The sequence below is a fragment of the Scardinius erythrophthalmus genome (genome assembly GCF_964197995.2).
Source record: "Scardinius erythrophthalmus genome assembly, chromosome: 14".
NCBI lineage: Eukaryota > Metazoa > Chordata > Actinopteri > Cypriniformes > Leuciscidae > Scardinius > Scardinius erythrophthalmus.
In genome coordinates, this window is record NC_138234.1 from 30,637,501 (window position 1) to 30,925,858 (window position 288,358).

The window sequence follows — 288,358 nt, forward strand, 5'->3', positions numbered from 1 at the left end:
GCACTAAGGAACACTGCCATCCACCAAATTTCAACTTAAATGACATTAAAATGTCTTAAATTCAGTAAATAAGTGAATCTTGAAAGTTGAATAAGTGAATCTTGAAAAACAGTTGAAAATTGCTTAACTTATTTTGATGCATTAAAGCAATGTGAACATATGTTGTCATAACTTATTGATCATATAATTTTATTTACAGTATAGTAAGAGTAGTATACTAGTATGCAGTTCTGAATCCAGCAATACATTACATGAGTTTATAGAGCTCCGCAATGTTTACATCGCCTCATTTTGAATAAGAATAAAACATCAGGTCATGCATAGACTATCTCGTCTCTTTAAATTTAAATCTAGATTTATTGACATTAATTGGCCCATGAAAACCTCTGTGGACAGAAATAGTGTGGGGGACAAATTTAAGTTTTATTAAAAGTTTCCCCCAAATCTTCCACGCCCATTGAAACCTCTCTTAAGAAGTTCTTGTGCATATTGTTGTACATTCATTCGGGTCTTTGCAGTGTTGATTGTAACTGAAAATGTCACAGTGCCATAATGAATGTGTTAGGAACGGTTCTGTTATCTTACAGTAATTTTATCAGTCGTAATGAGGCTTTTCTCTTTTCAGTTGACTTTGAGGAGCTTTCGCCTTTATTCTAATCTGCAGTCTCCGCATTTTTTAATCTTATTACTGTGTAATTTAATTATTCCTATAAGGAAAATGGCAGATAAAAATGCTTTGCAATGTCACGCTTCATTCTAGATCTATATATATATATAGATTCTAGATTCTATATATATATATATATTATAAGATTATTTCAAAATATTTCCAATGTGTTCTAAAGATAAACCATGTGTTTTCTTGCACTGCGCAGGATTTGTGTTCTTTTTTGTTCACAGTCTCAGCTGTACATTTTAGTTCTTCAGGTCAGTGATCCTGTGAATTCAGGCAGCAAAGAAAACAATATGAGACCAGAATCTCTTGGGATGCCAGAGGCCGATATGACACGAATCCAGTGTTGCCTTTGACCTATGATGTTTTCGAGTGTGTGCGTCTGTGTGGTCTCGTTCCTTGGTAATGCATGTAATGCACCTCACACTGTATCCTGAATATTTTATGAGCACTTCACATCGAGAAACGACAACATTCCTCCTGTCGTCTGCTTTTCGAATATGTCATCAGATCCATCTCACAGAACATCCACATTCTGAAAAAATAAATAAAAAATGATGCATGAATTCTGATGCATCATGGGAATGGCGAAGGCGTCTGAAAGATTTGTGGGAAGAAATCAGAACAAATTTGATTTCAAAGCAAATGTAGAATGATGAATGCTAGCTGCAATTTGGAGCTGCAGGAAATAAGTGATCCTGTTTTATATAGCTGTGCTGTATTATAATATTATATTATATTATATTTGATCTATCTCACAGGTAAGGAGCCTTTGATCAGGTTTAAGATGAGGCAAGAAGTTTCTTTATTGCTCTTTCATACCTCAGGAGACTTTGACTTTTCGGTTATTGAAATATCAACTTTAACTCAGAACTTTCAGCTAAAATTCCTGTCTAGGAGAAGTTAAAATAGGACATAAATATACAAAATGTCTCATTGTAGACTTTGGAATCTGAGTACACTTTGAGACATTATTGAGATCTCTTGTTGAGAAGCCAGAGGAATTTGTGTCCAAAATGGAGCAAAAAAAAAAAAAAGGTAGATAAATATGAAAAGAATGTGTCATCTCTTACCAACCGTGAATTCAGCTTCATTTGCAAGTACTTGACTTAATTCAATCCTAACCAGTCATATCCAGCTTGTGTCGAGTGAAATTAGGTCAGAGTACATGTTTTTTTTTTCCACTGTTCTTTTCTCTCTAGCTTTGATTCACTCATTTGAACAATTATTTTGTATATCTGTGGCCTTGAGTTCCTCGTTTTATGGAGCGAACGCATCAGCTGGTAGATTAAATCCATGGAAGTACAATAATGTAATGGCATATTCATCTTATTTAATTGAGTTACTTTTGAATATTCATAGCTTGCAGAATTATTCTTTTCCCTGCACTTTTCATGTTGCTTGTCCATGGAATTATGAAAATTAGAAACCAGTGGACATTTTGTCTTTTTAGATGTTAGTTTTTAAGTCATCTACAGTATATGCCTCTATTGGAAAATTATTGCTTGAAAGTAATTGATTATTTATATAAAAATATATATATTTGTCAGAGTCATGACCTTATTGTGGGCAGCGCTCCAACACACAGCGCAGCAGCGCCTCAGACAACCCAAGTTCAAATCCAAACTCGTCTATACAATCAAAAAAAGCATAAAAGGCCAAAAATGTAACTTAACATAAATATAAATAAACAAAATATTTAGCCACTTATACAGTATTTCTAGTTGATAGACACTCGTCTGTGTTTGCGTGTTTGTAGACAGTCTGTGCTTTAGTGATAGGGATTTTATTGACTCTTTCTGCAATGTACATATTTACACCAACAGGTGGCGCCAAGCAACTGTCTTTATTAGTGAATCATTCTCTCAACCAATTTGTTCAAAAACAGATTCGTTCAGGAGTTAAAGAGGTGACTGCATTTATGAGTGATTCATTGAATCATTCACTCAACTGATTCATTCAAAACACTGATTCATTCAGGAATTAAGCAAGTAAGCAAGTGACTGTGGCTGCGTTGGAAATTGCATACTTCCCTACTATAAAGTAGACAAAAAAACAAAGTCAGAAAAGATGTATGTCTGAATTCACAGTACTTGAGACTTAAAGGGATAGTTCACTTTGAAATAAAATTTTGGTATGTTTTAGCTTACCTCAAGGGCATCCAAGATGTAGGTGTCTTTTTATCCGCAGTAGTTTCAATTTTGATATTTTTAGGTCAAAACGTTCTTGTCTGTCAGTCGTATAATGCAGGTCTATGGTCACCCCCTCAAAGAGCATGCACAGAGTCCAAATTAAAACAATTCCCCATCATCCAAATTAAACAATTCCCCATCATAAGTACACATTGATGGCCTAAGACACGAAACGAGTGGTTTGTGTGAGAAAACGAACAGTATTTATATCGTTTTTACCTCTTATACACAGCCACGTCCAAGTGATCTGAGGGCGCCCGCGCATCCTGGTGTGTGACGTGTGCGCAGACTGGTGCGTAGATATACACTAGATGTCCATAGCCTATATACCAGGATGCGCGCACGCCCTCAGATCACTTTGACGTGGCTGTGTTACAAGAGGTATAAACGATATAAATACTGTTCGTTTTCTCACACAAACCGCTCGTTTTGTGTTTTAGGCCATCAATGTGTACTTACGATGGGGAATTGTTTAATTTGGACTCTGTGCATGCTCTTTGAGACAGTGACCATAGACCTGCATTATATTACTGACAGACAAGAACGGTTTGACCTAAAAATATAAAAATTGAAACTACTGCGGAAAAAAAGACACCTACATCTTGGATGCCCTTGAGGTAAGCTAAAACATACCAAAATTTAATTTCAAAGTGAACTATCCCTTTAAAGATGACTTACTTCTTCAGGTGAGATTCTGGAGAGTGCATACAATGGACACTTTACTATCCCATGAGGCCACAGGAGAGGATTTATGAATGGCAGTGAAGTGACAAAACTGATGCTAGTTGGTCACATCACTTGTTTATGACAACATGGAGATTGTAGTACATCTGAATTACATTCATACTACACACATGCATACTGTATAGAACAAACTTTTTTTTAGCACTCGCAAAGCCAAGTCAAGTCACCTTTATTTATATATCGCTTTACAAAACAGATTGTTTCAAAGCAGCTTTACAGTGATAACAGGAAATTAATGCAACAAAGATTGTATTGGCTGTACAGCAGCTTTAGAAGAGAGTCATTGTCAAGTTGTAAGTTCAGTGATGGCTCATTTTTGTTGTAAAAAAGTTAATAAAAAAGATTAATTTAGTATATATATATATATAGCCGCTCTGATGAAAACAGTGATGTTATCGTTCAGCTCAGTTCAGTTCTCATATAACGGTGTCAATGCAGGCAGGTCAATAATATTGTTGAATATTAAGTGTCCCTAACTAAGTAAGCCAAAAGCCAAAGGCGAGTAAGAGTACACTAGTATGTGGTTCTGAATTCAGCAACTGATTTATTCATGAATTTCACAAGTGACTACGTTAATGAGTGATTAAAGGGGTGGTATAATGCTCTTTTCACAAGATGTAAAATGTGTCTTTGATGTCCCTAGAATGTGTATGTGAAGTTTTAGCTCAAAATACCCCACAGATATATAGCATGTTAAAGTTGTCACTTTTTGAGGGTGAGCAAAAACGCACCGTTTTGTCTGTTCCTTTAAATGCAAATGAGCTGCTGCTCCCGGCACAGAGGGCGGAGCTACAACGGCTTGTGTCAATGATGGAAAGACTCAAGAAGAAGTGACAACATGTAGAAGCAACAGGACATTTCTGAATGGTTAGTTGATGAATTTATGTAGTCTTCTAGTCATTGATTAGCATATTCTGTCTTGATAATCTATAAATCTTGTTCCGGGGTTTATGTAAATTCTAGGGTTGGTGATGTCACTAACCTGAGAGGAATGTTGTAGTCCTTAAAAAGCAATTTCTTTAAAAGCAAATATCCCCCTTTGCTTTGAACTTTGAGCGTCGTAACTTTGCAGATGTTGTTTATGCTCAAACAGCAACATTACACACTAACTAAAGTTAGAAAAGTGAAATCATAATCAACCACCCCTTTAATTGAACCATCCACTCAACCGATTCGTTCAAATCACTGTTTCATTCAGGAATTATACAAGTGACTGCATTTACAAGTGATTTATTGAAACTCTAATTAATTCAAAACATTGATGTATTAAGGAATGAAACATACAGTATGTGACTGTCTTTATGATTGATTTATTGAATAATTCATTAGGGATGCCATTACTTGACCATGACTTTGTTCAGAAATAGTAACATTGGTGCAGCAAAAGTAACAATTTATGAAACCATATGCGGTCTGAAGTTGCTTTACATTGGTCCTTATGTTTACATAAGGAACCCTAATGTTTCACTTTATAAAATGATGACCATTTAAGATATAATATTGAAATGCATGAAATTATTGGATATTTAGACCTACTGTATCTACAAGTTGTCAACATTAAAACGCTTTTATTCATTAGTTGGCTAATTTTTGACAGAATTAAGTGATAAAAACAAGCTTTTTTGACAACCTTTTTTAACTAATCTGAATATCTGCACAGTTGCTACTTTTTAAAGTGTGCTGGAGGGACACGGTGGCTTGGTTCCTCCACTCACAGCTTGTTCCCTGAGCGATAAGTGTGAGCCGTGGGAAGCGCGAGATGACATACTGTTGACAGGATTACAGGATCCTGATAGTAAAAGAAACCTCCTGTCATCTCTTCTTTCATTCCTGTATGAAATGGCACAAAGCTGCAAGGACTCGATGAAAAGGCAGCTTGAGAAGCTTGGAAATCCAATGTCCTTTTTCATTTGGCATGTTGCGTAGAAGTTCTTTTTAATTACTTTTGATATATATTTTTTTTTGGTTTTGAGACCTTGAAAAGAACGTTTTCAATGTGCATTTGGCAACTATGTGACCTTACTTGTCTCACGCACTCCAATACAAAAAGATCAGCACTTTAAATCTTGAGTTCACCGCCTTTATGTCCAGAGATAAAACTTCTGAAGCGATATTAAAAGAGTTATCATATCTGAAATGAACTCTCTTCGTGTCTCATGGCTCATTTCCAGCAGACTTGAGTGTTGTGACTTTAATATCAGATTACCTTTTTTTGAATTTCTCTTTTTGAATTTAATGTCATTTTGATTATAGTGCATTTTTATAGTGCGGCTTGAAAATGCTTCATTTTGAATCACAAGTTGGTTTTAACTGATTCAACTTTTATGTTCTAAGAATTGATTATTAAAACAACAAAATTTCAAATTATTATTATTATTATTATATGAAGACTGTATGAAAATTTGGAAAGTTCTTAGTATGCGTTCATAATTAAATATTTGTTGTGTGTTAAGTTTTGTTTTGGGCAAGTTTGTATTGATTTGAATTTTGACTAAGAAGCTTAACCGCATATGTTCTCATAAAGGCTTTTTGTATCATTCCATGTAAGAGAAGAGCTGTTGATAAGCTTGACTAATGCAGATGTATTCTGTTCTCATCTGAACCTTGAAAATCCCTCAAGTGATCATTCCCCTTTCTGAGGTTTCTTTCACAAGTTTCCATATTCCCACAAATGACAATTTGATGACCTTAATACGTCCAATTCTTGGTTTAATGTAACTTCCATTTCCTAATAATTGCACATTTGCACTAAAAGTGGAGACTCTACTAACTTTACATTTCTCGGTTTCTCTTCGTTCCCCCCAGTTTTCCAGATAAAAACCTACTTTAAAAAAAAAAAATGGTTTGGAGAAACCGAATGATGCAATGCTATTTAAGGTCACATTGTTGATGGTGTTTGAAAGTCTGATTTATTCTAGTGAATCAGTTCGTCCTAAATGGCTTTCTCCTATGCTGGAAAGTTTGATTCAAAGTTTTGGTTTGCCTGTTGGTTTGTTTGGATAGTTAAGATGGACATGAGAACGAGGGAGAAAAAACACAATGAAACATAACCATGACACTTTTAGCTTGAGTATAGTTTAACTGACATCTTTATCTATACCTACATGAATGAATTTTCTCTCAATTTGATATTAGCAGTTACACAATACACCCGTCAGCCTCTAAAATGCACCTAAGAAGATGAAGCTGCAACTTGAGTGTCTAGTTGTCGACTTCATAGTGATTCAAGACTCAAAGTGTTGTTTTTATAAAATACGTTCTGACACTTTCAAAGCTTCAAAGTATTCATCACCATAGCTTTGTTGCACAGTCTTTTTTGTATCCACAGTTTCTCATAATCATTTCTGCCATAAATATTGTAGCATATTGGCACTCTGTTGGACGGGCAGACATTTGACTTCATTCCCCATTCTTTCTTTTATCATTTTCTTCTCGATCTTATGTATTCTCTTCTGTCTTCCTAGCAAAAGGATCACTTTCAAAGAAGCGCCTGTACAAAACACTGGGATCTTCCCCGAGGCTCCAGGTCTCAGTTTGTCTTTCTGTGGTATGAACTACAGAATCCCACAAGTCTCTTTTGTCGTGGCGGCAGGGAGCGAGTAGCCTGAAGCTCGGATCAAAGAGCTGCGATTCACCCACCGTGAGAGCAATCCAGCTCTTGTACATGACTGATCTCCACTCTGATGTTCAACCTTTGTCAAGGGAATTCAATAAACCAGCTGACAGCATGAACAAACAGTCTGAATGGGCAGCGACGTGATTGACCAGCGGCGGTTGTCGAGGTCTTGCTTTTCCGTAGGATTCCTCACGTCCAAAGTTGTTAACGAGCATATCAATAATTCTCGATTTCCAGAATGTGTTGGATAGAAGCAACAGATCGGTGTCTAACTGCTGTTTCACGCAGTTGCGTCAGAGAATGAGGTCTTTAGCTCAGGGATAAGTTGAGATGGGAATATGAAGGAATGAGAGGAGAACCTGAATGTGAATTAAGTGAAGAGAAGAATGAAGTTTCCTGAATGATGCACTTTATTTGCACACACATACACTATAAATCTACAGGACTGTATAGGGAACATAGAACAAAATACAAATTTGACAACAAATTGAATGGAAAAAGTTACACAATTTCTGAATTCAGTTCACATTTCAATGTATTTGTATTTGTTTGAATTTAATTTTAAACTAAGATACTTTTACCTTTTTTTTTTTACAACTGGTAAATTTTGAGATTTGGCATTTCATAACGTGTTACTTCAGACTAGTGAAAAGGAAACAACCACAATACACTTTTTAAGTGTTTATTTTATTTTTGCCCTCTTTCCATCTTTAAATGCATTTTTTTTTTCATATACCAAACTTTACCATTTTATTTAAATCTATCTACTGTATATTCTGAAAGTTTGTAATGAGGAATTTGTTTATATACAATTTGCTTGATTTTTTTTTTTTTTTCTTAAAAAGATTGTGATTTTTATTTCTCTGGCTGTTGACAGTATTTTCTAGGGAAGCTTGTTTCCGCCTTGGACCGTCAGTCAGGTTTTAGAGCACAACATAGAACTGAATCAGCACTTTTAAAAGTTTATAATGATATTTTATTAAGCGTTGATTCAGGAGCTTCTGCAATCTTGGTATTATTAGATTTTAGAGCATAATAGTATCTAGGTTTCTCGTCTGGAGCACTGTGCTGGTCTTCGAGGAGTTGCCCTTCAGTGGATTAAGTACTATTTATCTAACAGAAGTTTTGCAGCTAATCTTGGCGAATTTGTATTCCACTAACTTTTAGGGTTCCACAAGGGTTCATTCTTGCTCCTGTTTTGTTTTCATTGTATGTGCTTCCTTTGGGATCTATTTTAAAGAAGTATGGAGTTTCTTGTCATTAATGCTAACGATACGCAGATTTACATAATAACAAGAGTGCCCTAACTCCTCTTTTAGCTTGTCTAAATGACATGAAAAGCTGGATGTCCTTAAATGTTTTCAAACTTAATGACAATGAAACAGAGGTCATTATATTTTGGCCATCTGATAATTATGTGCCTCCTAATCTCAATTTTGGTCCTGTATAGTAAAGCAGTTGTGATGAATCTGGGTGTTTTATTTGACAAAGCTTTTAAATCTGATAAGCAAATAAATGCTGTTGTCAAATCCTGCTTTTTTAATCTGAGACTACTGGCTAAAGTAAAGCTTTCCATTGACGATTTTGAGAAAGTCATTCATGCCTTCATTATTCTCGGCTATATTGTAACTCTTTCTATATAGGAGTTGGCCAGACAGCACTGCGGTTGAAGGCTGTCCAGAATGTGGGCGCTAGACTGTTGACAAGTTCTTGCAAATATGAGCATAGTACACCAATTTTTATCTTCACTTAAGTGGTTGCCGGTGCGTTTCAGAATCGAATATAAACTTTTATTATTTGCTTTTAAATCATTAAATGGCTTGGCGCCACCATACATTGCTGGCCTACTAAAACGGCACACATCTGCTAGATCTCTTAGGTCCTCTGATCAATCTATTCCCAGATCCAGACTGAAACTTAGGGGCTTTTTCTGTCGCTGCACCTAAACTGTGGAACATATTACCATTGCATATCAGAAAGGCTCCAACAATATCCATTTTTAAAACTTGGTTAAAATCTCATTTGCTATCCCAGGCTTTTAATCTCGATAGGTGCGGATGCATGTTTTACTTTTCATTTGTATCTATTTATTTGTATGTATGTTATTGTTGTACTATTTGTTCTTTGTATGATTGGTATTTTATTTAAGTTCTTTGTACAGCACTTTGGGCAACTGTTGTTGTATTAAATTGTGCTTTATAAATTAATAAAGAAAGAAAGATGGAATTAAACAATACAAAACAAATAATTGCGACTTTTTATCTCACAATTCTGACTTTATTACTCGCATTTGAGAGATTATACAACCCGATCTCACGGGGAAAAGTACAAATTCTACGAGGTGGCTAATTCGTACGAATTCATACGACCTCACTCGTATGAATTAGTACGATTTTTGCTAAATCGTACATATTTTACGAATTGCCCAATTCGTATGAATTCATACGAATGACCTACCCCTGACCCCGCCCCTAAACCTACCCATCACATGGGTTTAGACAAATCGTACAAATTCGTACGAGTGAGGTCGTACGAATTCGTACGAATTAGCCATCTTTTTATCATTCGTACGAATTCGTACGAATTGGTCGTGAGATAGTGTTAGATTATATCACGTAATTCTAAGAAAACAGTCAGAATTGCAAGATGTAAACTCGCAATTGCGAGAAAAAAGTCAGAATTGAAATGAAAAGTCGCAATTACTTTTTTTATTTTATTTTTTGGTGACGGAAATAAGCTTCCACGATTTTCAGATTTCTAAAGATATATCCAAAATTGTTCTTCTGGAGATTTATACAAATTTAACTCCAAATATACTTATTTAATTAGTTTTTGCCTCATTTGCATATTTAAATGTAGCATTGCAGAAAACTTGTAATATAAAAAATTTACAAAGCAATCAATCAACTGGGAAAGTATGGTGATATTTATACCCTATTTATCACCTTTAGATTTAATTTTTAATTGTAATTTAATTAAATTGTTAACTATTATTTCACACAATATTTAATCAGTTAATTAAAATACATAGCTATTTTTTATATAATATGTATAGCCTATTTTAGACATAATTAAACTGGTCATTTATGACTAGACTTAAAAAAAGCTTTTTCCCACTAAACTTCTACACACAATCTCCCCCAAAAATCAGCTACGGCCAATCATAGATCGATATCAGGGAGCCGCCATGTGACATTCACCTTGGCTCCTCCATATCATTACCGAACAGACTTTCTCCATTAAGTCTGATAGCGGATAGTCTCAGCGTTGAAGCCCTACCACTGCGTCCTCACTGCGGAGACGTGGGCCGAACCGCCGTCCTCATTAGAGAAATGATGCAGCATCTCTTTCAGGACCTGGAGTGAACTTTTGCTTTTTTGTGTTCTTATTGCGAACTGTGTACAATGTGACAGTTTCATCTTAGTATACAACACAATGTCTCATGAGAAGAGAGGAAGAGATCAAGCAAGAGGAAAGGAAACAGAAAGATGCATAATGTGGCAGGCAACATTGTGAATATTGCTTTTGGCCATTAAATGACTTGATCTTTTCTTGTCTGACAGTGCACAAGTATAAGAGCATTAGGATGAAGATATTTTAATAGCACCATTTCAACTTAAGTAACACATGAAAGTTGGTCATTTTAAATGATTTCTGTGAATCTGTTCAGAATGTCCATTTAACAGAACCTCAATGATTCATTTGCATCATCACCCCGAATTGTTTACTGCACATGCCACATTAAATGTTTGGATATGTTTAATTAACATGGTTATAAATTTAGTTATTAACTGGATTTTTTTTAAATATATATTTAAATAAGTTTTCAATATACTTTAAGTGACTGTGTCTATGTCTTTTAGCACTAATTCATAGACAGAGAGTCATATAACAGGAAAGCATACGCATGCTTTATTAATGGCTGAATAATTTTCTATTTGGCAACTTTATTATGTAGCACAGAATAGGCCTGATTGCTGCTATTTTGGAAATGGCCTAGTTTTTGGTCTGTTTTTTTTCGGGGTGGGCGGCAAACATGCATTTTAATCAGAATTTATGAGTAAATTGCACAGCAAGCCCAGAGATCAAAATGCAGCTTTATTTTCTTCGCATTGCTTTGAGTAAAAAGAAGGAGGGAAAAAGACAAATCTTTCGATTTTAGAGGCAATACGGTTACCTGAAAATCTGTGAAGCAACTTATATTGTGAAATGTTCATGAATCTTTCTTGTGGAACCAAAGCCTTACAAGTTTTATCTAGACGGGAGAAAAAAATCTGTAGCATGGAAAAGTTGAGATGCTTTTTAGAACAAAAAAACTAAAACAAAGCCTTTCATCACCTTATTAGCAGCACATGAGCTCTAGCGGATGGAAATGTGATTCATTACCGTATAGTGAAAACAAAAACACAATTATTCATGTATCGGCTTCTGTAAAGTACATCTTTTTGGAGTAATTATGAAAAGAATTTCATACAAATGATTCATTTACTTTTGTTTCATTTCTATTGTTTGTCGAGTGTTGCACTCAGGGGAAGAGGTATAATTCATTATGAGCTGAAGATGAAACAGGGCCATCACTTTTATAAAAGAATGAGAGAAGTAGGCGTACTGACAGCAGAATCTATCAAAGACATTTTGCTTTCATAACTGACGTATAACACTGTTTTCTTCATTCAGTTCGTTTATCTGTTTCAGGATTCGTATGCTGTAACCTGCCTTAAGTTCACAGTGGGGGTTTGCTATTGTGAATTGTTGCTCTACAAGGTTTTATTTTATATATTATTTTGTTTGGTCATTTGAGATCTCATTTGGGTCACTTGTCCAGCTCTGAGGGAATGATAATGCCTGAATATGCTCTGCGTATACATTTACGTAATCATTTACGTACTTTTGTGAAGTACTGTATGATTATGTATGGCCTAAGTGTTTCAATCGATTGAAGATGCATCAAAGACAATGTTTTTAACTCTTTGCAGCATCTAGATGAAGCAGATCTGGTGTGCTTTGATAATGAGGCATGACAGAAGCCTTAAAGGGTTAGTTCACCCAAAAATGACAATTCTGTCAGTAATTACTCACCCTAATGTTGTTCCAACCCCGTAAGACCTTCGTTCATCTTCGGAACACAAATTAAGATATTTTTGATGAAATCTGAGTGCTGATCACTCCTCCACAGGCTTATGGACATTATAAAAGTTATTAAAGAGATCGTTAATATAGTCCAAGTGACTCCAGTGGCTCAATCTTAAGTTTATAAAGCGACGAGAATACTTTTTTGTGCGCAAAAACAAAAAAAAATAATGACTTTATTCCATTTTCATTTCCTTCTCTCTGGGCCTCAAGTCTTTTCACGTAGTGTTTTTGCGCAGCGCGTTTGTGTTTCACGTCACCACGCATCACACACATGACCAGCATCGCCCAATAGTGAGCCTACGTGGTGATGTGCAACAGACGCGCTGCGCAAAAACACTATATAAACTAACTCAAGGCACAGAGAGAGAATGAAATGAATAAAGTCGTTATTTTTGTTTGTTTTTGCGCACAACAAGTATTCTCGTCGCTTTATAAACTTAAGATTGAGCCACTGGAGTCACTTGGGCTATATTAACGATGTCTTTAATACATTTTCTGGGCCAGCAAGTTAACGTGTTCATAAGCCTGTGGAGGAGTGAGTCAGCACTCGGATTTAATCAAAAATATCTTAATTTGTCTTCCGAAGATGAACGAAGGTCTTACAGGGTTGGAACAACATGAGGGTGAGTAATTACTGACAGAATTTTCATTTTTGGGTGAACTAACCCTTTAATGTCTCGAATGGTAATGGCTGTGGTTTTTTAAGAACTTCGTAGATTCACATTGCAAAAAATGGCCGAGGTCAAGTTAATCGATCAGCCAATAACGTAACTGTGGACAGTTATTTTTGTGGCTATGCATTTGAAGGAGTTTCCCTTTCAGACGCTAAATGTATGGGAGGAGAGTATTTAAATGAATAGTCATTAGAAATGATCCGGCTGTGTCTGAGTTCTTTAATTTGTGCGTCATCAGTAGATCACGAGCAGAACTTTCCTCTCCCATCGCACTTTTATGGGATTGCGCTCTCACACTAATTTGCCCTGTTTAGTAAATCTGGCCTTATATGTCTTTTTTAGTCAATGAAATGTAATAGTTGAGAAAGTTCATCTCTGAGGAACTGTGTTAGCCTTTTGATGAGCATAACAGAATTGGTTGAGTGTGCTCTCTTCTTAAGATGAAAGAAAATATCTACTGACATTTCTCATTTCTCAGTTTAATGCATGATGTAGATTTAAACCAATATTACAGTATATTACAAGGCAATTGTTAGAATGTAACATTTAAAATTAATGAATGAGCTTAAAGCAACAGAATATCCGTTCATCTTTATATTTAGTGTTTCGTGACTTTATTGTTTTTCATTATGCATGTGAATGAATTTGAAATGGATATGATATGTTGCATGAAAAGATGTCTCTGGACTTTCAGGTGAATATGGGACACCATAGGCAGCTCATTAATGTTTTAGTAAAAAGCTCCAGTCATTTACATATCTTCATTAATTATGAAGAACTATGTGATGTGTTTTATGTGTAGGTGTCTTAGAATGATGAAAAATTAAAGAAGGCTGGAAACTTTAGTTTATGCGTCAGTATCACGTTATGCCTTTAGTTTGTGTTAACGCGACAACGAATACACTATGCTACATGAAGTCATGTTTTATTACTTTATCTTGTCAATTTATCTTGATGTTTATTGCCTTTAATAAATTTGAAGTTCATCCTATGTGAAATCTATGTCAATCCCAAAGCATACAATCAATGCTTCAGAGTTTAATTGGGCCAAGTACAGAGCCCAGGGGAACTCCTTGAATCATGATTAAAAGTCATGCCTCTCTAGGTAGCTTTTTATTTTAGAAACAATTATTATGCAAAAGTATCACACTACTAATGAAGGGAGATTCCTAAGCTATTTTGATTTACAACAATTGTAAGTTAGTACAATGCAAGCAAGCACACTTTCGCATCCACAAAGTGCAGTTGCATTCATCCCTACCCCTGCTTCACTTATTAGGAGTGTTATTGTTATGTAAGTTGATGCATTGTGTGGAGTATTGCTATCATCCCTTAACCACCGCTGTATTACATGGAGCGATCAACTCGGCGCTGCTGTGATTAATTGTAGCAGAATTCCAATGTGGGAAAAGAGAGGAGTAATTCTATTCAATTCCCAAAGGCTTTTCAGTGTTACCGGTTGTGCGTGTGATCTAGAAAGAGAAAATGATAGAGACAGAAAAAAAGTGATCAAGAGTGCAAAAAAAGACAAAGGGCAAGTGGCGCACTGGAGGATTTGAGAAGAAAAAAAAGAAGAATACTGCAAAAGGAGGGAGCGATGTCAGAAAAGATAAGGAGTTATAAATATTGATTACCGTTCTTGTACCGATCCAAAGACATGACAAGGAAGCACTCAGATGCCGAGATGTTCTTTGGCAGGAGCTCGAACAACTCGTTTGTTCCCAGGATCTTTTTTTTTTTTTTACTCCCTCACTCGCTCTGTCATTCTGACAGATGCTGCCTTGCCTGAGAGCGCCACAACTTTCCTCAGCTAGGATGGGTATGTAACGTGTAGAGAGGTAGAGAATGAGAAATTGTCTTTTCTTGTTTTGTCTCCCTGCCTTTGTGGAGTGGCGGACTGCTCCTGAGAGTGCCATGTGACTCCTACCACAGTGCTTTGGAGCTATTCTCCCCTCTCCCTCTCTTTTTTTTTTCTTCCAACGATGAGTCGCTGAAGAGGAGAGGAGGCGGTAAGAGGAGGATATGTTTTCCGTTTCGCTCAAGTGCCGGATGGGGGTCATCAGACGCAGGATCAAGGGTATTGTGCAATGCACCACTTTAACACAAGCTTTTGGGATGGGGGTCCGAAACCTTTCTGAGTGTTGAGTTTCAGGATTATTGGGTAATTAGGGAGTGTGATTAACTGTCTGTTTTGGGTGTATGCAATCTTGCCTTGTCTAATGATTTTTGAAACTTGATATAAGAAAAGTCAATTTTTTTTCTTTTCAAGTACCAAGAAAGCCAATCAAAAAGCTTTTTTTAAGAGTCTGTTGTGAACATCCTTTTAAAATCCAAGGACGGTGATACTTATGGTGTGCTTGTGAGTGCTTGAGTTGTGTTTGCCGTATTCCTAAACCTCTTCTGGTATTTTTCTTTCTTAATTGAGTGGCTTATTTATAATTTATTCTTAGCATCAAGAGTCCTTCAATGTTTATAATTTCTTTTCATTAACGTTTCATTACAGCGAGTGGTATTTTTAGTCTAGAATTAAAAGGCCTTCACACTTTATAGTGTCGTTTGAGGCACAGTTTTGCAGGGTGTGATTAGCTGCATGTTTTTGAATACAAAACTTAAAAGCATCTCAGTGTTGTGCTGAAATCTTCTCTCTTTTTGTTTTTTTTTGTTTTGTTGCCACTTTATTTTGCCAGCATGGCAACAAATACAGATTATTCATTTGCAGTTATCCATCTAACTGTGTACAGATCACTTATAGTACTCTTAAATGCATAAACCGCTCTTGGCTGTGATCTTAAATGTAACAGGCCTGTGCAGATATCAAGCTGATAAGTTTGACACTTCTTCTGATCCATCCGTTTAGAAGAGCTCGTTTTTATGCATCTCGGGATCTCTAGCCTTAAGCTACTATGCAAGAAATCAATAAAAGCAATGCCTACAAAAGTTCAAGACTGTAGAAGCAACACCAGCTGTTGAAGGCAAGCTTGTGTGTGGGGGTGCAGATAGTTTCAGTGTTCTGGTCCTTGGCGGAAGTTCAAGTTTACATGTTCATGTATCAATGGTGGGTGATACACTCTGGGGTTCTTACTTTTTCCTTGTGCCTTTTCCATTTTCTGGTTTGCATAATCCATTTTTTCTTCAGAAACATGTATCTTAGAGACATTTTATTCCCAAGTTTTCTAATTTTTTTTTATGGTCGTTCCTCAAACTGACACATCATATTTACAGACAAAAGAAGCTGTTGGCCACACACAATGAATCCCAGTTGGCCATATTGAGGAAAATAGATTTGGGCAGCTGGGAACAATGCTAAGAACACGTTGAATACACAATCATAAAGTGATTAATGATGCAATGGCCACAGATTGGGTGGGGAAAGTCTTTAGATTGAACCAATAAAACCAGTCTGTTTCCAATGTCCAAGTGAACGAATGATTGATGAAGGGAATTTCATGGATTGGGCCTGTGGTCCTCATGTGATTTTTTTTTTTTTTTTTTTTTTTTGCAATAACATTTCATTCCTAGTCTACATGCTTTATCCAAGCTCTAGGAAATCTTAAAAATCTGCAGTTGAATGTTTTTTATGTCAATGAATATGTGCTAGCTTCATGAAGACTCAATCTAGTGAAGACTCGAAATTTAATCTGAGAGGCTTGATCAGCCACGGCAGTTTCATTGAATATATATATATATATTGAGAGGTGGGGTCGGGACAAGCTTGATAAAAATTCTGAGACTAGACTGACTACACTTGAGATATCAAGCTGAAAATCAACTTCTCACTCAATTTAACTATGCAGCCAAGATACTAACTGAAAGCAGCAGGCTGTAAAATTGCAATTATATTAGAGTGGCTTTTATTTTTGCTTTGTGTAACTTGATATCCTATTCACATTCTTTGAGAAGATACACATCACATTGATTGAATTATGGCAACATTTTTCTCCAGGGATATAGAAACCATTGTTGAATGATTGTAGACAGTTGTGTAAATCCTACAACTTTGACAGCACAAACCTACCTTGCCTTTCAGGAAATCAGCTTGGACTACTGGGCGAACTGCTTATTTTCTTTATTTTTTTGTATTTTCCATAAAAAATGTGTAATCGTCTTAGGGGCCAATCACACAGAATGCGTTTTTTTCCCATTGTTTTTCAATGTAAACACGCAGTAGTTGGCTGTGTTTGATCGTTCCGCTCACATCTTGCGTCTCGCGCATAACGCGGTGTTTTTAAAAATGCGGTACTAAAGTTAAAATAAGTTCAACTCATTTGCGTCTCTAGACCTTGCATTTTTCCGCTCCACTGACCTGCGCCTTTCGTTTGCATGGCCCCTTAAAAATAAAAAATAAATGACTTCAGAAGCAAATTTATGTACGAAGATTTGCTTCTGTGAAGCAAAGAACAGATCAAAGAAAAGTATGATTGTGAGAAAGATGAAGATAGTCTCCATCCCGACTGACTGACCTCTTGTCCCAATAATATGAGTATGGATGATGAAAGTACGTTTAAGGATTGAAAACGTTGTTAACGCCAGAATTCTGAACAGCAACTGATTGAAGAAGGTGGAATAAGAGGCAGATTAAAGCGAGGAGATGAAAGATGGAAGTGACTTTGTCTAGATCTTCATTTCCAAGTGGCTCGTAAGAGACCTTGCACAGTACATCTATTCCTTGTTTTTTCAACGAAAGGACATACGTGTTGAGGGTGTTTGCATGGTGCGGCGCTTTTTCGAGAAAATGAAAGCTACAAGGCCCTTGCTAATGAGTACAAACAAAAGCTCTTTCTTTTGATCCATGTCACAAGTTGCTAGCATAGAGGATGTTGCCAGATGGGGGTGATTTATTGCTTTCTCGCACATGTATTATTTGACTACCTGGGAATGCTTTTGGGGCCTTGCTCTGCACACGTTCATTTACTCGCCGTTGTGCAAGTTTTTCTGCTTAGGGAATGTATGCAAGGCAAAAAGATTGCATATGAAGATATTGTTGTTTACGTTCACCTCAAGGTGCATTTGCCTTTGAAATTGGTTTATTGTGTCTAGCTAAAGTTTGTGGATGGGAAAGTTTGAAACAAAGTCTTGCACTGGGAGAGAGAGTTCAAAAGATGTGCGCTTTGTGTTTTGTCTCTGGTGTAAGTCGTTAGCGTAACAAATCCTTTGACTCAAAGGTTAATTGTTTGTAGTCACAAAGAGTCAATATTCAAAGGACCTTTTGTAGTTTTCAAGTCTAAGTTAATCTGAAAACATTTCAGTAAATTAAACCATGATCAGTCAAGAGTAAGATGGTGTTTTCATTAAATTGCAAAATATGTTTTCCTAATGGCTAGAAGCCAACAACTGTGCTCTTTTATGTGTTTATCAAAGTAAATGAAAAGGTATTTAGCACAGAGAAAAACTGTTTGCTGTAACAATTATTTTTTAATGATATTGTTGTCAGTGTGGCGATGGTGTTGGCCCGAGGCAAGGCTTAACAAGAGAAAGGAAACCGCTATTTTTGGTTGCAAATGTTTCACTGCACACACGGCATGTTTTGATCATTTTTATACAGTATAAAAATCTCACATATTTGAAGGCTTTTGCAGAGTAATTCTTTGGCTGTTTTGTATTTTTAAGCACATAAAATGGTAACGAGATAAAATGTGTGATGTGATATATATTGTAGATCACTTTATTGGGAATAAATAAGTGATCAATTAAGTGACGTCAACATCCCTTTAACATTTACTGTATATTCCCTTGTGAAAAAGAAGCGTGACATTTTACAATACAAGTGCATACTTTAATTAATCATTAAAGTATGCACCTGTATTGTATATGCTTCAATATATGCTCCAATTCATAATGCACATGTAACCACGTTAATGTATGACTCATGAAGAACTAAACCATTAATTAATGATAACTGCATCAGCAACTACTAAAGAGTCTATATGATTAATTTATTAAGTCATATGCATTGCTATTAATTAAATGTGTAAATAATACGATGCAAATCATTAGCTAATGATTAATTAAAGTAGACAACTGGAAGTTGAAATACATAGCTTCGACCCATTGTGTTAATTAACACATTAATTCACAAAATTGGTTAAGTTATTAAGGAATTATACATGATGACACATTTAATTAATAACAATTCATACATTACTTAATAATCATATAGAATCTTTAACAGTTGTTGATGCAGTAATCATTAATAAATTATTTAGTTCATGAGTCATTAACGTGATCATATTGATTATATAATACTTGATTATGATTTTAACTGTAGTGTTATGCATTATTACATTTAAATTGCTACTTTATCATTAAACGTATAATTACAGTATACATGTTTCAACAGAAATTATATTAAAGTTTATTTACATATAAAATTATTTAGATTTATATGAAATAACATATACACATGTCCTTCTTGAGTTCTAATTACAAATTCTAATTACATTTTACATTGAATTAAGTGTCTGAAGACATTTCTGTACATTCAGAAAGTGTAAGACTTTCTTCTGAAGACATTTCTGTACATTCAGTTTCCACTTAAAGGACTTCTGTGATCATTCGTTCACCCTCACGTCGTTCGAAACGTGTAAGATAACCCATAAATGTTGGTAACCCAATTGTTTTGGTTTCCATTAACTTTCTTTGTGTAAAAATAATAATAATAAAAAAAATAAAAAAATAAGAAATAAATAAGAAGAAAGAATGTCATTAATGACATGAATTTTCATTGCAAACTTTTGTATATTTTCATTGCAAACTTTTTGTATATTTGTCAAGTATATTCTGCTATTTGTTCGTTTAGTTTCATTATCATGGACTTTTAGTTAGTTCACAGTCAGTTTCCTGTTTCCTTTGTCTTAGTTTCTCGACATTAATCTGTTACGATGGACACTCATTTAACGATCACACCTACTTGACATTTAAGAGTTTGTTATCTTATGTATTAATGGTCTCTGTTTTCAGTTCCTCATTGTCCGGTATTGTTTGTGCACAGCACACTGTTTCGTGGAGTTTGTTTGTTCTTTGAATCACCTGTGTTGTATTATTTAATAAGCCTGGTTATATTTTCATCCTTTTGGCATTCCTCTTCATCGTCATCTGGACCTTAACGTTACAATTATAGTATCTCTAAATACCCGGTTATGTGTAAATGTGGCCTCAGTTGATCCGGTTCACAACCTGAGCCGATTCTCAAGATCCAATCCCTGACCCGGTTATTTGTTTACAGCACTGTCATCCGAATATCTTCTTTTGTGTTTGTGTTTGTGTTTTACATTGTTCATACAGGTCTGCAACGACACAAGGGCGAGCAAATGATGCCAGAATTTACATTCCTGCCTTAGTCCTAATCTTAAGTCTTTGATTTTTGACCTGAGAGGACAAGGTTGGCAGTCATTAAAGAATCAAGACTTTTTAATTAGGAATATTAATTGGTTTTTAATGGAGATAATGAAATCGTCTTCCTTATATCATCATAATTCATTCCACGGTGGCCCACATTACTAACAACCTGAGCTAACGTTGCCCCTCTCGCCTTTTAAATTATGCTGCTACTTGGCAGCCTTCCAGACAAGTCTCCTCTCAACCCATTTCACTTCCCCTATTTTAAAGAGACCCCTTCATGCAATCAATTCCTTCATGCTTATTTTCTACATCCATCCCCTGTTCTGGTGCGGCCCACTTGTCCATTCTCAAGAGGCCGTGATGGTGCATTGAGTTAATCAGGCACTGTGTCTGGGCTGCTCGCTGGCGCTGAATACTGAGAGGATGGTGGCATGTGTCCCGTGTGCTGATATGAGCTCCAGCGTTCGAGAGCCATATCTCAGTGTGCTGTGATGGCTATCAGACCTCCTCCTCACTGAAGGGGTTTGTTCGAAGCTCTGCGGAGTCCACGATTGGCATCCTGAGGCGTATCTGTATTGATCTAGCTTTGTTTGGCTCCATTTGAGAGGCAGGAAAGCGAATGAGGTTTGGCAGAGAAGCCGAGTCTGCCGATCTGATAGACTGTGAGGAAACTGGTGAGGTTTGCAAATTGCAGGAACTAGGGGCAGGGTTGCAAACCCTTACCATGTTTTAGGGTGTTTCGCAGACGTTCTTTCGCATTTGGAAACTCTTCAGTCAGCCTAGACCCAGCTGTTACTAAAAGCAACGTGCCTTGGGGTCTCGATTCCACCTCCGACAGATTGAGAAACTTGATTACAAAATGGATTGTTGTGGACTGTAGGCTATATCAGCTTATGTTAAATGACATGGAAATAAACAATATCTTGACTCCTGAAGCCATTTTAATGGCTGTATGTCTTTTAAATTCTTTACTTGCCTTAGAAATTGATATGTACAAATACTTGTAGTTAATTATATTTGTTATCAGCAAATAATCTAATTTAATACTTGGTCGGTCTTTGTTGGATTTTTGTTTAGTGATGCACCGAAATTTCGGCAACAGAAAATATGGCCAAAATAGTTACATTGCCACTTTTCCAATGACACATTTTGACTGTTTCAGACTCTATTTCATGCACACAATGTCGATAAGCTACAATGGGTAAACATGTCAGCAGTGTGTTATGCTGTAAAATTTGTTTGGCTGAAATATCGAGAGCCGGCTCTTTTCTGAAGAACTTTACTACAGCTGGTTTAATTTATCACCTGAGAAGTAAAAACCCTGAAAGTCAGATCAAGTTGCCCAGATATCCAGATTTAATTACAGATTTAGCTTTTTTTTTTTTTTTGGCTTAAAGGTGAACTAAGTAACTTTTTTTTACCTTAACTGAACAGCTTCGGAGTCATTTGAATGGTTATATTACTTATTTCGGGTTGAATGGTGGTCGTTTCGCACCCCCCTGGTGCCCGTGAGCGGAAAATACGCACTTGCAACTTTGAGCCGGCGGGCCGCCGCGTCAGGAAGTATCGCGTGATATCAGGTCTCGCGATGTAAACAATTGCTTTACGGCCAAATGAAATCTGCTAAAATGCTGTCATTATTGCGTTCCCTCACGCTGTCCGAACCCGAATGAAGAAGACGTTTTAAAGAATGTCCCATCTGCTTTGATGTCGTTGATCTATAGCCTCTGGTGTCTGAGAATCACCAACGAGTTTTTACAACAGTGTTGTCAAATATCTATTCCGAAGCTGTGGGGGGAGCTCTAGAGAGAAACCTGCGAGCAAAAAGCGAGAATACAGCGAAGAAATCCCGAAGCTACTGAGTGCTGCTTTAATGAAAACCTTAAATATCTTTGTTTTGTTATAAAAAATTATTGGTACATCACTACTTTAATTGGGATCTTTCTTTGTTTGGCGCTCATGGTTTTGCAGTATCACTGGATTTGGTTGAAGTCTTTGCGAGACATGGATCTAATAAACTTGGGTACGACATGTATGTAGACTACGATGATGACACTTATTGAATCGTAGGCTATGACGCAAGTTAGTATAGAAGAATAAAACGTCATTGGCATGTGCTAGTGGTAAATTTGTGGTTTTTACGTGCGCCTGAAAAGAAGAGGCGAAAGTGCAGAACATGGCTAGAGAAAAGAGGCCAACTTGCCATGCCAAGTGCAAATGGAGCTTGAGGTATAGTTTTATTTTTTAGCGCCATGTCACATTGAACAATACGCCATTTCATGTTGCATTTTTATTGGCTAGTCAGTAGATATAGCAGCAAACACACTGTGAGATGATCATGCTAAATTTCTGACACTGTCAGAAAATTATTGCATGCTATCTTTGGTCGCAAAACCGTGACAACTGCCGAACCTCATTCACTATACGATGTAGGACCACCGTTTAGGAGCCACGACCACAGAAATCTCCACGATTGGTCATCTTTCGTCTGGGACAGCTCAAAATCGTACAATGTGTACCTGGCAACTTACTTAACTATGTCTTTTAGTAGTGAGAGTAGATCAGCTGTTTTTCCAACAAGTGATAACACCATTTTTGTGCCTTGTTATATTGCAAAGGTAACTTTACGGCCAAGCAAGCTCTATTTTGTTTCATTTTTTGAACAATTTAGCTTTAAAGGGGTGGTATAATGCCCATTTCACAAGATGTAAAATAAGTCACTGATGTCCCCAGAGTGTGTATGTGAAGTTTTAGCTCAAAATACCCCACAGATATTTTTATACAGCATGTTAAAATTGTCAATTTTTGAGGGTGAGCAAAAATGCACTGTTTTTGTGTCTGTTCCTTTAAACGCAAATGAGCTGATTCTCCCGACGCAGGGGGCGGAGCTTCAAGAGCTCATGTCCTTTTACCTCACACAGACATGCAATGAAAATTTCAAAAACTTTTAGACTTTTATGTTCAAACTGGATTCAGACAAACAAAGATGGAGAGACTCAAGAAGAAGTGACAACATGTAGAAGCAACAGGACATTCCTGAATGGTTAGTAGATGAATTTATGTAGCTGATGTGTAGATATCTTCTAGTGTAGATATCTTCTCTGCCAGCAACCTATCACTCTGTAGCCCAAGACTGGTTGTCCACTAAAGCTAAACAGGGCTGAGCCTAGTCAGTACCTGGATGGGAGACTCCTGAGAAAACCAGGTTGCTGCAGGAAGAGGTGTTAGTGAGGCCAGCAGGGGGTGCTCACCCTGTGGTCTGTGTGGGTCCTAACGCCCCAGTGTAGTGATGGGGACACTATACTGTCAAAAAGCACCGTCCTTCGGATGAGACGTAAAACCGAGGTCCTGACTCTCTGTGGTCATTAAAAATCCCATTGCATTTCTCGTAAAGAGTAGGGGTGTAACCCCGGTGTCCTGGCCACATTCCACACATTGGCCCTTACCAATCATGGCCTCCTAATAATCCCCATCCTCTGAATTGGCTCTATCACTCTCTCTCCTCTCTCCACCTATAGCTGGTGTGTGGTGAGCGCACTGGCGCCGTTGTTCTGTGGCTGCCGTCACATCATCCAAGTGGATGCTCACACTGGTGGTGGATTGAGGAGAGATCCCCTGACATGATTGTAAAGAGCTTTGGGTGTATGGTAGTACATATGAAAGCGCTATATAAATGCCTCATTCTATTCTATTCTATTCTAGTCATTGATTAGCATATTCTGTGTTGATAATCTATAAATCATGTTCCCGGGGCGGGGTTTATGTAAATTTTAGGGTTGGTGATGTCACTAACCCGGGAGGAATGTCGTGTAGTCCCTACCAGCCATTTGTTGTAGTCCTTAAAAAGTGATTTCTTATTTTTAAATTATATCCCTTTGCTCTGAACTTTGAGCGTTGTAACTTTACAGATGTTGTTTATGGTCAAACATAGTGGTGCAACGGATCATCATTGATCCGTGATCCGTTCGGATCAATATCTTCGGTTCGGCACACACGTGATCCGCGGATTGATTTATGAAAAAAAAGTTGTGCGCATGTTCAGTCCACACACAGCGTGGTCATGGCGAGCGCTATGAACCGCAGAGAGCGTGACGCCTCATTCGCGCCGCAAGACCTCCAGACGCGCGTAAACGCGTCTTTACATTGACTTAACATTGAAATCACTCGCGCCAGACACTCTATTCGCGTTTGGTGTGAACGCAACATGGGTAACGGCGAGAGAGAGAGAGAAAGAGTGCCTGCGAGTGCGAGCGAGCGAGAGTGAGGTCTGCGGTCTTGGCCATTAGTTGATTTACTTGTTTTTGTGTAGGTAATACGTTGTCAAATATGTTTAAACTTAAATAAACTACCCATACAAGTAGTTATGTCTCTTTGTATTAATTTGTCATGTTATTGACGTAATGCGCGTCATTTACAAAATGCGCAACCAGATGTTCGAATAATTCGAATAGGATATGTGTTTTTTAGAGGGAATATTCGAACGTCATTTTTGAGTAATTTTGACAGCCCTATATGACAGTGGAAACACATCAAGCATTGGTCCATGTTTAAAGGAAGGAGATGCCTTTTTATGTTGCACTTAAGTTGTTTTTCATTAATTATGTTAAAAAGAAGATATTATGCCTTGTGCATTTTAAGTTGATTTTATATATTTTAATTTAATAATTTAAAAGTGTTAATAAATTTAAAAAAAAATTTTTTTTTGCTGATCCGAAAAATGATCCGATCCGTGACTCTGATCCGAGAAACGATCCGAACCGTGAGTTTTTTTGATCCGTTGCACCCCTAGTCAAACAGCAACATTACACACTAACTAAAGTTAAAAAAGTGAAATCATAATCAACCACCCCTTTAAAAACAGCAGATTATCACAGTTTTGACTTAGTTAGGATGCCTTCTAATTGTTTTTAGTCTAAATGTATATGTTCCCAATCCCATTTAATACTGTCACACTATTAGTCAAGGCGATAATTTTGTAGGCCACACCAGAAGTCTAACTGGTGATTGCTAATGGATTTTTACAATAATAGTTTGCTATTTATGAGTAAAAAAGCTTCCACAGGGCTTTGAGTTTACATGCTTGACAAATTCGACAACAGTTAGCAACTCCTTATGTAACAACTTGTTTCCAGCTTAAAGGCATAGAAGTTTCAAAATTCAGTATAGTTTATGTTGTAGAACAAAATGAGAAAGTTTCTTCAAGTAATGCTAGCTTCAGACCTGCATTTACTCTTAAATCCAAAAAAACTTTTCTAGAAAAATGCAAGAAATCCCAGAGGCAACCCATAGCTAAAATGCTAATTAGCTTCCAGGTTGTAGGTCAATCGAAATCCTCATTGTTTTAGTGCTTCATAAATACTGCTGATATTTATATATTTACAAAAACATTGCACCTGTACATACAAAGATTCAATGTAGTTGGCTACTTTTTGTTTGTAGCTTGTAATGTAGCTAATATTGACTACTTCATGTCACTCTCAACTCTCAGTTGAATGTGTTTATTAATGTTTAATGTGGTGGAACTGTATGCTCTGGATAAAAGGTATTTGGCCTTACTTCTCCCTGTGGCTTTTCCCTGCACATGCAGTCCTTCATCTGAATGGATTGGCATTCAAATTATCCCAGCTTATTTTAAAGACAGGTTTATGCCTTTTCATTATGGCCATGATTATCATTTTAAATATATGGCCGGAGTAAAATCAACCCCTCATTTTAGGGATGGCACCCTACTCACCTCAAATGTCTCATTATCATTATTCATAATCCAGCGAATGCAGTTGGGTTTCTTCTGACATGTGTGCACCCTTACTGCCCTCTACTGATTAATACCTGTCATACAATATTTATGTCCCATCCTCAAAGACTCAATTCACTTATTTCTTGGGAAGACGGCATCTAATTTAGATCAAAATAGTCTCAAAATGAATATATTAACAAAATATGACTCACAAGTGCAAAGCAGCATTCATAAATACACATTTGTGGATCATCTTGATGTTGATTAGACTTTTCTGACAGGTTTTTCTGACATAATTTGAATGTGGATAGCATAACTAGGAAAATTTGATCAGCTGAAATCTCCAATTTATTGTTGTCTAAAATTGAGATGTTGAATATCTCATGTGCAATGTTTTATGGGTTAGGATGGTGCAACTGCTTAGTTATTCAGAGAGCATAAATAGGGATGGTCCTCCTGCGCTATTTAGAGGGTAAATGAAAGTTCTGTTTAATGGTTTTTGAACCGCAAACATGTCAATGACAGACGCAAGAGGTTAAGTGTGTCTCGGTTCGGTGAGCAAACAATTTTATAGCGGTGAAGTTCAAGGCAAACTGAGAGTGAATTAAAATGGCTCATAAAAACACTGTGCTGTCAAAGATCCAAAATATATCATTGTTTATGACTGTCCTCTCCTCTAACTGAAGCACCAATGGCATCACACAAGGCTGATGCTAATAAATACCAGAACATTATTGCGGCTTCCAGGTCCAGATGCGCAAAGAGGCTGTTGATGCGCCTGCTAGACCTCAGTCTGCTTGCTCTTGCAGTGCCATACTGTAAGTCATTACCACAGGTTCTCTTACGAGAGATACTCTCGTACTGCGTAGAATACGCTAGGGGAAAATCCTTTTCCACGAGAATACTGAAGCCAACAAAATTATCCTTTAATTTTGCATTAATGTAAAACGCGTTGCGGCAGCATACAGACATAGGCGAGGCAGCTCGCGCGCCTATTGGCTGGTCTGCTGGCAACTGCTTAAGCCTATCGAGCGAGACCTAGAGTGACGTCAGACCCAATGAGGGCGCTTCGCGCCCTCTGCGTCACGTCCCGCCGAAACGGGCGTGGCTTAGGTCTATAAATACCGCTCGCAGGCATTAATTCTCTGATTTTTCATCCTTCAGCGAAGCAACTCACATCGCTGGATCCGAGAAGAAGCCGCGCTGTCGAAGGAGCACCTCAGCGGGACGAGTCGAGAAGCTGCTGGCCGCGCCGCCTTCATCGCCTTCCTGCTGCGCTATCCAGCGCCCATATCCTTTTTCTTACTCTGTGTGTGTGTGTTCGCCGGCGCGACTCACACTATCTAAAAGAGCTGCGTCTTTTTCAAGATGCCTGCTTGTGGCTCGTGCAGAGCCCCACTCAGCGACGGGGACCGCCATGTCATCTGCGCTTCCTGCCTGGGTCAAGAACACGCAGCTCTCGCGCTCGCTGATGGCGGCTGCCATCACTGCGAGCTGTTGCCTTTAGCGACTCTGAGGACTCGCTTGGCACTGTTCACCGAGACTGCGCCCACACCTGCTGTTGTGCCGCGCCGTAAAAAGCGCCGCGCTCAGCGGATCCCGGAGCCCTCTCTCAGCCGTCAAAGCTCGCCGGTGCGCCCGCCTGCTTCTCCGGTTTCATCAGCTTCGCTCACGGATGGACAGCGGCCGCGGTCTGCCGCCGCTTCTGTCGGTGACGCTGATGAGATCGATGCGCTGCTTCGAGAGGAGGATTCCTGCTCTCTCATAGCATCAGGCAGTGAGGATTGGGCGGGCTCTGAGGACCCCACCCCTCCTGCCCGTGCTTCTACGGGAAAGAGAGCGAGCATTGAGGCGGAGCTCATGCGCGTGCTCACTCAGGCCACGGCGAGCCTCGGCCTCGAGTGGACCACGCCTGAGCAGCCTGCTCATAACCGGCTGGACGGCTTCTTCCTGCCTGGGGAGCGCGTTTCACCTGCATCCAAGCCAGCGCCCTTTCTTCCTGAGCTTCATGAAGAAGTCGCTAAATCTTGGAACTCCCCTTTTTCAACCAGGACTCGGTCCTCTGTCTCTTTGGCGTTCTCCGCTGTCGATGACGCAAAGAACAGAGGCTACCACTCCCTGCCGCCGGTTGAAGAGGCTATCGCAGCGCACTTATGCCCGCCCTCCGCTGGACGGCGTGCTAAGATGGCGCTGCCCTCAAAAGCCTGCCGCACGACGTCGACTCTGCTCCGCCGCGCTTTCTCCGCCGCCGGGCAGGCCGCGTCAGCGTTGCACACCATGGCCACGCTTCAGATATACCAGGCCGATCTCCTCCGCCAGATGGACGAGAAAGGACCTGACGCAATCTGTGTGCCGGACTTGAGGAGCGCTACAGACCTCGCTCTTCGCGCCACCAAGTCAGCAGCACAGGCCATCGGACGGAGCATGGCCTCGCTCACCGTGTCTGAGAGACATCTGTGGCTTACGCTCTCTGACATGTCTGAGTCGGAGCGCACCGCGTTCCTCGACGCGCCGCTTTCCCCTGCCGGCCTCTTCGGAACCTCGGTCAAAGATTTCGCCGATAGGTTCGCTGAGGTGCAGAAAGCGACCCAGGCCATGAAGCACTTCCTCCCGAAGCGCTCCAGTTCTGCAGCAGGCCGTGCGAAACCGTCTGCTCAGAGCTCACAGCCTAAGCCTCCGCCCGCCGCCTCCTCTTCTCAACACCGCCAAGCCCAGAGCTCGAGACCGCGCTCTCGCTCATCCGGCCGCCGCCCCGCCCCGCGTGGCCCGCGGCAGAAGGTTGTGTTGAAGCCAGAGGCCCCGAAATCATCCTAGCACGCCTAGGAAAGCGACGGTGTCCAAGTCCCGCTGCGGCCGGACTTCCACCAAAGCTTGCCGCTCGTCCAGTTCCAGGAAATGTGACTGGTCCAGCGTATTTAGCAGCCAACAAGCCGGTTCCATTACCCGCTTGCCTGCACACAAAAGCCGTTTTTACGGCTACCCAGATAAATCCCTTAAAGAGTGTATTTTCTGGTGTCCCGGCCACGGCCGACGGTGTTTCATGTGTAGAAAAAATGCCCGCTACTCAGCGCCCATTCCTACACACAAGCACAGCCCTTCACACAGGGCGCGCGCACATAAAATCAACTCAGATCGATTGCGCTTCAAATGTAGCAAAAGTGCCCACTACCCAGTGCCCACTAACGCTACTTCCCACATGTCTCACGGTCCCTGTGAATACAGGACCCGTATGCATATGCTCTGCTCACGCGAGCAATGCTGCAAAGGTGGTGTACGTGCCCGCCGCTCCGCGCCCACGCCCACACACAGACATGAAACTAGCCCAGCCCTCCTCCTCTCAGCTAAACACTGCGGAGGAGTCGAGCGCGGGCATTCTGCCCGCTGTTATCAGCGCGCCCCCTGCCTCAGACGTCATGAGCGCGACGCTTATGTCACAGCACACAAAAGCCGCTGCATCGCGAGCCGATCAGAGCGCGCTTCGCATCCGGCCCCTAGCTACTCGCGCACCTGCGTGGGAAAAGCTTCCCGGGGTTTCGAGATGGGTGCTGAACGTCATAAAAGGAGGCTATTCGCTGCAGTTTCGCCGACGCCCCCGCCGCTTCACGGCGCGCGTCGAGACCACGGTAGAATCGAAAGTAGCCCATCTACTTCGAACCGAGATTTTGAAACTGTTGAGCAAAGGGGCTATAGAACCCCTATCTCAAGCTCAAAGCGAAGGGGGGTTGTACAGCAGATACTTCCTGGTGCCCAAGAAAGACGGGGGTCTCAGACCCATACTAGATCTGCGGCAGTTGAACAGAGCGCTTATGAAGCGCCAGTTCAGGATGCTCACAACCAGAAAAATCCTCGCGCACGTCCGCCAGGGGGACTGGTTTGTGTCAATAGATCTAAAAGACGCGTATTTTCAAATACAGATAGCGTCACGTCACAGGCGATTTTTGAGATTCGCCTTCGAGGGCCAGGCATATCAGTACACAGTCCTGCCTTTCGGCTTGTCCCTGGCACCCCGTACATTTACGAAGTGCATGGATGCAGCGCTCGCACCCCTCAGATTACGGGGCATACGAGTGCTGAACTATCTGGACGACTGGCTGATTCTAGCCCAATCTCGCTCAGAGCTCGTAGAGCACAGGACCATTTTACTCGATCACCTCGAGAATCTCGGTCTCACAGTGAATTGGGAGAAGAGCTCACTTTTCCCCAGACAGATTATATCTTTTCTGGGAATAGAGCTGAACTCGCTGCTAATGACAGCACGCCTGTCATCTCAGCGCACACTAGACATTCGTCGCGCAGCCGGCGCGTTCCGCTGCGGCGCGATAGTCCCTCTCAGAGCTTTTCAAAGGATGCTCGGCCTGATGGCCTCAGCATCTTCAGTTCTCCAGTTGGGCCTTCTGCGCATGCGCCCACTGCAGTTCTGGCTCAGAAAGAGAGTACCACGCTCAGCGTGGGCCTCCGGTCGGCTTCGCGTCAAGGTCAATCGAGCATGCATTGCAGCTTTGAAACCTTGGGTGGCAAAAGACTGGTACCAATCAGGTGTAAGCCTGGGGACTTCCTCGAGAGTGATGGTGGTGTCCACGGACGCATCCACCTCGGGATGGGGAGCGCTGCTCGAGGGCAGACCGTTTTTTGGCCTATGGTCAAAGCGGGAGAAGCTCTTACATATCAACTGCCTCGAAATGTTGGCAGTGAGCAAAGCGCTCACGCGCTTTTGTCCCCTCATACAGGGACACCACGTGCTAATACGTTCAGACAACGTCTCAGTGGTGTCCTACATAAATCGCCAGGGCGGCCTCAGGTCCCTGACTCTGTACAGGCTAACCAAGCGCCTCCTGATATGGGCCCGCAGCAACCTGCTCTCGCTGAGAGCAGCGCACGTGCCAGGGCTCCTAAACATAGGACCAGACAGACTGTCCAGGAACCAAGTTCCGACAGGGGAATGGTCTTTGCACCCACAGACAGTCCAGCTGCTGTGGAAGAAATTCGGCAGAGCGGAAGTAGACCTGTTCGCGTCTCAGGAAAACGCTCACTGTCCAGAATTTTTCTCGAAGAGCAAGGACGCGCTGACCCACAAGTGGCCTCGCCGTCCTCTCTACGCTTTTCCCCCCGTCTCCCTCCTGACTCAGGTGATAGAACGGGTCAGGGAAGAAGGATGCTCAGTGCTGCTTGTAGCCCCACTTTGGATGAGCCAACCTTGGTTCCCAATCGTGATGCAGTTAGCAAGCACCGCCCCGTGGCCAGTGCCTCTGAGGAGGGATCTCCTCTCTCAAGCCAACGGCTCGATTTGGCATCCTCACCCAGAGCTGTGGTCCCTCCATGTGTGGGCCATCAACGGGTACCCGCTGACCTCCCACAGGGAGTGCTAAACACTATCACACAGGCCAGAGCTCCGTCTACGCGACGTCTCTATGCCTCAAAATGGTCAGTGTTCTCTAGCTGGTGCACAGCTCGTGGTGTGTCACCCCTGCATTGCGGTGTGACGGAGGTTCTTTCCTTCCTACAGGAGCTGTTGGATAAGGGCAGGTCCCCTTCCACGCTCAAAGTCTATGTAGCGGCCATAGCAGTGTTCTCTTCGACCACGCTCGGCCAGTCTATTGGAAGGAATGATTTAGTTATTCGCTTCCTTCGTGGAGCTAAGAGACTGAATCCTCCCAGACCTCCCACAGTCCCTATATGGGACCTTTCTACGGTACTGGAAGCCATGAAAGGTCATCCATTTGAGCCCTTGCAGGAGATTGATCTTAAACACCTGTCTTTCAAGACGGCGTTTCTTCTGGCTCTCGCTTCAGTGAAGCGCATAGGGGACTTACACGCGCTCTCAGTAAGCGCGACGTGCATGGAATTTGGGCCGAATGACTCTAGAGTTATACTCAAACCTAAGCACGGTTATGTTCCTAAATCCCTCAATACACCGTTCAGAGCACAGGTCATTTCCCTGTCTGCCCTGCCGGTCACTGAAGGAAATATGGATGAAAGCTCCCTTTGCCCAGTCAGGGCGTTAAGAGCTTATGTGTCTCGCTCGTCTGTTTTCAGACAGACGGAGCAGCTATTTGTTTCGTTCAGCGGACGTTCTAAGGGACAAGCCGCTTCGAAACAGACCCTATCCAGATGGGTAGTGGACGCGATAGCGCTAGCTTACACAACCAAGGGCATGCAGTGCCCGCTGGGTGTCAAAGCGCACTCCACGAGAAGCATGGCTTCATCGTGGGCATGGTCAAGTGGGATTGCCTTGCAAGATATTTGTATGGCGGCAGGCTGGGCCTCTCCGTCTACATTTATAAGGTTTTACAACCTAGAGGTTCCCGCACTACAGGCCAGACTACTGTCGGTCTAGTATGGCCAAAATCTCATAGCTGGCGTTGCCAGTTATGCAGCTATTGAGTACTGCAATCCTTGCTCTATGCTGCTATAAGGAAGATAGTGGCTAACCCCCCTTTTTTCTTCCAGGACTCCCTGTGGGTCCCCTGGGTGATTATGTACTGTATGAACTCCGGGCTGTCGCCCTTGAGTCTATGGTATCAGATCCCAGCACGCACGGCGTTTTACATTAGGTTCCCCTAGCGTATTCTACGCAGTACGAGAGTATCTCTCGTAAGAGAACGTACTCGGTTACTAACGTAACCTCGGTTCTCTCTAGAGAGAGGAACGAGTACTGCGTATCCTGCCGTGCCTGCACGCTCTCTGGTTGCTTCGACTATGAAAAACCAGAGAATTAATGCCTGCGAGCGGTATTTATAGACCTAAGCCACGCCCGTTTCGGCGGGACGTGACGCAGAGGGCGCGAAGCGCCCTCATTGGGTCTGACGTCACTCTAGGTCTCGCTCGATAGGCTTAAGCAGTTGCCAGCAGACCAGCCAATAGGCGCGCGAGCTGCCTCGCCTATGTCTGTATGCTGCCGCAACGCGTTTTACATTAATGCAAAATTAAAGGATAATTTTGTTGGCTTCAGTATTCTCGTGGAAAAGGATTTTCCCCTAGCGTATTCTACGCAGTACTCGTTCCTCTCTCTAGAGAGAACCGAGGTTACGTTAGTAACCGAGTACGTTTTACCCTTCCTTTGGTGCTTGTACAAAAGAGCTGGTCACCAGTAGCATCTTTCTTCTAAAGAAACATCATAAGTATCTTTCATAGAGAAGGCGATCCCTGAATGCTTTGTGCTTGGGTCAGTGAAACAAATTCATCCAGGATATTGACTGTAAATATATACTAGATTTAATTTAATACTGAAATGCATTGATACTAATAGTTTTATTAAACTTTTTTGAATTTATTTTAACAAAACTTTTTGAGTCTTCTGTGCACTTTGCATTCTTAGGTTATAGCAACATGCTAACATTAAACTATTAAAATAACTTTTAAGTTGAGTTTTCTTCATTTTACATAGTTAGCAATGTCAAACTTTACTGAAATCAAAAGTCTCCAGTGTTTTTTCTGTTTGTTAACTGCTGACTTTTTTAATCACTTTTGAATTGTGCGAACAAATTTTATATAGATGCAGCCATTTATAGATGCACGTTTGTGCATTGAATTTGTGTATGATTGTATATTTTGAGATTTTTTTTCAGGAGAAGATAGATAGCATATCTCAGTATTCAACTTTATTGAAATTTCTTTTGTATTGTGTCTACGCCTGGAACACTTTGTTAGGTTAGCAACATGCTAACAAACCTTAATCACTTTTGAATTAAGTGTGCACTTAGCATAACGTTAACATTCAATTTTAGCATGTAAAGTTCTAGTATTAAGCTTTATTGAAATCACCTTTGAGCTGTCTTCTGTGCAGCTCATGTTATAGGCTTGATAACATGTAATCAGACTTGTTTAAACACTTTTGGATCAAGTCCTCTGTGTTCTTTGCGTTGTTAGCAAAATGCTAGCATCAAACTTAAATTACTTGCGTCTTTTGTTTTTTCTGAATCAAGTTTTGTCAATTTTAGTTGATAGATTAGCAACATGCTAACATTAAATTTTATTAATCACATTTGAATCTAGTCTGTGCATTTTGCATTGTTAGCTTAGCATCATGCTAACCGTTTTCTGTGCAGTTTGCATTATTTATTTCTGTGCAGTTTGCACTTGCAATTGCAAGTTATATAGTTCATTTCTAAGGAAATATTAATTCTATAGTTTAAATCTCACAATTCCTACTTTATAACACGTAATTGCAACTTTATATCACGCAATTCTGACTTTATAACTCCCAACTGATTCTTTTATATCACTCAATTCTGAGATAAAAAGCCAGAATTGGGAGATAAAAAGTTGCAATGACCTTTTTATTTAGAATTTTGTGGCGGAAACAAGCTTCCATAGGAAGCTGTGACATTTTGTGACTCACTTACTCCGACCATTTGTTTAGTTCCCTCCAGTCTAGGCCTATTATATTGAGAGCCAGTGCATTATTTGTTAAATAAACAAAGGACAACATAGGACCCTGTCATGTGTTGAAAGTGCCATATAAATCTGGGGAACGTAGGATAACATAGGACCCTGGGAACTTAGGAATTACCTATTAATGGGAATTAGCATGTAGACAGTAAGTCAGCTCAGTTGAATTTAAAACACAGCCTGTCCACATCTCATCTTATTCAGACCAACCTTGTTAAATAGACCAGCTTTGACTGCAGTACGGGTTTGTGCTTTGGCATCCCAACCAGGTTTCTTTCTAGCAAACCTCCTGTGGTGCCTTTGAAGTAAGTTGAATCACAAACCTTGCAAAATTTGGAAAATCCAGCAATGCATTCTTATTGTAGCAGACTACAGATTATATATGACTGTGCACAGTGACTTACAAAAATTCAGGCCAATCCTCTTTAAGAAAGCCCTTGCCACTTTTGTGTGCTCTATGCATCAGGTGGTCCGCCAACGGTCCTTGGGCGGCGTGCCAAGCTGGGGTTGAAGCAGCGACTACATTAGATCTAACAAGACTTGAAACTTTTCGTTCCATTCCTTCTTGTTGCAGGGAAGGTGACACAAAACAAGAGATAATTCCACCTTGAGCGTGTGGCCATGTGATGTGTGGAGCTCAACGCAGCCCAGGTTTTTCTCTCTGTGAAAGCGATATGCTTGAGTCCCGGTGGATGGGAGCAATCAGGATGTTGCAGGAACAAGGGGAGCGCTCCAGAGAGGAGCTGATCAAAGCCGCTTCTCTTTCCCCGCCGCCGTCTTGTTGACTTGCGATGACACAAGCACAGACTGATGAATATTTGATCCCATCCGGGGTTGCACTTGACACAACTAGCGCAAACCCAAAGAGCAGAAGCTCAACAATTTGGAACAGCATGTGAAAATATCTGCTCACGTCTGGCGCCCACCATATTCTTTTTTTCTTTGTTAAAAGAAGGACACGCCGAGGGAATGCGAGGGGAATACGTAAATGTCCTATTTGTTTATTAATGTTATCTGCACCAATTTCAGACGTTTCAAAAGGAGATGGCTCTATTTTAGAGACACAATGTTGTGTGCTAACAATGATGCATTAGTAAAACATGAAAGTCAGATTGTGGCCTTATTTCTGAAAACAAAAAAGGCAGAATAAAATGTTTTTTTTGTTGTTGTTATTGTTTTTTGCAGTGTAGCATGTTATGAAAAAGAGCTTTGGTGTTGTATCTGGGCAATGCAATTTTGAATTCAGATCACATTTTATGATACAGAGCTGTCCACACAAAACTAGATATCACGGCCTCAAATTAAGAATAGTTTCCACAGCTTATTTATTATTTCCCTCGTTTTAGGTAAATTATGTTGCTTTGTACTAATTTGTTCCCTCGTTTTAGTAAATTATAGCATGTAACGAAAGTAAAATGAGGGAGCAAATTTGTATATTGTGGCAACAATTTACCTAAAAGGAGAGATGAAATTTACATTTACACATTTGGTAGACGCTTTTATCCAAAGCGACTTACATTCCATTTCAAGGTACACATTTCACATTCTTATCAGTTCTTGCTTTCCCAGGGATTTGAACCCATAGCATGTAACGAAAGTAAAATGAGGGAGCAAATTTGTATATTGTGGCAACAATTTACCTAAAAGGAGAGATGAAATTTACATTTACACATTTGGTAGACGCTTTTATCCAAAGCGACTTACATTCCATTTCAAGGTACACATTTCACATTCTTATCAGTTCTTGCTTTCCCAGGGATTTGAACCCATAGCATGTAACGAAAGTAAAATGAGGGAGCAAATTTGTATATTGTGGCAACAATTTACCTAAAAGGAGAGATGAAATTTACATTTACGCATTTGGCAGACGCTTTTATCCAAAGCGACTTACATTCCATTTCAAGGTACACATTTCTCAGTTCTTGCTTTCCCAGGGATTTGAACCCATGACCTTGGTGTTGCAAGCGTTAGTTTATCCAAAAATTAGAATATTGTCATCCGTTTTGGCAATGGCAATTTATTTATATAGCACTATTAAATACAACCCAAATTGTCCAATGTGCTCTACAATAACTAAAAACACAAAAACTAACAACAATACAACACAGTACAAATAAAAATGTAAATAAAATACCATAAAAAAGCGCTTCAACATGTTAAAATAACAATAAAGTACAATGGAAGGGTGTTCAACATGTATTAAAGCTCCAATATGTAGGAATTTTGTAATGAAATTTCCGAAAATAACTTGCACAGTGTGATATATTTCCTCCAGTTGTGTACTTACAATATTTCAAAAGTCTCCAAAGATTTTTTTATTTCAGAGAAATTCCGATTTTAAATAATTGTCCGTCCCGAAAAAAAACGTTGCCTCTCAGTGACGCAATGTCCGCTCTATCCTTGTTTTCCGGTGTGGACCATGTGATCGGATATTCCACCACACCGGATTATTATTTTTTTTTACAACAACTTTATTGAGTTTTTTTTTCTTATCACAATAAACAATAACAACGTCTGACAAAGAAGAAAAATAAATAAAATAAAAAATATGACCCACCACACATGGTCAAATGCGGAAGTGGTGGTTAAAGCGTTATAGCCATAGACTGTATGGTTATAGCTGTTATGGATCACGATTACTCTTTGGCGAGTATTGAAGTGCCATCAAAACGAAAGCGTCCATATTCTGATACACGCAGACTGTGTGACAAACGAAGGAATAAAACCTGGATAAATATCGGCCAGGCGTTTGACAGAGATCTGCTCTCGCGAGTGTATTGAGACAGGTAAGACATGCAACTGTCAATAATAGCACTTATAAACAAAGTTATATTGCTCTTTGTACTTCGGTAAGGCTTTTTATCACGTGTGGTGACTGAGATTATGGCAGTACAATTAAATACAATCGGATATGTGTTGTTAAAAAAATATATTTAGACATTACTTGCAAATGTTCGTTCAAATTTACTTTTAGATATTGGTTTGAACACGTTAAACAACACGGCATTAACCATAAAAACGTAAAACTGCACAACATTAACCCAACAAATCATTTGACAAATAGCTGTAAGTTGTAACGGGATAATATAGCATAACATTTCACGTTCCTTGCAGTTCATTAATTATGATGACATAAAATAATACGATCAGACATACATGTAATACAAAAACGAATAAATTACCTCATCCATGATCATGATTCATTAATTCCATGTAGATACATCGCTAGATGGTGAAAACGCATTAAAAACGACATCTCCCATCGTCACCTCCTTCATAGCGTCATCAAGCTTCGCCTTTGTTATTGTTGGAAACTGCGCCCTCTTGTGGTAAAAAAAAAAAATCACATACTGGAGCTTTAAATGCTTTATCAAACAAATTTTTTTTTTTTAACTTAGATTTAAAAACAGATAAAGATGAGGCCAGTCTAATCGAAATGGGCAAGTCATTCCAGAGTCTGGGGGCAACTACAAAAAAGGCACGGTCACCCCTACACTTCAATCTTGACTTAGGGATAGACAGGAGTCTCTGATTGGTTGTCCGGAGTGATCTAATTGGATGGTGCAGGTAGGGTGGAGCCATACCATTTAAAGATTTGTACACGACAAGTAAAAGTTTCAAATCCACTCTGTAGCGCACTGGCAACCAGTGTAAGGAACGTAAGTTAGAAGTGATATGATCCCATTTTTGTGCACCCGTCAGAAGTCTAGCTGCCGCATTTTGCACTAATTGTAATCGTGACATAGCTGAAAGACTAATCTCAACGTAAAGAAAATTACTGTAATCCAGCCTTGAAGAAATAAATGCATGGATTACTTTTTCAAAATTTTTAAAAGAAAGAAATGTCTTTACTTTTGATAGCAGTCGGAGCTGGAAACCCTTTGTGGATTCCAAACCTGCAAGGAGCATTTCAGAAGCATTTCAACTGGATTCGCGAGAAAGGCCCTTTTGGAGCGCTTCTGAACCGTACCGCGGCGTGGCTGGTGTATAAACACAAGCATTGATTAGAGTGGCCGTGATCAGCTCCGGTGGCCGTGTCAGAGCCGTAATGCACTGAAGACGTGTGCATTGTAAATTAGGCGTAAGACTTTCATTCATCTTCGAAACACAAATGAAGATATTTTTAATGAAATCTGGGAGATTTCTGTCCCTCCACCTCAGGAAGGGATAGAAATCTCTCCAAATCTCAAACTCAAGCTTCGGGATTTCTTCGCTGTATTCTTGCTTTTTGCTTGCAGGTTTTTCTCTAGAGCTCCCCCCACAGCTTCGGAATAGATATTTGACAACACTGTTGTAAAAACTCGTTGGTGATTCTCAGACACCAGAGACTAGTAGATCATCGACTACATCAAAGCAGATGGGACATTCTTTAAAACGTCTTCTTCATTCGGGTTCGGACAGCGTGAGGGAGCGCAATATTGACAGCATTTTAGCAGATTTATTTTGGCCATAAAGCAATTGTTTACATCGCGCGACCTGATATCACGCGAGACTTCCTGACGCGGAGGCCGGCGGCCCGCCGGCTCAAAGTTGCAAGTGCATATTTTCCGCTCACGGGCACCAGGGGGGTGCGAAACGACCACCATTCAACCCGAAATAAGTAATATAACCATTCCAATGACTCCGAAGCTGTTCAGTTAAGGTAAAAAAAGTTACTTAGTTCACCTTTAACATGAGAATGAACCTCATTGGCTCTTGCAGAAGCTCAAATGTGCTGCCTAACATGAGAATGAACCTCATTGGCTCTTGCTGATGCTCAAACATTCTGTGTAACATGAGAATGAACCTCATTGGTTCTTGCAGAAGGTCATATATATATATATATATATATATATATATATATATATATATATATATATATATATATATATATATATATAAATGTTTCCATCTGTTACTAATTTAATTAATGAGAAAAATAACCATGTCTTTTTTGTGAGGTAATAGTTGCCAGTCATAAGCAAGTTATCAATCACATGACTTGAGGCAAAGTGATCATTTTAAATGGGATTGAGTTTGAATAGTTGTATATGCCTGATGAAGGTCGTGAGACCGAAACTTTGCTAATAAAATTTTGATACTCATTTGCAAGTATTGTTAGTGTGCGGGAGTTCCTTGTTTTTTATATAATATCCCAAAATTTGTGCTTAATACATATGGAAACCACTGTGAATGGTATAACCGTTTGCCATTGATTTACAATTTTACAGTGCATCCATTTATAGTAGAAAGACAATAGCCCTTCAATAGACCTCCATCACTCACAAATATTAGCCACCTCATTTCAGTCTCCCAGCAATCTCCTCTTCTCAGCAGTTATTGCCTCTAGTGATCAGCATCCTCAGGGCGGATCAGACAAATTGCATTCCCTCTTACTGTTCCCATGAGGAAGCTTTCGGCTCAGGCCAGAGGAAGACCAATAAACCACAGGAGGTAATGTCGGGTAGAATGGACAGAGCTGTTGAAAAGCAAGTACAAAATGCGCTGTAAGTATGAGCAGAAGTTACAGTGATATTCACTTTAGCTCTAATAACAGTGATCTGATCTTCTAGGGGTCTTCGCTACGATATCATTTCCTGTTTTATTTATATATGCTTGTTAATCGCACAATGTGACTTTATTGCACTTTTTTATGAATCAAAATGTATTTTAATTCATCTTTTTGTTCATCTTAAAAGAGGGGTATTTCAGTCATTAATGTATGAATTGCATTTTTTGAATCACATTCACCCAAATCTCATTGCCATATACACTGACCTGCATTAAAAGATATTTCTTGACGTTGAAAGACTTGACCTGCCCGCTTCAGTTCTTTGCACATCAATTCAACAGGGGTTAAGATCTGGACTTAACTCGGCTTTTCCACAACCCTCCATTTCTTGAGTCATTATCTTATTTCAAGGTTGACTTAAGGCTCAACCATCATAGCAGATGGAATTCAAGTTGGCCAGGCCTTGACGCTGAAAAACAACCCCAAAATTGGGAAAAATCCCAAAGATTTACAATGAAGGAAGAGTTTTGATGCAACCCCTTATATTTCCCTCAGAAAATGTAAATATCCGGTTTTCTGAACTTGAAGATGTTTTGACACCAATATGTCTAGAATTGGGGGAAACACATTACAAGTAACGTGAGTCATGTAATCAGATTACTTTTCAAGTAACTAGTAAAGTAACACATTACTTTTAAATTTATAACTAAATATCCGAGTTACTTTTTCAAATAAGTCATTTTGATTTCCAGTATCCAGTATCCAGTCAGTATTGACTGACACCTCTCCTGTCCCTATGTTGAGACAAATCGGCAGTAAGTGCAGAGGCGTTGTGTGCGCTGTGTGTGAACATGATGCTTATTGTAGTTCTAGACTAAATGTGAGCATTTACTCATCTCACTTGTACAAAACAGATTCAGTATTCCTCAAAATGAATAAAAACAGTGAAATGCAAACTCAGAATATTATGCAAACCTGCAAAATACGTTAAATAACAAATAGGTTACACTTTATTTTAAGGTGTCATTGTTACAGTGTAATTATATATGTACTGGAATATTAATTAACTACATGTACTTACTATAGGGTTAGAGTAGGATTAGGATTTGGTTGAGGGTTAGCATGCATAATTTACTGTTATTACTATGGTAAGTACATGTAACATATGTAACAAGAACACTAAAACAAAGTGTTACCTAAATATACTTTATGTATTTAATCTCACTTTATTAACCAACTCCTTTGCTGCTGACCTTTGATGATCAAATTCAACCATACTAATAAGCAAAATGACTTTAGATGAAGATAACATTTGTGTTTCTTTCTTCTTTTTTTGTATTGCTGAAGAAAGAGTGTTGAGGCTTATTAATTTCACTTTTGGCGTTAAAGGGCTTTACATTTGCCAAAAAATAGACCTATTTTTTCTTTAGAATAGATTTTTTTTTATTTATTTTTTTTTATTAAAAAACAAACAAGCAAGACCAGGCCAGGTCAGAAAAAGTAACTTAATACATTACTTTCCATAAAAAGTAACTAAGTAACGCAATTAGTTACTTTTTTTAAGGAGTAAAAGTAACTTTCCCCAACACTGCTAATGTCATTACGATCCTAACTGGATTTGGAAGCAGGTTGAGCCAGATCTAGTGAGAGACAGTGTGTTGCGTGATGAACAGATGCAGTAATGCTGTAATTCTCAAACATCTCCACCCCGTGGCTTCTCTCTTTCGGCTGAGAGCTGAATTAATAGTTGTCGTCACATAATAGCTCGCTGACGATCACACACACACGCTGCTCCCCACATGCTCCAGGAGTCCCGAGGCTTTGAAATGACGCTGTGCTGTATACGGTCATTTAAAGTCAGTGTATGAAGTCTCTGTATCACACTGACACTTTGATGCCTTTTAAATATCTCTCACTACATCTTTCCCACTGGAAATCCTTCTGGATGTGATGCATGTGGACTTTCTGCGTTTAATACCAGCTTTTATTTCTTGTCTTCGAATTATTTACCACCATCTGTTTGAGAATAGTGGAATAACATAGAAATTTTTTTCTTTTATAACAACACACATCTGATATTGCCTGCGAAATATTGGAATGCTTAACGTAAGACATGAATAAAAAGTTATTGTTATCGTTATATTTCACATTACAGTACATTTAGAGCCAGATTACATCACATTAAATTAACTGTAAACTCAAATGCACAGCTTTTTAAATATTTGCTGTGTGTGTCCCAGTTAATAAAACAGTGTTAAACAAATCAGACAGCGTTTGCCTAGCTCTCTCCAGAGGTTTGCAGATGCACTCACACTGTGTCACACGAGCTGGGAGTTTTAATATCTGCAGCTAATATATGTTTTAATAACTGGGAAACATGAACTTTTACATGCGTTCAGTCCTTGTACGGCTCAACTCAAATGCATATTGAAAGAAATGAAATAACGGCTGTGAGAATTGCACTCGCTCTCCTTCCCAGTGAAACATTTCCTCAACTTAAAGCTGTTTCTCAAACCACTTCTGAATCACATTTGGACTATTGATGGAATTGAAGTCATTACATCAGAGACTATAGCTTGGGGTGTAAAAGCCACAGTATACCCATGATCCTCTTGTTCCTGGTGCCTGGTGTGATAAAGAGAGCAGTGCTGCATGTTAAAACGCTGACACCGTATTCTTGGCTTCTCTGGGAATAACTGTCTCTGCACTGGAGCTGAACTACAGGAGCCGATTCAGGGGAAATTACAAGTCTATTGTATTTAAAACATTATATTATAGTAATAATTCTAATCTAAATTGTTCGTTACTGATCCATGAATAAGAAGAAGAAAAAGGAGGAGATGGATAAGGATTTATATATATATATATATATATATATATATATATATATATATATATATATATATATATATATATATATATATATATATATATATATATATATATATATATATAATAACAGGAAATTATTATTATTAATAATAAAAATTGTAAAATATATGTACATATTTTTCAAAACTTATGTTAATAATATTATATTATAATTATTATTTCAAAAGTAATATAAATATGCAAAATGTGTCTATTTTTATAACAACAACAAACAACTATTATTAATAAAAAATGAAAAAAAATATATGTACATTTTAAATAACATGATATAAGAATGATATATGATTAATATGTTGTTGATGATGATGATAATAATTATAATAATAGTAATATAAATTGTATGCATATATTTATTTTCAACAACAATATCAATGATAGTAATAATAATTATTATTATTACAGACATTAATCATATTATTATGATTAAAATAATATTATATTAATAATAATGATATGTAATATGCATATAATATGTAATAATAATGTCATATAATAAAATATAGATTTTATAAATAATTTTAATATTATATTAGCTCGTTATTTGTAACAATACAAATAATTATTATTACAATTATTAATAAATTCAATACATTTATTAAAAGTAAATGAGCAAAATGTTTATTTTTTAATAACAGCAGATATTATTTTTTACAAAATATTTAAATGTTTTTAAAAAAATAATAAGATAATGAGATAAGAATGAAATTATATGATATTTGTTAATATGTCTGTAATAATAATAATAATAATTAACTATTATTTTAATATATTTATTATTTTAAGTTAAATATTTGTGTTTTTATATATTTGTAACTATAAATAAAAATAAATATGCTAATATACTTATATACTAATATAATATTTTTATAATAATTCTAATTATATATATATATTCTTATTAATGGATAACAGTAAACAGTTTGGATTTGAAAAGCATCCCTTATAGTGCACAGCATCCACTGCTGTTATTTCTCACAAGGGTTGTGTGTGTGTGATTCATTAAACTGCTGAGGTGGTTTCTCTAGGGTCCTTGTGCTTGGATTGGATTGTTCACAGAACGGGACAGTTTTACCATTTCATAAGAGCAGAAATCCCCTCCAGGGCCTGAATTCAGCACACTTTCTGCAGTGAGATCACAACATCAGAGTAACACCTGTACATCGACACACACACATCAGGGTAACACCTGTACATCGACACACACACATCAGAGTAACACCTGTACATCGACACACACACATCAGAGTAACACCTGTACAGCGACACACACACATCAGAGTAACACCTGTACATCGACACACACACATCAGAGTAACACCTGTACATCGACACACACACACAACAGGCCACGGCTGTTAGTCACGCTAGAATCTGAAATATGTCTTTCGCTGGATTACTGGCTGAGCTTTATAAAAGTTACAAGACTAACTTAAGGTCATATTTTGATAATTGTAATGCTGACATGTCCTGAGCTCTCTGGCTTTTCAGTCATGGTCTTGTACTACACATTTTTTCCCCCACCTATTTTATAAATATGACATAAGTCAATCGACTCATCGCATTAGGATGCTGTGATTTAATTTGCACATTTACTGTCACAACTAGCAGATGATTCCAATAAGTTTATGACTTAAATGTCGTTTTGTTGTCGATAATTTAATTTAGACCTTTTTTTGTGATATGAATTATGGAAGTCTATGGAGTGCCACTTAAAATTTAATAAATCAATTACTGATTTATTAATTCAAAAATAAAATAAGTGGTAAATGTAAATTAAATAAATAAATGTAAAATATATCAATCAAGTATACAAAAATATAAACATCTAAATGAATAAGTAACCCTTAAAAGTGTCAAATAAATAGACATGTAAAAAACAAAACAAAAAATAACAGTAAAAAATGACACCTCCAGTCCTTCATACTTGGGGGATTACTGATTTTTGTTTTACATACTAGGGGGATTACTATTATTACATGATTTTATGATAATGTAATGAGGTGCTACAGATGCCCATCTCTCTCTATCAAAATCTTTTGATTCCATTTTTTTTACTTTTCTAAAAACTTTTTGGGTCTATTGCATATGATCAAAGAAAATAAACCATTGATCTGCAAAAGATGGCAAGTGGCCAGAGGAGTCAGTTGGTGGGGTTCATTAAATACCGCATAAACACACACACACACACACACACACACACACACACACACACAGAAACATGCACTTACACATACAGGCACACGCACACACACGCACGCTAATACTCTCTCTCTCTCTCTCTCTCTCTCTCTCTCTCTCACACACACACACACACACACGTACACACACTATATAGTCAAAATGATGTGTATACTGTAGGCCTACAAACTGTATATGATATAATACCTGAAGCAAACACACACACTCACACACATCCACAAAGAAATCATTAAAACACCCTAAAAACTTAACCACATAATTCAATTTAGCATCTTTCAAGGATTTAAAAAAAACTTTCGTTTTTTTTTTTTTTTTAAGATTAGCCAGTATCAGTATCACAACCTTACACGAATCAGATTGTGCTAATGGTGTGTGTTTAGCTGTGTTAAGATTAACACACAGATCAGCACGGACGCAACAGAGATCGAACAACCCATCAGACAGTTGCAGACTGTTATTGTGTAGTGTAGGTGCTTAAACACGGAAACTTACACTTGTGTATAAACCCTTATCTTCAAGTTTATTCAGGAAGGCAGCCGTTTGAGGGCAGAGAGGAAAAAAGGCAGAAAAAACTAGGGCATCAAAAGTCCCGAAGGCTTTGAGCATACATTTTGCATTTATTAATCACAGCGCGCGCGTGGAGGAGAGAGAGAGAGATAGAGAGAGAGAAAGAGAGATAGTGACTTCGCATATAATCACGGTTAATAACGACTAATGATAACGGCTCAGATGAGTCATTTAAAGAGACAAAGGGTGAAACTTCTCTCGGTATCATTGCGCCCTGGTGATGGATACAGTGTTGTTTTTTATCCCAAATCTTTGATTTTGACGTTGACTGACAGAAAAAAAGTAGCTCGCTGGATCAGACGTGGCTGGGAATCGTAGGGAAGATCGTACTAGATACGGAGCAAAGCAGGAGTCAGGGAATATTTGCCCAGCCGAAGGAGAAGGAGAAGGACTATGCTCTTCCTACAGGCTATCCTAAGGAAAAGGATCCTCAAAGGTACTCAAAAGTGTTCATTGTGATCAAAGACTTTCTTTCATCACCATCTAATGTTCAATTTAGGCATTGCACTGTGACTGAACTGGAGTAGCCTTCTCCAAATAATGCGATTTACGCCGCGAAGTTTTCGGTCATTTTAATACTTGTACGCTCAGGTCATCGTGTTTGTTGTTGGGTAAATGTGATTATGAACTTATGATTTAATCTGGCAATGGCAAATAAGGCCTATCCCTGCTGTGGAGGGCTGGGGTTTCTGATGGACACTGGCTGCACCTTGGATTAGGATCATTTGAGATGAGTTTACATACACTCAGTTCAGATCCTGAAATATTATTTGTATATAGCCTAACGTTACTCGTGTATGCAAGTGCAAATGTTTGTATTCTATTAGACAAGGAGAATGTGCGTTCAGTTGATTATTTGCTTTTCTGGGTAGGTTTGTCTTTCTTCTTAGTCACTTCTTTGTCGCATCCGCGCTTGTGTTAGTCTCACGGGTGAAATATGCTCAGATGTTTATGGGACGCTGATCAGTTTCGAAATGTCCATGAGCGGAGGAATCTGACACCTGTTGTGCCGCAATCAAAGGGACACTTTATTGAGCTTGAAGAAGTTTTTCCTTTTGTTCTGTTTTATTTATTTATTTATTTATTTATTTATTTATTTTTGTGTGTTTATTTTTTGTGTTGTTTTGGGTTTTAATTTGTGTTGGTTTGGGTTTTATTTTATGTTTTTTTTTTGTGTGTGTGTGTGTTTATTTTTGTGTGTTATTTTGGGTTTTACTTTGTGTTGTTTTGTTTTATTTTATGTTTTTTTTTATGTGTGTGTGTTTTGCTTTGTGTTGTTTTTGTTTTATTATGTTGGGTTTTTTGTGTTTATTTTATGTGCTGTTTTGAGTTTTATTTTATGATGATTTGTTTTATGTTTTGGTTGTTGATTTGTTTTCTTTTGCAATTGTAAAACCAAACAAACTTGCTTTTGTAAAAGGCTGCTGTTTTGTTGTTGTTGTTGTTTTTTAATGGCACTTGGTTTTGTATATTGTATTCGTTCGTTTGGTCAGTATACAGTACGATTGGTATATACATGTAGCCTATATACATATTGTAACGACACCTAAATGGAAACTCTTTACATAAAATATTCAGTAAAATATGGCACATTTTCAGTGAAATATTTAGCAATTAGTGCTTTGTTGCTTTTTGTGTTTTTTTTTTTTTGGTGTGTTTTGTGTTATTATTGCGTATTGTTTTGTGTTTTGTTTTGTAATTGTAAAACCAAACAAAGAAACTTATCTTTGTAAAATGTTTATTTTATTTCATTTTTATTGGCACTTATATGTGTGTGTGTGTCTGTGTGTGTGTGTGTGTGTGTGTGTGTGTGTGTGTGTGTGTGTGTGTGTGTGTGTCTGTGTGCGTGTACACATGTGTATGTGTGTGTGTGTCTGAGTAAGTGTGTGTGTGTGTGTGTGTGTCTGTGAGTGTAGTGTATACATGTGTGTGTGTGTCTGTGTGCACGTGCATGTGTGTACGTGTGTGTGAGTGAGTGAGTGAGTGTGTCCACGTGTGAGTGTGTGTGTCTGTGAGTGTATACACGTATGTGTGTCTGTGTGTGTGTGTGTGTGTGTGTGTGTGTGTGTGTGTGCGAGAATGTGTGTGTGTGTGTGTGTGTGTGTGTGTGTGTGTGTGTGTGTGTGTGTGTGTGTGTGTGTGTGTGTGTGTGTGTGTGTGTGTGTGTGTGTGTGTGTGTTCACACGTGTGTGTGCGTGTGTGTGTAATACATAGTTAATGTTAGACGGCACCTAAATGAAAAGCCTTTCAGTAAAATTTTCAGTAAAATAGTTTGCTGTTATTGCCTCCTCATTATGATCACCTGTGTTCAGGCAGTTGAAGATGACAACCAGTGTCATAATCCTAAAATTACTTTGACCTGTTTAAGTAGACCCTGGGCCCTATCTTGCACCCAGCGCAATTGACTTTGTACAGCGACGCATGTATCATTCGTATTTTGCACCCGCGCACAGCGGACTTTTCCCTCCACAGACGCACGTCGGTAAGTTAGGAAATGAACTTGCGCTTCCGGGGGCGGTTCAGCGCAAAGAGGCGTGTTCCGGCGCAAACGTTCCCCGGTGCTATTTTGCAGTTCCAGAAAACAGTTCCGCCACTGACCAGGAAAAACCTAGTCTAAAGTCAGTGGCGCGTTTAGTCTAAAGCGTTGCGCATGTTATTCATATGCTATTTTAAGGGCGCATGCTTGGCCATAATCAATGTAGCGTGTGCACAACGCGCATACACTTTGCTTCTGTCATCTACACACAGACGCAACAGTTCTCATTTTTAGAAAACCATACATTATTACAAGGAAAAATATTAGGCATAAATCTAGCTTACACATTTACCCAAATTTTTATACGCCTGTTTAACCGAAGCTAATTTGTGTGGGTTTCTCCATCCCCAATGTTACTTCTCTGTCTTTTACGGCCGTGACGAGAGCGTTGCTCTCCTCGGATGTGAACCGCTCCTGGCGCGCGCCTGGCAAATCCGCCGTTATAATAGCAATCCGCCATGGAACAAGTGCGCCTGCTCTTAAAGGGAATGTGAGATGTCGCTCTGGTTTATTTCACGTTACGCCCAAACCACACCTATGAATAATGAAGCTACTTCAGACCAACCCATTTTAGATTTGCGTCGGCCGCAAGAGTCATTTATCCCGCCGGTAAAATAGCAACAGCGCCAAGACCCGCCCACACAGTTACTTGCGTTTCGCATTTGATACTTGCGTTTCAGACCGTTAAAATAGGGCCCAGTGTCTGTCATGATTAGTATTGTTTTACTAATAACGTTATCACTAATTAGTACCACTTGAATAGCACAATACAGAGCAACCATTTTCTGCATTTTGTTTGCACATGTACATGTAGGCTATGCTTTCATTGTGAAGATTCAGTGGACACTTGTGTTTTAGAGAGAAATTGCATCTGGGCTCAGTCTGTGTGTGTGTGTGTGTTTCACTATAAAATATAGGAAGGGAGAAAGATACGCTCTGCTTTTATCTTCCACATTCACAAACTACAGATGTCTCACATTCTCCACACACACTTGCTGTGTGTTATGGTGCGTCTGCGACTGCATTCTGCTTTAGTTTGCACAGATATGTGACGGCACCTGCTATTGTCACGTATTTGCGAGCGGTCAGCGTATGCGCTCCATGTTGTTCACCATAGATGTTCACGCTCATTTCCTAAGAGCAATAATGAACTCCCATTTGCGAGTCAGGTGTGCATGCAGTTGTCTCGGAAGTGCAAGAACTGTCTCACACACATGAATATGATTAATTAGATTATGCATAGGGATGCACCGCTGTAGATACACTGCTGCCTCAGAGTATAAATCTCCTGTCATGGAGAATTTCATATGGGAATACAGTGCTACACTTTGTATGCACATATCTTTCCTTTTCGTCCAAGATGCTGAGGTGGCATCTCTCTTTTGCTCTCTTTCTCGCTTTGACGCCGCTTTCGAAATGAAAAAAGTGTGGATTATACTTGGAAAACTGAATTGTTTCCCTTGTTTTGTTATTAAAACCAGCCCCTCAGGATGTTCGATTTTAATTAGTTGATTTTTCATTGTCGAGTTTGCTGGGAACGAATGCAGTTTATTCACTTTAACACTGTTCTATCTGTGCCCAAAAGCTAGAAAAAATGTTTTGCCTTTTTTATTTTATTTTTTACCTTGACTAAGCACATTGCCCCACCCTATTATTTTGTTTGCTCTTTTGTTTGTTTTGCTTTTTCTGTTATTTTCTTTAGTTTTTAGCTTTGCTTTTTATTTTTTATTTGACTATAAGCACATTCCCCCACCCTATTTGGTTTTGTATTTAGTTTGTTTTGCTTTTTCTGTTGATTTCTTTAGTTTTGCTTTTTTATTTAGTTTTGTTTGTGTTTTACTTTGACTAAGCACATTGCCCCATTTTGTTTTGTCTTTTGTTTGTTTTGCTTTTTCTGATTTCTTTAGTTTTTAGGTTTGCTTTTTTTTTTTTTTACTTTGACTAAGCACATTGCCCCACCCTATTATTTTGTTTGCTCTTTTGTTTGTTTTGCTTTTTCTGTTATTTTCTTTATTTTTAGCTTTGCTTTTTATTTTTTATTTGACTATAAGCACATTCCCCCACCCTATTATTTGGTTTTGTATTTAGTTTGTTTTGCTTTTTCTGTTGATTTCTTTAGTTTTGCTTTTTTATTTAGTTTTGTTTGTTTTACTTTGACTAAGCACATTGCCCCACCCTATTATTTTGTTTTGTCTTTTGTTTGTTTAGCTTTTTCTGTTGATTTCTTTAGTTTTTAGGTTTGCTTTTATTTATTTATTTATTTATTACTTTGACTAAGCACGTTGCCCCACCCTGTTATTTTATGATTTTGTTGTTTTGTTTTGTTTTCTTTTGTTTTCTTTATTTTTGTTTATTTGTATGTTAATGTTTAATCATCCCATGTAGCGTATAAAGTGTGTGTGTGTGTGTGTGTGGTCCTCATCCCTCATGTGGAGTCACAGCAGGCTTCATCTTCCAAACTTCAGTTGCTCTGATTTGAAGCTTTAAAAAGGCAGATTTCATGAGCTTGCATCTGAAGTCTTTCCCTCACCCCATGTGATCGTGGTCAAGCACTCCAAAAGGAATAGCAAATGTCTGGAAGCAGTGCACTTCCTTTTAACTGAAGGTGAAAACAGGACCATTACTTTCATATGATTGGGATTAAGATATGCCACTTCTGAGCAAACAATACAAATTAGGACATTAAATACATCATTTGTGAACCAATTTAACAAAGCAAATTCAGTTAAGATTCGAGTACTGATTCGTTTTCCTGAGTCTTTTTGCTAAACAGAATCCTATAGATTGGAGTAACTGGGATTAATCGAATTTCCTTCTAATGGCACTCAGAGTTCGCACCAGGTCCTTGAAGTACTTCAGGTGTGATGTCACCCACTTTTTGACCTATTGAATACATCTGGGAATGGACCAATGGACAAGTGTCGATACGTTGCTCAGTCTTGTCACACCTGAAGACACAGAGTCAGGAGTCAAACCAAATTAGCGCACATTAGTGCCATTTAATTTTCATAGTGTGGCACTAACGCAAGACTTAGAAAAAATTGAGTTAGTTGTTCAAATAATTTATAAACAGTTCATGCATCATTAACTGATAATAATTTAAATTATTCCCTTTGGCCACATTCCTTTTGTTAAATTCCTGTAAGTAGCATCTGTTATAGATAGCAGTTGTAGCTCCTCTCTGCACTGCTTACAGTGCTAATTAATTTTTGCCCGATTCCACAGGAGATTAATTAAAGTTTTATTGGTGATCATTCTTGCATGCTGGAAGAGCAGCATCGATGTGAGAAACTTTCATGAACTCCAAGAGTTTCCAGAAGCAAATGTGAGTTTCAGAATAATGCAGTGATAAACAACTGCTGGAAAGAAGGTTGGACTTTCTTAAAGGGATATTTCGCCCCAAAACATCCAGATCTCGACTTTCTTATGAACGCGCGTACGGCCATTGCCGGAAGCCAGTGACTATAATTTATTAAGATATTAATATGGATATTTTATTACTTTTACTTTTATGATGGATGAATGCACTTTTTTGGGCTTCATAAACCCTAAAAAGGCACTATTAAATAGGGGTGTAAGAAAAAATCGATACACTTGAGTATCGCGATATTTTATTTTGCAATACTGTATCGATTTTCAAAAACGCAATATCGTTTTTTTTTTTTTTTTTTTTTTTTACGTCCAAAAATATTCATGGTAAGACCGTAAGACAGTGGTTCACGTTTATGTTGTTTAAATCCCTACCACTAGATAGCTATGCTGAGACGCACCACTGTCCTCGCCAGGCTCGCCTATAACGGTGCGTGTCCACTGGACATTTTAGGATTGACAGCGGACCGGAGAAAGCGTTGAGAGCGACCGAGAGCCAGTTCCTTTATACAAATATCAAGCGAAAAATGCAGTCGGCAGCCAATTGCTGTGAGGTTCGGGATGTGACGTCTGTCTTGAGAGTTTAAACATATGCAAATTGTGCCGGAGTTTATGCTGGATTTAGTGCGTAAATCATTTTGTTTACAAATTAGACGTTGTGCAGTTGTTATATAGCCTATATGTTAAATATTTCATTTTGGATGTGTTTATTGTGATTATATTGGCTGGTTTTATAAAAGTTTATACAACTGAAAGGATATCTTTGCTTGGTGCATTTGGAAACAAAGCTTGTCTATTTCTAAATGTAATCGCGTGCATCGTTCACACCAAACGCGCGAAGAGAGCATCTGGCGCGAGTGATTTCAATGTTAAGTCAATGCAAAGACGCGTTTACGCGCGTCTAGAGGTCCTGCGGCACGAGGCGTTTAGTGCGGCGCGGTTCGCCTCATTCGCGCGTCCAGTTCTTTTAAAATCTTTTATCACATAAAACTTGATTTCAATATGACACATTCATTTTGTTCACTTTCATCCACTTTCATTCATTTTCGTCCAGTTCACGTTGTTGTTTTGTATTGTGACAGGGGCTATGTACCTATTTTCTTTTATTATGGCCTACTTGAGCATATAAAAATTTGCTCACTAAGAACCTGTGAACCACAATCCCAAACTGGCAGTTTGATTTTCTGTGTACTGAATTGTTTACCTAAAGTAAACTTCTTTGACTTTTATGCACATCATGTCTTTTTTAAAATATTTTTAATATATTTTACTTTAAAAAAATCCCAATATATCACCTTATGCACAGTATCGAAATATATTGCAATATATTGAATCGTGACCCATTTATCGTGATACGTATCGTATCGCCAGATTCTTGCCAATACACAGCCCTACTATTAAATGCCATTACAAAGCTGGGAAGAGCCAGGATATTATTTAATATAACTCTGATTGTGTTCGTTTGAAAGAAGAAAGTCACATGGCTTGAGGGTGAGTAGATTATGAGATAATTTTCATTTTTGGGTGAACTAACACTAACAAATGAAGCCTTATTGCAAAGTGTTACCGAAACATCTTAGATAAGTTAAACATACCTTCACGTAAGTTTCTTGAGCTACTAAAGCAACTTCTCAACAAAAAAAATATCTTCTGGTGTTGGAGCTAAATGTTGTTAAATACACTCAGTATCCAAAATTGTTTGTTGTTGGCAGGGTGAATTCTTACTGTGGCACATTTCTGCTGTTACAGCCTTTGAGGAACCTAAAATCTGGAAGAGATTTCAAGCTAATGCCTTAATAATGGTTAGCGGGCGGCTATGTTTAGAATTGGCAGAAATTTAGCACTGGCACTAAGTTTTCTGAAAAACATTTTGTTACCTCCTGTTAGCCCTATGAACAGCAACGCCCTACATGTAGTTTGGCAATGTAAAGCTCATTTCCCCAAAAGAGCAAACACGCTAAGGCCCTTTAGCTGCTTTCTAGCTAAAACTGCAAAGAAACAAGGTTTAGTCGTTGCCTAATTCTTCTTTGAGCTTCTCTATGCTCACTAGCAATCCAGATTACCAGAAGTTTTTTTCTTCAGGGCGAGAGTTCGCCGCATCATACAAAACGAAAATGTTTAAAGCTGTGGAGACGTGTGTGCCTGCCCTCATTGTGTCAGGCTGTTGTATGTTATCTGTGGAGAGGCGAGAGATTCAACAACAGCTTTAATTTCAGGGAGTAAGAGGGAAACGTGGGAAAAGGAGAGAAGCAGCTTTTGGGAACCATTTGCATTTCAAGTGCAGCTTTGAAAAGGTAACATGCTGCTTGTCTAATGGCCGATTCTTTGTTCTCAAATGTGTTAGGTTATTAAACTGCAGGAGAACAGCAAAAACTGAATTAGCCACTGAATTACTGAAAACATATGTCTCCCATGATACTTTGCTGCCCTTCTTTCTGGGTTAAAGACAGCGTATATACCCGTATGTCCGGGGGATTGGCTTGGCATGCAAATTTCGCTCTCTAATCGTCATTAGCCCATTTTCTTACAACACAAAGGTGATTGGGCTCCCAAGAGAGACCTCATAACATCAGTATCAATGTAATGAACGTGACTGACTGAAAGGGAATTGAACATTTCATAAAATGTAGGTTGATAATTTGTTTTAATCTTTTTATTTTGTGATGGGACAAGTGCAAATATTGGCAGGGCAAGCAATTACGACATTGTGACAGCGTTCATTTTCATTCATATTGTAAATATGATCATTCCAGCATTACTGGAAGTAACATTTATTCTGATATTTTAAGATATTGAAGATCGTCTAGGTTACGACTGTAACCTCTGTTCCCTGAGAACAGGGAACGAGACACATTCTGTTTACAGAGAGAACAGTCCCTGAAGACGAAAAGATAATTATCATGTTTGCAAGGCACCCTTATATACTTCCAGGCTGCACGTTAATAATTCATGGGCTGTTGCCGGTCAATAGGATTACTGTGATTTGATTGTGATTTCAGACACCTGTCATGCCTGAGGCGTTCCCCTTAGCGTCAGCCGATGCAGGGAACAGTTTTTTTCAGTAATATAACTGTTTTTTAATGTTTAATTATTCCTAGTTAGACTAAACACAGGAGTCCCTTAAACTGTTAATATGTCAATTTATCAAATTGCAAAGTCCTTTGTAATTGCATCATTAACACAGCCACATAATAATTTATTCTAAGCTAAACCGGAAAGGTTGATGTTGTTTGCAAGTTTCTCTGTGGGGCCTAGAATTGATCTGCCACTTGAAAGTGAATCTGTTAATCAATTTTGTCTGTTTTAATTGCCATTTAATTATCTTTTGCATCATCAAAGAACCTCAAACAGGAGTCATTATCAAAGATGTAATGTTCATTTAATAGTCTCTAAGTTATGGCAGCCATTTTATTTGAGGAAAAACAAAAACAAAAAAAGAAACTTATCTGTAATTGCCCACCTCTGGTTTATCTTGTATTCTGCCCCACTTCTCTATATCCAGTATGTTTTTGCTTCTATTCTTTGATGGATGGCAGACCATTTGATGAATAATCCTCAGACACATCAAACGTTTCCACTGAGGTAAGGGAATTGTGCTGGGATAGATATTCATCACATTAGGTCTAAAAACTGGATCCGGCGCACCAATAAATCAAAATAAAATCTCAACTTCCCAGATAACGTTTCAGGAGTGTTGTGTAAGAGATTGAGGAACCTAGATTATTTTAGACTAGAATTTAGTCTTAATAATTGATGACCAGGATGTGAGAGGAATTTGAAGATACTCTGAAGAATATATTTATATATATATATATATGTTTTTCTGGTTGCAGTTTGCGCAAATTTTAAAGAAATGTTTTATGGGCTTACAACCATGTAGTGCGCCCTTTTAAGTTTGGTACTATTTTGTCTAAATATATTTGAAATGAAACCCTAAAACTAAAATTATTCTAATAATATTATTATTTTAGAAATATATTATTATATAATATTTAAAATTTGAAACTAAAATAAACCAATTTTCATTTAATTTTATTTTCAACCAATAATAACCATTAACTGTGCCCTTTTTTAACTATTTTTGGTACTATTCGGTATATATTTTGGTACTAATAAAAAAATAAAACTTAGAAATGAAACTAACTATGATACAAGTGATTTTAGGCATCACAATAACCCAAGCAAAAACAAACAAACAATAACAACAAAAAGATTTTGTACTCATGACTTATTAATTTGTTCCCTCATTCAATTGCAAAACATTTGTACAACGTGGCCACAGTTTAACTTAAACCTGAAACGGTATGTATTGCGAAAAGCGCTATATACTTGTAAATAAATGTGAATTGAATTGAATTGAATTAAATAAAGCTAGTTGTATTGGCTATAGCTATGTGTTGACAAATGCTAATAAAAATCTTGGTAAGTAAAATAGCATTATGATGTCATCTTAACTGTTATTGGGTCCATTTTTGTATTTTAAACTGTTAAATATATTAGCATAACATAAGCTATAGATTGTGAAATTAAGCATTTTTTTTTAAATAAGTTAATCATTCAGCTTACTAGCTTAGCATACTGCTAATAGCATTCTAGCTTAGCCTTTATCAAACTGAGAATGACCCTTCAGTATTTGTTCAGACTATCAAATCCATATCAAGGCCAATGTCTATTTCAAGCAAACCATTCATCACTTAGGGGAGAGTGGGGTGATTTGTGCCAGGGGGGGAAGTAGTTCCACCCCTTGTTCTGGAAAACCATAGAATAATTTGGTCATGTGACCACATAATTTTGAAAAGCAATCAATTTTACTCATCCTCCAAAGAAGAGAGATACATGGCATGAGAGTTAAGCACATTTTAGTGCAAAAAACAGTTTTTTCCCTTTCAAAGTAAATTTTCTATGATTAAGGTTTTTTGATTGTAGTGTCTGGACAATTATAGACAAGTTTGAAAACATTTCACACATGTTTTAGTGCTTTAGTAGGCTACACAGTGAGTCTATAGAGTTAGCATGATGTTAGCTCTTAACTGCTGGATCATGCTAATTATTCAAACTTGTGGGTCTGGGGTGATTTGTGCCAAAGGGCATGGGGTAAGTTGTGCCAGATCCAGACCACCTAGAGACCTACATACTCACAGGGGATAATCTTGAGAAGTGAGGAGATGGTCATGCCTCATCAGTGTTTGACTTAGGCCTACCTGCTATTTGTTTAATTTAGCTAACACTGATTTCAGTTTTGAGTTTGCACTATGTTAATAAAGAGAAGTTTTATTCAGTTTTTAAGTGGCCTAAGTCACAATAGGATGTTTAGAAATTAGCCTAGTAACTTTATTCTTATGTTACATAATTGACAGACAGCATTCTGTCAACAGGCATCTATTGCCAAAGCCTTTTTTGCCTGAAATGAATCACAAATATCATATATTGTGTTGCTGTGGTGCTCTAAATGGTTGCTAGGGCGTAGCTTGATAGCTTCACAATGATCCTGAGAGACTGATTGGTCGTCTGAGTAAAATGAGCCCGCCCCCTTGTCTCTGTGACACTGTGATCCAGAGTTGTGTTCAATACAAAATCCCTATGCAATTGACCATAGTAGGAAAAACGCACGCTATGGTATTCCAGGGTGACAATATCTAAATAAACCTTAAATGAGTAATTTTGTATTGAATTTGTCTTGCTTTCATATAGCATACGGTTCATAACAGTAAAATGTTCTGTTTTACTTCAGAAAGCACTGGCACAATTTACCCCAACATATTTCCCCAAAAGGCACAACTTACCCCGCACCAGGGGCAAGTTGTGCCATGAGACCACTTTTTTCCCAAAAGCTATATTTCTGAAACTATTTATTTCAGATCCAAAGTTATTATTCTCAGGGATGCACAACATCCTGAAATACATGTACATCCTTAAGTTGAAGGCATTACTGTCATGGCCTCACTTTAAAGTCACTTTGAGTAAAAACTGGCACAACTCACCCCACTCTCCCCTAATATTTTGTTAGCATAGCATTCTAGCTTAGCCTGTATCAAACTGTGAACAAGTAACCCTTCAGTATTTGATCAGACTATATCATATCCAGTGTCAATTGGATCCAACGTCAATAAGCAAACCATTCTGCATACTAGCTTAGCGTACTGCTAGCATAGCATTCTAGCTTTTCCTGTATCAAACATTTTTATTGCATGGGCTATTTAATAGATTCATGCATCCTGTTTTCGAGTCATTATTAGTGTACTCTGAGGAATCATGGGATTGTGATTGCAAGTTTGTCACAGAAGTAACCTGAAATATTTAGACGTTCACCAACCCGAGGCTGGAACATAAACCGAGACCACCTGGAACGAATTCACATTCTGATCCGGTCTTGATGTTCTCCATGGAGTGAGTTTGAGCACAATGCAATTTTGGTTTAAGCCCAGCATTTCAGAAGATTTATTTGCGCTTGGATAAGATATGAGCCGCATCCTGAGTGATTGTACAGTACATGTATGGTTGTGGCATATGAAGTTGGTCAGAGGATTTGTACGTGTCTAAATTTGGTTGTACTCATACGCAAAATGTTTTCATTTTATAAAATGTCAGTATGGTAATAATGTACGCTTTGCAGATTCTTTCGTAATTCCTGGACTACGAGAGACTGATATACAGAGGCAGATGGAGGGAAAGGGGGTTTATTAGTCATTTTTGTCAGAGGGGTATGTTGGGTCGTTGGGGACAAAGTGTAAGGAGAGGCAGAACGCTGATTCAAGGGGCAGGACCGCAGGTCAGAGTCGCTCTGCACCGAGGAACGGTTTGTAGCTGGAACTGCTTGGTGTCATTGTTGGTATCTGTCTGAAAGGGGTCCTGGGGGAGACCTGCTATAAGGACAGAGAGGGAAATAATGCCTACTTGTTCTTTTTAAAAAAGTTGTTTGCAGTCACATAACAGTTCAGTGTTCCCATCTGAAACCATAGGTCAATTTAACATGTCTTTTTGTTTGAAAATACATGAAATATCTTCTATAAATTAAGCTGGATTTGGTCATTTAATCAGAAGGTGGAATCATATTTATTGAATTTGATATAGTCTAATGAAATCCTGAAGGGTTGTTCTCTGGAAATGGTGTTAAATTTGTATTCTCACTGATATAACTGATCTAATGATATAACTTACAGGTTATTGAACTTAAACATTTTATTTGACAGAATAGACCATGTTATGTGTAATTACAAAGATATACTATACTATAAAAAATAACCTATTATTTGTCAAAAAATGTAATTGCGAATTTAGCCTATATCTTGCAATTCTGACTTTTTTTCTTGCAACTGCGGGTTTTATCTCGCAATTCTGACTTTTTCTGTCTATTCTGACATTTTTCTTGCAATTGTATATATATATTGTTGTACACTCACCTAAAGGATTATTAGGAACACCATACTAATACTGTGTTTGACCCCCTTTCGCCTTCAGAACTGCCTTAATTCTACGTTGCATTGATTCAACAAGGTGCTGAAAGCATTCTTTAGAAATGTTGGCCCATATTGATAGGATAGCATCTTGCAGTTGATGGAGATTTGTGGGATGCACATCCAGGGCACGAAGCTCCCGTTCCACCACATCCCAAAGATGCTCTATTGAGTTGAGATCTGGTGACTGTGGGGGCCATTTTAGTACAGTGAACTCATTGTCATGTTCAAGAAACCAATTTGAAATGATTCGAGCATTGTGACATGGTGCATTATCCTGCTGGAAGTAGCCATCAGAGGATGGGTACATGGTGGTCATAAAGGGATGGACATGGTCAGAAACAATGCTCAGGTAGGCCGTGGCATTTAAACGATGCCCAATTGGCACTAAGGGGCCTAAAGTGTGCCAAGAAAACATCCCCCACACCATTACACCACCACCACCAGCCTGCACAGTGGTAACAAGGCATGATGGATCCATGTTCTCATTCTGTTTACGCCAAATTCTGACTCTACCATCTGAATGTCTCAACAGAAATCGAGACCAGGCAACATTTTTCCAGTCTTCAACTGTCCAATTTTGGTGAGCTCGTGCAAATTGTAGCCTCTTTTTCCTATTTGTAGTGGAGATGAGTGGTACCCGGTGGGGTCTTCTGCTGTTGTAGCCCATCCGCCTCAAGGTTGTGCGTGTTGTGGCTTCACAAAAGCTTTGCTGCCTACTTCGGTTGTAACGAGTGGTTATTTCAGTCAAAGTTGCTCTTTTATCAGCTTGAATCAGTCGGCCCATTCTCCTCTGACCTCTAGCATCAACAAGCCATTTTCGCCCACAGGACTGCCGCATACTGGATGTTTTTCCCTTTTCACACCATTCTTTGTAAACCCTAGAAATGGTTGTGCGTGAAAATCCCAGTAACTGAGCAGATTGTGAAATACTCAGACCGGCCCGTCTGGCACCAACAACCATGCCACGCTCAAAATTGATTAAATCACCTTTCTTTCCCATTCTGACATTCAGTTTGGAGTTCAGGAGATTGTCTTGACCAGGACCACACCCCTAAATGCATTGAAGCAACTGCCATGTGATTGGTTGATTAGATAATTGCATTAATGAGAAATTGAACAGGTGTTCCTAATAATCCTTTAGGTGAGTGTATCTTGCAATTCTGACAATTTTTTTTCTCTAATCTCTAAATAATTATCAAATATTTTCTTGCAAATCTAGAAATTCTGAGTCAAATTCTGAGGAAAAGAAGACTGACTTTTCTCTCAGAATTGGAAGTTTATATCTCGCAATTCTGACTTTATAACACGCAAAAAAAAAAAAAAAAATTGCAATTGAATTGAGTCAGAATTGCAAGACCTTTTTAGGGCCCAAGCCCTGAAAGGGCGGAGGCCCTATTGTTTTCGTAAGGATTATTTTTTTTTTTTTTCTTCATTATTTTTTTTTTTGCCTTTTTGCCACTTTTGGGGCCCTTAACATGCTCAAAAACTCTTGAAATTTTGCACACACGTCAGAACCCGCGGCCATCAGGGCCGGGCTGAAGCTGGTACCGGGGCGTGGCAGGGGGGCTCGACAGCGCCCCCTGGAATGGGGTCCGAAAACTTGGTCCATAAATCAAACACGCTTGCATGTAATAATATGAAACTCAGTACACATATAGATCTCATCGGGCCGAACAACTTTCGTGCTCTAAGTTTTACAAAAGCCCAACAGGAAGTCGGTTATTATACGTTGTTTGGAAAACGCATACAATGGAATGTGAAATACTCCTCCTAGGGATTTCATCCGATCGCCACCAAACTCGGTGAGAATAAAGTCAAGACATTGAGGATGAATTCTTGCGAATGGATTTTTGATATCTCAAACGGTTTGGCCGTGGCGAGGAAACAAATTTATGGCGAATAATGGGACACAGGAAGTGTGTTATAACTTCTGCATACATTAACTGATCTTGATGAAACTTCAGCAGTGTGTTTGTTGTAAGAGGCCGATCACATGGATGTGACTATTGTGAGTCAAAGTTATAGCGCCACCAACTGGCAGCAGGAAGTGTGTCACTTTCAAAATTCTTTGAATTCACCCTCTTAATTTTACCCGATTTGCTTCAAACTTTATGTGTATAATGTAGACACACGGCAGATGTAGACCTGTGAAAGGATTATTGATATCTTAGATACTGTTGCCGTGGCAACGCATCAAACTTTAATATTCTTTTCGGATGCGTTTGAGACTCTTAGCATGCTTGAAATTGGATGAAACTCGACAGATACATCACATTTATTAGCCAGTAGACATGTGAAAAGTTTCAGAAACGGGCATGGCAGGGGGGCTCAACAGCGCCCCCTTGAACGGGGTCTGAAAACTTGGTCCATATATCAAACACGCTTGCATGAATTAATATGAAACTCGGTACACATATAGATCTCATCGGGCCGAACAACTTTCCCTCTGTCAAGTTTCACGCCAGCCCAACAGGAAGTCGGCTATTATGGGTTGTTTGGAAAACGCTTGCTGTGGAATGTGAACTACTCCTCCTAGAAAATTCATCCCATCCCCACCAAACTCGGTGTGCATGAAGTCAAGACATTGAGGATGCTAAATTGCGGACGGATTTTTGATATCTCAAACGGTTTGGCCGTGGCAAGGAAACGAATTTATGGCGAATAAGGGACACAGGAAGTGTGTTATAACTTCAGCATACATTATCTGATCTTGATGAAACTTCAGCAGTGTGTTCGTTGTAAGAGGCCGAACACAAGGATGTGACTATTGTGAGTCAAAGTTATAGCGCCACCAACTGGCAGCAGGAAGTGTGTCACTTTCAAAATGCTTTGAAATCACCCTCTTATTTTTACCCGATTTGCTTCAAACTTTATGTGTATAATGTAAACACACGGCAGATGTAGACCTGTGAAAGGATTTTTGATATCTTTAATACTGTTGTCGTGGCAACGCATCAAACTTTTATATTGTTTTTTGATGCTTTTGAGACTCTTAACATACTTGAAATTGAATGAAACTCGACAGACACATCACACTTATTAGCCCGTAGACTTGTGCAAAGTTTCAGAAACGGGCGTGGTGAGGGGCTCAGTAGCGCCACCTTTAGTCATAAATGGGGGGGGTTAGTTTTATCAACAGCAACAAAACTTGGTATGTGTATTGTTCTCATCAAGACGGACAACTTTCTAATTTACATTAACGATCTCTGACCAACAGGAAAAGAGATATTTTGGTTTGAATGTGGATTTTCTGAAGAATTTTCTCTCCCTCTCTCTGTGTCTCTGTGTGTGTGAGGGGAGGGGGGGATTTGACTATTGCTTTTATATTGTTAATCAAGGTTTCAGGGGCTTTTGGGGTCCTTAACGTGCTCAAAAACTCTTGAAACTTTACACACAGGTCAGAACCCACGGCCATCAGTGCCGGGCTGAAGCTGGTACCCGGGCGTGGCAGGGGGCTCAACAGCGCCCCCTTGAACACGGTCTGAAAACTTGGTCCATATGTCAAACACACTTGCATGAATTAATATGAAACTCGGTACACATATAGATCTCATCGGGCCGAACAACTTCCGCAGTCTAAGTTATTAGCTCCGCCCAACAGGAAGTCAGCTATTATGGGTTGTTTGGAAAACGCTTGCTGTGGAATGTGAACTACTCCTCCTAGAGAATTCATCCAATCGCCACCAAACTCGGTGTGCATGAAGTCAAGACATTGAGGATGCTAAATTGCGGACGGATTTTTGATATCTCGAACGGTTTGGCCGTGGCGAGGAAACAAATTTATGGCGAGAAAAGAGAAACACGAAGTGTTATAACTTCTGCATACATTAACTGATCTTGATGAAACTTCAGCAGTGTGTTCATGGTAAGAGGCCGGTCAGATGGATGTAACTATTGTGAGTCAAAGTTATAGCGCCACCAACTGGTAGCAGGAAGTGTGTCACTTTCAAAATGCTTTTATCAAAAGTGGGGGGGGTTACTTTTACCCACAGTTACAAAAATCAGTACGCATATTGGTCTCATCGAGCCGGACAACTTTCTAATTTACAGTCATTAGCTCCGAGCAACAGGAAGTCAGATATTTTGGTTTGAATGTGGATTTTTTGGATATGTCAGACTCTGAGTTTTTAGTTACTCCTCCTAAGTGGTTTATTTTATTCACACCAAACTTTTTCAACATGATAAAAAATACATTCAAGATTATATATATATATATATATATATAAATATAGCTGCGAGCAGCGATGAAGGGCCAAAGCCGGCGGCACCGCCACCCCGGTGCCTTTAGGTAACTAAAGGCATCGGGGTTGCGGTGCCACCGGCTTGGGCCCGTAATCGCTGCTCGCAGCTATATTTTTATTTTGCATCCAGTGGCGGAAACAAGCTCCCATAACATCTGCTATCGGCCAACATGAGTTTAAAAATATCAGCATATGGGATATCCACAAAAATCATAAATTGTGCATCTCTAGTTAAATGTTTTTACACCAATTTTCAACCCTGTAATATTTATTTATTTGTACTTATTTCAATTACAGTGTGATACTACCAGAATTTAAACCATTATCTATTAGCTACATTTTTAAAGTATGGACATTCAAAATTTATGGTTACAGGGTTGAAATAATGTAGCGGGTTTGGTACACTTTATTTATTACAAATTAGGTACAAATTTAATTAAACTGTTATCAGTTTACAGCAACAGTAGTATTTTTTTTTCTTTCAATTATTAGATCAAGTAGAACTACTTACTCCAAGTAACAACTGCACATATTCAAACTTTATAGTTTACTTTATAAGACTGTCATTACATTTTTCAGACTGAGAAACCACTGAGGAACAGTCCCTGTTACTCCGAGCCTGAGGCGGGAAAATAGTTTTTTGAAAGTTCAGCAGTAACCTTTTCAAGTGAAAGGAAAAGAACTGACATTTAAATCTGCACTTTTTTTTCTAAAAACGATAGCCTGAAGATAACAGAATAGACGTCCGCTCGTTTTTTATTCGACCTGAGTGTTTTTAGCTGTCTTTTACATCCAGTAGAATCAATTCCTCTTATTCAGCGCAAAGATTTACATCTGCGCAAAGCAAATCAAAGGAGAAACCAACAATATAGGGGAGGAGGAACCGTATAGCCTCACACGACAAAAAGACAGCTTGCGTAGAGTTAGAGGAGAGAGAGAGAGAGAGTGTGTATGTCCCTAATACGAGTGTGTGTGTACACACACACACACACACACACACACACACACGGAGCTGAACCGTGTGACCAGACAGGGGGGCGCTTCTGTTGCTCGCAGAGCTGCATTTCTGTCTCTCAGTTGGTGTGTGTGTGTGTGTGTGTTTGAATCAAGCACGCCAACATGCTCTGTGGGCTACGGAGAGAAGTGAAGACCAGTTTTGGTGAGAATTGCTCTTTACTGAATTCTTGATTGATTGTAAACTAAAAGTGGATGCTTTAGTTTTATAAAAGAGATATGCGTGTATTCTCAGCATTGGGCAATCTGACAAAGGTGAGGTGAAGTTTGCCAAAGTCTGTTTGATCTTGTTATTTGGACTGGGTTGGTTCTTCATGAAGTTTTGAATGGAAATCTTATCTGTAGAAGTCAGTCTCTGAAGAGTTTATTGTCGGTGTTGTAATGCCTAATGAATGACATTCAGGAATAGTAAGGCTGACACTGAATATATGTTGTCTTGTATAGTGTGTTCTTGCAGAAACAATTTTTCCATCTTTTTCCCCCCATTTGCTGTTATTGTATAAATGGCATTTTGCCTTTTAAATAATGTGTACTACAACAAAGTACCATAGTATTACCACGACTTCTCGAATATAGTGCAATGGTAAACCTCATGAATCAGTCTAAAACAATTCATATATCACCCCAAATTTGAAAGAAAAGAACTAGACAAATAAGAATAATGATAACTATATATATATATTATGTAATTTTTATTATATGTAAATTTTGTGCAAATAATGTCATAAAATGCCCTAAAACAGACTTATTATCTGTTTGCAAAATATAATTTCTTCATTTTTTTCTTGACTTGGACATGATCTTAGAGAATTACTCGATGTAGATAATTACTCACCTTTTTTTTATTTGTGAAAGTACTTTGGAGTATCATGTAAATTCAATGGCATTTGAATAGGGTAATTATCCAGTGCCATGGTATACAAGTACCATGATGCCATTATTTTACCACATTACCCACAGTACTTTGTGTAGGGGTTGTGTAATGTAAACGAATTCTTTCCCAAAAGCTGCCGTTACTATGGCAATAAAGGGTCTTAAAAATTAAATGCAGGAAACTGTTTGACTCCGTGTGTATGAGTTGTAATTGCTGTTTCATGCGTTCAGATCGACATACAGCAACATGTATGTTTTTTGCTGCTTATGAATGACAGTGTTTGGAGATGAAACCATATTTATGGGCTCCGTTGAGCGAGTCAGGGGACGCTGATCTAATGAAGAGGAGCAGAGGAAGCCGTCATGCAACAGAGCTCAGTCTAATGTTCTCCCTGCGGGGGCCAGACGCAAAGTGTGTGTGTGTGTTAGTAATGATGCTTAGACACTAGCTGAGATTGAGAGATCTTATCATCCATAAGCATGCATTGCTTTTCTGTTACCTGAGCTGGAACAAGTGTTTTCAATCCCATAATCCTGCGAACAATTGCGATCCTGTAAAAGATATGCATGAGAATCTGCTGATTTACACTCTTAATAAAGGTTCTTTATTGGAATCGAATCACTTGTTCAATTGAGAACCTTTGAATGAATTGAATGCACCTGATTACCTTAAACGCAAAACTGTTTATTCGTTTTGGCCGTTCATTTACATGACAACAGCTTTTTGGGGGCCTGAAAACGCAATCTTTTGAAAACGGTTTCAAAGTGCATGTTTTTTTAAAACGGGACCGCTATTGTCTCTGGGTAAACTACAAAAATACGAATTTGTGAAAACGGTGACGTCATGTGCATGTGTGTTACGTGTTCAGTATTGAGCGCATAGTGTTTCTTTACAAAGTGACAGCGCCAACTACTGGCCTGGCATGAATAATACAGCATTTTTTTGCAGATCTGTGTGAACAGTGATCATCTGTATGCGAAAACCGTGAAGGAAAAAAGTTTCCGTTTTAGTACATAATTTTTGTGTAAACATACCTTCATTTGCTACTCCTCATTTCGTAAATTCGTAAAGACTGTACAGGACGACTTAAATACACCAATTATTCCGTGGAACACAAAACATTTGAACTTTATTTTGTCAAATAATTTATTTCGCTCAAATATGTCTCTCAACGGAAGTAAAATTGTCATCTCAGTCGTATGCTGACACCTGGTGGTGTGGATGCCACTTCATGCAAAATTAACAGTTTTCAGTATAATCGATGCCATTGTAGAAATACTTGATTCACAGTCATCCATGTTTCATTTATTCCGAGATCATAACAGCAAGGCTTATCAAGATAAAGCTAATCTTTTTTTTTTGGCTTGTCATGTGATCTCAACATGGCCGCCACCATGAGGTGACCCACTTTGTGTAAAACAAAAGCCTTTTTATAGCTTTTTCTGCTTTTTTGATATAACTAGAAACTTTATCTCATGTGAGTCTGGATGCTCATAAATATTTTACAAAGGTATTTATTTCTGTATTTTCAGTCAAACTGATAGTCCCGCCCCAAACTCACACCATTGGTTGAAAATAATCAACATCAAGATCCTAAGTAAAATAGTGGGCTGTTTCAAATTTTACAAAATTTCAAGCACTATTTTTTAATCAAATCTTTTCCTAAGCTTGACAAAACCCATGTTGTTGTAAAGGTCTGAAACTCAAGATTGCATATTTGGACACTGTTTTGTGAAAGAAGTTATATTGACAGAAATGTATTCATTTTTGACAGGCAAACGCATTAAAAAGTTTTAGAACAGGGTGGGTATCAACGGGTGGCTATTTTTGGTTTAGCACTTGAACAAAATCTCACAAAACCCTCAATTTCTCTGATATCAACTTCAAATTTGGAGCACAACTTGGCTAGACATATGGCTTTGAATTTATAGCAATTTTAGAGCCCAAATAATTCAAACTTCTATAACTTGCTTCACTTTAATTTTTTGGTGTGCTATCACTTCAGCAATAATCTGCTTTGCTACACAGTTTCTAAGTACTTATATTTTACTGTTATATGTTTTAAATTCAAACATTTCCATTTCGCGAAACAACGCATGCTAACACAAGCTAGATTTTTCTAACTTTAAAAGCTCAACATTTGATTGAACCCAATAACAGCAAACATCCATGATAATTGCAATCAAATAATCCATCTTTAAGCATCTCCACTTGAACAAACAGCGATTACGCCAACGGCCACCTTTCTCCACCGCCCACACAATGGTTTGACACAACTTATAATGTTGAAGAGCACAGCGTCCTCCTTTTCTGTCTTTCCTGTGACTAATCTCCCATTTACATTTTGAAACTGCTCATTAAACTAATTGTGCCTTGTTTGTCCAGATGCTGCTTTGCTTGTTGCATTGAGTTATTCAGAGGAAAGTGAGTTATAGCGATGGAAGGTGGACTAGGTGTAATTATATGTTTTCAAAGTACAACTCTTTAAATTATAATGGGTGTAATCATTGCATTTTGTAGCGCTGTGAATTGCTTCGCAACTGTGGCAAGTAATGACAAGTTTGATGAGAAAAGACGAAGCAAGTGTCGAACGTGCCCTGAATTAGAAGGCTTTGTCTTTCTCAGCACCTCAGGGAGAATTATCCACAACTCTTTGCTCAATTAATAGTCTTTCTTCAGAATAAGAAACTCCTGGTGAATATGAAACAAGCTTTGTGCCAAGGATACAGTGCGCTTGTATCATAAAAGCTCTGTAATTTTCAGGAGTTAATACATCTGTCACCCACAGTTTTTTTAAACTATATACCTTTTGTCTCATTCTGCATTCTAGACACTGGTTGGAAATCATTAGATTTATTTTATTGTATTCCAAGTAATTTTATTCTATTATTTTGAAAAGGGTCAGCCTTTTAATAGCATTTAATATTCTGAACTTCTAAACGTGGTAATTGTTTTTGCTAAATCAGTCAACTAATCTATATATTCATATATTCAGCTTAGTTTTCAATCCCACAAAATACAAAATTGAACTGGACAGCCAATATAAACACGACAGGGGTTTGCTTGTACCTATCTGGCCATCTACTATATCCTGATGTCAGGTTGTTAGTCTGTCTGTTTAAATTTGCTGTGAATTCTGGTCATGTCCCGAGGGTGGTAATGCATTACATCGCCCGTGGTTAGTGGGAGACAGCCAGAAGGAGGGGTCAGGGGTTAACATGCTGAAATTCGTTCCCTGTTAAACTTCCTACACCCCTGTTGTCAGACGAATAGCTCAAGCTGTCTTACATCACCTTATAACAGTCTTGGAAAGGGCATCTAAAAGCATCTTACCTTTTTTGTCAGAGCAATTTAGACGGTTCCTGTGGAGATTAAGCATTATAACAACATCCTGTCACACGAAATGGGTTTCACTGGTTCTTAAAATATGGGAGAAAACATGTCCCGCGATTTTACCAGCTGTTAGTTTTGAAGTTAGCATCATTTCCACTTTGTTAGATGATCGGAAAAATGCTAACTTTAACTATAGATGAATATATCTAAGCATTTGGAGTTCCTAAACTAATTGATTCAAATAAGGTTTGATGTTAGCATAAGCTAACAAGAAGCTAACAAAGTGGTACTCTAAGCATAAAAATACAAAACATGCACAAATATTGAGTAAATTGACGTTAACATGTTGCTAAGCTAACAACTGCTAAAAATGTATGTGGTGGGGGAGGCGTGGTTTAGCGAGGTTAAATGCGGTGGGTGAGCGAGTTTAGTGTGTATGACAAACACCTGTGTCGTGTTTCAGTAATTGGCGTGTGTGTGTGTGTGAGTGAGAGTGAGTGTGTGTGTGAGAGTGAGTGAGTGAGTGAGCGAGAGAGAGAGAGAGAGAGCTGAGTTTTATGTTTCAGCCAGTGAGCGTGACTTTGTTTTGATCTTTTGAAAACATCAATAAACACACACAGTCTCCGTAAGCCGTCCCTGTCCTCTTCCTTCCTTACATCTTGAACCTCGTTACAATGTAGCACACACAAATACCCACTGAGTAAATATTTCGACAAAACTGTTCTTCTCATGAAGCGCACATAGACTCTAGACATAGACTAGAGCTCTCAAATATACATAACACACACAAATGACGGCTAAATTGATCCCAAGTTACACGTTAGCACGTTGCTAAACTAATAATGTGATACAGTAAGTTTAATATGTATCCCACACAAATATTGGGTAAATATTGGGTAAATATTGAGACGGGAGACTCAACTCTCAAATGATTTCACTATGGTTTGATGTTAGCATTTTACTAAGCTACAGTAACAACGTAGTATTCTAGAGAGCATAAATTGCACACACAAATATCAGGCAAAATCTTATGATGTGTATTGCTACTTTTCAGTATTGTATTGTCCACCATATTGGCAATCCATTCTGGTATTGACTATTATAAAAACAAGCAATGCTGGCTGCTTAATTTAGCTATAAACAATGATGGTTGTCGCCTATACATTTTGGAATAGGAAGCTGTCAAATGTTGTCTTGGTAGACGGCACACTAGGTTTTGTAACGGATCCAAAATCGTTGCTTTTCCTCACTGCAATGCTAATTAGCATGTTTGATTTGAAAGCCATCTTATTTGTTTAGTCCAAGGCACGTCCAATGCATATTTAAAAGGAACAGCTGTGCACACATGAAAGGATGTGATTGGCAGCTGTGAGGCTTAATGGTGTACTTTAAAATACTGGTTTGGGTTAATGTACCTGTAAATATTGCTGAGCGCTATTGCGTTACATTAAACTAATGGATATTTAAAACAAAACAGTGGCAGGTTGAGTGCTTTCAAACGCAATTAACCCTTTTATCAAGTACCCCTCCATCAAGATTTTGGCCACAGAAAGCTTCAAGAATGTACTAGATAATGACAATGTTTGGATCATTAACTACAGAATGATGGGACGGAGTAAGTATGTTATAAGTATTATAAGTATACTTATTCAGGGAATGTCTCTCTCGATTGCTGAACTTAAAATGACCCAACTCTCTAAACCCAAATCGCCTGAAAAAACTTCCAGTCCCAGTTCGTTCATGCCCAGAAACCCTGCAAAATTCCTTCACCACATCGCTCTGTTCCCATAATCCCCAGGTAAATGAAATATGTCAATGTGCATATGACAGTGTGGCACCGCTCAGAGGGCAAACTGCAGGGTTCCCAGTGCGGTCTTTGTGCAGACGTGCTTTGATCTAAAATGCCGGTTCCTACTCACCTCCACATGGTTACAAAGAGCATTTACTTCAGAGGCCTAGACATAAGGGTGGTGAAACCTCGCTGCCGCTGTGTTCCAGAACACACACGCCCCCGCCAATGGTTTCAGCTCCCTGAGAGTGTTTCTGAACAAGACCCTGGATGATTACGGTGGTTAGCCGTGACAGTGTTTTAAAAGCCTTTTCTAGTAGGTTTAAAATACTCAGTGCTGCTATTTCATAGTCATGACTTAAACAGGTGTTAGCAGTCAGTTCGTTTTTCTTTTAACTATTGGCGTAAGTACCTGCTTTTCTGCGTGTTCGCACCACAGGAACAGGGAACGATTATAGTTATAGGAACGCTTTTGGGGAGGACTAGTAGGGTCTATCCCAGCACAATAGGTGCTACCAGTCACGTAAGTGTACGCTGATTGGCCGAACGCATGCAAAACATTGGCACCCGCCATTTTTAAAAAGCCATGTAAACACACAGTTTATAGCCTATATTTACTCCACGAACATGGAAAACATTGATAGATGGACCGACGCCGAAGTGCAGGCACTTCTCAAACTTCTCAAACGAGGAAATCCAGTGCGAGTTTTGAAGGGACCAAGCGAAATGTGTATTTCTCCTCAGCTTGGGCATCAACCACATGGCAACCGCTATAATACTTTTTCGTATAGCGTTTAACAGTTCTATCTAATAACGTATTAGATAGCACAGTTAATCTGATCAGAAACTAATGAAGACAGAGAAGTCCCGAACAACAACCGGGGGTCCGTACAACGACGTAACTCGCTGCTTAACTACCATAGTACGATGCTTCGTTGAAGATATCAACTAGCTAGTCGCGACTGTTTCCCGAAACCATATTGTCGCAAAGTGGTCGTTCAACCACGCTGGTTAATGATGTCTCGCAGGTGGTGGAGTAATAACTTCTTTTAATTTATCTGTTTGAGATCGAATTAACGCTAGATGTTTTGCTAGAAATTACAGACATGACATCTGAGGACTATTTCTCATTTTTCTCAGTTATTTTGCTTTATTTCCAGATTCAATCATAGGCTCGTTCTTGCGTACTAGAGCACATTCGCACATGCGCACTCTTCAAAAATGACGCTTTAAATCTCTTGACAAACTAAGACGTAAATTACATTTGTATGTATTGTAAATAAAATATATAGATTGTACTGAATGCTTATTTAACTTAAGATAATGATTTATTGACTCCACATGTCATGAAAACAAGAAGCTATGCTTCTAACCACAGGTCGAGAGCTGTCGTTCCAAACACACAACTTTGCGATGCTGTTTGCGAATGTTCGTTGGAACGATGGTTTTGGAAAACACAGACTCGTTGAACTATGCTGATAACAACAGAACTTGCGACCATAGTTGGCTAATGATGCTTTTGGGAAAAGCACCCCGGTGCGAAAGGCTGTAATGATAACCATATTAGTGTTCACATCAAGGCGCAAAAGTTTTGTTTATTATAAGGCCAGCACATTTTTTTTCAATTATTTTCAATGGGAGCCACTTTAGCACTGAGCGTCTATGTCATGCTGAATGTTGCGCTTGGGGATTTTTTTTGACCGCAGAAGAGTTAAAAAATGTGGGTACATTTTTACCCATCCATCCAAACACCGACCAACCGTCCTCTCTTCACCAATGGCCCGTCCCTAGTTTTGCGCCGTATAGTTGCCTCATTGATCAGCCAAAGGTGAAGTCATGTGATCAATTGTACCATGTACAAGAAAAGCCAATTTATGTAAATTTGTTTGTGGGTGCGCATTGAGTTTGCTAGATTAGTTACTATCGTGTGTGTGTGTTTTGTTGGTGTTCCTTGGAAAGTTTGAATGTGTGAGCATCTTTGTGTATGTGCGTTTTTGCAATCGTTGTGTGGAGCACATATCACCCAAGTCGCAGGTTTCCTTCATGGGCAAAGCTTCTGGCTGTTTGGTGCTGATAATGGGGAGTAATTACTGGAGGACATGTGGAGTTTAAACAAAGAGAGACTTGAGCTCGCTCAGATTATAGCTACGGTATCTTCAGCTTAATTAGAGCCATTCATTTCAGCAGTTTATTTTAAAAAGAGTAACTAAACGGTGTTCTTGCTGAATAGCCTGCATTCACAACAGTCTTTGAATACAACAAATTCTGGTGTATCATGATCTGCATATTGTTACAGTAATGTGAAATTTTGTTCTCTAATGTGCAATAATTAGTGGTGCTTTCTAATGCAAACTTCACTGATACTATCGCTCATGAATTATGACTCAAATTATTCAGCAAATTTGTTGTCCCCTCAGATTGACATGAATAACATTACATTATATGTATGTGTATGTATGTGTGTGTGTATATATATATATATATATATATATATACACATATAAACGATATCATTTTGAATTTTTTTAGTCTTTATGCATGTTGCTTCAGTTTCGTTCCAGACCCTTGAGGTGAAGCTATTGGATTATTTTTATTTTATTTACCTATTTTTGTGGAATGGCACTTCAGTGCATGACAAAAACAGATGACTGTGTGCTTTGCGAGTTAGGTACCCGTCACAGCTAAATCGCTTCCTTTGATAGGTGACTCGTGAAGGTTTCCAAAACCCTCGAGCAAGCGGATTAGACGAATGCCGCTCATGCGAATGCCGATATGCTGGAGTTTTCTGTGGGCTAGGAGGGAGTTTCGTTGGTTTGGTCTTGTGCTAGCGCTGTAAGCTAATCCCACCGTTGAGCCCTGTCAGTAATAGCTTTCACAAATACAACAATATTGCTCCCTGCAGACTGTCCTCGCATTCTCACTAAGGCATGCATGTTTTAGCACTTGTCTGGTCTTATTCTGTCCTGTACAAAGTATTCTATTCTGTTTTTTTATTTGGCTTGGTCACACAACATGTCACATAAGGGAATTCATGATTGCAGGAGCTTGAATGTATTGCTGCGTTGTGTCCTGTCTTAATGAGGTTGTGTTTTGAGGCGTGCAGTTCAACGAAAAACAGTCAAAGTCAATTATGGTTATTTAGTGGTGCTTGCTAAGGCTTATGAATTTGAACAAACCCCTTACACTAAGCACTAAACTTTGGCACATAAACTATTTGTGGAAAATGCTGACATTAATGAAGGTAATAAAACAATCTAGAGTCCAGAATATAATTGAGATTTGAGGGTGGGCTGCTTTGACTTAGGCCATTAAGTAACCACATAGCAACAAGCCAATCATGGTAAATCCCCTCAGAACACAACAACAATATATCAATGTGCTAATCATGCAAAAAAAATAAATAAATCTTAGAACACACTAAAAACAGTATAGAAATGTGCTAATCATGCTAAAACCCCAGAACACACTAACAACATAGTATAGCAACAAGCTAATGATGCTAACCCCCCCCCCCCAAACACACTAACAACAGTATAGCAATATGCTAATCATGCTAAAAAAAACAGAACACGCTATAGCAATGTTAATCATGCTAAAAAAGCTTAGAACACACTAACAACAGTACAGCAATGTGCTACAATAGCAGTATAGCAACAAGCTAATCATGCTACCCCCCCCCCCCAGAACACACTAACAACAGTATAGCAATATGCTAATCATGCTAAAAAACCCAGAACACACTATAGCTGTCACAGAATGGTAAACGAGAGTCGAGGATACAAATGCAGAGTTAGTTTATTAGTGACATGCAGGTACGGCACAAACACAAAAACTCAGGAACTCCAGGAAACAAGAAACACGGACAACGAACCAGCACAAGACTACAAACACAAGGAGGCTAAATAGGGGAACAAACAAAGGAGGGTAACGAGACAGACAGGTGGGACAAATTAACCAATAATCAGATAACAAGATGGGAGGGGCTAGACAATAGACACGAGCACATGGCCCAAAATAACAAAACACCCATGTGCAGCACAAGACAGGACAGGAATGTGACATTACCCCCTCCCTACGGAGCGGCTACCAGACGCTCCATAAGACCAGGGCGGGATGGGAGGGACGGGAGGGACAGACCAGGGCGGGACGGGAGGGACAGACCAGGGCGGGACAAGGGGAATGGACAGTTCAGAAGGCCAGGGAGGCACACAAAGTTCGGGAGTCCAGGGCGGAGACGACAGTCCATCGGGTGGCCAGGGCGGAGACGACAGTCCATCGGGCGGCCAGGGAACAGGCACCGGCTCAGGAACAGACACCACCGGCTCAGGAACAGACACCACCGGCTCAGACACCACCGGTTCAGACACCACCGGCCCAGGAACAGACACCACCGGCCCAGGAACAGACACCACCGGCTCAGACACCACCGGCTCGGGAACAGGCACCGGCTCAGGAACAGACACCACCGGCTCAGACACCACCGGCTCAGGAACAGACACCATCGGCTCAGACACCACCGGCTCGGGAACAGGCACCGGCTCAGGAACAGACACCACCGGCTCAGATACCACCGGCCTAGGAACAGACACCACCGGTTCAGACACCACCGGTTCAGTAACAGATACGACCGGCCCGGGAACAGACACCACCGGCTCGGGAACAGGCACCGGCTCAGGAACAGACACCCCCGGCTCAGACACCACCGGCCCAGGAACAGACACTGGCACCACCGGCTCAGGCACTGGAACGGGCACTGGAACTGGCACCACCGGCTCAGGCACTGGAACTGGCACCACCGGCTCAGGCACTGGAACTGGAACCGGGACCAACGGCTCAGGCACTGGAACTGGAACCGGGACCAACGGCTCAGGCACTGGAACTGGCACCACCGGCTCAGGGACTGGAACTGGCACCACTGGAACTGGCACTGGAACTGGCACCACCGGCTCAGGCTCAGGAACAGACGCCACCGGCTCAGGAACAGGCACCACTGGAACTGGCACTGGAACTGGCACCACCGGCTCAGGCTCAGGAACAGACGCCAACGGCTCAGGCTCAGGAACAGACACCACCGGCTCAGGCTCAGGAACAGACACAGGCTCGACGGCGGCCATCTTGTCAGGGGACCCAGGCTCGGCAGGCGTGACGTGAACAGGCTCGGCGGCGGCCATCTTGTCCGAAGACACAGGCTCGGTAGGCGTGACGTGAACAGGCTCGGCGGCGGCCATCTTGCCCGAAGACACAGGCTCGGCAGGCGTGACGTGAACAGGCTCGGCGGCGGCCATCTTGTCTGAAGACCCAGGCTCGGCAGGCGTGACATGAACAGGCTCGGCAGCGGCGGCCATCTTGTCCGAAGACATAGGCTCGTGAACAGTCTCTGGCTGGGCAGACGTGACGTGAACAGTCTCTAGCTGGGCAGACGTGACGTGAACAGTCTCTGGCTGGGCAGACGTGATCTGAACAGGTTCGGCGGTGGCCATCTTGTCCGAAGACACAGGCTCGGCAGATGTGACATGAACAGGCTTGGCGTCAGCCATCTTGTCTGAAGACACAGGCTCGGCAGACGTGACGTGAACAGTCTCTGTGGCGGCCATCTTGTCGGAAGACACAGGCTCGGCAGACGTGACGTGAATATTCCTGGGAATTTCTAGGATCTTGAATAACGTCGAAAAATAATCCAACAACGTTTCAGCAGGTATCTTGTCAGGGGACACAGGCTCTGCAGCGGCCATCTTGTCCGGTGACACAGGCTCGGCAGACGTGATGTGAACAGTTACGGAGGGAGCCTTTCTCCTCCTCCTGTGTTTCGGGACCACCGGAACTGGGACCACCGGACTCGGGACCACTGGACTCGGGACCACCGGACTCGGGACCACCGGAACAGGCACGGAGGAAGTCTTCCTACCTTTCCTCCATTTCTGGACCAGCGACGAAGGCTTTCCTTTCCACTGACTGCCATCTGCCGTGATACTCTCCTCCTCCAAAGTCCTTTGAGCGCATCTGGAAAAGTACTCCAGCAAGGAAATAGAGGCTCCTTCTCCCTCTCCCTGAGGAAAAATCTCACTCCGCTGTATCCACATACTTGGCTGGTTCGTTCTGTCACAGAATGGTAAACGAGAGTCGAGGATACAAATGCAGAGTTAGTTTATTAGTGACATGCAGGTACGGCACAAACACAAAAACTCAGGAACTCCAGGAAACAAGAAACACGGACAACGAACCAGCACAAGACTACAAACACAAGGAGGCTAAATAGGGGAACAAACAAAGGAGGGTAACGAGACAGACAGGTGGGACAAATTAACCAATAATCAGATAACAAGATGGGAGGGGCTAGACAATAGACACGAGCACATGGCCCAAAATAACAAAACACCCATGTGCAGCACAAGACAGGACAGGAATGTGACAATAGCAATGTGTTAATCATGCTAAAAAAGCTTAGAACACACTAACAACAGTACAGCAATGTGCTACAATAACAGTATAGCAACAAGCTAATCATGCTACCCCCCCAGAACACACTAACAACAGTATATCAATGTGCTAATCATGCTAAAAAAAAACTTAGAACACACTAACAACAGTATAACAATGTGCTAATCATGCTAAAACCCCACTAAGAACAGTGTCAATAAGCTAATCATGCTAAAACCCCACTAAGAACAGTGTCAATAAGCTAATCATGCTAAAAAAAAACAGAACACACTAATAACAATATACCAGTTAGCCTATGTGCTAATCATGCTAAAACCCCTCAGAACACACTAACAACAGTATAGGAACAAGCTAATAATGCTAAAAACTATTTTGAACAACTTAACAGCTGGTAATCATGCTAAAAAGTAACTTTTTAAAGAACCTTTGGAGAACAACTGAGCAAATGAGCTAAACATGCTAAAATCCCTAACATTCACATAACAACATGCTACAATTCCCCAGAACACCCTTACAACCATATAACAACATGCTAAACTTGTTAAAGCCCCTAAAAAACACATAACATGCTAAACATGCTAAAGCACCCCCGAACACCCTTACAACTACATAACAACATGCTAAACAAGCTTAAGCCCATCAGAACACTTGTATAGCATGCTAATCATGCTAAAAAACACATAACATTTTAAACATCAAAACACCTAAACAACCACATAACAATATGCTAAAACTTATCAGAACACCTAAACAAATGTAGCCTATAACAATGTGCTAATCATGCCAAAAGCCCAACAACCGCATAGCACAGGCCCGGCTGCAGGATGAAATGACTGAGGGGGCATGTGAAATTGTTAAGGGGGCTTAACTTTATACCATCAATGAACAATACACACTGATAACTTGCTTAGTAAAAAAGATAAGTCAGCGTCATTTATTATGAATATATTAACCCTTTCACTCTTAATTTTAATATTCTAACTGACTCCCATAGTGAGTTTTTTCAAGGCGACTTATTTTAGAACGTTCCCCCTTAATGTTTCCATGGCGACGCGTCATATTTGTCACGTGACACACTGCAGCCACAATAACACTGACAGATGTATCGCTTTTATTTCCTTTTCCCTTTTTTATTCAAAATATTCACAAACTTGCTTAGCATGCCATCAACTATCTGATATTCCGATTCTCAAAAATGTGTATGTGAGTGTGTTTGGTCATTTAAAAACCTTTATCTTGATCTTGATCTGCTATAACGTGAGATCTTTGCGCCGCAGTTCAGAGAATCCTGTGGCTGAGAGTCACCAGTTTCTCCCGAAAAATAAATGCCGGTGAATTGTGAGAAGAGTAAACTTTATAGTTACTTCCACTGTGTTTGTCTGATATGAATAGCACACGTCGGCAAATTATATTTGAATAGATTATTATTGCTGCTTTCACATACATCAGTGTGTATTTTACAAACTCCAAATGTATTGTTTTACTAGTGCTTATGTGTATTTAAATGTCTGAAACCTAAAATAAACATTGTGAGGTTGAAAACACTGCATTGTGATATATGACAGCGCTGCGCGCGTCCGTCTCTGGCTCAGCGCCAGCCAACGCGCGAAAGCACAGTTTGAATCTGGCAGTTATGTCGTCACTGAACATTCTAAATCCCATATGTGGGACCGTACTTTCAGCACTGAAATAAAAATCCCATATACCGCTCAAAAGGTTAAACATTTCATTTGTAACCATGAATACAAAAATGAAACTGAGGGGGCACAAATCAGATCTGAGGGGGCAATGCCCCCTTTTGCCCCCTCGTGGCGCCGGGCCTGGCATAGCAGCATTTTAAACATGCCGTCCCACAAAACCGTGCTAAAACACGCATAAGCATATGACAGCCTCATTTCACACAGTCGAGCACCACACACTTTCAGAAGCTCTTCAGAAAATCTATCTTTTAATATAATATTTAAACAAGTTGAGCTTTCATAGAGAATTTATAGGTTGCTTCTATATTAACAGACCCCGTGTCCACATACGTGGACATCACATTTTTAGTTGTGTGCAGCATAATACTTAATTCTGTGTAACTGGAAATCTAAAATGCACACCAAACCAAAGCTTGGGTCTGAGGAGGTTAAGGTTTTTAAAATATGTGACAATTTTAGAAGTAGGGTTGAAATTAAATCAGTATAACGTGATCATTTGCAAAGTAAACACTGCAAACAATATTCTGTCCTCCATATCATCTTGCCACCACAGTAATATGGACAACCAATATCTGCTATCAAAAAATAAGAAAATACTTGTAACTGCTGTCGGAAGACTCTTATCTCCAGACCACAAACTCGTATTGCCTCTCACGCAGCATAACCTCAGTCTGGCGATGGTGTCGTACCTTATGCCAGATTCCTCATTCAGTGCAGCTTCTCTTCAGTGTCATAGGCTTGTGAGAGTTTGTGTCTATACAATATTAAATATTTCACCCAAAAATGTCATTTCTGTCTGTAGCATTTTAGTTCATGGTCCAATTCTCACTATTAACTAGTAGCTTATTAGCTGCTAATAAATGCTAAGCATGCATATTAGCATATTGGCTGTTTATATATATTAACATATTAATGCCTTATTCTGCATGACGATATTCTGCATCCCTTAATCCTACCCAATACCTAATCTTAACTATAACAACTACTTAACCACTAAACTAACTAATAATAAGCAGTAAATTAGGAGTTTGTTAATAGTGAATAATTGTTCCACAAACTAAAGTGTGACCGTTCTGTCATTATTTGCTCAACCTCATGTCATACCAAACTCAAGTTGAGTTTCTTCTATGAAACACAAAAGGAGAGATTTAGCAGATTGTTCAAGCTGCTCTTTTCCATATAATATTGCTATTCACATTACCAAGTTCCAAAACTAGTTAAAAGGATGCAGGAAAAATGGAGGTGCATCATCTCACTCTTCAAATAAGCACCCTACAGAGTCACGGTGCAGAACTCCTCAGTCGCACATCGGAAAATGGCGAAATCTTTGGACATTCTATTTGCACACCGTATGAATACTTCCGGCATTTCCGTCACCGTTTGATGTTAGCGTTGTGTTTTGCGCTAAGAATGACGATTTGAGAAGCCAGAGCGTCCAGAATGAAACACATCTGTAAAAATTTGATTGGAAGTGCATTTCTAACCACCTCCATATGTGGTTTAAATCAGATTTGGGTAAAAAAAAAATTTTGCTGTCCAGACTTTCAAAAAACCCATCTGAATAAAATGTGGAATATGGCCTTTAAAACTTGTCTTTAATTGAAGGAAAGTCACAAGCAAAAGTGTTTTGAGCTTATTAGTATAATAATGATGGCAACAGGTGTTACCTTTTTTTTTTTTTTGGCTGAATACATTAATAGTGTTTGTCCTGCTGGCGTTAAAAGATGAACTGAATTGTGCCGAGCCGTAAGGAAGCTCCAGAGACGCTTAGTGCTGATGAGCCCTGTGCATGAGAGAAAAAAAAATATTATTCATGTAGCAACCTTGAAGAAATTAAAACTATGCTGCTCATGAATATTTGATCCGCTCATTCAGTGCTTTCAGGCGTTCTCCTTGACAGAAAACAACCCAAAAGAAGTTTGTCACACAAAGGCTTTCTATTTAAAAAAAATGATTCGGTTTCTGTGATTATTACCATCAAAAGATGGCAAATCCTTATTAGCGTGTCCCTGGATGCTGATACTTACTACAGTCAAAAAGACACAGTTCATCTGTGTGTTAATACAAACGTGACACTGCGTTTATTGTAGACTGTTTCTTCTAAGGTCTTTTTATTGATTGTGTGTCTCTCACCCTACAGATGATGGGCCGTACTCTAAGGGGAACAAGGACTCGATGGGGCCAGACAACTCGCTCACATCCAGAAGACAAAGCATCACAGGTACGCCCGACTCCCTGTCTATCCCTTCCTTTGTGCCCACACAAATACTCCCACCATAGGCTGATCCAGCCTCGCTCCGCTCCCTCAGCGTCTTTTGATCTTGGGGATTGTGTCTGTGTCTTTTTCCATTGGGGGATGTTTGAGTTCTTCTTGCCACATTGGTTTCGATGGCTGTTTGAGATGCAGAACAGTGGGGGTTCGAGGGCGTTGTTACAGCTTTATCCAGATGTTTCCTGCGGTTCTCGAGAAGTGTCTGTCTGAGTCATTCTGTTACTGTAGCTGGAAGCGTTTGCTGATCCAAGACCTCTTTCTTCTCTAAAGCTAATTGGATTAGCTGAGTCAACTCAAAGTGTTAACTTTGGAAAAGTTTCAAAGTGAGGTTTTAAGGCATAACAGACATTTTCAAATGTTACTTTACATGTTGTAAAATACTTGCACATTTTGTGAGTATAATCATTTTTTATGTAACCTACTGTACATGTAAGGGGTCCAAAGCAGTTGTAACTGTTATTTCATGCTAAACTAATGCTAGAGAGAAATCCTGCAATCTTCTGCTCACCAAGTCTGCATTTATTTGATCAAAAATACAGTATAATATTGTGAAATAATATTAACTGTATTCTAGTTGATTATATTTTAAAATGTAATTTATTCCTGTGATCAAAGATGAATTTTCAGGCTTAATTACTCCAGTCTTCAGTGTCACATGATCCTTCAGAAATCATTATAATATGATGATTGATGATCAAGAAATGCAGTATTATTGTGCTGCTTAATATTTATGTGGAAACGGTGAAACATTTATTTATAACAACAGCATTTATTTGAAATTATAAATGTCTCACTTTTTATCAATTTATTGCATCATTGTTCAATGAAAGTATAACTTTTTTAAAAAAGAAATTGCTAACCCAAAAATATATGATAACATAACATAATATACAGAGGTTTCATAAAAATGTTTTCCAAAATGTCAGACTAAGGCTATTTCAAGACAGGAATCATTATCATAGTTTCAAAAGATGGAGCTGTGTGCAATCATCCATTACATTTTTACTTGTGGAAAACTTTCTAGTTCCAATCTGTTCACATTTAAACCCACACAGACACTGATTAGATTAGGCTCTGTGAGAGATTTCATGACACGGTTGGATTCAGAAGTGTAGCATTACAATTTCTGCTGCAATACTGGTGTTTGATAGATGCTTTCTTTCATGTGTCTCTTGGTTTGGATTGTCTGTTTAAGAATTCATAAAGTCACAGCGTGAGCTAAAGATTAGTGCAAGTTAGTTGTGGTGTAACATTTTAAAACAATCTTGAGCATTTGTAATATTGAGAATTAATAAAATTTCTCATCGTTAGTTAGATGGGAGAAACACAGCTCATTTGCATATCTGAGAGATTTAGAGTCATAAAACCATGTTGCCATCAGTGCCAACTCTGTGTATGTATGTGTGTGTGTGTGTGTGTGTGTGTTGTGTTTCTGGGCAGAAGAACTGCGTGGGGTTACACTGGTTGAGCTGATTAAGAAAGAAGGAAGCACTTTGGGTCTCACCATCTCGGGCGGCACAGACAAAGACGGCAAACCACGCGTCTCCAACCTGCGGCCGGGTGGACTAGCGGCGAGGTGAGGACTAGATCTGAAGTCAGTGCAACCTTTCAGAAAATAACACACATATTAACATTATCAGCCAATCACAGAATGACAAAGTGATCACCTGACTCAGAAAAACACCATGCCTAACAAGTTGGAGTTTGCTCTTGCAATTTAAGTGTGCCAATGCTCGCTAATCTGACATTTACTTGTGTTTTGACACATTTCAGAATGCTGCAGTGCAATTTAAGTGTGAAATTTGATGTGCCACAGCCTAAAATTGCATTTTATTGTTGCAATCTTCTTCTCTTTTTTTCCGTATTGAATTATCTAATTTGCAGCCAAGAGAAAACTGACAATGGAAGAAGCTAATTTATGCTAAAGCTCACTAATGTGGCAACATGCACTTGTGTTGCGTTACGACTTGCGTTTTGACACATTTCGGAATGCAACAGTGGAACCTCAGTGTTTAGTAAGATGCGTCACGACTTAAAATGACATCTTATTGTCACAAACATAATTTTATTTGCATATTGTTTGAGTTTTATGCACACAACTTACAAAAGTCACACGTTCTCATAAGCATCCAATCTTAGCATATATTATCTAGTGCAAACTGTTAGGCTAACGCTTAAGTCAGGATTAATTTATGTAGCTAACTACAAGTTAAACATAACAACAATTTAACCAAATTTAGCTAATTTACTCAGCATGATTCAAACTGTTGTTTTGCCATAGTTGACCTGAAAAAGAAAACTGACCATAGAAGCAGCTGATTTATGCTAATGCTTGCTAATGTAGCAACATGTAGTTGTGCTGTTATACTTAACATTAGTGTTTAGCATTAGCATTTTTTTCTTACTGTGGCAGTAAGCATCAGTACTCAAATGATCGATAGAATTACCTTCAAATTAGGCTATTAAACAGGAAGCTAGCTATAAGTTATACATAGCAGCAATTTAGCTAGCTTTATGTAACTTGCTCAGGAAGATTCAAACTGTTGTTCTGCCAATACAGTAGTTGACTAAAAAGAGAAAACTAACCGGAGGATCAGCCAATTTCTACAATGTACTTGTGTTGCATGATGATTAACATTCGGACACATTTCGAAACACAACAGTGCGTAAAATCGAGCGTGTAGCTAGAAGCCTTATTCACATACTGGTAGATATGATGTGATAAATTGGCGATACATTTCTTTTCCCTCATACTCACAATTGATTAAACTCATTTCAGCGATGTGTCGGATGCATCAAAGTTTTCCCATCTTGAGTCATTTCTTTTTTCCTCGTGGCTGCATGAGGATGTTATGGAGCACGTCTGGGCTGATGACACATTTTTGTCAGGCATCATTGTGCAAGCTCATGTACGCCCAGAGGACAAAGGGAATGAATAGCATTCATTTGTCTAATTAGCATCTAAATGAGAATATTTATACTCCCTGTGGAGTGTTCAACAACAGATAAGGAGTTCTTACTTTGCATTTACTTTCCATTCAAAATATAATTGTTTTCCATGTTTTTGTGACCATTGACGGAAAGCTTCTCTGGACCATCAGATGTAATCTTGTTAATTTCTCCACATTAACTGTTGAATGCTAACAAAGCTAATTAAGTCAAATGTTTGAAAAACCAACATTTATGGTGTTAAACAAAATATGGTGTGTTTGCAGGTATTAGCTAAACTGTTTAATACAAAACTGTGGTTTTTGTAAGGCAAGCCTTATACTATTGCTAATCTTACAATTAGGGATTTCAACAAAGCCATTATTCAAAGTACTATTCTGTGATTATTCAGTTAAATTCTGATGTGTCTCAGGAGCGATCAACTCAATGTGGGAGACTACATCAAGTCAGTCAATGGCATCAACCTGACCAAGCTGCGTCACGACGAGATCATCAGTCTGTTAAAGAACGTAGGCGAGCGCGTTGTGCTGGAAGTGGAGTATGAACTGCCTTCAGCTGGTAGGAAGTTGAGTATTCTGACTTTTGCCTGTGTTGTGGCATGTCCCCAATTTAATAACCCAGGTCTGAACCAATCCCAGACCTCATGAATATCATTATGAAAATGTTTTTGCGTCAGTAATATGTAGCCAAAATGGAAGTGCACTTCAGGTTGTGTAGATATAATTATATGTGGTAATGCAGACTGCATGGCCGCATGCTGAAAGCATTTTTTGATGTTAAAATATTTTCTCATATATCACCTTATCATGCAGAGACATCTATAAGTAAATGATTGGGTGGTTGATTCTTTTGAAAGGTTAAACGCTTTGATGGTATCAAAATTATGGCGAGGATAGCTTCATTAGCTTGACCAATGGGGTGAATTTGGGTCTGAAGGGCAGAGCTCTTGAAGTGGGGTCTTTGGAGGGAGCAGGGAACTTGTGGGTCATAATGTAGCCGTTTGGAACGCACTTGGTGAAGGGAGCAAGGAAAGACAATGTAATTTTCCGACATGAAGGGATTCAGTTGTTCACTTTCCCTACATCCCTACAAATGGCATCCCCTTCCCGAAGTGCCCTTCAAGGGCACAAAAACGGCATTTGGAATTTACCCTTTGTCATTAATTTTGCCGTTTTGTTGCTGGGGGCCCAGAATTAACACACTTCAACCCCGTCTGCCATTGGTCGGGCAAATGGATAGTCATGTCCCAAACTCACGCCATTGATTGAACCATTGTTGCTGGCTCAGACTGGTCGCAATGCTCAAAAAAACAGAGCAATGTCTTGAAAGCATGCCACTTTTTGGCAATATTAGCCTACAAATGGCTTACTTATTACAAAATTACATTACATGACAAAGACATTTTGACAAACGTAAAGCCATGATCACTGAGATAGACTGATACATCGGCCAGCGATGCGTTTCCCATAAAACAACGTAACTTGCTGCTTAGCTAGTACCATGCATATTTCGAAACTAACTAGCTAGTCACATCTGCGATTTCAGAAGGAATCAGCGAATTGTTGAACTCTGTTGGTAATAATGATGGAACTTGCAACCATAGTTGGCCAATACTAAAAAGAAACTATGCATCTAACCACATGTTGAGAGCTGTAGCTCCAATCAAACAACTTTGCAATGCTGTTTGCGATTGTTTATAGAACTATGGTTTCAGGAATCAGCGAATTGTTGAACTATGTTGCTAATGACTGACTTGCGACCATAGTTAGCTAATACTAAAAAGAAGCTATGGCCCTAACCACATGTCGAGAGCTGTAGCTCCAATCAAACAACTTTCCGATGCTGTTTGCGAATGTTTGTTAGAACTGTGGTTTCAGGAATAAGCAAATTGTTAAAATATATTGGTAATGATGGAACTTTCGAGCATAGTTGGCTAACAATGTTTTTGGGAAATGCACCCCAGGCCAATTTATTGACAGAATTTTGGTCAATTGGATCTGTAATTCAGGGTACGTTTACACGACAACGATGTGCTTAAAACTGAGTTTTTCCTTTGAATTTTCCGCGTACAGACGACTCCATTGTCAAAATGATCCCCATTCACACGGATCCGTGAAAAACGAATAAAAACCCTGTATTCTGCTGCCAGGCCATTAGATGGCGATGAAACACTATAGACTGAACATGTAATACGTCATCATCTTCAGAGATTCGCGTTATTGTTGTTTACACGGAAACCGTTTGAAAAAACGTACACTTTGAAAGCTGTTTATTTTATTTTTTTGCATTTTCAGGCTCCCAAACCGCTGTTGTCGTGTAAAAGAACGGCCAAAATGCATAAAAAAGTTTTACGTTTTTAGTTGAAAATGGTGTCGTGTAAACAGCCCCTAAACAAAAGTGTTCATCAACCTTGTAAACAAATTTTTTATTGTGAATTTCGAAAACATGCAAAATATGCCAACATATGTATATATCTGCATTTTATTTCAACTATTTTCTGACCATTTGCCAACCATTTCTAGATTGTCTCAGTTTGGCATGTGTGATGATATATTGTGATCATTAGCCAGTCTATCTATCTTGTGCATGACAGATAAATTGAATGGTTTATAGGCTCAGTGTCTCTGGCTGACCTTCTGCTGAATGTCAGTTTGCATCTGGTCTTATTTATCTGATTGTCCCCCCCCCGATCTGGCCATTCGCCCAGTAAAAGGTGCTGATTTAGAGATGCTATTGCCTCTCTCCTGTCTCTGTTGTCCCTCTTAGCGCCAGACAGTACCTCAGGTGTTATTTCCAAGACAATCGAGATCTGTTTGCAGAAAGAGGGCAACAGCTTCGGCTTTGTTATGCGAGGTGGGTTTATATTCTTAAGAACAAAATGTTGCAGATTTAACTGCAGGTTACAGATCTGTATGTGTTATAATACAGGTGGATCCCATGAGGACTGGCACAAATCTCGCCCACTGGTGGTCACACATGTCCGACCAGGTGGTCCTGCCGACAGGTAATGCACAACCAAAAAATAAGCTTTGAAGGCACTTTACATTGAGAAAAAACATTTTATTATTATGTTTGTCCTATTCATATAGTAGTCCACGCATAAAGTAAATATATTTCAGTAGTTTGTGTGGATAGAGTAACACTGAATATAATATCTGTCTATAATGTTGTATCTTAATGTTGTGGAAAACTCGGTATTTCAAGATTCATTTTACACAACACATAATCAAAGTTTCTATATGATTATGTAACATAACTTGCAGTGGATGAGTTAGCTTAGTAGGCTAATTGATTAGCATGTCAATGCAGGACAGAATGTTAGCTTAGCAGGCTAATTAGTTAGCATGTTTACTGAAAACATCGAAAGAGACATGTTTAAATTGACCATTAGTTGCTTCATGGGATGACACATAGAATTAAAAATCATTACGTATTTATGAGAAACTGCACAAATCATCAAGCAATATATTAGGATATAAATTTTTTTTTGTCATTGCGGCCATTTTGTAAAATGACACTTTCGATGATTCAATACATTTTAGTAGACAGAGTCATTAGTTAGTTAGTACTTGTACTTAGTATTGGTATTAATAGTATTTGCCAGGTCATGTGATCTCAAAATGGCCGCCATCATGAGGGGCTACCCACTTAGTTTAGAATAAAGCAGCTATTAAAACATATCAGATACTATTCATTTATTGGTGTAAAACTTTTTTTATGCGAACTACATTTAACGAGCAACTGTAGTCATCTTCCAAGTCTGTACACACTTTTTTGCAATTTAACCAAATCCAGAAAGTAGGCCAGAGATTTCTTTCTCATCTTATATGGCTAGTTATTATTCTTAGTTTTAGGATGTTCCATGATTCTCTTTTCAAGCACTTTTCCCTATATATCAGCAACACGCAACCTGCCAAAAGAGAGAAATAAATAAACATGTGTCTTGAGAGAAAATATCATCCATAAGATACCTTTGATGTTAGAAACAAAGACTGCCTTGGCTAACGTGTGGAAATTGTATGCATTGTCTCCCCCCCAGACATTTCATGTGGAAAATTTTGTGCTCTCAAACAGGTCCTCTCTCATGTAGCATTAATCATTAGTGTGGAATATCGAGAGAGTTGTAAAGAAACTCAAAAATTCAACTGTGTTGCAACTAGTCACCATTTTAAGGCATCAACCTTATGCTAACATCAAACTCCATTGGAATCAATTGCAACTTTTTTTATTTATTTTTTATTTATTTAACAAAGTGCACTAAATGCAAAAAAAGAAAAAAAAAAACTTTTGAAAGCTTAAGCACTAGTTAACATGAACTTACAATTGAGAATACTTATAAAGCAATTATTAATTTTAGTTCATGTTAATTGTAACATTTATATTTGTAATTTATATAAATCACATTTATACAAAAGCTCTTTTTTATTTAAAATGTTTTATTTAAAAATGTTTTTTAAAGAAGAATCTCCTGCTCACCAAGGCTGCATTTATTTGATCGGAAATTCAGTAAAAACAGTAATATTGTGAAATATTATTACAATATAAAATAACTTTTTTCTATTTTAATATATTTTAAAATTTACTTTATTTCCGTGATGGAAAAGCAGAATTTTTGTATAACTGTAATACTGTAATTTTTTATTTTATTTTTTTATTTTTGTTTAAAAGAGCAACATATATTTAACTTTCTGAATTAAAGTATTAATTATTATTAATTTTTTTATCTTGTTGACCCTAAACGTTTAAATGTTGCTGCATATGTTATACATTTAATTCGGCAATAAAATGTGAATGTTCCGCATGTGTTCTCCTGCAGAGAAGGGACTCTAAAAGCAGGTGACCGCATCTTAAGCGTGGATGGAGTTGTTTTACACAGTGCCACTCACAGCGAAGCCCTGACTGTACTGACCCAGTGTGGACAAGAAGCCCTTTTCCAGATTGAGTACGATGTCTCCATCATGGGTGAGTTACTTCAATTGCACTTGTTTTATATGTTGACAATGACATGATGAAAATTCCACATGTCCCAGTGGATTAAAATGTTATTAGTTTTGTATGTTGCACTTTAAAAAAGGAAATAAAAAGGAAATATAAAAAGGAAAATAATCTAAAGTTTCTTGCGTTAAAGAGCCCCTATTATGCTTTTTCAGATATTACCTTTCATGCAGTGTGTAATATAGTTGTTTGTGAATGTAAGGTCTGCAAATTTCAAGTGCAGGACAAATAAAGTTGTTGTCTCCCAAAAGAAAACAACAATTCTGAACTGCTTGAAACGAGTCATCAGTAATTCCAGTTTTACTTCCTGCACAAACCTATGTAGGTTTTTAACAAATTTGCATAATGCCATCCTGTGGTCTTAGACCAATCACAACAGACTGAGTCATCTGACCAATCAGAGCAGAGTAAACCAATCACAACAGACTGGGCCATCTGACCTATCAGAGCAGAGTAGACCAATCACAACAGACTGGGCCATCTGACCAATCAGAACAGAGTAGACCAATCACAACAGACTGGGCCATCTGACCTATCAGAGCAGAGTAGACCAATCACAACAGACTGGGCCATCTGACCAATCAGAACAGAGTAGACCAATCACAACAGACTGGGCCATCTGACCAATCAGAGCAGAGTAGACCAATCACAACAGACTGGGCCATTTGACCAATCAGAGCAGAGTAGACCAATCACAACAGACTGGGCCATCTGACCAATCAGAACAGAGTAGACTAATCACAACAGACTGGGCCATCTGACCAATCAGAGCAGAGTAGACCAATCACAACAGACTGAGCCATCTGACCAATCAGAGCAGAGTAGACCAATCACAACAGACTGAGCCATCTGACCTATCAGAGCAGAGTAGACTAATCACAACAGACTGGGCCATCTGACCAATCAGAGCAGAGTAGACCAATCACAACAGACTGGGCCATCTGACCAATCAGAACAGAGTAGACTAATCACAACAGACTGGGTCATCTGACCAATCAGAGCAGAGTAGACCAATCACAACAGACTGAGCCATCTGACCAATCAGAGCAGAGTAGACCAATCACAACAGACTGAGCCATCTGACCTATCAGAGCAGAGTAGACCAATCACAACAGACTGGGCCATCTGACCAATCAGAACAGAGTAGACCAATCACAACAGACTGGGCCATCTGACCAATCAGAGCAGAGTAGACCAATCACAACAGACTGGGTTAACTGACCAATCAGAGCAGAGTAGACCAATCACAACAGACTGGACCATCTGACCTATCCAGGCAGAGTAGACCAATCACAACAGACTGGGCCATCTGACCTATCAGAGCAGAGTAGACCAATCACAACAGACTGGGCCATCTGACCAATCAGAACAGAGTAGACCAATCACAACAGACTGAGCCATCTGACCAATCAGAGCAGAGTAGACCAATCACAACAGACTGGGTTATCTGACCAATCAGAGCAGAGTAGACCAATCACAACAGACTGGGCCATCTGACCAATCAGAACAGAGTAAACCAATCACAAAAGACTGGGTCATCTGACCAATCAGAGCAGAGTAGACCAATCACAACAGACTGGGCCATCTGACCAATCAGAACAGAGTAGACCAATCACAACAGACTGGGCCATCTGACCAATCAGAACAGAGTAGACCAATCACAACAGACTGGGTTAACTGACCAATCAGAGCAGAGTAGACCAATCACAACAGACTGGACCATTTGACCAATCAGAGCAGAGTAGACCAATCACAACAGACTGGACCATCTGACCTATCCAGGCAGAGTAGACCAATCACAACAGACTGGGCCATCTGACCAATCAGAGCAGAGTAGACCAATCACAACAGACTGGGCCATCTGACCAATCAGAACAGAGTAGACCAATCACAACAGACTGAGCCATCTGACCAATCAGAGCAGAGTAGACCAATCACAACAGACTGGGTTATCTGACCAATCAGAGCAGAGTAGACCAATCACAACAGACTGAGCCATCTGACCAATCAGAGCAGAGTAGACCAATCACAACAGACTGAGCCATCTGACCAATCAGAGCAGAGTAGACCAATCACAGACTGGGTTATCTGACCAATCAGAGCAGAGTAGACCAATCACAACAGACTGGGTTATCTGACCAATCAGAACAGAGTAGACCAATCACAACAGACTGAGCCATCTGACCAATCAGAGCAGAGTAGACCAATCACAACAGACTGGGTTATCTGACCAATCAGAGCAGAGTAGACCAATGACTACAGACTGAGCCATCTGACCAATCAGAGCAGAATAGACCAATCACAACAGACTGGGCCATCTGACCTATCAGAGCAGAGTAGACCAATCACAACAGACTGGGCCATCTGACCTATCAGAGCAGAGTAGACCAATCACAACAGACTGGGCCATCTGACCAATCAGAACAGAGTAGACCAATCACAACAGACTGGGCCATCTGACCTATCAGAGCAGAGTAGACCAATCACAACAGACTGGGCCATCTGACCAATCAGAACAGAGTAGACCAATCACAACAGACTGAGCCATCTGACCAATCAGAGCAGAGTAGACCAATCACAACAGACTGGGTTATCTGACCAATCAGAGCAGAGTAGACCAATCACAACAGACTGGGCCATCTGACCAATCAGAACAGAGTAAACCAATCACAAAAGACTGGGTCATCTGACCAATCAGAGCAGAGTAGACCAATCACAACAGACTGGGCCATCTGACCAATCAGAACAGAGTAGACCAATCACAACAGACTGGGCCATCTGACCAATCAGAACAGAGTAGACCAATCACAACAGACTGGGTTAACTGACCAATCAGAGCAGAGTAGACCAATCACAACAGACTGGACCATTTGACCAATCAGAGCAGAGTAGACCAATCACAACAGACTGGACCATCTGACCTATCCAGGCAGAGTAGACCAATCACAACAGACTGGGCCATCTGACCAATCAGAGCAGAGTAGACCAATCACAACAGACTGGGCCATCTGACCAATCAGAACAGAGTAGACCAATCACAACAGACTGAGCCATCTGACCAATCAGAGCAGAGTAGACCAATCACAACAGACTGGGTTATCTGACCAATCAGAGCAGAGTAGACCAATCACAACAGACTGAGCCATCTGACCAATCAGAGCAGAGTAGACCAATCACAACAGACTGAGCCATCTGACCAATCAGAGCAGAGTAGACCAATCACAGACTGGGTTATCTGACCAATCAGAGCAGAGTAGACCAATCACAACAGACTGGGTTATCTGACCAATCAGAACAGAGTAGACCAATCACAACAGACTGAGCCATCTGACCAATCAGAGCAGAGTAGACCAATCACAACAGACTGGGTCATCTGACCAATCAGAGCAGAGTAGATCAATCACAACAGACTTACACTATCAGACACTGTGAGAAGTGAGGTGATGCTGCCATGCATATTATGAGAAAATGAAGGTGTTATGACCTTGGATGAATGTAAATCTATTGTAGGAGACCTTTGAAACTAAATTAGGAACCTTTAAAATAGGATAATAGGAGCACTTTAAGAGAGTGCTTGTCCTTTCGCAGACGTTTTCCAGAAGTACTCTGCCTCTCTCCAGAGAGCTCTGCTCTGTTTAACCATCTTCTCTTGTTGACCTGCGAGAGGCAGAGAAAGAACCCCTTTACTAGGGGTACTAATGCTGTGAAGGCTAACAATTAGCATAACGCCCACTGTTGTTCTCCTCGAAGAGTTAAAAGGATCATATCTTAGAATATAGAGGTTTGAAATAAACTCAGAGCTCAGAACTTCCTGCCCAGTCCAAAACCACTCTTTATTTACTCTAAGCTGCAAGAACGATCCGTTAAGAAACCACAGCTAAACCACACCGTAACAATGCTATCCTTGTTGGTCCTTATCACCTGGCTTCCAGACTCGGTGACCAACGCCTCCGGTCCGCTGCTGGTGGAGATCGCCAAGGCGCCCGGAGCGAGTCTGGGAATTACTCTGACCACTGCCATGCACAGGAACAAACAGGCCATCGTCATCGACAAGATCAAGTCCGCTAGCGTGGTGGACAGGTACACTCTCAATGGGCCTCATTCATCAAACACGAGCTTTCTGTGTAAATTGTGAAACCACTTTTAGTGTTTTTCTTACGTAAATTGTTTGAGAAAAAAATTCTAGCAAGTTAATAGTTCATAATTTTTTTTCAATTATTCTAATTCTTAATTTTTTTAATATTGAACTTACACAACTGTTTTTATTTCTCCTTACCTAATATGAGTAAAATCATCCTTGTGTAAAAACCTTGTTTATAAACCATTCCTCTGTAAATGATTTTTATCTTTTTTTACATAAAATAATATCATTTGCATGAAAATGGTTTCAGAATCAATTTATGTATAATTGAATAATGCATTTTTTTTTTCATTTACATTCTTTGTGAAATATTTCTTCCACAAATGTATACTTTTTACCTAAATTGTTCACAAAGCCAATTTTATGTGAATGTTTTTAAATCTTCCTACATACATTGTTTGTAAAACCATTCTTACATGAAGGATTTTATTTCTTTAAAAAACCTGCAAAACTGATATTATTTATTTTTTATGTAAATTGATCGTAAAACTCGTTTTTACTGTTTTTTCCACAAACAATTTCCACAGAAATTATTCTTCTGTTGAATACAGTTGAACTCAAACAGAAAAATGCGATGGTTATTCTTAATCTCTTATAGTTATTAAGGTGCTTGATACTTCATTGTTTTTGTTTAGCATTAGAATCATAAGACTCATTTTTGGTATGCAGTTTATACAGTATATTACTGTTTCACAACATTTTGAAGACAAGAAGAAACATAATTCGCTATGTATATTGTGACACATTATTGATATGGTGATTTAGATCAGTTTTACTGTTGTCTCTAACACTTCCCACATTTATGACAGTTCTAGCAGTTCTCTGTTTGCCTCTCAGGTCAGGAGCGTTGCATGTGGGTGATCATATTCTGTCTATAGACGGCACCAGCACAGAGCACTGCTCGGTCCTGGAGGCAACGCAGCTGCTGGCCAGCACTTCTGATCAGACCAAACTCGAGATCCTACCCGCACACCAAACACGCCTGCCCGGAAAACCCCAGGACACTGGTGAGAGAAGGGGGGAAAAAATGTGGAATTTGGCGCAGTTTTCCAGACACGGATTAGGCTTAATCAGAGGCGTCTTCAACAGATGGCTAAATCTGATCTTGGAACAGGCCTTAACTGTGTCTGGAGAACTGTCTGTGAATGGGTCAATGACACAACACTTTTTTTAAATCTGTTAATTTATTTGAAAACAAATTATAAATGCAAGTCATACATGTCTTCTATAATATAATAATAATAATAATGTTTTTATTTTCTTTAAAAAAAAAAAATTCTGGAGAAAAATATATTTAATATGATTAAATATTAATAAAAAAAATTAGTTCATAAAAATATTATAAACATTGAGAAACTTTCGTCCATGAAATCAAAATCATGGCGGATTGTAAAATATCATGTGGTACAGCCATGTAATAAAATACAGTGATATTTAACAATTAATAATTCACAATATTTGTTAAAAAACAACTTAAAATGATACGTTGGTGTATAAAAAATGTGTCTTACTTTTTACTTAAGGGTTACACCACATGATATTTTAAGGGTCATTTAATTTGTAATAAAAAAAAAAAAATGTTTTTACTAAAACATAAGAAACCATAAATAGATACATTACATTTCAAAGAACTTGGTACATGGATTGTTAATTATTTTCCCACTTTATCTGAGACAGTCATTGAGCAAATTAATTATTAATATATATTTGATGTGATTAAATATAAATAAAAAGAAATAGTTTATAAAAATATTATAAACATTGCGAAACTTTCGCCCACCAAATCAAAGTCATGACATTTGTAAAAAAATACTTTTACCTTGAAAAATATATATATATATATATATATATATATTTTTTTAATAATGATTAAGATCACAAGTTGTACATTTTTATTATTATTTTTGGTTGGTTGCACAGCATAAGAAAATGTAAAAAAAAAAAAAAAGATCTACGAAAAATGAGAAAAATCTTCAAAACCATAAGAAACCATGAATTAACGAAACGAATACACGAAAAACTTGGTGCAAGTATTTTTAACTATATTTTAAAACATTGCTTTGCTTTCTTTATCCTTGGACAGTCTTATTCGTCATTTAGCAAATCAATTATTATATTTAACCCTTAAATGCATGAATGTCTCACCAATCATTATTCAGGTCTTTAGCGACCCAGAACAATATAAAACACTCCTGATATTAGAGTAACAATTACAGAAGAATATAATAAAGCATATTTTGTTATCTTCTGGAGCTTGGAAGGGTTCAGTTTGAGCAGATGTTTCATACCATCATCACTGTCCTCATCAGAGCTCATTTCCCAGTACATCCAGCATCTGGCTCATATTCGCCATCTCAAACATATTATTAAAACCATTTTCAACCACCTTGAGGTATAAAGGTGAACCGCACTTATTCAGTCATCAAAGATTCAGTAATTTTTGTGCAGAAAAACTGAAATATACTTATTGTATACTAAGAAGGATAATGTCCAACTTTAAAAAAATGAATGAGGAGGAGGTGTTTGTTTAAGGTTTAATTATTATCATGAAAATGTAATGGTGGTTGATCATGGTAATCATTCAAAACCTTCACATTGAACCACAGTGCTTTTTAACAAGGGTTACGGCAACTCTTTCTCTGTTTACTTCAAAGGAGGTCACATCATTTTCTTGCTAATTATAGCGATATACACTTCACATGTATCCTCTTCGGATGCCCAAATGAGGACGAGAAAACGTGGATGCCGAGACTTGCTCTGTCATCTCATCTGCCGTCATCTCATTTAATTAGCTTCTCGCTCTGCTTGATGTCGCCCCACGAGTTTTAGACTGCGGGACAGATTTAATCACGGAGACCCGCTCACCCTAGAAAACCAACAGGCTGCGGCCCGATAATAAACCGAGACGCGGTGGACGAAGACCCAGATTAGTTCTTTTCAGCCCCGTTTATATGCAAATTCAGGAGATGAACAGATGTCCAATGGTGCAGACCACATTGCGTTAAAAGCCTGAATTAGTATACGCTTTTACAGCATGCATGAGATCCTCTGAGAATCTAATCAATAGCGTATTATCATAGAGCGTATGATGTAATTGCAGGACTTTATTGGATGCAACCAATGATTGGTCCAATTATTGACGACGTTGAAACTTCAAACTTGCTACTTCTGGTTCTCCAATCATCCAGAACCGTAGATGCCCATTGATTTCAATCTAGTCCAATTCTTGCCCCACGTTTGCCGCCATGTTTCTGCTGCTCAGCATTTAATTACACCTGCTAAAGCTCCAAGATGGCCACTTGAATTGATACATTGAGTTTATGATGCCAGGACAGCCTTGACGTCCAGATTTTTGGGCACAGGTACAAACGTCCCTAACGGATATGGACAAGTAAAGTGGTTTAGTTTTTCAGCATCTGATCTGACACTATATAGGTCATTCCCTGCCGCGCTGAGAACCCGAGAGAGGAAGTAGAAGGCTATAATGATGGAAAAATATATTTGCGTGTGTGAACCATCAGTCCCGGCATGACTTCAATCAAGAATTGACACCCACTCGCTGGGCCCGTGTCGAAATGTCATAGAAATTTGGGAGAATAAATGGAGTTTGATATTTTACCAAATGACTCCTACTTTTTGAATTCTCATTTTCCATATGCAAATATTATAGCTGACCTTGTTAGGGGAAAAAAATAAAGTATGTCTGGTAACCAGCTCATTTGGGATCGCTGTCTTTGAGATCTTAGATATCCATATTTGGTATATCCAAAGCAACATTGATATTATGTTACATATGGTAGAAGTTAGCCAATCAGATTGACGCTTGTCATTTATTGTGCATTATGATCTGGAAAATTTAGTTTAAAACACATGATAAGACCTTACAAATGTAATATTTGAATTAACATTGGGTCATTTTGAAAAGACAACAAAAAGATTAAATTTAAATGTAATGGGGTGTAGTAAAAATAATCATACACTATAAAATATCTTATTTTTTAAGTTAAGTATTTTCAAGGTAAACGTTTTTCCCCCAAAAAAATATTACACATTTCTGTATCACATTTCATTTAACCTGAACTGACTTTGCCTTGTTACACAAAGTTTAAATTATGATACTTAAAACCTCTCTATGACATAATTTCTTACTTATGTTTTTTTTTTCCCTCCATTATGTTTCCCTACAATTGGTTGCACCACATGATTTGGTGGACACACTTTTTTCCAATATTTACAGTATTTGAACAAACTCAAAGTTAACTTTGAGTTAAGTTTAGGTAATTTTCACATGTATTTTTGATTAAATTTCTAAAATATCCCCAAAATATCTAAAATGAATTTCACTTTAAAGTCATTCTATGTAGGAATTGCATTTTCTATGTATTTTTGAATACATTAATACACTGTAAAAAAAAAAAAAATGTTATGACAACATATGTTTTACATTGCTTTAACTCATCAAAATAAGTAACCTTAACCCAATTTATACAAGATTCAACTCATTTTTAAGTCAGTTTAATGTAATTTAAGTTGAAATTACTTAATCATTCAAGTTGATTGTACTTAAAAACTTTAAGGCAGGAACTTTTTTTTACAGTGTTGATCTGAAGAGAAAAAAAGCGTTATGTCATTGACCCATGATGGTACTGCACATCCTACTTTGGATGGAAGACAGCAACATTTAGAAAGTAGTCTAGATAGTAACAGATTTTTTTAGATTAATCATTTGCATAGTGTGTCTGTATTTTGCAATACAGAAATTAACTACACCGAATCTTATAACAAATTATCCCAAGCCACTGCTAATAACCTCAGCGCCAGTCACCTGCTGGTTCAATTTGTGTTTTAGATAAATGACGTGCTCTTAAAAAAGCAGAATTGTAATCTCCTTACTCGAATTAAGCTCCCGTCACATCAGCCTGTGTGGGAGACTTTACCGTCACCATTCCTGGTGTTCTCAATTCCCACATCAAGAGACAGAGTTGTGTTTCTTCAAGACATAGCAGACGAGCTTAGCATAAGCCACAAGCGAGAGGGATTTAGCTCCCAAACGTTAGAAGATGCTTCATTGGTGCTCACACCAACAGATAGATAGTAGTATTTAACCTGGCTTGTGAAAATCTGTCTGAAAGTGGCATTGATTAGTGTCTCATCACATCCTGTGTGGCAAAAATACAAACATAATGCTAATATGTAGTGTTGCGTGTACAGGAGATGATGGTTGTTTAGTAGCATACTAAAGATTAAAAGTAGTGAGTAGACTTCATTAAAACCTTAATGTGTAACCACACACACAAATACACACATTTCCCCCCAAGCGTTTTAAAGCTTCTTATGGTTTCCTGAGATGGAGGAGGGTACAGCTAAGCTAAGTTAAAGTTAAGTTGATGAATGTCACATATGTGATGGGGTGTTTCACATCATTAATACCCTGCTGGAAAATCCATCTCAAGTTGGTACTGTGTATTGGAACATGTTAGCTGGTTTCTATGGTTCAAAATGGTAAACCATCTTGGACGAACAAACCAGTTGCCTGCTAGCTACCATATCCATAAACTAGCTACCATATCCATAAACACAATTACTAGCTTCAGATGGATTTTCCAGCAGGGAAAATATACTAAGCATGTTAGGTTCATTAATAAGTTCAAATATCTAAATTATTATCTGCAGAAGGTTTGTATTTTATGTATTTTTATATATAGTTATGTATTCTATAGAATACATTTAGAATATGTAGAATACATTTAATGTACTTGTTTCCACTTCAGAGAAAATAGAAAAGATTTAAAATAATAGTAGTCGCAGGTTACTAGAGATAAAAGTGCAATTGTGAGAAGTCACAATTTCTTATGAGATATAGTCAAAATTGCGGGATACACAGTAACAATTACAAGAAATAATGTACAAATGAGCAAAAAAATGAGACATTAAGTCACAGTTACAAGTAGCAATCATGAGATATATTCACAATTACGATGAAGTCACATTTATGAGATATAGTTGCAATTACAATAGTTACATTTATGAGATCAAGTCACAATAACAAGTCACATTTATGAGATATAGTCGCAATTACAATGGTTACATTTATGTGGTATAGTCACAATAACAATAGTCACATTTATGAGATATAGTCACAATTAAAATAGTCACACGTATGAGATATAGTCGCAATTACGATAAAGCCACATTTATGAGATATAGTCACAATAACAAGTCACATTTATGAGATATAGTCGCAATTACAATAGTTACATTTATGAGATAGTCACAATTACAATAAAGTCACATTTATGAGATATAGTCACAATAACAATAGTCACATTTATGAGATATAGTCACAATAATAATAGTCACATTTATGAGATATAGTCACAATTAAAATAGTCACATGTATGAGATATAGTCGCAATTACAATAGTCACATTTATGAGATAGTCACAATAACAAGTTACATTTATGAGATATATTCGCAATTACAATAGTCACATTTATGAGATATAGTCACAATAACAATGGTCACATTTATGAGATATAGTCACAATTAAAATAGTCACATGTATGAGATATAGTCGCAATTACGATAAAGTCACATTTATGAGATATAGTCACAATAACAATAGTCACATTTATAAGATATAGTCACAATTAAAATAGTCACATGTATGAGATATAGTCGCAATTACGATAGTCACATTTATGAGATATAGGGCCCTATTTTAAGGATCTAAGCGCATGGTCCAAAGGGCGCAAGCGCACTTAGGACGTGTCCGAATCCACTTTTGCTAGTTTAACGATGGAAAAAAATGGTCGGCGCAACCAGTGCATGGTCTAAAAGGGTTGACCATATTCTCTTAATGAGTAATGGGTGTGTTTTGGGCTCTACGTGCAATAAACCAATAAGAGTCCCATTCACAAAATAATAAAAAACAAGTCGCAATTATGAGATATATAGTCGCAATTGCGAGAAATAAAGTCCCAATTACAAGAATAGGACTCAGTTATGGGAAATAGTTACAATTATGAAAAAATAAAGTAAAACATTTTAAAATTAAGTTGCAATCATGAGAAAAAAAGGCACAACTACAAGAGAGTCGCAATTACGAGAAATGCTGTCGTAATTTTGATATAGTCGCAGTCATGAGAAATAAAGTCCCAATTACAAGATATAGACCTTATTTACATCAGTGCCATCTTTGGACTTGTGAGGCTGTAATAATTACAATCATAATATTTAGCCTATGTTTTATTAATAATGTTGCCAATTGGTAGGCTTTCGCAGTCTATGGTAATATTAATACTTTTAAAATTTGTTTTTTTCAGCACATTTTTTATTAATTTTGTGTGATAAACAATTGTGATTCTGCATTTGGTCGTCACTTGATGTCCAGAATCTGGGTCCAAAACCACTGCCCTGTAATAAATTACTTGTTCAAGTGTGCTTGATTAATTTCTCAAATAAATTATACTGTCTTTTAAATTCAGTCTTCTGCTACCGTCAGACTTACTGCATTATAAGAGCTTGGAGATACTGCAGTCCTCCAGAACAAATGAGAACAAGCACAAACAGAGGCACTCAATTATACGGCCTGCCTCTAGCAGCAGGACTTCATTAGCCTGTTTGCTAATGAGCTTTCTCATTGTTTTGCATGCACATTCATTTTCCACAGACCAGTATTAGAGACGATAATGCGACTTCAACGGACCCTCAAGACTCCAAATGATGGATTTCAGTGTTCAAATGAGTATTAATGAGAACAATATTTAAAAAACACCACATTGTTGGCGTACATAAAGTTGCATATGTAAAAAAAATGTTTTTTAACCATTTTGTCATTATTTATTCTGAAAAGCATGCAATTCATTTCTCAACTCAATTTAGTCATTCATTTTGTGTGTTTAGTGAAAGTTCAGAAAAGTGACCACCCGCACTGCTGGGACCCCTGTGTGAACTACTGCCATTCTCAACATCCTGGTCACTGCAAGACATCGACATGGACCTCTGCTTCCAGTAACCCATCCAGCTCTCAGGATTACTGCAAATGTAACCACAATAAATCATTTTTAAAGTTACAGTTATCCCCTTTTAAAAATAGTATTTTCAAACGCAGTAAAAATACTGCAAATTTTAAATGGGCATTAAAGTGCGGTCCCACTTATCGTTGTTCTGCGAAATTTTCCGGATGTTATACACTCATTTAAAGTCACCATGGAATCAAAATTGACAATTCTCCTCTTCCTTCTACTGTAGAAAAATAAAGCCAAAATATCCCAGTAACGGTCGTTGCTGATTATGTTGTTCGTAGCTAGAGCCCGACAGCTGACAATCATGACGTTACACCCTGTTTTTATAGCATCAAATAACTAACTAAAACCAAAATTATTGAAAAAACTACCTAAAATGACATAAACTATCTTTGGAAAAACAATTATTTTAAGTGTAATTGGATTTTTTTTTTTTTTGGCTAGCGTCCCATTCTATTAAGTGTTCAAGTTGGTCACGCACCTTGAATTTGCCACATTGACCAAAGGAAAGGTGCTTGGTACATCGCTACACTATTGACAATAGACAATGGACGTTTTTGGAAATGTTGCCAATGTGACAGCACAATTTTGCAGTGTTTTTTGTTTTGTTTTTGCACCAAAACAGTCATAATTTAGTTTTCACATTTTCTTCATGAAATCTCTCTCTCTATCATCCATCTTCTGTTACTTGTGAAATGGCATTACCTTTATATGGAAAATTGTTCTTAACCCAGACATCCAACTCCCAGTGGTTGCCTCAAAATCGAATATAACATCCCCTTAAATAACAAATGCATAGAGGAGTGGATGGATCTGCAAAGACTAGCAAGGGACCAATAGAATATGGATCATTAACCTGCAGTGAGCCACTCAGTCAATTGGACCATTGCCATCTCTTTGATTAATTTTTTTTAAAATACAGTTACACTGCCTGAGTTTCTCTCTGTTTTCCACTCTCTTCTCCTTAGCTTTAGTCTGCACTAACTTCTCTCCGGGGTCCACCACCACATCGGGCATGACCAGCCAGGGTTCCAGCACGCTGCCCCGGGCCGCTCCTCCCATGAGCCCGCGCAACTCCATGCTAAAGAGAAGACAGCGGAAAAAAGAGCACAAGAGCTCCTGTAGGTGACTGGATCGGTTTTAATGTTGTGATATTTTCTGCTTGAAAGGGTCTAAGACAGCATAGTAACTAAATTATATCTTATAAATGACTGATTTGTAATGCTCTAAGTAGGCTTTTAAATGACTTTTCATACAGAATATACACCTGACTGATTCAATTAAAGTTAGCATGTTGCTAAGCTAATTACACAATAGTCTATTAGTGCATTCAAGTCATTTTGGAAAGATCGTTAAGGTTGAACGCATATGAATGCCACCAAAAAATTCGGAATTACAAGTGAAGAAACTGAGCCTCAGAGTTTGCGCCGTGTAAGTAAGAAAACATGGTGGACTCAACTAGCTAAGTTGCATGTACAAAATATGATAGCATATCACAATTACGATAAAATATAGATACAAGCCAGTTTACAACACCTTCATAAATTCAATAAATACTTAAAAAAAGCAAAAACACAACTGATGAGTATTCGTAATTCATCATATTGTATTTAAAAAAATCTTGCTGCTTTTTTTGTAGAAAAGATCTTGCTCAGACCAAACTGGTTTAAGCGCACCTGACACCATAATTACAACCTCCCCCAACTATAAATACAAACTTCCAAGAAGGATTTGAATGCACCATACGCACTGTTAGGCAACATAGCATGCAGATATTGGCTAAATAGTCTGTTTTTAATTAGTTTAACTATTTTTTATGTGTCAATTAAACTTTTTACTTACCTACAAATGTTAGCATATTGCTAAGCTAATGACTCAGAACTCAAGGCACAACTAAGCAATACCTAGTGCACACGATTATTGGGTAAATAATAAATTTTTTAATTAGATTGACCTATTTATCTGTCGATTGAACTTTTAGTTAGATGTTAGCATGTTGCTAAGCTAACAACACAGTAGCCTACTCTAGGCACTGTTATAAACACAGTCTAACTAGTCTACTTGTTATTCAACTGTTTTTATCTATCAGTAAAACAATGTTTACTTGTAGAAATGTTAGCATGTTGCTAAGCTAGCAACAAAAAGCACTAACAACACATCTTGCTTCATTTCTCCATCTTGCATAGATTTTTCACCAGGTTTTGGAAATAGTTTTACTTTTAGGGACCGTTCACACAGAACTTGTTTTTTTTTGCACTCAACTGCGCTGCTTTTCCATTGTTTTGTTTTGTTTGTGCGTGTAAACACCAGCTTGTTCGACCATTGCGTTTGTGTCTTGTGCGTGACCCAGTAGTTCAACTCTTTTTTTAAATGTATCTCTACAACTTGCAGGTTTTTTTTTTTTCATTCCATTTCCTCATGCCTCGTGTTTTTAAATGCAAAAACATGTTCTGTGAATGGTCCCTTAATGGGTTAAGTCCAGTACATTAATGATACTTCTGTGTTGATATTTCTTTCTGTTTAGCCGTGTCTTTAGCCTCAAGTTCTGTGGGCCCTGGTGGTCAGATAGTCCACACAGAGTCCAGTGAGGTCACTCTGAGAGGAGACCCTCTCAATGGTTTTGGGGTTCAGCTACAAGGTGGAATATTTGCGACAGAGACCCTCTCTGCACCCCCTCTTATACGCTTCATCGAGCCGGACAGCTCGGCCGAAAGGTACGTCCCAAACTTTAACTCAACCGTTATATCCATGCTCAATCATGCACATGTAAAAACACTTTTCGGTGCCACAGCAGACTGAGGATCCGTTAAAAATGCAACCAGATCTTGTAAAGAGTTCTATTTTTTTTTTTTTTTTAAAGATTATGCCGTACGACAGAGCAGGCGTACACTGTCTCGGAGAGAGGCGCTTGAAAATGATCAAGCTGGATGTGTGTTGATATTACCTCAGAATCTGGGTCAACACCCGGCAGGAGACTCACACAGCAAAAATCACGCCTTTTATCAGCAACGTTTAAGAAAGAGGCATTAATTTTTAATATATTAAGAGACTGGAATGTGTCACTGTTGCATTTTGTGTTAAAAGGGATGGAAAAGTTTAGGAAGGGTCTCCAAAACTAAACTCTATCCACTGGAAAGAAAAATCACAAAAGAACATCTTCAACATCTCATCTGAACATGCATTTTCTTAGACGGCTTTGATACTAAATGGAGAGCCAATGGATCCTAGCTCGCCGTATGCTTCTCAGATGTTTCTCCTGAAAAAAAACCCCATAATCTCACGTCACAGCTAGAGTTTCAAAAGAGATCTCAGTGATGTCTCAAACAGCTCTTGGATATGCCAAGATATCAAAGTCTTCAGTCAGAAGTTCAAAGAGAGAGCAGATGAGAGCCACTTTCATTTTATAGCTCCAAACTCTTACTGCATGTCAACAATTGTCTCAATTGGGTCTCTTTGTGTTTGTCCAAAGATATTTTGGAGAAACATCTGAGACTGAGTTGCTACATCAGCAGCTTTGTTAACTTTTACTAACATTTTGCTTGTCTCATTTGGGTCTCTTACTATTTGTCCAAAGATATTTTATAAGAAATATCAGAAAATAAGTTTGCTTTGCTAACTTTTAACATTTGGCTAAGTCTAACTCTAATTGCATGCCAACAATTGTCTCACGGTCTCTTTTTATTTATCCAGAAAATCATAACATCCGAAACTAAGTTGCCACAGATGGTCTCAGCTGTTTTGCTATGCTTCAATTTGGTTAACTGTAGCTCTAAATGCTTCTTGCATGTCAAAGATTGTCTCATGGGTCTCTTTTTATTTGTCTACCAGAATGGAGAAAAATCTGAGGCTAAGTTAATAAAAATGTGCCTTCTCAGTTGATTTGTTACTCTTACGTTTGCTAGCATTTTGCTAACTATAGCTCTAAGTTCTTACTGTCTGTCAACAATTGTCTCAGTTGGGTCTCTTTTTATTTGTCCAAAGAGACAAAGGTGCTACATCTGCTGCTTTGCTAACTTTTGCTAGCGTTTGGCGGGCCACAGTTAACTGTTCTCTCTATAACTCTTACTGCATTTCAGCAATGTAGGTATCTTTTCATACAAAGGTGTTATTTCAGCTGCTAACATTTTGCTAACCATAGTTCTAAGTTCTTGTTGTATCAACGATGGTCTTGTTTCTTTTTATTCATCCAAAGGAAGTTTAGTATAAGCATCTGAGACATATGTGCTACATCTGCTGCTTTGCTAACTTTTGCTAGCGTTTGGCTAACTATTGCTCTCTCCAAAACTCTTACTTTATGTCAATAATTTAGGTCTCTGTAGGAATTTTAAGAGAAACATCTGAGACTAAGTTCATACAAAGGTGCTTTTTTAGCTGTTTTGCTAACAATTTGCTGAGTTCATCCACACATTCTCTCTAATGAACCCGACACAAGAAAATGCCTTACCATGACAGAGTCAGCTCTACTTTTATTTGCTGTCACTGGATGAGAACCTAAACAAACCATATATATTCAAACCTGTAAATGTGTCCGTTTCTGTTTGTTTTTGTAGCTCAGTGCGTGAGTCAGTCCCGGTGTGAGATTGTTGTACCATGAAGCGAGTGATCTGATGTGTGTTGAGCTGTATTGTACTGTGGCAGTGTGTGACATTTGTGGTGTTTGGCCTGGAAGTCACTAAATGTCAGGTCAGTTGTTGTCATCCATACATACACGGCTTCCCACAGTGACATTGGGCTTGCATTTAGAGCCATATGAATACAATATGCTTATTGTAAGTCATGCATTTTTGTTGTTCGTGTTTGATAAAATCAACTTTTTATATTGACATTAGTTTTGTACAGTCAGACTTGTGATTATTTGCATGAAGTCTGGTCCACTTTACATCTTATTTTGGCCAAGAACCGCCCTACTGACCTATCGGTAAGCCCCGCCCCCCTTAGTTACTGTTGCTAACTGTCATTTAATGACAGCTGTCAGTGTGAAAACCTTGTCCCAAGATGTTTTTGATACATTTTGGACACAGAAGGACCACCTCTCGTCGAGGAGCATTCATGCAGGACTTAAATATGCCATGGAGAGATATATAAAAGATTTTAAAATAAATACGGTAGGTAACAAGATTAATTTGGAAGCAAGGGTTACAGATCTCAATGCAAGCGGGAAAAGCCTCATGTTACGGTCGTCACGATCGCAGATGAACAACATCCAGGATCAACACTGTTCATGTACCGCAGAGTAAGATTAAATTAATTTACATTTAACCAGTTTAATATGGAAAGGCACTGAATTGTAAATCAGTCTGTACATGAAATGAGCACAGTTAGCTATTTAGGTTTATACGTTAGCATGGACGTTTTCGTCTTGATTGGGATTGGGGTTGAATCCTTAAGGAACCAGGTTACTGCGCCCACATCATTGGATAAATACACAACTTAATCTTAATCTTAGTCTTGTTTGGGTTTAAGAAATGTAATAAAATAAATCCCATTACCATTGTTTTTACATAAAAACCATCAAACCCATGAGTACTTCAGATCTTCCAATGTTTCTCTATGGCGCCGAAACCTAAAGATGTCCGAGTTCCGGTCCCCGTGCAACTGATACTCAACTGCCATTGGCTCGTCTGCATTCGAGGGGAGGGGCTTACCGATAGGTCAATTAAAATCAATCGCTAGATGAAGGAAACAAGAAACCACCAATATTTCTAGAGCTTTTTAGTACTTCTCTCGTTTTGATTGGCAGGTGTGGGCTTCTCCAGGTTGGAGACAGAGTCTTATCCATCAATGGAATTCCTACAGAAGATGGAACGCTGGAAGAGGCCAATCAGCTGCTCCGAGATGCTGCTCTGGCCAATAAGGTCACACTAGAGATTGAGTTTGACGTGGCAGGTTAGTGAGCGTTCCCGTGATTTCCACGGAGAGTCCATAAAACATGAACTTTTTCAGTTTCTATTGGTATTTGATTGAAAATCGGTATTTGTGTTTCAACATAATTTTTTACTTACTTTGCTGTATGGCCAGAATCTGTTGTGCCTAGCAGTGGAACTTTCCATGTGAAGCTGCAGAAGAAAAGAGGAGTGGAGCTGGGCATCACTATCAGTGGTAAGACCTGAATACTCACTCTTGACATCTGGGGATATTCTTCATTTAGTTTGGTCCACATTGGGACCAAATAACTCCTAATTCCTAATAACCGCATAACTCCTTTTTGCTTTCCTGATGTTTTCATTTTCATTCAATGCAAGATTTTAAGATCCCTCTCTCCCTGGCCTATTTTTCCATTCTCCGTTTCACTCTTCAAACTCACAGAGATGTAGTTCAATTTGATATCCCTAAAGACATGGAAAATAAACCCCATACAAATGTTTTGACATCCACTCCAGTCGTCATGTTCTGTGTCGCCAAACACGGATCGTTTTTTCTCATGGAGCGTGTTCATATCCAGGCCACCCGATACGGCACATCCCATCTCGTCCATGTCATGAAGTTATATTAGCTCTGATAAACCGAGCCCCTTCTCTGAGGAAGTGTTTACGCTGCTCTCCCAGGCTTTCCGTGGGCTTGTTTACTCAAGAAGAGCTCTTGCGTCTGTCTGGCTTCTTTCCATCTGACGTTCCTCTGAAGCTTCTTTACACTAAGGGATCATGGGCCGTTACACTTGTATTTTACTTGCACGAGGGTTGATTTGAATCTCAAGCTTCGCCACGTGCACAAGAAGTGTGTCCGTCAGTCAAGGGACTAAAGCAGAAGCACTTCTGACAGATTCAGAGCCTGAAAGTTTAAGTACAATTCTTATCTCGTCCGTCAGACGTCTTAGACATCTTACTGTACTGGGCGTATAGTAATGCGTAAGATGCACTTTGAAGGGATGAATAGAGTTTGAAATAGAGCTGCATGATTCTAGAGAAATTTAGATTCACGATTTCTTTTCAAATAGAGATCACGATTCTCCCGCGATTCTGAACAGACAACAAAACAAAATAACATGTCATGACTCGCTCATAAAGGCCCCACTCATTTCATTACTGGATGAATCAGCTTTTTTGAACGAATCTCTTGAATGAATGATTCAATGACTTATTCATACAATTCACTTGTTTTATTACTGGATGAATCAGCATTTTTTGAACGAAACTCTTTATTGAATGATTCAATGACTCACTCATACACTTGTTTCATTACTGGATGAATCAGCGTTTTTTGAACGAATCTCTTGAATGAATGATTCAGTGACTCACTCATACACTTGTTTCATTACTGGATGAATCAGCGTTTTTTGAACGAATCTCTTGAATGAATGATTCAATGACTCACTCATACACTTGTTTCATTACTAGATGAATCAGCGTTTTTTGAACGAATCTCTTGAATGAATGATTCAATGACTCACTCATACACTTGTTTCATTACTGGATGAATCAGCATTTTTTGAACGAATCTCTTGAATGAATGATTCAATGACTCACTCATACACTTGTTTCATTACTGGATGAATCAGTGTTTTTTGAACGAATCTCTTGAATGATTGATTCAATGACTCACTCATACACTTGTTTCATTACTGGATGATCCAGTGTTTTTTGAATGAATCTCTTGAATGCATGATTCAATGACTCACTCATACACTTGTTTCATTACTGGATGAATCAGAGTTTTTTGAATGAATCTCTTCAGTGACAAATGCATTTTGTACAAATGCACACAATAATATTGTAAATACTAGTTGCATGAGGTATATTTTATGCATATTTACTGCATATATTATATATATAACTGACACTTTTATCACTTCATTAGTAAATGTGTTCACAGAAAATAAATAAACAAATAAATATTTTATTTTATTGTTATTATTTTAGATGATTACTGATTATATATTATTATGTAAATGTAGTGTTTAGTCATTTTGCTTACATTTAATTCGCCATTAAAAAATAATAACATTTTATTAAAAGTGCATATTTTTGCTTTCGAAGGTTTAATTTTATCAGTAGATTTACTTCAAAGTCTAATCTATTGGATTAAAAAAAATATTGTTTAATTTATTATTTTATATTTTTTATTATATATTATTATTGGATTATTGCATTATTATTTAACATTTTCATTTAATTGCATTTTTTCTATATATTATTGATTTGTTGTGTTATTTTATATTTTAATTTAGTGTTTAGTCATTTCCTATTCATTTCATTTGCCGTCATAATTTACACATCTTAAAACGATTCTTTTTATCATTACAGTTCCCTGAAAATCGAATCCATTGGTGAAAATAAATGCAGTATTTAATTTATTATTATATATAATTTATTTGTTGTTATGTTTTTCAATTCATTCAATTCATGCAATTAATTTAAAAATCTAATATTTATACAGTTATACAAAATAAATATGTAAAAAAAAAAATCGGTTTTCATCCAAGTGCATCCTAAATTTTCGGTTTCGGCCCAGAATTTTCATTTTGGTGCAGTGCTAATTATTATTTTAAATGTTCATGTAATTTATTCGATTTTATATGACTGATTTGGTATGTAACTTCGGTTCTTCTGGCCCAGCTTGAAGGAGCCTGTGAACTACAGTCAAGCTTGATTGTGACTGTAAGATCATCCTCTTTCCTCTGGCTCTCTCTCTTCATCTCTCGCCCAGTTAAATCTTTCTCCCAGAAATACTTTCTGCTGAGTATCTGAACATAACGGATGATGTGTCGTGTGTTTTCAGCAGCCTCAGGCGGAGAGCATTGTGTGTGTTCCAGCTCTTCAGACCAAATCTTGAGATGTGAAACGTGGTTTTCGGATCCTCTGTATTACCATGGTATTCTTCGAATTAGCTTTGAGTGCAATTTAAATTCCATGATATATATCAAAGCACCGTGTGCCACGGCACTTTTTTCATGGAGGATACTCTCATCCCCCATGATCAACTGGGGAAAAACCTTCTTATTTAACTTGAAATCACTAGTGAGTTCATTTGCATCTGTCAGCCAAACAGCCAATGGATGATGGGTATTTTTACACTTGTGATGGAATTTTGGTCTTGAAATGTTTTATTCTATCTGCACAAAATATTCCCTCTGAACGTCTTGCTCATGCCTAAGCTGGATCCAGTTTTGATTTTTGCCTTGAAACCGTGTTTGTGGGGGTGTGTTTTAGTGTGTGTGTGTGTCACACTGAAACACTGCTGTTTTCCCATCTTTCTGCAGCCAGTAAGAAACCAGGAGAGCCTCTTATCATCTCTGACATTAAAAAAGGCAGCATGGCCCACAGGTATGAACACACACTGCCAAAAACACTTTTAAAATAAATGTTTATGATCTTATAGAAAGATGATCCTAAATATAAATCATTATTATTATTTTTTTTTTTAATCATTTTAATTTATATCATTGTTTTTTGCCTCTTAGAAATATAAATCCCTATAAATATACTTGGTCTTAGAAATATAAATCCATTTCATTTTATATATAATTAGTTTTGCTTCTTAGAAATATAAATATATATATTTATATATATTCATATTTATTTATTTATTTATTGATTTATATTTTAAGACTTAGAATTATAATATTCAGATTATACATGGAAAATATAAAATAAAATTTGAAACATGATATCTGATTCTTTAGTATTTTTGCTCTTATAAATATAAATCAATTTGTGTGTGTGTGCGTGTGTTGTGTATTTGCGTGTGCGTGTGCGTGTGCTTGTGTGTGTGTGTGTGTGTGTGTGTGTGAGTGTGAGTGTGTGATTTTGTCCTAAAAATGTATATCCGTTTTATTTAGATATATTTAAATACATTTATTTAAACATATATTTATAAAATAAAAAACATGATTTATATATTTAAGAGCTAAAACAATTATTATTGTTATTTTTATGTAAAAAAAGAGATTTAAAAAACGATTTAAGAAATAAGTCCTATTTCATTTTGTAAATAATTGTTTTTGCTTCTAAATATAAAAATGTCAATTATTTTATTATTTTTAAGGTTTTTGCTCTTAGAAATGTATGTCCATTTTATTTTATTTTATTTTATATAATTGTTTTTGCTTCTTAGAAATATAAATCCCTTAAATCTTATCTGCTTTATTTTAAGACTTAACATTTTTATATTCATACTATATGGAATCTATAAAATACAATTTTATACATGATATCGAATCCTGAAATATTCCACACACAAATTAGAATTATTATCGATTACATTATTATGTAATGTCCAGTAGGGGGTGATGAACTCCATATATGATTTATTACAGTCAAATAGAGTGCTTTCTTTACATGCTTTATTATATAAAGTTGATATTTTATAATCAAAATTGTATCGTATATATATCTTAAAAAAGAAGTGCAGAGTTTGTTGAGGACTCGCTCCTCAGGCTCGCCTCGTGTTTGTCTGTGGGACTGAAGCGCATTTGATGTTTTTTTGCCTGCAGAACAGGAACTCTGGAGCCCGGAGACAAGCTGCTAGCCATAGATAACATCCGCCTGGAGAACTGCTCCATGGAAGACGCCGTCCAGATCCTCCAGCTCAGCGAAGACCTGGTCAAACTCAAAATCCGCAAGGATGAGGACAACTCAGGTGTGTGTGCTGATGTGGACCCGCAGTCCATCCCACTAAACCTGTGAAGAACACGTGAAGCTCATCAGTTCCTATTTTAAAAGAAAGAAAAGGGGAATTATATATGTAGCTTTTAGAAAAAAACTTTTTAGGTGCATTTGGATGTTTTGGGCTTTTGAGTTCCTTTCTCTTTATCAATATTCTCTTAGAAGATTTTCAACAGTAATTTAAATTATTACAATGTAGTAGAAACAAAAAAAAAATCCATCAGGATGACAAACATTATCATGATGATAGTTTACCATTTAAATAACATACATTGACATACATTGCATTATATATATATTTTTTTGCTTTTGCTTTATGTATATTTTTGCCTCTTAGAAATATAAATCCATTTTTCTTTTTATTTTTATTCATTGTTTATCTTATTTATGGTTTTCGCCTGATAAATTCTAAATTCTATTTTCTTGTATTTTATTTTATATATATATATATATATATATATATATATATATACTTGTTTTGCCTTAAAAATCACTTGAAATCTTTTTATTTAAAGTGATCATTTATATATGATAAAATAAAATTAACATGGATATCATATTCAACTTAAAAATGTGTTGTTTATCTGATAAAGTTATTTTTGCCTCAGAAATATAAATCCCTTTTTATTTTATTATTTTCTATGATTGTTTTTTGCCTCTTATAAAGATAAATCTATTTTTTATTTTTGCCTATTTTTGCCTCTTATAAAATTTAATCATTTTTTATTTTGTTTGATCTTTTATCATATACATATATTACACGTAATTTAATATACAATTATAATTTAACATTCTCATCTCTTTTATCATTTATCAAATTGTAAATTGATATATAAATGCATAAATACACACACACACACACACACACACACACACACACACACACACACACACACACACACACACACATATATATATATATATATATATATATATATATATATATGTATGTATGTATGTATGTTTGCCTCTTATCATTTTTTTAAATATGAAATATAAGCTGGTTAAATGCTTTAATTTCATTCAGCTAAAACAAAGTTATTCCAAAGTCATTCAGTCAATCCAAAATAAATGAACCAACTCTATTTTGATTTTAAACCAAATCACACTGAAAGCATATCAATGTGTCCTTCAACATTCAACCAGCAGGTGTCAGTAGAACTACATAAAATAGTTAAAGATTCTCTTATCCAAGGAATCAACTAATGACAAAAACCCTGATGTTCAACACTGTCAATCAAACATTTGACCACGCCCACTCTTTCTTTGTTGCTATTTTCTGCATTTATAATATTGAAGTCATCAAAACAATAAAAATGACACAGTGTACATATCCTTTATGTGTCACTCAGTTATTTTGTTGACATGATAGACAGAGTTCTTTCAACAACTCAGACATTTATCATGTTTTGTTATGAGGCGAAACACAGTGTGCGGTCAGAAGAACAGCAGATGAAGTGTCTCGTCGTTCCTCAGAAGTGAAACTGTGCGGGCTGAGTCAGCAGACGGGTCTATTTACAGCTCTAAGAGGACACTGTGTTCACCATTCACTCATGATATGTTGATTTTGAATGCATGTCTGATATCTAAGAGTAGTTGGTCAGATGCGTGTCATTGTGTGTGTGTGTGTGTGTCCAGACGAGCAGGAGTCGTCCGGCTCCATCATCTACACGGTGGAGCTGAAGCGCTACGGTGGCCCGCTGGGCATCACCATCTCCGGCACCGAGGAGCCCTTTGACCCCATCATCATCTCAGGCCTGACCAAGAGGGGTCTCGCTGAGAGGTGAGTCCCGCCCGCGTCTGACGGGTCGACTCCCAAAACACCCCTGTGACAGAGAGACACCAGCACATACACTCTCTCTTTCTCACTCTTTACATTCTAAAACCTGAATTTGGAATGATTTTTGATTATGCATTTCATAATGCATATTGTTGCACAGCACACTATAAAGAGTGAAAATGTGTTTATTATTTAAAAGCAATAATATTAAGAGTGGCCATAATAATAATAATAATAGTCAGGGTAATTCAGCTATATTAAATATTTTTTATTTGAATAAAACCAGTCAATTTAGATATTCTTCCTAGCTGTTGTTGTTGTTAAGTATCAATATATTATTAAAGTTCATATTATTATTAATGAAATATTCGATTATTCATTCATTTTTAACCTCTTTTGTCTGGTAACCAAAGCTTATGCCTTATACGGTAATATCTAAATTATTATTAATTAAAAAAAAAATATGTTATCACTGTAAATAAAAGCAATATTAATACTAATAATAATCAGTCATATGAAATAGTTAAAAATATGATTATTATTATTATTAAAATATTAATTATGTACTCATGATGAAACTGTTTTTCTCACATTTATTAATTAAAAGTTAGATTCTGTATTATTTTAAATATAGCACACAAGTCTACAATTATGATTTGTCATTTGTAGATCTTGGCGCGCACAAACACAACACACACACTCACACAACACACATACATACCCAACACACACTCACAACACACTGTGAAGCAACACATACTGTATATTGGTAATGTTAACTCAAAATATTCAAGAATGAATGTGCTACATACAATCCATCAAAGTGCATAGACATATACAGCATATATACTGTGTATATACATACACTCACCTAAAGGATTATTAGGAACACCTGTTCAATTTCTCATTAATGCAATTATCTACTCAACCAATCACATGGCAGTTGCTTCAATGCATTTAGGGGTGTGGTCCCGGTCAAGACAATCTCCTGAACTCCAAACTGAATGTCAGAATGGGAAAGAAAGGTGATTTAAGCAATTCTGAGCGTGGCATGGTTGTTGGTGCCAGACGGGCCGGTCTGAGTATTTCACAATCTGCTCAGTTACTGGGATTTTCACGCACAACCATTTCTAGGGTTTACAAAGAATGGTGTGAAAAGGGAAAAACATCCAGTATGCGGCAGTCCTGTGGGCGAAAATGCCTTGTTGATGCTAGAGGTCAGAGGAGAATGGGCCGACTGATTCAAGCTGATAGAATGAGAGACATGGATCCATCATGCCTTGTTACCACTGTGCAGGCTGGTGGTGGTGGTGTAATGGTGTGGGGGATGTTTTCTTGGCACACTTTAGGCCCCTTAGTGCCAATTGGGCATCTTTAAATGCCACGGCCTACCTGAGCATTGTTTCTGACCATGTCCATCCCTTTATGACCACCATGTACCCATCCTCTGATGGCTACTTCCAGCAGGATAATGCACCATGTCACAAAGCTCGAATCATTTCAAATTGGTTTCTTGAACATGACAATGAGTTCACTGTACTAAAATGGCCCCCACAGTCACCAGATCTCAACCCAATAGAGCATCTTTGGGATGTGGTGGAACGGGAGCTTCGTGGCCTGGATGTGCATCCCACAAATCTCCATCAACTACAAGATGCTATCCTATCAATATGGGCCAACATTTGCTTTCAGTACCTTGTTGAATCAATGCCACGTAGAATTAAGGCACTTCTGAAGGCGAAAGGGGGTCAAACACAGTATTAGTATGGTGTTCCTAATAATCCTTTAGGTGAGTGTATACAGTTATTTCTCCATCTATGGACTCTTTATGTCCCTGAGGGTCGATTTTTAAAGTGCGAGTTTCTTCTCTAAAAGTCCCCAAGGCCAGATTGCCCATTCACCGTTGTTTATCAGCGTGTGTTTATCAGCGTGTGTTTATCAGCGTGGCGGTGTCGTCTGTTCTCTCAGGACCGGAGCCATTCATGTCGGAGATCGCATTCTGGCCATCAACAGCGTGAGTCTGAAGGGCAAGCCGCTCAGTGAAGCCATACACCTGCTGCAGATGGCAGGAGAAACCGTCACACTCAAGATCAAGAAGCAGACCGACGGTGAGTCGCAAACAACAGGATCCTACGCTTATCTTCTATATGGAAATATATATATATGATAATCGTAACTCCCTCTTCAGACCCAGATGATAAAAATAAAGAGAACGATCTCGATACCGAGCTCAGCGACAACGAGGACGAGATGACCGACTCGCAGAAGACCAACAAGCTGTCGGACATTTACTCCGCCACCATCCCCAGCGTGGATTCAGCGATGGAGTCGTGGGACGGCTCGGGAATCGACGCCGGATACAGCAGCCAAGGTGAGTTGAAGCTCGTAAATCTCCACACTGGTGATCTATCGACAGCCGTAGTAAAGCTTTTGACCTCGTCCGCCTCCTCCAAAGGTGCCTACATCCATCAGGCCGCTGGGATAGCGTTACACCCTCACGAGTGGCGTAACAGCAAGCAGAGGAACAGCACTCCACCCCCCGCCCGCCGCAAGAACTACCCCTTCAGTGACGGGGGATTCAGCGAAGACGATTGGGAGAAAACGGCCGGGTGAGACTGGAGGTCATGCTCTCCAAGCTCCAAACACTCATATACTGTGCTTTCCATTCAGTGTTGCTATAATTAATCGATTCATCGAAATAAATAATATTAGGGATGCACGATATATCGGCCACCATATCGGTATCGGCCGATATATGTTCATTTTTAATGTTAGCGTTATCGGGCCCGATGAGAAACTTTGGCCGATATATTTAAGCTGATAAATAATGTGTTATTTCCTTTAGACGCGACACTGTTTAACATGATGGTTTTGAATTCCTTGAAATATGATTGGAATTACTTCAAAAAAAGGAAAATACAGTGCAAAAGTCATATAGGCTGCATGAAATTATAATGAGAATGACGGCTTTTAATTGTGAGACTTTTGTTTTTGTAATTAGGCTCTTAAAAATTATATAAAAATTTGGATTTAGATTTATCGGTCAATATCGGTTGTTGGCTTTCAAATATAAAGAATTATCGGTTATCGGTATCGGCAAAAAAATCTGACACCAATTATAATATTAGACAAAAATAGTGTGTAGTCTGAACCCGGCTTAAGTTAAAGTACTAAATTAATTAAAACTTAAGCTAAATATAATTATTTTATATTTATTTAATTTTTCCTGTTTGAATCAGATGCTAATGCCAAAACTTGTTGTTGACAATGGTTTTCAGTATTTAAAATGGACTTATTTGTCTCTTTATTATGATACATAAGTGTTGTGTAACCATAACTGTTTATAAAAAAAGTTCAAGTTAAAAAAGTTAAAAAAGTTTGAAATACCAAAACTAATAAAAAATGACAAAATCAAAATTACTAAAACTTTAAATAAAATTTAAATAGAAACAGAAAATATAAAATATAAAAAAATAAAAGCTAATTCAAATATTAATAAATACTATAACACTATATAAATAATGCTAAAATAACTCTGATTCTATCTGTCTGTATGTACTTTCAACAGCCTAGCAACCACTCAAACCATCTTAGCAACCATTTATTATGCCTTAGCAATAAAATGGAACATCCAAAAATTAATACAATTTTACTTTTTATTTAGTTTTCATTGACCCTTTTTGGTAATACTGTATTTCTATGGTCCACTTTAGACATTCTACTAACTACAAGTAACTTTGTAACTACATGCCTCATTGGAGTATTAGTATAATTAGTACATTTACTCCTAGTATAATGTTGTAGACTGTTAGATTAAGTGTTAGTAGAACAGAATTAGTAGAATAAGTTGACATGTACTTGCAAAGTTACTTAAAGTCAGTAGAATGTCTGTTGAGGGAGCATCAACATAAAGAGTTAGCAGATATTAAGCACACAGTGTACTAATACTCTAATGAGAGTTCGAGTTGACATGTTGTTGCTAAGTTACTTGTAGTTAGTAGAAAGTCTAAGCAGGGCTTCAGGCCTAGTTTCTTTTCCAAGAGGAATCCACCCATCCTTGCGGTCCTTCTTAACGTGCCAAGGCTGGTGCCAGAGTGCCGGATATCAGTGCCAGCTTAAGTGCCTCATGCCTTATTGGCTCTAACCTGTGTGTGTGCCGCAGATACAGCAGCCAGACACATGCCGATGGTCTCATAATGGAGCAGGAGGACAGCTTCTGGTGCCAAGCCCTGGAAGACCTGGAGACGTGTGGCCAGTCCGAGCTACTGCGCGAGATTGAGGTAAACCGCTCAAATAATGAGCTCGCTTGCTTAGAAACCTTTAATCATCTAGTGGATTAGATATACTTTAACACATAAGAGGAAAAGATGCCATTTCTCCATAGAAAAAGTTAATAGTTTGCACTTACGGTGTGATGATGATGTCAACATCAGTTATGTAAGAGTCATTTCATGAAGGAGAACCATTTGTGTACTCGGCCCTTTCACAAAGTACTGGTTTTGAGCTCTACTAGAATAGGTTTTCATGCTTGAATGTTCAAAAACACATTATTTTTCACATATTTTATATTATTGCAGCACTTATCTTCCCCGTCTGTCAGTATCACTCTGTTTAGTTCCTGTCTCTATGAAGCCCCTCCTTCTGAAAAGCACACTGTGCTCTGATTGGTCGGCTGGATCAGTGCAGACATGCTCAAACAGCTCACACAGTACACACTATAGAATGTTGAACATGTAAAAAAGCATAAAAGGTATAATATTAAATATTATATTATTAATATATTAATGGACGCTCCTCAGTTCTCAGAAGCTGAAGCCGTCACACTTGGGTAAACGTCTATAGTGGTGAACGGAAACTACAAAAAATATCATTTTTCCATTCCAGTAGCAGAAGATAAAATTAAAAATGGCATTTCTGTGACTTTTCCAAAAGAGGAAAAAAACAAAATGTGAAGAGCTTGATTAACATAGTCAGAAAAGAGAAAAATGTAAACATTTTCGTCATTCACACATCAGAGGTAACTAGTTTTTAAAAAACTAATGCCAAGGTAATATGACACAAATTATGGTCTTAAATTTTTATATGAAATAAAAAAAGAGAGAATATATATTTAAAAAGTTGCTAGATTTATGACGTTAATAATTAGAAAAATTTCATCACAGCCTGAGGGTCCATAAAAAATTATGGAATAAATATTTTTAAAATTAAAAATAATTATGAATTTATTTTTAAAAATAATTTCATGTTATGGTGTGTATTTATTTAATCTATTCTATCTATTTAATCTATTTTAGGCCATATACATTTTGACATGTCTATATATGTATATATATAGACATGTGTATATATATATATATATATATATGCATATATATAGACATGTGTATATATATATATATATATATATATATATATATATATATATATATATATATATATATATACACATGTCTTAATTCAAGACAAGTTCTGCCATAATTAATAAACTATTTCAAATAGAATTTACATGCCATATATATATATATATATATATATATATATATATATATATATATATATATATATATATATATATATATATATATATATATATGGCATGTAAATTCTATTTGAAATAGTTTATTAATTATGGCAGAACTTTTTGTAAAATAAAAAATCCATTTACACTCTATTAACATTTAAATGTAACTGTGTCTTATTATCTTAAAATTATAGTAAAATATCACTTTAAACAAAGTTTACATGTGCTGGGTTCTTCAGTCACAAACAATAGAGAAAAATTACAGTATTTGACCTCCTTTTTATAGAAAAGTCATGTTGTCTGCCTCATGATATGGAGGCCAGAACCTTGATAACAGGATTCAGAATATCCTAAAATATTATTATTATATTAATGTAGCTTGAGATTGTATTCTTTGTCTTTAAGTGTGTTTAGGGAATATATATATATAACTAGAATGACTCCTAAATCTCTGGTGTTCAGTGGTTGAGCAATGCTGTACAGTCCCAGTGAAATATGTCCCATGAAAATTGTTCAGCACATTTTTTTGGGCTGTGTTTGCACCAGTATCATATGTACATAATTACTGTAAATATGAGTCAAGTGCTAAAACAACACTGACGGCATGCAAATACACACTGCCATCAGCAGACGCCGATCATTCTTTTGTTTTTCCTTCTTAATGCTGAAAATCCCAGAGCACCAATCACTACTCTACCGTCACCAGAAAAAGAAGTATGCATGGCAACCGATGTCTCATTTCATGCCTGCTTGCTCTAAACAATGAGCTCTGTTCTTACACAACCAACTGAGGAGAGTTACGAAAGTATGAGGAAGTGTTTTTATCAGATTTGTGATGACATTGGTCAGCGAGGTCAGCCATGGATGACATGTTCCTCCATTGGTACTTGACATTCTTTCATCCGTGCAACACAAAAGGAGATGTTTTTGTCCTGTCCTGGCACTCTTTTCAGTGTAATGCCAGTGGATGGGTTGCTTCTGACGCCACATGATAGCTTTGTGTGTGAAAATGCTGAAATTTAAATATAATTCCCACTAAAATTCAAATATGCTGCCACGTCAGTGACATCAAAGGTATTCGGTTGAACAGTGAAGTCAGGAAAAGAGCAGCCAGGACTAAGTGTTTCACATTCACAGAAGAAAATCAGTCCAACAGGTTTGGAATAACTTGAAGGTGAATAAATAATGACTGAATTTGCATCAGTGTTATTTCAATATCATTCATATACTATCAAACATTTTATTCATATTTCAACTTTTGTTAAAGTTTTTGTTAAAGTTATTTTAGTAGTTCAACTTCAACTAAGAAAAAAAGATAACTTTTTTTTTTTTTTTTGCTTTGCTTTGCTTAACTTTGCATTCGCTTTTGATTTGTTTTTGTCTTGCTTTGCTGTGCTTTTGTTTTACTTTGATTTTGTTTTGTTTTGCTTTACTTTGATTTTGTTTTGTTTTTTGTTTTGCTTTAATTAGCTTTTTTTGTGTGTGTGTGTGTGCGTTTTGTTTTGCTTCACTTTGCTTTGCAGTTTTTTGTTTTATTTTTTTATTTTTTTTGCCTTGCTTTTTTATTTTAATTTTAATTCAGTTTTAGTTATTTTAATACTTCAACTTAAACTAAGAAGGAAAAAAAAAGAAAATGAAAATAAGAAATGTTGCCTTAGATTTTTAAATATTTAACTTCAGTTAACATGTTATATTACGGAGCCCTTAAAGGGACATTTTGATTGGAAAAAAAAAGTTATATTTCAATGCTTTTACGTTCTCTTTTTTACGTTTTAAGAAACGTTACATTCGCTCGCAAAACCTTTTGAGTTTTCTTTGCAAGCAAATGCAAAATTTCTCAGACGTGCGCAAAACTTTTTCAAGAGAACTATAAAGCATTGAAAAATATTTTCCTCCCATCTCATATTTTTTCCATCACCGTGTCCCTTTAGGTGCTCCGTATTTTATTTCAAGTTACGATTCAACAAAAGTGTTTCTTATGGTTTTAGTTTAGTTTTAGCTTTGGTTAATGAAAACCCTGATTTGCCTATTGAGTGAACTGTCTTTAAAGGAGGTGCTTTATGGTTGTTGAGGGACTTTACAGAAGTATTTGTTTTAGTTACATCCTTAAAATTGCATATTAATGTGCAATCCTGCAAAAACCTCAAGTTACGTCATAAAGGCGAAACTCAGCTTTCCAACTAATCTGCCATTTCTAACAGCGTTTTGATATTAGTTTCATGAGCGTAGATCCTATGTGTCGTGGTTTGAGTTAAATCCTATTGAATCACAGCTTCAAAGAGTCAGACATGCCTGAACTCTCAATTAACAGACATTTCAGTCACAGCTCTTTGGAAATAAACCGAACTGGAGCTCATTAAAGGTAAATGAGGATGGGCTTCATGTCCTCTGGTTAATAGAGTTTCATTAGATGAGACAATTGCTTAATGAGCACCCAATCAGAGGCTCACACAGCGCTCCCTATTGAAACATTGAGGCCTGAAGGCCCTTTCACATGACTCGCGTCAGGAGTGTAGCACACTTGGCATGAGACATGTGAAAAGACCTCAGTAGAGCAGGAGTCAGTGTTTGTGGTTCTTGTCCATCCCTAGGCGTCGATAATGACCGGCAGTGCCCTGAGTTTGGGGGTGGAGGGGGGAAAGAGCCACTGCGAGGCGGTCAGCCAGCCTCACCTCAGCCCTCTGCGTAAGCCCCCGCTTCTTCTCAACGAGACCAAGAACAAGAGCACGCTCCGCATGTCCGAGAAAACCTGGGAATCACGGAGGATCAAAGAAGAGATCCAGGACATCCTGTCGCCCACACCGTTAGAGCTGCACAAGGTGGACAAACTCCACAACATACTACATTGAACACACTGTTTACCAGTATTGTGCATTCCCTTTAGAAAATATGACGAGTCCCACTTCCTCCTGAGGTGCTGGTCGACATGGTTGGTATCAGTAACCGCTGGGAGAATACGAACAGCATTCTCAGGTCTTCTCAGAAAATGTCCCTGGGAAAGCACATGGAGAGTCATCTGCATCCCCTCGTTGGTTAATATTATTATCTTGTGTGTTTTTTCTTCTGCGGTTTAACAGGAAATTTAGATATTTTTTCTCCCAAACTCAAATGTGTTTTCACTGAAGATGCTTCATGCCATTTTAATGCAGTAAGTCAAGACCAGTCATTTATGATGTAAACACATCTGTCCTATCAGCATATTTGTGGTTTATTTCCAAGGACATATCCTGGGAGGTGTTTTGCTTTGATTTGCTTGTGTTTTTTTTTTTTTTTTTTGCTTTTCTTTACTTTGTCTTCGCTTTTGCTTTAATTTTGTCTTGCTTTTCTGTGCTTTTGTTTTTTGTATTGCTTTACTTTTGCATATGTTTTGTTTTGCTTTGCTTTGCTGATTGTTTTTATTATTATTATTATTATTTTAGTTTGGCTTTGCTTTTGTTTTGCTGTGCTTTTGTTTTGTTTTGTTTCGTTATATTCCGGAAATATCCCTGAATTTTTTTTTTTTTTAAATTGGGTTTAGTTTTTTTAGTTTTTTTTTTTAACCACATTGGGAAAATGTTTTTCTTATTTTAAGTCCACTATAAACCTAACAAACTTATTGAGGTTTATGCTTAAAAATCTACAAGAATATTTTTTTTAAACAATTTTTTTTATCTAATATTATTTGTTTGTTTGTTTAATTTTTTACAACTCAAGGATTTTTTTTTTTTGATTTTTTTTTTTGGTGAACTATTCCTTCTGCTGAAGACATCATCTGAAGAAAATACTCAGAAGAAACTAGCTCATGGTTAAATTGTCGCAATCATTTTGTGTTTAACAGGTGACGGTGATGAAAGACCCGGAGAGCGATGACTTTGGATTCAGCGTATCAGACGGTTTCTTGGAAAAGGGTGTTTACGTGAACATGATCAGACCTGAGGGTCCAGCGGACCGTGCTGGACTCAAACCGTACGACAGGATCCTTCAGGTGCCTCTTCTCAGATCACCACACGCCCCCCTCCCTCTCCCCAGCTATTCGATCTGCCCAGCTCAGTTAAATATAAACTCACTCTGAGAGGCATGAGAGCGTCAATAGGCTCTGGGAGGACAGGTCGAGTTAAAAAGTTATTTCTCTGGATCTTCTGCGTGGCTACACAGCACTTGCGGTCCTCTTTCTAATCTCCCACGCTTCACAGACTGTGGAAATGATTCAATCTGTGTTAAGATACTTAACAGCTTTGGTGTTAACCACAGCAAAAAAAAACAAAAAAAAAAAAACAGTGTGTGTTTGTCACTGGGGGTTGAAAAATGCTCTGGTTGAGTTGGAGGTGCTTGCTTTATGGTGTCTGGTTTTATTTGTCATCCCATTATCAAGTATGATAACACACATTTTCAGAATAAACCCTTGTTCAGATAAACAAAAAGTATTTTAGAGACTCTGCTAACATGTGCCGCGGTTGCATTATTGATTTAATTGATTAAATTATCTCAAGTCCCGTTCATACCGTGGACGACAACGATAACAATAAAAATCTTTCTAATGCAAAAGAATAAGTCCAAACCACACCTAAACAATATTGCTGAAATATTATTTTTTTTCAACTGATGAACGTTAAAAACTTTGAATCAGCCAATCAGAATCCATCCTGCTTTAAAGAGCTTGAGCATTTAAAGCGGCAGATGACAAATAATAAACAACATTATTGTTATCGTTCCTGGTGTGAAAGGGCCTTTACGTGGAATTTTCGGACGTTTACTGAAGTCTATATGTCTAAATGTTTCTCCGCCAGGTGAACCACGTGCGGACACGAGATTTCGACTGTTGCTTAGCTGTTCCCCTCATCACAGAGGCCGGAGACAAACTGGAGCTGGTGATCAGCCGAAACCCGTTAGCACAGCCGGGGGTCGCCCAGCCCCACGACTGCCATCCCCACTTCAACCCTGTAGGCCATTCCCGCGAGCACCAGACCAGCACGCTGGACCTGTGACCAGCGGGTGACTCGGACTAAGACCACACCGGACCTTTCGATGCAACAGACTATCACAAGGAGCCATGATCCACTGGGTTCATTACAAAACTCGAATGAACTGAAATATCCAGATCTTGGAAACAGTACAACAAAAGATTTGAGCCAGTTTTCCTTACGACACTCGAAAGGATCTGAGCCAGTTTTCAAAAACAGAAAAGAAAACAATTTTTTTTTTTTGGACTACTACAATGCATACAACACATGGACTTCACCCATCAAATCAAACATTTATTTTCTTTGATCTTTTTGTTTTGTTTCTTTCCTTTTCATTTTTGTTTTGTGTTTTTTTTTTTCGCGCTAATTTTGTTTGGCTTTTTTTTATTTATTTATTTTCTTCAGATAAAAAAAAAAAAAAACGAAACATACTGTGTCCAAATGTTTACAAAACAGGAAGATGATTCTGCTTTTGAAGTAGATCGCTATTAGACGGAAGCATTTTTTGTAGGTGTCTTACATTTCCATTTTCAGTAGCAAGTGTTTTTACTTACACAACACACTGCAAATTAAGCTTTATCTGTGTTTTAGTCCTGGCCCAGTCACTGCAGGAATACCTTCAGGCACACATTGTCCTTTCTCACAAACACACGTTGCTACTATAAACAGACAAAAACACCACCATTCTTTGTTCCTTACACGCATAAACAGTATGGACTCCCAACAAACAAACTTAATTTTGTCTTTGTGTCAGGCACAAACACTTCAGGCCATGAGTGCCACAACAACAATGCACAAGGTGACTGCCTGCTGCTCTGAAAAGAAAGTTGCTGTTTGATATCACCAACAAAGACTTCACAGCCTATCGTGTCAACATCACGTTTCTTATTTTTCAGGAGTTTAAGACATTTAGGTAACACTTTATTTTACAGTGTCCTTGTTACACAAGTTACATGTAGTCATTGTAGTAATAACTATAAATTATGCATAATTACATGCAACTAACCTTGTCCACACCCTGTAGTAAGTACGTGTAGTGAATTATCATTACACAGTAATTAAATGTAATAATTACACTGTAAATACGAAGTGTAACCATCATTTTCCATGAATAGGGTGCGCTTTAGTGTCACATTTTATTGTTTATTTATGTAATAAAGACACAAAATCCAAAAAAAAATTATCCTAAGGTTAATTAGATATGTTAGATAAACTATTATAAAACATAAAATAGCACATTTTAAACATACAAAATGTGTTTATTTCTCATCTAAAATACTTATTTTGGCTGGTCCTTTGACTAAATCCAACAATTATAATCATGTTATTGACACAATCTGTTTAATGTTTTAACTTCATTTAATTGTAGTCAAAATATTTTTTAAATGAACGATTTTTATCTACCAGAAACGGTATTTAGCTTTTTTTCCTATATTTTGCGTACAACCCAGTTACTGTATGAATTCCCTTATTACAAAAAAAAATGAATTTCTTTAAAACACTAGAAAGCAACATTATTTGGACACTTTCAACACAAGTAACTAATATAACTCAAATTTTCAAAAAATTTACATTAATGTTAGTGTAAACTACATTGCTCAAGCTTAAACCATTCAACTCTGTTATTGTAAGAAAAAAAATTGTCAAACAAATATTTTTTTGGTGCCAAAAATAATTTCAAACCAGGATTTCATCCCAAACTTACTAGCCTCTACCAATTGATGTCTTCATTTTGGCATTTTTTTTAAAACAGGGTTGAACCATTTTCTAAGCATTTTATATGGGGTCCAAAATTAAGACATAATTTTAGTTTGACTTACTGAAATCTAAATTTCTGGAGGTTGACCAGGACCTATTTTGTACCCTATTTGTGTGAAGTGCGTTTGCACGAGACACTTCCATGAGAAACAAGAAGCTGTGATAATGACATGCAAACACATTTTAGTTAGCAGCACGTACATCCATTACCCACGTCCTAAAACGGCCACGTGTACTCTCATGCAGCAATAAAACCAAGATCTGACATGCCCTGACTTCTTTGACATGTCATTGACTTCTTGAAAAGCTTATCTCGGTAAGTGCTGTTACCCCCTACCTTCTCTCTCCACATACCTCTCTTTATATTCTAACCCCAAACCGCTGCCACAATGTAGCATTCACTCCAGTCCCCGCAAACATCCAGGCCTCAAGGGCACGTACTTTCACGGTAGATTGTCGCCAAACTGCCATTTGCCACCACTTGCCAAATATCACAAATGTTTCCACCACAGGCTATTTCGGACACATTGGTCTAGGAGCGTTTGTAAGGTCGGCACATCGTTAACTCTTGTTCCTCGCTCGTGGGCCACTAAGCTTTTACAAAGGTCGTGTCTCTGTGGACATGCGGCCCCACAGTCTATTAACCTCCACTAAACATTTATCTAGTGTTTCAAAATCTGAGATTTATGGTCACAGTGGGCTGTGGTGGAATATATCTTGACATCTGAAGGGGAAATAAGGATGTTTAGTTTCGTCTGTCATAACATGTGTTGGACTGTGGAATATTCCACTGCTATGTGAACCGTTTAAACCCTACAAAACAATTAGCAGAATTATTTTGTTAGAAAGAATTTGACAGGTTAAAGAGTTTGACGCAAACTTGTTTGAGGGTGTGTCTGATCCCTTTTTGTGTTTGTCTTGTAGATTTGTTGAATTGAGATATATGGGATGTGATGTTTCAAAGAAAGCCGCTGTCAATATGTTTCTTGGCTAGGTTTGGGAATCGAGAACCGGTTTTAGTTCAGAACTGGTTCCATTGTTTTTGTTTGTTTTATTGCAGATGCAGAGGGAACACTCTGGAATACAAATACTCTGGAAAACAAACAAGGTCTTTAATTGGAATCAGACCTGAACGTGTTATGATTCCAATATATGTAGTTGGGACAGATGCAAAACAGTATTTTTATCCTAGATGAAGAAAGTTATAGTTTTTATAATCTTAAGGAATAGTTCATCCAAAAGTATGTCATTATTTACTTGTCTGAACACAAAGCTTTTTGGAACTTGACAGACATGAGCCATCGTGAATTGTTGTTGTATGTAAATGAGCGGCATGAACATTATTCGAAAATTCTCCTTTTGTGTTACACAGACTAAATGACACAATACGACTTTAAAAAAACAATGGTGAGTAAATAATGGCATAATTTTCATTATGGGGTGAACTACTCTTTAAAACAATAAAAAGAAACCCACATGAAAGCTACATCACTGAAGATGTATCTTGGTTTATATTATAACCATAAGCAAATATCATTTCAGGAACCAAAATGCAGCTGTATCCTGTGGTTTGTCAAAGTCAACAAAATATTTTCTTTTACATTTCAGGACTTCCCTTGTGTGGTTCAAGCAGTTTCCCCACACTTAAAAATCTACTTTTTTGGGGGTTATTTCTCCTTCAGTGTGGTCCTGTCCACACCAAAACACTTATATACTCCGTAATTAATTGTGGATTAGCTGAATTTATTTCCTCACCCTGCAGTCTTTACAACCATGTTGGAAAGCACAAGCAAAATCTATTTGCAGTAAAGTAGAAAGCACTCATTGTTCTACAAGACTTTGTTGAACAATCAGAGTCTCTGTTCAGGCCCGTCGCATTAGGAGTCTACCCAAGGCTCGCTCCTAGGCCCCTTTAAGTTTTGGGTTTTTTTCTCTCCCTACTACCTTCCTGCCTGTTGCGTAATTCTACCAACTGCCTCCAGAAGCTGACTACAAAAAATAAGGCCTTTATTTATTTGAAATTTCCTATTTGACATCTACTTTGCGGTAGACCACATTTTGTCTGCAGGTCGCTGCATTGCGGGCCAACGCCAGCAAGCAAAGTCTCAAAGAAGGGCCTGTTTTCATTTGAGAGACATTTAACCATGATAGTGTACGTATTTTAACATGTACGTACTATTAGAGGAGGAAAGACAATTGGGTTCCTTTTATATGTAAAAAAGAAGGAAAGGTTGGCCCACCACAGCTCCAAAAATAGAAAAATATGTATTTCATTGTTTCAAGTCAAGTGGCTCTTCATCATTCCTTTTATATGTGCAATATTGAGACCAGAGAAAGGTTTATAAAAGATTTTACATAAGCTTTATAAAGCTCCAAATGTGTTCATCCCTATGCATTTTGAATTCCTGATGTATGCATTGATATTAATGTGTATTTTTGAATGTGTAATATGAAAGTTCTATTCTCTGTACAGTATTTTTGTATGAACTCTAAACCTTGCTGTTTCCACAGCGTATTTGAAGCACAATGGCGAAAGAGAACTGATAATCAAGTCTATTCTGGTTTGGCTAGACTGGTTTGGTGTTGAGACCCATTCCTTATCGATACGGGAATGTGCTAATGATATCCTTTTCTAAAAACAACTGAATAAAAGAGGTAAAATGCACCACTGTGAGTCAAATTCAATGTGTTTGATCAATTTTGTGAGAGGCCACTGATTCTTACAATTTTACCTACCACTAGTTTTTATTCAATGTGTGCATAAATTCACCATTTCATTCGATTTTCAGTCAATTGTATCACAATTATAACACTGAAGTCAGGGAGAGGTTAAGGTTTCGCTTTTATAAGGTTTCAAATTTCCCACTTTATTATACTCTGTCAGATATTTATGAATACATTTATAAAAATCAGAAAACATCAGTCGGCCTTGATCCTGAAGGTCCACTTTCCATATTTAATCTGCTATTAGATTATATTAGTATATTATTATTAAAATGATATTATGAATACGTAACATTTTAAGATTTAATATTAATACATTAATATTATATACAATATATATATATATATATATATATATATATATATATATATATATATATATACAGTGTAAATCAACTTGGATGTTTATAATATTGTGTCATTTCATAATATATATACAGTGTAAAAAAAAGTTGCAACCTTACATTTTTAAGTATAATCAACTTGGATGTTTAAGTAATTTCAACTTAAATTATAATAAACTGACTTAAATCTTGTAAAAAAAAAGTTAAAATTGCTTAACTGATTATTTTGAGTTGAAAATTTAATTTTGATAAGTTAAAGCTGTGTAAAAACATATGTTGTCGTAACTTATTGTATAATATTGTGTCATTTCATAATATATATACAGTGTAAAAAAAGTTGCAGCCTTAAATTCTTAAGTATAATCAACTTGGATGTTTAAGTAATTTCAACTTAAATTATAATAAACTGACTTAAAATGGGTTGAATTTTATAAAAAAAGGTTAAAATTGCTTAACTTTGATTATTTTGAGTTGAAAACTGAATTTTGATAAGTTAAAGCCGTGTAAAAACATATGTTGTCGTAACTTATTGTATAATATTGTGTCATTTCATAATATATATACCGTGTAAAAAAAGTTGCAGCCTTAAATTCTTAAGTATAATCAACTTGGATGTTTAAGTAATTTCAACTTAAATTATAATAAACTGACTTAAAATGGGTTGAATCTTGTAAAAAAAAGTTAAAATTGCTTAACTTTGATTATTTTGAGTTGAAAATTTAATTTTGATGAGTTTAAGCAGTGTAAAAATATATGTTGTCGTAACTTATTGTATAATATTGTGTCATTTCATAATATATATACAGTGTAAAAAAAAAGTTGCAACCTTACATTTTTAAGTATAATCAACTTGGATGTTTAAGTAATTTCAACTTAAATTATAATAAACTGACTTAAAATGGGTTGAATCTTGTAAAAAAAATGTTAAAATTGCTTAACTTTGATTATTTTGAGTTGAAAATTTAATTTTGATAAGTTAAAGCAGTGTAAAAACATAATGTTTGTCGTAACTTATTGTATAATATTGTGTCATTTCATAATATATATACAGTGTAAAAAAAGTTGCAGCCTTAAATTCTTAAGTATAATCAACTTGGATGTTTAAGTAATTTCAACTTAAATTATAATAAACTGACTTAAAATGGGTTGAATTTAATAAAAAAGGTTCAAATTGCTTAACTTTGATTATTTTGAGTTGAAAACTGAATTTTGATAAGTTAAAGCAGTGTAAAAACATATGTTGTCGTAACTTATTGTATAATATTGTGTCATTTCATAATATATATACAGTGTAAAAAAAGTTGCAGCCTTAAATTCTTAAGTATAATCAACTTGGATTTTTTAGTAATTTTTAACTTAAATTATAATAAACTGACTTAAAATGGGTTGAATTTTATAAAAAAAGGTTAAAATTGCTTAACTTTGATTATTTTGAGTTGAAAACTGAATTTTGATGGGTTAAAGCAGTGTAAAAACTAGGGCTGGGAATCGATTAAAAAAAATTAACTAATTAATTGCACGATTTCTGTAATTAATTGCAATTAATTGCGTTTCCCCCAAGCTTGTAATCATCAATATTCAAAGGAATAGTTCACTTTAAAATTAAAATTCTGTCATCACTCACCCTCATGTTGTTTTAAACCTGTATGAATTTCTTTCTTCTGCTGAACACAAAGGAAGATATTTAGAAGAATGTCAGTAACCAGACAGTTTCTGGTACCATTGACTTCCATAGTATATATTTGTCCTACTATGGAAGACAATGGGACCCAGAAACTGTCTGATTACTGACATTCTTCTAAATATCTTCCTTTGTGTTCAGCAGAAGAAAGAAATTCATACAGGTTTAAAACAACATGAGGGTGAGTGATGACATAATTTTAATTTTAAAGTGAACTATTCCTTTTAACTCAGAATCACCTAATTAAACAACACAGGGGAAAAAAGGAACAGAAAATAGCCCTATATTAAACATCAATATCAATATTTTTTTTTTCAATAATCAATCAACATAATCAATTTAACAGATTATTATTTTTTTTTTAACTAATTATCAAAATAAAATATAGTCCTACAAAGCTATTATTACCAGAGCATGTAATCAGAGCAGGTAATTTTACCATTGCTGCCCAGCATGGCTATTCCAGCTCAGCAAACAGAATTTCACGTTATTTGAGTGGACTTTACTTTTCCAGTGCTCGGTACATGATTGAAGCGTTTGGGCCGTTGTCGACAGAGCCGCCGACACACACACACACACACACGTGACACACACACATACACGGAACGGAGAGCGCGCCGCTGGGCCGTTAGAGCCGCCGACACACACACACACACACACACACACACACACGGAACGGAGAGCGCGCCGCTGGGCCGTTAACGACAGAGCGCGCCGACACACACACACGCGGAACACAGCGCGGCGCACACACGGAGCGGAAAAGACCAGCTCATGAAAGCTGCGCGAGAATGAAACGTGATCGCCGAACACGGAGGGGCGGGACGGCCTTTTCAATAGCAGCCGCAACAGGAAATCATTAAAACGAGGCAAAAAAAGTGTGCTGCGTTAAATGCGTTAATTTTTTTAACGCGTTAAACATTTCAAATTAATCGCAAAGATTAACGCGTTAATTCCCCCAGCCCTAGTAAAAACATATGTTGTCGTAACTTATTGTATACTATTGTGTCATTTCATAATATATAGGCCTATACAGTGTAAAAAAAGTTGCAGCTTTAAATTCTTAAGGATAATCAACTTGGATGTTTAAGTAATTTCAACTTAAATTATAATAAACTGACTTAAAATGGGTTGAATTTTATAAAAAAAAAGGTTAAAATTGCTTAACTTTGATTATTTTGAGTTGAAAACTGAATTTTGATGGGTTAAAGCAGTGTAAAAACATATGTTGTCGTAACTTATTGTATAATATTGTGTCATTTCATAATATACTGTATATACAGTGTAAAAAAAAGTTGCAACCTTACATTTTTAAGTATAATCAACTTGGATGTTTAAGTAATTTCAACTTAAATTATAATAAACTGACTTAAAATGGGTTGAATTTTATAAAAAAAAGGTTAAAATTGCTTAACTTTGATTATTTTGAGTTGAAAACTGAATTTTGATAAGTTAAAGCAGTGTAAAAACATATGTTGTCGTAACTTATTGTATAATATTGTGTCATTTCATAATATATATACAGTGTAAAAAAAGTTGCAGCCTTAAATTCTTAAGTATAATCAACTTGGATGTTTAAGTAATTTCAACTTAAATTATAATAAATTGACTTAAAATGGGTTGAATCTTATAAAAAAAAGTTAAAATTGCTCAACTTTGATTATTTTGAGTTGAAAATTGAATTTTGATGAGTTAAAGCAATGTAAAATCATATGTTGTCGTAACTTATTGTATAATATTGTGTCATGTCATATAATTTTTTTAAGTATAGATTACAACATTTTCCTGCTTTGCAATTCACTGCAAACTGTTAAACCTTTGTTACAAAAAAACAGTGTACAGAAATTTCTCAGAAGACAGCAGTGAAGTAGTAATGACCAGGGACATCTCATGAGATCACAAGCTGCTTCGAGGGGCTCTGAAATGAGTGAATGTTTGAAAGACTTTCGACAGGAACACCTGTCACAAAACTGGAGGTGTGAGACTTTTACACTGAAGTCAGCTGTAACATGTCCAAATAGAGCAGAGGTAAGCCTGGTTAAAATGCACTGTGCTCTCTCCCATAGGACCTGGTTTAAACCCTCAGTCTCTGCGGGAGATTTGCTGGTGACGTTTTTCCTACTGGTGAGTTTGTCAAGCGGCCAGAACTTTGGAAATGCTGTTCTGTTTTATCCTCTGCTTCTCGAAACGCACTTTTCAACACCTGGGAAATGGACAGGGCTATTTCTGAAAGTGAATTGTGGGTGTTGAGCTGCACAACACACGCACACGGGATCAATTATGGTCATTTTGTGAATTATACAACCACTTTCAGTGGTCTAAAGGTAATTTTTGTGGCACTCATCGTGTTGCCTAACCAAAATTGTTTTTCTGTGCCCCTTTTAGCCATGTCAAATGCATTAGTGTACATTTATGAGAAAATGTTGATGTTCCTGATAGTGAACCGAACAGATCGCACTGGAGTAGCTGTTGCCATGGTAACGTCCTCATCCAACAGGACTAGTTCACGAGCTTTTCTTTGGCGTGAGGTACAATTATGATTTCTGACTTTAGAATGAACTTTTACGGTTAGTGAAATGTCTGTTTGTCTGTGATCTACATTTGATATTTTTTGATATTGTCAGAAATAGAGATGTTTGTTTACATAATAAAGAACAGAGATAGATAGATAGATATATAGATAGATAGATAGATAGATAGATAGATAGATAGATAGATAGATAGATAGATAGATTCCTCTAAGAACAAACAGTGCCAGAACGATTCATCATTCCTTCCATTCACCAGCAGTATTTCCATGTACTGAGTTTATTTTTGTTTGTAGGTCATGGTAAGCAGCCAAAAGTTCAATATTTACCGTGGTGAATGATGCTGAGGTCAGTGGGGGAAAACACTCGAAATTGGGCCAAACAAACATTACCTCCTTTTATATAACCAAATACAATCAAACTTGAAAGAAATGCTACTTTACTTAGTAGAAAACGTGTTTGCTAGATGGTTGCTAAGGCGTTGCTAGGTGTGCGGTTGCTTACTGACCCAAATCAAAAGAGTGGACTTTCAGCATGATTATCATATTAACATAAAAATCACAAATCAACAAAATCACTGTTTTTAAAAGATAAATGTTTATTAAGAGATAAAAACTTTTTTTTTTCATTTTTCTTGACTTTTTTTCTCTTTTTTTGGGTACTGTAAAATCTTTTGTCGATATACACTTGCTTTTTGTTTACTTACAGATATCCTCAAAATAAAAAAATAAAACATTTCTAGTCATTACTTTATATAAACACAGCCCCCTTTAGCTCCTCTTCAAAAATGGAAGGGTTCAAAGAGACGTGCAACAGTGGGAAATCAGTCTCCGTCTTTAAAACACACCCTGAGACTGCAAATTAAATCTCTGTATTGCTAAAGAAATTGTGCCTCTTTCAACATTTACATTGTAATTCGCAGTTAATAAAAGTATCCCAAAGGTACCAAGGTAGAAGCTGTTGAGATCAATTGAGCCTCTCCCTTTGCGATTGGCTAGAGTTTTGTTTAACTTGGCCAAGTCAAAAAAAAAATAATAATATTAAAATCCAATAAATTTAATCCATAACATTGGCATAAACCTTAGATTTCAGCTTTACTTTCTAATAAAATAAAATAAAAAGTATAAATTGTCACAGTAAGTAGATCTGCATTGAGTTTTTGGTGTTAATTCAGCACGCCATATGTACGGCAGCTTAAATTGGCCCCTGTTCATTGTTTCTGACATATTACAACTGCTCATAAATCATACGTAATTCCACACTTCCAAGTACCAACTTTTTTGAAAGACAGGTGAAAACAGGAACAATGCATATCGTTCTACAAAGTATTGCACATTACAGTTCGCAGCAAGCTTTTTTTCTTCGTCGATCGATTAATAGTTGTGGACGAGATCTATTGAGAATACAGTGATGTTTTTGAATACAAAAGGCAAAAATGTGATTGGAAATGAAAAGAAACAGATTTGATACAAACGCAAAATATAAATTCTACGTGGTTTTAAAACCTTGCCAGGCAGCTTCACATCCCGACCCCCTCAAAATAAAAAAAGCGATATGTTATCAAAATAAAATTGTTGTTTTTTGCGCAAACTGTCCTTTTTAAAGGTTGCACCATTGTGGAGAATCTAGTGTCCTAGTTGTATAGTGCATTGAAAACAAGCAGGGCTTAACGGCTCGGCTCTTCCGACCGCACAATCTCCAGCCTACACGGTTTGTTGGGACACACTTAAAGCTACAACTATCCAGGATCATTACCCCTTAAAAAGAGGACCGTTCACGATGGGCGAGGATGAAAATCGTTGTACACCAATGTTACTCTTTACGAATCATGTTTACGGAGCCCTTAGTTTTTTTAGAATTTAAAATTCAATTCGATTTTTAATATGTACAAGATAAAAGTTACAAAAATAGAACGGGCATGGTTCTACGTTCATGATACTGCTGGTTGCGACCTGTTCTCTGTCTAATAACAGCGACAATAATAGTAATATAATAGTATTATGATACAAATATTAAAAATACAGACAGAAAATTTTGACTTCCTCTGTAGAAAAAAACAAAACAAAAACAAAAACAAGGACTCCTAGTGCAGATGCGTAGCAATGTAAACCTGGTCCTACGACTATGTCAAAAGTACAAAGAGTATATTTTAATATGTGTATATAGAATCACATATATATATATATATACTGTATATATATATATAATGGAAAAGCAGGTCATTTGAATCCTCTCACAGAGAGCGTTCACATCATAGTTTCTACGATGGTGTGTGTGGGCTTTGTCAAGCCTCCGTTCCAGTTGGGATCCAGGGGCTGCGCCAGCTCGCTGCTCTTGGGCTGGTACTCTGGGGGGCAAGAACTGGCCCCGCCCCTCACGGGGGCCGCCACGGCTTTGATCCTCTGGAGGGACACGGAAAGGGACGTTATTGGGCTGTTCGCGGACGGAAAATCTGCGGTGTGTCGTCGGTGCGAGTGACTCACCTCGATGAGGGGTCCATCTGATTGAATGATTTTGATCACGACCACCATAGGTATGCAGATCATGGACGCCAGGGCGAGGGTCCAGCCGACTCCGATGGACCAATCCGGGTACTCGTAGACTTTGTTGTATCTCAGGGGCGTGTACTTGACCAATGAGAAGATAAAGCATCCCTGCAGAAGGAAAGAAAGCAGGCACTCAATATGACAGTACAAGGGGGGAATCTCATGAAAATTGTCTAGATCATATTAGAATTCAAAACTAATAACAATATTATTATTATTATTATTATTATTATTAACTAAGATTGAAAAGAATTAATTTATTTAAATAGCATTATTACAATTATTTTAATTTAGTTTATAATTATTATATTATTTAATAATATATTATTAATATATTATTAAATAAATAGCAAAGGTATGTATTGATTAACTTAAATTAAAGTAATTATAATAAACAATGCTACTTAAATTAAATACTTTTTTAATTTAGTTCATAATTTAATCAATACATACTTTGCTATTTATGTAATACATACAAATATTATAAACAGTTTATTGTTATTAAATACAATTATTATGGACATTTTATTTGCTATTTAATACTATTACTACTAATAATAATAATAATAATAAAGTAAAATGACAAATAAATATAATTGTTTATTATCATTTTAATTCAGTTTTTTTATAATTTATTCAATAATACTTGCCATTTATTTATTTATTTATGATAATAAAAATAATATTACTAGTTATTTATTTGCTATCCTTCAATAATAATAATATAATTTATTATTGACTAAATAGCATTGTTTATCATTTTACTTTAAATTTGTATCATTTAAATCAATAAAACCAATAATAAATGTAAAATAACAAATACATATAATTGTTTATAATCATTTTAATGCTATGTATTAATATTAATCATATAATTTAGAATTGATTAAATAACAAATAGCATTGTTTATCATTTAATCAATAATACATACTTTTTATGGCTATTTTGCTATTTATTGGTTTAACAATGATAGATGATTATAATAAAAAAAATAGTAGATTTATTTAGTTGTTATTTAATACAATTTAATAATAATAAATAATTTATTAAATAAACTGTTTATTTAATAACAACGCTTGATAATAACAACATTTATTTAGTTATTTAATAATATAATTAATAAAAGTTCCTAAAATATGCTTATAGATTTTTTTTTTTTTTTTTTTTGTCTTTTGGTTTTGAGGTGAATTACGACCTAGGGTTTTCTTTGTGAGATTCATCCTTAAAGATGTAAAATTGTAGAAAAGTCAAATTAATACTACATAAAACAAATTATATATATAAAAATTCCGATCATGCAAGGGTCCACCAAGTTTCCAAAATGACTAAGTGGGTTAATACACGTCAAAAGAGCCATCTAATTTAAGTAAGAATCTCGAATGTCTTTAAAAGCTTTATGATTGTACATAAGGAAGGGATTTTTTTTTTTCTTATAGTCCTATAATGTTCATAGAAAAACGACATTCATGATCTCATGGAAACTAATCCTGCACTCGTCCTCAGCTCCTACATTCGTTCTGTTGGCCAGGCAGATGGTCACCCCATCTGGAGCTCTGTTACAGTGAGATGCGAGCCGGATTTTTGCAGCAAATCCAAAGCGGAAAAGCGGTATTTGCATGTGTAGCCGTGGGGGGGGGGGAGGGTGGAAAAGCACACAATCTCCAATTGAACTGTGTAAAATACTCTTTCATAGGTTCTTTCAACGCACCATTTTAGGAAACGTACTGTGTAGTGGGCCTAAGAAGATCTGTGGATGTGCTTTTTTCACGGTCATCTATAAATATGCTATAATCTACCAAGTTAGCCTGTTTTAAGGACTTTTTCTCTGTAAAGAACTTACCACACACAGAAAAGGTGTAATTACAGTCCAACTCCACTTCATCCAGGGATTTGGTCTGTAACCAATCATCTCTTCAATCGCATCATAGAAATTATCAGCGCCTTTTGAAGAGAAGGAGTGTGTTCAGGTATGAAATTCAAAAGCAATAACACATGATCCTACAGTGCACATAGACTGGAACCAAGTTACTCAATTGTTTAGGATGGGGATTACATTAGTAGCTTATCAATTGTCTTGTTTGGGCTTGGCTGGGAAAAAACGCTAAAAAAAATGTTGTGCTCTAGCGCTTTACTACAATTTGTGCAAACAGTGCAGTATGTTATCAGGAAAATTCTGCATAGCAAATAATATCAGTATTTTAACCAAAATACAGGCAATGCAGGGTTTAATCCACCTTAGCAGCAGCTCTGTTATCATGGGAAGTTGGCATGTACTGACATTTTACAGATTTAGTTACTCAGCAGAAAAAGATGCATATTTTGTTGCATCTTTTTTTCTTACAATAACTTGGATAACAGGGTTGAATGGCTTAAAAAATGAAGACAACATTCAATTCCTTAAAAAAAACTGAGAAAGCGGCATGAGATCTTATTGTAGAAATGTTACAAATGAGTTTTACTTCTTTAGTATAACAATTTTAAAGATAGTTATTTGCAATGAGGGAAAATTATAGAGTAACAGGGTTGCAGATTTAGCCTAAATGTATCTGTTACTCAGCAGTGGCGAGCTAGTTAGGGGGTCAAATGTTGATTCGCAGTAATATAAACTATTTTTTCTAATAAAAAAAGGATACATAATTGTTTGATCTTTATTTTCTTACAATAACTTTGGTAACAGGATTAAATGGCTTAAAGAATGAAGTCAACATTCAATTTGTTTAAAAACTGAGAAAGCGGCATAAGATCATGATGTAGAAACGGTCCGAATGGCTTTTACTACTTTGGTATAACAATTTTAAAGATTATTTGAAATGGGAGAAAATCATGCAGTAACAGGGTTGCAGATTTATCTTAAATTACTCTGTTGCTCCGCAGGAGCAAGCTAGTTAGATGTCAAATGTTGATTTGTAGTTATTGATAAACTATTTTTTCTAATAAAAAAAGATACATAATTGTTTGATCTTTATTTTCTTACAATAACTTTGGTAACAGGGTTAAAAGGCTTAAAGAATGAAGTCAACATTCAATTTGTTTAAAAACTGAGAAAGCGGCATAAGATCATGATGTAGAAAGGGTCCGAATGGCTTTTTTGGTATAACAGTTATAACAGTATAAAGGGTTCTTTGGTATAACAATTTTAAAGATTATTTGTAATAGGGGGAAAATCATGCAGTAACAGGGTTGCAGATTTATCTTTAATTACTCTGTTACACCGGAGCACTCTGTTACTTAGGAGCAAGCTAGTTAGAGGTCAAATGTTGATTTGTAGTTATTGAAAAACTCGTATGATATTTGTTTTTCTTACAGTAACAAGGTTGAATGGCTGAGTTTATCAAATGAAGTCAACACTCAATTTGTGGAAACTCTGAGAAAGTGGCATGAGATCATGCTGTAGATGACTTATACTTCTTAGGGATCACAATCGTGAAGTAACAGGATTGAACACAAAATGTGGGATACAACCAAACCTTGCGTTTTTAATGACCGTAACAGGATTTATTGTTTTAAAGTAATGGCACGCTAATTTGTACCCCAATCATGGGAAGTGCCTGATACAGTTCCCCATTATGACTTACATTTTCTGTTTACTTCTTGTACTCACCATAAACCCAGGCTACAGCAATACATTCAAAGAATGCAACCCATAAAAGGCACACGCCACTGGCTGCATAGTAGTCAAAGAGTTGAAACACATACATGCCACCCTGAAAAAGAGACAAAAAACTATTGAAAAAAAAAAGTGAGTAGGCACTAATGCATGCTGTAATTGCAGAGCTGACATAATAGAGGACTGTTATGACCAGGGGTTGGCTAAACACTTGACTCATTTTCTTTTGGTAACAAAGACATTTGTTGCACAATGCATTCAGGGGTGACATAAGACATTATGTCATGAAAAAAAAATGGGACACTGTGTGGCTCAAGCCACAGAATAGCATTCCCAGTTCGCTGTTCTGGGGGATTAGCAATCAGGGGCCGATATTTAAAGAGGGCCAGAGGAATCTTGCGCATTGTCAGACCAGACCGGATCTCCTAGTATAGCAGTGAGACTCCTCTATGGAATTCTCACTGCTCAAAGCAGGTCAGGACGTCCATAAAAAGACATGGAAGTGGGAGTGAAAAGACACTGTAGGGAGGTGAAACTGATTTCACCAAGTACAGCATGTTCCTGGATCAACATAACCTGGAACAACATTCCAATCAACCAATCAGATTTGAGGGACAAGTTTACAGTTTGTCAAGTTTAGGCTTATAGCCAGGGTTAGGTGCTTCTATAACAGTGTTATTCACCTACCATTTCCCTCTGATTTTAGGGATAAGTTATGTGTAGGTTAGGGACTAAGTTTTCAGAGAGTAATGTTGTTGAAGGATCAACAAAACATGTCTTAGTTGGCAAAATCACGGTGATCCTGCTGGGTGTGGAAGACTCTTCCTTATGGGAGAGAGCTTAGGCGCTTGTATATCTGGCATGAGTGTGGTGTTCATCCTGATTACAGGAACTGAGGGTTTGGTTGAGGGCCACATACTATCGAATGACAATGTCACTAAAATCCTAAAAGGAAAACACATGGTGCCTGACCATTCAACTTAGCTGCATTTGATACACTCTTTATTTAGCCAAGAGAAACCAGCTGGTCCAATATGTTGGCAAAGTGGTAAATACCAGAATTAGTATGGATTTGGAAGGGAAATGCGCCATTAAAAGAGTGTAAGAAAAGATAGTTTGACTGTTGCACTTACCTCGGTGACCATGGTAAGTCCCAACAGGTAGCTCAAAAAACAGACTATAGCTATGAAGATTTCACGCCGATAACCCTTCCGTAGGAAGGATGGATACAGATCCACTAGGGATGTGATCTGCCCTTCCACTTCGACAAACTGAGAAAAGAAAAGAAACACTGTTAGCACAAACAGGCTTGCTGTGTGCAGACTCAAGCTGAAAAAGCAACGATTTAATATTTTGATGATTTACCAAGTGAAAATGAAGCCATGGAAAAGTTGTGCCATGTTTTGTAATCATAAACCTACTAAGTTTGTGGCCTTTAGTTCTTGACTATTATCGTTGATGCATCCAATAAAACGTCTCTCTCTCTCAGTACCATGGTTTTGCTAGGCTAGTCTAAAAGGCTATTTGCTGTTTTAGAATAATGTAATATCCAACCCCATCTGATAGTTCAGCTTCAGTTTAAATGGTCTATAAAGTTGTGACCTACTGTAGTGTAAGGCATCTATTACTTCAAAGTAGTACTGTACTGTAGAAACCACTTACATGTTATCCGGCACAGCTGCATGGATATTATTTTCGATAAGCATACTTAATGTAACAGTCCAAGCGCCACACCCTGGCTTGTGGACTCACAGGATGTGGATGGACACTGATTTAGCAGAGTGTTTAATTTCACCGGGACCGAGAAATATGATAGTACAGGACTCTAACTGCTGTATGGCCAATAATCTGCCAACAAAGTTTTTCTTTTTTTCTTTTTTTCTGTTTGTTACCAGGTTTACTTGGGCAGGGGCATAGCTGGTGAGGGGCGACAGAAAAATCAAGTGTAATACCAGTTTATTCTGACCTTTGTCTAATTGAAAGGTTCTGTTTTTAACTCTTGCCTTTAATTGGCAAAGAAATGAAATACACTGCTGAACAACATGAATGAAACAGACTTTACATTAGAGTGTTTAGGGGTCCATAGTGCTCACATTGCCTTGTTTTGTATAATAAAACATCAGTTCATGCATAGACTATCTTGTCTCTTTGAATTTAAACCGGGATGAATTTACGTTCTATTGAAAGTGCGGGGGAAAACATCAGTTCATGCATAGACTATAGTGCGGGGGACAAAATGTTCACAGCGTCTGGCTGTCATCACCACCCTGTAAACTAGTGGTACTCAAGCTGTTTGGCATACCATTTTTTTCATTTGACTCTCACCTGACTGTCGAGGCCCAACAGCAGAAGCATGATGAAGAAAAGAATGGCCCAAAACGTAGGCAGTGGCATCATAGACACAGCTTTAGGGTAAGCAATGAAGGCCAAGCCAGGACCTATTGGGAAGAGAACAGAGGGAGTGGGGAAGTGGAGAGAGCACAATTAGCAAGGCTAGCAATTTGCACACTTTGATCTATGCCTTCGCGGTGCGTTTCGTTGTCGGCACAGACCAAAAGGAGACATGAAAGAAAAAAGGAGCGAGTATCTAAAGGACAAAGCGATCAAGCCAGGCAAAATTACTGCCATTGGTTCGTTGCAAGTCCAATGACTGTTTCATTGCGTCTTCTGGCAAAATTAGCATCTTGATGTTAACTTCGGCTGCTTCCAAATCTAGAAAAGGTTTAATCAGCGGCGTGATATTTCCCCTGGATAACACTACAGGTTACATATTCAACACTACATAGAACAACTTCAGAGAGTCGAGGCAAAATACAAACTAGGGATGTGCCCAAAGCGAATTTCGAATCAGGAAAGGCCAGGAAAATGCATAACACATTCTAGGGAGCCCATAAACGGACTTGCTGAGGTAGTCAGTTACATTACAGTACATCAGAATTGACTTATCACGTGAAGATAGTAAGGAGAGATGACTGAGGAAAATGGTAAAGGATTTGGTGCGCAACAGATCCTGACAAATATCTTGTCAAAAATCTGTACCGGGCTGGCGCTCCCAATAAACAAAAATATGCATGGCCGCGAATTTGAGTAAAAAGTAAAAAGCAAGCATGCATTCAAAAGAGATCTGAATACCCTGCATTATATACAATATAATTACCCAACTATATAATTGCGAGACAATGCAAAAGCATTGCAATATATTTTTTCCTTTCATCTCATATTTTTACTTCATCATGTCCCTTTAGAGGCTCCGTAGAATCCGTTATCTCCTTTCCAAAATAGGAATTCAACTTCGGGCACATCCCCAATACAAACACCTCCACTTGCTAACATTACTTCAACATCAAATGTAGGATTCAATCCATTCAACAGAGGTTAAATACAAGAACAAGCACAACGCATATAATAAAACCAAAGAACAAATTAAAACAATGGATCAAAGTAACATAGCATCAATGTCAAAGTACACTTTCTGCAGAGTCAGGTTGATGCATCCGAGACTGACCTCCCCAAAATTGACTTCTCTTTTGCAAAAAGCTCCTTTTAGCTTCTTGGCATTTGTAATGTTTAGAAATGTATCCAACCAAATCATCCTGAAAGACTCCCTGAAAAGGATCCAGTGGCTTCGTTCAACCGTAATTGTGCTGATATGCACGGAAAGTTCAAGTAAAGTTTAGGTTTGTATGTCTTATAAACAAAGTGATAAAGATGTATGTTTTGTGCACCTCGCTTGGGCCAGACATACTTAGACCAATGTCTCCACAGAGGAGGGCCAAAGCAGGAAAAGTGAAGATTAGACATTTGGAAAACCTTGAGCTTGAAAGCAATCTATACGTCAACTGATCTCTCTCACCATGAGACTTGCTGCATCTTAATACAGCATGAATAATGCAGAGCAATTATGAGAAATGCACTAGATGGCCAAAAGTATGTAGAAACCAGAACATCTCACCCATATGCACTTGTTGAACATTTACTTTCAATACCATGAGCATTAATAATAAGCTTCCACTCTTCTAGAAAGGTATTCCAGTAGATGTTTGCACAGAGATTTGCTCCCATTCGTCAGTGAGGTCAGGCACTGATGATGGGTGATGAGGTCTGGCTCACAGTCGAGGTTCCAGTACATCCAAAAGGTGCTCGATGAGGTTCAGGTATGGGCTTTGTGCATGGCAGTCAAGTCCTTCCACACCAGACTCAGTAAACCATTCTTTCTTAACGAGATTGCATGGTTGCATGCTTCATTTTAGGCACCTGATGGTAAGTAAAGGGTGTAGCTGAAATAGCCAAACCCATTAATTAGACGAAGGTGTAAACATACTTTTGGCCATGTAGTGTAGTGTAGTGTAGTGTAGTGTATCCAGGCCCCAGGGTAGAAAAAGGAACCAATAGGAACCGACTTGGCAACCTGAATTAAACTGCGTAAAGAGTTCTTTAGGACTTAAACCCAAACTCTCCAAAAAGCCTGCTGTAAATTGCCTTTATCCTGAACTTGGCACAAGATGCTTCTTGATTAGGGTCACCTGTGGAAACCAACTGAACAGCGATCAATGCTAAATCAATGCTTTTTCACGCAACTGTTGATTCTTCACCATTAGTGGAATAGGGCTTTATGTTCCCAGTGGCTCCAAGAACGTTTTCCATTCAGTTCTACAGTCGATTCCAAGCGAATTCCAGTTCCCACCGAGAGAACGTATTAATTCATATTTGGTTTTTGTCTGCTGAATGACGGTGAAGGTTCCGAATGTTATGCTTTCTTTTTAGTCCTAGGTCCTGGAACTAGTTTTATTGGCTCCGAATCGCTTATTGTCGCCGATTTTTCACTACAGGGTTGACCAAACTTTTTCATGTTGTTATTTGCAGCAGCAGTGCCCACCATCACTGCTACTTGACCCTCGTACCTGACTCTGCCACATCGGCTATGTCCACCCCTTGCTCTTGTGCCATGAAGCCCAGGACGGAAAATATTGCGAAGCCAGACACAAAACTGGTAGCGCTGTTCAGGCCTCCCAGCAGCAAACAGTCCCTATGTCACACATATGTCATGGAGTTTGTTAATTAACACAAAGGTACCCTACGTTCCCACTTTGCCCGTTCCCTGGACTAAGCCTCCCTCCCGCCCCGGGGAATCGAAACCCACCTGTAGCAGTTGTATTTGTACTTGTTGTAGCTTCCCAGTGACGTCATGGCTCCAAGACAGATGGCGTAAGAGAAGAAAATCTGTGTCCCTGCATCGATCCACACCTAGACAGAAGACGCCAAACCATCCGTTGACTGACAACATGAATTGACCAAACTCAAATATTTGCATGCGTTCTGCCTCTCGTAGGTCCTCAAGAACTGTATACACCATCAATAACAAATATAAATTGTTTCAACAACTGCATGTCATGTTTAGATTTGTTGCTTTCTGACTGAGGCCATCAAGAGCTTTATTTATGTCGACTCTTTTGCACATCTTGGGTTTCTCTCTGTAAACTGTACATCCAAAGTTTACTCTGGTTTTAAGTTGCGGATGGTCACTGGAGTACATTCTGTCGGCAAGTGTAAACAGCACTTTTCCTGCTGAATAGGGCTGATTTATATTGGTTAATGTTATTTTTTTAGCTGGTGGACTAGCATAGCCATGTTGTTCACCTAGCTTTTTAAGCTGCAGCTGACCAAAAGTTGGTCTTTCTGTCGAAGCTAGTTGACCAAAGTAGTCTTTTTTGGCCTGATGGGGACCGCTGTCCAAAACAAATGCTAGGAACCAACTATGATGGTCTTTTCAGCAAGTTTGATAGCCATAAAGACCAAATAAATGTGTTAGAGGCACTTGAGATTGTGTGGAATCAAATTCTGGTGTGTGTGTGTGTGTGTGTGATATTATAAAGCCTTTTGAGAAGACATGTAAATAGCTATGAGATCTTACCTCTGGGTCTCCAAGGCGAGTCAAATTTGGGTACAGATAAAATTTGATGCCTTCGGCTGCCCCCGGAAGAGTGACACCCCGTACAAGCAGGACAATTAACATGACAAACGGGAATGTTGCCGTGACGTACACAACCTAAGCAGAAAAGTCAAGAACACTGAGGTTAAATTTAATGCTCTAGTTGTATGAAAAACCCACAAGCTTTGTTTGTGATTTAACAATTTAGAAAACTACAGCTCTTTATAAGACCTGTCATACGTTCCAATATTCTAAGATAACACTGTCAAAACAATTTCCAAGGCTAACATGCAATTTACAGCTTAACTTCACTAACAGATAAATATTGGCTTTAGTGGTCAGAGTGGTCATATGCTTTTTGGCCAGAGAGTGAGAACTAGATGGGAGAAAAACAGCGCTTCATTTTATGTTTGGTTTGGCTAGAAATGTTATGTCACACAATGCCGAAGAGTACATCAAAACATTAATATCTGCAATTATATTTAAAATTGCATTGCTCTCAAGCCTAATACCTCATTCACCAAAATTTATAATTTTATACATTTACATTTATTAATTTAGCAGACGCTTTTATCCAAAGTGACTTACAAATTAGAACAATAGAAGCAGTTAAACTAACAGTATGACAACAATATGCAAGTGCTATGACCCTTCTCAGTTTAATCTAACGCAGTACATGTTATATGAATAACTGAAAGTAATCTTTCACTTGCCACCTTTAATGAAGCTCTGTCAAATTTACAAAAAACAAAATGGCTTAAAGTGATAAAGTAAAGGAGTCTATAAAGGCTAGCTCACAATGCCCAATTCCAAAAACCAAATTCCATTGGTTATTGGGTTTTGCTGGATCAATGTTTCCCAACATAATAAAATCCATCAGCCAACTTGAAATTTTGCAACTAGTTGGGGCATCATGAACCAGCCTTTAATGCGTAAATAAATCTTAAAGTCTTAAAGTAGATAATGCTAGCATTGCGATAGAGCAATCTAATGTGACAGCGTCTGGGCAGAAGTCATGATAAGATTCTCAACTGCATGGTCAAGTCGAGAGAAGGTGTCTGCTGATTGACTTTACAGCCTCGATTAGGAATGAGGTAAGCTATAGTTACCATTGCTGCTAATCACCAGGGAATGACTGCTATGTGTATGTTCACAACACTGACTAAGATAACACTCAAATCTACCAAGCTACTTATAACTGCAATGACACTGTAGAAACTAATATTAGTAGTCCTTAAATTAACTGGCTGAAGTTGAAAAATTAATGTAATGCAACCAAGCTTACCTTCCCAGTGGACTTAACACCTTTCCAGATACAGAAGAAACAGATGACCCACACAGCGAGCAGACACAGAGCCAAGTCCCATTTAATATGACCCACGTCCTCGATACCATCGGAGATACTGAGGACATTTCGCCTGTGGTGGAAAGAATGTTTGCCAGTGAGACTCTCTGAAGCCCTTAAGGGTGTTTAAGGAGCTAGCATTCAAATAATCAGAGAAGTTATACAACACGCAAAGGACAGATGAGTTCTCTACAGAGGAAGAAGTGTTCAAGAACCAGTCAGAACAAGTCTTCATAGAGCAGGGGTATAGACAACCAGCTCCTGGATGGCAACCTTCCTACAGCCTTCCATTTCCTAAATACCTTGATTAGATGTTTAGGTGTGTTTGATTAGGGTTGGAGCTAAACTCTACAGGATTGCAGAATAGTAGGATACACCTGCCATAGAGCAGTGTTTCTCAACCCTGGTCCTGGAGGACCCCCAACACTGCAAATTGTCTGACACACCCATTTCAGGTCTTGGAGTTTCTTCTAATATGCTTATGAGTTCAATTAGGTGTGTTTGATTAGGGAGACACATAAAATGTGCAGTGTTGGGGGTCCTTCAGGATCAGGGTTGAGAAAACCTGCCATAGAGTTATAATACCACCACTAGCTTCTGTTAAATCAGGGGAGTCCAATCCTTAGAGGACATCTAGAGAGCCACCTTCCTGTAGAGTTTAGCTTTAAGCTGCTCCATCACACCTTTCTGGAAAATGATTGGGCATATTTGTGTTTAATTGGGGTTGGATGCGTGAAGATCACTTCGGTCCTGGAGGGCCACTGCCCTGCTTTTAGCTTCATCCCTAATCAAACACACTTGAAAAATATCACGCAAGTCTTCAGAATTGCTTGAAAATTACAGGAAGGTAAGTTTGATAGCTAAGCTTTGCAAGACACAGTTGCCCATCATTGGTTTAGACCCTTCAGTCTGCTAAAGCATTAACACCTGGTCTACTGCAGGGATATTCATCCCTGCTCCTCAAGACCCACTGTCCAGTCAAACACACCCAAACAAGCTAACCAAAGTCTGTGGGATTACTTTGAGGTAAAAATACAGCCAGTAGTGTTGGAACAGGATTGAATCTAAAATCTGCAGTGAATCTCCAGTATCAGGGTTGAATACCCCTAAACCATGGCATTAAGCAAGTTGCAAGTTCCATAAGATGATTTACATTAAGAATGTCACTAAGAGGGGAATGGAGCTCCAAAGTCTCTGGGAGTGTTTGAGGACAACTGTACTGATAAAAATACGGAGAGAATCTCCACAACAACTTCTCTGGATCTGGATGGCTTTCAAAGCGCACAACAAATTTGTACTTAATACTTACTCCCAGAACTCAGTGACGGGAGAAGTGAAGTTAGTGGCATTCACAGCTCCCCAGAGTGTCTTGTTCTTGCGGAGAGTATCCTCAATGCAATTTTCTGTGTTCCATTTGTTGTTGCAGCTTGCCCAGGGGAGCTCTGGCTGAAAGCACTGGAACAGGTAGTACAAGCCCCAGGCCAGAATCACAATGTAGTAGATGTTCAGCAGAGAAACGATCACGATGGACGCGTAGCCGATACCTGTACAAAGACAGAAATGGCTAAATTAAGCTGATGGCACACTGGACTGACTCAGCATGTGGTAGTTGTGCAAAATGTTTGCGATTTGTTATTATAACCTTAATGAAAGCAATAAAAGTAGTTGTGCTCCAGTGGAGCGTGAGAACGGCTATATAAGTGACGAACTTCTATGAGACCTTCTTGTATAAACATGGAATAATCTTGTCCAGAGTTGAAGGAAAGTGATGTAAGACATTGGTTCAGAGTCTGAACTGAGTAAATCAATGTTGGCCAGGTTGACTGGAAACCAAAACCGACCAAAGCTGTCACTGGCAGAGGGATGCGAGTAGTTCGGCAGTTTGCATGTAATGATTGCTCACTGGTAAACTCTGTTTAAATAAGTAATTAATCTATGGTCAGAAGACATTTTTGTGAGATTCAATATGCTCTTTGTTAGAGATATTTTGGTGGAAAATTTAGCTGGACAGTTCCTCTGACTCTGTCTGGGTTTTGTTGCCTTTTTTAAAGGGTACACTAGTAACTTGTTTGTGGGGCTCGAACCAGCAACCTTCTGATCATAAGACTTCAGCTTTAGCCACTACACCACACAAGCTGAAGAGTTGTCCAATTGTGCAAGCTACTGTTCATGAGCAGCTGGCCAGCTAAATTCATTGACAGCTGCTGATGTGTCTCTGTCACTAGCCAGGCTGAAAATGAAACTACTACTGGTCCCTAGAGTAGTAAGAAGACAGGCTGCAATTAACAGACAGCTGGAATTAAAATTAAAATACACCAACAGTGAGGGCTTTAAGACTATAACATTTCCTTTAACATATGGCAATGACATGTTTATCTATGTAGACATACTTTTATTGGTCAATGTTATAGCAAATATAGGTGTCAAATTTCAAAGCACGGGTGTTCTTTCAGTTAACATGATCTGCTTTGGTCTACATTAATATCTCCATAGGAATTAATGGATGCAGTCATGCTTCAACGGGAGTCTTTGAGCCAAAAACGATTGCTATTAGTTATGGAAAAAGTATGTGATATGCCTGGATAATGAGCTGTGAGTCAAATGCTCAAATGAATATGATTGTTTATTGGTTACATTTAAATGATACATACGCATTGTGAAATTGTAGGAATTTATCTAGATTTACTAGTCCTAATTATTTTTTTAAAAGGATTCTTGTCAGTGGCTCTGAGAGGTGAGGAAGATAGGGTTAACCCTAACTGCTATTTTTGTAAACATATATTATTTTTCTGCTCTGGCATTAGAGATATGTATTTCCTATCAGTCACCCCAGATACAGCTGGTGGTATCTGTGACACACACCCTACTCTGTGTCCTTACCAAGGGATCAGGGTGGTTGGCATTGCCCCATTTGCCCCTGCTGGTAGATGCCATAACTTCACCAACTGGCAGCAAAAATGCATTGTTCTCCATTGACAGCCATTAAATATACTACTGAAAGATCTCTTTGATCCTTACCACAAAATATCATTTTTTATGTTTCTTAAGTATTCATTGCTCACTTTTATTTTTAATTTTACTATTAGTTTTATTTATTCTCTGGTAAAGAAGTATCAAGAAACTCACCTGTAAATATGGGGCAAAGTTTCTCCCAACAGGTGATTCCACCCTCAGAGGTGAACTGGCCGAGCGCCACCTCCAAGAAGAACACAGGCAGTCCTCCGCCGAACAGGAAAATGAAGTATGGGATGAGAAAAGCACCTAAATGGAAGATTCACCAAGAGAAGATTCACTTAATTCTGTCAATTATTATATCCTATAAACCACTAGTTTAGTGTTTAACTCTTATTCCTCAATGAGTTCAGTCAGTACAAGTGCGGGTTCACACAAAACGCATTTTTGCTTTGAAAAACAGTGGAATGGGGGAAAAACGCAAGGTCTCAAGACACATTTTTAAAAAGTTGAACTGAGCGTTGCATTTTAGAACGCCGTGTCATGTGCGAGACAAGACGTGAGCGCAACGGTTATACACGTCAGTCGTGCGTTAACAATGGACAATGGAAAAGTAGCGCATTGGAATGGAAAAATGCGTTCTGTGTGAAGAATGTCCAAATGTTTTACTTTATTCTGTATAACAGAATATAATTTTCATAATATCTGATCTGCTCTTTTTTCTTATAACACAAGTGGAAAGTGATGTTTACAGTCAAAGTAAAAAAAAAATAACCATAAAACTAGTCCATATGACTTTGAAAACAGACCAACATTTAAGCTGTTATTCACTCTCAAATCTCATTTGCACATATATTTAATTGAAAATGCATTGTGACTGATCATGAGACACCCATAAGAAAACCCATGATGTACTGTATAACTTGAGAGCTTGAGTTTCTGTATGGCTTCCAAGTTTTTCAAAGCAATAAAGAAGCCAACAGAAGAATCATTTGGGTTTGAAATGACATGATGGATGGTAAGGAAGAAATTAGGTTTTTATTACTGTCACATCAGTGTTCAAAGTCCAAAAGTATCAACAAATACACTCACCTCCGCCATTCTTGTAGCAGAGGTACGGGAACCGCCAAACGTTCCCTAAACCAACGAAGCCCCCGGCGACTGACAGAAGAAAGTCAAGCTTGCTAGCCCACTTTTCCCTTTGGGGGTGTTTTCCCTCGGCTTCGTCCTCTGGCCTTGTGCCCGGGCTCTTTCCTGGGGAGGGTTTCAGAATGTCTTTGTGGAAGTCCTTTAGACACTGGAGTTTCTCCTTCTGAGCCATGCTAATGGAGAAGAAAACAAAGGGTCAAAACTCTTGACTGAACCCCAAAGTACAAAGACATAAAAAAAGATCACGTCGTATTTCAACTGTTCTAAAACATTTATAATTAGGGCAAACATAAATAGTTCATTTAAAACAGCAGCTAAGGCAGACATGAAAAATGTTGGTGATGGTTAAGTGATTAAAGTAATGGCGGTTTTTTTGTGGTTTGAACACAGGAAATTTTCATGTACAACACAACTGCAAGCAACTTTTTAGACTGCATCATGATACCAAGCACAATAACCTAATTACGACCAATCGTACCCTAAACCTACTTGTAAAACTGATAAGATTAGTTGATTGCTTTGTTGCTAGCAAAATGTGTCTGTAGTCAACATAAAATTATGCCAAGAGATAATCACATAGCTGACTAGTAGGAAAACACGTCAGCACTTAACACAAACTAGTTTACAGTCAGCATGAAATCAAAATGGTCGGTGCACTAAAAACCCATTTATACAATACACTCCTTTTGTAAAATCATCTTTTTTTATTTAGATATTACTGAAAAACAAGGGTTTTTTTGCCCTTTAGAGAGCACTTTTTAAGCCAATCTGATGGATAAATTACCAGTTTTACTCAAAATATGGCGCGCGCAAGGAACCCACATGCAATTAGGCACATAAATTAAAGCCGATTTAATAAAAACGACTTAATTTATTCACCGCGGTTTTGCTGCAGAACTGGTATGCGTTAATCCTGCCCATGTCCCTTTAACTAACACAGTGTTTACGCTGTCAAGATTCTATTCAAGGATGGAGTAATTATGTCAGGCTTGGCGTCTTCTGTTTCAGAGCATGCGCCAAACTTGCCATGGAGCTCCTAAGATGAATCCCAGAGAGTCCGATACAAAGTCAGCTCCAACATCCCAAACTCCCTTAACAGCCTGGCAACACTTGAGCAAACTATAGCCCTACTGTGAGGCCGGTTCCTTCAACAAACCTGCTTTTTTCCCTTCTCTCAAGGAGACTGAAGAAGAGGGGAAAAAATCCATGGTGTGTTTGACAATCAATAAATACAAGTATATCCCCCTTTCCGTTGCTTTACTAAACATACGACTAAATAAACATGCTAACTAGCCTGAAGTGTGGCGGCATGCCAGGACTAACAGTTCAATGACATTTTAATGCCGTTTGGACATCTTAACTTCATTTAAATTGACATTCTGAGGTTTGTTAAGGTCTAGCCTAATGCTTTAAAAGAACGTGGTTATTTTTTTACAACACTAAACCATTGCCATTCAACTGATGCTTATCTGTTATTTTTCAATTTTAGCACACAATCGTTCACTTGGCGAGACTATTACACAATTGTTGAAAGTGCCTAAAAAAAAGGTCTAAAAAGCTCAAGAAATTATGATCATCCCCTTGCGATAGGTTAAATCTGTGTATTTCAAAGGCTTAGGATCACGCTACAACTCAAACACATTCTGTTACATAACTAGAGTGAAATCCTCCAGACACTTTCCATTTCCACTCAAAACACTGTGGTGACCAACTTTACTGGCCGAGAGTCAAAGCAAGCAAACTGCTGGGTTAAAAAACACAGATACAACCTTGTTGAACGGATTCAAATTGCTGTTTCCCGCTATTTTACCCATGAGTGAACGGCAATAATTGAACACAAATTCAGTTGTAAAAGCCTCTCTCATCTAAAGTTTCTAATATTTGACATGACAAACGCCAACAAAGTCACATCTTTACATTTATTCTTCAAATTTGGCCACTTTCTTATTATCCACAAACCCAAATATTCCCTCAATCCATGCACTGCCTTTCACTTACATTTCCTTCATGGCTGAATCCAATTGGTCAATGTTGTTCTCTCAGCAGACACCATACCTCTGACAACACAGCCCAAATCTCTCCGGGGCTCAGTGTAAGCCGAGGTGACACCACGACCCGCCCACAGGCTAAGACAATTAAAAGCAATCAGCAGGATTGGTCGCAGCTTCGGAGCAGCGGATAACCCCAGCTCGATGGTAAATTTCCACTCCCCAGAAGCGTCAGAGTTCTACCTGAAACTATTTATCTTTGCATGTGCGGCGTCCACTTGTGGCAACCCGAGCCGCGGACGCGCCAAACAAGAGCATGTGGACGGCAATCCACACCTCTGTCGCGTTTCACTTGAACAGCTGATGGTTTCCCGGCTGTTGTCATGCCTCATGCCATTAATAGCTTTTCCTTTCGAGACAAGTGGCTTAGCTAAACATACTTTGACATGTAGTCAAAGTACTCAATGTGTAATTATGCACTTTTTGTAAACTGGTTTGAACACAGAGCCCGAATCCTGACAAATCAGACTCTGGTCAGTACTGAAGCAAACTCAAGGCCCAGTGCATTTGCATAGGGCTAAATGTGGTAAGTAACAAAAGGCTATTGTATGCATTGTTTCCCTCCGCCTTTTTAATTTGGCAGAGCAGCCCTGATAAAGAGACAATGGCGATTTGTGCTCACAAGACCATTTCTAAATTTTGGATCTGGCAATTTGTAAAAAAAAAAAAAACTGAACAAAGAGTCACCTGGCATTTTTAGCCCTTTTAACACACAATGTTGGAATGCTGTGAAAATTGTGACACATGGCAGCCTTCTTTGGGACACTGACTGCTCGGTCTGTTTGATTCCCAAATAGAAACAATAGACTTGAATCCCGCAGAGCTGGTCTAGAATCCCAAGATTTCTTCAGTTGCTTCACTCCGAAATCTGCAATCAATCTATATAACCTCCAAGAAGCTCCAAATTGGAGGTGATTTGTTCTTCCGCATCTATAGGTCTCGTAGCCTGCGGACATCAAGGATTTGTTGGGCCATCGAATCCGTCATCCCAGCTGAGATGCAGGAACGTGCAGGAGAGCTCCACAGTCCCGACTATCGAGGGAGACTTCAGGTCTAGAGTCGGCACGAGGCACTTGGCTCATTACGTAACATCCCTATTATAGAACCATGTACATTTCCCTGAGTGCTCTCACATTAAATGCCTTCCTTTCCGCACTCGTTCTACCACATAAACTGAGTCCAGTGCATTAGAAGCAAACTCTTAGCCATTTATGTAAACCTCACAATGTAGCAATGATGCATGAAACTGAAGTCATGAACACTAAAGTCATTTGTTGACAGCAGAGTTTGAACCACTTGAACTTGTACATGATCTATGACGTGATGCAATGCACTGCCTAGTCTTAGTGCTGAATCGTGTTCATCATGCAGGAGGGCTTGACAATGTGGTCCCACTATGGTCCTGTAGAGCAGACGTTTGATTCCTTGCAAGGAGCCTTCCTAAAATATAATGGCTGCAATATATTAAGGTCAAATTTTACAGTGTGAGAAAGTCTCACGTATAAAGCTACAGTAAATTATTACAATTTTATTTGGATAACATTTACAATGTATTAGGATGACACTGTATTTATTTTTACCATTACTACCAATTGTTTATACTGTATCAATGTTGTAAATATAATAAATGTGATTATTTCATTATTTCTGTCATCAAATTGAAAGGTTTAAAAAAAATATTGCAATGTAAGCTAATGACAAGATAACTTGACAGTCCTAAAAAGATATATTTGTATTCATTTTTAATAATATCTCCCTTGCTGTCCCATTTGACTAAAAAAACAAGCCCAGTGGATTTAGGCTCATATATAGCCTACTGTTTATGATATATAAACAAGAGAAGATATAAGTAATGGTGTCAACTCTTGGAGATAATAATTCAGGGTTAAGCACTAGTATAAGGGAACAACCTTGTTTAATAGTTAAAGGTTATCCACTGTTGGCTCTTTATTGTTGTCACTCTCATGTCTAAGTATAACTAGACCTTGGAGTAACGACATGTATTGACATTGCTAGAAGGACTTAAAGTATAATTTATTATCATAACCATTAATGGGCTCAGAATGACTTTTAATTTGTCCTGTATTCAAAGCATCAAAACCATAATTTATCCGCAGGAGGTTTATGCCATAACTCAAGTCGATTGGTCAAACTTGTCAGTGTACTGTAGCCAGACCAGATCAGATTCCTGTCATTCGTCTTCAGTTTCCACCAAGAACTTTTACCCTTGTGTATTTACAACTTGCTTGCTCAAGAGGAATATTTGTCGCCTGACCAAAACAACAAGTGGCAAGCCAAAGACAATAAAAAAAAATCCCAATAAATGCACAGAGAATGAAGCTGGAGTGCATTATAAATGTGTATCTTCCACAATGCGGCACCGAGATGCATGTTTATGAAGGGTACGGTGAATGTTGCATTTCAAAATTTACACAAAAGTGGTGAAATTGATGTTTATATTGGGTTAAATGGGGTCAATGAACTGCAGCATTCATAATCTGTGCTGTGGTGTCCTTCCTCTTGTGCATTTTGTTGACATGTTGTTGTTGTTGTTTGGGGGGGGGGGATTTTTGCTAACTTTATTCTGCTCGATGTGAAATTTGCCTCAACATCTATGTTAAAGAGAAACAACCAGATAAAAAAAAAAAAAAAAAAACATGCTGGAAGAGTTCAAAGTCTAAAGTGGTCGCCTAAAGGGGCAGAGCCGTTCGCTGGCAGTTGTGAAACAGTGCTGCCTTTGTTAACAAGTCTGACTTTTTTTTTATTGGCATCAATTAAAAAGTAGCCGGTCCTCTTTTATGACACTCCAAGATACAGACAACTAATTCAATGACTAAACTGTTCTCATCCTCGCTAAGAAAATGGCATCTGTCACAAAAAGCAAACTGTCTGTTAGCCTACCCTTATCAGTGTGCTAGGTATGCGAGCTGGCATGTGCACGGAAACCTAAACTCTGTATCCTGTATTGTGTTAGTTTGAGCAGAGCTCGACTGCTGGTGAACTGCCTGACTTCCGCATAATCCTAAGTAGGCTATACAAGATGAGGTGAACCTGTCTGCTAGAGTTCTCTTTACACTATCGCACTGCAAGTTCATCTCTGTTAGGAACATCTCATTTGACCGTTGCTTAGCATTGCGTTTATAATACGGCGTGTGAAGTTAAAAGCAACCCTGTTTTATCAAGAGAAGCATCCACGGTGAAAAACAGGTTTTTCACACGGTGAAAACCTCAAGACAGGTTTTTACATGGGAACCTTTTTTCTTTTTTTTTCAGAACAACAGAACTTTTAGCAAGACACAACATTCTGAGACGCGCCTCAATAGTCTGTCTAACGCGTGTTTACATGGAAAAAACGAGGAACAAACATCATAAACTGACTCAAGAACGTTTTTTTTTTCTTTTCTTTTATGTAAACACCCCCTAAGAAGGTTTTTAAAATGATAGTTCACCCAAAAAATTCAAATTTTGTCATTACTTATTCAACCTCAAGTTGTTTCAAACATGTATGAATTTCGTTCTTCTCTTGAACACAAAAGAAGATATTTTGAAGAATGCTGGTAACTAATCAGTTGATGGTACCCATTGACTTCCATAGTAGAAAAAAAAAATACTATGGAAGTCAATGGGTGCCATCAAATGTCTGGTTACCAATTTTCTTCAAAATATCTTCTTTTGTGTTCAGCAGAAGAAAGAAACTCAAACAGGTTTGGAACAACTTTAGGGAGAGTAAGTTCTGACAGAATTTTATTTTTTGTGTGAACTGTCCCTTTAAATTCTCATTATGATACTTTAAGTTCCGTTTCGCTTTCAAGCGCGTCCTTGTGTGAACCGTCGCGTACAAGACCAGCAAACATCCGATAACTTAGACGATGCGCGTCCGTGTAACAAACTTTTTAAACAAATTCGCGTTTTTCTTATGAACCCATCCAACAGGTTGTTGCCGGGCGCTCCTCAACGATGAGGCTGCATCTAGAATAGCATCTTTGTGGGAGAAAAAAATGTTCATTTATAACGTAAAATAAGTTTGTACGCCGCTTGAGGTGAATATCTCGTATTTTTTAAACCCCCAAGGATACAGGTTTGCATCGAGAGACAGCAAGCGGTCTATTCTTAACTCTATGCAGTCAGCACTCAGTTATATTTGTCTGGAGTGGGAGTGAAAGAAACTCAATGACAAGTGACAGCATCAACACAATTGATTCAGCAGTAGATCACATAAATGGCTTTTAAATCACCATAAATCATAAACAAATGGAAGAATTATAATAATAGTAATACTAATAAAATAAAAAAATTATAAAAGTATAATAATAATGACTGTATTTTGTGTAAAATTCCAAAAATGAGCTTTAAATTTTTTAACACGAGACAAAATCTGTTTCTGTTAAACTAACAATACTTCCTGGACCCCTTGTCAAACTCTTATCATCATGTAACCTATGACAACTAAAACAAGAGATTTAATTTTCAAATAGCGTTTGAAAAAATATGAGCAAAATATTTAAACTAAGCAAAAAATAAAATAAACCAGTATGTGGTCTCGCATCACTGTATATAAGACTTAACACAATCAGCAAACAGGAGGAAAATAGCCGTACCTTTACTGTTTATTTCCTTTAATTCCTTTGAAACGGTCTTGTCCCTTCTGTATTGTGCGGCGACTGGCTGCTGAATAACAGCGGCAGCGGTAAATTTAGTTTATGAGCTTTTTTTCCTGACCTTTGTCTCTCAACATGGGTGACCATTAGACATCAGTTGTGGAAAAACACCGGCCTGCCTCCCGTTCGCGGCAGCACAGCGTCTTCTTAAAGCGCCCGCTTCCTGTGTTCACTAACCCGCGCGGCCAACCAACATCAACATCCTCGCGCTCAACAGCGCCGCCGCTGGACAACCCTGTGCACGACTACACTACAGGCTGTGTGCTGTGCGCATATCACGGATACACAGGTCAAACGTTTGGAAACATTGCTATTTTTAGTGTTTCTGAAAGTCTCTAATGCTCATCGAGCATGCATAATATGGCAAAAAAAAAAAAAAAAAAACTTGGAATATTATTACAATTTTAAATAATGGGTTTCTTTTTGAATACACTTTAAAATATAATTTATTTATGTGGATTTTCAGCATCATTACTCCAGTTCAGTGTCACATTATCCTTCAGTAATATATATATATATATATATATATATATATATATATATATATATATATATATATATATATATATATATATATATATATATATATACATATATATATATATACATATATATATTTTCTATTTTGAATACATATCGTTCTTTTTTACTTTTCATTCATCAATGAATCCTGAAAAAAGTCAAATCACAGGTTAAAAAAAAAATAATTAAGCTGCACAGCTGTTTCCAATATTGATCATAAATCAGCATTAGAATGATTTCTGAAGGATCGGAATATAGTGTAAAAACTTTTCTTTTTCTTTTGTGAAATCTACTTAGATAATTAATGCGGTTCAGATAACATAATATTATGAGTTTCTGTTGATTAAACCAATCGCCTTCATTGTATAAACTCACATTTTTCCTTTCAATGAACTAAATTTACAACCAGGTAACTTAATTTTTTAAGTTAAACCAACAACAATCTTTAATAGTGCAATGACTGATGAAAATTCAGCTTTGCATCGCAGAAATAAATTCTATTTTAAAGTATATTAAAATAGAAAGCCATTATTTTATTGAAATAATATTTCACAAATTACAGTTTTTTTCTGTATTTTTTTTATATATAGGCCTACTTTATTTTTTTTATTATAGAGATCTTGCACATTTGACAATATACATTGGAGGCAAACTTTTTTGACATTTTCTGCGAAAGACACACTTGCATAATAACTCAAAAACAGGTGACTTATGCTTATTAATCACACACTTAATTCCAAACATAACTTTTTCTGTATTTTTGATCAAATAAATGCAGGCTTGATGAGCATAAGAGCTTCTTAAATGTTAAAAATACTGTACATCTTTTAAAAATAAGGTTGTTTTTTGGTTATGGTTGTGATTTATGCTTGCAGAGTGATTCCTGTAGAGCACTTCAACAGCAAAGTTGTGTATACTTTTGTCGTGTGAGCTGCGTCTGCCAAATACACGAGTGACATTGATAGGTAAGGGCCTCAGGCATTTTGAGCTGGACAGCCTTTACCTGAACCTCACGCAAGAACATCTCTTCTTTAATATCAGCTGTCTGAATAAGTAGGCCATTGGTAACAGAAACCCTACAAAGAGTCTCATTCAGGCAGAAGAGCCAGCTTATACATTTCAATATTTGATGTAAGGACTGTTACTTCTGTAAGCTAAACCATTCATTAAATTGTACAGACTTTAAAACTAAAATTTGGCATGATAAATCACACAATTGAGCTAAAATGCACCGCTCGGCAAAGTGGTTTCAATTTTGTTTGTGTATATCAGGGGGAAAAGCACTAATACAACCCTAAATTGACTGTAAACAACTCAATGGCTGATTTGGTGTTCTGTCACCGCAGGACGTCCTGCTGCGGTTGTTGTGATTATGGCCCGTGTTTTGGCCCGTGTTTACATCAGCTTGACTGAATTAAGACGCTGCCCACCCCGATTTGCAGCATTGCATTCGCCGCGTATCAAAACAGCTTCTGGCCTCTGACTAAAGTTTCTGTAATTTTCCACCACTCCTCACTTCTCTCATTTGATCACAAGATCACTTTTTTTCTCTTTCGTGTTTCGTGTCACATCGGCAGTCTTGGCTCATTGCCTCAGGTGATCAGAATCATCCGTCTGTCACCTCGAGTGACTCCGCTTGGGATGCAAACATGCCGTGTGAATGTTTTTGCATCATTTTAGTGCAAATCGCGTCAGTTTGAATTGAACAAAGAAAAATAATTACAGCTCCAAAAATAGCTGTCATTTTAGATTTATTGTTATCAGTCCGATTTAGGTTTTTGATTAACCTTTTTATTTTTTATTTTTTTTTTTTATTTTTGATGCATTACCGAAATTGGCCAAATTTTCTATGCAATCATTAGGAATTCGAATTTCAATTCTATTCAATTCAATACAATTCAGAATTCATACAATCTAAATCTCCGAAACGATTGACCAAACTTTCCCAAATTTCAATCCAGCAAAATTCTAACAGCAATTTGTATCATAAATATTGTTTCTTTTCCTCAAATCTGACTAAAAACTGTTGTAAATTTAGAAAGTATATGACATTTTGTGTATTAATATATACAGCTTATTATTACATACAGCTCACAGTTTCATTATTTCATTACAAAATCTACTTAACATACTAACATTTGCTTTGTATACCTAAAAATGTACTAATAACCTCCAGATAGTGAAACATGAGGTCGTAAAATGACCTTGTACGGTAAGTTCCTGTAGAGTTTTTGGCCATATATTCTAAAAACTTATCAAAATCTTAATTTTAACAATAGTTTTCTGGAAATGCACGTGCATTTTTATGTATACTGGCAGTTAATGGGACAGTTTATGAATAGCATTACAGACAATTCAATGCAACAATTTACCTATTTTTTTTTATTTTTTTTTTACAAATAATTCAATGTGTCAATTTACATAAGATTGATTAGTACAAAAAAAAATCTATAAATCAACAACCATTTAAATACGATTGCTTTTATGGAAAATTTCATGCAACTACAAAAAAAAAACTGTAAAACTGTTTTTACTGTAAAAACAACCGTTTTCTTGTTGAATATAAAAGATTTTAACCCTGGTAATTAATTTTTGTTTTCTTTTTTGTACCTTTTACACAAATTTTTTAAGTAAACAGTAAAAAAACTTGTATTGTCCCATTAAATCTTACCATAAACCATACCATGGCCAGGTAACTTATCTAATTAGCATACCTAACAACCTGTAGCATTTTTACATTCTCATTTCTGAACATTTTTACAGTGAAAATCAACAGAGTTCTTGTACAGCAAGACTAGTATCGTGCAGAAAGCGGATCTCCACAGAGCGACAGTGTCTGAAACATGTGAATGCTTGTCTGTTTTGCTAAACTGCTCAGTAGTTTTCCACTGGTCTACAAGGGAAGTTGAAAAGAGGAAGTCGAACGCTTGTCGTCAAACATGTTTACATGAAAGTCATTTAGCAGTTTCGCTAAACTTTACTGATGAGGGCTTTCACACGTTCACTCTAGAATCTCACAACGTTTCAGCAGCTTTTTTGCAACACAATTCCTCACGTTTGCAGCCAAAGAAAAGACAGGGAAAGAAAAACAATGACAACAAAAAAACATTTCCTATTCCAAAAAAAATTTTGTTTCCTCTCCAATTGCTTTGTAGAAAGATGAAAGTGTTATGTGATAGCAGTATGTGAAAAACAGTAACGCCCACTGTTTCCTTACATGAGTTGCTGCAACAGTAAAACCATCAGTGTTTTCAAGACTTGATGATAATTATTTCGTGTACAAGAGATGGCAGGATCTTTCGAAAGTTAATTCTGATCACAATATGGCTACCAAAGTTTAACCCATATTTAGAAACCTAAACATTAAAATATGGCCTTGTTAACAACCATAACAAGTGTGAACTTTAACCACTAACCAGCAGCTGAACAGTCATTTGACACCATTCATGTGTCTCAAGTACTGTATAACGTTTTTGTCCTTAAATGGTAACATTTAATTTGCAATATTTGCAAGTCTCATGCACTGTGAATTACCGCATAATTCGGACATAAAACCATTCTTATGTAAGATGATAGATGATGTGACAAAATATGTTTTCACAGATAATTCAGTGTGACACTTTACGCAAGAATGATCTGAAGATTGATCAAAATTTAAGCAAGAATGCTTTTTTAAAATAAAAATTCTTTAATCAAATGTAATGTGAATATTTACACAAAACTGGTTTCACAAAGGATTTAATGTGATAATTTATGTCAGCATGATTTTTACAAAATAACGTAATGCATAATTTTAAGTTACCATGGTTATTACTGGTTATTAATTCAATGCAACAATTTATTTTTCAAAAAAATTCAATGCAACTATTTACACAAAGAGGATTTTATGTGGGATTCAATGTAATTTACATAATCGAAAACGTAATGCATCATTTTAATGCAATGATTTATGCAAAAAAATTATGCAAATGCATAATTAAAGAGGTTTTTATTAACAATTCAATGCAACGATTTATGCAAAATGGTTGCGTGAAGGATTCAATGCCACAGATTTTTACAAAAAACTTAATGCATCACTTTACGTTACAATGTTTTTACAAATGGTTCAATACAACAATTTTCATCTTTAACAATTTACATAATATTGATTATTAAAAAAAATCAACAACTATTTATGCCTAAATGGTTTTGTAAAGGATTCAATCAGGCATTTTTTTTAAAGCATGATTTTTACATGATTATGTTACAATGTTTATACAAACAATTCAGAAATTCATGCATTTTGCAGACCAGACAACATTATCTAAAATGCACACCCTAGTTTTCCTCAAACCCATGACCTCGACATGCTCTACTAGCTATAGGAACATCTCCTACATTAGGCAAATCGAGAGCAAATCGCATTAAGCATAAATTTAATCTGACTGGAGTGAACACACTGTCAGCAGAAAAACAGGATATAGGCGGACATGTTATTATATGGTTTGACTAACAGATTAATGTTTTATTGAGCAATTTATGGATGTCATTGGCAAAGTCGCAAGAGAGGAAGTAAACCTGAACTGACATGACTCTTTAAATAAGGAAGTTGGAGAAGAACTAAAAAAAAAAAAAAAAGTGCTCTTTTTACAGCACACGATAAGGTCAGTCTGTTCTGGTTTTTGGCCTGGTCACACCAAGAATGATAACAATAAAGATAACGAGAATTATATAAGCATCCACACCAGTGGACGATATTGTTCTGTCTATTAGTGTCTAGCACACGCTGCAGTTTTGTCATATGCCACTTTAAATGCTCGAGGATGGATTCTGATTGGCTGTCAATGTTTTTATCCTTCATCAGCTGGAAAAAATCGTTCTGAAAGTGATTCCAAAAATAGTTTTTACGTGCCGTTACCGTTAACAATGTATTTGTGGTGTGGACTTACTCATTCTTTCATACATAGAATGAATTTTAGACCTATATCTTTATTTTCATAAGTATCGTCCTTGTTTTGAATGGGTCTTAAGCCGTTAATTCAACAAGGAACACTATTTGACTTCACCCGTGACCCGAGGTCAACCGCATCACACAAATCCTTTATTTACCACAGATACGCTTGACTTGAGTGTCCATAACGCAGACTTATGACAGGTTTCTTTTTGTACAGTGTGTTGCATAAAAGTCCTACAATAACCTTAAATGACGACATATAGTTTACATTGATCATGACCACAAAGACTTTGTCTGTTATTTTCAATGATTCACCAAAGCTCCAACAGACACTTGTTTAAAGAACAGCTCGAGCTAAATTAAATATGGACACATTTTTTTTGCGCTTTTTGACATTTTCATTGACAAAAAGCAACTTGAACAGCTCTATGTGCAGTGCCTCTTGATGCTGCCTTCTCAAAATTATCATAAATATGAATTTCCTATTTAAAAAGTGGACATGAACGGCCTTTTCAAGTCGTATTTACCACTGGGAAGCTTCATAATTTATATGCGCGATTTGCGAAGGCCTCAAACTTTAAACATGGCGGATGGCAGAACGATTGCTGCTGCTGCTATTCTTTATTCATTTATCCACAACAGATACATCGCCTTATCTTGTAATTAAAGTAGGCTAGTGCATATATGCAAATATCAATAATCATTTGAAGCATATTGTATGTTTTATACACAGCTAAAATAGCCTGCATTTTACCTAAATTCCATCTAGATATGGCGGTGAATGTTTATATGATTTTCATGTCAGTTTGGCTTTAATAAGATTTTCCCAAATAAGCTAGAATAAAACTTCCATGATTCCTGTTCTTTCTGACAACAATGCACTTGAATGCGACGAGCTCGTAATCACGACCTAAGAAGTGGGAAGTAAATTTCCGATGGCAGCGTTAATCTCCCTTTTAAGCGCACTTCTAGGTACAACTATACCAAAAAAATCCGCGATTAACGACAAATCGTCTTTACGACATCTTTCAAAAATTCTCCTCCATGGGCGCAATCGTAAATTTATCGAGTTTGAATTTTGATCTCTATAGTTCCTCCCACGCAAAAAGAAAAACAAATAAATTCGGCTAATAATGTCTAGCCAACTGGCGAACCCCATAATTACACGTTACGCCCCATCTAGGGCAAAGGGTGCAACATGAAAGACTCTGAAATGCAGTGAATTGGGAACAATGATGAATTTATTGTCTTAATTTGGGACTCTTGATTCAGGAGCTAACCGGGACAAAATAACAAAAACTCCCTAACCAAAAACAGAGATCAAACAGTTTACAATAAACAAAAGTGGCGTCAGACTCCTAACTTTCCCAAATACTCAATATTTACAGTATATTTACAAAGCCAGGCAAACGAAATTGAAAGGGCGTTAGGAAACAGGCAAAAAATACGCCAACAAAGTTCCTCAGATACAAACCATATTCAATTCCAGCAAGCAAACAAGCAATACTCTTTCAAACTCTGCACTACACAATCAAAAACTCTCTGCTCAGAACTGTCCCTAGAGGAAGTGATGATGCACTTTTTTAAAGTACCGTGCACCAATCAGGACCTAGCATCAATCAGCCTGCAGGAACCAATCAGACGACGTTCCTAGACCCAGTTCCCAGAGATATAACAAAGCACAAACCATAACATCAGTGAAACATCTCATTTTGTGTTCTACAGAAGACAAATTAAGCCAGGTTTGGAAGACATGAAGGTGAGTGAACGATGACAGAACGTTTATTTTGGGGTGAACTAACCCTGTAGCTTTTGTCATGGATACAACAGAAGACTGTTTAGGGAAAATACAATATCATAGAGGTACTAAAGTAGTGTTGCACACCTGCAGCGGCTCGAGTTTCTGTTTTATACAATGGAGCGCAGCATTCAATGTTCCCTGTCCCACATGCAAACGATCACGGAGTCCTTGACCTTGCGCCCTGCGCCAGGTCTGAAAAGGCACTCGGGCTTTGGATGTAGCTAATCCTCTTTGCTGCTCACATGCAAACATTGTCAGACTGTCTCCTCTATGCTCTGGCTCGTTTTCAGAAGCACTCGACCAATGTCAATGCAAGCCGTGTTCCCAGAACATCCGAGTGTCCTGCTTATCGGAAACTCAGGACCTTAAATGCTAATAATGTTTGCATTAATGTATGGGGAAATACATATACATGTTTTTGGTTACACTGGGGTGGATTTAAAAATGCCTTTTTTTGTAAATTTGGAGTGCTGTCAGTACAGAGAACAACGACAAAAATCGGTGTTGCCTACACCGTGTTATCCTCTTTTTAAAATTTGCACCCTGTTGACTTCAATGGGGCAAGTTTTAAACCAGCTTTTAGCCTCTTAACATCCTTGATGTGTCATTACAAGTGCACAGGTCATGTGAGTGATTCCTTCAGAGTGATCACGTGTGAATCTGACTGCAGTAGATGTGAAAGATATGGATAAAAATGATGTTATTTCAGCCAGCGCACATACCTGTATTTATTTCCTGTTTTCGGTCGAAGTCCACAGTAGTCGATTGTCGAGTTCTCCACTGTTGCTTAGCTACCTATGATCACGCGCGTGAACTCGACAATCGATTACTATGGACTTCGACCGAAAACAGGAAATAAATACAGGTATGAGCGCTGGCCGAATTAACTTCATTTTTATTCATATCTTTCACATCTACTGCAGTCAGATTCACCCGTGTTCACTCTGAAGGAATCACTCACATTGGCTGTGCACTTGTAATGACACATCAAGGATGTTAAGAGGCTAAAAGCAGGTTTAAAACTTGCCCCATTGAAGTCAACAGGGTGCAAATTTTAAAAAGAGGATAACACGGTGTAGGCAACACCGATTTTTGTCGTTGTTCTCTGTACTGACAGCACTCCAAATGTACAAAAAAATGAGCTCAATGTTAAAATTGACCGGAGTTCTCCTTTAATTTGTGTGTATTTAAGCTATAAAATGCTAGCTATGAAATTAGCCTTTGCAAGAAAAAAAATCGACCATTACATACCAACTGATTAGCTTTTTTTGTTACATGAAAGTCATTTCAAAACTGTCAAAATACTGCAGTGTGAAAATGTAGAATTATATGCATTTAGGCTACATAACATGCTAGCTATGAAATTAGCCTTAGGCTATGTTTACACAGAAACGATCTGAAGAGAAAACGCAAAAGTGGCGTTGCATTATCACTTTTTATTCTGCGTTTAGACGAGCGTTATGGGGGGGAAATCTAGAAATTAGAGTGTGTGAAATTCGATGTAGTATGCACTCCAGGCGGCTAGGTGGCAATGTGAAGCACTGCCACACAACAATACCAAATCCGTGCGCCTGCGTACAAACGAGCAGTCTAGCAGACTTTTGCGTTTTTACCCTTCAGACGGGAACGCGACGGTGGAGCGTTTTTAAGATTTCCACTCTGGAGGGTGGTTTCACTTTTTATAAGTTTTTAAGCCCCAAAAATGCCGTCACCGTCTAAACGAAAGGCACATCTGATAAAATATTTTTACGTTTTCACCCGCGAGCATTAGAGGCTGTTTCCACAGCAATGTTTTCAACTAAAAACATAAAACTTTTTGTTTGGCTGTTCGTTTACACGACAACAGCGTTTTGGGGGCCTGAAAATGAAAACTTTTGAAAACGGGTTCAGTGTAAACAGCAAAAACGCGAATCTCTGAAGATGATGACGTCATACACATGCGTATTACATGTTCAGTCTACAATGTTTCATCGCCATCTAATGACATGGCAGCAATACAACGTTTTTAGTCGTTTTCGCGGATCTGTGTGAATGGGGATCGTTTTGACAATGGTGTCGTCTGAACACGGAAAACTCAAAGGAAAAACTTCTCAGTTTTAAGCATATCGTTGTCGTGTAAACATACTCTTAGAAAGACAAAGGAGATACTATTACATACCAACTTATTAGCTTTTTGTTACATGAAGGTCTCTTTAAAACTTTAAAAATAATTCAAAATTCATAATATGCTAGCTGTGAAAATAACCTTAGCAAAACAAAGGAGTCAACCATTACTTTATTAGCTTTTTGTTGCATAAAGGTCCATTTAAAACGGCTAAAATACTGCAAAAAGAGTATAAATGTAATGTTTGTGCCGTTAAGCTACATGCTAGCTGTAAAATTAGCCTTAGCAAGACAAGGAAGTCGACTATTACATACCAACTTTATAGCTTTACATGAAGGTGAAAAAAAAAGATATGCAAAAAAGTGTGAAAATATAATTAAATTATATGTATTTAAGCTACATAACATGCTAGCTATGAAATTATCCTTAGCAAGACAAGGGAGTCAACCATTACAACTTATTAGCTTTTTGATACATGATGGTCTCTTTAAAACTTTCAAATACAGCAAAAGTTGTGAAAACATAATTTAATGTGTGTGTATTTAGGCTACATAATATGCTAGCAGTGAAATTAGCCTTAGCAAAACGAGGCAGTCGGCCATTTTGTAAAAAAAAAAAAATGATTATAATAATTCCACCACCATCATGTCCACTTCAAAATGCTTAAAATGACATGGTGATCAGAAATGACCATGACTTTTCAGAAAAATTACAAAATTGACAGAATTCTCTTGTAAACTCGCTATTGGACACTGTTAGTAGACATATAAGGCTAAAGTGTAGTTTAACAAGATCAAAAGTGCTGATAAAACACCCAAATAGAAAGGCTAAAATCATTTTGCTAAGTTTCTTTATGCTCTAATCAAGTTAAACATTTTAAACAAACAGCTTAGCTGATAATGACTCAACCAACATGTGTGTATGAAATGTCTCCAGTTACCTAAGGCAATCCTCGATAAACAAATACGTGCAAGGAAAAAGGACAGAAATGGCAGCCAACCAAATCCTTAAGGCTATTCCCTGCTTCCAAGGTCAGTTAATAGTACAGCAGAGATGGGAGAACATAAAGAAGACCTAATTTAATGATGTAGCACCTTTAAACACCTTCAGTAGGAGTTAGCATGCTTACTAATGTCACATGTCTTGAGAAATAGACTTGTTTGTTATTTCCTTGCTCTTCTTTTTGGCCCTAGTCTGTCTGAAAATGCGCGGTTTAATCCTACTGTATATAGCCGAGTCGGTCTTGTAAGTTCTAAGTATATACCTTGTGATACCTCTAAGTATGATACCGTTCAGACTAAAGAGGACTAAAGAAAGCAGAAGAAAAATTTCCCAGTAAGGGACTTTCTTTAAAAACAATACCTGATTAGCGCTATTATTAGCTCTCTGCAGAAAAGTGTGAGCATGTACTGTAGCAGAGGTGTGAAACGCTCGCTGTGGTTGTGTAGAGTATAGAGTTAATAACATTTTGTGTCTGAAATCACCCCTAAAGTCTTATATAGTGCACTATTTGAGGGGACAGCCATTTGAAGTCAACCAGTGTCGACTCAGACGGCATTCACAGCATTTGCGGCGCACTCAGTGTCTCAATTCGCTCGCTTGTTTTCATATTAGTGGACTATATTAGTGGAGTAAATAGTGAATGGCATCTTGCTACTTACAAATGCTACAACTGAAAGCTGAGGTTACACTATATACTGTCTTCTGTTATTTCAAAATAGTGAGGTATTGTGCAATGTTAAATATTTCAAATAGAAGTAAGCTACGTTTTCACATGAACTCATCACTAGGGATGGGTCACAGTGGATAACTATTAGTCATCCAACAAATTATAATTACGAAATAAATGATTTAAAACATATATTTCAATATAATTGTTATGATGAGAACAACAATAAATTATATATATATATATAAATAATTATTATGCTGTCACTGGGCTTTAGCTGTTAGTTTAAAAGGTAAAACTCTCTCAGATAAGTTACGTCTTTAAATTTATTTCACTTAAATAAAATTAAAATACCAGCACAAAATACTCTTCAAAATATTATCTAATCATTGCCAAAAATTCCCCCCCAAAAATATTAAGACATAATTTTTGTCAATATCGCACATCCCCACCCTCACATTGAACACTATTAGGGATGCACGATATATCGGCAACAATATCGGTATCTGCCGATATATGTTAATTTTTTATGTTATCGGTATCGGCCCGATTAAAAACATTTGGCCGATATATTAAAGCCGATAAATAATGGATTATTTCCTTCATCTGAGACGCTTCGGATGAACACTGTTCACCATGATGGTTTTTAATTGCTTGAAATATGATTGGAATCCCTTCAAAAAAGGAAAATACAAATAAGTGCAACATGCAGCGCAAGTCTGTCATATAGGCTACATGAAAACATCATAATAATTGTGTGCTTGGGATGCGGCTTTTAATGGTGAGACCTTTTGTTTTTATATCAGGCTTTCAAAAATTATATAAAAATTTGGTTTTAGATTTATCGGGCAATAATCTTCGGCTTTCGAATATAAAGAATTATTGTATCGGCCAAAATGTTCATATCAGTGCATCCCTAAACACTATCATCCAGAAGTGTAAGAAGCCAAACAAAAACCTCCATAAATGTTACTTTATTATGTAGTTTTACTATATCAAATCGAAATTTTATTTAATATTGACATAACCGTGACTCCAAGAATCAAATAGTGAGATTCCAAATGATTCCCACCCATATTTTACACATCTCATAACGTTGCATGTGTGCGGCATCAAGTTGAGTCCAGTCGAGCACAATGCATTGTGGGATATACTATTCACACAGTGTGCACTGTTTTATACTGCACATTTTGTCAAATGTAATAAGTTATTAAAGCATTCTGTAATGTGCATAGTATACACACTACATTTCGTAAAAATAGTAAGTATGTTAGTATTAAGTTAAACAATGGTGTATTTGACAAAACCACAATACATTGTGGGAAAAGACATGTTTACAGTTAATCTCCAAGTTTGGTGGGAACAGCACAAGATAAATTCAGACATGTTAATTAAACACATGGCAATTAATGACTGTTTTCCAATCCTCAACAATTAATGTTTTGATTTTCGATCACGTGTCGAACTAATAATAGGTTTGACGTGGCATGAGAAAGCACCTGATTTTTATTCCCGCTGCTGCTTCTAGAAGAACAAAAAGTTCAGAGTTCGTCTGAGAGAGTGCTATGTTTGGCTGATAAATCCACTTAAGGATTTCCTCTCCTCCAGTAGCGTACACAGACAATCACGTTATTATGTCTCTCTAGTGATCTCATAGAGAGCAAAACTTGATCCCTCTTAAAGGAACAGTTCACGAATGAAAGTTCATCACCCTTATTATGTCATTCTAAACCTCTTTTGCTGTTTTTTTTTCTTTTCTTTCTGTTGAGCACAAAAGAGAATTTTTTTTTCCACACAACCACCATGTTTGTCAATGCTATATTCTGCAAATTTGTTATTAACAACAAACTATTAACCATGTAACTCAGTACAAGGCTTACTCTATGGCAACATTACCATACAAGTATTTGACTACATTCTCAAATCTCAATTAAAAGACAACAGATCTACACTTTTAGCAACAGTCAAAAATCCACACCAACCTAAATGTAGCAAAATGGTTGTGGCAATGTAATGGTTAAGAATAAGAGCCGTTCCGGTAAATGTTGAAGGTTCTGGAAGGGAACTAACACGTCATTGACCTCACAGTCCTGTTGTATCACGGTGGTGCGTTTGATCAAAGCCTGTCACTTTAAGAAGGACCCATGGAGTCTCTGTAATTAGTGAACTGTATTATTACGGTCTGCTAAATTAAATCTCAGAGTCCCCATTAAACTAATATGAAAGTTTGTTACCGCCACAGAATGAAAAATAAAAAGGGAAATTCCGACTTTTTATCTCACAAACATCTTTTCTCAGAATTGTGAGAGACAAACCCACTTTAAGTTATAAAGTCCAAGGAAAAAAGAATGACTTTTTTTTCCTCAGAATTGCATGTTTAGGCTTATATCTCGCAATTCTGACTTTTTAACACTCAGTTGGGAGATTGCGCCACAATTGCGTCTTTTTTTCCTTATAATTGGACTTTATAACTTAGTGAGTTATAAATTGTCATAAGAGATGTCAGAATTGTGAGATATAAACTTGCAATTCTGAGAAAAAAGTTGTCTTTTTTTCCTTAGAATTTGACTTTATAACTTAGTAAGTTATGAATTGTCAGAAGAGATGTCAGAATTTTGAGATATAAACTCGCAATTGCATGTTAGAAAGTCAGAATTACGAGATATAAACAATTGCGAGTTTATTTCTTGCTATTCTGACTTTATAATGCAATTCTGAGAAATAAAGTCAGAATTGCGAGATGTAAACTCGTAAAAAGTCGCAATTATGTAAAAAAAAATGTTTTTTTAAATGTTTGATTCTGTGCCGGGAACAAGCTTCCATAAACAAATAACTTTTTCAATAAGAAAATGGTATTAGCATTGCCACATGTTTCACACAGAGAAATGAACAACATGTAAGACACAGTTCAGAACAATGCAGCTTTAGATCGCTGGAGATTCCAAGAGAAAAATGAATAATTGATAGCAATAGGCTATTACTAAGCATAGATTATACTTAAGTTCTTACAACGGTTGTAAGAAAGTATTAGATCTGCATTGCAATTAACATCTCTTCGACTAAATATTAGCTTGCCGTTAGCATGCTGTTAGCATTAGCATTTATCTCTCTGGAGAAAGGTGCTTTCTGTCCATAATAGGTTTGGTTTAGTTTTCTACTGTGACAACCAGACATGACAACCTTGAGCCTTTGGTGTGTTGACAAAGACGTGTACAGAGAGGCTGTGTTGTTGACGTTAGCAAAATGGCGGATGTTAACAAAATGGCGGAATCACAGCTACTTTTAAATGTTTTCGAAAAAATGTATAAAGAGCAACAATTTCAACATTTACTTCAACAATACATTGCAGAGAGACTTTATGTGTTCTTAAACAATTCAGTGAGGTCTTTTTTTCTTCTTCTGAGGGTTTTGTTTTTTAGCACACCATTATCTTGTTTCTAATGAGTTCTGGGTGGTTGCTTACAAGGCCAAATCTCTACGTTCTTAAAAATATAGGTTCCAAAAGGGTCTTTTTTTTAATTCAATGCCATAGAGGAACCATTTTGGGTGAACAGTTCTTAGAAGAATCTCCTTTTCTTAGCCTGAAGAGCATTTTAATTATCAAAGGAACCCTTTTCCATTATAAATATCATTTCATGCTATGGAGGTTCTTCATGGAACCATCAATGTCAGTAAAGAACCTCCATTTTTAAGTCTGTATGATATTTTGGTCTCTATGGCTTGGGTCACTCCTGCAATAGAAGTCTTAATGTGAAAAACAATTAGCAGAAGTAAGTGTGTAGGTGTTGACTGAAGGATTCTGTTAGGACATGTACCCATCACTGCCTATTGTGTAACGATGCACAGAAGGCGCCAATCTATGATGGTTACCATAGTGGCCTAACTCCCTGTGGCCCACTCCAATTGGCAGTCTAGCACTTCACCAAGAGCCAGGTAAACCAGTGGAATAATAAACACATGCTTCAGCGTATGATGTTTAAACTCTTGAAATGAGCACATGTTTGTCTTCTGAGGAAACCATTACTATTTGTTTCTCTAAAATCACAGTACAATGGCCAAATGAAACCAGAAATGTATGAACATCACTGTGGTATGTTTAGGGTTTAAATGCCCTGTGGAAAGGTACGTTTGAGCTTTCTAAAATAGGATTATACTGTTCCTTCATGAACCCAGAAAGCCGAAAGTGCAGGTCATATATTAAATCAAAGCCTTTATAAAGTCAATACTGGAGTGGGGTTACAAAAGACAAAGTTTGCATTGACAATTGAAATGTAACCAATATGGAAATGCTCTACTGCTGTTTACAAACTCAAATGGGTGTAATAAATAAAGACATGCTGTCCTCCTGGCCAGATTAAACTGTAGCTATCTACAGAATATACAGTACTGTACTAGTACTGGTAATTGAGTAAATTATTGTACGGCATTTATGACCGTTCCAAACAATGTGGCTTTAGACCTTTGGAGTTTCCAAGAGAATGTTACCAACATTTTGTATTTGTAGACTGAGCCAACATACTCAGAAATTCTCAGAAAAATAATTAGTGCTTTAATTAGTGATTTAAAACTTTTGGACCCCACTGTGTAATCATTGCATTAATTCAAAGAATTGGTACTTAACATACAATTCGCCCCAGCAATCTCTATAAAATTATATTTAAAATCCTTATCCAGTAATAATGAAAAACAACATGGACATTCATTACCCAACATGTGTGAGAACCTTAACAGTCACGCATGCATGAAGGCTTTGAACTTTCAATAGGAGAAAACCGTCCATAATACTCTACACAAGCACTGACAACATCTTGCCAATGAAATCTGAGCAGAAACTAAGTAGTAAAATGCACACTAAGTATAGAAATATCCTCATCTCATCCCATGACATTTCCAAGTATATGTAAGTTTCCTGATAGTTTTCAATTTCCATATGGATATCTTTGGAGTGGAAGTGATGATGGAAGGGAGTGATAAAGAACCAAAACATGGTGACCAAAATGTTCACATGACAGTCATGTTTAGTGCCTGATGTACGTGCAGTATGTGATCTAATGGGTGGCTGTAAGAGGAGAGGGCTTGACACGGGATGGGAGTGTCTGCCGTCATTTAGGGTAACAGCTGACATTTTTGCATGCGAGCAGCAGTAAATAAAGTTAGCATATGCCATTGCCATCTTCAGACGAGTGGAATCCTATCCATAGAGCATCGTGGAAAACCAACCCCTAAAACTACTAGGGTCAGGTGCCCATTAGTTTTAGAATGATAGATGGAATGACAGAACAGTAGAATGATAGAAGGAACAACAGAACAGCAGATAGAACAAAAGAACAGAAGAACGATAGATGGAATGACAGAACAGTAGAACAATAGAAGGAACAACAGAACAGTAGAACGATAGAACAGTAGAACTTATAGATTGAACAATAAATAGAATGACAGAACGGTAGAACAATAGATAGTACAATAGAACAGTAGAATGATAGATGGAATGACAGAACAGTAGAACGATAGAAGGAACAACAGAACAGTAGAACGATAGAACAATAGAACTTATAGATTGAACAATAATTAGAATGACAGAACGGTAGAACAATAGAACAGTAGAATGATAGATGGAATGACAGAACAGTAGAGCGATAGAAGGAACAGAACAGTAGAACGATAGATTGAACAATAAATAGAAAGAACAATAGAACAGTAGAATGATAGAAGGAATGACAGAACAGTAGAACAATAGAAGGAACAACAGAACAGTGGATGGAACAAAAGAACAGAACAACGATAGATGGAATGACAGAACACTAACAATAGAAGTCAGACTGAACGACTGACTGAACTTATAGATTGAACAATACATAGAATAACAAAACTGTAGAACAATGGATAGAACAATAGAACAGCAGAATGATAGATGGAATGACAGAACATAGAACAATAGAAGGACCAACAAAACAGTAGAACGATAGAACAGTAGAACTTATAGATTGAACAATAAATAGAATGACAGAACGGTAGAACAATAGATAGAACAATAGATCAGTAGAATGATAGATGGAATGACAGAACAGTAGAACGATAGAAGGAACAACAGAACAGCAGAACGATAGAACAGTAGAACTTATAGATTGAACAATAAATAGAATGACAGAACGGTAGAACAATAAATAGAACAATAGAACAGTAGAATGATAGATGGAATGACAGAACAGTAGAACGATAGAAGGAACAACAAAACAGTAGAACGATAGAACAGTAGAACTTATAGATAGAACAATAAATAGAAGGACAGAACGGTAGAACAATAAATAGAACAATAGAACAGTAGAACAGTAGAATGATAGATGGAATGACAGAACAGTAGAACAATAGAAGGAACAACAGAACAGTAGAACGATAGAACAGTAGAACTTATAGATTGAACAATAAATAGAATGACAGAACTGTAGAACAATATAGAACAATAGAACAGTAGAATGATAGATGGAATGACAGAACAGTAGAACGATAGAAGGAACAACAAAACAGTAGAATGATAGAACAGTAGAACTTATAGATTGAACAATAATTAGAATGACAGAACGGTAGAACAATAGAACAGTAGAATGATAGATGGAATGACAGAACAGTAGAGCGATAGAAGGAACAGAACAGTAGAACGATAGATTGAACAATAAATAGAAAGAACAATAGAACAGTAGAATGATAGAAGGAATGACAGAACAGAAGAACAATAGAAGGAACAACAGAACAGTGGATGGAACAAAAGAACAGAACAACGATAGATGGAATGACAGAACACTAACAATAGAAGTCAGACTGAACGACTGACTGAACTTATAGATTGAACAATACATAGAATGACAGAACTGTAGAACAATGGATAGAACAATAGAACAGCAGAATGATAGATGGAATGACAGAACAGTAGAACGATAGAAGGAACAACAGAACAGCAGAACGATAGAACAGTAGAACTTATAGATTGAACAATAAATAGAATGACAGAACGGTAGAACAATAAATAGAGCAATAGAACAGTAGAATGATAGATGGAATGACAGAACAGTAGAACGATAGAAGGAACAACAAAACAGTAGAACGATAGAACAGTAGAACTTATAGATTGAACAATAAATAGAATGACAGAACGGTAGAACAATAAATAGAACAATAGAACAGTAGAACAGTAGAATGATAGATGGAATGACAGAACAGTAGAACAATAGAAGGAACAACAGAACAGTAGAACGATAGAACAGTAGAACTTATAGATTGAACAATAAATAGAATGACAGAACTGTAGAACAATATAGAACAATAGAACAGTAGAATGATAGATGGAATGACAGAACAGTAGAACGATAGAAGGAACAACAAAACAGTAGAATGATAGAACAGTAGAACTTATAGATTGAACAATAATTAGAATGACAGAACGGTAGAACAATAGAACAGTTGAATGATAGATGGAATGACAGAACAGTAGAGCGATAGAAGGAACAGAACAGTAGAACGATAGAACAGTAGAACAACAGATTGAACAGAACAATAGATAGAACAGACAGAACTCACTGACAGAACAGTAGAATGATAGAACAGAATAACAATAGATAGAACAGTAGAATGATAGATGGAATGACAACGATAGAAGGAACGACTGAACAGTAGAACGATAGATGGAATGACAGAACAGTAGAACGATAGAAGGAACAACAGAACAGTAGAACGATAGAACAGTAGAACTAATAGATTAAACAATAAATGTAATGACAGAACAATAGATAGAACAATAGAACAGTAGAATGATAGATGGAATTACAGAAGAGTAGAACGATAGAAGGAACGACTGAACAGTAGAACGATAGAAGGGACAGAAGAGTAGAACGAAAGAACAGTAGAACAACAGATATAACAGAACAATAGATAGAACAGAACTCACTGACAGAACAGAATGATAGAACAGTATAACAATAGATAGAACAGTAGAACGATAGATGGAACAACAGAACAGTAGAATGATAGAACACTAGAACAGTAGAATGATAGATAGAACAATAGATAGAACAGCAGAAAAGTAGAATGATAGAACACTAGAACATTAGAACAGTAGAATGATAGATAGAACAATAGATAGAACGGCAGAAAAGTAGAATGATAGATAGATCCATCTATAAATGCAACCTTCTGTCTACAGTATATATCTATCCATCCATTTGTCTATATCCAATCAATCAATCTATACATCCATCTATCTATGCATCTATCCATCAGTTTATCCATCTCTTTATATTCATCTATACGTCTATCTACACGTCTACATATCCATCGATCTAACCACATATCCATTAATCTATATCTATCAATCATTTATTATTATTTAAGGTATATGTATTATATTTATATGAAGTATATGGCATTGCTGCAATATTCAGTCAAAAGAAGCTCCTATGTTTTTTCTTTCTTTCTCAGAACGAATGTGTCACCGTGCACTAATCCTCTCTGCTATCAAATCCAATTTCATGTAATATTTCATTTATTTATTTATTTTCAGACTCCAGTGGCTTAAACTAGATTATGATTCAGCAGAATGAGAGAAAATCCAGGATTGTGGTCCAGTGGCCTGAGAGCAGAAAGCACAGTTTAACAGAGGAGCCAGTGAACAGAATGACGGCAGGACACACGTGCCCCTGCATAACCAGTTACATAATGCAGTGACCCACTGCAGCTCGCGGCATACCTCCAGCAGATGATGCACGCCGCAACATGCATGAGCACATCTGCAGGATATACGCCTGCCAATGCATCTCAGGACATTTCATGAGATTTCTCTGCTATGAAAAGACTCACTGAGCAGCTCAAACAGGGTCAAGTACAAAAACATTGATTGTTTCCATGTAAGGGGTAATGGTTTTTACGCTGTTGCTGTCCGATGTTCCTCCTGGTGTCTCTGGCTTGCAAATCAGTCTGTGAATCAGCAACTCTCCATGCAAATGTATGCAAATTGTGCAGTAGTGTGTGCTCTTGGTAGGGGCTGTGGTGTTATGTATTCATTTGACTGGACAGAATTGTTGCACTGTTGATTGATTCTGTTTTTGATTTATACTTCCAGATGGCGCACAAGAAGTATAACACCAGGTATAACTTGTAGGCCTTGTTGTTTTACCTAAAAATGTGTAAACTGTGTCTCTGTGGTCCAATCAAAACATTGCTGTTTGTTTTAACATCATGATTAGCCCGGTGATACATCGACCAATGCTGTGAGTGTGGGGCGGGGCTATCTGTTTGTTTGACCAATGGAAAACTGGAGGAGTGTCATTTTTGTAATTCAATTTGGTGACATCAGTAACACATCAAATTCACACATCTGTTGCGTTTCCTCAAGCGAGTGAAATCGGTTAAATGAACGATTCAATGACTCACTCATTAAGAAAGTCAAATACTGTGAAACGATTCACACTTCAATGGAATTAGTTGAATCTCCTTCCATCTCTTTTGATTTGAGCAGGAAAAGCATAATTTTTGTTTTAAAATGCATTTTACTCCATTTTACGAGTGCCGCAGTAATTATGTATTTTTGTTGGCCAACTAGTGTGCATCACTCTGGTTCCCGTGACAAAAACCCAATTAGGAATTTTCCATTGGCTTTTGAAATATTGCAAGGACTAAGCTCTGCGACCTACAAAAGTTTATGATTCTTATGCCGGGTTCATACTACATGATATCAGCTTGATTTTGGCATGATCCATTTGATGTAGGATGTCGTGGTGATTCGTAAACGACGATAGGCGCCAGGACGCAGGAATCGATCGTTTCATCTCGTAAAGTGCGTCATAGTGGGCGACAAATGACTCCATGTCTGTGACGTTTTACAATGTCACGACAGAAAGACTAGCATATTTAATTTATTTTTGGTCCTCCACGGCGTGTTCAGTCACATCTGTTGCGTTGACCAATAGGAGCACAGAAGCTCTTCGCTTTCAAACATGGCGAATCAAAAGAGAGACGAAGGTATCCCAGACAGCAACATGGTCTCGGCCCAGATCCGGGCTACATCTGGTACAGGATTCAACGCGTACCAGATGTGGGCCGGATCAGTGCCGACTCAATGTTGCTGTTTGGGATTGGTGCGACAAGGTGGAATTATGCAAAGGTTCATGGAGCGACAGTATGGCAACAAGACTCCTGCCTTTATGATGTTTTCTTCGAGGGAATACGACAGAGTAAAATCGGTTAAATGAATGATTCAATGACTCTCTCATTAAAAGTCAAATACTTTGTTCCTGAAACGATCAGCTGTTTGAACAAATCGGTTGAATTAATGATTCACTTAATTACAAACAAAGCTTTTTATTTATATTATGTCGTAGAATAAAATGTGAACACCACAGACTTTATTTCAGGCTTTTAACCAGCAGAAATACATTCAAAAAACCCATTGACTTCAGCACAATGGTACTGGAAGTGCTAAAATGCAATGTTTTGGCCTACAAAAATAGGTAATCCCAGCTGCACTCTATGATGCAAAGGCAACTATAAGTAGCCATTTTTATATATTTGACCTAAACAACAAATTACTTTATTATTGTACCATTAGGGAGTAAAGTTCTCCTAGAGACTGTTCTATGTGAATGTAAAACTAATCAAATTAGGTAAAAGGCCATAACTTAATCAGTTTAATGAATCATAATGTCTCTTGTGCCTCATCAGAGTATAATTGACATAATTGACTTTAAAGACCCTCTTATTCTGGAACATTCTGGACCCAATCAAACAAGAGACTGGGCACTTGTCCCGGCTGTCTGTCTTTGTCCAATAAGACAATTATGCGGTATCTGCTCAAATTAGTCCTAAACAGATCACTGGAAGGTTTAATAAAGTGTCCTGCTTCTCCTTACAAGTAATTTCTCCCTTGGAGTTAATAAGCACAGAAATGTTCCCAGTTAGGATTTGGGGTAAATGTAAGACCATGTATAGCCCTAAAACATACTTGACCTTTTTACCTCTAAAACAGAGATATTGTTTCAACAGTTAAAGAGTATCTGATCTTTAACTTCAGAATTTTAACATCAAGAATTTTATTGTACTTTTACGCATAGCAGTAAAGTCACTTTAGATAACAGCACCTAACAAATGTGTAGTTGTCGCTGAGTGACTTTCCACAGGTTCAGTTTACACCGCTCTTCTGAAACGGTTCTCTATTTTTAGTGCAACAGCGCTATAAAAGATCTTTATAGATTTGAGGAACACAATTAAGATTTCTTCTGACAGAAAAAAGTGGAAAGGGAAAATGTTTTCATTTGCTGCTAATCGCAAGCCTATCTATCAAAAGCTAAAGGCCCGTTCTTTCAATACCAAAATTCCTCTCGGAATGTCCATTATTATTATGTCCGCTACTGCCTTGAGTCAACATTTATACAATCAAATAGTTGTTTTTTGGAAGGGCAGTGCTTGTGGTTTTCGCACAATACATTCCCCGCATTATTGTGGATGAACTGGAGAAGGCTAACACTTCTGCTGACAGATGCTGGCTCCGTAACCTCGTACCGTTGGCAAGCGGCCTCACATTCAGAACCTGTTGATGGCTGAATGGAATTTCCAGGTTGTTGCTTTTCCTTTGAAGCTAAATTTAAAGGTTCTTCTTGGTAAAACTACCTTGTGGACTGGCCATATTTTAAGGCCAATAAATGCGAGGGCCCAAAATAGCCCTGTTTGTTCCTTTATTTCTCCTCAGCGTGAAATTCAACTTTGCATGCATGCCTACCATAAAATGGAATTATTAGACTTGGCGCAGCTTTTGTTCCCTGTGGGAGGGTATTGGAGAAATAAAACTTGCTCTTGTTCTTCTCTGGTCTATAGACCAGAAGATATGGAGGCCTGTTTTTGGAAGAACAACCGTGGCCTTCTTACATTTCTGTCAAGTGAAGGTCTCCTTGCGACCTTAACAATCCTTATTAAATGTATGACTCCTCGTAGTTTCTTCTGCATCATCTGACGCCAAAATCTCCACACAAAAAAAAAGGAATCAATGCAGTTTGCTTATTAATACTTTAACATACTTTAGTGCTTTGTACAATACAGATTATTTTAAAGCAGCTTCACAGTAATAACTTTATTATACATTACATATGAGGGTTCCTATTTAGAAGAGTTCTTAACTCAGTTTTAAAGAACCCTTAATGCCAAAAATGTCCTATATAAGGAGAAATGTCTTAAATAATTGCATAACTTTCATGTTTAACAGGATTTTTTTTTCTAGCGATAAAGTATGTTTCGATTTATAATATTTTAGTCAAATAAATAATGAATTCCAAACATTCAGCAATACGCAGCTCAACAGAAGGCAATCGTGTCGTTATTCAGCTCGAGTCAGTTCAATGTTGATTCAGTTCAGTTCAATAACAGTGTAATTTTCCAATGAACAGTGTTGGGGTTTAGCTTTTCCAGTACCTAACTATGTTTCCAGCAAGTAGTGGTGTAGCGCGACCAAAAGCTACACTCCGGCTGCATCCGAAAGCTTATCCAACTGACTTTTTGCCTCTCTGCCTTATCAGCCAATGACTTTGAATGACTTTGACTTGCATAATTTTTGCAAACCAAAGTCTTCAAGCACCTACAGCTGAGTAATAGCCTTTTTAAATAGATTATTTATCCTCTTTATTGCACTCTATATCAAGTGTCAATTTCTGATTTAATTACAATGATGACCTGGCTGCCATAGTTTAACTGTCCCGCCACAGTTTTGTATTGAACCTAAAAGTTCACTAACATTGTGTTTTGTGCCATTGCTTTGGGAAAGCATCTGTCAATCGAACTGAAAACAAAATTGCGATACAGCTTATTGTGCTGCGGCTCCATTCACAGTAAATGCTGCAAGCTCATTCTTCATTAACAATTATTTGTAATATACTGTCATTGTAAAAAAAAAAAAAACATTTTTGAGAGTAGCTTGTACTGTAGCTCTTCTTGACTATATCTTAACTTCTTTAACTTATGAGTCGCTTGAAGCTCGTCAAACAGTCTTAAGGCCTGTTCACACCGGGAAAAATTTTGCGCGCGATATTCGCCGACGTTTAACGCCTCGTGACTTAACAAAAGGCGCCAATGTGAGTGTGCACACCAACGCGAAAAACGGCACGCGTAAAAGCGCCGTATTTAAAAACAAAAAAAAACGCCTTGGGTTCGTTTTTTTTTGGTTTGACGCGCCGCGTCAAAAACTATCCGACCAATGAGATTGCCGCTTTTGCTCACGTGTCTGGAGCTTCTGAAGTTACAGTAAAACACAACTTGGGGGCGCTCAAACACAAAACGGTCTTGCCGAGCACACATACGTAACGGCGAAGAAGATATACGCCGAGTAGCGTCTACACTGCCGGGAAGAAATAAGACGAGGAAGATGCAAGGCAAGATGAATGTAGAGCTGCTGGTCTCGTTGGTGTTGGAACATAAAGAACTATATTACAAACGCGACAGCGACTACAAAAATCTTGATAAAAGAGAACTGTTATGGAGTGGTATTAAGCGCCATCTATTGTCAGGGAATGAATTTGCATGTTCACTCGGCTCATCGTCAGCGAAAATCGCTTGGGTGTGAACACAAAAAACGTGTTGAAAAACGCTGGCGAATAACGCGTGCTGATATTCGTCCCGGTGTACGGCCCTTCAGGGTAAGTTTACATGACAACGATATGCTTAAAGCGGAGAAGTTTTTCCTTTGAGTTTTCCGTGTATAGGCGACACCATTGTCAAAACGATCCCCGTTCCCACGGATCCGCGAAAACGAATAAAAACGCTGTATTCTGCTCCAGGCCATTAGATGGCGATGAAACACTATAGATTGAACATGTAATACGCATGTGCATGACGCCATCATCTTCAGAGATTCGCGTTATTGTTGTTTTCACGGAAACCGTTTTCAAAAACTTGCAATTTGAAACCTGTTTTCAAAACTTTGCATATTCAGGCCCCCAAAACGCCGTTGACGTGTAAACGAACGGCCAAAACGCATAAAAAGTTGTACATTTTTAGTTGAAAAGGGTGTCGTGTAAACAGCCCCTCAGCGTAGTTTCCCCAACACTGATTATGAAACAAATTCCTTTCAACTGTAAAGCAGCTGAGTCCAATTCATTTAATAATGTCATGGTGGTGCAACCATTGATTGATTCAAATCAAAGTCATGTGGTGCAACCAACATGCAGAAACATGCAAAACAACAACAACAAAAGCAGGAAATTACATCATACCAATGACTGCCAAGTTTTATAAATCTCTTATTTTGACCTGCACAATTTCTCTCTTTGCATTCCACGAAAATCATACAGGTTTGTAACAACATGAAGGTGAGTAAGTCATGGTATAATGTTAATTCCCAAGCGAACTAACCATTTAGTCTGTGGTTTGGTAGTAGGTTTAAGAGTTTGCATGACCCAAATAAGAGTGATGATATGCAAACAATTCAACTAAACCATTACTTACTTCATTGCACAATGCAAAGCTTGTCCTAGTGTAGTACTTTGGGCCAAGTCTCAGGATTCCAACCATCACCAGTCAGTCTATAATGGCTCATTTGGTTTCAAAGAGATCCCACTTTTACCTCAAGATATGCTTTAGTCAAGGAACTACTGACCCACATCTGTAATCCGTTATGCACTGATAAATGCTATTAGAAAGCTTATGTAATGTATTGACACAGTTCTGAGGCCCTATTGCCAAAATGTAAGTTTGTTTTTAAATAAGACCGAAATGCACTTTCAGTTTAGGATCTAAAAAAACAAAAAACAGAAACCATTGATGATTAGCTTCATATAGTAGAATCTGCAAAAAACATTTTTCAACCATCGCTATCATGTGACCTATTTTGTGCGCACTTCCCTCAGATAAGGGCCCTTGCTGAGTTATCTAAGTGTGTTCTTATCTGCTAGTGCGCTATGTTGCCTTTTACAGTGCTAACCTGTAAAGCTCATTGTGTGACCTCTTCACAAGCCCCCTGGTGAGCTCATAGGGGTCACATATCTGTGGTCGGAGAGCTGTGACCTCAAGTCACGTCCAGGACCCTTATAAGGGGAGATTATGTGGCGGCTAATGTTACCATGATGTTGGTTTCTGCAGGGTAGTGGTTTCTTCTGGCCGTCAAAATACAAATGAGTTCTCAGAAGAGATTTAAAGGACAGAAATGAAAGAATTTACAGAAGTATTTTATGACCAATCTTACACTTATTTCAGAGGGGATCTACAAAGCACTGTGTGATTTAAACTCTACCTCAAAACTTGTGGAAAATCCCTTTGCTAGTTCACATTACCAACTTACTCCACAGCCGCAGATATACATTACGCTGAAAGTATTCATACTGTGTGTGTGTGTGTGTGTGTGTGTGTGTGTGTGTGTGTACAGTATAATGTAATACATATTTTCAATACTTAATACTTAGCAAATTTTAAATATATACTGTGTGTGTGTGTGTGTGTGTGTGTGTGTATACATATATATATATATATATATATATATATATATATATATATATATATATATATATATATATATAGAGAGAGAGAGAGAGAGAGAGAGAGAGAGAGAGAGAAAATATTTAAGAAATAATTTAAATATTCAACACAACCATTTATAAATGTACTAAATTACAAATTTAACAACAAACAATAATAATAGTACAAATATCCCTATGAAATGCATGACAATTTAGTACAAAAATATTTAATAATGTATTAAATTGTAAATAAATTATAAATAAAAAAATAATGTAACAATAACAACATAATAATATAATAATATTTATAGAAGTAGTAAAAACTTTCTTATGAAATTATTTATTACATGTTTAAAAAGCAAAAATATTTTATTATTAATATATAAATAATTAAAAAATAATGTAACAACAACAACAACATAATAATAATAATAATAATATAAAAAATAACAACAGTAATTTACATTAAAACAAATCAAATTGTTCCAATTTTAATACATAATTTAAACATATTTAAGCATTTATTAATTATTTAAATAATTATTTATAATTGTAAATAATTTGTAAAATAATGTAACAACCACAACATAATATTAATAATAATGGTAATAACATTCCTTATAAAATTATCATTACTTTAATACATGATAATTTTTAAAAAGTAAAAAAATATTTAATTATTAATTAAATTATATAGAATGAAAGAGCAACAAAAACAACAACAACATAAAAATAATACATTTTATAAGGAACATGTACAATACCTTAAAATTGTTCATTTTAAGTACAACAAATATTTAAAACAATGCCACAAAATGATTTCCTGGTTATTTCATGGCTACAAGCCTCTTTTTTTAAAAGTTTTTTTTTTTTTCTGATATTAAATTGCCCATGATTAATGGCACCTGCATGAATTCATCTCTCTTGCATAATCAGTCGTGTGCTCACAAGCCAAGACACTCTCATTTATCTGCACATTTATTTTGAGCACAGGCTCTTTACCAGCACACATGTTTAGACAATCACTTCTCCTCACTGACACAACAAAACACAAGCATCTGTTTGTCTTCAGGGGGAAGCCAGACAGCGTGAGGTGTCACATGACACTTCTGCTCTCACCAGGAAACTGTTCTGTCCATGTTTTATACTTCAGTGGAATTGGAATGATTTGATTTCTCTGTTTTATTTTTTTTTCTCCTAAGGATTTTTTGGAAAACCTCTGAGATAAAGTCAATGCTCTTTAATGAGAACTCAAAAGCAATGTCTGAGCAATAAAATGTTCCTCTGAAGATAATGCTACTTGAACAGATTAAGCCTGGATATATATCACGTTTCTGAAAGGCTGCCCACCCTCATATTGTTCTTTCTTATCAGCTGCTGGGAGTCACCATATCCCCCCTCTGGCTCACACTTAAACTTTCCATTCCAATTCAAAACTCAGTCTTCCATCCTCTGGCTGAAATGTCAAAGATGTCAAAAAAAAAAAAAGCACTCTCTGGAATAGGAATGAAGACAAAAAACAAGAATGAGCAAAAAAAAAAAAAAAATGTTGCAAGCCAACCATAGAGCACAAGGGAGAAAGTGTGATTAAAATGCCCTCTGAGTCCTGTCAAAACAAAAACATTTTGCCTGCAACTTGATGGCGATGTTACACAAGTGCGCCTATTGTGCTATTTTAAAGGTTTCTAATTTTGTTACATTTTCTCAACATTGCAACATCACCTAATTTTGAAAACGGTTTGTTCGAAGATTCAGTCTCTCTGAACTCTCCCAGTCTGTTGTGATTGGTCTACTCTGCTCTGATTGGTCAGATGACCCAGTCTGTTGTGATTGGTCTACTCTGCTCTGATTGGTCAGATGGCCCAGTCTGTTGTGATTGGTCTACTCTGCTCTGATTGGTCAGATGACCCAGTCTGTTGTGATTGGTCTACTCTGCTCTGATTGGTCAGATGACCCAGTCTGTTGTGATTGGTCTACTCTGCTCTGATTGGCCAGATGGCCCAGTCTGTTGTGATTGGTCTACTCTGCTCTGATTGGTCAGATTACCCAGTCTGTTGTGATTGGTCTACTCTGCTCTGATTGGTCAGATGGCCCAGTCTTTTGTGATTGGTCTACTCTGCTCTGATTGGTCAGATGACCCAGTCTGTTGTGATTGGTCTACTCTGCTCTGATTGGTCAGATGACCCAGTCTGTTGTGATTGGTCTACTCTGCTCTGATTGGCCAGATGGCCCAGTCTGTTGTGATTGGTCTACTCTGCTCTGATTGGTCAGATGGCCCAGTCTGTTGTGATTGGTCTACTCTGCTCTGATTGGTCAGACCCAGTCTGTTGTGATTGGTCTACTCTGCTCTGATTGGTCAGATGGCCCAGTCTGTTGTGATTGGTCTACTCTGCTCTGATTGGTCAGATGACCCAGTCTGTTGTGATTGGTCTACTCTGCTCTGATTGGTCAGATGGCTCAGTCTGTTGTGATTGGTCTACTCTGCTCTGATTGGTCAGATGACCCAGTCTGTTGTGATTGGTCTACTCTGCTCTGATTGGTCAGATTACCCAGTCTGTTGTGATTGGTCTACTCTGCTCTGATTGGTCAGATGGCCCAGTCTGTTGTGATTGGTCTACTCTGCTCTGATTGGTCAGATGGCCCAGTCTGTTGTGATTGGTCTACTCTGCTCTGATTGGCCAGATGGCCCAGTCTATTGTGATTGGTCTACTCTGCCCTTATTGGTCAGATGGTCCAGTCTGTTGTGATTGGTCTACTCTGCTCTGATTGGTCAGACCCAGTCTGTTGTGATTGGTCTACTCTGCTCTGATTGGCCAGATGGCCCAGTCTATTGTGATTGGTCTACTCTGCCCTTATTGGTCAGATGGCTCAGTCTGTTGTGATTGGTCTAATATGCTCTGATTGGTCAGACCCAGTCTGTTGTGATTGGTCTACTCTGCTCTGATTGGTCAGACAGCCCAGTCTGCTGTGATTGGTCTACTCTGCTCTGATTGGTCAGATGACCCAGTCTGTTGTGATTGGTCTACTCTGCTCTGATTGGTCAGATGACCCAGTCTGTTGTGATTGGTCTACTCTGCTCTGATTGGTCAGATGGCCCAGTCTGTTGTGATTGGTCTACTCTGCTCTGATTGGTTAGATGGTCCAGTCTGTTGTGATTGGTCTACTCTGCCCTTATTGGTCAGACCCAGTCTGTTGTGATTGGTCTACTCTGCTCTGATTGGTCAGACAGCCCAGTCTGCTGTGATTGGTCTATGCTCTGATTGGTCAGACGGGTTCATCAACAGGGTTTTTCTTGGGTCAAAAATGGATTTTGCAATGAAACAGTTTTTAATATCATCTTATTTATTTATGAAATAAAACAATCACTGGCAAACAATAATTATATGTAAAAACAATAATTATATGTAAAAAGTCACTGAGTGACTGATTTGAAACGTTCAGACGTTAATATAACACCACAATCCAGCAGGGGCAGGGGGAGCAGGTAATCGAACCAAGTGTGAAAACACCAAAACACTCATGGGAGCATTTTAAAATAGCCGTCTATCATCGGGTACCAGTACAGCAGAACGGCAAGTCTCATCATATCAAATGATCAGATAAATCTTTGGCTGGACAAAGAATCATTTTGGTGGCCGCCAAAATATTTTCAATGCAGGAAAAAACCCTCATGTGTGAATGGCATCAATTTTTAAACCTTTTTTTACCTGTTATTTTTGTAAACCAAAAGAATATCCTAGTTTTGTTGTTGTTTTTTAATTCAGAACAGAACAAGATCTTATTATATGAAGAATGTCTTATGTGTAACATGCAATAGCAATACATTTCTTATAGCTGACAATCAGGAACATTATGTAATTTTTAAGAACATAAAATGCAAGTAATTAATAAACTGAACAAATGAACCATATCTTTATTTCCAGCTGAGATTAAGAGCCAATGTAGCGAGCGTGCCTGTGGCATTTCCTCATGTTCATTAAGGGCCTTTAACGGTGTTTTGCTGTTCTTGTTCAGTCTCTTGGACATAATGACTGCAATAGCTTACCGCCGGTCATCTGAATGTGTGCAAGATTGTGGCTAATAGGATATGTTTTTTCCCAGCTTCTCCTAGGACAGTTTAGGTATGGGTACTTCAAAAACATGCTGTTTGGGCCTGTCTGCTCTGAATCCTTGGGAATGAAGAAAACCCTCATTACTCCTCAGAGGTTTTGATGGGTCATTTGATCCGTCTCCTCCGCTTTGTACAGAACAGAAAGACATGGTTATTATTTAAGCAGAGTACAATAACAATGATTACAATTCCAGGCACCATATACTTAACTACTTTTACTTGTAATTCAAAGTGATGGGCTTTAAAAACATGCCATGAAGTGAATAGTGAAAGCGCCCAAACCGACACATTTAAGCATCAGGGGTCTTGGATACCAAGGTTTCCTTTTCAGGTTTCCTAGAAAAACTCTTGTGGAGTCTGCAGCAAGAGACGCGCTAATTGTCTTATCAGCGGGAGGCAAGCTATTGGTTTTGGCAGGGAGAGTTTTGGTTTTGTATTGTGCAAGACAGGCAGGGCTTAAAGTCAAAGAGTTTAGCCAGTCGGTACAGCCAAAACAGGAAGGAATGTTTGACTCAGATTCCAGAATGCAAACACTGTCAGTGCTTGAAACCATAAAGTATTCCAGCACCGCAAGCACTAATACGGTCATCACCGTTTTCAGTAAATGTCAAAACACTGCTAATTTGATTAGATTGATACTAAAAAGAATACCCAAAATGTCATGATTTACCGTCAAGTTATTCCCAATTTACATGACTTTCTTTTTTCCGTGGAACACAAAATGAGATGTTTAGCAGAAAGTTCATGCTGCTCTTTTCCATATGTTGCTGCTGTTTGGCAGAAACCTTGTATCTCAGTTTGGACCATATCTGCTGGTTTGCAGTGCAAGGATAAATAAAGAACTGGTTCTTCGAATAAATACGGTGTTTTCTTTACTTACCTCTGGATGGAAATAACATCACAACATTTATTTCCATCAAGAGGTGCAACAGTTTTTGGTCAAGATCTTGTATTGTCAATGCAAGAGTCCAGCACTCTGTAAAGTCTCTTCCAGCACATCCTAAAGACTTTCAATGAATTTAAGGTCTGGACTCAAAGGTGCCAATTCATGTGTTCAAATGAACGAATTCAACCATTCTTTAACAATTTAAGCCATAATCTTCCTACATGGTTGTTTAAGAAATGAAAAGCTACACACTCCATCAATTGGGGGTTAGAAGAACTGTTGCCAAACATATAACATGCTAGAAACATAATCATCTATACAATAATGATCCAATCACAGACTCCAAAATAGGCTTTTTTATATTATTATTATTTTATTTATTTTTTTGGCTAAACTGTGTATAAATGCTAATGTTTTATGTATTTGAGGAGCGGAGAAGAGATTCTTAGTCTAGTCATCACATCATGCCAAGATTATTATAATGATTTAAAATGTACATTTAAGTAAAACTTTTAATTTAACCTACAAAGTGCACTTTTTAACATAACTTATACGACCATTTATTATCAGCAAGTACTTCAAAATATACTCTGAAGATTTGAAGTGCACTACAAGTGCACATTAAATATAACCAAGTGTACTTCTTATCAAGGGTAAGATGCCCAAAGGTCAAGGAAACGAAACATTCTTAAGGGGCTTGTTTGTAAATAAAGCTTGTTGTCTTGTATGCTGACTTACTGCAACAGCCATCTTGTATCAACCTGGTTTCGAGTGACCTTGCTCAAGGGCACATAGGTGACGGCAGGATTGCTATCTATGTAACTCTATAGTTCCTAGGTCTCCCTTTCTTGGAATTGGACCTGCAACCTTTGTGTTAGTAGGCCACAGCCCTTCCCCTCCCCCACCTTAGTATCTCAGCTTGTCATTCATAAGGTTCAAAGAGTCTTATAATGGATCATATCTTCTAAGCTGACATTTATGTGTCAGTGGGCCAATATAGGGAGGAGGTGGTCAAAGTATGTACTAACTCAATATTAGGTCATTAATGGAAAGCAAGACAGCTGGAATTCTTTGATTATACGTCAGAAAGACATGTTAGTATCAGAAAATTGTGGTACAAAGCCAGAAACAGTCATCAGAATGATAGCTGGCGGTCATAACTTCCTGCTTCAGTCATTGTACTACTTTTACATTGACGTTTTTTGGTTTGCATTATTAATTTGAGGTTGAATTCCATTCTTCTTAGACACACAATGCGCGCTGACTCTTGAATAAGCCTGTTTTAAAGGTGAATTAGAAAATTGGCTGTGACAGGAGTGGTGAATCATGTCTAGCGTCCTGTAATCTCCCTGAGAGGATCTTTTCATTAGGTAAGACAAGGTCGCTCCGGCGACACCCGGCAGAAGCGCAGTCAAACACGTGCAACGTGCCTTATCAGCTGTGGAAATTTACCCTCAGCATGCCTGTTGCCCAACAAACAAAGTGAAAAAAGCTAGCCTCATTTGTAACGGGTGTCAAAACAAACTGGAGCATGCTGAGTAAATCATGGGCATCTCACGAGTTCACATCTGTGCTTATCTCATTCTTGCTTCATGACAATAAGGAAATGTGTGCTGATGATAACACCAGTATTTGGAATGAGAACAGAGTGAATTTATTTAAAGTGTAACATGATGTATTTTTGATATCATCTAACTAAATGTGTAGTTGCATTTTCATATTTGGGAGACATTTTTATGCAAGGCAACTTACAGGGTGCTCAAGGTATACATTTTGGCAGTATGTGGGAATTAAATCAAGGATGTTGACGTTGCTACTGTAGTTCAATGCTCTAATATCTAGATAAAGTAGTCAAATCAACCTGTCACAAAGCGACCCCTGGAGATCCGGTTTGGATAGTGTGAGGGTTTGTTTGTGAGAAAAAAAAAAAGGATGGCTCTACCTACAATGTTAGAGCACCGACAGTGGTGAACGAAGTACACAAATCAAGTACTTGAGTAAAAGAACAGGTACCCTAATAATATATTACCCGAGTAAAAGTACTCATTTCCAATTTTACTTGAGTAAAAGTACAAAAGTACTTGACTTTTAATGTACTTAAGTATTAAAGTAAGACGTACTGAACAATAAATGTTTATTTTAAAAATCTTTAAGTACTTTTATACTAATATACTTTTACATTAATTTTATATTGTATGTTGTATTGTAAAGTCCTACTGCTCAGAATACCTAGGGGAGGAGGAATTGCTGGGTCTAACATCATTAAGATTTATTATGAATTGTCAGTAACCAGCACTAGTCAGTAAAGTAGATTAGTGGATGCAGATGTATTATGCATTGACAAACAATAAAAACAGACTCAAATAGGGCTAAATGAATAACAAATTAAAATGAATGCTATGCAAACATACTAGTTTTGTATCATTGAAAACTGCGAGGAAAAATGCAAGTGCAATAATTCACGTTATTTTAATGTTATGTTATGTTGTGGGGTTTTTTTTGCATTAAAGGCCTGTTTTTCGTGTGTTTTTGAAGCTTTGATTGTGTTTACAGTGTGCAATATAACATGTTCATGTTTCGCGTGTAAAAAAACTGTATTTTTCACACAATTTACTTATCTGTATATGGCTGCTTCACTGTCCTAAGAACGGGCTGATGACTTCCTTGTTCTATGAAGTCCCTCCTTCAGAAATACGTAACGAGTTCTGACTGTGCCAGCGGTTCCTGTGTAGTGTTTCGACAGCAGCTTAGCGCACGTTGCCCGGAAAGGTCACGCCTCTTACCATAACGTGGAGATGCATGTGCATGCGCATAAATTGTAACCATTGCTCTCTAAGTACAGCGTCCCTGAGAAGGCCAAACAAAGGTGATTTGACTCCGGAACAGCGTCTCGACGACATGGCGACAAACACACTCTACAAACGCAACTCTTCCTCTTCTCCGTGGGAGCGCAACAAGACCACGCCCCCTTTTTTTCTGTATTCCTGTGGGCGGAGGTTAGTCAAAAAACTGTTCTAGTGACGTCATTAAAGAAGGAAGTAGAGGGATGTAGTCCAAACCGGCCGTTCGCTGTAGGCAACTTCTGTTAAATAAAATATCTCGCTTGGCATTGAACTTTGAGCTTTATAATTTTACAGATATTTTTTATACTCTAACAACAACATTACACACTAACTAAAGTTTGAAACATGGGATCACGAAGAACGGGACCTTTAAATCTACACCATTGAGATGGTGATGTGGACATGCCTGCATTCAAGCATTAGGCCCCTTGTCCACCAAAGCCTAGCTGTGGGGGCTTGAGAGCGTTTTGGCAGCGCAGCGTTATTTAGGGTTTTTTTTCAGGCGCTTTACTTGCTATGATACGGAAGTGTTTCTAGTAACTAATTTCACAGATAATTTGTTTCTGTATTGTTTCTATATAAAAACGCTGATACAATGTATTGTTTCTATAAACAAATGTTGATGCAATGTAAAGTATTTGCACTGGCTCTTGTTTTAAATAAAAAAAAAAAATCCGTTATTATGCTTGTTCGTGTTGTACAAGCAGAATGTGGTGGTTGGTTGGAGTTGTATTTGTTCCGCCCCTCCTCCACTGTGATTGGACAGCTGGGTAAAAAGTGACAGTGATGAGTGCTGCGTTCCCATTCGGTCGGTCCACTCACTACAATACTAGACTATGGGATATCGCGCTCTTCTGCCATCTGCTGAAGACACCTTTATTCATGCCTGAAAGGCCACTGACGCATGATGACGTGGGCAGGGCCAACTGTCCACAGCATATGAATGCAGTCGCATGCGTAATTCCCTTTGTTCTTCAGCTCTTCACTCTGCTACTAGAACACCATCACGCCACAGTTTCGCAAGATAGAAAACCAGCGGTGTTGATTCTTGTCGAAAGGCAGAAAAGGAGAACGTTTTTAAGCACAAGTTTGGCTTTGCTAACGAAGGCTAATTAGCTTTTCTTGCACAAAAATGTCCAAACACAGCAAGGGTTCCCACCCCTGTCCAATGTATTTATTATCTGAAAAAGATACTCACGATACACACTGCCCAGTGTGTTTGGGGATTGTCCACACCAAGCTGCCTGGGGCATGTATGCACTGCCGGCAGCTCCGTCGTACGTGGCGCGTAGCATTTGTTGAGCGTGTGCTCGGTGGGGCAGTGGCCAGACACGGTCCACTTCTGTCCAAGGGAGACTGATACGGATGCAGCTCAAGCCATTTTCGAGGAAGCCATAGGGACTTGGGTCGATAGAGTGAAAGCCAGGAGGTTGTGGGTAATTTCGACAATGTTCCTCTGACTACTTCTGGGTTTAATCAGGATTTTGAGTGTTGGAAGCTGGGAAGATCACGGCTTACCCCTCGCCCTTGAGGCGGCGGGTGGCAGTGAAGTGATGAAGGACCCTTTCATTGAACTGTATCGGAGAGCGGCAGGAAAGCTGTCGGTGGAGTGGCCTGTCTCTCCCCCACTTCAGAAAAGCTTGCGCTTCGGCGGGTTCTATTTGTCTCCTGTGCAAACAGTGGTAAGAACAAGCCTGCCGCTTTACCCAGATTGTGTGGCAGAGATTACAGCTTCGTGGCCGAAACCTATGACTCTTTCTCCTCCCGTGCTGGGGACGGAAAAGTTCACAGAGTTTGAAGGACGGGGAAAGTAGGGTTAATGTCGACTCCCCCAATAGAGCATTCGCCAACGGGAGTTATGACATAGAGCTTTGAACACTATGTCCATGCTGCAGACTTATCAGACCATTTGCTTGGGGGAACTGAGCGAGGCCGCGACAGTGGGAAGGGCATGTTATGAACTCATGGGGGAGGTACGATCCATGGCCGACTACATTCTGCGTGCAACGTGTTGCACATTAATGTCTTTGGGTCATGCAATGGCCAGTACAGTGGTGGAAATTTCAGCAGACAAGCACAGTTGGCTGTATAACCTGGGTAAAATAATTTAGGTCGTCTTCTCGACCGCCACTAGCCAAGAGGTTGAGTGCAGTAATAGCGCCAAGGCCAAATGCCTTGGGAGCCTGGACGAGCGCACATACAGCCTAAACAGCAGGCAGGGTCTGGAAAGAAGGGTCCGCCCCATGTGAAAGGAAAATATTTCTCTGCAGGAAAGAAGGAGCAGTCGGATCCCGAGTTCGCAGATGAGGAACGTCGGTCCAGAGGCAGCCGCTTTATTCTCTCAGTGCAAAATAAATCTTGCTAGATAGCGGGTTTAGCTTTAAGTTTGTTATCAATTAAGAAACTTTGTGTTCAGGATACAATGCCTCATGTGTTGATTTGTCAAAACAGATTCTACACCCTCGACAGCCTCCCTGAGAGGGAGAATCTAATGGCATCCCATCAATATAGTGGCCACAATACAGAGCGTTAGGACGCCGTCGACAAGGGGGCTTTATGTGTTGAAGTGCCGCATATTTGAAGAGTGGTGCGGGCGAAGATCTTTATCACCATATCAATGTCTGATTGAGGGAATATTAACTTTTCTGCAGGAGTTATTGGAGGAAGGTAGCTCCCATTCCTTGCTAAAGTTTACTTGGGAGGCCATTTCGGCCTGTCATGAGGGAGGTCCCATGTGTGAATGGGAGACTCCCACAGAGGCTATGTGTGAACCTCCATTTGAGCTCTTAGAAACCTTGTATCTAAGGATGCTGTCTTACAAAACAGGCCTGTTGTTGGCGCTGTCGAAGCAAAGGTCGTTGGTGATCTCTATGCACTGTCAGTGCATCCTCGTGCATCCAGTTTGCGCTGGATGGGTCAAGACTGGTGTTGTGTCCAAACACCAAAAGTCATGTCAGGGGCGTTTCGAGCTGCCCACTCTGTCAAACCTCTCAATTGACTCGGAGGAAGACAGAAAACCCCATGCATTGTGCCCTGTGCGAATTTTACACAGACACATCGAGCAGACACAGGCTGTGCGTTTGACTGACCAACTTTTTGTATGTTTTGCCAACCCAGTTCGTGGGAAACCACTGTCTAAACAGGGTCTTTCACACTGGATCATGGAGGAGATTTCTATTGCTAAAAGTAAAGGGTTAGCTCTGCCGGCAGGGGTGTGTGCGCATTCCTCAAGAGGCATGGCAATGTCATGGGCGTTGTTTAGAGGGGTCAAGTCACCTTTATTTATATAGCGCTTTTTACAATACAGATTGTATCAAAGCAGCTTCACAGTGATAACACGAAAATAATACAACAAAGTTTGTTTCTAGAAGAAAATTGCGTCATCGTCCACCCTAAGTAAGGCAGATCAATAATGTTGAATATTAAATGTCCCCAACTAAGCAAGCCATAGGGGTGTCTGTAGAGGATATTTGTGCGGCTGACAGTTGGACATCGCCGCACACGTTTGTTCGGTTTTACCAACTAGATGTCACTGCGTCAACTGTGGCTCAGTCTGTGCTTACCACAGGGGCTTTAAGCCAGGGGCCGTCGCTCGTGAATGGGTATAAAATGGGTATTTGGAGATGCTGGTCCCTTACGTTTAGTTAAGCAACTTTGCAGGGTGTGAATACATGTCCCATAGTCTTGTGTTGTACCGAGTGGACCGCCTGAATGTGAACGTAGAGTTATGCATAACTACTACTATCTACTGTTCCCAGAAGGAGCGAAACGAGGTACAACACCTCTGAGCCCTGCGCAGTTGGAGGCTCGGTGAAGGTGGCCTTGGCCACGTCGTCATGCGTCAGTGGCCTTTCAGGCGTGAATAAAGGTGTCTTTAGCAGATGGTGCAAGTTCAAGTTGTGGTGCAAGTGCAAGATAGTCTTGTGTTGTACCTCGTTTCTGGGAACAGTAGTAATTCATTATTCAACGATTTGCAAACCAATTTAACAGGTTCACTGAAAAGAATCAGCTCGTTCACGAATTGGACACTGCTATTGCGTCTCGGAGCACCTGAAGATTTCTAAGGTATTATTATAGGTATATGGAATATAGTGAGGTAAAAGTTTCTCAAAATGAAAATACTCCAGTAAAGAACAGAAACTTGAAAAAATTTACTTAAGTAACACCACTTAGCACCACGGGTGATGGTGTGATTGATGGAGTGAGTGATAGAGTGACGAGTGACGAGTGATACTGTAGTGTGAACACACAAAAAATAAAAATGACAAAAAGTGACAGAAAGAACAAACTGTAAAAGAAAGATAAAAAATAATAATTTCACATGTAACATGAAATTAAGCATACACCATTGAAGGGTGATTCTCACAAAACTGTATTTTCTGCAAGCTTTTTTCAAGATAAATTTCAGTGTTTTTCCAAAATAGGTCACTTAGAGACTCCAAAAGGACACCAAATAACCAACTGATATAAGTGTTAAGTTAATCTAGCCTAAAGTTAGCCTAGTATCAATATAATGTTAAAATCAACTACAACAATTCTCTTTATGAATGATTATTCTTTATTAGCTTTTTTGGGTTAAAAATTATCCCAAAATTTTTTTTGAGCAAGTACATAACCAGCCAGTGTTCAAAACTGTCTGCTTGCCTTAGCTCGATTCAAAATGGTAAGCTTGTAATAATGTTTTTAATTCCAGCGGTACTGGTGGATTTCCGCGGGAAATTCGAGCATGTCTTTGCGTCATTACGCAACATCTGTACACATAAAGAAGGTGTCTCGGCTAGTATTCTATACTGCCTGTGAGGATGTTGGATCCAGAAAGGTTCAAACGACAATCACCAGTGACAACTGGATATTCACCCGTTGTAAAACGCAAAAGACTTCGGACTTCGGAGTGGCTACAGTAATAAAGACACTGCAGCCGGCCCATGCGAAAACAAGGACAAATATCGGAAGGGCATTAAATGTAGTCACGCAATGCTGATGTTGTTAACATTAACAATTTGAGAACAAAGTATAATTTGCACGGTTTGACGTGATATGATAAGCGATCGTTAGATTTAATCGGCGCGATTTACTGCAATGCTTTTTCCCCTTAGTTGGTCAGAACAAAAGTGGATGTTACTTACTTGTTTAGACGACATTTTCCGGTGAAAATTCTTATGTTGTTCATATTTTCAAAAAGTAGGATCTGTGATTGCGAATGACAGTATCCACACCACCAGCATGTTGATTGACAGCCGCACATTCTCCTCAAAACATTGGATTCATCCGCGCTGTGCCGAGGCACAACCCACGTAAAGTTGATAATTCCGCGAATAACTGCAATTGCAGATTTCGAACAGAGATGGCGACAAAGAGGAAAACCTGTGGACTGCAGCTTTAAGGAAGTTAATAAAGAATCAAGATAATACAATTATGCTATAGTGTAAAGTTGTCTTAAAGGGATAGTTCACCCAAAAATGAAAATTCTGTCAGTAATTACTCACCCTCATGTTGTTCCAACTGAATAGTGGAATAAAGTCGTTATTTTTGTTTGTTTTTGCGCACAAAAAGTATTCTCGTCGCTTGATATACTTAAGATTGAGTCACTGTAGTCACTTGGACTATATTAACGATCTCTTTAATAACTTTTCTGGGCCAGCAAGTTTGGGCCACCTAGCAGGCTATGGAGGAGTGAGACAACTCTCAGATTTCATCAAAAATATCTTAATTTGTGTTCCGAAGATGAACGAAGGTCTTACCCAGTTGGAACAACATGAGGGTGAGTAATTACTGACAGAATTTTCATTTTTGGGTGAACTAACCTTTAAGTTAGCATCTAATGTAAACTATCAAAAACAACAAACCTTTGTTAGAGTAAGATAGGATAGTCTAAAGTTAGTCTTATGTTAAAGACTTAGAAATTATCTTAGGAATAGGAAATGTCACTGAGAATAATAAATTAGACTTACAATTAAAAGTGGAGTGTATCATTTTTCTACCACTAGGGACACCAAACATAACTGCATAACATAAATATTGGTTCAACCAATGGCATGAGTTTGGAGATGGGGATATATGTTTCTCTGCGCAATTGCAGATAAAACTTTGAAACTCATTTGAAAATATAGTCATCATTTTTTCAATCCTGTTTGGTGCTTCACCTTTAAGTCACCTTTAAAAATTTCCATTTTCAGCAATGTCTTCACACAGGGTGTGTTACATGGTGAGACTTGCTCAACAGCAGAGCTTGGTGGAGAGACGGGGACATGGCTTGCAAAAAAATAAATCTGTCTAATCCAGAACCATGTAATACCACTGTCTAAGCCAGTGGTTCCCTCCCCTGTTGCTATAGGCTTTCCAACAGCACATTTTGGATGTATTCCTAATCAAACACACTTGATTTCAGTCATTCTCTCATTAGTACAATAAGGCTTGAAAATTAGGTGTGTCAGATAAGGGAGACACCCAAAAAGTGAATTGTTGAGGGACTTCTAGGAACAGGGTTTGGAAACACGTACAGCCTCAGGTAAGTTCTGTGAACATCTACTGAGGCTCTTACGTAAATGTTTCCTTTGTAAACTTGTTGTCGTAGGCCAGTATCATCATCTAAATAACCAAAGCAAGAAAAAAAAACACTAGGTGTAAAACCACAAACAATCAAACTATAACATCTCTCAAAACATCTCATCTTTCATGGATGGCTGCAACATTTACAAAAGACATATAACCCAACACAGTAACCGAAAACTCCCTCAGCAACTGCTTCGAGATTAATTCCACTCGTTCGTTTGCTGCGTTTTTCACTTTTAGGAGAACGACAACAATGAACAACAAAGAGGACCGGTGGATTGGTGTACAGTCTACAAAACAAATTGAAATTTGAAGAGCGTTGAAAAAGCAATACTTTTCTAGCTTTACTCCTCTTGGGCTTGAAATGAAGTCAACAGCGTAATTTGTGAGTTTATGTAAACAGGTGTAATATTTCATTAGCTTCACAATAGATTGCCGATACAGCAGTTATAAGCAGGACATGAAAAGCACATTATAACAACCTTTTATATAATAAAAAATATAATATATTTTATTAACATTTAAATATTATTTAATTGTTCTTGTATTTCATTCAACCCTGTTGTGCTGTGACATACACTCTATAAAAAGTGTGATAAAAAATGTGCTAGTTCGTGTCATTATTATACATTATTGCACTGATGCTGTAATGTAACAGGGTTGATACATAACATGTTTTGAAAGAGAAATGTTATGGGTTATTTGTTATTTTCTTTTTAATAATTTTAAAAACGGAAATGGAACGATACTCATTTAATATATGGTTACACTTTGTTTTAAGTGTTTCCTTGTTACAGTGTAATTATACATTAATGTACTGAGTAATATTAATTAATAACGTGTATTTGGGGTTAAAGTTAGGATTAGGGTTTGGTTTAGAGTTATTTGCATGTAATTATGCATAATTTACTGTTATCACTACTGAATGTCTACGTGTAAGAAGGACACCATTTAATTATAAGTATAAATACCAGATATACTGTACTATAACAACAATAGTTAAGATGAATATTTATATACATTACAAGATTATGACTAAACATTTAGTATTTGGGGTAATAGTTTAAAAATCTGCCATTGAAAAAAAAAAAACTACATTTGTTGATCACTAATCTTTGTGGTTTTCTGAATATTAAATGGTGGCCCACAAAGATCTAGGGCAGTTACAGGCCTGCACAGATGAACAAACACACACACACACACACACACACACACACACACACACACACACACACACACACACACACACACACACACACACACACACACACACACACACACACACAAATGTTTTTGTGGTAGAAGGAACTAACATGTTATACAGTCAACCTAGTCCTGCAAAACCGGATGTGAATTCGCTTACAGGACAATATAAATCTGGTGTATCTCAGCAACAGTACTGCCTAAACCACTCCAGAAACTGAGACGTGATCGTTTATAATGGACAAATTGGTCAAAAGTTTATTGACTGACATATACCATGCTCTCATAATAACAGCTTCAATGTTAAATAAAACCAAAATCACAGTTCTCTTCAAACACTAACAGGATATCACGAGTAGATGTTTGCCTCTCGGAAAGCTGTTATTTTGGAAACATACTTTTATAACAATCTCATGATCAAGTCAGATGATAGCTTATCAAGAATCAAAGAAACCAAGAAGTGAATATTTTGTAAATCTTATTATTAGGTCAGATCTAGGTTCTAAAACCAGTCCATTCTTACAAAACTCAAAATATTTTATAAAGGTTGAGGCATAGCCTAGTTAGTGCACATTACAAGGTACACATACAGCCAATGCAAGTCCGAAATCAGAATTTTCAGATTTATTGTTGGTTGACTATCCCTTTAAATTGCACACTGGCAAATGAACCCATGTGCACTGTGCAGTCAGAATATATTTATTGCATATGTCTCTGACTCAGTGCTTTTCCTCCAAGCTATTATCTGATGTTTAGGACTCTGACTTAAGTTCCCAGTTTTTCATGGTTAGATCAAGGTTAGCCGTTTATTCATGCAGCTTATTAATTTAGATGTTGATGTTGCAGTATTGTGCATTATATGTAAAACAAGTGGTTTCCATGCAAGTGTGTAAGTTTTTTATAGCTTTGGCACAAGCAATCATATTTGACACATTACGTTGTCCTGGTTATCTGATTGATCTCATGCTGTATTATACAATGAGGTGACTCATGCTGTGTTGAATTGGGCAATCATAAGCTCTTTTTTTCTTGCCTTTTTTTTGTATATAAAAAAGGGTGAGTCAGTGCTACAGATAAGATGGAAAAAAACAAGTCGCTGAACTTGGTAAATTTCCACTCACAAGCCTATTTCAGCAAAACTTTTGTGAGGGTAAGATAGTAGTGATATAATATTGAAGATACTACTTTTGATATGAATGCAAAAATGTCCTAAAAAACTTGACATTAATTCATATTACCTCGAAACCAAATACATAGGCAGCCAATTAAAAAACGAATAAAATAAGATGAAACACACTGTGGTCAGCATATTGTTCATTTCACAAAGTATTGTCAAAACTAAAAGAACGATTTAGACAACTTGACAAAATATATAAACATTCTCATTCCATACAGAATTTTAACGGATACATATCTATAGTCCAGGAAAAGTCCTTTGTTTTTTGTTTTACAAGAAAGTGTATATCTAGTAAATGTGAATTTAGACAACATTTAGGAGTAGACTAGAATAGACAACATCAAAATAAAAGCACAGACAAACATCTGTGTTTTAATCTAAAAATAATAACTAAATGTACACTTTTGATTTTAAAAAATATCTCCAGCTTATCAGAAGAGAAAACGAGAATAGCTTTTAACTACTACAGTGTTCATTTACACTAGTCATAAAATATTTGTAGCAGTTCAAGTCTTTGTCTCCTACATTTATGGGAGAAATAAAAACATGTTTATATCAAACTGTAACTTCATGCAGACTCTTTGTTGAAACGAGGACAGTGAAACTGAGAAACGTGAGACCCAGTTTGAATCGGTTTGAATGCCATGATAAATGTATCTCCTGACCAGTAGGTGGTGCTGTGCTGAATCTAGGATGGGCATTTTTCATAAAATATTGTATTCGAATATTCGAGTTCATAAAAATCGAATATTCGTTTATTTAAATGTCGTTTAACGAGAAAGACGCTATTTTTTAAAAAAAATATATGTTTTTTGTCCCCATTTCTGAACAAGCTTACATTAGGCAATATACACAACAAGCTTACTATATATCATAAGGTTTTCTTTTAGTTGAAAACATTAAACAATATGTGTAAACAAAAAAAAATAAAGAACAAAAGCATGCTCAATCAGCGCAAACGGAAAAAAACGCTAATAAAGCAGACTGCGCAGTTATCGTACAATATGTACATATGCACTCGAGTCAGCATTATCGTATTTATATTTATTCACGTTCATGTTGAGAAAAAGATGTACCAAGTTTGGTCTGAATACGCTAAAGAATTGTAAAGATATCGCCTTGCATCCAATTTGGCGTTCTCGTCATATTCGTTTGCGCGTTTTCCGAGAACGGTTGGGTTTATCAAAAAGCTTTTAATAACTTTTTGCCAGCATGGTCTGAAGATGACCCGTGCCAATTTCGGTGAAAATCGGACGAACCGTCTAGGAGGAGTGCGAAAAAGTACGTTTTTTATTCATAAAATATTTGTAGCAGTTCAAGTCTTTGTCTCCTACATTTATGGGAGAAATAAAAACATGTTTATATCAAACTGTAACTTCATGCAGACTCTTTGTTGAAACGAGGACAGTGAAACTGAGAAACGTGAGACCCAGTTTGAATCGGCTTGAATGCCATGATAAATTCATCTTCTGACCAGTAGGTGGCGCTGTAACGAAACTAGGATGGGCATTTTTCAAAAAATATTGTATTCGAATATTCGGGTTCATAAGAATCGAATATTCGTTTATTTAAATGTTGTTTAACAAGAAAGACATTATTTTTTTATTATTTCTGAACAAGCTTACATTAGGCAATATACACAACAAGCTTACTATATATCATAAGGTTTTCTTTTAGTTGAAAACATTAAACAATATGTGTAAACATAAAATATAAAGAACAAAAGCATGCGCAATCAGCGTGAACGGAAAAAAACGCTAATAAAGCAGACTGCGCAGTTATCGTACAATATGTACATATGCACTCGAGTCAGCATTATCGTATTTATATTTATTCATGTTCATGTTGAGAAAAAGATGTACCAAGTTTGGTCTGAATACGCTAAAGAATTGTAAAGATATCGCCTTGCATCCAATTTGGCGTTCTCGTCATATTCGTTTGCGCGTTTTCCGAGAACGGTTGGGTTTATCAAAAAGCTTTTAATAACTTTTTGCCAGCATGGTCTGAAGATGACCCGTGCCAATTTCGGTGAAAATCGGACGAACCGTCTAGGAGGAGTGCGAAAAAGTACGTTTTTTTAGTCATAAAATATTTGTAGCAGTTCAAGTCTTTGTCTCCTACATTTATGGGAGAAATAAAAACATGTTTATATCAAACTGTTACTTTATGCAGACTCTTTGTTGAAACGAGGACAGTGAAACTGAGAAACGTGAGACCCGGTTTGAATCGGTTTGAATGCCATGATAAATGTATCTCCTGACCAGTAGGTGGTGCTGTGCCGAATCTAGGATGGGCATTTTTCATAAAATATTGTATTCGAATATTCGAGTTCATAAAAATCGAATATTCGTTTATTTAAATGTCGTTTAACGAGAAAGACGCTATTTTTAAAAAAAAATATATGTTTTTTGTCCCCATTTCTGAACAAGCTTACATTAGGCAATATACACAACAAGCTTACTATATATCATAAGGTTTTCTTTTAGTTGAAAACATTAAACAATATGTGTAAACAAAAAAAAATAAAGAACAAAAGCATGCTCAATCAGCGCAAACGGAAAAAAACGCTAATAAAGCAGACTGCGCAGTTATCGTACAATATGTACATATGCACTCGAGTCAGCATTATCGTATTTATATTTATTCACGTTCATGTTGAGAAAAAGATGTACCAAGTTTGGTCTGAATACGCTAAAGAATTGTAAAGATATCGCCTTGCATCCAATTTGGCGTTCTCGTCATATTCGTTTGCGCGTTTTCCGAGAACGGTTGGGTTTATCAAAAAGCTTTTAATAACTTTTTGCCAGCATGGTCTGAAGATGACCCGTGCCAATTTCGGTGAAAATCGGACGAACCGTCTAGGAGGAGTGCGAAAAAGTACGTTTTTTATTCATAAAATATTTGTAGCAGTTCAAGTCTTTGTCTCCTACATTTATGGGAGAAATAAAAACATGTTTATATCAAACTGTAACTTCATGCAGACTCTTTGTTGAAACGAGGACAGTGAAACTGAGAAACGTGAGACCCAGTTTGAATCGGCTTGAATGCCATGATAAATTCATCTTCTGACCAGTAGGTGGCGCTGGAACGAAACTAGGATGGGCATTTTTCAAAAAATATTGTATTCGAATATTCGGGTTCATAAGAATCGAATATTCGTTTATTTAAATGTTGTTTAACAAGAAAGACATTATTTTTTTATTATTTCTGAACAAGCTTACATTAGGCAATATACACAACAAGCTTACTATATATCATAAGGTTTTCTTTTAGTTGAAAACATTAAACAATATGTGTAAACATAAAATATAAAGAACAAAAGCATGCGCAATCAGCGTGAACGGAAAAAAACGCTAATAAAGCAGACTGCGCAGTTATCGTACAATATGTACATATGCACTCGAGTCAGCATTATCGTATTTATATTTATTCATGTTCATGTTGAGAAAAAGATGTACCAAGTTTGGTCTGAATACGCTAAAGAATTGTAAAGATATCGCCTTGCATCCAATTTGGCGTTCTCGTCATATTCGTTTGCGCGTTTTCCGAGAACGGTTGGGTTTATCAAAAAGCTTTTAATAACTTTTTGCCAGCATGGTCTGAAGATGACCCGTGCCAATTTCGGTGAAAATCGGACGAACCGTCTAGGAGGAGTGCGAAAAAGTACGTTTTTTAGTCATAAAATATTTGTAGCAGTTCAAGTCTTTGTCTCCTACATTTATGGGAGAAATAAAAACATGTTTATATCAAACTGTTACTTTATGCAGACTCTTTGTTGAAACGAGGACAGTGAAACTGAGAAACGTGAGACCCGGTTTGAATCGGTTTGAATGCCATGATAAATGTATCTCCTGACCAGTAGGTGGTGCTGTGCCGAATCTAGGATGGGCATTTTTCATAAAATATTGTATTCGAATATTCGAGTTCATAAAAATCGAATATTCGTTTATTTAAATGTCGTTTAACGAGAAAGACGCTATTTTTAAAAAAATATATATGTTTTTTGTCCCCATTTCTGAACAAGCTTACATTAGGCAATATACACAACAAGCTTACTATATATCATAAGGTTTTCTTTTAGTTGAAAACATTAAACAATATGTGTAAACAAAAAAAAATAAAGAACAAAAGCATGCTCAATCAGCGCAAACGGAAAAAAACGCTAATAAAGCAGACTGCGCAGTTATCGTACAATATGTACATATGCACTCGAGTCAGCATTATCGTATTTATATTTATTCACGTTCATGTTGAGAAAAAGATGCACCAAGTTTGGTCTGAATACGCTAAAGAATTGTAAAGATATCGCCTTGCATCCAATTTGGCGTTCTCGTCATATTCGTTTGCGCGTTTTCCGAGAACGGTTGGGTTTATCAAAAAGCTTTTAATAACTTTTTGCCAGCATGGTCTGAAGATGACCCGTGCCAATTTCGGTGAAAATCGGACGAACCGTCTAGGAGGAGTGCGAAAAAGTAAGTTTTTTAGTCATAAAATATTTGTAGCAGTTCAAGTCTTTGTCTCCTACATTTATGGGAGAAATAAAAACGTTTATATCAAACTGTTACTTTATGCAGACTCTTTGTTGAAACGAGGACAGTGAAACTGAGAAACGTGAGACCCAGTTTGAATCGGCTTGAATGCCATGATAAATTCATCTCCTGACCAGTAGGTGGCGCTGTAACGAAACTAGGATGGGCATTTTTCAAAAAATATTGTATTCGAATATTCGGGTTCATAAGAATCGAATATTCGTTTATTTAAATGTTGTTTAACAAGAAAGACATTATTTTTTTATTATTTCTGAACAAGCTTACATTAGGCAATATACACAACAAGCTTACTATATATCATAAGGTTTTCTTTTAGTTGAAAACATTAAACAATATGTGTAAACAAAAAATATAAAGAACAAAAGCATGCGCAATCAGCATGAACGGAAAAAAACGCTAATAAAGCAGACTGCGCAGTTATCGTACAATATGTACATATGCACTCGAGTCAGCATTATCGTATTTATATTTATTCACGTTCATGTTGAGAAAAAGATGCACCAAGTTTGGTCTGAATACGCTAAAGAATTGTAAAGATATCGCCTCGCATACAATTTGGCGTTCCCGTCAAATTCGTTTGCGCGTTTCCCAAGAACGGTTGGGTTTATTAAAAAACTTTTAATAACTTTTTGCCAGCATGGTCTGAAGATGACCCGTGCCAATTTCGGTGAAAATCGGACGAACCGTCTAGGAGGAGTGCGAAAAAGTAAGTTCTTTATTCATAAAATATTTGTAGCAGTTCAAGTCTTTGTCTCCTACATTTATGGGAGAAATAAAAACATGCTTATATCAAACTGTTACTTTATGCAGACTCTTTGAAACGAGGACAGTGAAATTGATAAGCGTGAGACCCGTTTATCAGCATGACTCAGGTTTTGAATGCCATGATAAATGTATTACTCAAGGTCAGTAATAAAGATATGTCCAGTCAGTGTTTGCATTCCTGAACCCAGGAGGCTATGATATAATACTGCAACACTAGACCAAACCTGGACTTAAAGTGCATTAATAAGTCAACAAAAGAACAGTACATTTGATAGCTTCTGTTGGCAACCAATTTGTAATTCTACCTTACTTTGCAGTTAATGTAATTATGTGTTGAAATGTCCACCTCTTAGCTTACAGCAGAAGTTTGACAAGCAAGCACCAATATAGATATGTACTTCTTATTTATAAAATAATTAGACACAATCCAAAGTCACAGATCAGCCAGTGAATATTAATTTGGCTTGTTCAGCTCTGATGTGTGAGGGCAGTAGAGGTCTAGAAATGAAGGATTTGAGTTGGTCACACAAAGGTTGTCCGTCACCATTGTGCTCTTGAGCAAGTCACTGAGCCCTCGGGGGACTGTCTCTATGATTACTGCGATGCATGCTGGATAAAGAGCATCTGCTAAATGCCAAATAACCAACACAAACTCCATGAGAATGAGTTTTGAGTTTCCAAATTTGGAGCATATTCTATGATTACGATCCTGAGGGGATATACACTATTTCCATCCTTCTAAACCCAGTGACTCCAACACACGAAAACAGCTCAAGTTCAAGCACAGTGAATGGATCAGCATCAGTATGTCCTGCACCAAAAGCAGGACAGGGAACATGTGCACAAGAGCCGACGGAAAAATAACAATGTCATGCGCTGAACCACAACAATTATTTCTTTGCTTTGGTACAGCGGTTAAGACACAGAGCCACGAATGATAATACCAACACTGGGAAAATCAGTGTACCCTTGGAGGGGTTAAGAAAAGGCTGGCTTTTTGCTCCTCTATTAAGTGAAGATATGGAAGGCCATGTACTTCCCAAAAATTCCATGCCTATTTGCTGTCAGTTTAGCCCATGGTCTATCAGTTCAAAATAAAAATAAAAAATTCTATGGAAAAAAAGAAGTGTGAACTTTCTTCAAGTTGGCCACATACAAATGTGATAATACAATCTGAACACCCTGGTTACTACCCTGAACAGCCTCATAAAAAATAAATAAATAACAAACACTAGGGCTGTCACTAACAATTATTTTGGTAATCGAGTAATCAGCAGATTATTTTGATGATTAATCAGATTTTTTTTTTGTGGTAATAAAACCTAAACAAAGAAATAACCTTTAATATTACTTAAAATACATACCTTATATAATAACAATGAGGCAGTGATATTTGGTTCAAATAATGGAGGCTATCAAAAGCAAGTAATCGTATGGTTTTATAGAACGACACTGTTAAAATACATAATATAATATACATAATGTACATAAGATGATTGTTTATATTCAATATTTTATAATAACAAATGCCTGCAAAAGAACGTGTAAAGTGTTGCACTTTACAACAGATAAAATCCTTGTTTAATACTGGCCAAACAACATGTAATTCAAATGTTTACTTAATCTTTAATATTTGCCTACTTCTTTACGATAGAAGTGATACAACCACTGTAATTTCTTGAACAAGAATATGTGGACATCAAAACATGGAAACTCAGAGCAAGGCGAACATTTGCGCATCTGAAGTGTCTCAGCTGAAGGAAATAATCCATTATTTATCGGCTTTAATATACAGGCCAAATTTTCTTCTTGGGCCGATAACTATACTGTAACATTAAAAATAAACATATATGGGCCGATATATCGTGCATCCGTAATATATTTATTTAACTGAATTTCAGCCTTGGTGAATTTACAATAGCACTATGCTATAGTATGGGTTTTAATATATCGTGCAGCTTTATAAAACAGTCTAATAATGCGGTTCATGGATTCTCGTCTGCGTATCACCACTTCCGGTATTTCGCCGGTTACTCGACACGGGTAAACTGCAACCAAGGATTTTTTTAAATCAACTACTCGAATTGAATCAAGGAATTGTGACAGCCCTAAAAACAACAACAAAATTGCACTAATTGCACTAAAACTACACCATAGCAACACCTCAGATATACCAGACCCTACTAACCTCCTAGCAAGTCTTGCAAGCACACAATGTAAGAGCAATGTGAAACCTCTTCTAAGTCTTCTTTTTTGTGTTTTTGTATTATTAATTAAAATATGTTACACAAGTTTGATGGAATTCAGTCTAAGTTTAAATAAGGTTAACTCCTGCAGTAAGCAGATTGGTGATCATCATGCTACATAATTCAATTGGCAAGAATAGGCTAAATCCCAACATATAAACATTTGAGACATAACTAATGGCAAAGCAAATTGAATTTGTTCCCACGTGTGTTTTTGGTAAGACATTTATCAAGCTCAAATGAAAAAAAAAAATTAACACACACAAAAAAAAAAAATACAAACAAACAACACGGTTCCCAGGCATATCAAATTTCAGCTTTTCCAAAAAAGACTTAATGGGTTGTGTTTATGGATGGTTTAAAATGTGTACACCTGCATGAATGCATTTGGCAAGAGTTCAGAATTAAATATTTGAATTTAAATCAGATAATGCAACAGGCTTATTTTAAATAAAACAATGATAATATTAAATTGATCTTAAAATTATTTTAGATATTCCTCAAAACAGCAAATACAGATTTAAACCCTTTCATGTAGACACTTTATTAATGAAGTCTCATTTAACTTCAGGTTGATGAAAATCTATCACTATCTGGGGTGGTCTTATTTCCCATAATTTTCCAAGTTTTCCACCAAGAAGATCAGAAAATGACCTTTAAGTATTCCCTTCAATAACAGATCCGCAGACTCAATATGTGCTATAGCCATCCAGAAACACCTCGGTTCTGCTGTCAGACTCTTATTTTGACGCAATGGAACCGGGAGAGGCGAATCAAACTTTGCAAAGAATGGAAGGCATGCTTCCCACAGGGTACCGGTGCCAAGTTAAGTGCTTTTTTCCACATGATCCAGCCCTGGAGGACAGCCAGAGGAGTGATTCAAGAGGTCCTTAGTGACTATCAATGTCTGGTGGGAGAGATACCATAACCTCTCCGCTGTTCCCCGAGGCGTGCGGTCCACAATCCACAGCTGATCCATTGTGTTTCAGTGGAAATGCACTGCGAGGAGCAATTCATGTACGAAAGGTCAAGATTTTTGACTGCTCTCACATGCTGGATGTTTCCATTGAGTTTTTTTGGTTTGGTTGGGATTCCTGAATGACTACCTTGTCCCCTTATCCCAACTCGTCAAGCGGACACCTTCAATGAAAACGCAATCAATATTCATTTAGCACAGCAGTGAAAGACATTGAGAAGATCTCAAAACCACACTTTTGACGTTTCCGAGAAATGAAACACGACTGTGGAGATCAAGTTAACCTTGTTTGTCAGGATGTCACAAACAGGCCGTAACTAACTTCACCCACCTCTATTTCTTCCACTTCAGTCTTCCAGGAAATCCTGGAGATGCCCGTGGTGAGGCTAACATGTGAGGACAGACTGTCTGCGGTTCATAAACAAATCATTGTGTACTGACAGAGAAATATGGGTGGTGTCAAATAGAACATTCTATTCTAAAAGGATTAAGAAAGAGGAGATGTTCGGTCTGAATGATCCATCAAAAAAAACTGGAAACAAATTAGCATTTTTTTTAGCATTAGCAGTTAGCATTAGGTTTTTTGAATGGGGTTTTGGTTGACTGCCTAAAATAAAAGTCAGTGGACAGCACAAGCTCAATATATTTTTGCACCTTATTCTACAACATGAAATACAACAGTAATGTTTTTTTAAAGGTGGTTGTTAACAAGTGGGTAAATGAGACTACAGAGGTTGTCGGGGACATTAAACATCATCACACCGAACAAATAAACTTATGTAGGAACTCACTAGTCCACCTTCACAGCATTGTTGCGTTTAGAATTGTTTGCAAGATCGAGATTATAACTAACAATTTTCTGGGTTTTCTCTTTTTTTTTTTAAATAAAGACTGAAAGAGTTGTTGGAAGCTTTATGGTGGTGACGTTGAAGTCATGTGGCCGCGGTGTGGTTTGTTTATCTACGTTTAGTTTTTTACTTCTGTGATTGTATTTAGGTTTCAAAATTCATAACATTTGAGTTAATTTGTGAAGATTATCATGATGATCCAAGCCTGTAAGAATCATAAACTTTTCACTTAATTTCTGCAATGGCGAAATCCTAATGATAAATAATCTTATTTATATACAAAAATGTATAAATGTGTGATGTTTTAGTTTTTATAAAATCAACAATTTGGTAGAATTCGATTTTTGGTCCATTTGGATTATGGACTTCTAACTATCTTGCCAACTATCAAATTCTTCTAAAACTTTGCAAGTTAACTTTTTTTTTTTACACTATACAAGAGCAAAGCTTTCAGTCTTCATCACATCATTTAGATTCAACCTGACACAATTCACATCCCACAGACTGTAACTTTTACACCTGTCACACCACACTTTCCCAAGATGTCCTAGATTCCTCACTCATGAGACGGTAAGCTATAAAGAACATGGCGACTAGGACAGGATTTCAACAAGGTGGGAAATGCAAACAATGAGAGCCAGTTGTGCAGCTTCATATGTGGGACAAAGGAGCATTGATTGGCTTTGTTGGCCGCAAATCCTCACTTGACACAGTGCTGAAAGTGGAGCGAGTGATTGCGTCGCTTCATGAGAAGCTCTAAACCATGAGTCATTCATAACTGTGTTAAGCAGGGAATTAATATAAGTCCTCCCACAGGTCAGGCTCACGGACAATTCTTCTGCAGATTATCATACACCTCCATCACCTGTCGAGGAATAATCTTAAAGAAAGAAAAAAAAGGTTACAACTAAACATAAAAGTCATCAGTAAAAAAATACTTTCCCCATTTTAATGGCCCAAAATAACAGACACCATAAACGATGAATTCAACATTACTTCAAGTTTGGAATCAATTCATATAAACCCGTTTATAATTTGAATAGATAACTGTATAAATGTGGTAGTATTACAAACAATTTCCGAATTTTAACAAACCTATTATGAGATTTCTCAGTAAAAACATAATGCGCAACAAACATTTAACAATGTTCTATTCAAATTGTTTTAGAATTGAACAAGGTTGAACAAATTTGTTTTTTTTTGCGAATAATGGTCCTGGCTTGCAGATATACACCACACAACATTATTCAGTCACTATTTTTGTGCAAAGCAAGAAACAAGTTTTTAAGTTTTTACTTTTCATTATTATTTTGAAATATCACAGGGTATTGAACAGAAAGTTCAGGGACAATTCTGCATTTTCAAAAATATGTAAAGCATTGTTAAACATGAACAGTGAAAGGATTATTTTGTTGATATAAAATTTATTTTAAGTAGAATTTCATTGTTTTTAGTTTAACCCATTGAAATGCAAAGTGGACAACCATTTAAAAATAGAGCTGTTTTAAAATGTCTTTGCATTACACAAGAAATAACACGACACAATTCACAATCTGTGATTTTTCAGTATTTAAAGGTGAAGTGTTTAAATGATGTGCCAGTACCAAACGGGTGTTTTTCCCGTACAACGACGTAACTCGCGGCTTAACTACAATAGTACGATGCATCGTTGAAGAAATCGACTAGCTTGTCACAACTGTTTCCCGAAACCGTATTGTCGCAAAGTGGTCGTTCAACCATGCGTGACGCACATGGTGTTATAACGTCTTTTAATGAATCAGTTTGAGATCGAATTAATGCTAGATGTTTTGCTATAAATGACATCTGTGGGCTATTTCTCATTTTTCTCAGTTATTTTGCTTTATTTCCAGATTCAATCATAGGCTCGTTCTTACGTAGTAGAGCACGTTCGCACATGCGCACTATTCAGAAACACTGCTTTAAATCTCTTGACAAACTAAAAGACTTAAACGACATTTGTATGTATTCTAAATAAAAGACAGGTTGTACTGAATGTCAGCTTGCTTATTTTGCTCAAGATGAGGATTTATTAACTCCACATGTCATGCAAACTAGAAACTCTGCTTCTAACCACAGGTCGAGAGCTGTTGTTCCAACTACACAACTTCGTGATGCTGTTTTGCGAATGTTCGTTAGAACGATGGTTTTGGGAAACACAGACTCGTTGAACTATGCTGATAACGACGGAACTTGCGAACATAGTTGGCTAACGATGCTTTTGGGAAACGCATCCCAGAGCAACTGGGCTTGAACAACAACATTAGCTCAACCAATGGCGTGAGTTTGGGGAAAGTCTACCTGTTTTTCAAACAATAGAAGACAGGGGAGTGTTTGAAGCTTTATTTGTTAGTGGTGCAGAAATTATACACTTCGCCTTCATTTTCAAGACTCGGGTTTCCTGAGATTTCGCCTTTCACGTACAGTAAACAGCCATTTCAAGCACCAGTTGCCGCTGAGCTCTGCATGCTGCGCGAGTCGTGCGACACGACTGTGACTTAAAGCAAAAGGAGACACTTGGGAAAGTCCCCAAATGTTGCCTTAAAACCACAGACCACATTAATTTAACATGCAAAGCCCCAATTCAAAACAACCCAGCGCAGCAGTTAACATAGCACACTTGAGTAAATCACGAAAACTCTGAACCACGCTAACCATCTGCGGCTTGTTGTTTTCTATATGCGCAATGCAAACTGTACCACTTGGAAACAAATGCAAGCATCGGCAGACACCCAGTGAAATGCCTTTTATTTGGCTTGGACAGGGTTGTTTTCAGGATACTGGTATAAATCCCAGATCCTAGAGGGAAGCTCGCTGGTAGGTGACAGATTTATTCAAATATTAACTCACAAGCTGGCAAACAGTCTCTAGGAGTGAGTTTGCACAGTCTCTGTTAGATGAAGGCAAATAAAGCACATTCACACCCGTGTCACTGTAGATTTATCATTTACTGGTAAAAGTGCCTGCATTGATGGCCTCTTACTGAATACTGATATAAGACATTTCAAATGAAATCTTCTGCATAAGAATAAACACAGTCTGAAATGGTTTGGGCAAACTACTATACAGAAGTTGGACAATCTTTGGTAGATTCATGACAGTAAAGTGTGTGTGTGTGTGACGCTACAACTTTCCAAAAAGGAAAATGTATGAAAACAACATATTCATTTCAATGTGATCAGACAGTTTCCACACATCATTTGCCAAAGTGGGTGTTTTGATATTGTATATAATTAGAGGACATTATTCTAAAAAAGTGATATTAATATATGATTTTATTATTTAAGTGATATTAAGCAATCAATCATGCAACGTGTTCACCCCACTTTACCTGTTGTTCCTGTTTTGCTAATGCATTTTGTGATTCTTGCCGTCTGTGTTGCAATATTGCAATTGGTTTTGTACTCATCACAACATGTAATTCTGAGTTTTGATGTCAAACACTTAACAGACACAGTCTGTATTATATTTCAGAGAACTGTAGCCTAAAAGGACACACTTGTGGGATGACTGTTCTGTGCTGAGCAAACATTGAGTGCTTGTGTTGAACAAGAAAATATTTTTAACACCGCATCACAGGTCTTAGAAGAGGAACATTCTGTTATTGCTCACAATCAGGTGCATTGCAGTAAATATGATTCATTGTATTAAGTTTAAACAAGTGACAAAAAAGACAACTGGTGTCAATGATGAAAATTACCATCAAATCTCATTATTATTATGAATAAATATTATGATATATTATTTACTGCCTTTAATTTATGCTGATTAAAATAATAAATATATATATATATATAAATACTTTGGGTCTCATTTGTTAACATTAGTTGTTTCATTAGCGAACATTAACTAACAATGAGAAATAGATTTGTTTTTAATAAAAATGTTATTTCGTGTTATTTCATGTTATTTCGAAACGCATTAGCTAAAACGTATAAATAAAAGTTGAATAAACTGAGCACAATAGTTTCTTTATACTTTTTCTTTTGAACTTTATGTGAAGAATCTTGTAGGAAGATCATTCACCCATTTGGCACAGAAATATTTATAACCCTGACTTATATTCTCTTGTAAGAGAAAACCCATTCTCATTCTTTCCCAGATCTATTTAGGCTCCATGTAAACAAAATGTAAAGCTTCCCCCCCCCCCCCACTGTGTATGCAACATGTTCTCAGTGGCATTTCTCACAATGCCTAAAACAGGTTACTAAGGACACAACCTGAGCCACCCAAATTTCCCTCCTTAAGAAACCCATCTGGCCCAAACCCAAAACTAATAAATCTGAGATTAAGAAAAGAGCAAACAATATAGTTGCTGTGACCACCAATAGAGGACAACAAGCTTTCCTGTACTGAATTAGGGCCTTGAGAGAGAAAATTCTGTCCACGGAGAGAAACTATGAGAAGGCCCTCTTAAGGGGACAGGAAGTATACTTTCAATGCGTGTCAACAACAAGCGGAAGAGAACTCCTAATGGGCCCAGAACTGCCACTGGTGTGCATGAGGAAAAACATGTCTCGGAAGAGTATGGCATGCAAACACTGTTGCAGGCATCTTTCAAGCCAGTGAGGGGAATGGCATAAACTTCTTAGCAAGTACGGGAAATGATACTTGCGGGACACGCAGACCTTCTCCTAAACCTTTCCACTAGATGGGTTCCATATGGTCTGCAGATAGTAATGGGATTATTATGGCAACCTCATTGCATTTTTGTGTTTAGAGCATTGTGTCGTCCCAAAATCTGGGGAAAACTGTTAATGTGCCATGGCACCAGGCGGGTAACACGTTTGTTGGTGCCAGTCTGTGGTTTGACTTAAATGACGGGCTGTGGCCAGGCCCTGTTATTGTGTTTATGGTTACTGTAAAGGGTTCGGCTCAGGCACTACCAGAAAAACAAGATGAGTGATTGCTAGAATCATCACCTTGAAAAACAAATTGTAATTTTGCACTATAAAAGCATTCGTAAGCACTATTCTGAAACTTGAAAATGAAAAATGGGACAATTTACAGTCACATGGACTTTATGGATGTCTGCAAGTGAAGGCCACAAAATTCCAAGTCCACACCAACTTTTGCTATTTGGGACAGGGTCCATGTCACATTGGCTAACTACTGGGGTGCCACAGGGTTCAGTGCTTGGCCCCTTTTTTCAATATACAAAACTGCCATTCCCACCATAGGTTTCCATCACACATTCAAATGTCGTGGATATGAAATTGTGAAAAATGAGTAGCCTATAAACTTCCATTATTGTTAGTTATTGTTCTGCAGACATCTTCCAGACATTGGCCGGTTGTTATCTAACTGTCATTTGGTGAGGTATGCCTGGGGTAAATGATCACAAAGTCATTTGATCCATTTTCCACAAGCAGACCCCATTAAAGCTAAACCTCTCGGTGATAAAACATGTGCCAACTTAAATGATAATCAATCTGTATAAGCTTTGGTTATAGGCTGGGTACTACTTGTAGAGATGAGGTAAGATGGGGCTTGACAGATAAATGGCACAACAGAGCTCTGTTCCAAATCCTAGTGAGCTGCCAACCTAGACAACATTTTAAAAATGCTTCAAACACAAAGGCCCTGTCCCAAATTACACTCTAAACACTTGCGGTCTTCCTACGATTCCACACTTTCGTGACTTAAAGGAGAACTCCGGTCAATTTTAACATTGAGCTCATTTTTTTTTGTAAATTTGGAGTGCTGTCAGTACAGAGAACAAAGACAAAAATCGGTGTTGCCTACACCGTGTTATCCTCTTTTTAAAATTTGCACCCTGTTGACTTCAATGGGGCAAGTTTTAAACCTGCTTTTAGCCTCTTAACATCCTTGATGTGTCATTACAAGTGCACAGGTCATGTGAGTGATTCCTTCAGAGTGATCACGTGTGAATCTGACTGCAGTAGATGTGAAAGATATGTATAAAAATGATGTTAATTCAGCCAGCGCACATACCTGTATTTACTTCCTGTTTTCGGTCGAAGTCCACAGTAGTCGATTGTCGAGTTCACGCAGTTAGTTAGTTACCTATGATCACGCACGTGAACTCGACAATCGACTACTGTGGACTTCGACCGAAAACAGGATGTAAACACAGGTATGTGCGCTGGCTGAATTATCATCATTTTTATTCATATCTTTCACATCTACTGCAGTCAGATTCACCCGTGTTCACTCTGAAGGAATCACTCACATTAGCTGTGCACTTGTAATGACACATCAAGGATGTTAAGAGGCTAAAAGCAGGTTTAAAACTTGCCCCATTGAAGTCAACAGGGTGCAAATTTTAAAAAGAGGATAACACGGTGTAGGCAACACCGATTTTTGTCGTTGTTCTCTGTACTGACAGCACTCCAAATTTACAAAAAAAATTGCTCAATGTTAAAATTGACCGGAGTTCTCCTTTAACGCTTAAGTCTGCAGTGGAGCTTGCAGGCTTGCAGGCTCGGAAAAAGTGCACATTGATGGAGCAAATCAACTCACGAGCACCCTTCTGAAACCTAAAACGACAAACAGGACACCCTACGGTCTCATGGACATAACAGACACGGACACGCGCATGCAGCAGCCACTGTAAGTCCGCAAGACCGAAAGTGCATATGAAGTGTGCCATTTGGGACAGGGCCAAAGATGCTTCCAAACACACGTACGCAACATAAGTCTGCTACCTTTGAAAATAGCTCTGCCAATACTCACATCTGTGGTCTTTGCACTTGACCACTTGTCTACTTTACATGACACATTTTCTTCTATTTGTCCCAAGTTTTCAAGTTGGCATGAAGACCAGGATTGTGTTTAGAACTTTTAATTACCCAATAGGACACATTTACAAGTTAGTGTTGTAAATCTGCAAGGTTTTTTTTTTTAACATTGCTTTATTTACACTTTTCTGGTTTTTAGTACCTTGCACTTCTAACGTCTAAATGTCTGTTCAGTTGTAATTTAACTGTGGTGCTTAAAAGTTAAGGGATAACTAAACAGTTTTACTACCAAATTATTTGTAATATCAAATAAATTGAACTTACACAGGAAAGTTTTCCTCGAAATCTTGCATGATGTTCATTCCTGAACATCATGAATGATGGGCCTCAAATAGCGGTGTGACAAGGCACTAGAGAGTGTGGATATAATGTGCATTAAGGGCACTGAGCTTGGCACACTCATTGGTGTCACATATAGTTGTGGCCTAGACCACAAATGTGGGTATTGGGACAGGCCCCTTCTTTTAGGCCAAGTATTCCAAAACAATCAATACATTTCAGTTAGTATGCTGCCTTTCAGAAGATAGCAGCCTATGTAGAAAGCAAAGTAGCTTGCAAAAAAAAGGTGCGATGGTTTTGAGTAGATCAGAATGAAGTTTTTAGTTAGGATAATACAATGAGGGTACTATTGAGGGACAAATCAAGATGAAGAGCAGCCGACTCTGACAGCTTCCTATAAATACCTTCTTCAACACAAACATCAGTGAAAGCTATTTAAAGATCATAGTTATTTTTTTTAAAGGAGACTGTAATATTGCCTGGACACATTTGAGTATATAAACAATTTATTTTATAAGCAAAATAACCATGCTGTTAATGAGCAGCAAGAGGACAAAAATATCCAAGGAATGAGGCTCGCCTTGGGAACAAATTAATACTAAGCGGTACTTCAGGATGCCTAATACGAACAGAAACCTAATAACACTTTTACTAGCTTCTCCCGCCATAATAATACTCAAGTTTTGTGGTCTGGCAGCTTTATTGTTGCATGAGCAATTGAGCCGATGTTTTAATAGAGTTGTTGTTGATAGCAGGAGCGACTGGAATGTTTGTGTTTTAGCATTTCTTTACCCCAGTACAAGGGCAAATGGTGGCTATCCAAAGCAGTATTTTACAAGATTTGGAATTACAATGTGCAAGAACAAAACCCAAGCTAGATGGTGCTTAAACATGCCACAACGCAAATGTAGTAGCCAGGATGTTGCTATGCGGTTGCTAAGGTGTTCGTGGCGGTCCGTGAGGGAATTCATTTGTAAATTTTTCATTGTATCCAATCTTCATTGCTCATTGTATCCAATTTGACCCAAATGATGCATATCCTAAATGAGCCTGTAATGACGTGTTATAGCTCCGAACACCAACACTCAAAAGTCAATAAGGTAAATATATTGAGAAAAAAAATGGACAGCACCACAAACAATTCCAATTATCTTATATTATGTTATATATCTACTCACCTGCGTAAAGAAACTCCTCCTCTCCCTCATTAACTTGTATTTTAGCGAAAATTTGGCAAATTTGAAAGTTTTACCTTTTGTCGTAACAGCCATAGATATCCATATAAGGCTAGATGTCTTACGGCGGAGTCTCGAATGGCATCACTGGCGGCCATCTTGTCACAGGCAGGCTTTCTGGCGGGCTCTGTGGTACCTGATGTAAGGTGAGTGATCAGCACGAACACAAATACTCTTATCTCGCTGAAATCTTGACGGATTTACAAACGGTTTGGTTTCTTACAAACGTTATTAGCGTGGCTATAATTCTGGATTCTTGAACATGTTGAAATATATAATATTATAATTATTCATAAGTATGCAGTGTCATAACTACATCTCTGATGTTTATAACAATCCAACCCGTTTGAAAATTGGTAGAAAATTTAGCAAGTTATGGTTATTTAAAAAGTACATGCAACATTAAAACACAATGTTACGAGTGAGCGAGCTGACTGTGACAAGATGGCCGCCAGGTGCGGACGTTGACCTCCATTGGCCAGCAGCGCGCACGAGACATCCAGCCTTTATTATATGATATCTATGGTAACAGCAAGTAGGCCTAGGTTTGATGACGCACTATTGTGATAGAGAAAGCTGATTGGCTTGTATGTTCACCACTCACATACGATTGGTCAAATATGCATAAGGAGGCAGATTTAATTTAGCCTTTTTCGCAGCATTTTGGATGGAAGCCAAATATGTTCGTCATTTATAAATATAAATTATTAATATAAGTTGCTCATTTGTGCAATTATTAAAATTACCTCGGGCTATAGCACGCAGGCAAAATACAATAATAAGATATTATATAAAAAAAACTAATTTCGCAAAGAAAAAAAACATTTCATGCCTTTATAATTTTGAGACGCAATGGGCATTTTGTGGAGAAAATGTTGTAAATAAACATTTCTTCCTCATCATTCTTCCTCATGATATCACATTACCTCAGGAAAGTCAATGTCCATATTTAGTTCGCTTGAGGAAAAAAGAGTACTCTAGAGTATTTTGATTAAATCTTACATATGTCATATTAGAAATGCACTATATTTCACTTTTTTTAATGCACATTTGTTCAGATATGTTTTGATTGAAGTTATTCTCACCAATAAAAGTATTAAAATCTCTCTAATTCTGCCAATAAAAGTCTAAAAAAGTCAAAACTACTCGGTGAAAATCAAACTGATGGAGCATGTTACATATACACATAGGGTTAATGAAATAAGCATGAATAAACAACACCTGAATGGGTAATTCAAATCAGAAGTCTAACACTTCCGCACAATACACTATACAAAGGCCCATTGGAAATCATTTGTTATGTAGGCCTACAGGTGCAACAGTTTGTACACCAGTAACACGGTACAATGTTTACCCATTGTTCACAGATACAATATGGGTCCACAGCCAGATGCAAAAAACATCCTACAGGGAACAATTAATATTAAGCGAACAATGCTTTCGCTCGATTGGCTCGGAACAAAAGGTGCCGTCAACAGCCATTCACATTCTAATGATTTGGACAAACGCACCAGAAATACATTCAGGGAATCAGTCCAGCGCTGCTGTCAACACTCTCAGAGAAAAAGGTACAAAAGCCGTCACCATGTAGGTATAATAGGTACATTTTTGTACCTTATTTACCCCTAAATGGCGAATATTAGCCTAATTGTACCTAAAATGTAGATATTTGTAACCTGCCCCAGTGACAGCTTTTGTACCTTTTTTCTGAGAGTAAATATATCGTGCAGTATTATGATTTTCTAGCCGTGTCGTGTTTCGTCGTTTTATTCGGGATCTCTGACGCACGCCTCGTTCAAGGTCACCGAGGCCATTTATTTTTCCCTTGGCCGCAAGTGCGCAGCTTCTGCAGTCCGTCAGTGTGTTTTTTAAAGGGAAGCGCAGCTGTCCATTGAGTCAGGCGAGAATTCACAGGTGCCGGTATGTCAAGCTCTCTAGACGAGGGCCTGTTTCTTCCATTGTGCCGTCACTAAACAGACAATCGCTTTATAAACTAACATGACAGATCAGTATAGTGTGAAAAGCGTCTGATGTATTTGTTATGGGCTTTGGAGCTCATTTCAACGTGCCACCTGCGACCGAAATAGGAAATTATATGACTTTCACATTATCCGTGGTCAGAGTTAGTCAGTTTCCAGAGTCTAACGTATAATCAAAACAACATAGCGTGGAGAAAAACTGCACAAAAGAGGCTTCTGTTAATTGTGGCCATTTTATATGTTGGCAGGACACTTCAAAGTCACCCATTTAAAGGCGTTGAAAACAAAAATTTACCGTAATATTCTCCGAGCAATGTAAATTGCTCTGTTTACGCCGAACGTGGCCTCCAAACGACACTGTTGAACCTAAAACTCTCAACATGTCTAGGAAAGTCATCAAATAAGGAATCCCTGGCAAGCGTCCGCAGTCTCTCCAGACCCTTGGCAGTCGTGTGTAATAAAGTTGTGGAAAGGGAGCTGTTTTCAAATTGTAAATTCCTTTCGGGTATTAGCTCAAATATGCCCATTTGAGGGTCAACAAAAATGCTGCTGGTGAATTTTTGAGCACATTTGGTATGATAGGAATCAATTCATTTTTTCCACACAAAAATAAGAAAGAATTTATTATTGTTTTCAAGGACGTGCAAAAAAAAAAAAAAAAAGATTAAAACCTCCATCCCCAGACCAAGGTAGATCCTCTTACAGTTCATACAGTTGATTGGTGACCAACATGAAGCAGGGAAACGACTCACTTCAGTTAGAATGACCCTAAAATGCAAGATATAAGGGCAAAAAATCAATAAATAAGATATTTTAGACACAATGTTATCTGTCTCAACTTTGCCAACGAATGTATTCCCTGTAAAGCCAGAGCAGAACTGAACTGCGACTCTGAGCGACACACAGCAGTTTCGTTTCTGAACGAATCTGCACTTTGAATGAATCGGGTGAGCCAATGATTCAATGACTCATTCGTAAAGAGAGCCATTTACTTCATTACGGAATGAATCAGCCGGTTGAACAAATCGATGAATGAATGATTTAATGACTTACTCATTAAGATATTTGCCGCCACCTACTGGCAGTTTTAGTTTGCTATTTAGATCATTTAATAAAAATAAATAAAAACTCGTCATTACCGATTTAAAACCTCATGGCACTGGTTATGCAATTGTAATTGCAGTGTAAATGCATTCATGCCACTTCTGAGCAGCAATAAACGGTCTGTAAATATTTCTAAATACCAATTCAGACACAGCTTTAAAACAATTTTTTTTTAAATAAAAGTATGACCATTGTAGCGTAAAAGTTCAATGTGGAATCAAATAAAATATTTCTTTCTAAAGCTGCTTTTTGTAATGTCTATATCTGATGCTTTACTCATTTAACACAATAATGACTTTAAATGATCTTGTGGGGGTAATTTCTCAGCCAAAATTTATTAATTAATTGGCACAAACTGTAATTAATTAGATTCAAAATTTGAACACTGGACAGTCCTAATTAATATATATACGCCTTCACCACTTATTCACCACTAGGTTGTACAATACTAATTTATTATTACTATGACTTAATTATTTTTTTATTATATATTTGGTTTTTGTTTTAGTTTGTATAGCCTAGGTTTATATATATATATATATATATATATATATATATATATATATATATATATATATATATATATATATTTTTTTTTTTTTTTTTTGTTAATGACACATTTGTTAATGTTTTTATTATTCCAATTAACGTAAATGTTTTTTTTTTTTTTTATGGTGTTGCTTAGTGCATTCTTATAAACGTTGGGATGTGCATATGCTTTCTTCAGGCTTTAAATCGCACGTTATGTTTTTCTAAAGTTCTTTTGTGAGTGAAATAAGATCTCTAGCAACAGTTCTCCTTATGGCCTGTTTCTCGTTTAATACCACCTCATCTCACTCAACTCAAGCTGTTTTTCATCAGGATCAGGATCTTGTCTGAACGCTGGCCAAGATGATAAATCTGATTGTAGCCTGTGTGTTTGTCTGTTGAAGCTAAATTAAAGCAAAGTTTGAAGAGAGCAACAAAAGAATCATTAGAACAACAGCGCTGTTTATCAGTTTGCCTGACAACTGTTTTCAATAATAGCACAATTCTAACTTTATGTCTGCTATTTAAGAAGAAATAAAAGCAAGGAAACTCATAACGACTGTATTTCGAGGAATCTATTTAAATGAGTTTTATGGCTTTTTTTGCGAGACCACAGACGCTACTGATGTTTGACACTGCCGAGATGTAAATCTTTGACTTTATGAGGAATTAATTTGTTTACTACATTTCTTTGGATGCGATATACTGATACAAACACTGTCTGGACGCTTGAGCGGTTTCACACTGACATTTTATGGACATATTCATATTTAACGGATTGTGAATGAAAAACACGTGGAAGTGCACAGCAATCAGAAATGTGTGATAAACTACATGAGCAATGCATATGCATATTAATAAACAAACAAGTGCATCAATAAGTTATGACAACAGATGTTTTTACTTTGCTTTAACTCGTCAAAATAAGTTAAGCGATTTTCAACTTTTTAAAGTTATACAAGATTCATCTCATTTTTTTAAAATCAGTTTAATGTAATTTAAGTTGGAATTACTTAAACACTCCAAGTGGATTGTACTTAATTTAAGGCAGCAACCTTTTTTATTTCTTTTACAGTGTATAAAAACCGTCCTTCTACAAAATCATACTGAACAAAGAGAATTACAAACAAAAAGATTATGCTCTGCCCTTAGATTATGGGGTAAACATAGGTTTAACTGTTTAATCAGCTTAAAATAATCTTAAACAAAAGCTGAAATCAATATTACTACCTTTAGAAGGTTTTACATATTACTATAGCAAAAAGAGCTGAACATATGATTGGTTGCTTTGCCTTGAACACAAAAGAAGATATTTTGAAGAATGTTGGGGTCCAAAAACAATTGGACCCCATTGACCCCAAAACACTGAGATTTATTTATTTTTAATTTTTTTTAAGCTTGAAGAGTTATCATAACTGTAACTGACCATATAAGGTAATACTGTAGGTAACAGGACTGAATCGAAAACACAAATTAGAATACAGCTAGAAAAATTATTTAGCATTTCACACTTAAGAGCATTAAATACATCAAATAATACGACTATGTTCAGAATCATTTATATAATCAATAATACGATATAGACACACTAAACACAAATGAATAACCACCAATATCCATTTACCAGTAATAAAACACTTAATTTCACTCTGTTCGTGCAGAGATGAGTAATGATGTAAATTGACACACCTGTGCAAATATGTTTCTGAGATCATTATATTAGCCTAGGACAGAAATGGACTTTGCACTGACTCGCCAACATCTTTATTTGCACATTAGTATAACGTCTTACAGTCAGATTGTCTATGTTTAGCACTGCTATTCCCAGCTTAGGAGGATTTGCTGGACACTCCAGCCAGTCTAAGATTAGAGCCGCAGGTCTTTGATGTCATGTCCCTCACGTCCGTAAGCCATTCTCAACAGCCCAAGACATGCTTTTCACACTGGTAATAGGAAAAACTGATCCTGGAGGGTGTAAACTAAGTGTGGATTCAAAGCCCAGTAGTTCTCAGCCAAAGCGAAAGCTATGCATTAAAGGAATATTCCAGGTTGGGTACACCAACATTTTTCTTTCTTTGGGTTACAGTGAGGCACTTACAATAGCAGTGAATGGGGCCATTTTGTAAACATTACAATCCGAAATCAAATACTTCCCTATTGTATGGCATGCGAAAAAATGTACGCAAGCAGAGTAGTATAGGTGTGTTTACGCCATGTCGTAATTACAGTAACTTGCAATTACGTAAACACGTAATTTTCTGAGAGCGACGACTTGTAACATGTGGCTGCCGAACCACCTGACCACTGCAGATTTAAGGTGTGTTCGACTTTAAGCTGCGCTGTGCAGACCAATCCGTTTATAACTACCGCAAAATTTATTTACGGTAATTACGACATGGCGTGAACGTAGCATAGGTCTGAATACATAGACTGCATCTGAAATCACATACTTCCATATTATATAGTAGGGCGAAAAACAGTATGTGACAAGAGTAGTATGTCTGAATTTACTGTATTCATAAACGAGTGGCGAAAAGTAACAGGGTGACCTATGAACCGATTATGTGATTGACACTTTGCTATCCCATGAGGCCACAGGAGAGGATTTATGAATGGCTGTGAGGCAACTGGTAGGTCACATGATAATGACAACATGACGAATGTAGTACATCCGGATTATATTCATACTACACACATTCATACTATATACTGTAGAACATACTTTTTTAGTGCTCGCAAAATAATTACTTATTTAAAATAAGTATCTACTCAAGAGAGTATGCAATTTCAGACGCAAACATAGAATAAATATATATATATATATATATATATATATATATATATATATATATATATATATATATATATAAAAAGTTAAAACGCAAACGTTTTGCGAGCGTTTCTCAGGGGATTACGAGCCGGGGGGTGAAAACTTTTTAAATTTGAAAATCAAGGTAATTTGGTCTTAATTTGTCTTCCGGGAAACATGTAAGTATCTTCTGTTGCTTCCGAAGGCAAGTACTAATTGTTTTTTTATATATATTTGAACAAAATAAGAACAATTTGGACATCTGCATCCTTTTCAAAAGTTTTCACCCCCCTGGATCTTAATGCATCAGGTTTCCTTCTAGAGTATCAGTGGATGTTTGAACCTTTTTTTCATATTTGTCTTCGAGTCACTCAATTGTCCTCAGTGTGAAAAGATGGATCTCAAAATCATACAGTCACTGCTGGAAAGGGTTCAAATATGCAAAAGATGCTGGAAAACTAAAGAATTATCGAGACCTGGATAATTTTTCTGAAGAACAATGTGCAGTTTAACTGATCAGGACAATCAAGGGACTCGAGAACAACCATCACAAAAAAACAGATCGTAGATCATCCAGGTAACGACACAGTATTAAGAATCAAGGGCGTGTAAACTTTTGCACGGGGTCATTTTTATAAATTCAGCTATTTTTTTTGTCTTGTGGACTATTATGTAAACATATTTTCTGTAAAATATCTTATTTAGGACAGTACTGAATAATAAAATAACACGCATCCTCTTATACTGCAAAAAGAATTAACATTTAGCAGATTCTGCAAGTTATATGTAAACTTTTGAGCACAAGTATGTCAAATATATTATATAAGGAGTACATGTTCAGTAATATACACAAAGCCTCCGTCATTTTTATATGGGATGCATTTTGTCATGTATGAGCATTCACCTAGAGGCCATTCCTGTTGAATTGTTTCAGGTTGAGCAAACTGAACGAGCAGGGAACGATCACATGGAGATGCTCCAGTGTTTCTCTTATGCAATCGGTGCAAAGCCCAGGAACATGCTTGCAATATGAAACAACACACAAGCGAAGAGGCAGAAAACATTCATGCAAACCGCCAGCCTTTCTTTCTCACGGGAATCTGAGTTTAGTTACAGGATAAAATGAGTTACTGGCAGGTGAAGGAATTACAGTACGGGTCTAAAATATTCACCGCAGATTCCTTTTAAAAATACATCCTCAAAAATGATCCTGTGTTTCCAGTGTATATTCCAGCACAATAAATTTAAGACGCATTTGGTAGAAGTTAGAAAAAATATTTAAACCATCTTGAGGCCATGGTTATATTTCTATCCAAATATTTGGATTTAATATTTTATCTAGCCTATTTGTTGGAGCAACACAGTGTTCCTCTACAGGAATCTCAAATAAGCGTGTTGGTTGTGTCATATTTTTGTCTGATAATATATTCAAACACCATTCAATTAACATTGTATTACTAATATGTAGGCTAATATTTCACCTTTTCGTCATCTCATTAAATCACTAACCCGTTCATTTTTTGCATATGTCCACCAGTCTGATGTTACAATAACACTATTTTGAGTTGCAGCCAGGTTTTGTGCGTTTGTCAGTCGCTCAGAACAGTGTTCCCTCTGGTCCGGTCCCAAAACTAGCTATATTTGGTTATCACCCCGCTCCAGGGGGCTATTTTAGGCTGTGGGAAAAGTTAGGCCATCTTCATTGGGAACTCTGTGTCACTGTCTACGCTAATGGGAAAGACCCATTTCATGGGAACGGGTTATTTTGGTGTTCTTCTACAAACAACTGATCTATTTATAAGTAACGGTAGAATAGCGTTGTTTTGACCCAAGAGACCGTTTAACATCTAATTGAATGTGAATTTGATGGTAATTGTTGGGGAAGTTCAGAGTACTCTCGACATAATCACACGAGATTGAACACTTCTATGATAACAGGCATCGGGCTGTGAAGGAGAACAACAGCGCCTCCTGCTGGAACAAAACATGTTTGGGTTGAATGTGACATTGGCTCCCTCTTCTGGTCACATCTGAGTATAACACCATTAAAAAACAATAAAAAAAACAGTTAATTCTAAGTAAAATAAAATATACAGTACAGGTCAAAAGTTTGGAAACATTACGTTTTTTTTATATTTTTGAAATAAGTCTCTAATGCTTATCAAGGCTGCGTTTATTTGATCAAAAATACAGAAATATTGTGAAATATTATTACAACTTAAAATAATAGCTTTCTATTTGAATATACTTTAAAAAATAATTTATTCCTGTGATGCAAAGCTGAATTTTCAGCATCATTACTCCAGTCTTCAGTGTCACATGTGACATCCAGTCTATCACATGATCCTTTAGAAATCATTCTAATATTCTGATTTATTATGAGTGTTGGAAACAGTTCTGCTGCCTCATATATTTGATGAATAAAAGGTTAAAAAGAACTGTATTTATTCAAAATAAAAAAATATTTTCAAATAATATAAATCTTCTTTACTATCACTTTTTATCAATTTAACACAGCCTTGCTGAATAAAAGTATGGATTTATTTTTTTCAATTTTTTTTAAATTAGCTGCTTTTTTTTTTTTACTTTTTATTCATCAAAGTATCCTAAAAAAGTATCACAGGTTATGAAAAAATATTAAGCAGCAGAACTGTTTCCAACTTTGGAAATTCTAAAGGATCATGTGATAGACTGGAGTAATGATCCTGAAAATTCAGCTTTGCATCACAGAAATAAATGATAATTTAAAGTATAATAAACTGAAAACCAATTATTTTAAATTGTAATAATATATCACAATATTACATTTTTTTCCTGTATTTTTGATCAAATAAATGCAGGCTTGATGAGCAGAAGAAACTTCTTTCAAAAACATTAAAAATAGTAATGTTTCCAAACTTTTGACCTGGCTGTACTGTATGTAATATTATAATACTATTTATATAATTAAATGTAATATTACGGACTCACCTACACTACACTATTTACACCATCAAATTATACATGCCACAAACAATTAAGTACAGGGTAAGTAAAGGGAATCCAATAGTTTTGCGAGAGAATGTAAATGTTTTGTGAGCAATTTACTGGTGGAACTGCAATACTTCCGTGAGAGAACGCAGAACCATTGAAATAATTTTTCCATCAATCTCATATTTTTTTCACAACACCATGTCTTGTTAGGGGGCTCTGCAAACTCTAAATTAAATATAATAAATATAAACACAAATAAATAATTTTTGGTTCTCATAACAGGGCTCCTCCACCTTATGACCAATGATTTATAAATGATGTGCTTATTGTGCATAATATTAGGCCTTAGGCAACACAGCAGATGTTTGGTAGAAAGTTTTCTGCATGACAAATCATAACAAGAACTTTATTACATTAGTGAAAACAGCAGTCATTTGAAAAAAATCGAACTTCAAGAACTTTAATGACAGTCAAAAAAACAACATAATATGGCGCAAATGAATTGCCAATACGGGTTTCCAAACATAAAACGAAAGGTCGACTTGAAAAATAAACAGATTTACAACTCTGCGGTTCCAAACGAAAACGTCATCCACTTAAAAGTCCACTTGAAGAATTTAGAGTCCAAAACTTAATTCTGTCGGGAAGTTATTTATCCGACCCTGAGCGGCGGCGCCACTAACACGACTCCATCGCCTCGGACAAACAGCATGGGGATGTTCCGCTTCGTTGACTGCAAAACAAACCGGTTATGCATGTCAACACAATGATAGATGGCTTCAATTAAATTAAAGAAAAAAGAAAATGTATTATTGGGGGTTGGGGGGGGGGGGGGGCAAGGGCCTCACTGCCTTATCAGACAATGACTTTGTAAGCAGCGTTTGGACATGAAGGTTCGAAACCTCACGAAACTGATTTCAGACAGACTTCTGAGGCAGCGAAACAGTTTATTAATGATCCACAGCAAAATAGAGCGAGCTTTGGTGAGAACTAAGTGAATATTTAATTACTACAATAGTCATTTTTTGCTAGAAATTACATCAGAAGTGAAAACCGTTGATCAAAAACGTACATTTACACACAAACTGACGACCAGCCGCAACTTTCAGACGACATATTTATATTTTAAGCTGTCACATAATGGTAAGCACAGGATTGTGGGATATCAAAGGCAGTAAAGGATACATCTGCTGCCTTCAAAACTCGATCAGATGAAGGGATCTCAGGAGACAGGGAGTGAAACTAACATTGGATTTGGATGTGATCTTCTTGATGCAACTGCCATCTTGAAAAGCGTGTAAAATTGCCTAAGTCTCATTGTCTTTTGACTTAGGCAAAATAAAACAGCCTAAAGGCCCTTTCACACTGGACGCAATTTTTACGCACGAATAATTCGCGCGATGGTTTTATTTTTTGATCAGCTGTTTGTGTAATGAGTGCTTTCACACCGAACGCGAATGTGCTGCAGCGAAAAAACAACTTTTTTTTTTTCCGTTTCGATGTCGATTTTTTTTTCCTTTTGTGGCGACAGAAAAGACTTCAGCCACACATATACTACAAGGACAATGATTGTGTGGCGTAGCATTGCCAACCAACTCGGTTATCACGACTGTGAGTATGTTGTGTGATAGTTTTAGTTGTTGTATAGTCCTGTGCTGTGTAGGCTAGCAGGCTAAACTACATTTGGGATAGAAAGCTAATCGTCAAAGATAGAGATAGAGACCGTGTTTACGCGGCTCATGTGATGGGTTTTGACGCGAACTATTCGCACACGAACTATTCGCTTTTTCGTTACGCATCCGGTGTGAAAGGGCCTTTAGTCACACTCTTGACATAGGCCATTACACTACAGGGGTAGAATTGCATGATCTGTTCAACTGGGGATGTGGGCGATTTTACCAGAGGTGGCCTGCATCATGAGAACATGACTGTCATTTTTGTCAAAAAATGACTTAGGCAATTATTTTAGGAAGGTGACGAATATTAAAGATTAGGAGTTTCCCAATCCTACATCAAGATTGGCTTAAAATATTGCACTCATTTTCCTAGTTGCTGCTGTTACATTTATTTATATTTGCTGTACTTTCTATTTATCACCAATATAAGGTTTATTATAATTTACTTATGCATTCTGATGCAACGGACTGAAGCAAAACCCTTTAGGATTCTTCACTGACATTCAATGTTATAATTAAACAGAACATAAGCATGGAGGAAAGCAGCAGCCGTTACCTTATAAATCTCCTCATACGTCTCCTCGTCGATCTCCACGGTCGTCACCGTCTCTTCCACATCGCCGAGGATCATGTTTAAGTGCTGGTCATAGGCCTAATGTAAAATATTATAAATGTTTGATATCACATAATCATGCACATTTAAACTATTTCTAATTTTGGTGATGCAAAACATTGGCATTGAGGTTTCAAATCATTTTTGTACAGCAAGGTGTATAAATGATATATATACACACAGACACAATGCATTATAATACGATAGCATATCATTTTTCATATAGTTTGTTGTCTATATCGTGTTGAGCATGAACTTTGAGCCAGTGTTTAATAACGCCACTGGAAAGTGAAAACAGTTTCGTTTATTATCATTGTGTTGTTGTGCATTGTAGAAATACACTGGTATTAAAAGGAAAGAAAACCGCACATAAGACTGAATGAATGAATGAATGCTGCCAGTGTGTGTGTGTGTGTGTGTGTGTGTGTGTGTGTGTGTGTGTGTGTGTGTGTGTGTGTGTGTGTGTGTGTGTTCTCACGTGCAGTCTGCCTCGCAGCTCTCTGTCGTTCCTCATCTTCACGTAGATTCTCTCATCCAGACTCAACCGGATCAGATCCAGAGGCTCTTCTACAGTGTTGGTGGTTTGTTGCTGCAAATTAAGTTTCATTAATATATAACGTTACAGGCTTTATTATTGTAATGAATGACCATTATGAGCAACCGTCTGAGACCTGCTGAATATAAACTGCCTCGACGTACTCGTGTGTTCAGAGAGACACGAATGAAAACACCAGATATGTTTCAGCTCCGCTAATATCAAACAGTTAAAAACATTCTTGTAAATGAAACAAAATATCATACCTGCTCAGCGTCGTCCGCCATCTTTCAAAGTTACCCAAAGTGCTTTTCGTTTGTTTCCCAAAATCATTGGGCGGCAAATGTGTGTGTTTCCTGTTAAGCCGACGCGTTCCTCCAGAGGGCGCGTGAAGGCCCGGAACACCGAATCCGCCTTTGAGACGCATTCAAATCTTACAACAGTTTGTGTCTTATGTGAGAAGTGTGTACTAAACCTACTATAACCTTTTAAATGTATTCGTTCTAACTACTGGTAGCTGACATCTAAATGAGCATTTGCTCAACCAATCTCTCTAAAAACACTTTTTAAAAACACGTGCCCGGTAACCACAAACGTCTGTGATTGGTCCATTCTGGCTAGCGTTGAGAAAAGTATCTGGTAACACACAGTAACGCCTTTTACCGTTACATGCGCCCTGGTAATTTCACAGAGAAAAGTTAAAATAGATGGAATATTCAGAATCTAAATATTAAGTGGATCTTCTACCTATGCACTATGGTTTAGCCTAGTTTATGCCATTCTCACAAAATATATTGTGCTCTTGTAATGTCCACATGATGGAGGCAGGATAGCCTACATGTTTCAACCTTCATTGGTGGTATAAAATCTTGAGGCTTGTAATTACTAATTAAGCAATTTTTTTTTATATAAACAAATCGAGTAACTTACATTTCAGACAAAAAATAGCCGATTGTATACTTCTATAGCCCAATAGGCTTGGTCAATTGAGCAGACATTCTAAAATGCTTAATGAAAAAAAAAATGTTGCTTAATGTACTATAAACAGTGATATTAAAAGACCAAATTCAGTAAACACCTTATTAATAAACTATACAATGTAGTTCTAAAGAAAGGCAGATGAGCCCATGAACGCAATGCGTTTAATGCGTTAATCCCAGAGGAAAACATTAAGCTACGATAAGCTATGTCCCAAAATTGGGGTGCTTGACTAGGTCTGTGTGTGTGTGTGTGTGTGTGTGTGTGTGTGTAAACTGATTAAAAATAGGCTAACGCTGCCTTCACTTGCTATCGGAAATTTCATACTTCCCACTTCTGAAGTCATGTTTAAAATTTGGACTAAAAATGTTCGCGCCCAATTGTTTTAACTGAAACTAGTAGGCTTTTAACGATGATTCCGATAGCACATGAAAGCAGCGTGAATGTGAATATATAGCCTAGCCTACATGTAGCCTAAAGCCTTTTTCTCTCAATGCACAAAACATTTTAAACAATTTAACTCACAGGCCTCAAATGAGAAATCAATGAGAACATGTATCTTGGTTTACTTTTGAAGTAGGCCTAGGTGAGACTTTGTGGTTATTTTCTTGTGAGGCGCAAGACCTGTGGAACATTTTAGTAGAGCATTGCATAACACATTGCCTACCTCACATGAGGTAAACTACTTTAGAGGCGCTAAAGCCATGAGTGAGTGCAGTTAGTGACCAAATTGCAAAAAAAGTTCTGAGGTTGTTTACCAAGTGTTTTTTATTCATTCAAAAAGATGATTGTAACACAAAGATGATTGTCACATAACACACAGGTTCCTAATCATAAATAATGCATATGGTCCTCTTTGATTTCAAAGTACAAATAAGTAGTTCAACATTTTTGTCACGTCGTTCCAAACATGTATGACTTTCTTTCTGCTCTGGAACACAAAATGAGATTTTAGCATATCTGCTCTGTTTTTATACAGTAAAAGTGATACAGTCAAGCTCTATAAGGGCATGAAATCACAAATAAAGTAGCCTATAAACTGTTCTCCTCCAGTAAATGTAAGGCGTGGGCTATATTTATAGTCTTATGAAGCCGTACAGTATCTTTCTGTGCTGGACAGGCTGAATTTGAAGTTCCCCTATTGCTCTCAAATCTAACACTTGAGAACCGTCGATGTGTTTAAGATCATTCATTTGAGTTTGGAACGACATTTTAATTCAGAAGTAAACCATGAGTATGCTATACATACAGTTTATATTGTAACAGCTTTATTGAACAAATACAACAGCATGTGTGTGTTGTGTGTATGTACATGCTTTGTGTGCTAACACCCACACACACACACAAATGGTATATTAACATATTATGAAACGGAAATAGTCAAACTGGCTGCTCATTATTCCATTATTCATTACAAGACTATTTACCAGATAAATACATATTGAAGTGAAATGAGTTTATTATGTAGGCTAAGTATGGATTCCAGAGTAGAAAGATATCAAACTAGCAACGGAAATCAGTCGGACATTATACAAAGCTGAACACTGAATATCCCTCAAGACAATTAGCAAGTTATCACAAATAAGCATATCAAACAAAACATTTCCAATGCAAACTGTGCATTTTGAGGTTCAAATCGAAATGTTTCAACATTACAGCATTGGACAGTATTTCTGCCAATGCAATTGTCCATTCTGCAAAGTAATTACTAATTATTACAGATATTCTTAACTATATTACATCCAAGATGAGCAAGTATTAAACATAACTTACAATTCACTTTAATATTCTTATTCTAAATGAAACTGTCCCTTGCACAACCCTTGGGGGTCAAAATAGCGAGCTAAATATGCAGATTAAAGAGATCTACATAATCATATATGATTAAAGAGATCTACATCTACAATATCTGATACTTTTTCACATACAGCGAGAAAGGAAACTAAATGGTGTCAGATTTAATGATGTGTTCTTGATTCGGGCAGCTGTAGAAGCGCATATGTGCTGTTTATTTGTCTGGGCCGAAACCTTTTACATGGTGTGGGAAAAACTCCTGTAGCGTACTGAAAAATAAATAAATAAAATACATTTAATCTCAATGCAGATATGTTACAGTTTTCTGTAACACGTAATACAAACAATTCTGAACTGCCAGAATGAATAGTAGATTTAACTATTAAAAATAAAGATTCTTTATTGGCATTGATGGTTCTATAAAGAATCTTTAACATTCACGGAATCTTTCCAGTCCATAAAAGGTGATTAAAAGTCGTAAAAGGTTCTCCAGATTATTATAATGTTCTTCAGACACTACAATGACATAATTCTTTTAAGAGCTGTACACTGAAATATTCTTTGGGAAAACCAAAATGGTTCTTCTATGCCATCGCTGTTAAAACCTTTACTTTTAAGATTGTACAACTGGCACTTGTGAAAGGTGCATATTAGAATCCATAAAGGGATACGCTTGAAAACATATAAAGATGTGGTAACACAGGAATAGTCCACCCAGCAAATAAATCAAATGAAAATGAAATGAAATGAAATGAACTGTTTTGCCCATACAGTAAAACCTGGGTCTAGTGTTGTTTTGGACCCCATTGACTTTCATTATATACAAAAACAGTTTTTCTCCAAAAATGTCTTCTTTTGTGTTAAACAGAATGACTAAATAAATACAGGTTTGGAATGGCATGAACTATACTTTTAAAAGGTGCATATTAGTATCTTAACTCATTTTGATTGCATTAATCATTGTTGTTTTACCTGCACTTGACTTGAGTCTTGTGGTTGATCAGGATCCATAACTTGAGGTTGTTGTAGGTTTGTATCTTGAGATTGTTTCAAGTTGTCTCTGGTTCTCTTGCTTCCAAGAACAAACACCTTTACTAGTCCTTAAAGTGATAGTCAGATTAAACATTAAGTCTTCCCATCTTTACAGACAGAACAACACAATCCTCAAAGAGCTCACCTATGATCACGATGATCAGAACCGCATTCAACAGAGCAGATATGATGATAATAATCTGCCAATGTGTCTGATTCTTCTCAGTGTACTTCACCACTGTATGATTCTGGATCTCTGAAGTTGGGGTTGGTACTGTGTAATCATTAAATAGGTTTAATATTAATTTTTTTTTTTTTTTTTTGCCTAACAATGATTAAATGTTAAGCTTGATGATCACTGAATGTTCACTCACCAGCGATGTGTAGTCTGGTGCCGTCGCTGTATTTAGGAGGAGCGTCTGTGGTCACACAGTAATAATCTCCTAAATCATCAATAGTGACATTATTTATGAACAGGCGATGTTTACTTTGCACTGAATATTTCTGCCTAAAAGCTTTACTGTAGTGAAAGAGAGCTGACGTTGTGGAAGAGAGTAATATGACAACCGGAGAATCTGGAAGTTTCAGTAAAAACCAATAAACCTCCTTTACATCAAAATCACAGTTTATAGTCACATTTTGACCCAAATCTGTTAGTTGATCAGTTAAAGTCTCCGCTGCTTCACACAATATGAGCAGATCTGTGGAATAAAAACACACACATACACCTTGTGTCATTAAAACGTATGTAAATCATGGCATTAGTTGATACACAGCATAGCCAAATATTAATAAAGTAAACTCACACAGATGAAGCTGCATGATCTTCATGATGGTAAAGCACTTCAACATGATGCAGTGTAGATTTATGCTGTGTTTGAGAGGAAACTTAACCCCAGAGCTTTCAATGGGGAAATTTCAGCCACATCAAGAGGAAGTAGAAGTCATGCTTGCACTGACCACATTTTGTAGATTATTCCACTGTGCATTTACTAAACTTTACACTATTTGTATATATTTGCAATCAAATTAGCTTTCCGTGTGCAATAAACTATTTTATTGTTGTACGTTAATTAAATCAATCGTTCTCAACAGGTTTTACTTCAGAACCCAGACTTTACGATATCTACAGTGGGAACCCAACACAGACAGTTTATTGTATACAAAAGTAAATAAAATCAAACATTGAAATATGTTAATATGAATGCATAGATCCACAAATATGCAAAATTGTTAACATGACAAAAGCTGAATAAAGTAAAACTTATTTTTTTGTTTGGTTTCTAAGTGTTTCATGAATGTTGGTGGTTTATTGCTCTCTGCATCCTCTAGCTCATTGTGGTCAGCACAAACCTTGTTTATTCTCATTGCAGGTGAATATGTAGGTCTTTTTTTTAACTCACTTTGTATAAAGTTCATGGGTTTCATAAGATCAGTTGTTCACACCCGCGATTCTTTAAGAGAACTAAGATTGCTCTCTTTTTACAGGAGACACTCAGAAGATTATTGTTTGTTTTTACACAAGAATAAAAAAGTTATAGAAGTTTACATTTACTGTGAAGTAAATGTACTGCACTGAACATTTGTATTATTTTTTTTACAAAATAATTTGGTGTAAAATCAGATCCATATTTCTAACCAAGTTGTGTTCCAAATTAAACTAAAGTCGATATAACAAAAATTGGGGTTCTTGTGAGATTTTGTTTAGCCACCTTGCAGTGCCTTGCAGTCTGATTTGGGGTGAATTTAAGTGGGTCTGGACGACCTCTTGAGTGCGCTCGGCCTGCCTTGTTCCTGTGAAGCCTGGCCCTGGAGAAGTATTTTTCTATGGTGTGAGTTTTTAGTGATGTTCATGATATTTTATTAAAAGAAAGTATCTTTTGTATCGTTACCCCTGTCTCACTGGTTTATATCTTTGCCCTCAGTGGGTTATACTTACCTGTGTGTCCTTCTTTGGAGTATTTCCCTGGCCCTCCACCAGGATGGCGTAGTCGGGTATAAATTAAAGTGTGATTCTAAATTTCTTGCACATAATATTGCCACATTAGAATACAACTTAGATTTTATACCTTAGAAATGTTGAAGACCCCTGGTTAACACTGTAAATAAGCTATTAATAATGGCCTCCAGAGGGTAACAAAGCTTTGATAAGAAAAACTTGCATTTGCAACCATTTGCTCTCGTTTAGTTGAAGGAACACGCCAACTTTTTGGGACTTTAGCTTATTCACCGTATCCCCCAGAGTTAGATATGTCCATAAATACCCTTTTCATCTCCGTATGTGCCGTAACTCTGTCTGACGCACCCACCGCTAGCCTAGCTTAGCACAAAGACTGGAGGTAAATGGCTCCAGCTAGCATACTGCTCCCAATAAGTGACAAAATAACACCAACATTTTCCTATTTACATGTTGTGATTTGTATAGTCACAGCGTGTACGAATAACAAGGTCACATGAGACACAGCCATCTTCTAGCCGTATACATACTGGGAACTACACTGCTACTTGGGCGGAGTGATTTGCTCGCAGCACCTAAGAAGCCCTGTAGTGAGGAGCAGAGAGTTCGCTCAGAGTTGGAGTAAATCACTCCGCAGAAGTAGCAGTGCTTCGCCTTCTGAGAATGTAATTCCCAGTAGGTATACGGTTAGAAGATGGCTGTGTCTCATATGACCTTGTTATTTGTACACGCTGTTACTATACAGATCACAACATGTAAATAGGAAAATGTTGGTGTTATTTTGTCACTTATTGGGAGCAGTATGCTAGCTGGAGCCATTTACCTCCAGTCTTTGTGCTAAGCTAGGCTAGCGGTGGGTGCGTCAGACAGAGTCAAGCTCGCTCAGAGATGAGAAGGGTATGTATGGACTTATCTAACTCTGGGGGATACGGTGAATAAGCTAAAGTCTCAAAAAGTCGGCATGTTCCTTTGACATGTTTGCATGTTTTAGTTAAAATTTGTTTTATGTATTACCATAAACTTAAGCATCACACAAGGATGGCTATAAAAATATATTACTTAGCTCACTACATATCCCAAATCGCTTGCCCAACACTGCGCACTATTAACATTCTAGCAACTACTATTAACTAACAAGATACTCTGATTAACAAATTATTTAGTAATAGTGCTCAGTTGAATGTGGTAGTTCACTATTAGCTAATCAGTAACTTCTATTTTCATACCTTACTGAGGACTACTAAGAACTAGGGGAGCGCGGGGCACAACATAACGCGGGGTTAGTTGTAACACGCTTGTTTTAAATACTTCCGCACATGCTTGGATGATGAAACTTTGTTTATTTACTAGTTGCCATATCAACACTATATAGAAAAAAAAATCCGCCAAAATTACATTTTTTTGGAAGATATCCATTGACATTTATTAAACCATAGCAAAAGTAAATTTCTTAAGTTAATTTTTCATCCCTATTTTTTGTGTTTATTTAAAATAAGACAAATCGGATATTATTTTAATCTCCAAGATGTTATTTATTCTCCAAGATGTTAGATGAATAAAGACTGAGAGTCAATGTTCAGAAATTACTAATTATTTATTTGTTTTGAACTATGTTGTATAGCTGTGTTTTCCCGTGTTCGTAGTCAAAACTCAAAAATGAGTTTATATTTAATTATTCAAAATTGCCATTATTTTATATGAAAAAGTTTTTTAATTGTATTTTATTTAGAAAATATTTTAGTTTGTTTTGTATATTTTTTTATTAGATCAGATAACATTTTAAGCTGTCATATGTCATGTTACAATGTGCCCCACACATGTTACAATGTACCCCACCTATGGGGCATGTTGTCACATTTCACTTCCATTCTTTCGGGGTATATCAAGAAAAAAAGTATATACTGTATTAATAAAACAAAAACACATAATTGTACTAGACATGTGGGAGATGAATGTGGGAAAAAATAAATACTCTGAACCATAAGTAGATTTACACAAACTGAGAAAGTCAAAAAGCGTTACTTTGTGCCCTGCTCTCCCCTACTATATAGCCTACAGGTTCATAATTAATATTAATAATGCATAATGTATAATGTAATGGTAACCCATTAGTAATTAATCAAGTGTTACTACTGTACTACTACTTAACACGGGGACTTATAGTCAAAGACCCAGAACCAGATATGATGAATGAAGACCCGGAGTCAGAATTATAATACATTAAAGAAATGTTTTACTGAAGATAGTTTGCAGTTTCATCAGCAGAATTCAGCTTCAAGACTCAATGGAGTTTGTAGGCCGACCCACAAAGATCACAGCAGTTATACCCTTCACCAAGATCTAAGCTACGTCCTTGCTTCAGGTTGAATGCTTCTGATTGGCTAAGAAATAGATAAACATAGTACTTTTCCACACATATACAGATAGACGGAAGCATATCTCCATCGATTATGCAGCTGACACTCAGACCCTGAAGTTAGGCACGTTGTGACCTTCCAGGTCGGGGATTTCGGTTGCTGGGCGCCAGCATGTCCTGAACAACTCAGTCAATCTCAATGCCAGTGGTTCCTTAACCTGTAACCAAGAAGACTAACACACACATCGACACACAGCTTTTCCAAGGTTGGATTTGGCCAGGCTCTAACTATAAACAGGAGAGTCCTCTCAAACATTCAAGATAACGTTCTTTCTTTCATAGAGAGGGCACTTTAATATGACACAGCAAAGAAAATACTTTATCTACGAAATGGTCACTCAAACTATTGATGCCAATGATCTTTACATGTTTTAACACTTTGAAGACCTTTCTCAAACAAAAAGAGTTCATATGTCATTTCTGGAAGCCAGGCTAAATAAGCAAGCACTGTTACTGCATTCAGATATCAAATACAGACATTAGAGAATACATGAAAAGAACATTTCAGTAATCACACTGGTAACTTATATAACAAAGTAAAATCTCATACGCTTAGAGAAGTCATTCAACTCATGTGATGTTTAGAAGGAAAAATATTGATTAATACAATACCTTGATCACATGGGTCAGTTTTTTGATATTGAGATTTATACAGCATCTGAAAGCTGAATAAGCTTTCCATTGATGTATGGTTTGTTATGATAGGACAATATTTGGCCGAGATACAACTATTAGGGTGCAAAAAATTCGAAACATTGAGAAAATCGCCCTTAAAGTTGTCCACTTATGTTCGTGATTGTGCTGCATTCACTCACAAAAATAAATATTTATATATTTACGGTAGGAAATTTACTAAATATCTTCATGGAACATAATCTTTACTTAATATCCTAATGATTTCTGACATAAAAGAAAAATTGATAACTCTGGCCCATACAATGTATTGTTGGCTATTGCCACAAATATACCTGTGTGACTTGTGACTGTTTTTTTGATCTAGGGACACATTTAAGCAGCAGTGGATTTCAAAATCCATCCCCTTCATAATAAACTAATTAAAATTCAGATCAAGTCAAGTCATCTTCATTTATATAGCGCTTTTAACAATGTAGATTATTTCAAAGCGGCTTCACATTGACAATAGGAAATTAAAGTAACAGAGACTGTTTTGGCTTTACAGCAGCACTAAAATAAAGTTATTGTCCAGCTAAAGTTAGTTTTGATTGATTCACTTCCGTCGCAACAATCATTAGTTATTAACTTAGGGGCCAGTAGGACGACATCGTTTTAACAGAAAATTCTTAAGTTCTTAAAAACTTAAATTCTTAAAAACATGCACATGAGTATTACGAGTTCAATCTGCGTGTTTGAATATATGTGCGCAGGCATGTAGTCCTTGCCTACAAACCAACCCTCAACAAACTACTTGTCTGGCCTTGAAATTTATAATACAGAATTTGTATCGCTTCCGCGTAGCCACGCGAACCAGAATTATCCCGACAATGCTTTATCTGTACAGAGGTAAAGGGAGGGGAGGGAGACCTTCACAGGGGAGAGACTAGTTGACACTTCAGCACTTAAAATGTATACAATGTTTAATAGGGAGCCAGTGCAGTGTTGACAGAACCAGGCTAATATGGTCATACTTCCTGGTTCTGGTAAGAACTCGAGCTGCTGCGTTTTGAACTAGCTGTAGTTTGTTTATTAAGCGTGCAGGGCAACCACCCATAATAGCATTACAATAATCTAGCCTTGACGTCATGAACGCATGGACTAATTGTTCCGCATTTGTCAATGAAAGCATATGGGGTAATTTAGATATATTTTTAAGATGGAAAAATGCGGTTTTACAGATACTAGACATGTGACTTTCAAATGAAAGATTGGTATCAAAGAGCACACCCAGGTTCCTAACCGACGACGAAGACTTGACAGAGCAGCCATCAAGTGTTAGACAGTATTCTAGGTTATTACGTGTGGGAGTTTTTTGTCCAATAATTAGAATCTCTGTTTTTTCAGAATTAAGTAGTAGGAAATTACTAGTCATCCAGTTTTTTTATATCAGCTGCATTCCGTTAATTTAGTGAATCAGTAAGTTTCGTCAGGGCGTGAAGAAATATAGAGCTGAGTATCATCAGCATAACAGTGAAAACTAATGCCATGCTTCCTAATGATATCTCCTAATGGTAGCATGTAGCGGTCCTAGCAATGAGCCTTGTGGTACGCCATACTGAACTTGTGATCCGCCATACTGAACTTGTGATCGATGAGACATCTCTTAATTTACTGCTACAAACTGATAACAGTCAGACAAGTATGATTTAAACCATGCTAATGCAATTACACTAATGCCAACATAATTTTCAAGTCTATTTTAAAAGAATGTTGTGGTCAATAGTATCAAAAGCAGCACTAAGATCGAGTAACACTAATAGCGAGATACAACAACGATCGGATGATAAGAGCAAATCATTTGTAACTCTAATGAGAGCTGTCTCAGTTCTATGGTACGGTCTAAATCCTGACTGGAAATCCTTGCAGATATCATTTCTTTCTAAAAAGGAGCATAGTATCTTTGACAGAAAGGGTAGATTCGAGATTGGTCTGTAATCAGGGACGGACTGGGGCTAAAAAACAGCCCTGGACTTTCTCCCAAATAGGCCCATCATCCGGCCATTCGCCTCTAGCCGTGTGGGACAGACACTAGCCAGGATGTCCTGATACTATGCCACAATACTGTAGCCTATCAGACAAGGTATTCACAGCAAGTAACATCTCAAAACCAATAATCATTATTGGGGTTGTGTTTATTAATGAAGCCTCAGCCTTCAAATAAAAGCAAAAAATGTACAATGCCATAAAAAACAAATAACGAAATGTCACTGGCTACAGAAACCCCAAATTTCACAAACTTGTAATTATAAAACATATAGTTAGGCTACTATATACCAGGGGTCGCAGCCTTTTTGTGTGTGAATGGCTACCTCAAGGGATAAAATAATCTAGAAGGAATTTTTATTTGTTATACTCCAATATTTATTATACATAACATGGTGAAGCTTTTTTACTTTTCACCATCATATGGGAAATAATAAAATATCTAGATATTCTGGTTCAGACTTAAAAGCGTTTAAAAAAAATTCTGAAAATGTATTGATTTTTTTGTTGATTTTCTATAAACCTGTTGTACGTGTTATCAAAAACAGTAGCCCCAACATAAATATAAATGAAAAATAAATAAATAAATAAAAAATAAACTGCCATAACTTCTAAACAAAAACATTATGCATTACATTTATACATGACTGTATTAATATAACAGCATTTTTAATATGAATACAGGCACATTTCTGCCAAAAAAGTTTGTTTTACTAAAGTTAGGCTAATTCATAGGTTTTGGTGTGAAATGTCTTAGCTGGTTTGTTCTGGGAACAATGTTTCGCCTGTTTTTTTTTTGTTTGTTTTGTTTTGTTTTTTGCGTCAATATGTTGAGAATATCAGCGCCGTTTCATCTGGCTTTTTACAAGCTTAAATCACATAGTCATTTGTGGTTTATAATAGAGATAGAGAATTCTACCGGTAGGCTAATTGAAATGCTTCTCAGTGGATCGCGCAGCTCTGTGTAATAATGTTCGCGTGATCGAGATCAGCACGCACAGCTGCTTTGTCCGCGATCGCTGTTTTTTGGGCCGAGCTGATAATGCGCTGCTCAGATCAAATAAGTTTTGTTCCGCTTTTGAGCGTTTGCCATTTGATGTTTCTCATACCCAATGCAAATGACAGCGTACAATCAAAGAGAGTTGGGTAATTTTGTAGAGGCAAAAGTTCAAATTAAAACGTTTAGTTGAAAAGGTCGCAAAATTATGGCATTTATTCGAAGTCTGGAACCCCGACGGCAAGTTAGGGCTATTTATAGAATGTGTTTAGCGGGCAACTCACAGGCACCACGTTGGAGACCACTGCTATTCAAATATAATGTAAGCAAATTTAAAAGTGCAGCCTTATAAAACTAACTTTCTGTCAGTGGCTATAGGGCGACTCTTCTACCTCAGTTGTTGTTTTTTACACGTAATAAGTGATCATATTAGTGCCCCTGCTGTTGGCTGTTAGGCCTACTGCTTTTATAAGACTTTTTTTTTTTTTTTTTTTTTTGTGCCGACGGCCCTCGGTTGGACGGCCGTTCTGGACTTTTCCAGAACGCACAGATTGTCAATCCGTCCCTGTCTGTAATTGACTAATTCTGTAGGATCAAGTTGCGTTTTTTGACAAGCGGTTTAATCATAGCCAGCTTAAAAGTTTTTGGTATGTATCCTAATGACAAAGTTTAATTAATGATATTAAGAAGAGGATCTATGACCTCTGGAAGCATCTCTTTCAGTAACATAAATGTTGTCGATTTAGATGATTTAACGAGTTTAGCGAATTCTTCCTCTTCTATAGCAATGAATGTATTGAATTTTTCCTTAGGGAGACTACAATGCACTGCCTGATGCGATACTGTAGTAGACGGTTGCATAGTTATAATTTTCTCCCTGATATTATAAATCTTATAAGTTAAGAAGTTCATAAAGTCATTACTGCTGTGCTGCTTGGAAACTTCTGGACTTGAAGCTTTATTTTCCCCAGTTTCCCAGTTAGTTTAGCCACTGTTTCAAATAAATACCTAGGTTTTTTTTTTTTTCTAATAGGGTTGAAAAATAAGCAGATCTAGCAGCTTTTAAGGCCTCTCTGTATGCAATTGAGCTCTTTCCATAAAATGCGAAATACCTCTAATTTTGTTTTCTTCCAGTTTTGCGCTCCAAGGGCCCGAGTGTGCTCGTTGTACCACGGCGTTGGACTATTTTCTTTAATCTTCTTTAAGCGCAACGGAGCAACTGTGTCTAAAGTCCTGGAAAAGACAGAGTTAAAAATTTCTGTTGCAATATCAAGTTCTTCTAAGCTATCTGGGATGCTGAGATGATGAAATTGATCAGGAAGATTATTGATAAAGCTATTTTTAGTGTCAGAAGTGATAGGTCTAACATATTTGAAACACGGAGTTGGCTTTGCAGCCTTGGCTAAATGAAGTTTACACGACATCGACATGTAATCACTCTGCTGCAGGATTTCAACAGCATCAACATTTATTCCGTGTGATAATATTAGATCTAGAGTATGATTACAACAATGAGTAGTTCCTGACACGTGTTGTCTAACTCCAATAGAGTTAAGAAGGACTTTAAATGCCAATCCCAATGCATCTTTTTCATTATCTACATATTAAAATCACCAACAATTAGGACTTTATTTGCAGCCAGTATTAATTCTGATAGAAAGTCAGCAAATTCTTTGATAAAGTCTGTATGGTGCCCTGGTGGCCTGTATAAAGTAGCCAGCACAAATCTCAAACGTGATTTATCATGTACACTATATATTGCTACATTAAACACCAACACTTCAAAATAATTATATTTGAAACTAGACTTCTTAGTAATTTTGAAAATATTTCTATAAATTACAGCAACACCTCCCCCTTTGCGTTTCAGACGAGGCTCATGTTTATAACAGTAATCTTGCGGGGTTGATTCATTTAAAGTAATATAATTGTTTGGTTTTAGCCAGGTTTCTGTCAAACACAGCACATCTAGGTTATAGTCTGTAATCATATCATTAACAAGAAGTGCTTTTGAAGTAAGGGATTGAATATTCAGCAATCCAAGCTTTATCATTTGCTCATTTGTATTACTGTATATCTGTTTTTTTATTTGTTGAACATCAATTACATTTTTACCCTTAGATGGGTTTGGAAGGTTTCTTTTGTATTTCCTAATTCAGGGAACAGACACAGTCTCTATATGATGATATCTAGGTGAAAAAGTCTCTATGTGATGGGATTTATCTGACCTCAGTGACGCGAGGCCGCTAGCAGACGGTCGGTTAAGCCAGTCTGTCTGCTTCCTGACCTGAGCCCCAGATTGTCATGTTTGAGTTTTAAGACTATGTGCCATATTACTAGAGAGAAGAGCAGCACCATCCCAGGAGGGATGAATACCATCTCTTTTCAACAGGTCAGGTTTGCCCCAAAAACTTTTCCAATTGTCTATGAATTCTATATTATTTTGCGGACACCACTTAGACAACCAGCCATTGAGTGAGGACAGTCTACTAAGTATCGCATCACTCCCGCGAACAGGAAGGGAGTAATCAGTGGTAATGTATGTATTCTAGCTCCAAAATGGACAAAAAAGAAACGTTGGCCTACCATAAAAATATAGTCTTATATTTCCATATAAAATAAGGTCTGCATTCTGAGCAACAATGTCCTTTTTACTCTGTTTATTTATTCGATTCAAATCAAGAGAAGTATAGCCAACAAATCAGAGATGTTTTGGCTGAAAGTCTTCTTCAGTTACAACCTTGAAACAAGATGAGCTAAATAACTTTTTCACAGTTTGGTGTCAAGTAGCCTATAGCTACAATGCACAGCTTTGCTATCCTGTGGCTAACACCTAGGAGCTTACCTTATGAGGTCGGCTATATGCTGAGGTGTTTAGAGATGGTCTTGTAAAGTGGCTCGATGGTGTTTTTAGCCCCCAATGGCTCCTTCCAGGCAGCTAACCCTAACCTCAACCTTAAATCTACCCACCCCCTCGCTGCCTGGAAGGCGCCGTTGGGGGCTAAAAACACCAAACACCTGTAAAGTGTGCGACTGGTCTTGCTTGTTACATACAATTAACCACAAAGTCTCAGCTTTGTGAGAGAGTGCAAACAAACCAATACGTTTTCTATTTGATGTTATGCTTTCTAGACCGAGAAAACCCAGAAAATGTATTTTTGGCTTATGTGGATGAAAGACAACAACTCCCAGAATGCACTTGCTTCGCTGCCTTAGGAGGCCACGCCTACCGGTAAGGGAGCGCAGTTGAAAACAAACAACAAGGCTAGCCTACGTGATGAGTTTGCCAGGGATTTAGAGATCGCCCAAAATGTCCGGGATTCGGCTTTTGCGTTCTACGGTCGCCATTCATCATGTTTACTGTGGCGAGCAGGACGAGGCTGACGGCCGCGGGAGAACGGCGCGAGGCCGGTGGCGTCATTACTGAGACGCGCCGGGTCTCGCATCTCTCACGGAGGAGCGGGTATTTTCTTAGCAATGTTAAAACGCACATCAACCGATCACTTGTTTAGCGTTCATGTAAACACTACATTCAGATTCACCGATCGGAATGAATTCAGTTAGACTGAAACAAGAGGTGTGCATGTAAACAATGAATGGTGATCGCAGAACGCAAAAGCTGAATCCCGGACATTTTGAACGATCTCGACGGCCGGACAAGTCCGGGAAAAGGAGGATGGTAACCCCTACTTACTCAGCTTTCTCCTATTATTCAGCTTTCTTCACAGAACAAGAGCCTGCTAGCTTAGCTTCCAAAGAAAGACGGCTGACACTGTGTACATTCTGAGTGAGATCCCACCCTGTATGGGCGGGCTGAACACATGCGGGACAGCTCCTCCTACTGGCTGTAGTCTTTAGCCTCTGGCCAGAAAATCCTCAGATGATGCAAAATGACGATTTTTGCGTCATCTGAGGATTTTTTCCAGACAAAAAATACATAAATCTCTTGTCTCAGGGGGATATGAGGGTGGAAAGCATGGTAATTCGAAAATACTACAGGTTTTCTACTAATACAAAGCTTAATGCTAAATCCTGAAGTATCCCTTTAAGAACCAGAATCACTGCTGAAGAATCAGCTTTATTTATGTTACTTTTCTCACTGCTGGCCAGAATGGACCAATCAAATACATTTGTGATATTGTAAAAGAATGCATAAAAAATGATTAAGGAAGTGTTTTCAGACAGAGTGATATTTTTTTTCAATAGCTGCAACATCCTGAGTATATAGACGTAAAAGATTACTCTTTTAGTGTACAAATTTGTCCTGTAAGACAAAATCTGTCCATGCGTCTCAAAGGCGGATTCATTTTTCTGGGCCTTCAAGCGCCCTCTGGAGGAACACTATGGTTTAACAGAAAATATATAATTATATATTTTATACATTTTTATTATTTTATTATTTTTTTATACATTTTATTTATTATAAATTATTTTTATTGTAGAATGTACATAAGACAGGGAACAATCAAAGGGGGGGATTCCGATTTGCTCGAGAAGAAGTCTGGCAAAGAGCTCATTCAAGCCCATTTCCATGGCCTAAAAATCGCGGCACCAATCAGAAAGGCGGGCTTTACACAATGATGATCGCTCTGATTGGTTTTAGGTCTATCCAATTGTGCCCAGAGGCATTTGAGTGACGTCCGTTGGTGAAGCGCACCAACTTTTGAATGCATTATTATATTCAAATTGCAAACACATGAGGACAGTCTCCATGAAAGACCCACTGGCAGATGAACGTGCTACTACATTTCTCTCCGAAACGGTAGGAAATTAAATTAGATTTAATAGAGGATTTTAACTATGATAAGATGATTGACAGGGCAGTTTACGTGATGCACGCGACAGATCCGTCCGATAAAGATGACGAAGTAGTATGTCCCAAACCTTGCCTACTTTTTTGCTACACATTCAAAAGTAAATACCTTTTCTTCAAAAAAAGAGTACATACTTTTATGGCGTAGTGTAACTTAGGCGAATTGGGACGCAGCATATGGCTTTACACGATGACGATCACTCTGATAGGTCTATCCAATTGCGCCCAGAGGCATTTGAGTGACGTCCGTTGGTGACGCCCCTTTGGAAATGATTCGTCTATGGAGCTTTGCCAGACCATAACTCAGTTACTACTGAGAATGGTCTGGTTTTAACCAGGCTAAACTACTGCAGCTTTCCAACACATACATACCAGTGTGAAAATTTGCCTTTGTAGCTTTCCATCCCCTCCGTTTACTTCTCCTCAAACAATAATGGGCTGACTGAGTCCGAAAGGCCCTTTTGGCCTTTTCAGCTGAAAAAAGAGAAAAGAAAATATCATTATGTATAATATAGGCCCCTGATTATTTAAAGGAAAAAGTACTGATTTACCTAACACATATTTTTTTAACTTTTTTTTTTAACTTTTAAACTACCAAAACTGAGGTAAAAGCATGGTAAATTTTGTGGTTACTATACTTTTACTACTACTATCACAGTACAACTGAAGTTACTGTGGTAAAAGCATGGCAAGTGTTGTGGTTGCTGTGCGTTTACAACAAATATCACATTAAAACTACCAATAATGTGGTAAAAATGTAAGCACTCTGATATTATATGCGTTATTATAGGTTATACAGTTTTTGCCTTAAAAACGTTGGAGACCTGATTAACACTGTAAATAAGTTATTAAAAATGGCCTCCAGATGGTGACAAAGCTTTGATAAGATAAATGTGCATGTTTGCATGCTTTAGTTAACATTTGTTTCATGCATTACCATAAACTTAGCTAGGATGGATGGCTATAAAAATATATTACTGTACAGAGAGAGAAAGAATATATTTTTGCTCTCTTAGTGGCACCACAATTAAAAACAGCCTGATGGCTTTATTGACATGAAACTTGCAGTTCAATAATCTTGTTGATATTCTGATTATTAGTATATTATTCTGATTATTAGTATATCTTCTGATTTGGTGAGATCAACACAGTGAAAGGCACATCTGAAGAATTTGGCGCACTGATCATACCAAAACTTTTTGCATTTCCTCACCTTTCTCAACAATTAATTAAAAGAACCAACTCTGATATTTGTATCAGATTACCCATGTCGTCCTGTATGATTGTTTTTGTGTGTGACACACTTGTGGTGAATCATGTCAAAATTATGTAAATATGTTAGGCTATTCGTACAACGAACAACAGAATGAATGCGAGAAGTTTTATTTTTCATATTTCTGACATGACATGGCCATTCTCACTTTGCTTGACCCTGTTATTTCCACTCTGACTCACAGTAAACTTTCACATCCTTAAGCCCCATTTGGACAGGACTGCTTTTATATTTGGAGGTGGGGTGATGTAATAATGAACAGATTCTACATCATTTTAACCACCCGAATCGTCCTTCTCAATAATTGTTTCAAACCTTTTCTGTTTTCATGAGCCGGTGAAGTTTACAACCCATTCCTAATACTGCGCCTAATCGTAGATTTAGATGATGCTACAAAATTCATCACAAGGCTGGAATTTACTAAGCTCAATGTAGCGCTTACACACAACTTTATTACATCCCAGGAGTTTAACCGATTCCAGCCATTGACTCTCGATTCCAAATGCCTCTGGATTGAAGAATCAACTTTTTGTGGAATCGAGTCTCAGCCCTACTCCATATTTCCGTGCACACAGATACTTTTCTGGAGCCGTTTTCTCGGACATCTGCAGCTTGTGTACATGATAGTTGGGGTTTGAGGGCCTGAACTACAGACCTATAGAGGAAATCAGCAGCCTAATAATAAAGGAGACTAGCACAAAGTATTTGTTTTGAAAATACAAATATACCAAACCTAAATGTATTTAAATCCAAATTACATTTTATTGTTTTTTTTTTAAAGGCTTTAAATTACAAAATAGTATTTTGTATTTCAAATAGGCCTCTGTATTTCAAATACATGTATCTGAAATAATCCAGAAAAAAAAGTTTTTTGAATGTAGTTTTTTTCCATGTCATCACACTGTTTAGAGCACAATAAACAAGTGGTAAAAAAACATTTTTGAAAAATAATATTTTATTCATACGTTATGCTATGTCCTTTGTAGTGGACGCCAAGACTAAGTTGGATTTTTCAATCACCAATAAATTTTGGGGTTTCAGGATTTTTTCCAACCAAAATTTGTATAAAGATTATTCTCAACTATGTTATGAAAGAAATAACGGAATGAATTGATACACCATTTTACTTTATGCAATATGTGGGTAAAATGGCCATAAATTAATATTCCCATTCAATGCAATGTATCTATACACTGTATCTAATGTGTACCTTAATGTGTTCTTGGAGCAACATTTAATGAAAAAAGAAGTGTAATAATTGGGGTAATAATTGGCAACATTTTAATAATAATATCTGATATTTAATAGGAATATTGATGTATAATTTATTTCCATATTCACTTGTTGTGTCTCCCAAAATGCCTGATAAACATGATTTAAGTCCTGGTGTCCTCTACAGTGGACATGTTTGAAATCAACGCCCTGTTCTGTAACAGAAAATATTTTTTTATTTGAAACCCCTTAATATTTTCCTGAGATGTTGTTTTATGAAATACAATTTGAAAAGTAGTCCAATTTAAATTATAATTACAATATATTATCATATTTCCAGAAGAATGCTACATTTGATCACTAAATTAATGTCAGACATTTTTAAAGACCAAGAAGTTGTTTTCATGGTGAAACCTCCAAACATTTGGTATCTCTGGAAAGTCCTGAATGTGCTCTTTACAGGACACCCAGGTTGTGTCATGTGACATGTATGATGTCAGAGAAATTCACTAAAATATAATGTCCACTACAGTGGACAAAAGTCTATTATTGGGTCCCAGGAGGATATGAACCGACTATGACAGACGGTTGCTTAACAACATAACCTACGTCCTAAAAATGAATCCCGCCCGTAAAGCAACTGTATTACAGCCAGAGGTGGACAGTAACAAAGTACATTTACTTGAGTACTGTACTTAAGTACACTTTTTGAGTATCTGTACTTTACTTGAGTATTATTTTTTCTGGAAACTTTTTACTTTAACTTCACTACATTTGAAAGACAAATATCGTACTTTTTACTCCACTACAATTCTGTCAAGGTCCTTGAATAGAAAGTAACATCAGTCAGTGGATGATTTTGGTTGCAGGGGTTGAATTTTGGTTGGAAATGAAAGTCGGGTTGACGTCAGAACCCTGCATCTGATTGACATCAGAACCCGACGTCAGATTGACGTTGGATACTGATTGAAAATAAAAGTCGGGTTGACGTCAGAACCCGACTGACATTGGATTCTGACATAAACCTGATTTTCATTTTCAACGTTGGGTTTGGTCTTCTAAATGTTGACTTTTGTCACTTTTTTGGAGCACACTAGCTTATAGATAACAGTAAGGCTAACATATTCATACTAAAAGCCAAAAAACTTTAAATAGGGCAATATTTGAGGGAACAGCCATTTGGGCGTCCGAAACCATTGTGGACGTTAGCCTATTGAGTAGGCTACTTATTCATTCTCACATTCAATCCCACTACTGGAACTGTGTTCTAGAAATAAATTTGATATTGATATGAGGGTAGGTAGGCAGGCGTAGATTCAGAGGCTTAAATTCAGTACTTTAAGTAAATATTACAAATGCAACAATAATAAAACAATGCATTGACATTTACTTTTTACTTTTGATACTTAAGTATTTTTAAAAACGAGTAGGCTAGGCTACTTCTCTACTTTATTTAAGTAAAAATAGGTCTTTACAACTTTTACTTGTAACGGAGTAATACTTGACCAGTACTTTCACTCAAGTAAGGAAGTTGTGTACTTCGTCCACCTGATTACAGCTAACTTATAATATTGATTATCCAAATATTAGGCCTACACGTTTTGCTACGGCGGTTTGACTTTGATCACACGAATTACGAAATGTAGCCTATATATAAATTCAATACAAATATATGTTTGTTGAAGCGTGCCGTAGGCTATTTCACTTTGTTTTTTAATAGCCGAATCTGCGCTTTAAAATGCGAAAGCAAAACAGGGACGTAAACCTCATGACCTGGAACATATTTTAGCCTCATTCGGACTGTGATGTTGATCAGAGCTCCTCCTCAAGGGGATCCTCCGAAAAGAGCTAAAAATGTGTGCCGGCAGCCGACAGGGAGGTAAGAGAGAATCTGTTCTGTTTGAATGGAAGTCAATGGAGGATTTTCCTCAGTTCGCGGAATAAACTACTTTTCTGTTGTCACGTAAAAAATGCATCCTTGTCCGCCAGTCTTTAACATATTTGCTATTAAATATCGACTTTGTAGAAATTTATTTTGAGTTAACTACGAAAAACAACTGGTTTATGAGAAAAGTCAGGGACTATTTTGCGACAGGTTTGAATTATTTTACGGCACTAGTACCAATGCACTTCTATAGGATCTAAAACGTTACTAGCTGTCGTAAAACTGAAAGTGTCACAGTTTACCGTTACACGCTTTCACTAGTGTTGAACATCTCTTCAATGATGCGAACACTTCCCAGTGACACCGCGTTTCTTCTTTTTTAGCCATTCTTTTATAAATGTTCCAGACAATTTAAGAAACCTTTTAAACATTAAATGTATTTGTTATTTAACCTTTTAAGTCATGATAATCAGGTATGTGAACTGATTTTCATGCCATACTGCATTATATAGGATAATACATGGTATTTGGGCTAAAGCGGCTAAATGCTAACTGCTTAAAAAAATCTAAACTTTATCATTGTAGCCCACATAGCCTACTGAACAAATATAAATAATACTATAAACAATTTATATGTTTTTTAGTGAAGAGTAAAGGGGGAAGTACTGAAATGTTTTAGTTTTCTGACTGCTGGAGCCGGTGGAGAGTAACTTAACACGACTAGCATGTTTGAACTATGTAACTGTTTCTATACACACTGATACTGTGACTATAATACTATGCTCATAAGACTGTTAAACATAAAAGCTCACTGAGAAAAAAGATTTAAATTTATTCTGATTGATGTGGATTGAAGTTTTCTTGGCATTATATGTAGTTTCTGACATTCTGGGCCCAGTTGCAACAAACCCCTCAGGTTAAGAAAGCCATTAGTTGTAGCTGAACTTTAGGAGTTTCTTGCGACCTGGTGCTGAATTAAATATAATCTAATAGCTTGTGAGCATACAAATCCAAACACTACTTTTGAGCATATCATAGATTTTATTGACAACAATTAATAACTAACTATTGATAACTTACCCCACATAAGTTAAAAACATGCTTAATGAATGTCTCGAGACATGAATGTAATGAATGTCTTCTGTACATTTGACCAGTCTATAGATCTATAGACTGGCCTACTCTATCTGTCCGACACCTGAGCTCTAATGCTGCGTTCACATGGGTGCCGCCTTAACGCTTCTCATTTACTTTGAATGGGTGACGTCATGCGTTGCCGAACTGAATTGTGGCTTCTGTTGCTCACGGCAGAAGTTGAAATCTTTTGTAGTGCCAACGCAGGCATCAACCAATCAGATCTCTTATGCAAATACCCTAGCGCAGACGTTAGCCAATTGCATTTATACAATACTTGAAAAGTAATGTGAAGCGTTACGCTGCATCACAAGGGGCATCGGCGTCAACACTTGATGGAGGGCGTGTCTGAAGCTTGGTGCTGACACGACCATCATAGTGACAACAGCCAATCACATTACTTTTCCGCTGTTGCATTAACGCAATAGGCTAACGTCTGTTCTAGGGTATTTGCATAGACGATCTGATTGGCTGACGCCTCCGTTGGCACTTGAAAAGTAGAAAAGATTTCAACTTCTGCCGCGAGCAACGCCAGTGACGCGACGAAACGGAAACCACAATTCAGATCGGCTACGCATGACATCACCCTTTGAAAGTAAATGAGAAGCGTTTCACGCTTACAAATGTACGAATGCAGCGTAATAGAGAAAGAGGAATAGAGAAGGGGCAGATATGCAGTTGACTGTGAAATTTTCTGTACATTTGACCAATCAGAGCAGAGTAGACCAATCACAACAGACTGAACCATCTGATCAATCAGAGCAGAGTAGACTAATCACAACAGACTGAACCATCTGACCAATCAGAGCAGAGTAGACCAATCACAACAGACTGAACCATCTGATCAATCAGAGCAGAGTAGACTAATCACAACAGACTGAACCATCTGATCAATCAGAGCAGAGTAGACTAATCACAACAGACTGAACCATCTGACCAATCAGAGCAGAGTAGACCAATCACAACAGACTGGGCCATCTGACCAATCAGAGCAAAGTAGACCAATCACAACAGACTGGGTTATCTGACCAATCAGAGCAGAGTAGACCAATCACAACAGACTGGACCATCTGACCAATCAGAGTAGAGTAGACCAATCACAACAGACTGGACCATCTGACCAATCAGAGCAGAGTAGGGTCACAGAAAGGAGGGGTTTAGAGAGACTGAATCCTTTATCAAAACGTTTCAGAGATTGAGAAAAGAGGTGTCAGTGTCATTCTGTTTGTACTGTGGAAGCTTCTGTCACCAAAACAAGTTCCTCGTTTGTGCAAACACACCTGCAATAAAGCTCTTTCTGATTCTGATTACAATGATGCACTAAACAAACAATGCACTTAACAGTTTAACAGCTGGACTGTGACTCTTATTTTACATTGCTAAAAGTAAATATTTCAATTCTCTCTGTGTTTACAGGTGCTGTATCGTTTTAGTTCCTCTGTTAATGGTGATTAATGAAGGTGAGCACTAAGGATCTTTACAGAGTTAATGACGTGTAAAAGTGTCCATGATAAAGAAAAGGAAACATCTTCTATATAGCCTATCTAGTTTAAAACACAAGCATTAATTCATGTTTTTGCATTAAAACCATGTTTGTTTATTATTATAACTTCTCTCTGTTTTCAGCGTCTCTGGTCACTGTTGAGGGTTTAATCGGAGGTTCTGTCGTTTTACCGTGTTCGTCTGAAGCACCTCCGATTACAGTTCAAGACATCACAATTATTTGGAAATGTAATAACAAACTGAAAGTGTATGACATTATTAAGGGTAAAGGCTCTGGAGAAGGACAGGATCCAGCATACAAGAACAGAGCTGAAACCTTCCCTGAAGAGTATAAGAATGGAAACTTCTCACTCAAACTCAACAATCTTCAGTATAATGACACAGGAAAGTACCAGTGCTACATCGTAGAGGAATCGATCATCAGGACTGTGGAGCTTCTTATCGAAGGTTTGTGATATTTTTTTGGTTACACAATTTTGATGGTCCACTTTAGACATTCTGTTCACTATAAGTAATTTCAATTTATTTATATTCTCATTTAACTTACTCTCATTAGAGTATTAGGGCTCGTTGCCACGGAGCGGTACGGTACAGTACGGTTCGGGTCAGTAAACCGTGAATCGGCTAGCGTTTCCACTGCCTTGATTGGCGTGGTGTAGCCTATGCCGGAAAGAAGCGATTGACGTCATTTTCATGCGAAGAAGAAAGTGACATAAAAAACAATGACTGACAAACAGCAGATCTTGTTCTTGCTTCTCGGCGTGTTTGTCACAAGAAGACAAGCGCCGACATTAGGCGTCTCTCAATAGCAAGTACGCAAAGTTCGGACTTGCCATACCAAGTCCGACTCAGGAGAAAGACTCCCGAGGACGCGAGTCCGGTAATTCTGCAAATGGAACCGTCCATAATAGTCCGAAATAGTTCTTGAAAGCGTCACTCAACTTGCTCTGCTACTCCGATTATCTCTGTATGTATATTTTAGGCAACAATAAAACAAACTATGTTATAGAACAACACTCTGCCTCTTTTCGTTTTCATTAAAGAAATATTAAACATTATAGCCTCACAAATGTGGTTCAGGCAATGCGTATTGATTATATTCACTCCATGCATAACATTAGCCTATTTACAACAAAACGAAATATAAAACACAACCCTGCCTATTTTCGTTTAAATAAAATATAAAAATATTAAACTTTTTAATATGCTCCAGGCAATATGTGCATTTGTAGTAAACAACATTACAAATTTTATTTTTATCAATATTAGCCATTATAAAAGTATAAGTAAAAGGTACAAGAAGCTATACAAATAAAGCAAACAATTCAGTCAAGCATACAAAGTCAGCGCTCTAGTCTAACCATACAACGGTAAAGTTAAATAGCTTATAAAGTTATGAAACTTAACTTAGCCCTCAGCCAAAACGATTGGCCAGGGAACAAATTATAGATTCACGAGACCAAAAATCGCCCGTTAGATATACTCAAGACGAATTATATGTCATGTTTAACCACTACAGAGACACAAGAGTCAGCGGCAAACGTCAGAACGACTAGCCGAGGAAAGGCTGTTCCAGGCGGGGTACATGAGCGCCGAGCGCCCGGTCATCGCCTGGATCTCACAACCTGGATAAAATTTTCATAAATCTTTATAAATAAACCACAGATTTGAGCTTTAAACAACTACATTCTCGCCTGAAAAACTCTTAAAACTACATTTTAGTATTATAAGTCAACTGTATATAAAAAAATGGCGCTTCTTATGTTGTCATTCCCCTTGTAGCACGTGCAAGTAACGATACTCTGTCAACCAATCAACATGCTGCAGTGAGTCTAGCTCCACCCTTTAGTACCATACCACTGTGCTAGGTACCCCAACGGAAGGGTACCTAAAAAGTGATACGGTACGGTTTGGCATTTTGGTACCATTCACAACTTTTGACAGTGGAAACGGAAATAATTGCGTACCGTACCGCTCAGTGGAAACGACTACTGTAGTAGTCCGTTAGGTTAGAGTTTGGTGTTAAGGGCCTTTCACACTAAGCACGATAACTATAACGATAACTATATTTCCGTCCACACCAACGAACGATAACGGTCTGTTTAATCTAAGGTGCGTGCTGTGGTTTCAAAGCGTGTACAACATTATTGAACATGTTTTTGCTGTTTTTTTCCCCCCGTTTTTTTTTCCCATTGCATTTGTACGGCTTTAACCAGCAGATGTCCTCAGCATCCTGTGTTTTGAGTAAAGCTAGTGTAATCGATCTAATAATCTAACAGTGAACTTAGCTGACATATTCAATATAGTGAAATAATAACACTTGGTCTTTTTCACTGCAACTTCAAAGGCAGCAAGAAAGTGTTGTCGAAACGAGCGCTGGATACCTGAGGTAATACTTCTCACCGTTTATTCAGAGGCTATGAACGATTGTTTTCCTTTTCCTTTTTCTAGAAAAGGGGCTTGACTTGTCAAACAGTGGGGGATTTTTCTGGATCTCGGCGATTAACTTCTCCGCAATGACGTCTGCCATTTTAAATGCGCGAGAACTTTGTTTAAATTCAAGTGGATTCTGATTGGCTGTCAGTGTTTTATCGTTCAACAGCTGGAAAAAAATCGTTCCGAAAGTGATCCCAACGATATCGTTCCTCATATCTTTGTCGTTATAGTTGTGGTGTGAACTCTGCTATTCTTTAATATGGAGAACAATTTTTAGAACTATATCTTTATCGTTATCTTTATCGCTATCGTCCTTGGTGTGAATGGGCCTTTAGAGTTCGGGTTAGTAGAATAAGTTGACATGTAGATGCAAAGTTACTTATAGTCAGTAGAATGTCTTTTCTTCTTCTTTTTTTTTTTTTAAGTCACATGTGCCAAGCTCTTAAACATGTATTTTTCTATTCATTTTAAAAGGCTTGATATGTTTTCCAGTTAAAATTATTATTATTTTTTTATTATTATTTTTTCTCTGTTTTCAGTGCCTTCGCAGATCCCAGTTGTGGGTGATATTGGAGGTTCTGCTGTTTTACCTTGTTCTGCTAGAAAACGTCCACTTACAACTGAAGACATAACAGTCACTTGGAGTTATAATGAGACCCTGAAAGTGTTTGACACTATAAAGGGTAAAGTCTCTGTGGAAGAACAGGATTCAGTGTTCAGGAACAGAACTGAAACCTTCCCTCAGGAATATCTGAATGGAAACTTCTCACTCAAACTCAACAATCTTCAACGCAGTGATACGGGATTCTACAAATGCTACATCACCAATGAATTACTAATTCAAAGTGTGAAACTAGGTTTGTGAAAAAGAAGTTTGATTCATTTAAGCTAATAATGTTAAGTTGATTTTAATTGAGAATGAGATCGTTTTTAAGACCTCTTTTAAAATACAATTAAATGTTTTCATCTGTTTTTACTGAATCTAATGCATTTGTCTTTGTGTCCACCAGAAATAAACCGAGGAGCTCAATCGAGATCTGAGAAGATTTTACTTGCAGTGCCTTTTCTTTCTGTTTCCATTCTGCTCTCTATGTAAGCACTGACAGAAGGAACTACAGTATAGCAATGTGTTTGTTCTTCTTCAACAACCTCAAAACACCCTGCTGAGATCGCTACATCTTCTGAGAAACAGCTGAAGACTTTAAGCCACCATCTTAAACTACTGAAACTACAGCCTTCAGTAACAGTTACACAGCTTCTTGTCCAAGCGCTTGTTCTCTCCAGACTGGACTATTGAAATGCTCTCTTCCAGCATGTACTGTCAAACCTCTGCAACAGATGCTGCAGCGAGAGTGGTCTTTATCGAGCTGAAGAGAGCAGACGTCACTCCTCTCCTCACAAAATTACACTGTTTGCCAGTTGCCGCTCACATCAAATTAAGGTTCTGATGTTTGAGCAACCACTGGCTCTGCTCCCTTTTACCCAAACCATTGACCATTTTCAAGAAACGGCTGAAGACGCATATTTTTCGGCAACACTTGATCCATTAATACTAACACTTTCTTTTCTTTTTACCTCTTCTATTCTATATCTATTAAAAATAAAATAAAAATACATTGCGTTAGACTAAACTGGCAAGGGTCACGGCACTTGCTTATGTTGTCCTATTGTTAGTTTAATTGCTTCTGTTGCTTTCCTCATTTGTAAGTCGCATTGGATAAAAGCGTCTGTTAAATGAATAAATGTAAATATAAATCTCAGTTGTGCCGGTGGGGAATGTTTTAACGCTGCGTTACAATGTGCCCTTATTAGAACTATGCTATTCTGTTCTATACTTTATGAATTCTACTGAGAAACCATGAGAAAAGGGTGAATAAAGACTGAGAGTCAATGTACAGAAATTATTATGTTTTGAACTATGCTGTATAGCCGGGTTTTGTGGCGTGTTTGTTGTCAAACTCAAAAATGACTTATTTTTAATTATTAAAAAAAAATCCTTATTTTATATGAAAAGGTTAATTTTTTTTTTTTTTGACAAAATATGTTATTAGATCAGATAAAATTGTTATCTGTCACATGGTCATGTTCCAATGTACCCCATCTATGGGGCATGTTGTCACAGTTCACTTCCATTCTTTTGGGGTAAATCAAGAAAAAAATATACACTTTATTAATGAAACAAGTCTTAAGTAGATTTGCACAAACTGAGAAAGTGTAGTTTGTTAGAAGTTAGAATTAGTTTATGGAACCTTGAGTCTCAGACCTTTCCAACAATATGAGTTTTGTCAAGATTAGAAAAAGGTTTGATTATAAAATTGTGCTGTAAAATGTGAAACATGACACCGACCACTAGGGGGAGGTTTAAAAATACCGTTTAAATGGTAACGCAATGTCCAATTTCAAAATGATTTGAATAGGATGATTTTTTTAATGTTTAAGCTTCCAAATGATACCTAATTTAGGATAATAACTAAAATATGTGATAGTGGGAATGGGCAAGTGTAAACACTCGGATACTAAATGTGTTATTATAGGTTATAACTTAATATACAACTTAGATTTTTTACCTTAAAAATGTTGAAGACCTGGTTAACACTAAATAAGTTATTAATAATGGCCTCCAGAGGGTGACAAAGCTTTGATAAGAAAAATTTGCATTTGCAACAATTTGCTCTTGTTTAGTTAACATGTTTGCATGTTTTTGTTAACATTTACATTACCATAAACTTAAGCATCACGCAAGGATGGCTATAAAAAGATATCACTGCACAGAGAGAGAGAATATATTTTTGCTTTCTTAGTGGCACCACAATTAAAAACAGCCTGATGCCTTTATTGACATGAAACTTGCAGTTCAATAATCGTGTTGATATTCTGATTATTATTAGAGATTATTAGAGATTACTTATTAGTAGATCTTCTGAATTGGTGAGATCAACACAGTGAAGGACTTCGTCTGAAGAAATTGGCACACTGATCATTTTATATTTGGAGGTGGGGTGATGTAATAATGAACAAATTCTACATAATTTTAACCACCCGAATCGTCCTTCTCAATAATTGTTCCTTCCAGACCTTTTCTGGACTGTGTGTTCATGTGCCGGTGAAAGCTGCTCTAAGCGATGTCACGTGTTTTTTAGGCTAAAACATTTTTTGTCACATCCAGCAAACATCTCCTCACTATCCGCTAGCTGTCTGTCCCCTGAACACATTTAAAAAAAAATTGGTCTATGTCGACAGCCAAGCTCTACAAACGACAACAAAAACCAACTGGCCCAGCCTGGACCACAAAACATAACAAACAGTGTTCGAACCAATAACTGACAAGAATGATTTGGGGGTGGGGGTTGGGGGGTTAGTGCCTGTACACATGAAGGGGGGTGTGGGGAGTGGAGGAGAGAGAAGCATGAAGAGGGAAGTTAGCCAGAGGAAAGATGTCCTAGACAACGACTAACGTTTTTGGGGGAGGGGACGGGATGAGGAGGAGGGAGGGTCGAGCTAGCCTCTGTTTTGTTTGACAGTACTTCGAACGTCAACAAGAAGTGACATCACCGAACATTACTAAGAGCACCTTGAAGTTAACAACTTTTCACCTTACACAAAACAAAATTTCCCCATTCCTATACTGCGCTAGTCGTAGTTTTAGATGATGCTACAAAATTCATCACAAGGCTGGAATTTACTAAGCTCAATGTAGCGCTTACACACAACTTTATTACGTCCCAGGAGTTTAATCGATTCCAGACATTGACTCTCGATTCCAAATGCCTCTGGATTGAAGAATCAACTTTTTGTGGAATCGAGTCTCAGCCCTACTCCATATTTCCGTGCACACAGATACTTTTCTGGAGCCGTTTTCTCGGACATCTGCAGCTTGTGTACATGATAGTTGGGGTTTGAGGGCCTGAACTACAGACCTATAGAGGAAATCAGCAGCCTAATAAAAAAGGAGACTAGCACAAAGTATTTGTTTTGAAAATACAAATATACCGAACCGAAATGTATTTAAATCCAAATGACATTTGATTGTTTTTTTACAATGCACTCCTATAGACTTTATGCGCCAGAGAAATGAGGGCGCCCCATCTTTAGAATATTGTCTTTTAACTTCCGTTTTTGCGGTCGCTCTGTATATTTCTATGGCGCTGCTCTCCAGGAGTAATTAGCTTTTGAAGTGGATTTACTTAATGTAAAGTTAACGAAAGTTATCATGAGGATTGTAATGTTTAAAGTAGATGTCTTAACAAATGTCAGTCGACTGGGAAGATTTTAAAACGAGACGTTCATTAATAAACACGCAAAATCGCTGTGAAAATACAGGCCGGAAGTCAAAAGACAACGAGCGCAGCGCTGAAAAGGGGCGGGGCTACAAGTAAACTGAAAGTGTCACAGTTTACCGTTACACACTTTCAATAATGTTGAACATTTCCTCAATGATGCGAACACTTACCAATCACACAACGTTTCTTCTTTTTTAGCCATTTTTTATAAATGCGCCAGACAATTTAAGAAACCTTTTAAACATTAGATATATTTGTTATTGAACCTTGTAAGTCATGATAATCAGGTATGTTAACTGATTTATTTTCATGTCACACTGCATTATATATAGATAATACATGGTACTTGGGCTAAAGTGGCTAAATGCTTAAAAGGTCTAAACTTTATAGCCCACAGACCACCCGATACTGGACAAAGATAAATAATAAGATAAACATTTAAAATGTTTCTTTGTGAATAGTTAAGGAGGGAAGTACTGAAATGTTTTAGTTTTCTGATATGTTTGAAGACTTTGACTCCACCCAGACTGATGGAGCCGGTGGAGAGTAACACGACTAGCATGATTGAACTGTGCAATTGTTTCTATACACACAGATACTGTGACTATAAGACTATGTCCTCATTATTGTGGATAATATAAGAACTTTTGTTTCGAAACACTGCTCGTCTACACTAGCACAAGGCTATTTCAAGCATTTCCAGGAGTTGCTTCTCCACATGGAAACATCTGGAAATGCTAAATTCGCCTTATTGCATACCTATATGTTAAACATCATAAAAGCTCACTGAGAAAAAGATTCAAATTTATCCTGATTGATGTGGACGTAGAAGTTATCTTGGCATTATATGTAGTTTCTGACATTCTGGGCCCAGTTGCAACAAACCCAATGCAATACAATGTGTATTTTTTCAAGTAGTGAAATTCAACAAGCTTTTTTTGTTTCAAAAAGATTTGTCATTATTTTAATTTTGGTAACACTTTATTACGACCCGCAAACAACTGCGTAAGTAAACCGAAATTACGGTGTACGTTTCTGTAATTATAGTGTACTTCCGTGTAGGTATAAGGGAACAATATGTTAAGTTTTGGGTAATAAAGGGGTACAACCAGATATACAAGCAAATTATTTATAATGTAATTATTTTAAAACTAACAGGTACCTATTCTGTTAATATATTCCAGGCAAAAATTGTACGTCTGTTGTATATAAAAGTTTTTATCACATTTCTGGCAAAATATGTTCTTGTGCAATGTAGTTACAGGTTACATTTTGACATCTGTGGGTTGTAAATTAAACTTATTAAAATTAAAATTAAACTATATATATATATGGCTGTATGTAAGCACAGTATGATAAAAATTGAATCTGAAACATTGGCAATGCTATTTATTGGCTTTTCTTACTAAACTACTTAACGTTAAAGGGGGGGTGAAATGCTATTTCATGCATACTGAGTTTTTTACACTGTTAAAGAGTTGGATTCCCATGCTAAACATGGACAAAGTTTCAAAAATTAAATTGTACGTTTGAAGGAGTATTTCTGTGCCAAAAATTGTCCTTCCGGTTTGTCACAAGTTTCGGAAAGTTTTTTTCGAGTATGGGCATGTGTGACGTCAGATGGGGCAGAATTTCCTTATACGGGTCCTAAGGGCACTTCTCCGGGAGGACGCGGGCGCGCGCGCAACCGTAGACCAGAGCAAGAGAGCGAAAGCAGTTCGCCATCAAAGCACTCTCCTCGGCTTTTGGAAGTCAATGTCACCAAAGAAGTGTGTTTTTGGTTGCCAGGGCAAGACAACCCTGCACAGATTCCCAAAGAACCCAGCGCTAAGGAACCCGTGGATGGAGTTTGTTTTCCTGAGCTTAAACGGAGTTGTGTAAGACTGTTTGTTCCCTGCATTTCGACGATGATTGTTTTATAAACAAAGCCCAGATCGACGGATTTGCAGATCGTCTAATGCTTAAGGATCAAGCAGTCACAATGATAAAGGTTCGCGGTCGTGCGTTGGAACCGGGCGGTGAGTAAAACTGCTTCAAATGTCTCTGTGTGTTGTTAGCTCGGCGCGTTAGCACAGCTTTAGCTTCGCCCACACGGCCCGCCTCCAGACGCTCGTTTTTTTCCCGGAAAGACTCGGTACAGCCTATCTTTCTTTTATAAATATAATAAAACTAAAGACTTTTTGGAGATTTGAAGGATGCAATACTACTCTATAGGTACTCAAGATTAACAGGAGATTGAGTGAAAATGAGCATTTCACCCCCCCTTTAAGCCAAAAAAAAATTGTTTCTGCTATGATTTTAATTAGAACGTACCATGTAGTACTTAGTACTTACCTTATCACATTGTACTGCAATGACACTTAAATCTCATGGCAAAATCTCATGTGTAATTAAAAGTTTTTAACACTGCAAATAGTGTTGTTTCGTATTGTTACATAGTAAGTAGTGTTTGTTACCCGTTTCAACTGTGTATTTACAGGGTAAGTGTAACTCATGCGAGCTGTAAATTAAAGTGGCGCTTGTTACCCCCCTGTTCTGTGTAGTTACAAGGTAAGTGTAACTCCTGCGGGCTGTAAACTGTAAAACTTTTCTATACAACAGACGTACAATTTTTGCCTGGAATATATTAACAGAATAGGTACCTGTTAGTTTTAAAATAATTACATTATAAATAATTTGCTTGTATATCTGGTTGTACCCCTTTATTACCCAAAACTTAACATATTGTTCCCTTATACCTACACGGAGGTACACTATAATTACAGAAACGTACACCGTAATTTTGGTTTACTTACGAAGTTCTTTGCAGGTTGTATATCTGCTTATTACCCCTTTATTACCCAAAACTTAATTATTGTTCCCTTATACCTACACGGAAGTACACTATAATTACAGAAACGTACACCGTAATTTCGGTTTACTTACGCAGTTGTTTGCGGGTCGTAATATAAAGTGTTACCTTAATTTTTGTTGAGGTAATAACATCTTGTTGACCATGCAATTGATCATGACATGCAATTGACATTTTGTTGACCATGCAATGTGAATTCATGGCCTTGTGACTAAGTCAACCAAACATGGACATCCTGGTCACCATACATACGTGGAAAACACGTCTCTTCATGCTCACGGTCAATAGAGTAGCCTACACTGTAAAAACTAAAGGAGCCTCAAATATCCTGTCGGATACTCAAGGGACTTCAAAATGTAATTTAGGTGCCTCAAAGCTCTTTCTCCTATAGTAGGGTTACTGGAGGAGCATTGACAAACTTTGAGGTTCTTGCTGGAACTTATGGGATCCTTTAAGCACTTTGTATTTAGTTCAGAGGTTCTGGAGTCACCTTTTCATTACCATGAGACCTCGAAGTGCTTTGGGGGAAAATAGAGGAACTTAAATGCGATAAAAGGGTTATTGGAAGATCTTTTAACATTTAAGTGGTTCCTGGAAGATCTCTTATGTTAAAGCCAGCATCTGGAGGAACCCAATGGTTCAGTGAGGCCAGAATAAGATTATTATTATCCTTTTATTATTATTATTATTATTATTATTATAGGCTACTTAAGTTTGATTCAGTATACATACCCAGGTGAAAAAAGACGTTCTATTAAATGTATTAAAAATGTACTTGAGTGTTTTTTTAGTAGACCTACAATACAAATATACTTTATTGCATGTTTAATACATTTAACAGTAACCTACGTCTATTTCACTTGGGTAGCTTACATTGAGTATAGGCCTATTTTATTAAGTAATTTAAACCTTAAACAACAACACTAAATAATAATAATATTATATGAAGAAGAAGAAGAAGCAGGAGGAGAGAAGTGTTAGGGGCCGCTCACATATTGCGTCTTTTGCGCGCGCAAGTTCGTTATTTCAAATGTAGCCGCGCGGTATGCGCGCTCATAATGGAAGCGACGCGGTCGCGGTGCGACGCGCTCGTTTTTTCCAAGCGCGTCCGCGCCGCATCGAGATAAAAACATCTCAACTTTTCAGAATGCCGCAAGCGCACCGCAGGTCACATGACAGGTCACATGACAAGAACCAAGCTTAGCAACGACAGATGCCTCCGGAGCGCAACCACCCGAGCGCTTTGGAAAAAGGAGAACGCGGCGCGCCTAGCGTTTTCAACGCGTTTTTAGGCGCGATATGTGAGCGGCCCCTTATTCTGTCACGAAACTGCTGCTATTCCTCTGCTGTCGTCGCTTCAGTGATCCTCGCGCTGCTCGCGCGCAACAAAGCTCAGCTGATCGACGTCATCGGTTTGAAAGTAACGGCTCTCCTCATCAAAGCTTCCGCCGTTTGTTCGGCTCTCCATTACAAGGTTTGTAAACTCGCCAAATAAATATAAATACAGAGTCTACTCACTATATATTCAAACACACACATATATATACCAAATTTATTATACATTGCTACATTTTTACAGTGTTCACTCGTTTATTGCACAGTATATCTGGTATGAAGGTTTTAGCCGTGGCCGGGGCCACCCCTGAAAGCTCATTGGCCACCCCTGTGGCCACCCCAGATCTGATAGGTAGGTCAAGTTCGTCAACACAAGAAACTAGAAAGGTTGTCAATCAATGATGACAGCTGATCAACTGATTTAAGGCCAGTTTCACATTTTTAACTAACACAGTAACGTTCGTACTGAGACTGTGAGAGCTGATTTCTGCTCAGCGGACGTTTGGCCATGCAGGTCAGATGACCCATGAGATAAGAGCACGCGCGCTGCTGGTCCGTGAAACAAGAGGACGGTCACACAGTTGCAACAATACAACAACGTTAAAAACGCTGGAATCAGTCGATTGAGAGGTATGGTCGGGACCCAACGCAACAGAGTGCGGCACGGGAATATAGATCTGATGGCCGAGTGCGGGCGCGGGCGGTTTATGCGTGTCGATTCGCGGGAGTCGGGACTCCCGCAAAACAGAATTATCTATAAATTGAACAAATAAAAACGAATAAATTGTCATTCATCTGTTGCACAAAAGCAACAAGAAAAACTAAAACAAAATAGAAACGATTTACAGGCCAGAGTCTCTATTTATAACATGTTTGCAACGTTGAACAATGTAACCAATCACAGACATTTGTGTTGATTTCTTGAACGCAATGGCCAATCAGATGCATTTAAGATAGAATCCCCTCACCACTCAAAATTAACTTTTTGTTCAGTGCTGAATTCTGCATACTGGCAAATCATCTGGTTATAGCAAACAAAGTGTAGATATTATGAAAGATTAATTATGCAGCCAGTTTCATTGATAATAACAGAGATTTGTGAGATGGCGATGAACTGAGATGTCAGCTTTTTAGGAATTATTAAATGAGAAATCCGTCCCGCGCAGGTCTCTAATGTAGACTATAAAAACAATCCACTAACATTATATTTACATTAACAGTAGCCTAGACTGCAATCTAGTGTATGTAAACCTTTTTGCAGATAGCCTAAACACAAATGCATTTTCGGACAAGTTAATGGACAAGTTAATTGAGTAAATCATATCCCCACTACGGTAATTAATAACAGACTATAGTAAACACATTTCCTAAATAGGCCTGTGACTGTATCTTACATTTTATGAAATAGTACCATTATTTAAAAATAAAGTTTGCACTTTGTTACTATTATTAAAATCCTCTATTGTTCATAAGAGTTTGAAGGTTTACATAACATTACTTTATAGTATATATGGCCACCCCACTCTAGTTTTGTGTCCCATCTTGGCCACCCCAGTAAAAATGTCCTGGATACGCCACTGAACTAATGTTACGTTGATCTAATAAACAAATGGAAATGATTGACTTATTGTCTTAGATTGATTTAGTCATTCAATTCAACATATTCTGTACAACTGTGTCTTCAAATTGCTGATATAGCCTAACTAATTTAGCTGATTCTTGGCGTTTGTTATGAATAACAAAAGCGGGTTAATATAGTTTGATCTGTTTTTGTTTAGCCTAACGTTAACTTTACTTACTACAGGTGCCCTCATTCTCTCAAATGCCATTTAAAGCCATTTACTGGTCAATAAATATTATACCCAGGGGGCAAAACACCTGTTTTTTAGGAAATCAGACATGGGCTGCTGTAAAAGGTTGTCATATAAAAATGAAATCTATGATGTCTGAGGATCACAACCTGGGTGGCCAACCCGGTCAACAAGCTGCTGGAAACTTGTAATTAGGGTCAAAACAATGTTACCTCAAATTCGGCTTTAACTCCCAGAATCACCCAAACATGCTAAAACGGTTTAATTATATTCATGAATCGTGAGCCATATCTTCCTGATACTTTATGCTAGAAACAAACTGAGCACACCTTTAGAAAGAGTGGAAGATAAGCTTTCATCTGATGCCTTGATTGTACATGTAATTAGAATGTAAGAGTTAACAATGCCTCTTAGTTCATAGGTGGGCAAAAAAAAGAGAAAAAAATATTGAACATTCCATTTGTAATCGGTAGCATTCTTTTCCCTTTGTTGTTGTTACAATAAACAAATTACCATGTAAAGTTAACTTTTACTGGATGAAATCATATTTTGATTTTTTTTTACTAACCAGACAGTCCTCATGGCCCATAACACATTTAGAGGGAATTCAATGTCAAGCCTATAATAGCCTGTCAATTCAAACAAGATCCAAGAAAGAAGTTTACCAATAACTGTGTTAATTGTATACTGCTCTGTTTCTGTATGTACAGTATATCGTTTGCATATTTATGCAATATCAATTATTTGTATTGCAATGTCTATTTCTAATATTCTTTCACAAGTGGGATAGCTTTATTTATTCTATTGAAATAAAAAAAAGGGATTTGAGGATTTTGGGTTAGGCTGGTTACTGTTCAATCCAGGTGTTTGGAGTGTGAGACAAAGGTACTGACAACTAAATGCTGAAAGACTAAAACACACAGGAGTCATGTGTGGAGTAGGTTTAAAAGTATTTACTGATTAAAACTGTTACATTAAGTAGCAATTTGTACCAAAAAAAAAAAAAACGAAACAGACAAACAGATTACAATTCAGGGTGATAGCTAATTTCTGTAATAATGTTTATACAATTTGTTTAGCTGTTTCGGAATCACTGCTGCTGTCGCTGCTCTAGTGTTTCAGCATGCTGTATCACACTACACCCCTGGCAGCGGCATCCTATGTAGCAGGAGCAGTTCTTCTGACAACCTTTAACCAGAGATGGGCACAAATACATCAAAAAGTATTTAATTAAAATACAAGTAATTTGTAATTTGAAAATACAAAAATATATTTTTTACAGTCTTCTGTAGTGTAAGTGTGGCGTTAGGTACATGTAAGAGTCTAGAATATTGCAATATTATTGTTTAGTGCAGAAGATGCGCTTTTAACGTACATGTTGCCACATACTGTCATAATAAAAGATAATTACGCATATAACACTATATTTGTATTATTTAGACAAAAATTAGTTAACGCTGCTGTGAGCGTGTTTCTAATAGCGCGGCTGTGACAAAGTTGACAACTTTCTTTCTTCCGACTGCCATTATCTATTTTTTTACTCTTTTTGAAAGTTGTGAAAACACTGTTGTGGCGTTTTTCTTTTGCTATTTGAGCAAATTGGAACACAAAAATATATATTTAATGTAGTCTTTCATTCACTGCTATAGAAGTTAACCCAACTATGATGCCTTACACTTCTGAGAAACCCAGAAATGTGAACAGGGTCAATAGGATGTGTCACATCACGTGATTTACTTGCCAAAAACTGTGATAGGCAATTTGGTAGTCCTATTTGTATTTTATGTCTATGGTCCTAGGGATAGTTCACCCAAAAAGGAAAATTAGCCCATGATTTACTTACCTGACGTCATCCTAGGTGTATATTACTTTCTTCTTTGAGAAGAATACAATCAGAGTTATATTAAAAAGTGTCCTGGCTCTTCCAAGCTTTATAATGACAGTCAATGGGTATATTTTTCATCAAAGTGCATCTGTCCATCATATGTGCATCTGTCCATCATAAAAGCGTATATATCCATCATAAAAGTGCATCTATCCATCATAAAAGTGCATCTATCCATCATAAAAGTGCATCTGTCCATCATAAAAGTGCATCTATCCATCATAAAAGTGCATGTGTCCATCATAAAAGTACGTCTATCCATCATTAAAGTGCATCTATCCATCATAAAAGTGCATCTGTCCATCATAAAAGTGCATCTATCCATCATAAAAGAGCATCTGTCCATTATAAAAGTGCATCTATCCATCATAAAAGTGCATGTGTCCATCATAAAAGTGCGTCTATCCATCATTAAAATGCATCTATCCATCATAAAAGTGCATCTGTCCATCATAAAAGTGCATCTATTCATCATAAAAGTACATCTATCCATCATAAAAGTGCATCTATCCATCATAAAAGTGCATCTGTCCATCATAAAAGAGCATCTGTCCATCATAAAAGTGTCTATCTATCATAAAAGTGTGTCTATCCATCATAGATGTACTTTTATGATGGACAGATGCACTTTTATGATGGATAGATGCACTTTTATGATGGACAGATGCACTTTTATGATGGATAGATGCACTTTTATGATGGATAGATGTACTTTTATGATGAATAGATGCACTTTTATGATGGATAGATGTACTTTTATGATGGATAGATGCACTTTTATGATGGATAGATGTACTTTTATGATGGATAGATGCACTTTTATGATGGATAGACGCACTTTTATGATTGGCACATGCACTTTTATGATGGATAGATGCACTTTTATGATGGATAGATGCACTTTTGTGATGGATAGATGCACTTTTATGATGGATAGATGCACTTTTGTGATGGATAGATGTACTTTTATGATGGACAGATGCACTTTAATGATGGACAGATGCACTTTTATGATGGATAGATGCACTTTTGTGATGGATAGATGCACTTTTATGATGGATAGATGCACTTTTGTGATGGATAGATGTACTTTTATGATGGATAGATGCACTTTTATGATGGATAGATATGCTTTTATGATGGATAGATATGCTTTTATGATGGACAGATGCACTTTTGTGATGGATAGATGTACTTTTATGATGGATAGATGCACTTTTATGATGGATAGATATGCTTTTATGATGGACAGATGCACTTTTATGATGGACAGATGCACTTTTATGATGGATGGATGCACTTTTATGATGGATAGATGCACTTTTATGATGGATAGATGCACTTTTATGATTGACACATGCACTTTTATGATGGATAGATATGCTTTTATGATGGACAGATGCACTTTTATGATGGATAGATGCACTTTTATGATGGATAGATGTACTTTTATGATGGATATATACGCTTTTATGATGGACAGATGCACATATGATGGACAGATGCACTTTGATGAAAAATATACCCATTGACTGTCATTATAAAGCTTGGAAGAGCCAGGACACTTTTTAATATAACTCTGATTGTATTCTTCTCAAAGAAGAAAGTAATATACACCTAGGATGACGTCAGGTAAGTAAATCATGGGCTAATTTTCCTTTTTGGGTGAACTATCCCTAGGACCATAGACATAAAATACAAATAGGACTACCAAATTGCCTATCACAGTTTTTGGCAAGTAAATCACATGATGTGACACATCCTATTGACCCTGTTCACATTTCTGGGTTTCTCAGAAGTGTAAGGCATCATAGTTGGGTTAACTTCTATAGCAGTGAATGAAAGACTACATTAAATATATATTTTTGTGTTCCAATTTGCTCAAATAGCAAAAGAAAAACGCCACAACAGTGTTTTCACAACTTTCAAAAAGAGTAAAAAAATAGATAATGGCAGTCGGAAGAAAGAAAGTTGTCAACTTTGTCACAGCCGCGCTATTAGAAACACGCTCACAGCAGCGTTAACTAGTTTTTGTCTAAATAATACAAATATAGTGTTATATGCGTAATTATCTTTTATTATGACAGTATGTGGCAACATGTACGTTAAAAGCGCATCTTCTGCAATAAACAATAATATTGCAATATTCTAGACTCTTACACGTACCTAACGCCACACTTACACTACAGAAGACTGTAAAAAATATATTTTTGTATTTTCAAATTACAAATTACTTGTATTTTAATTAAATACTTTTTGATGTATTTGTGCCCATCTCTGGTTAAAGGTTGTCAGAAGAACTGCTCCTGCTACATAGGATGCCGCTGCCAGGGGTGTAGTGTGATACAGCATGCTGAAACACTAGAGCAGCGACAGCAGCAGTGATTCCGAAACAGCTAAACAAATTGTATAAACATTATTACAGAAATTAGCTATCACCCTGAATTGTAATCTGTTTGTCTGTTTCGTTTTTTTTTTTTTTTTTTGTTTTTTTTTGGTACAAATTGCTACTTAATGTAACAGTTTTAATCAGTAAATACTTTTAAACCTACTCCACACATGACTCCTGTGTGTTTTAGTCTTTCAGCATTTAGTTGTCAGTACCTTTGTCTCACACTCCAAACACCAAGATTGAACACTAACCAGCCTAACCCAAAATCCTCAAATCCCTTTTTTTTATTTCAATAGAATAAATAAAGCTATCCCACTTGTGAAAGAATATTAGAAATAGACATTGCAATACAAATAATTGATATTGCATAAATATGCAAACGATATACTGTACATACAGAAACAGAGCAGTATACAATTAACACCAGTTATTGGTAAACTTCTTTCTTGGATCTTGTTTGAATTGACAGGCTATAGGCTTGACATTGAATTCCCTCTAAATGTGTTATGGGCCATGAGGACTGTCTGGTTAGTAAAAAAAAAATCAAAATATGATTTCATCCAGTAAAAGTTAACTTCACATGGTAATTAGTTTATTTTAACAACAACAAAGGGAAAAGAATGCTACCGATTACAAATGGAATGTTCAATATTTTTTTCTTTTTTTTTGCCTACCTATGAATTAAGAGGCATTGTTAACTCTTACATTCTAATTACATGTACAATCAAGGCATCATATGAAAGCTTATCTTCCACTCTTTCTAAAGGTGTGCTCAGTTTGTTTCTAGCATAAAGTATCAGGAAGATATGGCTCAGGATTCATGAATATAATTAAACCGTTTTAGCATGTTTGGGTGATTCCGGGAGTTAAAGCAGAATTTGAGGTAACATTGTTTTGACCCTAATTACAAGTTTCCAGCAGCTTGTTGACCGGGTTGGCCACCCAGGTTGTGATCCTCAGACATCATAGATTTCATTTTTATATGACAACCTTTTACAGCAGCCCATGTCTGCTAAACCCCCTTTGCCCCCTGGGTATTATGTTGTGAATAATTAGCTTTGTTCTTTTGTTTCCCCAGAACAACCATTACATTTCTAAAATAATCTGAACATTTCAGTGGCAAAATTGAATTGAGTTACAGTAAGTACCTGCACCACATGAAAGTACTTTATTACTATGAACTTTCTCTGTGTGAAATTGTATTGTTTGACTGTGTACTAGTGTTTTTTAATCAGTTATTCTCTGAAAATCTTCCCCCATGCTCTCAAATCTCATTCATGTTACTCAGAAAAATAATATAACAGGTTTGGTTCACAAATAATGCATTTTTCTTATATCTTTATCATTTGCATTTGAATATAAGACATTTTAACTCTGAATTATAACTTCAAGTTTAGTCTTTTTCGACAAAAAAAAAGGAAAAAGCTATTAGGCTTCAGAAGACTTACAACACAACCCCATAACACATGAGTTGTGAACTCATTGATTATTTTTAGGATCTTTTCTGGGACATTTTTGGAGCTTAACCATTTTTACATAAATTGTTGCATTGAATTGAACTAGACAAGTGTACATAAGAATGGTTTCATGAATGATTTACACAATTTTTTTCTGCTTGTGTTTCATGCAGTGAAACTGAATGGTGACTGGGGTTGCATTATGCCTGAGATCTGCTTTTGGGTTCCACAGACAGAAAGTCAAACAGGTTTGTAACATCACAAGGCTGAGGAAATTATTTAAATTTCACAACTATCACTTTAATAACCTTACTAACAGTACATTTTGTACTTTGCAGGGATCGTGGTAAGCTGAAATACAAGTTTGAACAAGAATAAAAGTCCTTTGAAAATCAAATCATTGAAGGGCCTGGACCATCCACCAGAAAAGAGGAAAAACAAACGGAAATGAATCTGCTGTACCTTTTCATTTTTCTAACTCGTTAAGTACCTCACACCAACTTGGTCCCATGTGACATTTTTGACCACAAACGAAATTGCTGATCGTGTGGATTCTTAGTGAAATGACTGAATTCACCAGTGAACATTCACAGAACAACAGATAATTTTACTGCACCTTAATACTGTTTCTGGGTCGAAGCCTCACTTCTACTTCCTCTATCATGTTTCATGAGAATACTCAATAACCATTTATGAACACTGTTGATTCAAGTCACACATTTAAGCTTTTCAAAAGCCATAGTATACATTACAGTCTCCAGTCTAACGGCATCCCAGACTTCAACATTTTATGATTCAAAATGGCTGAATAACTAACCATCAGAGATTTCGGTATAGAGATAAAGGTTAGGATCATAATTTTCAGGAATATTACAGCACAATGAGTGCATATTAGCACTGTTCGTTTGTTTTTGATATCTGATAAAGCTTTTGTACTGGGAAACAGTGATGTCAGACTTACCATTGGACTGAAACACAAATGTTTTAAAGTTAAGTAAAGATGGACATTTTTAATTAGTCAAAATGTAATTTTTTTACATTGATTTATTTTGTGGAACATATGTGTTTCCATGCATTTTGTTGAGATGTCTTTTCTTGTTTATTGTATATACATGGTTAATTATTCATGTTGCTTATGTATTATACTATTTTTTTTGTGTATTCATTCATATTAATCTATAGTTAGCTTTTTTTCCCATGTGCATGGAAGTGTATGTATAAAAATGAATATCAAATATGTAATAAACTATTCTTATTCTGTATTTGGTTTAATTTGTTTATTATAATAGAAGTCAAAGGTAACCATAGTAACAACATGAAATTAAATATATAAAAAAAATTAAATTTGGTTCCTGGAGGCACCCAAAGTGGTTCCACACAGTGCCTAATATAAGAGTTCCTCAGGAAACCTGTGTGGTTCCTCAGAGAACTGCCCCTTTTTAAAGGGTGCCTATGGATCTACAGACGGTTCCGCCGGTGTGGCGAAGTGAAGAACCCCAAAAGGTTCCTCCAGGCACCTTTTATTTTTACAGTGTATACTTTGAAAGGTTTGTGTGAGATGGAGCGGAATGGAGAATACTTATACCCATCATTTTGCCAGACTTCCACAAACCGTTTATACTTTATATTTGTAAAAACTTTCACCTCATATGTCATGATCATCAGGTATACAATCTAATTACTCTTGTCGAATAGGTCACACAGAATTAGGTATAAATTGAAATCGAAAAGCAGTACATTATAGCAGTACATACAGAATTTAGGGGAAAAGCATATGCTTGCTACATACTAAAAAAAACAAACAAAATAGTTCATACTCTAGTATCATTTTAGCTTGGAAGTCAAGCTTGGAATGCTAAAAAGAGATTTTTTTTAACCAGTTTTTGGAGTGTAAAGAGAAAAAATGCATAGAGAGTATGCTGGAGTAGCATGACTAACATGTTTGAACTTGTAAGGTACAACTAAAGGCTCACACTTTCCCTTACTTCTCCAGTGTATGATTGCCGAAAAAAAAAAAAACATTTAAAAAATGTAACCATAAAATGCAAATAGCTATTCTAAAACAAAAAAAGAAAAGATATGTACCTACCGAACTGTGACTGGAACCTGTTGTTTAAATGACTGATCACTCCCAAAATCCACTGTAGCTGATACTCACTTCCTTAGTAAAAAAAATTAAAACACCTTCCCTGGTCTCATGTACAAATGGTCCCTCCCACACAACAGCAAAGGTATATTTACATTCCCTATCAGTGGTTTTATAAGTGACATATAAAGAGTCATGCCTGGGTCACATTTCACACCAGAATCAGAAAGAAAGGCGATTTGTTATTTAAGATTTGTCATTATTCATGTCATCTCAATCTAGATGCTCACGAGTTGTAAGAAAAAAATATTCATTAGTTAATATTTTCCCACAAACTTTGCTCTGTTGTTCTGCTCATGCAGTTTCAGATCCTTTTTATGCGTTCCCAAATGGGAAGATTGCAACACAAATCTTCTACTTCCTCAGTTTATTGGTCAGCTACAGTTCAAATAATATGCTAGTTATGCATAATCATTGAACAAACACTTTCAAAATTGCTTGAATAAACAAATGATCAGATTATCATAAGGCATTATATTTCTGTTTACCATGTAGATGTTTTACCTCAAAACCATATTTGTGGAAGTTTGACTTTTTTCAAGACTGATTTGTCCACTTCAGCACAACTGAAGAAAAAGGCAATGCAAACAGTATCTGAGTCTTGTATAGATGAGGAGGTGAACTTGTGTCCAGTTATCTGAAGCCCTTATATCATTACATTACAACAGGACAAGTGCATTAGATAAATTGCTACATTTCCATGCATATCAGTCAAAATCAAACCCTAACATGTACGGCACGACCTCAGGGCTCGAAACCTTCATTTGTTCCCTTACATTTAAGAGTTCATCTGTCCTCCTCCCAAAAATACTCTTTTCACAAGCATTCTGGTTTCAATACATTGCATAATACATGGTCCACACAATAAAATCATTAGTATAATAGTTATAGCTATAATTATTATAATTATAGCATGGAGCAAAATGTCCAAAGAAACTGAAAGATCCCTCAATACCTTGATGGCCGATATCTGCTGCTATACCTCATCTTGTAGATCCTTAATTTTAGTCAAAACCTCAGTAAATCCTTCTGAAGTAGTGTGGTTAGAAAGAAAGTACAGCATACAACATACTCATACTGTATCATTACATCTGATTGTAATAGATGTAATGAATCATTCTATACTAAACCTAGAAGCTGTTTCATTGCTGGCTTTAAATTTCTTCGAAAGACCTCTGGGCCGGCAAACTAGCACAGGAACATCCACAACCGCATCTTTAGTCTAAGTCTTGTATGTTGCGTTACTCCATAAAAAAATAACTGATTGCTTTAGTTACTTTTTATTGTGTTTCATTACTTTTGCATTGCTTTTTCTCACCTCAGCTGGCTGTTGCTCTCTCTTCCTAGCTGAAGGAAATGCAAATTCATGCCTGTACAGTAGAGGGCGCTCTTTAAACAAACTTTTCAGCTGTGCTGCCATACTGAATTACAGAAGAAGAATAGGACACAGGAGAAGGAAGGTCAACCAAAGCCACTAGAAGATAAGCCTGCAACCTTTAGCCAAAAGAGCGTAGCGGTGTGGTGAAGAGATGACACAAGGTTTTGTTCAGTTGTACTGTGAAAAGCGTTATATATTCAATTACTACACAGTAGCTGTCTATCTTTAGGAGTCTAAAGTTAGGAGCTACTTTTGTGAATACGGCCCCAGATTCAGATCATACTGCACTGAGTTTGTCAGATAAGAGACAGATAAGAGGTAATGTGCGGTGAGCAGGATTGAAAAACCACTGCACCAAACCTCGGACAATAGAAAATGTTGATTAAGAAGTACTTAGGCCTACTTAAAAAGTACTTCTGATTAATTACCTCTGAATGCTGCACAATCACACTTAATTTATACAGTGGAGACAAAGATGACCGTATGCTCTGAGCTCTACTGTAAAAAAAAAAAAAACACGAAATGAATGTGATTTATTCAGTATTAGAGAGCTCTATATGTACATTTAGCAGATATTTTTATCCAATGCAACTTACAAATGCTACGTCACCACCAGCAGAGTCTCACATCTCTCGCTGCTGGTAAGTCGCATCAATGATCGCTGCGTCATAATTATTATTGTTTTTTTAAAGTTTAGATTGTTATATAGACTTTTATACTACACATACGTTTAATTCATTGGTCTGTCAGTTCCTAGTTCTGTCAGTCGAGTCAAATATGTGTAATCTGTGATGATAATAGTGTGTGTTAACCTGTTTGTGAACTCCGAAACTATTTAATTTAAGACTTCTGAGCAATGTTGATGCACTGTGTGCTAACCAGCTTTTGGTCGTGTTTGTCCCAGGTTTGTGTTTTATTCAGATTTGTCATGTTCTGTGTAAAAAAAATTGAGTATTAGCATTAGCACATGTGCTGTATGCTCGCACATGCTGAAATGTGTAACTGCGCCATTTTAGGTCTGTGTTCTTGTCTTTCTGTATTTCAAAAATATGTAAAATGATGGTTACTTAAGTTCATAGTTTTTCTGTATTTATGTGAACTGATGAGAAATGAGAACAGAGACAGTGTTTTACATTTTATTTCATTAATATATGCTTTATTTTGAGTTTTATTCCACTATGTTCTCGATCACTTTGTAAAAATGTATTTTCAGCAGAGTCTCACTTCTCTCGCTGCTGACATCTGAGCAACGTTAATGCACTGTGTACTAATCAGCTTTTGGTTGTGTTTGTCCCAGTTTTGTCTGTGACAGGCCCAGTAAAGTGCAATCTTGAGTGACCATCCACATGTTACACATTATGTTCTTTGAAGAAACTTGCATATATAAATGACAAATATTGTTCACATATATGGCCTTAACATACAGTACCATATATAATGTATATAAATCATTTTAATATATGTATAATGAACTTCAAACATGGTATAAAACGTATATGTTCATATATCCTGTAATGATATAATAAGATCTCCAGGACACAAGAGGGCGCTGTTGTATAATGAATGTTCACAGAATAGTAGCTGCTGTACGGGATGTTATTGTTTTGATTAAAGCATTCAAAACTCAATGGAGTAAGTCTCACTCTCATTACATGGTGTCAGAACGGACAAATCTTCGCCAAAATGGAAGCACGAAAAGCACCAGATCCTCTGAGATTGGAAGGAAATATCGCAGACAATTGGAAGAAATGGAAACAAAAATTCGAACTTTACGTGACCACTACAGGCATTGAAGGAAAAGCTCAAAAAGTACAAAGCAGCACGTTACTGCACGTCATCGGGAATGAGGCTCTTGAAATTTACAACACCTTTGGATTCACGCAGCAGGAGGACAGAACAAAGCTCAAGGTACTACTGGAGAAATTCGAGGAACATTTTACCCCCCACATGGTAAAATCAAATAATGGTGAAGACTGGGAAGTAGACCTTATAATAAATGACAGGAAAATAAGATTTAAAATAGACACAGGAGCTCAATGCAAAATCATACCAGAATCAATCCACAGACAGACTTGTGCACAACTTGGGAAGTCTAAAGCAAAGTTAGTGACTTATGGAGGGCAAAGCTTAAAGCCAATAGGAAAATGCCTGTTGCTGACAGAATACAAAAAAAGATTACATCACATCGAATTCCAAGTTTTAAAATAGAGTGCAACACCACTACTAGGACTAACAACCTGCGTACGCCTTGGCCTCATAAAGCGCATCAGTGTGGTAAAGACATGGCCAAGTCAAGATATACAGGAGATGTATGCAGACATGTTTGATGGACTGGGCTGTTTTGAAGGAGAACAGCACATCAAGATCAGAGCAGACGCACAACCCATCATCCATGCCCCAAGGAAGGTCCCCGTGGCCTTGATAGACAAAGTAAAGGCAGAACTGAGAAGAATGGAAAACCTGGACATCATTGAAAAAGTAACAGAACCCAGGCAGTGGGTAAGCAGCATGGTCATGGTATGGAAACCAGAAAAACAGAAGATCCGGATATGCATGGACCCCAAGGACTTGAATGCCACTATTGAAAGGGAACACTACCACATGGGGACGATCGAAGAAGTGATGGCTCGGATGGCAGGAGCTAAAATTTTCAGCACATTAGATGCTCAATGTGGATACTGGCAGTTCCCTTTCGTTGTCACTCCGAGTTACGTCGGATGACGACGAATGGGGTTTCGCTTAGAAAGCCTATCATCTTCGAGTATATAAAACGAGCCAATGGCAATGAAATGCCATGGGTCTGCGGAATTTGCATAGCGTAACTCCGCCCCACCCTGGGGGTATATAAGGAAGTGCGCTGGCAACATGCAGATATGTTTTCGCTTCGGAGCCAAGTTGATGTACTTCACTCCACAGCCAATCCTGAGATTCATCTCTTCATTTCTCTTCGAGACGAGCCTCTCTCCAAGTGTTGGTGTGACAGCGAGTTCCAGTGAGTGCACATTCCCTGCTTATCTGTAGTGTTGCTTTCGTCAACGAAAATTATGACGAAATATTGTCGTCAACGAACCGTTTTCACCTGACGAAAACGAGACGAGAAGTAAATGCATGGTCATGTGACGATGACTAAAATACATGTATGATGCATTATCGTTGACGAATAAAAACTAGACTAAATGTGGCTTACAAAATAAAAACTATGCTAAAATGTCTCCTCATTTTCGTTGACCAAAACGAGACGAGACGAAATGTTATAACGTCACGACGAATGAGAGAGTTGTGCGTGAACCCATAGCTTTGTCGGCTTTAAATTCTGTTTTGCGATCTGGTCATCCGATTATCAGCGAATTTAACAATATTATTCCATTAGTTTTTCTATTAAAATGTCTCATTGATATATTTGACACATTCATAATCATTACTTTTGCCGGTTCTTTGTGACAGCTGTTATGTGCGTTATGGCAGCGTCTCTGGTTACATGAACGCGTCATCGCATCAGCACCAGAACATGGAGATTTTATTTTAGAGAATAATCGCACAACCTATTCGATATTCTATAATTAAATAAACTAATCGAATATCCAAAAATCGTGACTCATCCCTGCATGGAATCTCTTGTTTCTTTTCCCAAATCTTCACTCACGTCTCACCCATTTTCTAAAGGGATTATACACGTTTTTCATTGGTTCGCTTTTAATTAGGCCTATTATATTCGTATTCTTTACTGTGGTAAAGTATAGCATACATTTGTACTGGCATGTCAAATTCTTTTTAACACAGTTTGTGTTTCTTATATTAGACATAGGGCGCGTCAAGTTTAGTTGTAAAGCGCGTTTCACACGCGCGGGTGATTTTTAGTTTCACTTTCTCTGGCAGCGCAATCTCAAACATAGCCTAAATATTTTGCCCATGTGGAGGATAAAATTCGCTATTCAGACCAATTTACATCAAGTAGAAAACACGAAGAGTAGATATCATAAAGAGATCGATGGTCTCTTTTCTGCTCGAGTCCCACATCCGGCTCAGAGCGCAGAGTGGTTGGTTATATTCTGCTATATCAGGCGTCTTTGTGTGGAAATATAAAACGAGTTTTTATTTTTTTAAATAACCCCCCAACCACCGCCGGTAGTTGGTCCATTACCGCGGTGGTAAAAAAACTGCCACCGTCACAGCCCTAAATATACTAAATAGGCTATAATAAAATAACCTTGTTTTGAAATTCTATATTGACTGGGTTAAATAGAATTGCATTACTAAAAAGAGACTAAAATACAATTTTCATTGACTAAAACTAGACTAAAATGTCATCAGTTTTCATCGACTAAAACTAGACTAAAATGTCATCAGTTTTCGTTGACTAAAACTAGACTAAAATGTCATCAGTTTTTGTCGACTAAAACTAGACTAAAATGTCATCAATGTCATCAGTTTTCGTTGACTAAAACTAGACTAAAATGTCATCAGTTTTCGTCGACTAAAACTTGACTAGACTAAAAAGAGTATGAACGTGACTAAAACTAATAAAAACTAAAACGACAGCTTGACACAAAGACTAGACTAAAACTAAAATTAAAACAGGCTGCCAAAAACAACACTACTTATCTGTGCAGTGATTTGCCAGTGTTTGTGTGTTCTCTCCCTGGTCGCTTCAGCATTTGTGGAGAAATCTCCTTTCTAAAAGAGCTTGCACGCGGCACGTCTTTTTAAAGATGCCTCGCCCGTGCACTTCTGGTTGCGGTCTATTTGTTTCTGACTCTGATGGGCACAATCGCTTTCTTGTGTGTCTGGGCTTAGAGCACGCTAAGGCAGCGTTTGTGGATGAGTCATGTTCCTATTGCGGGAACATGCCCATCGCACGGTTACGGTCGAGACTCAATGACCTTCATGGTAGAGTCCCCTCATCCGCACCCCGATCTACGGGCTCCACGAGAGCTAGTACTTCGGCTGGCGGCCAGGGTGACCTGAGGGTTACGGTGTGGGACAAAGCGCCGACTATTCCACGCTCCACACCGTCCTCTAGTGCCGTGCAACCCGCGAGTGGTTCAAATAAGCCCGCAGTACAGTCCTCGGACTTGCCGCAGATCTCATTTGGCGCTTCAGAGGAAGATTCAATGTCGATCGCTGCATCACAGGGTGGGCGAGAGTCCTTGGGAAGTGAGGATTCGGCTGTGCTGCCACCTTCGGGTGTGCCAGCATTGCCCGAGTCTGATCCCGAGATGACTGCCATGCTTTCCCGGGCAGCCGCGGCCATTGGGCTTGAGTGGTCCCCGCCACCTGGTCCGGTGTGCTCGCGGCTGGACGATTGGTTTTTGGGTGCCGCCGCTGATCCTCGTCAGCGCGCGTCCCCAATGCCTTTCTTCCCGGATGTGCATGAGGAGGTCACGAGGTCCTGGAAGGCACCATTGTCTTCTCGTGATCGCTCGGCGACTTCCTCCGCCCTGCCTCCTCTCGATCAGGCGGCCACCAAAGGGTACATTGGGGTTCCCCAGGTTGAACGCTCTGTTGCGATGCAGCTGTGTCCTCAGAGTGTTTCTTCCCGTGGTGACCCAAAGCACCCCTCCAAAGCCTGTAGGTTCTCTTCCACGCTTGTGGCGAAGGCCTATAGAGCTGCGGGGCTGGCGGCCTCCTCACTGCATGCCATGGCGACACTCCAGGTCTACCAGGCCCAGATGTTGCGTGACATGCACGAGGGGAGGACTGACCCAGCGCTCTTTGATGAGCTGCGTGCCGCCACCGACCTTGCTCTCCGAGCGACGAAGGTGACCGCGCGCTCCCTGGGTCAGGTGATGTCCACTTGCGTGGTCCAGGAGAAACATCTGTGGCTCAACCTGGCCGATATGCGTGAGGCCGAGCGGACCCGGTTCCTCGACACTCCCATATCCCAGGCTGGCCTCTTCGGCGGTGCGGTTGAGGACTTTGCCCAGCAGTTCTCGACCGCCAAGAAGCAGACTGAGGCTCTCAGACATATCCTGCCCCGACGGCCAGCTGCTGCCTCCACCCAGCCGTCGGCACAGGTGCCTCAGTCTGTTTGCCGCCGAGGGCGCCCTTCTACGGCTCCCACCCCTCCCGCACGGCCCCAGCAGCAGCCTCCATCGGGGTCGCGTCGTGGAGGACACCGTAGGAAGGCGCCACAGCCCTCTCCCGCCCCATGCCCCGCTAAACGCCAGGCCAAGCGGCGCTCCTGAGACGGGCTGCTCAGAGATGGCGTTGAGTTCTTCCCAGGAGCCGGTAGCAGGGCTCCTTGGTTTTCCCCACCCCGCTGCTCGTCCCACGACGGGCAGCACCCTTTTGTGGTCAAAGAAAGAACTCACTCCCCCATCTCTGAGCACACAGAGTGTCCGGATGACAGTGCGCGCCGCTCACGAGCCTCGCCACTCTCGTCCCCCTCTGTTGCCAGTTGCCTGCCAGAGCACGCCCCAGTGGGACGCTGGTCCTCCCCTGGCCTCCTCTGGCAGGACGCGGCTAATGACTGTGCCCCCGCACCGGGTCGCTATGTCACCCACGCCTGGGCCAGTCATTCCGCCTCGCTGCACAACCGAGGGTACGTCTGTGGTCCGTATAACCCCGCTGGTACAGTTCCTGGAAGCCTGGTTAGAGCTTCCCAGGCTGTCCCGCTGGGTCGCGAGGACCATCAGGCTCGGTTACGCGATTCAGTTCGCGCGGTCTCCTCCCCGCTTCAGGGGAGTCCGCTTCACTATGGTCGGTGGCAATGCCCCGGTTATGAGAGCGGAGGTCGCTACCTTACTGGCGAAGGGTGCGATCGAGACTCAGTGGTTTTCCCTTCACCCCGTGGTCGAACCTCAGTTTTCTTCGGGCCGGAGTGCCCTTGGAACGAGTGTCCAGGCATGTTGTTGTGTCAAAAGATGCCTCCACCACGGGCTGGGGTGCCATGTGCAATGGACATGCTGCCGCGGGCTCCTGGACAGGACCCCAGCGCCTTTGGCATGTCAATTGCCTCGAGTTGTTGGCTGTACGTCTTGCCCTGCACCGCTTCCATGCGTTGCTCAGGGGTCAACACGTACTGGTCCGATCGGACAATACCGCAACTGTAGCGTACATCAACCGTCAAGGTGGTCTGCGCTCCCGCCGTATGTCACAACTCGCCCGTCACCTCCTCATATGGAGTCAGAAGCATCTAAGGGTCGCTTCGTGCCATTTATATCGCGGGAGACCTGAACCAAGCGGCCGACGAGCTGTCTCGGCTTCGGCCTCTCGCTGGAGATTGGCGACTCCATCCCCAGACGGTTCAGCTGATTTGGGATCAGTTCGGGGACGCACAGGTAGACCTGTTTGCCTCCCACGACTCATCCCACTGCGACCTGTATTATTCCCTGACCGAGGGCACGCTCGGCACGGATGCACTGGCGCGCAGCCTCCGCAAATATGCGTTTCCCCCAGTGAGCCTTCTTGCGCAGACCTTGCGCAAGATCAGGGAGGACGAGGAGCAGGTAATTTTGGTTGCCCCGTATTGGCCCAACCGCACCTGGTTCTCAGAACTAGTACTCCTCGCGACAGCACCTCCCTGGCCAATTCCTCTGAGGAAGGACCTGCTTTCTCAGGGACGGGTCACCTTATGGCACCCTCATCCCGATCTTTGGAACCTCCACGTGTGGCTCCTGGACGGGATGAGGCAGATTTGAGTACCCTACCACCAGCGGTGGTGGCTACCATCACTTCCGCTAGAGCATTGTCCACGAGACATGCCTATGCGTTGAAGTGGAACCTCTTTGTCAACTGGTGTTCTTCTAAAAATCTAGAACCCACGAAATGCCCCATCAGTGTCGTGCTTTCCTCCTGCAAGAAGGGTTGGAGCGAAGGCTGTCTCCCTCCACCCTGAAAGTTGTTTTATGGTGTTCAATTTAATTCCCCTTCTAATTCTTAAATATCTGCACCTTCTACCTTATTTTAATTATTCTCAGGTTAAGGTAAAGTAAGTCAAATTCGTACTAAACAATAAGTATTCAAATCTCCATACAATCCAGTCGAAAGACTTCTCCGTGGTTTTGTTCAGCTCAACTCTTTCATAAAGTAGAGACTTATAGCAAGTTGGTTCTTTTTATATCAATTATAAGTGTTTTATTTTTCCTATAACAGTTGTTCTACGTACAATATAAAAATTCAATACAAAGTTCAAAAGTTGTCAGTTCACAAGCTTCGTCAGCAGGTGGCAGGCTTGGATCATCAAACAAGGGAGAGGCCGTCTGTCACGACCGCACAGAGAGAAAAGGGCACAGGATCCAAATGCAGTGTGGTGAGGCTTTATTTTCAGGGCAATCCAAAAATCAAGGTCCAAACACAGGCAGGGGTCGAAAATCCAGACAGGCAATATCAAAACAACAAACAGGCAAGGAAAACACGAGAACTGGAGCGGCGTGACATACAACATTGATCCACAAGGAACACAAGACAAACAGGGCATTAAATACATGCACAACGAGGGGAAAACGAGAGACAGCTGGTGATTACAATTACTAACACCTGGGTGTAAAACACAGACAGGAATTGTGGGGGATGAAGTTCATGTGCATGACACCGTGGGGAAAAGGAGGACATCTAGTGGATACACGGGGAACACAACCAGACACTGTGACATTACCCCCCTTCAACGGAGTGGCTCCCAGACACTACAAGACAGGACAAGAAACAAAACAAAAGCTCAGGAGGGAGGTGGCCCGGTGGAGGACCAGGGGGAGGGATGGGGGGCCAGGTCCATGCGGGGAAACAGACACAAGGGGCAACAGACTCCATGAGGACCAGAGAAACATAGACAGTAGAACGGGGAAACAGAGGAAAACAAATAGTTCATCAGGCGGTCGGGGCAAGGGAAACGGACCATCGGGTGGCCGGGGCGATGCGAAAAGTTCATCTGGCGGCCATGGCGCAGACTCTTCCTCAGGCGGCCAGGACGGTGAAGACCCCTCGGGCGGCCACGGCGGTGAAGAACCCTCGGGCGGCCAGGGCGGAGACTTTCCCTCGGGCGGCCACGGTGGAGACCTTCCCTCTGGCGGCCAGGGCGGAGACCCTCCCTCGGGCGGCCAGGGCGGAGACTTTCCCTCGGGCGGCCAGGGCGGAGACCTTCCCTCGGGCGGCCAGGGCGGAGACTCTTCTTCGGGCGGCCAGGGCGGAGACTCTCCCTCGGGCGGCCAGGGCAGAGACTCTCCCTCGGGCGGCCAGGGAACAGGCACCGGCTCAGGAACAGACATCACCGGCTCGGGCACTGGAACTGGCACCACCGGCTCGGGCACTGGAACTGGCACCACCGGCTCGGGCACTGGAACTGGCACCACCGGCTCGGGCACTGGAACTGGCACCACCGGCTTGGGCACTGGAACTGGCTTGGGCACTGGAACTGGCACCACCGGCTCAGGCACTGGAACAGACACCACCGGCTCGGGCACTGGAACTGGCACCACCGGCTCGGGAACTGGCACCACCGGTTCAGGAACAGAACTCACCGGCTCGGGCACTGGAACTGGCACCACCGGCTCGGGCACTGGAACTGGCACCACCGGCTCGGGCACTGGAACTGGCACCACCGGCTCGGGCACTGGAACTGGCACCACCGGTTCAGGAACAGACACCACCGGCACAGGAACAGACACCACCGGTCCAAGTGTGTGCATAGCCCACACACACCACATGGCTGTGGCCATAATGGCCAGTGTCGTGGTCACTGAGGGCTCAGGAACAGACGCCTCCGGCTCCGGCTCAGGAACTGGCACCACCGGCTCGGGCACTGGAACTGGCTCGGGCACTGGAACTGGCACCACCGGCTCAGGCACTGGAACAGACACCACCGGCTCGGGAACTGGCACCACCGGTTCAGGAACAAACACCACCGGCCCAGGAACAGACACAGAAACAGACACAGGCTCAGGAACTGGAACAGACACAGACACTGGCTCCGGCTCAGGAACAGCTGGGCAGGTCTCTGGCTCCGACTCTGGATCAGCTGGGCAGGTCTCTGGCTCCGACTCTGGATCAGCTGGGCAGGTTTCTGGCTCCGACTCTGGATCAGCTGGGCAGGTCTCTGGCTCCGACTCTGGATCAGCTGGGCAGGTCTCTGGCTCCGACTCTGGATCCGGCAGGACTAGCAGCGTGGGCGGGGCTGGCAGGGCTAGCAGCGTGGGCGGGGCCGGCAGGGCTAGCAGCGTGGGCGGGGCCGGCAGGGCTAGCAGCGTGGGCGGGGCCGGCAGGGCTAGCAGCGCGGGCGGGACCGGCAGGGCTAGCAGCGTGGGCGGGGCCGGCAGGGCTAGCAGCCCATGGACGGCCTCCGGGGCAGCCCTCCTCACCGCGGTAGCAGCAACGACCTCCGAGACAGCTTCCCTCTCCACAGCCGCCGTGGCTTCAGAGACAGCTTCCTCCTCCACAGCCGCAGTTGCTTCAGAGACAGCTTCCTCCTCCACAACAGCAGCGGCCTCAGGGACAGCTTCCTCCCTCTCTGCAACAGCGACTTCCAGGGCATTGGGGGAATTGGGGGTCTTCCTCCTCCGTCGCTTACGGCGGTGAGGTGCCGGCTCTGAGCTGGGCTCTGGGGTTTGAGCGGTGTCTGTGCTGGGCAGCGGGGATGCGCACTCTGTGCTGGGCAGCGGCGATGCACTCTCTGGGCTGGGTAGCGGCGATGCACTCTCCGGGCTGGGCAGCGGTGATGCACTCTCCGGGCTGGGCAGCGGCGATGCAGCTTTCTTTGAACTGAGCAGCGATGAAGCCTTCCTTGAGCTGGGCAGCGATGAAGCTTTCTCTGAACTGGGCAGCGATGAAGCTTTCTCTGAGCTAGGCAGCAATGAAGCTTTTCTTGAGCTGGGCAGCAGTGCAGCTTTCTCTGAACTGGGCAGCGATGAAGCTTTCTTTGAGCTGGGCAGCGATGAAGCTCTCTCTGAACTGGGCAGCGATGCAGCTTTCTCTGAACTGGGCAGCGATGATGCAGGGGAGGCGGTTGTATCCCGCTGGCTTCGATGGTGGAGGTACATCGTGAACCTCACAAAATCCAAAATTTCCAGCCCCTTCATTTCCCATTGGGGCAATGGATCGTCCAAACAACCATTAAGGATATCCTTAAGGGAGGCGTCATTGTGGCCTAGGTCTTGTGCCATTCTGAAGAAGGTTTTAGAAAATTCACTTACAGCTTGACCCCGTTGGCGTAAGCCCATCAATTCCTGAAACCTTCTCCTCCTCTCCTTCTGAGTGATGGTGGAAGGAGCCTCAACCACCGAACTGCTGGATCCCTTCATTTTGGTGGATCAATCTGTCACGACCGCACAGAGAGAAAAGGGCACAGGATCCAAATGCAGTGTGGTGAGGCTTTATTTTCAGGGCAATCCAAAAATCAAGGTCCAAACACAGGCAGGGGTCGAAAATCCAGACAGGCAATATCAAAACAACAAACAGGCAAGGAAAACACGAGAACTGGAGCGGCGTGACATACAACATTGATCCACAAGGAACACAAGACAAACAGGGCATTAAATACATGCACAACGAGGGGAAAACGAGAGACAGCTGGTGATTACAATTACTAACACCTGGGTGTAAAACACAGACAGGAATTGTGGGGGATGAAGTTCATGTGCATGACACCGTGGGGAAAAGGAGGACATCTAGTGGATACACGGGGAACACAACCAGACACTGTGACACCGTCTTTCTTCACAGCGTCTGCCTCTCACATGTCTTACTGTACTTTTTATAATTCATTCCATCACACCCCTTCATTACATATTCAAATACATATGGACAATTTCTCCAATCCCAGATCTGGACCAATTGTCAACTCCTTCATTCCTTTCACAATTTTCTTATAAGACACCTTTCTTTGCCTGGCTCTCTTCATGCGAGCTCGGATCCTCTTCCGTCTTCTCCTCTTGGTCTAGAATATGACAACCAGGTAATACTTTTTCATTTTACTGAATATACTTTCTAATACATGTTATTTTTTCTATCTAACCTATTTCTTTCTATAGTGCATGCTTATAACACAGGATATACTTCAGTCATTTCAGTATTGTATTATTTCAATAAACATTTTTTCTCTCATAATGGTTTACAGTGTATTTTCTCTAACCAATCAGATTAGCAAATAAAACAATTTCAAATTAAACATGGCTCAGTGTTTTTACTATAAGCCAATTAAACAATTTTCAATTGAACATGTCTCAGTGTTTTTACTATAAACCAATTAAACAATTTTCAATTGAACATGTCTCAGTGTTTTTACTATAAACCAATTAAACAATTTCCAATAAAACATGTCTCAGTGTTTTTACTATAAAAACAAAGTCAAGAGTTTCTTATAAAAACTCTTCCTCCTGTTTTCCTTTATAAGGTTTCTTATAAAAACCTCTACATAACGATTTCTCTTATAAGGAATCGCATTACATTGTTTTCCCTTTACATAACGATTTCTCTTATAAGGAATGGCATTACATTGTTTTCCCTTTACATAACGATTTCTCTTATAAGGAATCGCATTACATTGTTTATAAGCCTGCCTTCAGGTCATAACAGAATAAATTGCATTTTTCACACAACAAAGTGTATGTTGCCGCCATTGCCGCACATCACGACGCAGTTGATGGTAAGTCCTTAGGAAAGCACGACCTGATCGTCAGGTTCCTGAGGGGAGCCAGGAGACTGAATCCTCCTCGTCCTCCCCTCGTACCCTCTTGGGA

The 288,358-nt window shown here is 37.9% G+C and overlaps 4 protein-coding genes and 2 long non-coding RNA genes across 12 annotated transcripts; 3 read left to right on the forward strand and 3 right to left on the reverse strand.

The window, feature by feature from the left end:
* Window positions 1-15,028: 15,028 nt before the first annotated feature.
* grip2b (glutamate receptor interacting protein 2b) lies at window positions 15,029-128,038 on the forward strand. Of its 6 annotated transcripts, none has more exons than XM_081385598.1 (24): window positions 15,029-15,109; window positions 80,536-80,616; window positions 82,108-82,243; window positions 84,029-84,174; window positions 86,383-86,469; window positions 86,545-86,620; window positions 88,433-88,578; window positions 92,544-92,691; window positions 93,590-93,759; window positions 100,659-100,799; window positions 101,749-101,901; window positions 103,305-103,494; window positions 106,521-106,666; window positions 106,799-106,879; window positions 109,977-110,040; window positions 111,210-111,355; window positions 113,020-113,164; window positions 115,130-115,269; window positions 115,350-115,532; window positions 115,617-115,770; window positions 117,324-117,441; window positions 121,274-121,501; window positions 122,500-122,646; window positions 123,449-128,038. In XM_081385598.1, exons 1-24 carry the CDS (start codon window positions 15,055-15,057, stop codon window positions 123,644-123,646), a joined length of 3,279 nt encoding a protein of 1,092 aa, XP_081241724.1. In that variant the 5' UTR covers window positions 15,029-15,054; the 3' UTR covers window positions 123,647-128,038. The 6 variants fall into 6 exon arrangements, with proteins under 6 accessions (XP_081241724.1, XP_081241726.1, XP_081241725.1 ...); XM_081385600.1 differs by having other exon boundaries at window positions 117,330-117,441; XM_081385599.1 differs by having other exon boundaries at window positions 82,111-82,243.
* Window positions 128,039-133,235: 5,197 nt separating this feature from the next.
* slc6a6b (solute carrier family 6 member 6b) lies at window positions 133,236-157,066 on the reverse strand. Of its 2 annotated transcripts, none has more exons than XM_081385315.1 (14): window positions 156,833-157,066; window positions 150,130-150,359; window positions 149,212-149,346; window positions 147,395-147,629; window positions 146,026-146,158; window positions 144,723-144,857; window positions 143,952-144,055; window positions 143,713-143,837; window positions 141,137-141,249; window positions 139,945-140,082; window positions 138,806-138,908; window positions 137,045-137,145; window positions 135,141-135,311; window positions 133,236-135,059 (listed from the first exon to the last, which is right to left on the reverse strand). In XM_081385315.1, the coding sequence occupies exons 2-14, from the start codon at window positions 150,356-150,358 to the stop codon at window positions 134,904-134,906; spliced, it is 1,878 nt and encodes a 625-aa protein (XP_081241441.1). In that variant the 5' UTR covers window position 150,359; window positions 156,833-157,066; the 3' UTR covers window positions 133,236-134,903. The 2 variants fall into 2 exon arrangements, with proteins under 2 accessions (XP_081241441.1, XP_081241440.1); XM_081385314.1 differs by lacking the exon at window positions 156,833-157,066 and adding an exon at window positions 152,185-152,304.
* Window positions 140,702-143,192, forward strand: LOC308702462. Its single transcript, XR_014031609.1, has 2 exons — window positions 140,702-141,637; window positions 142,383-143,192. It is a non-coding gene; the product is annotated as an uncharacterized lncRNA (long non-coding RNA).
* Window positions 157,067-227,687: 70,621 nt separating the features above from the next.
* lsm3 (LSM3 homolog, U6 small nuclear RNA and mRNA degradation associated) lies at window positions 227,688-230,941 on the reverse strand. Its single transcript, XM_081384979.1, has 4 exons — window positions 230,334-230,941; window positions 230,011-230,121; window positions 229,476-229,571; window positions 227,688-227,976 (listed from the first exon to the last, which is right to left on the reverse strand). The coding sequence occupies exons 1-4, from the start codon at window positions 230,352-230,354 to the stop codon at window positions 227,896-227,898; spliced, it is 309 nt and encodes a 102-aa protein (XP_081241105.1). The 5' UTR covers window positions 230,355-230,941; the 3' UTR covers window positions 227,688-227,895.
* An 848-nt stretch (window positions 230,942-231,789) lies between these two features.
* Window positions 231,790-236,312, reverse strand: LOC308702274. The gene is made up of 4 exons (XR_014031569.1): window positions 234,246-236,312; window positions 234,017-234,145; window positions 233,812-233,939; window positions 231,790-233,108 (listed from the first exon to the last, which is right to left on the reverse strand). It is a non-coding gene; the product is annotated as an uncharacterized lncRNA (long non-coding RNA).
* A 15,089-nt stretch (window positions 236,313-251,401) lies between these two features.
* Window positions 251,402-258,164, forward strand: LOC308702273 (polymeric immunoglobulin receptor-like). Its single transcript, XM_081384980.1, has 5 exons — window positions 251,402-251,555; window positions 253,633-253,676; window positions 253,843-254,166; window positions 256,695-257,012; window positions 257,166-258,164. The coding sequence occupies exons 1-5, from the start codon at window positions 251,545-251,547 to the stop codon at window positions 257,249-257,251; spliced, it is 783 nt and encodes a 260-aa protein (XP_081241106.1). The 5' UTR covers window positions 251,402-251,544; the 3' UTR covers window positions 257,252-258,164.
* Window positions 258,165-288,358: the final 30,194 nt, after the last annotated feature.

What these genes read in the sequence shown, in the direction of transcription:
- grip2b (XM_081385598.1), top strand. Translation starts at nt 15,055, where the DNA reads ATGTTTTCCGTTTCGCTCAAGTGCCGGATGGGGGTCATCAGACGCAGG. An exon ending in GTATGAACTGCCTTCAGCTG is followed by an intron (nt 84,175 to 86,382) that starts GTAGGAAGTTGA and finishes TGTCCCTCTTAG; the next exon opens with CGCCAGACAGTACCTCAGGT. An exon ending in GCTGGGCATCACTATCAGTG is followed by an intron (nt 106,880 to 109,976) that starts GTAAGACCTGAA and finishes ATCTTTCTGCAG; the next exon opens with CCAGTAAGAAACCAGGAGAG.
- slc6a6b (XM_081385314.1), bottom strand. An exon ending in CTGCTACAAGAATGGCGGAG is followed by an intron (nt 149,347 to 150,129) that starts GTGAGTGTATTT and finishes TCTTCCATTTAG; the next exon opens with GTGCTTTTCTCATCCCATAC. An exon ending in ACTTTGCCCCATATTTACAG is followed by an intron (nt 147,630 to 149,211) that starts GTGAGTTTCTTG and finishes GTCTTTGTACAG; the next exon opens with GTATCGGCTACGCGTCCATC.
- lsm3 (XM_081384979.1), bottom strand. Translation starts at nt 230,354, where the DNA reads ATGGCGGACGACGCTGAGCAG. An exon ending in TGGCGGACGACGCTGAGCAG is followed by an intron (nt 230,122 to 230,333) that starts GTATGATATTTT and finishes CTTAATTTGCAG; the next exon opens with CAACAAACCACCAACACTGT. An exon ending in AGCTGCGAGGCAGACTGCAC is followed by an intron (nt 229,572 to 230,010) that starts GTGAGAACACAC and finishes ATTTTACATTAG; the next exon opens with GCCTATGACCAGCACTTAAA.
- LOC308702273 (XM_081384980.1), top strand. An exon ending in GTTAATGGTGATTAATGAAG is followed by an intron (nt 253,677 to 253,842) that starts GTGAGCACTAAG and finishes CTCTGTTTTCAG; the next exon opens with CGTCTCTGGTCACTGTTGAG. An exon ending in TGTGGAGCTTCTTATCGAAG is followed by an intron (nt 254,167 to 256,694) that starts GTTTGTGATATT and finishes CTCTGTTTTCAG; the next exon opens with TGCCTTCGCAGATCCCAGTT.